The sequence below is a fragment of the Ranitomeya imitator genome, chromosome 6 (genome assembly GCF_032444005.1).
Source record: "Ranitomeya imitator isolate aRanImi1 chromosome 6, aRanImi1.pri, whole genome shotgun sequence".
In the NCBI taxonomy this organism is placed as follows: domain Eukaryota; kingdom Metazoa; phylum Chordata; class Amphibia; order Anura; family Dendrobatidae; genus Ranitomeya; species Ranitomeya imitator.
Window position 1 is genome coordinate 308,594,671 of NC_091287.1, and position 213,844 is coordinate 308,808,514.

A 213,844-nucleotide genomic window follows, 5' to 3' on the forward strand; every position below is an offset into this window, starting at 1 on the left:
TCTGCCCGCTCGTCATCACCCCACCCTCGCTGTACACACTGACCACTGGACAATGGTGGAACTCCCTCCTCTGGACGTAGCTCTTCCTCGTCCATTGACTCCTCCTCATCCTCCTCACAAAGGGTCCCCTGCCGACCCCTTTGTGAGGAACCACGTGGCGCTGACTGTCCAGAACCTGATGGAAAAGGTGACTCCTCATCCTCCACCTCTTCCACATCATCCCTTATCCCTTGCAGGGTTTCTTGAAGCAAGCAGATAAGGGGGACAGTCATGCTGACTAGTGCATCATCTGCACTTGCCATCCGCGTGGAATAATCGAAAGGACGCAAAACCTGGCAGACGTCCTTCATAGTGGCCCACTCAGTGGTTGTGAAGTCTGAGCGGCGCTGACTGCGACTTTTTTGCGCCTGATGCAGCTGGTACTCCATTACTGCTTGCTGCTGCTCACACAACCGCTCCAACATATGTAACGTGGAATTCCACCTGGTAGGTAGGTCACATATGATGCGATGTTCAGGAAGGCAAAACCGACGCTGCAGAGCAGCAATGCGGGATCTTGCCAAACTGGAACGCCGCAAGTGAGCACACTCTAGGCGGACCTTGTGCAGAAGTGCATCAAGATCCGGATAGTCCCTCAGAAAACTCTGCACAACCAAATTGAGCACATGTGCCAGACATGGGATGTGAGTGAGGTTGCCAAGGCCTAAAGCTGCCACCAGATTTCGGCCATTGTCACACACTACCATGCCTGGCTGGAGATTCGCTGGCACAAACCACACATCGCTCTCCTGCTTTAGGGCATTCCAGAGCTCCTGCGCTGTGTGGCTTCGATTCCCCAAAGAAACTAATTTCAAGATGGCCTGCTGACGTTTGGCCACGGCTGTGCTCATGTCAGTCGTAACAGGTAAACGTTCACGGGTCCATGTGGAGGTGGACTGTGACGGATCCTGCAGCGATGAATCTGAGGAACTGTTGTAAGAGGAGGAGTCAATGCGTACAGACTGGATTCCTGCAATCCTTGGAGTGGGCAGGACACGTCCTGCGCCACTCACACGGTCTGTACCCGGCTCAACAACATTAACCCAATGGGCAGTGACGGAAAGGTATCGCCCCTGTCCATGTTGACTGGTCCACGCATCGGTGGTGAGGTGGACCTTGCTACTGACGGCATTCAGTAGCGCGTGTTTTATTTGTCCCTCCACATGCTAGTGCAGGGCAGGGACAGCTTGCCTGCTGAAGTAAAAGCGGCTGGGCACCTTGTACTGTGGGACTGCCAATGCCATCAAGTCACGGAAGCTGTCAGTCTCCACCAGCCTGAATGAGTGATAGATGTTTGGCAATGCCTGCATTCAGAGCCTGTGCTCGGGGGTGGTTTGCCGAGAATGCCCGCCTTTTCTCCCATGCCTGTACTACCGATGGCTGTAGACTAGGCTGGGAGTGTGAGGATGACTGGGAACGTGGTGCTGTGGGTGGAATTACACTAGGTCTCTGGACAACAGTGCCAGAGGTTCTTCCATGGCGATCCAAGGAGGAAGCCGAACCAGCTTTGCGTGAGCTGGAGGAAGAAGCAACACGAGCTGAAGAGGTGGTAGCTGCCGCTGTTGGTTGGCCTAGGTCTTCAGTGTGTTTTTGTAACTCCACCGCGTGCCTGGTCCGCACATGTTTCCACATATTTGTGGTATTGAGGTTGCTGACACTTTTACCTCTTTTGACTTTCTGATGACACAGCTTGCATTTGACAAAACAAATGTCATCTGCAACTGTGTCAAAAAAGGACCAGGCACTGCAAGTCTTGGGAGCGCCCTTTTTGGCTTTTGAAAGAGACAGGCTCCTAACTGGTGCCAAAGTGGAGGCTACAGGCTCCGCAGTCTTCCCCCTCCCTCTCCCTCTTTGGCCCGTTAGGGGAATCTCTTCCTCTGAGCTACTCCCACCACCTTCCTGTTCCTCACGCCACGATGGGTCAAGGACCTCATCATCTCCACTACCCTCTGCCACCTACTGCTCCTCCTGGGTAGTCTCGGCAGCACAGTACGCACCAGAAAGCGGCACCTGAGTTTCATCATCAGATGCGTACTGCGCTGTGGTCACCGCAGGCACTGACCCACCCGCCTCTTCAGAGTCAGAGAGACAAAGCTGTTGGGCATCACTGCACACTGCCTCTTCTTCCATTTCTCCAATACTGCTTGGCTGGCCCCCTGTTTCCAAGCCAAGAGATTCAGAGAACAGAAGTAGAGACGGCTCCTGTCCTGGGCTCTCTGACTGCCTGGCCAATTTGGCAGGTGGTGAAGAGACAGATGGCTGCTCTCCAGTGGTCTGTGCCTGAGAGGATGTGGCACTAATTGAAGTCGATGTGTTATCTGCCATCCATCCGACAACGGCTTCAATTTGATCTTAACGCAGCAGCGGTGCACGGCGCTCTCCAACAAAGCTGCGCATGAAGGACTGTTCCCTGCTGAAACTGGGTGATGATGAGTCACCGGTGCCCGCAGCAGGCACAGAATCACCACGTCCTCTCCCAGCTCCTCTCCCTGCTCCACGCCCACGCCCACGACCCTTACTCCCTGCCCTCTTCATCTTGGTTGACAGATAAAGATAAGCAGAAAAGTACTAAGGCCTTAGTGTGCTTATTCCTGAAATGCTCCTCCTAACAGGTGTAAGAAACACTAATGTTGTAAAGTGTGGACTAGACTTTATTATTGATAAAATGTGGCCTACACAAGTGTTAAGTGGTGTTTGGTGAACTTTACTTTTTTTTTTTTGTGCAGATCGGGCTACAGAGCGAGTTTAACTCACACGGAGACCGTGCAGACAGCCGTAAACGGCGCTGCAAGACCCAAAAACCCTCCTCTAGGTTATCCTATCTAGTGTTTTTCCACTATTTTGCTGGAGACGGGTGGAAAGACACTAATAGGAAATTGTTTACAAAATTTTCAACAGGCTGCACTAGTTGAAAAAAAAAGGACAAATTATTTAACGGTATGAGGCAGTGACAAACCCTGAGCTGAATACAACGGGCTGTGGCTGCACACAGACTACAGGGCGAGCTGCGTTCACACGGAGACCGTGCAGACAGCCGTAAACGGCGCTGCAAGGCCCAAAAACCCTCCTCTAGGTTATCCTATCTAGTGTTTTTCCACTATTTAGCTGGAGACGGGTGGAAAGACACTAATAGGAATTTTTTAAATAATTTTTAAACAGGCTGCACTAGTTGAAAAAAAGGACAAGTTATTTAACGGTATGAGGCAGTGACAAACCCTGAGCTGAATACAACGGGCTGTGGCTGCACACAGACTACAGGGCGAGCTGCGCTCACACGGAGACCGTGCAGACAGCCGTAAACGGCGCTGCAAGGCCCAAAAACCCTCCTCTAGGTTATCCTATCTAGTGTTTTTCCACTATTTAGCTGGAGACGGGTGGAAAGACACTAATAGGAATTTTTTAAATAATTTTTAAACAGGCTGCACTAGTTGAAAAAAAGGACAAGTTATTTAACGGTATGAGACAGTGACAAACCCTGAGCTGAATACAACGGGCTGTGGCTGCACACAGACTACAGGGCGAGCTGCGCTCACACGGAGACCGTGCAGACAGCCGTAAACGGCGCTGCAAGGCCCAAAAACCCTCCTCTAGGTTATCCTATCTAGTGTTTTTCCACTATTTAGCTGGAGACGGGTGGAAAGACACTAATAGGAATTTTTTAAATAATTTTTAAACAGGCTGCACTAGTTGAAAAAAAGGACAAGTTATTTAACGGTATGAGGCAGTGACAAACCCTGAGCTGAATACAACGGGCTGTGGCTGCACACAGACTACAGGGCGAGCTGCGCTCACACGGAGACCGTGCAGACAGCCGTAAACGGCGCTGCAAGGCCCAAAAAACCCCCTCTAGGTTATCCTATCTAGTGTTTTTCCACTATTTAGCTGGAGACGGGTGGAAAGACACTAATAGGAATTTTTTAAATAATTTTTAAACAGGCTGCACTAGTTGAAAAAAAGGACAAGTTATTTAACGGTATGAGGCAGTAACAAACCCTGAGCTGAATACAACGGGCTGTGGCTGCACACAGACTACAGGGCGAGCTGCGCTCACACGGAGACCGTGCAGACAGCCGTAAACGGCGCTGCAAGGCCCAAAAACCCTCCTCTAGGTTATCCTATCTAGTGTTTTTCCACTATTTTGCTGGAGACGGGTGGAAAGACACTAATAGGAATTTTTTTTAAAAATGTTCAACAGGCTGCACTATGAGCAAAAAAGGACAATGGATAGAACTGTGTGAGGCAGTGTGAACCCCCCCTGAGCTGAATACAACCTGGTATATGGCTGCACACAGACTACAGAGTGAGCTGCACACACACACACACACAGAGACCTTGCAGAACGCTGTTAAAACAGCGCTGCAAGGCAAGAGCAAGGTGAACTGAACAGTGAACACAGCGTTTGTTAAATTAGCCTTGGAAAAGCAAAATAAAGCAAGTAGCTATCTCAACTGGCCCTCAGTTAGAACACAGCGTCCTGTCCCTAACTGAAATCACAGCAGAGTGAGCGCAAAATGGCGGCAGCGTTTTTTATAGTGCAGAGTGACATCATTTCAGCAGCCAATCACAGCCTTGCCAGTACTTACATGCCCACCATGCTAAACAGGATGTGCCCACACTTCCAATCATTCCTCATTGGCTGCTGCATTCAGTTTGAATTCTGGGAACTTCCGATTCCGGTATCCGATACGCGGGAAGTATCGGAATTCGGTATCGGAATTCTGATACCGCAAGTATCTGCCGATACCCGATACTTGCGGTATCGGAATGCTCAACACTAGTCCTTACCTTTCCTAGGCTATATCATCTCCGCCCAGGGATTGGCTATGTATCCTGCCAAACTACAGGCTGTGATGGACTGGCAGGAACCCCATTCTCTTAAAGCGGTGCAGCGCTTTATGGGGTTCATTAATTATTATCGCCAGTTCATTCCGCACTTCTCAACTTTGGTAGCTCCCTTGGTTGCCCTCACCAAGAAGGGGGAAATCTCAAATTGTGGTCTGAGGAGGTCTCCAAGGCCTTTAACTCCATAAAGTCACACTTCGCTAGCGCTCCCATCCTAGATCGCCCCGATGTAGATAAGGCATTTATCATGGAGGTGGATGCCTCATCTGTTGGTGCTGGAGCAGTCGTCTTCCAAAAGGATGCTCAAGGTCGGAAGCATTTTTGCTTCTTCTTTTCTAAGACCTTCTCATCAGCAGAGAGGAATTATTCCATCGGGGACAGGGAGTTGCTAGCCATGAAGTTGGCTTTCTCAGAGTGGAGACATCTCTTGGAGGGAGTTCGTTTTCCCTTCCAAGTCTTTACAGATCATAAAAATTTGGTGTACCTGCAGACAGCCCAGCGGTTAAATTCTCGCCAGGCCAGATGGTCCTTATTCTTCTCCCGGTTTCATTTCACCCTCCATTTTCTTTCTGAGGAGAAGAACATTCGGGCTGACGCTCTCTCTCGCTCCGTTGTGTCATCTGTGGAGGAGGAAGAGGAGCCTCAGCTTATTGTCCCCACCGAGAGTTTGATAACTTTGGCCCAGTTTCGCTAGAGTCTGTGCCTCTGGGCAAGACTTTTGTACCATCCAGTTTGCAACCGGAGGTTCTCTCTTGGGCACACTCGTCCAGGGTGGGTGGACATTTTGGTTCCAAAAGGACATCTGAGTTACTGGCGAGGACATACTGGTGGCCGCATATGGCTCGTGATGTCGCAGAATATGTTCGGACGTGTGTCTCTTGCGCCAAGAACAAGTCCCCTCGGCAATGGCCAGCTGGTTTGCTTTACCCTCTGCCGGGGCGGACAGGCCCTGGGAGATGGTCGGGATGGACTTTGTAGTGGGCTTACCCAAGTCTCGTAACTGCACCATTATCTGGGTGATCACCGACCATTTTTCCAAAATGGTGCACTTGGTGCTTCTTCCACGGCTACCTTCTGCACGAGCTCTGGCTGTGTTGTTCATCAAACATATCTTTCGCCTACACGGTATGCCAGACAAAATTGTTAGTGACCGGGGTCCCCAATTTGCGTCTCGATTCTGGAGAGAGCTTTGTCGTCTACTCAGTATTGAGTTGAATCTCTCTTCGGCATATCATCCCGAGACGAATGGGTTGGTAGAGAGGGCCTACCAGACCTTGGTCACATATTTACGACATTTTCTTTCTGCCAGGCAGGATGACTGGGCATCCTTGCTACCATGGGCAGAGTTTGCGCTTAACAACGCCATAGCCGACTCCACCGGTCAGACTCCATTCCTCCTAAATTACGGCCAGCATCTGCGTGTCCCTGTGCCCATGCCTGTGTCTTCCGCCGACTCCAGGGTGGCAGACTGGGCTGTGGAGGCACGGGACATTTGGGACCGCACTCAGGATGCCATTCGGGCCTCCAAGGAGAGAATGAGGTCCTCCGCCGATGCTCATCGGCGCCCCGCTCCGACCTTTGCTCCTGGCGACTTAGTGTGGATCTCCGCCTTTAACATCTGGCTGCGTGTTGAGTCCACTAAGTTTGCACCTCGCTACTTGGGTCCCTTCAAGGTCCTCGAACAGGTTAACCCTGTAGTCTACCGTCTGGCCCTTCCTCCACGCTTGGGTATCACCGACACCTTTCATGTGTCCCTCTTGAAACCCGTATACATGTCCCGGTTTTCCGACTCATCTGCCGGGACATTGGGTTCGTCTACGGACAATTACGAGGTGAACGCTATTTTGGGGTGCAAGGTGGTACGTGGCAAAAAATTCTATTTGGTGGATTGGAAGGGTTATGGCCCAGAAGACAGGTCCTGGGAGCCTGCTGAACACATTCGAGCTCCACAGCTCATTGCTGCCTTCGAGCATAGCAAGGTCCAAGGAGGGGGGGGGGGGCAGTCCCTGGGACGGGGTGGTAATGTTAGGTGTCGAGTTCCCGCCTCTGCACAGGGGGAATCTCGAACCATCTCTGCTGCGGTCTCCCATTCTTCTCCCTCCGCAGTGGAGTCTGCTCAGCAGAGACGTTGGTCCCAGCGTCTTGCTCAGTCTCACTCTGTGCATAGGGTTACTGCTGCTTTTCCTGCTTCTGCCATTGAAGCCAGTGCTGGGCAGCGGCGAGCAGACGCTTTTGGGACTAAGTCCTGCTTTTTCCCTTCTAAGCATGCCCAGGGTGAGATCTCCCATTGGAGATCGAGGGTCACATGCTCAGATGCTGCAGCGGTTCCCATTGGTCCTCCAGGAAGGTCCTGAAGGTGCTAAACTTCTGTGGCAGCTTCCCATTGGTACTTTATTGGAAGGTCCTATACATGCTGCAGCTATATAAGCTTTGCATGACCGCACGGCCATGCGCTAGTGTATAATTGTAATCGTGTGTGTGTTGATGAGTGCAAGTCGTTCCTTAAAAACCCATCCCTTGTGTATGACTGTTCGCGTAAGGTGTATGGCTGCAATCTAGCGCCCAGCTGAACTCACAGCGTTTACACACAAAACAGCGCCTGCTGCTGTGACTGCCAGTATGGTGCCACGCGCCATTAGAGCGCTTCTTTAACCCAAGTCAGGGTGGTTAGTGGCGTCCGCCAGTACGGCACAGTTCGCACTCTCGTGTTATTTAATTATTAGTTTTGTTACGTGCGGTACTGTGGCCCTGTGACGCAACAGGGTTCGCTTCCTTCACACAGGGTGAAGTTAACCTGTGTGTGTATTCACTTTGTGCTGCCATATAGTCCGTCATTACTTGGCAGCAGGTTCCATCTCTGCACGGTGGACCCCAGGCTGCGAATGCACCTTATTCTATCTTATTATTTGGTGCGTTCCGCTAGCCCTAACACTGGTGTGTGCTGTGTGTGCAATGCGTTTCACACACTTGTGGGTTTAGAGTCCTCCTCAGGTTGTGACATATCAGCTTCCTTCAGCATCACACAATGACTTTCAGAGTCCAAGTTCATTTTTAACCCCTTAGTGACAGAGCCAATTTGGTACTTAATGACCAGGCCAATTTTTGCAATTCTGACCACTGTCACTTTATGAGGTTATAACTCTGGAACGCTTCAACGGATCCCGCTGATTCTGAGATTGTTTTTTCGTGACATATTGTACTTCATGTTAGTGGTAACATTTCTTCGATATTACTTGCGATTATTTATGAAAAAAACGGAAATATGGCCAAAAATTTTTAAATTTTGCAATTTTCAAACTTTGTATTTTTATGCCCTTAAATCAGAGAGATATGTCACGAAAAATAGTTAATAAATAACATTTCCCACATGTCTACTTTACATCAGCACAATTTTGGAAACAAAATTTTTTTTTGTTAGGGAGTTATAAGGGTTAAAAGTTGACCAGCAATTTCTCATTTTTACAACACCATTTTTTTTTAGGGACCACATCACATTTGAAGTCATTTTGAGGGGTCTATATGATAGAAAATAATGAAGTGTGACACCATTCTAAAAACTACACCCCTCAAGGTTCTCAAAACCACATTCAAGAAGTTTATTAACCCTTTACGTGCTTCACAGGAACTGAAACAATGTGGAAGGAAAAAATGAACATTTAACTTTTTTTTGCAAACATCTTAATTCAGAACCATTTTTTTTATTTTCACAAGTGTAAAAACAGAAATGTAACCATAAATTTTATTAAGCAATTTCTCCTGAATACGTCGATACCCCATATGTGAGGGTAAACCACTGTTTGGGTGCACCGCAGAGCTTGGAAGTGAAGGAGCGCCGTTTTACTTTTTCAATGTAGAATTGGCTGGAATTAAGATTGGACGCCATGTCGCGTTTGGAGAGCCTCTGATGTGCCTAAACAGTGGAAACCCCCCACAAGTGACCCCATTTTGGAAACTAGACCCCTTAAGGAACATATCTAGATGTGTGGTGAGCACTTTGAACCCCCATGTGCTTCACAGAAGTTTATAATGTAGAGCCGTGAAAAAAAAAAACGCATTTTTTCTACAAAAATGATCTTTTTGCCCACAAATTTTTATTTTCACAAGGTTAACAAGAGAAATTAGACCACAAAAGTTGTTGTGCAATTTCTCCTGAGTACGCTGCTACCCAATATGTGGGGGTAAACCACTGTTAGGGCGCACCGCAGAGCTTGGAAGAGAAGGAGTGCCGTTTTACTTTTTCAATGTAGAATTGGCTGGAATTGAGATTGGACGCCATGTCGCGTTTGGAGAGCCCCTGATGTGCCTAAACAGTAGAAATCCCCCACAAGTGACCCCATTTTGGAAACTAGACCCCCCATGGAACTTATCTAGATGTGTGGTGAGAACCTTGAATGCCCAAGTGCTTCACAGAAGTTTATAATGCAGAGTCGTGAAAATAAAAAATATTTTTTTTTTCCACAAAAAAGATATTTTAGCCCCCAAGTTTTTATTTTCACAAGGGTAACAAGAGAAATTGGACCCCAAAAGTTGTTGTCCAATTTGTCCTGAGTATGCTGGTACCCCATATGTGGGGGTAAACCACTGTTTGGGCGCACGGCAGAGCTCAGAAGGAAGGAGCGCCGTTTTGGAATGCAGACTTTGATAGAATGGTCTGCGGGTATTATGTTGCGTTTGCAGAGCCCCTGATGTACCTAACCAGTAGAAACCCTCCACAAGTGACCCCATTTTGGAAACTAGAGCCCCCAAGGAACTTATCTAGATGTGTGGTGAGAACTTTGAATGCCCAAGTGCTTCACAGAAGTTTAGAATGCAGAGTCGTGAAAATAAAAAATATTTTTTTTTCCACAAAAAAGATATTGTAGCCCCCAAGTTTTTATTTTCACAAGGGTAACAGGAGAAATTGGACTGCAATAGTTGTTGTCCAATTTATCCCGAGTACGATGATGCGCCATATGTGGGGGTAAACCACTGTTTGGGCGCACGGCAGAGCTCGGAAGGGAAGGAGCGCCATTTTGGAATGCAGACTTAGATAGAATGGTCTGTGGGCGTTATGTTGCGTTTGCAGAGCCCCTGATGTACCTAAACAGTAGTAACCCCCCACAAGTGACCCCGTTTTGGAAACTAGACCCCCCAAGGAACTTATATAGATGTGTGGTGAGAACTTTGAATGCCCAAGTGCTTCACAGAAGTTTATAATGCAGAGTCATAAAAAATATATATATACATATTTTTCCACAAAAAAGATTTTGTAGCCCCCAAGTTTTTATTTTCACAAGGGTAACAAGAGAAATTGGACCCCAGAAGTTGTTGTCCAATTTATCCCGAGTACGCTGATGCCCCATATGTGGGGGTAACCCACTGTTTGGGCACACGGCAGAGCTCAGAAGGGAGGAGCACCATTTGACTTTTTGAGCGCAAAATTGGCTGTCCTGTTTGGAGACCCCCTGATGTACCTAAACAGTGTTAACCCCCCAATTCTAGCTCCAACCCTAACCTCAACACACCCCTAACCCTAATCCCAACCTGATCCATAATCCTAATCACTAACCCTAACCATAATCACAACCCTTACCCCAAAACAACCCTAATGTCAACCCTAACCATAACTCTAATCAAAACCCTAAATCCAACACACCCCTAATCCTAATCTCAACCCTAATGCCAACCCTAACCCTAATACCAACCCTAATCCAAACCCTAACCCTAATCCCAACTCTAACCCTAACTTTAGCCCCAACCCTAACCCTAGCCCTAAGGCTACTTTCACACTTGCGTCGTTTGGCATTCCGTCGCAATCCGTCGTTTTGGACAAGAAACGGATCCTGCAAATGTGCCCTCAGGATGCGTTTTTTGCCCATAGACTTGTATTGCCGACGGATCGTGACGGATGGCCACACGTCGCGTCTGTCGTGCACTGGATCAGTTGTGTTTTGGCGGACCGTCGGCACAAAAAAACGTTCAATGAAACGTTTTTTTGTACGTCGCATCTGCCATTTCTGACCGCGCATGCGTGGCCGTAACTCCGCCCCCTCCTCCCCAGGACATAGCTGCTGCCCACGTTGTGCACAATTTACCCCTAACCCTACCCCTAACCCTACCCCTAACCCTACCCCTACCCCTACCGCTACCCCTAGCCCTAACCCTTCCCCTAACCCTACCCCTAACCCTAGCCCTAACCCTACCCCTAACCCTAACCCTACCCCTAACCCTACCCCTAACCCTAACCCTACTTTTAGCCCCAACTGCTGTTCTCCTGCCGGCCGGCAGATGGAGACAGATGGCGGGCGCACTGCGCATGCGCCCGCCATTTTCTTCTGCCGGCGGCCAGGAGGAGCAGCAAGAGGATCCAGGGACACAGGTGAGTATTGTAGGGTCCCCGAATCCCCCTATTTCTCTGTCCTCTGATGTGCGATCACATCAGAGGACAGAGAATTACACTTTACTTTTTTTTTTTTTTGCGATCGCCGGTAAACAGTTAATTACCGGCGATCGCAAAACAGGGGTCGGTAAAACCGACCCCGATCATGCTCTTTGGGGTCTCGGCTACCCCCGGCAGCCGAGACCCCAAAGATTCTCGCGGGGCCGGCCGGCGGGCGCACTGCGCATGCGCCCACCATTTTGAAGATGGCGGCGCCCACCGGGAGACACGAGGAGCACCGGGGGAGCTAGGTAAGTATTGAGGGGCCACCTGGGACCCCTTTTCTCTGTCCTCCGATGTGCGATCACATCGGAGGACAGAGAAATTAAAAAGAGATCGCGGTTTTTTTTTTCTTGCGATCGCCGGTAAACGGTTAATTACCGGCGATCGCAAATGCGGGGTGGGTTAAAAAAAACCCGAATCATGTTCTCTGGGGTCTCGGCTACCCTCGGCAGCCGAGACCACAGAGAAAATCCGACTCTGGGGGGCGCTATTCACTTTTTTCACAGCGCCGTTAATTAACGGCGCTGTGGTTTAAGTACCCTTAGCGGCCGCCGTTAAAAGGCGTATCGGCGGTCGCTAAGGGGTTAACATAACTTTACTTAGCTCGTATAGTTTCGTCACAGACACCGCACAGCAATCTTCACAAGTTACGGACATTGCTTGCCCTGAACTGTCCCTGGTTCTTCTTGCCAACACTTGTTTCCGTACCTTTTCCTCTTGTAGCGCAGCTCCCCGAGTGGCCATGCTAGCTTCTTCCTGATGCTCCCTGTCCAATTTCCCCATCATGGGTGAAACTGAACGATGCCACTGCCGATCCTTTTCAGACCATACAGTAGAGACCAAAAGTTTGGACACACCTTCTAATTTAAAGATTTTTCTGTATTTTCATGACTATGAAAATTGTACATTCACACTGAAGGCATCAAAACTATGAATTAACACATGTGGAATTATTTACTTAACAAAAAAGTGTGAAACAACTGAAATTATGTGTTATATTCTAGGTTCTTCAAAGTAGCCACCTTTTGCTTTGATGACTGCTTTGCACACTCTTGGCATTCTCTTGATGAGCTTCAAGAGGTAGTTACCGGGAATGGTTTTCACTTTACAGTTGTGCCCTGTCAGGGTTAATAAGTCGGATTTCTTGCCTTATAAATGGTGATGGGACCATCAGTTGTGTTGTGCAGAAGTCTGGTGGATACACTGCTGAACAGGGGGAATCTCGATCCGTCTCCGCTGCGGTCTCCCATTCTTCTCCAGCCGCAGTGGAGTCTGCTCAGCAGGGACGTCGATCCCAGCGTCTCGCTCAGTCTGACTCTGTGCGAAGAGTTACTGCTGCTTTTCCTGCTTCTGCCATTGAAGCCAGTGCTGGGCAGCGGCGAGTGGACGTTTCTGGATCTAAGTCCTGCTTTTCTCTGTCTGAGCATGCCCAGGGCAGGATCTCCCGTTGGAGATCGAGGGTCACATGCTCAGGTACTGCAGCACATCCCATTGGTCCTTTTGGCAGGTCCTGAAAGGGCAAAACTTCTGTAGCTGTTTCCTGTGCTGCAGCTATATAGGCTGCGCATGACCGCACGGCCATGCGCTAGTATTGTCTTGTAAATATGTGTGTGTGTTGTGAGTGAAAGTCGCTCTTTAAATAACCCTCCCTATTGAATGATTGTTCGCGGAAGGTGTATGTTTGCTATCTAGCGCCCGACTTATCCAACAGCACGTAACACACATTACAGCTACCAATTGCTGTGTCCGCCTGTACGGCGCCGTGCGCTTGCTCTGCGCTTTCCTGACCCAAGCCTGGGTGGTTAGTGGCGTCCGCCAGTGCGGCACCGCACGCACTCTTGTGCCTTTATATTATTATTTAGTTTCCTTACAAACCCAGTTGCGGTGTTGTGCCAGCAAGTGTCTAATCGGACTTCAATCCTAGTTGGGGTTGAGTTCGCTGACTTCTTGCTCGCGCTCTATGTGCGGTACAGCGGTCCTGTGATGCAACAGGATCGCTTCCTTCACGCAGGGTGAAGTTAACTCGTGCGTGTATACTTATAGTACCATCATATAGCCCGTCTTACTAGCAGCAGGGTTTTTACCTGCACGGTGGACCTCGGACTGCGAACGCACCTAGTTCCATTTCATCTTGTACTTGGTGCGTTCCGCCAGTCCTTAACACGAGTGGCCATAATTACTTTAAGAAATAAAGGTCAGTCAGTCGGAAAATTGGGAAAACTTTGAAAGTGTCCCCAAGTGCAGTGGCAAAAACCATCAAGCTCTACAAAGAAACTGGCTCACATGAGTACCGCCCCAGGAAAGGAAGACCAAGTGTCACCTCTGCTTCTGAGGATAAGTTTATCCGAGTCACCAGCCTCAGAAATTGCAGGTTAACAGCAGCTCAGATTAGAGACCAGGTCAATGCCACACAGAGTTCTAGCAGCAGACACATCTCTACAACAACTGTTAAGAGGAGACTTTGTGCAGCAGGCCTTCATGGTAAAATAGCTGCTAGGAAACCACTGCTAAGGACAGGCAACAAGCAAAAGAAACTTGATTGGGCTAAAGAACACAAGGAATGGACATTAGACCAGTGGAAATCTGTGCTTTGGTCTGATGTGTCCAAATTTGAGATCTTTGGTTCCAACCACGTCTTTGTGCGATGCAGAAAAGGTGAACGGATGGACTCTCTATGCCTGGTTCCCACCGTGAAGCATGGAGGAGGAGGTGTGATGGTGTGGGGGTGCTTTGCTGGTGACACTGTTGGGGATTTATTCAAAATTGAAGGCATACTGAACCAGCATGGTTAGCACAGCATCTTACAGCGGCATGCTATTCCATCCAGTTTGTGTTTAGTTGGACCATCATTTATTTTTCAACAGGCCAATGACCCCAAACACACCTCCAGGCTGTCTAAGGGCTATTTGACCAAGAAGGAGAGTGATAGGGTGCTACGCCAGATGACCTGGCCTCCACAGTCACCAGACCTGAACCCAATCGAGATGGTTTGGGGTGAGCTGGACCACAGAGTGAAGGCAAAAGGGCCAACAAGTACTAAGCATCTCTGGGAACTCCTTCAAAATTGTTGGACGACCATTTCCTGTTACTACCTTTTGACGCTCATCAAGAGAATGCCAAGAGTGTGGAAAGCAGTCATCAAAGCAAAAGGTGGCTACTTTGAAGAACCTAGAATATAAGACACTAGATTGTGGCCCGATTCTAACGCATCGGGTATTCTAGAATATGCATGTCCCTGTAGTATATGGACAATGATGATTCCAGAATTCGCGGCAGACTGTGCCCGTCGCTGATTGGTCGAGGCAACCTTTATGACATCATTGTCGCCATGGCAACCATTATGACATCTATGTCGATACTGTGCCCGTCGCTGAATCAGAAACGTGGGATTTCTACGTCCTTTATGACATCATCGTCGCAGTGCCCGTCGCTGATTGGTTGAGGCCGCCAATCAGATGCGGGATGTCTACGTCCTTTATGACATCATCGTCGCTGTGCCCGTCGCTGATTGGTCGAGGCCTGGCGGCCTCGACCAATCAGAGACGCGGGATTTCCAGGACAGACAGACAGACAGACGGAAAAACCCTTAGACAATTATATATATAGATAATTTCAGTTGTTTCACACTTTTTTGTTAAGTATATAATTCCACATGTGTTAATTCATAGTTTTGATGCCTTCAGTGTGAATGTACAATTTTCATAGTCATGAAATTACCTATTGACTTAACTATTACTTATCCTAACTAAATCTTATCTCTTATTCTACAGTGCCCCCCACTGTTCTACATCCTAAATGACCCCTTCTTAAAAACTAAGCCATCATTATATCTTCCTATCACTATCCCTAACACATAAAGAAAAACATAGCTTATGCAGTACATGAACTTAAGCACAGTTTGACACGTTAATGCACTATAAAACAGTACCACATGACTAATGACATTAAAGGTAAAACATACCTGCTTTATTGAGAAAGTATGAAAAGGCATGCAGGGCATAAGCTAGCCCCCAATACACCCCTTACATTAACATCTTCAATAGTCAGAACCTCCCACTCCCGTCTCCAAGACTTCTCGCGTACTGCACCAATTTTTGGAACGCACTACCCCGGACAATTCGACTAATCCCCAACACCCGCAGTTTTAAGCGTGCCCTAAAAATGCATTTCTTCAGTCTGGCCTATCACCTCAAAACGTTTATTTAACTATCCCTGTGTTGCCCATTCAAAATTTTCACCATAACCAGGTTCCACGTATCATGTTCTCACATGCTTTATGCATTTAATAGCCCTCTGTGTCTGTACTTTTATATATTTTGGCTGATAACCGGTTCATGCTGCATTACATGAATACCCGATTTATTATATTACTAGCTGAAGAGCCCGGCGTTGCCTGGGCATAGTAAATATCTGTGGTTAGTTATAGCACCTCACTTCTCTTATTTTCCCATCACACCTCTCATTTTCCCAATCACATCTTTCATTTTCCCCCTCACACCTCTCATTTTCTCCCTCACTCCTCTCATTCCCCCTAACACTTGTCATTTCAACCTCACATCTGTCATTTTCTGATCACTCCATTATTTTTCCTCACTCCTCTCATTTTGCACTCACACCTTTTCATTTTCACCTCACACCTCTCATTTTCACCTTATCACCTCAGTATATACATGTTTGTCATCTCCCTTATATATAGTATACATCTGTATGTCATCTCCTGTATATAGTATATACCTGTATGTCATCTCCCCTGTATATATTATATACCTGCTGTGTGTCATCTCCCCTATATATAGTATATACCTGAATGTCATCTCCTTCTATATATAGTATATACCTGTATGTCATCTCCTCCTGTATATAGTATATACCTGTGTGTCATCTCCCCTGTATATAGTATATATCTGTGTGTCATCTCCTCCTGTATATAGTATATACCTGCATGTCATCTTCTATATATAGCATATACCTGTATGTCATCTCCTCCTGTATATAGTATATACCTGTAGGTCATCTCCTCCTGTATATAGTATATACCTGTAGGTCATCTCCTCCTGTATATAGTATATACCTGTGTGTCATCTCCTCCTGTATATAGTATATACCTGTATGTCATCTCCTCCTGTATATATATGTACCTGTATGTCATCTCCTCCTCTATATAGTATATACCTGTGTGTCATCTCTCCTGTATATAGTATATATCTGTGTGTCATCTCCCCTGTATATAGTATATACCTGTGTGTCATCTCCTCCTGTATTAGACCTCGTTCACACGTTATTTGCTCAGTATTTTTACCTCAGTATTTGTAAGCTAAATTGGCAGCCTGATAAATCCCCAGCCAACAGGAAGCCCTCCCCCTTGCAGTATATATTAGCTCACACATACACATAATAGACAGGTCATGTGACTGACAGCTGCCGTATTTCCTATATGGTACATTTGTTGTAGTTTGTCTGCTTATTAATCAGATTTTTATTTTTGAAGGATAAGACCAGACTTGTGTGTGTTTTAGGGCGAGTTTCGTTTGTCAAGTTGTGTGTGTTGAGTTGCGTGTGGCGACATGCATGTAGCGACTTTTGTGAGATGAGTTTTGTGTGGCAACATGCGTGTAGCAACTTTTTGTGTGTCGAGTTGCATGTGACAGGTTAGTGTAGCAACTTGTGTGCAGCAAGTTTTGCGCATGGCGAGTTTTGCGCGTGGTGAGTTTTGTGTGGTGCCTTATGAGTATGTGCAAGTTTTGTGTGAGGCAAATTTTGCATGTGTTGCAACTTTTGTGCATGTGGCAATTTTTCCGCGTGTGCAAGTTTTGCGTGTGGCGAGTTTTCCATGAGGTGATTTTTGCACTTGTGGCGAGTTTTGCAAGAGCCTAGTTTTTGCATGTGGCGAGTTCTGCGCGTGGCGAGTTTTGAGCGGCGACTTTTGTGTTTCGACTTTTATGTGGCGAGGTTGGAGAATGTGTGGTGAAATGTGTGCTGAGGGTGATATGTGTTCAAGCACGTGGTAGTGTGTGGCGCATTTTGTGTGTGTGTTCATATCCCCGTGTGTGGTGAGTATCCCATGTCGGGGCCCCACCTTAGCAACTGTACGGTATATACTCTTTGGCGCCATCGCTCTCATTCTTTAAGTCCCCCTTATTCACATCTGGCAGCTGTCAATTTGCCTCCAACACTTTTCCTTTCATTTTTCCCCATTATGTAGATAGGGGCAAAATTGTTTGGTGAATTGGAAAGCACGGGGTTAAAATTTCACCTCACAACATAGCCTATGACGCTCTCAGGGTCCAGACGTGTGACTGTGCAAAATTTTGTGGCTGTAGCTTCGACGCCTCCAACACTTTTCCTTTCACTTTTTTCCCCATTATGTAGATAGGGGCAAAATTGTTTGGTGAATTGGAACGCGCGGGGTTAAAATTTCGCCTCACAACATAGCCTATAACGCTCTCGGGGTCCAGACATGTGACTGTGCAAAATTTTGTGGCTGTAGCTCCGACGCCTCCAACACTTTTCCTTTCACTTTTTTCCCCATTATGTAGATAGGGGCAAAATTGTTTGGTGAATTGGAACGCGCGGGGTTAAAATTTCACCTCACAACATAGCCTATGACGCTCTCGGGGTCCAGACGTGTGACTGTGCAAAATTTTGTGGCTGTAGCTGCGACGGTGCAGATGCCAATCCCGGACATACATACACACACACATACACACATTCAGCTTTATACAGTATATTAGATGACTGGTCAGAACATTGAAAGCAATTGTTACCAAACACCTTTCGTGTCTCCACTATTTCCTCATATATTGTAAGACTGCAAGCAGGGACCTTATTCCTCTTGGTATTTGTGGATTTATGTGATTATTGTTATACTTTAATGTCTTTTATTGTCTATACAAGTCCCCTCTAAAATGTAAAGTGCAGTGGAATATGTAGGTAATATAGAAATAAAATTTTTACTATTATTATATCTCCATTTTATCTGCCAAACCACGCCCCCAGGGTGGGATATGTGGGCAGTCAGTCCCAACCATCTCTTTTGACTGCTTGTAAAACCCGACCCTGAAACGCCCTATTAAGGCTATTAGCACTATACGTGAAAAAAGAAAAGGAGACCATGAGGATAACAGCTCACAGACCCAAGCAATATGCCCCAAATAGCCCCCTATATACAGTATGAGCCCCAGATAGACCCATATATATGCAGTATGACCCCACACACAGTATGAGCCCCGGTTAGCCCCGTATATATATGAACCCACACACAGCCCCCTACATACAGTATGAGCCCCACATAGCTCCCTATATACAGTATAAGCCCCATATAGCCTCCTGTATACAGTTTGAGCCTGTACATAGTTCCTATATACAGTGTGAGCCCCCATATAGCCTCCTACAGTTGTGTGAAAAAGTGTTTGCCCCCTTCCTGATTTCCTATTCTTTAACATGTTTGAGATGCAAATTTCCCAGCTTTATAAAAACCCGGCCTCCTCTAACCTTGTGCAAAAAAATAGCAGCCATAGGTTCTTCTACGCAGCTGCCTAGCACTGTTAAAATGAAAATGGTGGAGGCCCACAAAGCAGAAGGCTATAAGAATATAGCAAAGTTTTTTCAAGTGACTCTTTCCTCAGTTCGAAATGTAACTAAGAAAAAGAAGTTAATAGGAACAGTGGAGGTCAACATAAGGTCTGGTAGACCAAACAAAATTTCAGTGAGAGCTGGTCATAGGATTTTTAGAGAGGCAAATCAGAACCCCTGCTGGATAAAAGACCTTCAGAAAGATTTAGCAGATTCTGAAGTTGTGGTACATTGTTCTACTGTTCAGAGACACCTGTACAAATACAGCCTTCATGGAAAAGTCTTCAAGAAAACCTCTCCTGCATCCACACCATAAAATTCAGAGTCAGAAATAAGCAAAAGAATATCTAAAAAAAAGTCTGATGCATTTTGGAAACAAGTTCTGTTGACCGATGAGGTTAACATAGAACTCTTTGGCCACAATGATCAAAGGTATGTGTGGAGAAAAGAGGTCTCAGAATTTCAGGAAAAGAACATCTCGCCAACCATTAAGCATGGGGGTGGATCAATTATGCTTTGGAGTTGTGTTGCAGCTAATGTCACGGGGAACATTTCACAGGTAGCGTGAAGAATGAATATAATGAAATTTCAACAAGTTCTTGATGCAAACATAACACCATCTGTAAAAAAGATTAAGTTGAAAAGATAATGGCTTCTACAAATGGGTAATGATCCTAAACACTTGTCAAAATCCACAATAGACTACCTCAAAAGGCGCATAATGAAGGTTTTACAATGGCCATCACAGTCCCCTAATCTGAACATCATTGAAAATCTGTGGCTAGACCTTAAAATAGCATGAAAGATGACCCAGGAATCTCACAGAACTGGAAGAATTTTCCAAGGAAGAATGGATGGAAATTCCTTAAACATGAATTGAAAGACTCTTGTCTGGCTACAAAAAGCATTTACAAGCTGTGATATTTTCAAAAGGGGGTACCACGTACTAACCATTTAGAGTGCCCAAACTTTTGCATCAGCTCATTTTCCTTTTTATAATTTTTAAAATATAAAAGATGAAAGTATTTTTTCTGTCTAAAGTACAAAGAAAATGTGTCATCTTTAACTTTAGGCCTTTTAGAGATCATCTCATCTTCAACAGCTTAGCTGTTCACAAGAACAGTAATTTTGACAAGGGGTACCCAAACTTTTAGATGTCACTGTAGAACTGTGTATAGAGCAGTGAATGTATATCGGGTAAAGCTGTGTATGCATACGATGTAGTTTAGAACTGTGTACATATAGTATAAAATGTAGAGTTGTGTATATGGTGTAGACTTGTACATATAGTAGATCATGTAAAGTTGTGTGTATATGGAATAAAGTGTAGGGCCGTGTGTGTATGGTTATATAGTGTGGCGTTGTGTATGAGAAAAGTTGATGTGTGCCAGACGTGTCAGTCCGCCTTGTGATTTTTCGTGGGATGTTTTATTTATATGGAATAAAAAAGCTTTTATAGTTTGTTAAATGTAGAATTTGCATTTTTGATTAAAGATATCAGTTTTTGTGGCTTAACAGTGAAGCACCCGATTCTATGAGGCTGGTGGACTATATATGCATGTTCTGCCCATCTTAATGTGCAGAGAGTTAATTATCATGTTATTCAAGTTGTGGCCACTGGAGGTCATCAGTTGCCTACTTTTCATGTTGTTTACCAACCTTTCCCTCCTAAGAGCAATGTCTTATGGGTTAGTTCCGCCCACATTCTTCTTGTGAAGACAAGCTTCAGTAGCCATTTTTCCTCAGATCTGCAGAGAGGCACACGTGCTCTTGTCTCGCTTACTTTCTTACCCCTGTCCTAACGGATCTCGGTACATTTATAAAGGTTTAATGCATCTTATGTTTGTGTTAGTATTTAAGCCTTATGCAGCTCCTATAGTCAGATATAGTTAGGCAGATGTGCTTTGCAGCTTGCAGTTAGGTTCAGGTGTACTCTGCATGTAGATAGATGCATTCTTGTATAGAATAGGGCAGTGCTGTTAGAATTACTGTGTAATGCACTCTGTATAATTCTTGCTGTAATGTCCCAGTTATTTATGTGATTGCACCCTGTATGTGCATATACTGAAATGCTGTTATTCTTTACAGTTTTTCACCAGTCATCCACTATGATCAGTCATCCACTATGATCAGTCATCCACTATGATCAGTCATCCACTATGATTATTCACTGAATATCCACTTTGTACATCAACATCATTCACTATTCGATCATCTACTATGAATACTGTCCACCATTGTTGTTCAACGTTATAGTTTTGGTTGTCATCACCCTAATAAATAAGACTTAAGCATCAACACAGTCTGTTTACTGGGATGTGGATGAAGGTTTAGCCGTATGTTGGAATCCACACAGCATCCTACGTGGAGGAAGACAGAACAGTGAAAAACGAGACCGCCAGTCGCAAGCGGTGATTGTAAAGTAAGAACAGATTAGCTGCCTTCAGCGAAACTGATAGCCGGTCGCAGGCTGTAGTTGTTCAGACTGTACGGAACCGCTAACACCTACACTGCTCCGCACTCGGGTATCAAAGCAGCCGCCATACAGCCGCAGGAATATACTGCAGCCCGCCAAGAGGAGCTACATCATTCCCGCCACGCAGAAGCTCACCGCACCTAGACTCAGTTTCCCGCCAAAACACTCAGCAGTACGCAGCTAAGCGCACAATGTCTCGAAACAGCACATCCTCACTCAAGACGAGGTCACGAGCAAGCTCTAACAGGTCATCATTAGCAGAGCTGGCTGCTGTCGCTCGTGCTGAAGCTGAAGCAGCCAAAGCGAGGTCCTCCTTTGCCGAGAAAGAAATGCATCTAAAGCTGAGACAAGCAGAGCATGAAGCAGAAAATGCACATTTGCAGGCTGAAACCGCACGTTTGCGGGCAGAGCAAGAAGCAGAAGGTGCGCGCCTGCAAGTGTCTCTAGAAAGACTTATGGTAGACAAAGAGGCAGCAGCTGCAATAGCTAAGGCAGAGTACTTGGAAGCCATGAAGGATCCTGATTATGAGGGACGCAGCAACGTTCTTGGAACAGATCTAGAGCAGCAAGATCCAGCTCAGCGCGTCGCAGAGTACGTTCATCGACACTCCAGCATGGACAACACCCTCGACAGACTACAACGATCAGCCTACGCCGATTATCATCGATCTAACCCCGAACTTCGCTACTACAAACAAGAAGACGTCCAACACAGAGGAGTCGGCCACAGCTATCGTTCCACTGAGAAGAAGGTACAGCTCCCACCTCACCTTAAAGAGACATCTTCTTCACCAGAAAGGTACTATGCAGACTGTCCGAAGCCAAGAGCGTCTCACAGGTATGGTGATGCACCACACACTAGACATGGCTATAACATACCGGCTCGTACCAACACTGATCAAGCCACCATAGACTTGGCAAAGTTCTTTGCCCGCCGAGAACTGGTAACAAAAGGACTTGTAAAGTTCACTGACAAAGCCGAAAACTACAGGTCATGGCGAGCTTCGTTCCAGAACGCCATTCAGGGACTGGACCTTTCTAGTAGTGAGGAGTTAGATCTCCTGGTAAAGTGGCTTGGAACTGAATCGGTCGAGCATGCTAAAAGACTAAGAGACATTAACATAGAATACCCACACATAGGTTTACGTAAAGTGTGGGAAAGACTTGACGAATGCTATGGGTCCGTAGAAGTAATAGAGAATGCTTTATTCAAAAGAATTGATGATTTCCCTAAGATAGGGCCCAAGGGTTATCAAAGACTTAGAGAATTGAGTGATTTATTGATAGAGTTACAGGTCGCCCAGAAGGAAGGTCACTTGGCTGGATTGGCATTCTTAGACACTGCTAGGGGTGTCAATCCAATAGTACAAAAACTTCCTTACAATCTTCAAGAAAGGTGGATTATACATGGTTCACGGTATAAACAAATTCATAACGTACCATTCCCTCCTTTTACTGTATTTGTTGAGTTTGTCACCCAGCAAGCCAAGATCAGAAATGACCCTAGTTTTGATTTCACTCTGTCATGTTCCACTACCCCTGGTGTCAAACCCAGTAAGACACCCGTGGCAGTCCATAAAACTGATATTGATTCCACAGGTCCTCCACACAAGACAACTAAGCCCCCTACGGAAGAGAGCAAACCTCAGGATGTCAGTAAGCAGTGTCCTCTACACAGGAAACCACATCCTCTACTAAAGTGCAGAGCCTTCAGGGAGAAGACTTTAGAGGATCGCAAAGGTTTCCTCAAGGAAAACAACATCTGCTTCAAATGCTGTGCTACGACCTCTCACTTCGCCAGGAACTGTGGAGCTAGCGTGAAATGCGCAGAATGCAGCAGCACGGATCAGAATACAGCCTTGCATCCTGGACCACCTCCAGGAGTGTTGTCACAAGCAGAGGAGCACGATGAGAAACAGAAGAACACCGACGAAGACACCCCTGCGGTCACCTCTCAATGTACGGAGATCTGTAAGGGACTCAAGGGAGGAAGATCCTGCTCAAAAATCTGCCTTGTCCGAGTCTATCCAACAGGCCACAGAGACAAAGCGCTCAAGATATATGCAATCCTAGATGACCAAAGTAATAGGTCTTTAGCCAGGTCCATCTTCTTTGACAACTTCAGCATTGTAGGCCCCGGTTCTCCCTACTCCCTTAGGACATGTTCAGGTACCGTCGAGACGGCGGGGAGGAAAGCAACCGGATACAAAGTGGAGTCCATGGATGGCCAGACCTGTCTGTCACTACCGACCATCCTGGAGTGCAACCAGATTCCTGACAACAGGTCTGAGATACCTTCACCAGAGGTGGCAACGTATCACCCCCACCTGAAGCGTATAGCCCACCTGATACCTAAGTTGGAACCAGAAGCGCCAATAGCTTTACTTCTGGGAAGAGATATACTACGAGTCCACAAGACTAGAGAATATATCAACGGCTCACTGAATGCTCCATACGCGCAGAGGCAAGACCTTGGATGGGTCATTGTAGGAGATGTCTGTCTAGGAGGAGCACACAAGCCGGTCTCAGTCAACAGTATGCTTACCAGCACACTAGAAAATGGACGTCCATCTCTCTTCCAGCCGTGTCACAATAGTCTGCTGGTAAAGGAACTACCGAGCAGCACTCCCCTACCTTGCCCTTTCTCAGTTCCTATCAACGAAGACCACGCCTGTGAAGGTGAACAAGACCACATAGGATGTACAGTCTTCCACAGGACGAAGGAAGACAACAAGGTAGCGATGTCTATAGAAGACAAGATATTCCTGGACATCATGGACGAACAAATAGTCAAGGATACGGCGAATAGTTGGGTCGCACCTCTATCATTTCGACCTCAGAGGAGACGCCTACCCAACAACAAGGAATTGGTCTACAGCAGATTCATCTCCCTAAGACACAAGCTTCAGAAGTCACCTGAGACGAAGGAACATTTCTTTACCTTCATGGGAAAGATATTCCAGAACAACCACGCAGAGATTGCACCTGCACTTCGACACGGAGAGGAGTGTTGGTACCTGCCCATCTTCGGAGTGTACCATCCTAAGAAGCCAGGTCAAATTAGAGTGGTATTCGACTCAAGTGCCAAATGCGAAGACGTGTCATTGAATGATGTCTTACTGTCGGGCCCAGACCTCAACAACAGACTTCTGGAAGTATTACTCTGTTTCCGTAGAGATTCAGTGGCATTTATGGCCGACATACAACAGATGTTCCACTGTTTTCTCGTCAAAGAGGAACACAGAAACTACCTGAGGTTCTTCTGGTACCGTGACAACGACCCGGACGAAGACATCGCAGAGTACCGGATGCGGTTACACATCTTTGGGAACAGTCCTTCCCCAGCGGTCGCAATCTACGGCCTCCGACATTCTGCCAAAAAGGGTGAAGAGTATGGCTCGGACGTCAGGTCCTTTGTGGAAAAGGATTTTTACGTGGATGACTGTTTGAAGTCCACACCGACAAGTGAGGCCGCAATCAGTCTACTAAAGAGGACTCGTGACATGCTCGCTCAGTCTAACCTAAGGTTACACAAGATTTCTTCCAACAGCCGAGAGTTGATGGAAGCCTTTCCCTCTGAAGACTATTCCAGCGATCTAAAGGATTCAGACCTCAGCATCGACCCCCTTCCTATGCAGCGGAGCCTTGGATGGCTGTGGGACCTGAAGACAGATACCTTCACCTTTCAGATCAGCAAGGATGAGAAACCCTTCACGCGCAGAGGAGTTCTTTCCTTCGTGAATAGTTTATACGACCCCTTGGGGTTCGTAGCTCCAGTAACCATCCAAGGAAAGCTGATGCTCAGGGACTTCACCCAAGACACTACTGATTGGGATGATCCACTTCCAGCGGGAAAGGCTGACCTGTGGGCAGAGTGGAGGAAGTCTCTTGAAGCCCTGACCAACCTTCGTGTGAAACGACCGTATGCTCCTGTGCCATCCACAGAGGTCAAAACGCAAACACTTTGTATTTTCTGTGATGCATCAGTCAAAGCGATTGCAGCAGTAGCGTACCTCAAATCCACAGACGTAAGCGGACAATGCCATATCGGGTTCGTTATGAGCCGGACGAAATTGGCGCCACTTCGTGAACACACGATACCCAGACTGGAACTCTGTGCTGCTGTCCTCGCAGTTGAGTTGGCCGAGCTGGTCTCGGATGCGATGGGCCTGAAGATCGGGGATGCAGAGTTCTACACCGATAGCAAGGTGGTACTGGGGTACATCTGTAACGAGACACGACGCTTCTACGTCTACGTCAGCAACCGGGTACTTCGGGTAAGAAGATCCACCGACCCTAATCAGTGGCACTACGTACCTACTCATCACAATCCTGCGGACCACGCGACTAGATCCATTGCACCCAGTCATCTGAAGGACACTTCATGGTTCACAGGTCCTACCTCTTTGTACCGTTCGATGTCCCACATCAGCAGGCCTGAAACTTTCGAACTAGTGGGTCCAGACACAGACGAAGAGATCCGACCTCAAGTGTCTGCTCTACATACAGAGATTTCAAGCTGCCACCTCGAATCTCACCGGTTCAGCAGGTTCTCCACATGGAAGTCACTTGTTCGAGCTATAGCTTGTCTATTTCTTGTAACCCAGTCCTACAAGACAGCACTTTCTAGTGATTCTGGAGATCCATCCATCCTTACCCCTGCAATGTTACTCACACAGAAAACCTCTGTCCCGAAAGCTCCACTCGGAGAATTCAATGACAAAGACCTCTACAGACAATGGAGGCAAGTACAAAGCGTGTCCAACGTCTTCTGGAATAGATGGAGGAAACAGTATCTCTCCACTCTGCAAAGCAGGACAAAGTGGCAGAAAGTCCGCTCAAACATTCAATCTGGCGATGTTGTACTCGTCAAAGACAGTCAGTCACATCGGAACGAGTGGCCACTCGGCCTAGTCATTAAGACCCTTCCCAGTAAAGATGGGAAAGTGCGGAAAGTAGAGGTCAGAGTGTGCAAGCTTGGAGAAAACAAACTGTTCCTCAGGCCCGTTACTAAGCTTGTATTATTATTTTCCCCAAAAGAACCTAATTGTGGCATCTGTTGATGCCAAGCGGGGAGTGTTCTGCCCATCTTAATGTGCAGAGAGTTAATTATCATGTTATTCAAGTTGTGGCCACTGGAGGTCATCAGTTGCCTACTTTTCATGTTGTTTACCAACCTTTCCCTCCTAAGAGCAATGTCTTATGGGTTAGTTCCGCCCACATTCTTCTTGTGAAGACAAGCTTCAGTAGCCATTTTTCCTCAGATCTGCAGAGAGGCACACGTGCTCCTGTCTCGCTTACTTTCTTACCCCTGTCCTAACGGATCTCGGTACGTTTATAAAGGTTTAATGCATCTTATGTTTGTGTTAGTATTTAAGCCTTATGCAGCTCCTATAGTCAGATATAGTTAGGCAGATGTGCTTTGCAGCTTGCAGTTAGGTTCAGGTGTACTCTGCATGTAGATAGATGCATTCTTGTATAGAATAGGGCAGTGCTGTTAGAATTACTGTGTAATGCACTCTGTATAATTCTTGCTGTAATGTCCCAGTTATTTATGTGATTGCACCCTGTATGTGCATATACTGAAATGCTGTTATTCTTTACAGTTTTTCACCAGTCATCCACTATGATCAGTCATCCACTATGATCAGTCATCCACTATGATCAGTCATCCACTATGATTATTCACTGAACATCCACTTTGTACATCAACATCATTCACTATTCGATCATCTACTATGAATACTGTCCACCATTGTTGTTCAACGTTATAGTTTTGGTTGTCATCACCCTAATAAATAAGACTTAAGCATCAACACAGTCTGTTTACTGGGATGTGGATGAAGGTTTAGCCGTATGTTGGAATCCACACAGCATCCTACGTGGAGGAAGACAGAACAATGCACATCTACCTCTTCCAACTCTTCCATGAACTCGCATCATCAGATCGGCCCAGCTTGTATCTGTTGTCTGCAGGGAAGGAGGATTTTCCAAAAACAAAAGGGTCAAACAGTCCAATCCGTATGAACATCTGCTATGGGGCAAGAGTCTTAGGCACCTTATACACATAGAGTGCTTTGCTCGGCAACTAGAAATGGTGTATTCCCATCTTTTGTATGGAACACAGCCCCGGGCACTACAGCAAAAGTGTCCTAAAGTCTATAATGTGTTGATGAAAGAATAATTCCATACATACAGAGTCTGATGGAGCACCCTATATAGGCCTGTATGAAAATGTACAATACTGGCCTAATGCACTTTTATGGCTGCCCTGTGCCCTCCTGTCAAGTGAATGTCACAAAGCTTCTAAAACAAATATGGTACAAACTGTACATGAATTCTGGCACATTTAGCACAATGAATCCTTCCCAGTCATTTCTTATATGTATATAATCATGATTTCTACTGGCATTTTATCTGTTTTTTATTTGTAAAACCAGTTTCTTGAAATCATATGCGAAACATTAAACAGCGTACATCCCCTTACTCTGTGTTTTTTTTAAAGCAATAACGCTTGTTGGAAGTTTTATGGGAACTTTAACATTCTCTTTTTAGAGTATTTTCACTCTGATGGCATTTTAGGCTTTGTCTCTCTTTAGCAATAGTTTATTTTTTTTCATTTTTTTTGGTGGTGTTTTTTTTGCTTCATAATGTACAATAACAAATTATATTGTGGTACCGTGTCAGACAGAAAAATTGATGTGAATATGTTTATGCCCAATGATGACAAAAGTATTTTCGGAGCGATACCTTTATTGGCTAACCAGAAAATAATATATGATTGCTAGCTTTCAGAGCAAAGTGGCTCCTTCTTCAGGCAAGATTACAAATAAATTAATAAGAAAAACGCACAACATTTAAGAGATACTACCGTAGGACATGTGTTTTGTTCATGAGGTGGCTTTTCTTTAGGAGGCATCACCTCTCCCACCTAAAGAACAAATGGCTGCCTTCAGCCTGGCTTTTAAGAACTTGTTTAACTGTAAATAAATTATTGTATGTCGGATACTTAGAAGTAAGACTTGGTTGTTTGTTGTCAATGTTTGCACATCTGCACTGGATAGTGGTCCGAAACATGCAGCAAACACAAGTGGGTAAACCACAACTGCACATTTCAAGGAATTCAAACAGAATAATTTAGGTAAGTAAACTTAGTAAGAGTAAGTGATACATTGGGTGTGAATTCCCATGGCTGGGCAGTTTACCTATATTGGAGGAAGTCTACAATGTAAATCTATCTGCCCACATTATGATTGAGTATGTACACGTCATTCAATAGGAAGAGGGGAAAAAGCCACTACTGAACATAGATGGGTACAGAAAAGACAGGCTAACGGAGCGCCAAGCTGGCAGTCAAGGTGGGTGTTGATTGAGAGAGGTCCGATGCAGCTCCTGCCAGGTGCCCCAGGAGAGGAATAGACTGATGCGCCGGATCCGTTTTTCTGCTGGATCCGGTTTTGGTTTTTTAACCTGGGGATGAGAGAGACAGAGACCAGAAAGGAAAATGTGCATGATTTGAATGGAAAATGCTTGAAAACCAGATCCGGAAGCCGGATTCTTCATTTCACATGTCCGTTTCATACGTTTTTGTCCGGCTCCGTCACTGCGCGTTTTTTTCGCTGGACAAAAAAAAACATTACTCTGGACGTTTTCTCCATCCGCCAGAAACGACTATTTGGACGGATCCGTAAAAAAAACGGATGAAACGTGCGGCCACAACTCTATGAGAAAAAACGGATCCGGCATAAAAAAAAACCGGATCCCTTTTTTTCAAAACTTGCCGGATTGTGCCTGAAACAAAAAAACAGATGTGTGAAAGTAGCCTAACGGCACACGTCTCTATAATAACACTACTGGAGAAAAACAGACTTACAGTATGTAATGCCATATTGCCCAATTATGATAATCAGTGCCTTTTTTTTCTCTAAACACTTGGGCGTTCAGAGAAAAACTGCAGAATTGTATCTCCATTAACATCTGCATGTGACTATGGTCCGTTACAGTATATGAAAATATCGCATGATCAAAACTGTGTATCTAGATGTTACCAGAAAGTACAAGATTACAGATAAGCTGATCTACATTTGAACGCTATACATTTCACCCAACAAATGTGAGATTTGCCCGCACATAGGGTGATCAGCATTATGTTTACACTGTTCGCAAAAAACAGGATAATCATGCACTGTAAATGCACCCGAAGAAAAGATCAATCCATATAATCAATTTAATAGCTTATAACTATTTACCTGGTCCTTCCTTCCATTATATGACGGCCATTCATTTTATACTAATGCGGTCACTGCAGTGAAAATGTATAAATGGTAGCTGCTATATACTGCATATAAAAAGGAGCCATTAAAGTGGTAAAAATGAGTATTTCTGATGAAAGTAAATATTATTAAAGGGATAATGAATGAGTAATAAAAGAGATTTACTGAATTAAATATCACCATTGTATTCACCCTCAAGACATCAGAGAAAGGTGAAAAAGACACATACAGAAACTTACAGAGCCAGTTCTCATAGCAATGGTATCACATTCAGTGAAATGTAAATGCAGGTGATTATGTCACACTGTGAAAGTTTCTCAGCTAAATACTTTTCGATTTATCACAGGGAGTGCCAGCAACAGTCACTGGGAGAAACCCCTGGGGGTAAGACAGACTTATGGCGCTCAGGTGACTTTCAAGAAGCCAGAAAGTACAGATCATGAATGATCACACACACACACACTAGTCATGTTAGACACAGGAAGCAGTCAGTTCATTGCCTAACACATGCTCATATTTAACTGTTTAGCAAATAGAATTACCATAAAGAGCAAAGTAAAAAAATACTAGAATTTACTATTTAATAGGTTAAACATAGTAAACTCTGTCTAGCTTCTCCAGAATTTCTACTAATTCAGCAAAAAAAAGGAGCATCCCTTTAATTTCCATTGACGTTAAAGGGAATTATGGACCTCAAGTAATGTCAGTCTGTGGAGTTGTACACTATGTCTGATACCCAAAAGGACATTTGGAAGAAGTATTAAAAAGGCAGCATCCCTGAGTGAAAAAACAATTCTGAAAACACCGACAGATTTTACATCATCATCTGTGGGCAATGAAAATATCTATAAGGTTCGGCTCACAAACATACATTGTTTCAGTTGCAATCCTCAAAAGCAAGGATCCTGTGGTGTGACTCATTTTTGTGCATGTCTGAAAAAGACAAATATTAGATATAAATCTATATATATTATTGTCTAAGGGGTACTTCCGTCTGTCTCGGAAATCCCGCGTCGCTGATTGGTCTCACCAGATGCCTATCCTGGCTGTCGCGACCAATCAGCGACGGGCACAGTCAGGCCAAGAATTAGTCCCTCCCTACTTCAGTCCAGTCAGTGCCCAGCACCCACTCCATACTCTCCTGCCATCAGTGCCCGCTCCATACTCCCGTCCAGTCACCGCTCACACAGGGTTAATGCCAGCGCTAACGGACCGCGTTATGCCGCGGGTAACGTACTCCTTTAACGCTGCTATTAACCCTGAGTGACCAACTTTTTACTATTGATGCTGCATCAATAGTAAAAAGATCTAATGTTAAAAATAATAAAAAAACAGCGAGACCGCTAAGTCATCTAGGTAATTTCGCAATGCATCCTGGGAATGGAAGATGGCGGCAGCCGCGCGTGCATCGGCACAGCTTCGCTGGATCCCGGCGGGTGAGTATATAACTATTTTTTATTTTAAATAGTTTTTTTTAACAGGGATATGGTGCCCACACTGCTGTATACTAAGTGGGCTGTTATATACTGCGTGGCTGCTATATACTATGTGGCCAGTGTTACATACTATGTGGGCTGTGTTATATACTATGTGGGCTGTGCTATATATTACGTGGCCAGTGTTATATACTACGTGGCCAGTGTTAGGTACTATGTGGGCTGTGTGTTATATATTGCGTGGGCTATGTTATATACTGCGTGTCCTGTATTAACGCATCGGGTATTCTACAATATGTATGTATATAGCAGCCACATGTTATATAGCACAGGCCACGTAGTATTTGTCTGCTATATACTACATGGCTCCTATATGCTACGTGGCCTGTGCTATATACTATGTAGCTGCTATATACATACATACATATTCTAGAATACCTGATGTGTTAGAATCGGGCCACCATCTAGTTTTTTATAAAAAATGTTTTATTAGAAGTATAATATATATGCTGCAGCAGCAATCCTACTCACTTGGGAGTGATCTATCACAGGAACCATTTGTATTTAAAGTCTGGTTTTATTTATTGACAGTCTCCTTGAGAAAGCAAAAAACTGTGAAACGTGTGTTGAGGTGGTTGGGGTAACGTTTATGGTTTACTGACTTCACCATGTGTAAGCAATATACTGCATTTGTTTCTATATGGACTGACCAACTTTATTGACAGATATTTATACTTTACATGACGCTTTGAATGTGATCAGTATCTTATGGCTTAACATTGCACAATAATGTCTACTGTTACTTGTGGTCCGACTTTGTGGACATCTCCTTTTCTACACTTGAACTATTTTCCTTTTTCTTTAATCCCCTAGCATGCATGATATGATTATGATATGATCCATGTTTTTAACATAAATTTTTGTGCAATAAAATTGTATTTATTTGTATTTCTCCATGAGTGGTTTTTCTGGACACTTTGTATGCTCATGTAGGTTGTATAATATATATGTTTTAGCAATGCTACTCACTTGGGAGCAATCTTAGATATCACAGGAACTATTTCTATTTAAAGTCCTGATTTATTCCACTCTTCATAAACCACATTCTAGGAAAACTTAACTACAGCCCATGTCCAGAACAAAGTGAAACATAAAGTAACAAGTCCAAACAATAGTGCTGGTTAGCCTGCCCGACTTAGAGCTCAGCTTCCTAGTCCTTTACCAAAGGCACTCAATCCAGGAGATCTGCACACCTCCATACACTCAGCATGTGTGAGACAAACAGGTCTTCTTTTACCAAGTAACCCACACCAAGGAGTGGAGATATGTTGATCAGCCGTCTCTCCGAACTCTTCAGCTGCTCGCACTCAACCCGTCATGAACGAATAACCTCTTTCAGTACTATATGCACTAAATCATTACTTCAGGTTTATCTCCCATCCACTGTGTCTAACAGCCACCTAAGTCTAAGTTCACATTTGCGTTGTGCGCCGCAGCGTCGTCGCCGCAACGCACAACGCAAACAAAAACGCAGCAAAACGCATGCACATGCGGCCCCATGCGGCGCCAATGTTAAAGATAGGGCCGCACGACGCATGCGTTTTTTAAAAGGTCGGCGCCGCACAAAAAATCCAACATGTTGCGTTTGCCGCGCCCAGACAGGTGCGCCCTAACGCCGCATGCGGCGTAAAACGCAACACAACGCATGCACATGCGGCCCCATGCGGCGCCAATGTTAAAGATAGGGCCGCACGACGCATGCGTTTTGTTGCGGCGGCGACGCTGCGGCGCAAACCGCAAATGTGAACGTACCCTAACAGTGTATATTTTGTTATACTAAAACATTAAACACAAGATGCAAAAAGATACAAATCAGCGACAGCCATATGAGACTTTATATCCAACATTGTTCTATTGTAACTTTTCTGGTCTTCTTGTCTATTGTAATGCACGAGCAGGAATACACTTATGTGAATTATCTCCTTGGTTTCCACTCTGGAATATCTTCCTGTTGTTTCCACTAAACTTTTGACATGCCGCATATTCATGGGTTTGCCAAACAAGTGCAGGTGCATCATTGCTAACAGATACATAGTACCGATTAGTGAATAACAACTTGTGGAAAATGGTGATTAACCAGTTTGATTATGGTAGATGGAATATGTTCTAGTGCATTCTTCTTGTCATATACGGTAAGTGATACTTATAACCACACACATCAACGTTCGTCAGCTCAGGGAGCAGCTGATCTGATCTGGGCCGTGACCTGATCTATGATATTCATGATTCTGTTAAGACGTATCTATACCCTTTTTTCAATCAAGTACATTTTTATTGATTTTTAAGTATTTACAGAAAGAAAAACAAAAGGAGATTATAAAACAAGAACAATCCCACCCTTCCTAACTCCTATACATCCTACTTTAGAAGTTATATACTCAATGTAGTAGTAGCTACAGGTGCATCTCACAAAATTAGAATATTATCAAAAAGTTAATTAATTTCAGTTCTTAAATACAAAAAGTGAAACTCATATTATATACAGTCATTACATACAGAGTGGTCTATTTCTAGTGTTTATTTCTGTTAATGTTGATGATTATGGCTTACAGCCAATGAAAACCCAAAAGTCATTATCTCAGTAAATTAGAATACGTTATAACACCAGCTTGAAAAAATTATTTTAAAAACAGAAATCTTCGCCTACTGAAATGTATGTTCAATAAATGCACTCAATACTTGGTCGGGGCTCCTTTGGCATTAATTGCTGCATCAATGCGGCGTGGCATGGAGGCAATCAGCGTGCGGCACTGCTGAGGTGTTTTGGAAGCCCAGGTTGCTTTGATTGCAGGCTTAAGCTTGTCTGCATTGTTGGGTCTGGTGTCTCAGCTTCCTCTTGAGAATACCTCACAGATTCTCTATGGGGTTAAGGTCAGGCGAGTTAACTAATTAAGCAGTGATACTGTTGTTTTAGACCAGGTATTGGTAGTTTTGTCAGTGTGGACAGATGCCAAGTTCTGCTGGAGAATGAAATTTCCATCTCCAATAAGCTTGTCGGCAGAAGGAAGAATGAAGTGCTCTAAAATTTCCTGGTAGATGGCTGTGCTGACTTTGGTCTTGATAAAACACAGTAGACTTTCACCAGCAGATGACATGGCTCCCCAAACCATCACTGACTATGGATACTTCACAATAGACCTTGGAAATCAAGGTCCAAGACTCAGAAGGAAGATTTGAGAGACAGACAATCCAAGCTGCTTGAGGTCTAGTGAGAAGTTTCCACAATCAGTGATGGTTTGGGGAACCATGTCATCTGCCAATACCTGGTTTAAAAACAACAGTATCACTGTGCTTGATTGCCAGCAAACTGGCCTGGCCTTCTATGGGGTATTGCCAAGAGGAAGATGAGATACACCAGACCCAACAACACAGACGAGCTGAAGGCTGGTATCAAAGCAACCTGGGCTTCCATAACATCTCAGCACTGCCAGAGGCTGATTCCCTCCATGCCACACCGCATTGATGCAGTAATTGTTGCCAATGGAGCCCCGACCAAGTATTTACTTAATATACATTTCAGTAGGCCAACATTTCAGACTTTAAAATAGCTTTTTCAAGCTGGGGTTATGAAGTATTCTAATTTACTGAGATGACGTTTGAGTTTTCATTGGCTGTAAGCCATAATCATCAACATTAACAGAAATAAACAGTTGAAATACATCACTCTGTTTGTAATGACTCTATATAGTAGTTTCACTTTTTGTATTTAAGAACTGAAATAAATTAACTTTTTGATGATATTCTAATTTTGTGAGATGCATGTGTATATGTCATGTATGTGTATGTATGTATGCCATGTATGTGCATATGTCACACCATGCAAACAGCAGACAATGAAACAGCTCTGACAATAACAAGACCCACAAAGTTAAAGTATTGTCCTCTAGTAATGTTATGACACATCACAAAGGTATTCCATAACCTTAGAATAGGTGGTGATCATGAGAATGGACAAGAGATAAATAAATCAAGGGCTATCATAGTTCTCTGCATAGTGTCACTTTACAGGGAACATTTGCAAAGCAGCCATACTTAAAGGAATGGTCTCATCTACTACAGTTGTGGCATGTGCAGTGAGTGTACAGTATAGTAGATGTGGATCCAACCAATGGAACCTGCATGTGACTGGAGAATGACACTCTGATGCCTGCTTCTATCAGTGGAGAGGTGGTAGGAATTCCTTTTAATTGAATAAATGTAAGTCCTATGTGTTGGACTCACATCTACTATACATTAATAGCATATCCTGAAGATTTTCCATAAATGTACAAGATGGGAATACTCCTTTAACCATTGTCATACTGAAAATTGTGTATGCATCCTGGCAGACTTGATCATGACTAGTGCTGAGCGATACCTTCCGATATCGGAAAGTATCGGTATCGGATTGGATCGGCCGATATTCAAAAAATATCAGATATCACCGATACCGATACCCAATCCCAATACAAGTCAATGGGACCAAAATATCGGAATTAAAATAAACCCTTTCTTTCCTTGAAGGTTCATTCTACATGAAGGAAAACAACTAAGAATAATGCAGGATGTATTTGGGGAGGTGGCGGAGACATTAAAGGCATAGAGGTTTAGCCCAATCAAATAGAATAGCATGATTTTTTTTTTTTAAAGACGTTCGGAGTGACAAAGATATTGACTATGTAAATTTTTTTTTTATTTTGTCAGATATTGATGTTTCACTATTCCATGCCCTTCCCCTTCTTTTTTTTAAACTTTTCCCACACTTTCATCTTCATCATCAGCATCTTTGACATCAACTTCTTCTTCACCTTATTCATTTTCTTCTTCATCTTCTACCTATTTTTTTTTTTATTACATTCTTCATATTCATTTTATTCAACTATTATTATTCTTCCTATTCTACTTCTTCATCATATTCTCATTTGTGACAGGCATTCCCGTAGTTGTTATCTATAAAAGTTTGAAGATTACACCTTCCGTTCTGCCTGTCACAAAAGTTACATTTGTCCGCGTTCAGTTTGGCCTGCAGCATCAGGCTTTATCCAGGGGCACCACGAGGAGGAACGGACTCACCCCCATACACTGCTTAGTCTTCTTCTGCATATAATTTAGATAATATCTTTTGCTCTGATATTAAGTGTTATGCTTAATGTTCTTCTCCTCTTTGTTCTGCAGCCTCTTGTTCTTCTGCTTCTCGGTCTTCCATGTCGTCGTCTCCAGGGTCATCGTCGCCAGGGTCGTCGTCTCCGCCGCCATCGTCGTCTCTGCCGTCGTCGTCATCGGGGTGGTCTTCAGGGTCGTCATCTCCAGGGTCGTCGTCATCTCAGTGGTTGTCGTCTCTGGTGTCGTCGTCATCTTAGGGGTGGTCTTCCGGGTCGTCGTCTTTAGGGTCTTCAACTTGGAAATGTAGCAGAAGGTACAAGAAGGCTGAGAAAATGCCGAGAACCAGCTGATGGAACTGGAACTCGGATGGCTACCCGAAGGTTCAAGAGCCAATGGAACTACCGAGGACCAGCTGACGTTACTGGAACCCGGTTACTAAGCAGGAGGTACCCGTGCTAAAAAGCACTACCAAGGACCGCCTGACGTTGGCGGAACTCGGATACCCAGAAGGAGGCACCTAAGCCAAAGGCTCTGCCCGGAACCAGCTGACGTTACTGGAACCAGGATGGGGAGCAGAAGGTACAAGAGCAAAAGACACTGCCGAGAACCAGCAGACGGTACTGGAACCCGGATGGGTAGCCGAAGGTCCAAGAGCCAATGGAACTACCGAGGACCAGCTGACGTTACTGGAACCCGGTTACTAAGCAGGAGGTACCCGTGCTAAAAAGCACTACCAAGGACCGCCTGACGTTGGTGGAACTCGGATACCCAGAAGGAGGCACCTAAGCTAAAGGCTCTGCCCAGAACCAGCTGACGGTACTGGAACCAGGATGGCGAGCAGAAGGTACAAGAGCAAAAGACACTGCCGAGAACCAGCTGACGGTGCTGGAACCAGGATGTGGACCAGAAGGTCCACAGGAGAGGAGAGAACAGCTAGGCCACGAGGCAGCCGCAGTTACCGAACACCAACAGTCCTACAGGGGGAGCTTGGCCTACTGGCACTACAGAACCAGCCTTGATTGCCAATTCCCACAGCCCACATAGGAAGCTGCTAAACTGGAGGCACCATGGAGTTGGCTAACCCGACCGCAACACAACGGGGCAACGCATAGGCGTCTCAGTGAGTTTGACAGTACCCGGAACCAGCTGACGGTGCTGGAACCAGGCTGGGCACGAGGGAGTACCCGTGACAAAAACACTGCCGAGAACCAGCTGACGGTGCTGGAACACGGATGCGTTGCCCAAGTGTTACTAAGCTGTAATAATAATAATAATAATAATCTTTATTTTTATATAGCGCTAACATATTCCGCAGCGCTTTACAGTTTTGCACACATTATCATTACTGTCCCCAATGGGGCTCACAATCTAGATTCCCTATCAGTATGTCTTTGGAATGTGGGAGGAAACCGGAGTACCCGGAGGAAACCCACGCAAACACGGAGAGAACATACAAACTCTTTGCAGATGTTGTCCTGGGTGGGATTCGAACCCAGGACCCCAGCGCTGCAAGGCTGCAGTGCTATCCACTGAGCCACCGTGCTGCCCTTAGCTGTAGGTACCTGTTGTGAATTCTGTGGCAGAGCTCCCTCCTGTGGTCACAAGTGGTACTTCGGCTGATTCTCTCTGTGAGCTTCTGTTGGTGGAGGGAAGTGGTACTGCGGCTTCTGAGTTTCCTCCCTCAGGTGATCTGGTGAGGTCGTTAGGTGCTTCTCTACTTAACTCCACCTAATGCTTTGATCCTGGCTTCCTGTCAATGTTCCAGTGTTGGACTTGCTTTTCCCTGGATCATTCCTGTGGCCTGCTGCTCTGCATAGCTAAGTTCTTCTTTGCTATTTGTTTGCTATTTTTTCTGTCCAGCTTGTCTATTTTGTTGCTGGAAGCTCTGGGAAGCAAAGGGTGTACCTCCGTGCCGTTAGTTCGGTACGGAGGGTCTTTTTGCCCCCTTTGCGTGGTTTTCTTTAGGGTTTGTGTAGACCGCAAAGTTACCTTTTCTATCCTCGATCTGTTAAGAAAGTCGAGCCTCACTTTGCTGAATCTATTTCATCTCTACGTTTGTCTTTTCATCTTAACTCACAGTCATTATATGTGGGGGGCTGCCTTTTCCTTTGGGGTATTTCTCTGAGGCAAGGTAGGCTTATTTTCTATCTTCAGGCTAGTTAGTTTCTCAGGCTGTGCCGAGTTGCATAGGCAGAGTTAGGCGCAATCCACGGCTGCCTCTAGTGTTGTTTGGAGAGGATTAGGGATTGCGGTCTGCAGAGTTCCCACGTCTCAGAGCTCGTTCTATGATTTTGGGTTATTGTCAGATCACTGTATGTGCTCTGACCGCTATGTCCATTGTAGTACTGAATTGCCTTTCATAACAGTACAGGAAGCCAAAAGAACTAATGATTCTCAATAGAGGGAAAAAAGAAGTTCTGAGACCATTTTTTTTTCTTTGCACTGTGTTTTGCCTTTTTTTTCCCCTAGACATTTGGGTGGTTCAGTACACAGGTGTAGCGATGGACATTAGAAGTCTGACTTCATTTGTGGATCAGCTCTCGGCAAGAGTACAAAAGATTCAAGACACTATTGATCAGAAAGCTATGTTGGAACCAAGAATTCCTATTCCTGATTTGTTTTTTGGAGATAGAACTAAGTTTCTGAGTTTCAAAAATAATTGTAAATTATTTCTGGCCTTGAAACCTCGCTCCTCTGGTGATCCAGTTCAACAGGTTTTGATTGTTATTTCTTTTTTGCGCGGCGACCCTCAGGACTGGGCATTTTCTCTTGCGCCGGGAGATCCTGCATTGAGTAATATTGATGCGTTTTTCCAGGCGCTCGGATTGCTGTACGATGAGCCTAATTCTGTGGATCAGGCAGAGAAAAATTTGCTGGCTCTTTGTCAGGGTCAGGATGAGATAGAGGTATATTGTCAGAAATTTAGAAAGTGGTCCGTGCTCACTCAATGGAATGAATCTGCGCTGGCAGCTATGTTCAGAAAGGGTCTCTCTGAAGCCCTTAAGGATGTCATGGTGGGATTTCCTATGCCTGCTGGTTTGAATGAGTCTATGTCTTTGGCCATTCAGATCGGTCGACGCTTGCGTGAGCGTAAATCTGTGCACCATTTGGCGGTATTACCTGAGCTTAAACCTGAGCCTATGCAGTGCGATAGGACTTTGACCAGAGTTAAACGGCAAGAACACAGACGTCTGAATGGGCTGTGTTTCTACTGTGGTGATTCCACTCATGCTATCTCTGATTGTCCTAAGCGCACTAAGCGGTTCGCTAGGTCTGCCACCATTGGTACAGTACAGTCAAAATTTCTTCTGTCCGTTACCTTGATCTGCTCTTTGTCATCGTATTCTGTCATGGCATTTGTGGATTCAGGCGCTGCCCTGAATTTGATGGACTTGGAGTATGCTAAGCGTTGTGGGTTTCTCTTAGAGCCCTTGCAGTGTCCTATTCCATTGAGAGGAATTGATGCCACGCCTTTGGCCAAGAATAAGCCTCAATACTGGACCCAGCTGACCATGTGCATGGCTCCTGCACATCACGAGGTTATTCGCTTTCTGGTGTTGCATAATCTGCATGATTTGGTCGTGTTGGGGTTGCCATGGCTACAAGCCCATAATCCAGTATTAGATTGGAAATCCATGTCGGTGTCCAGCTGGGGTTGTCAGGGGGTACATGGTGATGTTCCATTTCTGTCAATTTCGTCATCCACCCCTTCTGAGGTTCCAGAATTCTTGTCTGATTACCGGGATGTATTTGATGAGCCCAAGTCCGATGCCCTACCTCCGCATAGGGATTGTGATTGTGCTATCAATTTGATTCCTGGTAGTAAATTCCCAAAAGGTCGACTGTTTAATTTATCCGTGCCTGAGCACGCCGCTATGTGCAGTTATGTGAAGGAATCACTGGAAAAGGGGCATATTCGCCCGTCATCGTCACCATTAGGAGCAGGGTTCTTTTTTGTAGCCAAGAAGGATGGTTCGCTGAGACCTTGTATAGATTACCGCCTTCTAAATAAGATCACGGTTAAATTTCAGTACCCCTTGCCATTGTTATCTGATTTGTTTGCTCGGATTAAGGGGGCTAGTTGGTTCACGATGATAGATCTTCGTGGTGCGTATAATCTGGTGCGAATCAGGCGAGGAGATGAATGGAAAACTGCATTTAATACGCCCGAGGGTCATTTTGAGTATCTTGTGATGCCATTCGGACTTGCCAATGCTCCATCAGTGTTTCAGTCCTTTATGCATGACATCTTCCGAGAGTACCTGGATAAATTCCTGATTGTGTACTTGGATGACATTTTGATCTTCTCGGATGATTGTGAGTCTCATGTGAAGCAGGTCAGAACGGTTTTTCAGGTCCTGCGTGCTAATTCTTTGTTTGTGAAGGGATCAAAGTGTCTCTTTGGTGTGCAGAAGGTTTCATTTTTGGGGTTCATCTTTTCCCCTTCTACTATCGAGATGGATCCTGTTAAGGTCCAAGCCATCCATGATTGGACTCAGCCGACATCTCTGAAAAGTCTGCAAAAGTTCCTGGGCTTTGCTAATTTTTATCGTCGCTTCATCTGCAATTTTTCTAGTATTGCCAAACCATTGACCGATTTGACCAAGAAGGGTGCTGATTTGGTCAATTGGTCTTCTGATGCTGTGGAAGCTTTTCAAGACTTGAAGCGTCGTTTTTCTTCTGCCCCTGTGTTGTGTCAACCAGATGTTTCTCTTCCGTTCCAGGTCGAGGTTGATGCTTCTGAGATTGGAGCAGGGGCTCTTTTGTCGCAGAGAGGTTCTGATTGCTCAGTGATGAAACCATGCGCTTTTTTTTCCAGGAAGTTTTCGCCTGCTGAGCGAAATTATGATGTGGGCAACCGAGAGTTGCTGGCCATGAAGCGGGCATTCGAGGAGTGGTGTCATTGGCTTGAAGGAGCTAAGCATCGCGTGGTGGTATTGACTGATCATAAGAACTTGACTTATCTTGAGTCTGCTAAGCGGTTGAATCCTAGACAGGCTCGTTGGTCGCTGTTTTTTGCCCGTTTTGACTTTGTGATTTCGTACCTTCCGGGCTCTAAAAATGTGAAGGCGGATGCTCTGTCTAGGAGTTTTGTGCCCGACTCTCCGGGTTTGTCTGAGCCGGCGGGTATCCTCAAGGAAGGAGTAATTGTGTCTGCCATCTCCCCTGATTTGCGGCGGGTGCTGCAAAAATTTCAGGCTAATAAACCTGATCGTTGCCCAGCGGAGAGACTGTTTGTCCCTGATAGGTGGACGAATAAAGTTATCTCTGAGGTTCATTGTTCGGTGTTGGCTGGTCATCCTGGAATCTTTGGTACCAGAGAGTTGGTGGCTAGATCCTTTTGGTGGCCGTCTCTGTCGCGGGATGTGCGTGTTTTTGTGCAGTCCTGTGGGATTTGTGCTCGGGCTAAGCCCTGCTGTTCTCGTGCCAGTGGGTTGCTTTTGCCCTTGCCGGTCCCGAAGAGGCCTTGGACACATATCTCTATGGATTTTATTTCTGATCTTCCCGTTTCTCAAAAGATGTCAGTCATTTGGGTGGTCTGTGATCGCTTTTCTAAGATGGTCCATCTGGTACCCTTGTCTAAATTGCCTTCCTCCTCTGATTTGGTGCCATTGTTCTTCCAGCATGTGGTTCGTTTACATGGCATTCCAGACAATATCGTTTCTGACAGAGGTTCCCAGTTTGTTTCAAGGTTTTGGCGAGCCTTTTGTGGTAGGATGGGCATTGACTTGTCTTTTTCCTCGGCTTTCCATCCTCAGACTAATGGCCAGACCGAACGAACCAATCAGACCTTGGAAACATCTGAGATGCTTTGTTTCTGCCGATCAGGATGACTGGGTGTCCTTTTTGCCTTTGGCTGAGTTCGCCCTTAATAATCGGGCCAGCTCGGCTACCTTGGTTTCGCCATTTTTCTGCAATTCTGGGTTCCATCCTCGTTTCTCTTCAGGACAGGTTGAGTCTTCGGACTGTCCTGGTGTGGATACTGTGGTGGACAGGTTGCAGCAGATTTGGACTCATGTAGTGGACAATTTGACCTTGTCCCAGGAGAATGCTCAACGTTTCGCTAATCGCAGACGCCGTGTGGGTCCCCGACTTCGTGTTGGGGATCTGGTTTGGTTATCTTCTCGTCATATTCCTATGAAGGTTTCCTCTCCTAAGTTTAAACCTCGTTTCATTGGTCTGTATAGGATTTCTGAGATTCTTAATCTTGTGTCTTTTCGTCTGACCCTTCCAGATTCTTTTTCCATACATAACGTATTCCATAGGTCATTGATGCGGAGATACGTGGCACCTATGGTTCCATCTGTTGATCCTCCTGCCCCGGTTTTGGTGGAGGGGGAATTGGAGTATATTGTGGAGAAGATTTTGGATTCTCGTGTTTCTAGACGGAAACTCCAGTATCTGGTTAAATGGAAGGGTTATGCTCAGGAAGATAATTCCTGGGTTTTTGCCTCTGATGTCCATGCTCCCGATCTTGTTCGTGCCTTTCATGTGGCTCATCCTGGTCGGCCTGGGGGCTCTGGTGAGGGTTCGGTGACCCCTCCTCAAGGGGGGGGGTACTGTTGTGAATTCTGTCGCAGAGCTCCCTCCTGTGGTCACAAGTGGTACTTCGGCTGATTCTCTCTGTGAGCTTCTGTTGGTGGAGGGAAGTGGTACTGCGGCTTCTGAGTTTCCTCCCTCAGGTGATCTGGTGAGGTCGTTAGGTGCTTCTCTACTTAATTCCACCTAATGCTTTGATCCTGGCTTCCTGTCAATGTTCCAGTGTTGGACTTGCTTTTCCCTGGATCATTCCTGTGGCCTGCTGCTCTGCATAGCTAAGTTCTTCTTTGCTATTTGTTTGCTATTTTTTCTGTCCAGCTTGTCTATTTTGTTGCTGGAAGCTCTGGGACGCAAAGGGTGTACCTCCGTGCCGTTAGTTCGGTACAGAGGGTCTTTTTGCCCCCTTTGCATGGTTTTCTTTAGGGTTTTGTGTAGACCGCAAAGTTACCTTTTCTATCCTCGATCTGTTAAGAAAGTCGGGCCTCACTTTGCTGAATCTATTTCATCTCTACGTTTGTCTTTTCATCTTAACTCACAGTCATTATATGTGGGGGGCTGCCTTTTCCTTTGGGGTATTTCTCTGAGGCAAGGTAGGCTTATTTTCTATCTTCAGGCTAGTTAGTTTCTCAGGCTGTGCCGAGTTGCATAGGCAGAGTTAGGCGCAATCCACGGCTGCCTCTAGTGTTGTTTGGAGAGGATTAGGGATTGCGGTCTGCAGAGTTCCCACGTCTCAGAGCTCGTTCTATGATTTGGGGTTATTGTCAGATCGCTGTATGTGCTCTGACCGCTATGTCCATTGTAGTACTGAATTGCCTTTCATAACAGGTACCCGCGCTTAAAAGCAATACCAAGGACCGCCTGGCGTTGGCGGAACTCGGATACCCAGAAGGAGGCACCTAAGCCAAAGGCTCTGCCCGGAACCAGCTGACGGTGCTGGAACCAGGATGTGGACCAGAAGGTCCACAGGAGAGGAGAGAACAGCTAGGCCGCGAGGCAGCCGCAGTTACTGAACACCAACAGTCCTACAGGGGGAGCTTGGCCTACTGGCACTACAGAACCAGCCTTGATTGCCAATTCCCGCAGCCCACATAGGAAGCTCCTAAACTGGAGGCACCATGGAGTTGGCTAACCCGACCGCAACACGACGGGGCAACGCATAAGCGTCTCAGTGACCTTGACACTACCCGGAACCAGCTGACGGTGCTGGAACCAGGCTGGGCATGAGGGAGTACCCGTGACAAAGACACTGCCGAGAACCAGCTGACGGTACTGGAACCCGGATGCGTTGCCCAAGTGTGCAAGAGCCAATGGCACCGAGGACCAGCTGACGGTGCTGGAACCCGGTTACTAAGCTGTAGGTACCCGCGCTTAAAAGCACTACCAAGGACCGCCTGGCGTTGGCGGAACTCGGATACCCAGAAGGAGGCACCTAAGCCAAAGGCTCTGCCCGGAACCAGCTGACGGTGCTGGAACCAGGATGTGGACCAGAAGGTCCACAGGAGAGGAGAGAACAGCTAGGCCGCGAGGCTGCTGCAGTTACCGAACACCAACAGTCCTACAGGGGAAGCTTGGCCTACTGGCACTACAGAACCAGCCTTGATTGCCAATTCCCGCAGCCCACATAGGAAGCTCCTAAACTGGAGGCACCATGGAGTTGGCTAACCCGACCTCAACACGACGGGGCAACATATAGGCGTGTAAGTGACCTTGACACTACCCAGAACCAGCTGACGGTGCTGGATCCAGGCTGGGCAGGAGGGAGTACCCGTGACAAAGACACTGCCGAGAACCAGCTGACGGTGCTGGAACCCGGATGCGTTGCCTATTCAAGATTGTCTTCCTAGAGCCCCAACAACGGTGTTGGAGCAAAGGGTAAGCAGGGGGAGCAGAGTGTAGGCCGAAGCCTGCACTGCAGGCAGCTTTGTGTCTGCGTTTCGTTTGCAGGACACGTTGCCGGCTACACAGCGCAGGAACAGCTGGCGTTGATGAACCCCACTGACACATTGGCTGGTGTTTTTCTCTGTGCAGCTAGCACTTCCGGGCAAAAACTGGCGGTGTTAGAGCCCAGGGTCTGCAGGAGGAGCAGAGTGTAGGCCGAAGCCTAATTGAACCAATTTCAAAGGTAACCTTTAACCCACCCTCAGGTGTTACAATTTAGAAGAGCCACACCTTGTGCAGCAGTAATGCTCCACAAGTAAAAGGTTGCTCTTTAAATTTTGCTCATTGCACACGCTGAATGAAACACGTACACAATTTTGCCCATTATACAGTAAGACTGTATTGGAGGCGTGACTTGTCTTTTTAAGGAGACGCAGCACAGGTGTCCAAAAATAACGCCTTGGTGCTGGGCGCAGCCTCCTGAGCGGTGTTATTTGCTGTACAGGAGTCTGCGCTCTTGTTAGCCCTTGCCTGGCTGCTGGCGACACTCACTGGCACACACATACGGGTAAGACTAACGGTGCATATTCCATAAATACTAGCATTTAACCCTATATGTGATAGGCAGCATGTGGACACTTGTAACCGGAATGAGTAAAGGTTATTATATACTCTGACACCATGCATGATAGGCAGCACTTTATTGTTATATGCTAGAGTACTTGTTCACTGTTTACTTCTGGATATCCGTTTGGTATACCCCGTGTTACTACAGTAGCTGTGTCATCTGTATATGCACCATTTTCTGGACCTTGTATTGTTAGTCTGTGTTATTATATTTGTTTAATAAAATTTCTATACTTTTTTATATTTGTGTATGGGACTTGTTACTCCCCGTTCTTTGTAGGATTAGCTCTTGTTAGCCCTTGCCCATGCCCTGTTAGCGCTGCCTGTCTTATGACCTCATTTCATGTTGGCCGGTGCGGTTATCGATGGCCAGGAATCCCAGACCCGCAGTGTCTTTTCATAAAGTCACACTGCAGGGCTGGGATTCATGGCCTTGCGCAGTAAATATGTTTGCCGCTCACTCATGTCCTTACACCTGCTTCAGACTGGGCGGCCTCAGCTGATCCCTTATCGCATGCCGCGGCCATGAGGCCGCACAGTCTGAAGAAGGCGGAAGGAGGGGAGTGAAGACAGGCGAAGATATGCACTGCTCGTGCCCATCAATCACACCCTCGCAGTCAAAATAAGTAAGACAACGAGGGGCGTTGTGTCGGGCAAGGCGGACGCACAGGCACAAGCAGCCAACCAACGATGTCAGAAGACGGCCAGCGTTACCAATGGGGGTGCTGCGTGTCATTAAAAAGGAAAGTCACACCTCAGGGACAATGTAATGGTCTCTAATGAGACACATTTTGCACGTGTTGAGTTCCACGTGGGCAAGGAGAAAAAGTCAGCCACCTTGTACAAATGCAGCATTACTGCTGTACAAGGTGGCTGTTATACATAGAAACACCTTGGGGGGGGCAGGGTCCATTTAATTTCAGTTCAGGTGCCTGCGTGGCGTTTGCAGGACACGTTGCCGGCTACACAGCAGGGGAACAGCTGGCGGTGCTGAACCCCACTGACACATTGGCTGGTGTTTTTCTCTGTGCAGCTAGCACGTCCGGGCAAAAACTGGCGGTGTTAGAGCCCAGGGTCAGCAGGAGGAGGAGAGGAGCAGAGTGTAGGCCAAAGCCTGCACTGGTGGCAGCTTTTGTTCTGTTGTGCCAGCGTGGCTTGTGCTGGACACGATGCCGGCTACACAGCAGGGGAACAGCTGGCGGTGCTGAACCCCACTAACACATTGGCTGGTGTTTTTCTCTGTGCAACTAGCACGTCCGGGCAAAAACTGGCGGTGTTAGAGCCAAGGGTCAGCAGGAGGAGGAGAGGAGCAGAGTGTAGGCCGAAGCCTAATTGAACCAATTTCAAAGGTAACCTTTAACCCACCCTCAGGTGTTACAATGTAGAAGAGCCACACCTTGTGCAGCAGTAATGCTCCACAAGTGAAAGGTTGCTCTTTAAATTTTGCTCATTGCACACGCAGAATGAAAGACGTACACAATTTTGCCCATTGTACAGTAAAACTGTATTGGAGGCGTGACTTGTGTTTTTAAGGAGACGCAGCACAGGTGCCCAAAAATAAAGCCTTGGTGCTGGGCGCAGCCTCCTGAGCGTTGTTATTTGCTGTACAGGCGTCTGCGCTCTTGTTATCCCTTGGCCATGCGCTGTGAGCGCTGCCTGTCTTCTCACCTCATTTCATGTTGGCCGGTGCGGTTATCGATGGCCAGGAATCCCAGACCCGCAGTGTCTTTTCATAAAGTCACACTGCAGGGCTGGGATTCATGGCCTTGCGCAGTAAATATGTTTGCCGCTCACTCATGTCCTTACACCTGCTTCAGACTGGGCGGCCTCAGCTGATCCCTTATCGCATGCCGCGGCCATGAGACCGCACAGTCTGAAGAAGGCGGAAGGAGGGGAGTGAAGACAGGCGAAGATATGCCCTGCTCGTGCCCATCAATCACACCCTCGCAGTCAAAATAAGTCAGACAACGAGGGGCATTGTGTCGGGCAAGGCGGACGCACAGGCACAAGCAGCCAACCAACGATGTCAGAAGACGGGCAGCACTACCAAGGGGGGTGCTGCGTGTCATTAAAAAGGAAAGTCACACCTCAGGGACAATGTAATGGTCTGTAATGAGACACATTTTGTAAGTGTTAAATTCCACGTGGGCAAGGAGAAAAAGTCAGCCACCTTGTACAAATGCAGCCACCGGGGGGGGGGGGGGGGGCAGGTTCCCTTTAATTTCAGTTCAGGTGCCTGCATGGCGTTTGCAGGACACGTTGCCGGCTACACAGCAGGGGAACAGCTGGCGGTGCTGAACCCCACTGACACATTGTCTGGTGTTTTTCTCTGTGCAGCTAGCAAGTCCGGGCAAAAACTGGCGGTGTTAGAGCCCAGGGTCAGCAGGAGGAGGAGAGGAGCATAGTGTAGGCCGAAGCCTGCACTGGTGACAGCTTTTGTTCTGTTGTGCCAGCGTGGCTTGTGCTGGACACGTTGCCGACTACACAGCAGGGGAACAGCTGGCGTTGTGGAACCCCACTGACACATCAGCGAGTGTTTTTTCTGTGTAGTCAACACTTCCAGGTGACAACTGACAGTGTTGAAACCCAGGGAATCAAAGAGGAGCAGAGTGTAGGCCGAAGCCTGCACTGGTGGCAGCTTTTGGTCTGTTGTGCCAGCGTGGCTTGTGCTGGACACGTTGCCAGCTACACAGCAGGGGAACAGCTGGCGGTGCTGAACCCCACTGACGCATCAGCGAGTGTTTTTTCTGTGTAGACAACACTTCTAGGTGACAACTGACAGTGTTGAAACCCAGGGAATCAAAGAGGAGCAGAGTGTAGGCCGAAGCCTGCACTGGTGGCAGCTTTTGGTCTGTTGTGCCAGTGTGGCTTGTGCTGGACACGTTGCCGGCTACACAGCAGGGGAACAGCTGGCGTTGCTGAACCCCACTGACACAATGGCGGGTGTTTTTCTCTGTGCAGCCAGCACTTCCGGGCCCCAACTGGCGTAGTTAGAGCCCAGGGTCTGCAGGAGGAGCAGAGTGTAGGCCTAAGCCTAGTAGAACCAATTTCAAAGGTAACCTTTAACCCCCCCCTCAGGTGTTGCAAAGTACAAGAGCCACACCTTGTGCAGCATTAATGGTGCACAAGTCAGAGGTTGCTCTATGAATTTTTCTACTTGCACACGCTGAATGAAACACGTACACAATTTTGCCGATTACACAGTCAAACTGTATTGGAGGCGTGACTGACTTGCCTTTTTAAAGAGACGCAGCACAGGTGTCCAAAATAACGCCTTGGTGCTGGGCGCAGCTTCCTGAGCGTTATTTGCTGTACAGGAGTCTGCGCTCTTGTTATCCCTTGGCCATGCGCTGTGAGCGCTGCCTGTCTTCTCACCTCATTTCATGTCGGCCAGTGCGGTTAGCGATGGCCAGGAATCCCAGACCCGCAGTGTCTTTTTATAAAGTCACACTGCAGAGCTGGGATTCATGGCCTTGCGCAGTAAATATGTTCGCCGCTCACTCATGTCCTTACACCTGCTTCAGACTGGGCGGCCTCAGCTGATCCCTTATCGCATGCCGCGGCCATGAGGCCGCACAGTCTGAAGAAGGAGATGAGTGAAGACAGGCGAACATATGCACTGCACATGCCCATCAATCACACCCTCGCAGTCAAAATAGATCAGACAATGAGGGGCGTTGTGTCGGGCAGGGCGGACGCACAGGCACAGCCAGCCAACCAATGATGTCAGAAGACGGGCAGCGCTACCAAGGGGGGTGCTGCGTGTCATTAAAAAGGAAAGTCACACCTCAGGGACAATGTAATGGTCTGTAATGAGACACATTTTGTAAGTGTTAAATTCCACGTGGGCAAGGAGAAAAAGTCAGCCACCTTGTACAAATGCAGCATTACTGCTGTACAAGGTGGCTGTTATACATAGAAACACCTTGGGGGGGGGGGGGGAAGGGGCAGCTGGCGTTGCTGAACCCCACTGACACATTGGCGGGTGTTTTTCTCTGTGCAGCTAGCACTTCCAGGCAACAACTGGCGGTGTTAGAGCCCAGGGTCAGCAGGAGGAGGAGAGGAGCAGAGTGTAGGCCGAAGCCTGCACTGGTGGCAGCTTTAGGTCTGTTGTGTCTGCGTGGCGTTTGCAGGACACGTTGCCGGCTACACAGCAGGGGAACAGCTGGTGTTGCGGAACCCCACTGACACATCAGCGAGTGTTTTTTCTGTGTAGACAACACTTCCAGGTGACAACTGACAGTGTTGAAACCCAGGGAATCAAAGAGGAGCAAAGTGTAGGCCGAAGCCTGCACTGGAGGCAGGAAAATGTCTGTTATTGTGCCAGCGTGGCTTGTGCTGGACACGTTGCCGGCTACACAGCAGAGGAACAGCTGGCGTTGCTGAACCCCACTGACACATTGGCGGGTGTTTTTCTCTGTGCAGCTAGCACTTCCGGGCAACTGGCGGTGTTAGAGCCCAGAGTCTGCAGTAGGAGCAGAGTGTAAGCCGAAGCCTGCAGTGGAGCAAGTTGAAAGGGAACCTTTAACCCCCCCCAGGCATTTGTTGCTGAAAGAGCCATCTTGTACAGCAGTAATACTGCACATGGAAAATGGTGGCTCTTAAAATTATGCTCCTTGCAAACACTGAAGTACAAACTCATATAATGTGTCCCCCCACACCGTTAAACCGTCCCGGAGGTGGGACTTTCCTTTGTAATGTGACACAGCACAGCCGTAATTCCAACCCCCTTGGTGCCGTGCGCCACCTCCTCAACGTTGTTTGATTCTGTCACGGAGCCCGCGCTGTAATGTTATCCCTTGGCCATGCACAGTTAGCGGTGCCCGTCTTCTGACATCATTTAGGTGTCAGGCTGGCAGTGCCTGTGCGTCCAAGCTGCCCGAGATCCAACCTCGCAGTGTCATCTAATGTAATCCCACTGCGGGCCTGGGATCCATGGGCATGCGCAGTGCATATCATCGCCTCTCACTCCCCTCCTTCCTGCTTCTTCAGACTGTGCGGCGTCACGGCCGTGGCATGCTATTAGGGATCAGCTGTCGCCGCCTAGTCTGAAGAAGCGTGAAGAAGGGGAGTGAGAGGCTAGTATATGCACTGCGCATGGCCATGGATACCAGGCCCACTGTGGGATCACATTAGACGACACTGCGAGGTGGGATTTCGGGCAGCGTGGACGCACAGGCGCAGCCAGGACGACAACAAATGATGTCAGAGGACGGGCAGCGCAAAGTGTGCATGGCCAAGGGATAACATAACAGCGCAGAGTCCGTGACAGAATCAAGCAATGCTAAGGAGGCAGCGCACGGAGCCAAGGGGGTAGGAATGACGGCTGTGCTGCGTCACATTACAAAGGAAAGTCCCACCTCCGGGACGGTTTGACGGTGTGAAGGGACACATTACATGAGTGCGTAGTTCAGTGTTTCCAAGGAGCATAATTTAAAGAGCGACCTTTTCCTTGTGCAGTATTAGTGCTGCACAAGGTGGCTCTTTCAGTAACAAACGCCTAGGGGGGGGGGGAGGACAGGTCCCCATACATTTTAGTTGTGCCAGCGTTGCGGTCGCATGACACGTTGCCGGATACACAGCTGGGGATCAGCTGACGTTACTGAACCCCAATAACAGAGGAGCGACTGTTGACTGTGCAGACAGCACTTCCAGGCACCAACTGGCGGTGTTAGAGCCCAGGGACAGCAGGAGGAGCAGATTGGAGGTATTGCCGCACACACAGCTGGGGATCAGCTGACGTTACTGAACCCCAATAACAGAGGAGCGACTGTTGACTGTGCAGACAGCACTTCCAGGCACCAACTGGCGGTGTTAGAGCCCAGGGACAGCAGGAGGAGCAGATTGGAGGTATTGCCGCACACACAGCTGGGGATCAGCTGACGTTACTGAACTCCAATAACAGAGGACCGACTGTTGACTGTGCAGACAGCACTTCCAGGCACCAACTGGCGGTGTTAGAGCCCAGGGACAGCACGAGTAGCAGAGGAACAGAGTGTAGGCCGAAGCCTGATTGGAGCAAGTTGAAAGGGAACCTTTAACCCCCCCCAAGACGTTTGTAGCTGAAAGAGCCATCTTGTGCAGCACTAAGGATGCAAAAGGAAAATGTTGCTCTTTTAATTATGCTCCTTGCAAACACTGAAGTAAACACTAAAAATGTGTCCCCTTATACCGTAAAACTGTCCGGGAGGTGCGAATTTCCTTCGTAATGGGACGCAACACAGCTGTCATTCCTATCCCCTTGGTGCCGTGCGCTGCCTCCTCAGCGTTGTTTTAAGCTGTCACGGACCCTGCGCTGTTCTGTTATCCCTTGGCCATGCCCAATTTGCGCTGCCTGTCTTCTGACATAATTTGGTGTCAGGCTGTCAGTGCCTGTGCGTCCACGCTGCCCCAGATCCCACCTCGCAGTGTCGTCTAATGTAATCCCACTGCGGGTCTTGGATCCATGGGCATGCACAGTGCACATCCTCGACTCTCACTCCCCTCCTTCCCTCTTCTTCAGACTGTGCGGCGTCACGGCCGTGGCATGCTATTAGGGATCAGCTGACGGCGCACAGTCTGAAGAAGGTGGAGGGAGATGAGCGAGAGCCCGAGGGGAAGATATGCACTGCGCATGCCCATGGATCCCATGCTCGCAGTGTGATTCAATCAGAAGACATTGCGAGGCGGGATCTCGGGCAGCGCAGCCGCACAGGCGCAGCCAGCCTGACACCAAATTATGTCAGAAGACAGGCAGCGCAAATTGGGCATGGCCAAGGGATAACAGAACAGCACAGGGTCCGTGACAGCTTAAAACAATGCTGAGGAGGCAGCGCACGGCACCAAGGGGGTAGGAATGACGGCTGTGCTGCGTCACATTACTACGGAAAGTCCCAGCTCCGGGACGGTATAACGGTATCAGTGAACACATTTTATAAGTGTTAAGTTCTGCGTGTGCAAGGAGCTAAACTAAAAGAGCTACCTTTTCCTTGTGCAGCATTACTGCTGCACAAGGTGGCTCTTTCAGTAACAACCACCGGGGGGGCGGACAGGTTCCCTTACATTTAGGTTGTTGTGCCAGCGTGGCGGTCGCAGGACACATTGCCGGCTACACAGCTGGGGATCAGCTGACGTTACTGAAACCCAATAACACTGGGTCGTATGTTTTGACTGTGCAGCCTGCACTTCTGAGCCGCAACTGGCGGTGTTGGAGTCCAGGAATAGCACTCCAGGTGGTAGAAAGATGAACACATCAGGAGACCTGGATGACACCCAATTACTTAATCAGGCAGAGGAGTGGCAAATTCCTGCGAGATCCAGGCCTGGTTCATTTTCAGAAAAGTAAGCCAGTCAACGTTATCGGAGGATAGTCGCATGCGACGGTCTGTTAGTACACCACCTGCGGCACTAAAGACACGTTCCAATAAGACACTAGCCGCAGGGCAAGCCAGCACCTCCAATGCATACTGGCTTAGCTCTGGCCATGTATCCAGCTTAGAGACCCAAAACTTGAAAGGGGAAGAGCCGTCTGGGAGTACAGTAAGAGGGCAAGACATGTAGTCTGTCACCATCTGATGGAACCGTTGCCTCCTGCTGACTGGAGCCGCCGGTGATGGTGTAGACATTTGGTGCGGGCACACAAAAGTTTGCCACAGTTGTGCCATACTGGTCTTGCCTTGGGAAGAGGCACTGCTTCTGCTCCCTCTTTGTGCAGAGCCTCCTCCACTGCCTCGACGCACTGAGCTGCTTTGTAAAGCACTAGCAGCACTCCTCTCAGTTGGACTGGAGAAGATGATGGAATTCACCAGTGTGTCGTGGTACTCCCGCATTTTACGCTCCCGGGTCAACGCTGGGATGAGGTTTTGACGTTGTCCCGGTAGCGAGGATCGAGGAGGGTGAACACCCAATAATCAGGCATGTTGAGAATGTGGTCGATGCGGCGGTCGTTTCTCAGGCACTGCAGCATGAAATCAACCATGTGCTGCAGACTGCCAACTGCCCCAGAAACGCTGTCCCCTGCTTGAGACATGATCTCTGCCCGCTCGTCATCACCACACCCTCGCTGTACACACTGACCACTGGACAATTGTGTAACTCCCTCCTCTGGACGGAGCTCTTCCTCCTCCATTGACTCCTCCTCATCCTCCTCACAAAGTGGCCCCTGCGTACCCCTTTGTGAGGAACCATGTGGCGCTGACTCTCCAGAAGCTGATGGAAAATGTGACTCCTCATCCTCCACCTCTTCCACAACATCATCCCTTAACGCTTGCAAAGTTTGTTGAAGCAGGCAGATAAGGGGGACAGTCATGCTGACTAGTGCATCATCTGCACTTGCCTTCTGCGTGGAATAATCAAAAGGACGCAAAACCTGGCAGACGTCCTTCATAGTGGCCCACTCAGTGGTTGTGAAGTCTGATCGGCGCTGACTGCGACTTTTTTGCGCCTGATGCAGCTGGTACTCCATTACTGCTTGCTGCTGCTCACACAACCGCTCCAACATATGTAACGTGGAATTCCACCTGGTAGGTAGGTCACATATGATGCGGTGTTCCGGAAGGCGGAATCGGCGCTGCAGAGCAGCAATGCGGGATCTTGCCAAGCTGGAACGCCGCAAGTGAGCACACTCTAGGCGGACCTTGTGCAGCAGTGCATCAAGATCCGGATAGTCCCTCAGAAAACTCTGCACAACCAAATTGAGCACATGTGCCAGACATGGGATGTGAGTGAGGTTGCCAATGGCCAAAGCTGCCACCAGATTTCGGCCATTGTCACACACTACCATGCCTGGCTGGAGATTCGCTGGCACAAACCACACATCGCTCTCCTGCTTGATGGCATTCCAGAGCTCCTGCGCTGTGTGGCTTCGATTCCCCAAAGAAACTAGTTTCAAGACGGCCTGTTGACGTTTGGCTACGGCTGTGCTCATGTCGGTCGTAACAGGTAAACGTTCACGGGTCCATGTGGAGGTGGACTGTGACGGCTCCTGCAGCGATGATTCTGAGGAACTTGTGTATGAGGAGTCAATGCGTACAGACTGGATTCCTGCAATTCTTGGAGTGGGCAGGACACGTCCTGCGCCACTCGCACGATCTGTACCTGGCTCAACAACATTAACCCAATGGGCAGTGAGGGAAATGTATCGCCCCTGTCCATGTTGACTGGTCCACGCATCAGTGGTGAGGTGGACCTTGCTACTGACGGCGTTCAGTAGCGCGTGTTTTATGTGTCCCTCCACATGCTTGTGCAGGGCAGGGACAGCTTGCCTGCTGATGTAAAAGCGGCTGGGCACCTTGTACTGTGGGACTGCCAATGCCATCAAGTCACGGAAGCTGTCAGTCTCCACCAGCCTGAATGAGAGCATTTCCAGTGACAGATGTTTGGCAATGCCTGCATTCAGAGCTTGTGCTCGGGGGTGGTTGGCCGAGAATGCCCGCCTTTTCTCCCATGCCTGTACTACCGATGGCTGTAGAGTAGACTGGGAGTGTGAGGATGACTGGGAATGTGGTGCTGTGGGTGGAATTACACTAGGTCTCTGGACAACAGTGCCAGAGGTTCTTCCATGGCAATCCTGGGAGGAAGCCGAACCAGCTGTGCGTGAGCTGGAGGAAGAGGCAACACGAGCTGAAGAGGTGGTAGCTGCCGCTGTTGGTTGGCCTAGGTCTTCAGTGTGTTTTTGTAACTTCACCGCGTGCCTGGTCCGCACATGTTTCCACATATTTGTGGTATTGAGGTTTCTGACACTTTTACCTCTTTTGACTTTCTGATGACACAGCTTGCATTTGACAAAACAAATGTCATCTGCAACTGTGTCAAAAAAGGACCAGGCACTGCAAGTCTTGGGAGCGCCCTTTTTGGCTTTTGAAAGAGACAGGCTCCTAACGGGTGCCAAAGTGGAGGCTACAGGCTCCGCAGTCTTCCCCCTCCCTCTTTGACCCGTTAGGGGAATCTCTTCCTCAGAGCGGCTCCCACCACCTTCCTGTTCCTCACGCCACGATGGGTCAAGGACCTCATCATCTCCACTACCCTCTGCCACCAACTGCTCCTCCTGGGTAGTGTCGGCAGCACAGTATGCACCAGAAAGCGGCACCTGAGTTTCATCATCAGATGCGTACTGCGCTGTGGTCACCGCAGGCACTGGCCCACCCGCCTCTTCAGAGTCAGAGAGACAAAGCTGTTGGGCATCACTGCACACTGCCTCTTTTTCCATTTCTCCAATGCTGCTTGGCTGGCCCCGTTTCCAAGCCAAGAGATTCAGAGAACAGAAGTAGAGACGGCTCCTGTCCTGGGCTCTCTGACTGCCTGGCCAATTTAGCAGGTGGTGAAGAGACAGATGGCTGCTCTCCAGTGGTCTGTGCCTGAGAGGATGTGGCACTAATTGAAGTCGATGCCAATGCGTTAGCTGCCATCCATCCGACAACGGCTTCAATTTGATCTTCACGCAGCAGCGGTGCACGGCGCTCTCCGACAAAGCTGCGCATGAATGACTGTTCCCTGCTGAAACTGAGTGATGATGAGTCACCGGTGCCCGCAGCAGGCACAGAATCACCACGTCCTCTCCCTGCTCCGCGCCCACGTGCCTTACTCCCTGCCCTCTTCATCTTGGTTGACAGATAAAGATAAGCAGAAAAGTACTAAGGCCTTAGTGTGCTTATTCCAGAAATGCTCCTAACAGGTGTAAGAAACACTAATGTTGTAAAGTGTGGACTAGACTTTATTATTGATAAAATGTGGCCTACACAAGTGTTAAGTGGTGTTTGGTGAACTTTACTTTTTTTTTTTCTGCAGATCGGGCTACAGAGCGACTTTAACTCACACGGGGACCGTGCAGACAGCCGTAAACGGCGCTGCAAGGCCCCAAAACCCTCCTCTAGGTTATCCTATGTAGTGTTTTTCCACAATTTAGCTGGAGACGGGTGGAAAGACACTAATAGGAAATTTTAGAAAAAATTTGCAGCAGGCTGCACTATTTGCAAAAAAGGAAAAGTTATTTAACGGTATGAGGCAGTGACGCACCCTGAGCTGAATACAACCGGCTGTGGCTGCACACAGACTACAGGGCGAGCTGCGTTCACACGGAGACCGTGCAGACAGCCGTAAACGGCGCCGCAAGGCCCAAAAACCCTCCTCTAGGTTATCCTATGTAGTGTTTTTCCACAATTTAGCTGGAGACGGGTGGAAAGACACTAATAGGAAATTTTAGAAAAAAAATTGCAGCAGGCTGCACTATTTGAAAAAAAGGAAAAGTTCTTTAACGGTATGAGGCAGTGACGCACCGAGCTGAATACAACCGGCTGTGGCTGCACACAGACTACAGGGCGAGCTGCGCTCACACGGAGACCGTGCAGACAGCCGTAAACGGCGCTGCAAGGCCCAAAAACCCTCCTATAGGTTATCCTATGTAGTGTTTTTCCACAATTTAGCTAGAGACGGGTGGAAAGACACTAATAGGAAATTTTAGAAAAAATGTGCAGCAGGCTGCACTATGAGCAAAAAAGGACAATGGATAGCACAGTATGAGGCAGTGTGAACCCCCCCTGAGCTGAATACAACCGGGTATATGGCTGCACACAGACTACAGAGTGAGCTGCACACACACACTGAGAGAGACCTTGCAGAACGCTGTTAAAACAGCGCTGCAAGGCAAGAGCAAGGTGAACACACAGCGTTTGCTAAATTAGCCTGGGAAAAGCGCAATGAAGCAATTCGCTATCTCAACTGGCCCTCAGTTAGAACACAGCGTCCTGTCCCTAACTGAAATCACAGCAGAGTGAGCGCAAAATGGCGGCAGCGTTTTTTATAGTGCAGAGTGACATCATTTCAGCAGCCAATCACAGCCTTGCCAGTAGTTACATGCCCACCATGCTAAACAGGATGTGCCCACACTTCCATTCATTCCTCATTGGCTGCTGCGTGCAGTTTGAATTCTGGGAACTTCCGATTCCGGTATCCGATACGCAGGAAATATCGGAATTCGGTATCGGAATTCGGATACCGCAAATATCGGCCGATACCCGATACTTGCAATATTGGAATGCTCAACACTACTCATGACTGATCTGTGACACATTAAAGTTGTCCAAACCCACTGATTTTGGTGGCACCATCATCTATCAGCGGAGAAGGTTCTGGTATTTGAACATAAAGCCACAAATCCTTTTTTCTCCCTGGAGGAGTCTGGAATGAGCTTACTCTCCTCTTCCCATAAAAAAATGTGCATGCCTAGGTTCATGTGTATGTTAAGGTAAGAAAAAAGTGGTCAGACGACGGAGCTTTCAGCCAAACAGCTACAATATCCAATGTGCATGGCCACCATTGGTGATATCTCATCACTTGCTATAGTAGGAAGGCCCCTAAAATAAATGAGATTTACAAACCTCATAGAAGCCAGCGTAGTCCAATATAATGGACACCTACATGAGATAAAAGCGTAACACATCGATAACGTAAAAGCATTCTCTATCAGATCATGCAGAAGCATATTATTGTTTTAGAGAGCAAATGGTCCTATCAGAGGGCATGACCTGGAAATGAGCCCCTCCAATTCTGAGTTACCAACAGCTCCTGTTATAGTTTCTGTTTTCCCCCCAGACACCAAGTTCAGCATTCTATGTATGAACAAGGGCAATCGGGTAGGGCAATTATATACATGTAGGCCCAACACAGATAGGATGGCACAGTAAGGTCCATGGTGGACTAGTATGTGAACACATGAGTATGGCTTTTGCCTTGTAACGGAAACATGTTAGGAGACTTCATGGAGGACAATGGTGGTCCCTCAGTTAAAGGGCCACTGTCACCCCCCTCCAGCCGTTATAAACTAAAAGAGCCACCTTGTGCAGCAGTAATGCTGCATTCTAACAAGGTGGCTCCTTTAGTTTTTCGTTCATGTATTCCGAAAATAAAGCGTTTTGAAAGTTATCCAAAATACCTATCTTTGTCCATGGAGGCGGGTCCTCACTCCCCAGCTTGAACCGGTACTCTGCCGTCACTGTCATCTTCAGGGGCTTTTGTCGCAGCCCCCTCCGCGCTGTTTTCGCTTCAAAACCGTGTGAGGCCACCCTGCCTATGAATCCCTGCCCCGCACTGTGCATAATGCATAACACAGGGCAGGGCAGGGATTCCCAAGGTGGGTGGCCGCAATGCCCGCACAGGCGCAGTCTGAAAGCCTGGCTGGGACGTCAGACGGCCAGAGCTTACTGCGCCTGCACAACACAGTAGTAGACAGCGCAGGCACCAGTTTTGAAACGAAAACAGCGCGGAGGGGGCGGCGCCGAAAGCCCCTGAAGATGAGAGTGACGGCAGAGTACCGGTTCAAGCTGGGGAGTGAGGACCCGCATCCAAGGACAAAGATAGGTATTTTGGAAAAACTTTCAAAACACTTTATTTTCGGAATACATGAACCAAAAACTAAAGGAGCCACCTTGTTAGAATGCAGCATTACTGCTGCACAAGGTGGCTCTTTTAGTTTATAACGGCTGGAGGGGGTGACAGTGGCCCTTTAAGATTCCAAAGTCATTACAAGAGAGTCCACAACACTCAACTAAAGGCCCCTTCACATTAAGCGACGCTGCAGCGCTACCGACAACGATCCGGATCGCTGCAGCATCGCTGTTTGGTCGCTGGAGAGCTGTCACACAGACAGCTCTCCAGCGACCAACGATCCCGAAGTCCCTGGGTAACCAGGGTAAACATCGGGTTACTAAGCGCAGGGCCGCGCTAAGTAACCCGATGTTTACCCTGGTTACCAGCGTAAAAGTAAAAAAAAACAAACAGTACATACTTACCTACCGCTGTCTGTCCCCGGCGCTCTGCTTCTCTGCACTCCTCCTGTACTGGCTGTGAGCACAGTGGCCGGAAAGCAGAGCGGTGACGTCACCGCTCTGCTTTCCGGCTGACAGACGCTCACAGCCAGTACAGGAGGAGTGCAGAGAAGCAGAGCGCCGGGGACAGACAGCGGTAGGTAAGTATGTAGTGTTTTTTTTTTTTTACTTTTACGCTGGTAACCAGGGTAAACATCGGGTTACTAAGTGCGGCCCTGCGCTTAGTTACCCGATGTTTACCCTGGTTACCAGTGAAGACATCGCTGGATCGGTGTCACACACGCCGATCCAGCGATGTCCACGGGAGATCCAGCGACGAAATAAAGTTCTGGACTTTGTTCAGCGACCAACGATCTCCCAGCAGGGGCCTGATCGTTGGTCGCTGTCACACATAACGATTTCCTTAACGATATCGTTGCTACGTCACAAAAAGCAACGATATCATTAACGATATCGTTATGTGTGAAGGTACCTTTAAACTGTCCACAGAAGCCAGAGAAATGTGAGCTAAAAGCAGAAGGGGCACAGTGTGCAAATGAGCACCACTATTCTAGGAATTGGGTGGGGGAAGGGTCCCAGCTGTGACATCTTTTGGGTCTGAGTAACATGTCAGGACATGTTTTGTGGTGTTTTTTTCCTGCATTTGATTCCAGTCTCAATGTGTTTTTTCTTATACTGTGTAGGTAACACAAGGAAAAGAAAACACTTTGCCTTAAGCCACATTTACACATCCATGGGTCTCAGTCGGAGTAGACCACAATGCAGAGACTGGAGGACCTGAACTGGACATCCTCACATATGCCTATGAGGCTGATGAGTTTGGATTGGGATAGCCATGGCCGGTCTGTGCTGTTCACCACGAATTCAGACTAACACACGGATGTGAATGTGGTAGTAGGCCCCTGTACATGGTCATATTGCGCTTCCTTTTAGTACATAACTGTAATAGGCCTGTTATTAACCCCTTCCAGTAGGAGCCAATTTTTGTCTTTGTGCTTTCATTTTTCCCCTCTTCTTCTAAGGCTGCCATCACACTAGCAGTATTTGGTCAGTATTTTACCTCAGTATTTGTAAGCCAAAACCAGGAGTGGAACAAATAGAGGAAAAGTATAATAGAAATATATGCACCACTTCTGTATTTATCACCCACTCCTGGTTTTGGCTTACAAATACTGATGTAAAATACTGACCAAATACTGCTAGTGTGACGGCAGCCTCAGAGTCATAAATGTAGTCATTTGTCTCCTAACATAGACGTATTGTTTTTTTTGTGGGACAAGTTGTAGCTTAGAATGACACCATTCATTTCAAGTCGGAGGAAATGGTGAAAAAAAACGTAATTCTGCTATTGTCTCTATAGCGTTCATTTTAGAGTAAAAATTACCTGACCCCATAATTCTTCAGGCAAGTATAATTACGGTGATACCAAACTTTTATAAATGTTTTTTATTGTAGAATGAATGGCTTACAAAATTCTGAAGTTTGAAAACAAAAAATTGATTTGTCGCTATTTTCTGAGACCCCCAACTTTTTAGTATTTTCCCTTCAATGAACCTGTGTGTGGACTTTTTTTTGTATGTGCCGAGCAGTCGTTTGGTTGATAGTACCATTTGGGCACAGATGGGATATTTATGTGTTTTGTATTGCATTTTTTAGAGGCGGTGCGGCGACCAAAAAATGGCAATTCTGCTTTTTTTATTTGCTTTTTTCCTTTCTTTGCGTTTACCTTTTGAATAAAATAATTTTAGATTTGGACATATCAAACGTACATAGGCACAACAATATCACATAAGCTTTTATTTTTTTGTAGGTCATTGATTGGCTGCAAAGGCAATGTGTCAAGAATGCCAGAAGAGAAGGTGAAGACAACAGCTGGGGACCTGGCCACCAGGTTGGAGGAGCAGTGAAGGATTGGCAAATCAGTTGGTGCTGTTAAGAATCTTGATAGCACACTTGGGCCATATCTAATGTAAAAGAGGTGCAAAACCCCTTTAAACCCTCTACCGATTCACTACACCCCTCCATGTATAAATAAAAGTTTATTACAACTGCATCTAGCCAAATTAGTTCTCATGCTTCGCACTGACGAGGGCCAACAGCCCGAAACCCCGTGTCTGCAAATTGAGATACTGATTTGGCTTTTATCCCAAGTCATATTAAAAGACTCGTTAAAGGGTTGATTGTGACTTGTATGATCGCTACTTCCAATAGATGGCGCTATAGAGGTCAAGTCCTCGCTTTCTCTGAAGAGGCAATTTGCATACATATAAACAGTCATTTGAATGGAAATTCTCTTTACAGCAAATTTAAAGGCTTTCCTTCTCCTGTAACCACTAACTCCCTCAAACAAAGCCGATTTATAATGATCACAATGTTGGTTTCACCATGGCGTAATCCAGGCCTCTGGTGCCTGCTGTTCACACGGTGCGCTGGGTTGTTCACACGGTGCGCTGGGTTCTCCATCTTCACTGACGTCTTGTGCATTAGGCATTTTAATGAACCTGCAATACAAAAGTGCTGGACACATCCACATATGTAGGGTCAGCATTCTGTAATCTCACGATGCCACGAGGGAATGTGGTTTACTGATGCCGATAGATCTTGTGAACAAGTCTGCACAAAAAACCACAAACACATGTCCGACCTTAAAAACCCTAGTGAACTTTGTGAAAGTAAAAATTCATGACTGCGGTAGTTTCACTTCATTTCACATCATGACACAGATTTTAATTGTAATAAATTTGCTTCTGTCAAAACTATGTTATAGCAAAAATAACAGAAATATTGTAATTATCTAAATTAAGACGATACATGCAAATATTAAAACATAATAGATTTTATTAAATATAATTTTAAAATGTAATAAAATACCAAATTAAGCTACCAGAGCCACACAAAAAAGAACACATTGACGAGAAAACCTATGGACAATACCAAAAAATTATATTACAGGTATGATTTGAAAAATATTATTGCCAAAAAACATGAAACACGTGCGCACCTATATATAAATAATTAACCTGACATGACAAATCTATGAAGAGCAAATGATCATAAAGTATTGGTATTTTATTACATAATTTTAAAATTATATTTAATAAAATCTATTATGTTTTAATATTTGCATGTACCGTCTTTCCTACACTTGATTGAAGTGGTAGTGTGTATTCAGCGTTGTTTTGACGTTTTTTGCGAAAAATTTTTTTCAAGACTGTGTTCAATAATTATTTAAATAAGCAGAATATAAAACCGAAAACGGAAACGTATGTTACAAACTCAGGAGACCACTCGCCGTTGGGGACACCAGGACGTGGCGGCTATGGTGCCCATTATTCGGGGACCCCCTCCCCTCAAATACTCACCTCTCATCGCAGCTCCAGCATCCTCTGAATCTGTGACATCTCATTGTAGAGGGAGCAATGACGTCTCTACAGCACGTCCTGAGCACTGCAGAGTCAGAAGATACTGAGGAGACCGGACCTGTGGGGAACTGGAGAAGTATTTGATTTCTTTTTATGTATGCAACATTATATGGGGGCCATTATACTGTATGGAGCAATACATGGGGCCATTATACTGTATGGAGCAATATATGGGGCCATTATACTGTATGCAGCATTATATGGGGGCCGTTATATACTGTATGCAGTATATGGGGGCCGTTATATACTGTAAGGAGCATTATATGGGGGCCATTATACTGTATGGAGCATTATATGGGGGCCATTATACTGTATGGAGCAATATATGGGGGCCATTATACTGTATGGAGTAATATATGGGGGCCATTATACTGAATGGAGCATAATATGGGACCAATATATTGTATAGAGTTTATATATGGGTTCATTATACTGTATGGAGCATTATATTGGGGCCATTATACTGTATGGAGCATTATATGGGGGCCATTATACTGTATGGAGCAATATATGGGGCCATTATACTGTATGCAGCATTATATGGGGGCCATTATATACTGTATGCAGCATATGGGGGCCGTTATATACGGTAAGGAGCATTATATGGGGGCCATTATACTGTATGGAGCATTATATGGGGGCCGTTATATACTGTATGGAGCATTATATGGGGGCCGTTATATACTGTATGGAGCATTATATGGGGGCCGTTATATACTGTATGACTGTATGCAGCATTATATGTGGGCCATTATATACTGTATGCAGCATTATATGGGGGCCATTATATACTGTATGGAGCATTATATGTGGGCCATTATATACTGTATGGATCATTATTTGGGGGCCATTATACTGTATGCAGCATTATATGGGGGCTGTTATATACTGTATGCAGCATTATATGGGGGCCATTATATACTGTATGGAGCATTATATGGGGGCCATTATACTGTATGGAGCAATATATGGGGCACTATATACTGTATGCAGCATTATATGGGGGCCATTATATACTGTATGGAGCATTATATGGGGGCCATTATATACTGTATGGAGCATTATATGGGGGCCATTATATACTGTATGGAGCAATATATGGGGCCTTATATACTGTATGCAGCATTATATGGGGGCCATTATATACTGTATGGAGCATTATATGGTGGCCATTATACTGTATGGCGCAATATATGGGGCCTTATATACTGTATGCAGCATTATATGGGGGCCATGATATACTGTATGGAGCATTATATGGGGGCCGTTATATACTGTATGGAGCATTATATGGGGGCCGTTATATACTGTATGACTGTATGCAGCATTATATGTGGGCCATTATATACTGTATGCAGCATTATATGGGGGCCATTATATACTGTATGGAGCATTATATGTGGGCCATTATATACTGTATGGATCATTATATGGGGGCCATTATACTGTATGCAGCATTATATGGGGGCTGTTATATACTGTATGCAGCATTATATGGGGGCCATTATATACTGTATGGAGCATTATATGGGGGCCATTATACTGTATGGAGCAATATATGGGGCACTATATACTGTATGCAGCATTATATGGGGGCCATTATATACTGTATGGAGCATTATATGGGGGCCATTATATACTGTATGGAGTATTATATGGGGGCCATTATATACTGTATGGAGCAATATATGGGGCCTTATATACTGTATGCAGCATTATATGGGGGCCATTATATACTGTATGGAGCATTATATGGTGGCCATTATACTGTATGGCGCAATATATGGGGCCTTATATACTGTATGCAGCATTATATGGGGGCCATTATATACTGTATGGAGCATTATATGGGGGCCATTATACTGTATGGAGCAATATATGGGGCACTATATACTGTATGCAGCATTATATGGGGGCCATTATATACTGTATGGAGCATTATATGGGGGCCATTATATACTGTATGGAGCATTATATGGGGGCCATTATATACTGTATGGAGCAATATATGGGGCCTTATATACTGTATGCAGCATTATATGGGGGCCATTATATACTGTATGGAGCATTATATGGGGGCCGTTATATACTGTATGGAGCATTATATGTGGGCCATTATATACTGTATGCAGCATTATATGGGGGCCATTATATACTGTATGGAGCATTATATGTGGGCCATTATATACTGTATGGATCATTATATGGGGGCCATTATACTGTATGCAGCATTATATGGGGGCTGTTATATACTGTATGCAGCATTATATGGGGGCCATTATATACTGTATGGAGCATTATATGGGGGCCATTATACTGTATGGAGCAATATATGGGGCACTATATACTGTATGCAGCATTATATGGGGGCCATTATATACTGTATGGAGCATTATATGGGGGCCATTATATACTGTATGGAGTATTATATGGGGGCCATTATATACTGTATGGAGCAATATATGGGGCCTTATATACTGTATGCAGCATTATATGGGGGCCATTATATACTGTGTGGAGCATTATATGGTGGCCATTATACTGTATGGCGCAATATATGGGGCCTTATATACTGTATGCAGCATTATATGGGGGCCATGATATACTGTATGGAGCATTATATGGGGGCCATGATATACTGTATGGAGCATTATATGGGGGCCATTATATACTGTATGGAGCATTATATGGGGGCCATTATATACTGTATGGAGCATTATATGGGGGCCATTATATACTGTATGGAGCATTATATGGGGGCCATTATATACTGTATGGAGCATTATATGGGGGCCATTATATACTGTATGGAGCATTATATGGGGGCCATTATATACTGTATGGAGCAATATATGGGGCCTTATATACTGTATGCAGCATTATATGGGGGCCATGATATACTGTATGGAGCATTATATGGGGGCCATGATATACTGTATGGAGCATTATATGGGGGCCATGATATACTGTATGGAGCATTATATGGGGGCCATTATATACTGTATGCAACATTATATGGGGGCCATTAATACTGTATGCAACATTATATGGGGGCCATTATATACTGTATGCAGAATTATATGGGGGCCATTATACTGTATAGAGTTTATATGTGGGTTCATTATACTGTATGGCGCAATATACAGGGCCTATAGTAGTGCAAGGAGGACTATACTGTCCAGTACATTGTACTATTGATATAAGTACTATATGGCACTATTTCTGGTTACTAGACAGCACTATAGATATAAGTACTATATGGCAGTATTAGTCCGGTCACTAGATAACACTATAGACGTATGTACTGTACGGAACTATTAGCCTGGGCACTACATTAACATAGCACTATAGATTTAGGTAATGTATGATAGGCTGTTAGATAAAGGTCCTGTATGGTGCTTAGTCTGGGCACTAAATAGCACTGTAGCTATAGGGAGAGTGTTCACACCTAGGAAGGGGGCTGCGGGTTCTCCCGCGGGTTTTCCCGCAGCGGATTTGATAAATCTGCAGGGCAAACCCGCTGCGGTTATCCCTGCAGATTTATCGCGGTTTGTGTTGCGGGTTCCACTGCGGGATTTACTCCTACTATTGATGCCGCATATGCAGCATCAATAGTAATGATAAAAATAATGATATACTCACCCTCTGACGTCCCGATCTCCTTGGCGCTGCAGGCGGCGGTCCGGTTCCAAAGATGCTGTGCGAGAAGGACCTTCGTGACATCACGGTCATGTGACTGCGACGTCACCGCAGGTCCTGGTCGCATAGCAAACCTGAGACCGGACGGCCGCGTGCAGCGCTGAGGAGATCGGGACGTCAGAGGGTGAGTATATCATGATTTTTTATTTTAATTCTTTTTTTTTTTACACAAATATGGTTCCCGGGGCCTGGAGGAGAGTCTCCTCTCCTCCACCCCGGGTACCACCCGCACATTATCCGCTTACTTCCCGCATGGTGGGCACAGCCCCATGCGGGAAGTAAGCGGATCAATGCATTTCTATGGGTGCAGAATCGCTGCGATTCTGCACAAAGAAGTAGGTAAAGAAGCTGCGGAGACACCATCACGTGTTTCTCGACGCAAGCAGTGAATAGCCAGGCCTTTCCCCGGGAAGGAAGAACCACGGGAAGGGCAGCATCCTATGAAGGAAAGCCACCTATGCCAAGCATGGTATCCATCCACAGACAGCTGTTTCGGGGTGTTTGCCCCTCATCAGTGTGGAGTAGGAATCTGGCTATTAGGAGCAGTGCCTAGTAAAAAGGCTATAAAGGCACAGATGATTGGCCTCGGGGAGACCAAAACATCCAACACTGCGGAGACACCATCACGTGTTTCTCAACGCAGTGATTCCAGAACACTGCCCCCATCCCTTATGGGAAATATGCAGATGCATGTAAAGAAGCTGCGGAGACACCATCACGTGTTTCTCGACGCAAGCAGTGAATAGCCAGGCCTTTCCCCGGGAAGGAAGAACCACGGGAAGGGCAGCATCCTATGAAGGAAAGCCACCTATGCCAAGCATGGTATCCATCCACAGACATCTTCCTTCCCGGGGAAAGGCTGGCTATTCACTGCTTGCGTCGAGAAACACGTGATGGTGTCTCCGCAGCTTCTTTACCTGCATCTGCATATTTCCCATAAGGGATGGGGCAGTGTTCTGGAATCACTGTGTTGAGAAACACGTGATGGTGTTTCCGCGGTGTTGGATGTTTTGGTCTCCCCGAGGCCAATCATCTGTGCCTTTTCTGCACAAAGAAGTGACATGCAGTTCCCACGCGGTTTTTCCCACAGCATGTGCACAGCGGTTTGCGGTTTCCATAGGGTTTACATGTTACTGTAAATGCAATGGAAACTGCAGCGGCAAAATCACTGCGGTTCCGCAGTAAAAACCGCAAAGTGTGAACATGGCCTAAGTCTGGCACTACATGTATATAGGTACTGTACTGCACTGTTAGTTTGGGCACATGACACCTATATGGCTGTGACACGGGCACTCTAGTCTGAGCCCCATGTGCCACCATTACTATGGGCACTGTTCTGTCACTAAGGACTCCAATGTCTACAATACGTGGGCGCCTGTATATCCCGGGTATTGTCCCCGCCGCACAAAGTGTCCAGTCGGCTCCCCGTACAGACCCCCTGTGCCGACCAGCCGGCTCCCTATGCAGACCCCGTACAGACCCCCTGTGCCGACCAGCCGGCTCCCTATGCAGACCCCCTGTCCTGACCAGCCGCCTCCCTATGCAGACCCCGTCCCTCAGTCCCTGTGCAGTCCAGCCGGCTCCCCGTACAGCCCCCTGTGCCGACCAGCCAGATTCCTATGCAGACCCCGTCCCCCTGTGCCGACCAGCTGGCTCCCTATGCAGACCCCGTCCCTCAGTACCTGTGCCAACCAGCCGACTCCCTATGCAGACCCCGTCCCTCAGTGCCTGTGCCAACCAGCCGACTCCCTATGCAGACCCCGTCCCTCATTCCCTGTGCCAACCAGCCGGCTCCCCGTACAGACCCCCTGTGCCAACCAGCCGGCTCCCTATGCAGACCCCGTCCCTCAGTCCCTATGCAGACCCCCTGTCCCGACCAGCCGGCTCCCTATGCAGACCCCGTCCCGACCAGCCGGCTCCCTATGCAGACCCCGTCCCTCAGTCCCTGTGCCGACTAGCCGGCTCCCGTCCCTCCTGTGCCGCCGCCGCTACCTGGCGCTCCCGGGGGAGGGCTCGCCGGAGCCAGCGCTGCAGGTTGGCTTTTGTGGATACTTCCGGGGGGCGGTAATTAGGAAGGAGAGGGAAGAGCTGTCATGTATGCGGAGGCTCAGCAGCAGCGCTGACTGGACCGGTGGGATGATACACGTTGTCTCCCGGGAGGACGGCTCCATTGTGTTACCTTCGGGCTCCCGGCCGCGTCTGTCCTCCACTGCCCTCAGTCACAGCCGCTGAGGACGACGCCACATTTTCTGCGCATCACGTGTGTCCAGGCGGCTGTTCCCGGATCCTTGGTGTGAGGACAGTGGCGGCTCCGCGCAGCGCCCGGGTCTGGTAGCAGCGTCCGGCACTCGGGCTGCCAGGAGGCGGTGAGTTCCTATCCCAGCACCAGCGGGCATCCCCACCTGGCAGCGCTGGGCTATGTGCTGACTGAGCGCAGGGTGATGGTCGCATGCGGCCACTGACCGGGAAGGAGGCGGCATCATGGCCACAGACCGAGACCCTGAATCCGGCTGGATGAGGGAGCCGGAGGCCGAGGAGAATGGCTCGGTGCTGCCGGCCTCCTGCACGGCTGTGCCCCGGTCCGAAGAGCTCCCCGAAGCCCCCGCATCCCCGGCCCAGCAGGGCTCCCGGTGCAGCCAGCTGCTGCTGGACTATGATGGCACCGTGCTGCCCTTCCTGGGCGGGCTGGGCTCCTTCCAGCGGCGGCTGGTGCTGCTCACCTGGATCCCCGCGCTGTTCCTCGCCTTCAGCCAGTTCTCGGACTTCTTCATGCTGGACCAACCTGACCGATGGTGCAAGACGAACGTCAGCAGCCGGACCGGGAGCCCCCCGCACAATGACAGCTCGCCGGCCCCCGAGGTGATGCTCCTGCTGCCGCCGCCACAGCTGCCCACCACCCCGTCACCTGGCGTCCTGTCCCCCCATAACGATTCATGCCTGTGCCACGAGTGGTCCTACCAGATCCACGCCGGACTCGTGCAGAACGTGGTCAGCAAGGTAAGAAGGCGCAGCTGTCTGAGCGATGCGACATGTGTCTGAGCGATGCGACGTGTGTGCGATGTGTCTGAGCGATGCGACATGTGTGCGATGTGTCTGAGCGATGCGACGTGTGTGCGATGTGTCTGAGCGATGCGACGTGTGTGCGATGTGTCTGAGCGATGCGACATGTGTGCCGTGTGTCTGAGCGATGCGACATGTGTCTGAGCGATGCGACGTGTGTGCGATGTGTCTGAGCGATGCGACATGTGTGCGATGTGTCTGAGCGATGCGACGTGTGTGCGATGTGTCTGAGCGATGCGACATGTGTGCGATGTGTCTGAGCGATGCGACATGTGTGCGATGTGTCTGAGCGATGCGACATGTGTGCCGTGTGTCTGAGCGATGCGACATGTGTCTGAGCGATGCGACGTGTGTGCGATGTGTCTGAGCGATGCGACATGTGTCTGAGCGATGCGACGTGTGTGCGATGTGTCTGAGCGATGCGACATGTGTGCGATGTGTCTGAGCGATGCGACATGTGTCTGAGCGATGCGACGTGTGTGCCGTGTGTCTGAGCGATGCGACATGTGTGCGATGTGTCTGAGCGATGCGACATGTGTCTGAGCGATGCGACGTGTGTGCCGTGTGTCTGAGCGATGCGACGTGTGTGCGATGTGTCTGAGCGATGCGACATGTGTGCCGTGTGTCTGAGCGATGCGACATGTGTCTGAGCGATGCGACGTGTGTGCGATGTGTCTGAGCGATGCGACGTGTGCCGTGTGTCTGAGCGATGCGACATGTGTCTGAGCGATGCGACGTGTGTGCGATGTGTCTGAGCGATGCGACATGTGTGCCGTGTGTCTGAGCGATGCGACGTGTGTGCGATGTGTCTGAGCGATGCGACATGTGTGCCGTGTGTCTGAGCGATGCGACATGTGTGCCGTGTGTCTGAGCGATGCGACGTGTGTGCGATTGGTCTGAGCGATGCGACGTGTGTGCGATTGGTCTGAGCGATTTGACGTGTGTGCCGTGTGTCTGAGCGATGCGACGTGTGCCGTGTGTCTGAGCGATGCGACGTGTGTGCGATTGGTCTGAGCGATGCGACGTGTGTGCGATTGGTCTGAGCGATGCGACATGTGTGCCGTGTGTCTGAGCGATGCGACGTGTGTGCCGTGTGTCTGAGCGATGCGACGTGTGTGCCGTGTGTCTGAGCGATGCGACGTGTGTGCGATTGGTCTGAGCGATGCGACATGTGTCTGAGCGATGCGACATGTGTCTGAGCGATGCGACATGTGTCTGAGCGATGCGACATGTGTCTGAGCGATGCGACATGTGTCTGAGCGATGCGACATGTGTCTGAGCGATGCGACATGTGTCTGAGCGATGCGACATGTGTCTGAGCGATGCGACATGTGTCTGAGCGATGCGACATGTGTCTGAGCGATGCGACATGTGTCTGAGCGATGCGACATGTGTCTGAGCGATGCGACGTGTGTGCCATGTGTCTGAGCGATGCGACGTGTGTGCCGTGTGTCTGAGCGATGCGACGTGTGTGCCGTGTGTCTGAGCGATGCGACGTGTGTGCCGTGTGTCTGAGCGATGCGACGTGTGTGCCGTGTGTCTGAGCGATGCGACGTGTGTGCGATTGGTCTGAGCGATGCGACGTGTGTGCCGTGTGTCTGAGCGATGCGACGTGTGTGCCGTGTGTCTGAGCGATGCGACGTGTGTGCCGTGTGTCTGAGCGATGCGACGTGTGTCTGAGCGATGCGACGTGTGTGCGATTGGTCTGAGCGATGCGACATGTGTCTGAGCGATGCGACATGTGTCTGAGCGATGCGACATGTGTCTGAGCGATGCAACATGTGTCTGAGCGATGCGACCTGTGTGCGATTGGTCTGAGCGATGCGACATGTGTCTGAGCGATGCGACGTGTGTGCCGTGTGTCTGAGCGATGCGACATGTGTGCGATTGGTCTGAGCGATGCGACATGTGTCTGAGCGATGCGACATGTGTGCGATTGGTCTGAGCGATGCGACATGTGTCTGAGCGATGCGACATGTGTGCGATTGGTCTGAGCGATGCGACATGTGTCTGAGCGATGCGACATGTGTCTGAGCGATGCGACATGTGTCTGAGCGATGCGACATGTGTCTGAGCGATGCGACATGTGTCTGAGCGATGCGACATGTGTCTGAGCGATGCGACATGTGTCTGAGCGATGCGACGTGTGTGCCGTGTGTCTGAGCGATGCGACATGTGTGCGATTGGTCTGAGCGATGCGACATGTGTCTGAGCGATGCGACGTGTGTGCCGTGTGTCTGAGCGATGCGACATGTGTGCGATTGGTCTGAGCGATGCGACGTGTGTCTGAGCGATGCGACATGTGTGCGATTGGTCTGAGCGATGCGACGTGTCTGAGCGATGCGACGTGTGTGCCGTGTGTCTGAGCGATGCAACATGTGTGCGATTGGTCTGAGCGATGCGACATGTGTGCCGTGTGTCTGAGCGATGCGACATGTGTGCCGTGTGTCTGAGCGATGCGACGTGTGTGCCGTGTGTCTGAGCGATGCGACGTGTGTGCCGTGTGTCTGAGCGATGCGACGTGTGTGCCGTGTGTCTGAGCGATGCGACGTGTGTGCCGTGTGTCTGAGCGATGCGACGTGTGTGCCGTGTGTCTGAGCGATGCGACGTGTGTGCGATTGGTCTGAGCGATGCGACATGTGTCTGAGCGATGCGACATGTGTGCGATTGGTCTGAGCGATGCAACATGTGTCTGAGCGATGCGACGTGTGTGCCGTGTGTCTGAGCGATGCGACATGTGTGCGATTGGTCTGAGCGATGCGACATGTGTCTGAGCGATGCGACATGTGTCTGAGCGATGCGACCTGTGTGCTGTGTGTCTGAGCGATGCGACATGTGTGCCGTGTGTCTGAGCGATGCGACGTGTGTGCGATGTGTCTGAGCGATGCGACATGTGTGCCGTGTGTCTGAGCGATGCGACATGTGTGCCGTGTGTCTGAGCGATGCGACGTGTGTACCGTGTGTCTGAGCGATGCGACGTGTGTGCGATTGGTCTGAGCGATGCGACATGTGTGCCGTGTGTCTGAGCGATGCGACATGTGTGCCGTGTGTCTGAGCGATGCGACGTGTGTGCCGTGTGTCTGAGCGATGCGACGTGTGTGCCGTGTGTCTGAGCGATGCGACATGTGTGCCGTGTGTCTGAGCGATGCGACGTGTGTGCCGTGTGTCTGAGCGATGCGACGTGTGTGCCGTGTGTCTGAGCGATGCGACGTGTGTGCGATTGGTCTGAGCGATGCGACATGTGTCTGAGCGATGCGACATGTGTCTGAGCGATGCGACATGTGTCTGAGCGATGCGACATGTGTCTGAGCGATGCGACATGTGTCTGAGCGATGCGACATGTGTCTGAGCGATGCGACGTGTGTGCCGTGTGTATGAGCGATGCGACGTGTGTGCCGTGTGTCTGAGCGATGCGACGTGTGTGCCGTGTGTCTGAGCGATGCGACGTGTGTGCCGTGTGTCTGAGCGATGCGACGTGTGTGCCGTGTGTCTGAGCGATGCGACGTGTGTGCCGTGTGTCTGAGCGATGCGACGTGTGTGCCGTGTGTCTGAGCGATGCGACGTGTGTGCCGTGTGTCTGAGCGATGCGACGTGTGTGCCGTGTGTCTGAGCGATGCGACGTGTGTGCCGTGTGTCTGAGCGATGCGACGTGTGTGCCGTGTGTCTGAGCGATGCGACGTGTGTGCCGTGTGTCTGAGCGATGCGACGTGTGTGCCGTGTGTCTGAGCGATGCGACGTGTGTGCCGTGTGTCTGAGCGATGCGACGTGTGTGCCGTGTGTCTGAGCGATGCGACGTGTGTGCCGTGTGTCTGAGCGATGCGACGTGTGTGCGATTGGTCTGAGCGATGCGACGTGTGTGCGATTGGTCTGAGCGATGCGACGTGTGTGCGATTGGTCTGAGCGATGCGACATGTGTCTGAGCGATGCGACATGTGTCTGAGCGATGCGACATGTGTCTGAGCGATGCGACATGTGTCTGAGCGATGCGACCTGTGTGCGATTGGTCTGAGCGATGCGACATGTGTCTGAGCGATGCGACATGTGTCTGAGCGATGCGACATGTGTCTGAGCGATGCGACATGTGTCTGAGCGATGCGACATGTGTCTGAGCGATGCGACATGTGTCTGAGCGATGCGACCTGTGTGCGATTGGTCTGAGCGATGCGACATGTGTCTGAGCGATGCGACATGTGTCTGAGCGATGCGACATGTGTCTGAGCGATGCGACCTGTGTGCGATTGGTCTGAGCGATGCGACATGTGTCTGAGCGATGCGACGTGTGTGCCGTGTGTCTGAGCGATGCGACATGTGTGCGATTGGTCTGAGCGATGCGACATGTGTCTGAGCGATGCGACATGTGTGCGATTGGTCTGAGCGATGCGACATGTGTCTGAGCGATGCGACATGTGTCTGAGCGATGCGACATGTGTCTGAGCGATGCGACATGTGTCTGAGCGATGCGACATGTGTCTGAGCGATGCGACGTGTGTGCGATTGGTCTGAGCGATGCGACATGTGTCTGAGCGATGCGACGTGTGTGCCGTGTGTCTGAGCGATGCGACATTTGTGCGATTGGTCTGAGCGATGCGACATGTGTCTGAACGATGCGACATGTGTGCGATTGGTCTGAGCGATGCGACATGTGTCTGAGCGATGCGACATGTGTGCGATTGGTCTGAGCGATGCGACATGTGTCTGAGCGATGCGACCTGTGTGCGATTGGTCTGAGCGATGCGACATGTGTCTGAGCGATGCGACGTGTGTGCCGTGTGTCTGAGCGATGCGACATGTGTGCGATTGGTCTGAGCGATGCGACGTGTGTCTGAGCGATGCGACATGTGTGCGATTGGTCTGAGCGATGCGACATGTGTCTGAGCGATGCGACGTGTGTGCCGTGTGTCTGAGCGATGCGACATGTGTGCGATTGGTCTGAGCGATGCGACATGTGTGCGATTGGTCTGAGCGATGCGACTTGTGTCTGAGCGATGCGACATGTGTGCGATTGGTCTGAGCGATGCAACATGTGTCTGAGCGATGCGACGTGTGTGCCGTGTGTCTGAGCGATGCGACATGTGTGCGACATGTGTCTGAGCGATGCGACATGTGTCTGAGCGATGCGACATGTGTCTGAGCGATGCGACCTGTGTGCTGTGTGTCTGAGCGATGCGACATGTGTCTGAGCGATGCGACGTGTGTGTGCGGTGTGTCTGAGCGATGCGACGTGTGTGTGCGGTGTGTCTGAGCGATGCGACGTGTGTGTGCGGTGTGTCTGAGCCATGCGACGTGTGTGTGCGGTGTGTCTGAGCCATGCGACAGCCTTCCTGCTGGTGTATACGGGCGTTATATCCGAGCTGCATCCAGTGTATCCGATTATGTGCACCTTGTGTATCGGCTGCCGCCATATGTCCGGCACTCACTACATGGCTGTGGGTTACCTGTGGGGCGAGATCTCCTGGGAGACACCAGATTACCAACTCATAGGGAGATCTCCTGGCACACACCAGATTACCAGCTCATAGGGAGATCTCCTGGGAGACACCTGATAAGCAGCTCATGGGGAGATCTCCTGGCACACACCAGATTACCAACTCATAGGGAGATCTCCTGGCACACACCAGATTACCAGCTCATAGGGAGATCTCCTGGGAGACACCTGATAAGCAGCTCATGGGGAGATCTGGCACACACCTGATTACCAGCTCATGGGGAGATCTCCTGGCACACACCAGATTACCAGCTCATAGGGAGATCTCCTGGGAGAAATCTGATAACCAGCTCATGGGGAGATCTCCTGGCACACACCAGATTACCAGCTCAGGGGGAGATCTCCTGGCACACTCCAGGGTCACCAGCTCATGGGGAGATCTCCTGGCACACTCCAGGGTCACCAGCTCATGGGGAGATCTCCTGGCACACACCAGATTACCAGCTCACGGGGAGATCTCCTGGCACTCTGGGGTCACCAGCTCATGGGGAGATCTCCTGGCAAACTGCTGCTTGTAGAGAAATCTCCTGGTACATGCCAGGTCACTTCAACCCCCTGTCAGATCTCCTGACATAGTTTCCCCTACGTAGTGTACTACATAGAAACCTAGGGACTTTCTGACTCTGCAGTTTGATAGTGTATGTAGAAATTGTCCGTCCTCTTTCCCAAATTCCTGAGTGCCCGTGCTGCCCATCCAGTTAGTGGATTCAGAGGATTGGCGTGCGCTCGGTCTGATATCGAGGTGCAGTTGCTGTAATGGGGTATATGACCCCAAATCTGAGGCAACAGTAATTCACTGCACACTCTTATTTCATTGATGCAAAAAAATAGCTCTTGATTTGAGTGACAAAGTTTCGACCCCACCAGGGTCTTTTTCGCCAAGTCATGTTAGGTGGACAGCCACACAGGAGCCCCGAGAACCAGCAACATAGCACCGCACAGGCTGGGCGCAATATTCCTCCACTAAGAAACTTTCTCCTGCCTTCAACCACCTGAAGCAACTTAGCGAGAAAGACCCTGGTGGGGTCGAGATGTCTAAACTTTGTCGCTCAAACTCCGCTAAAATGTTGTCATCTCTATGATGGTCCATCACAGCTGAGCTGGTAGGTGCATTTTTGGCATGGGGTCAGTTCTGTAGGGTGGCTGGTATGCTATACCTGTCAGCACAATTATTCTGATGTGCATATTGATTTGGCAGTCGCTCGCCCTGTGGGGATAATACCTCTTGGTGTAAATGAGCCCTATTATATGAGCCCGAAATGTTCTGTATCGTTAGCATAAGTCATTTCTATGGATGTATCTGACCTGTTACTATACAGACAGCATATAATATTCACACATGCAAGCTATGGATCTATTCATACAGTTTTCATTTCTTTTGATTTTTAACCCTGAATCCAAGAAGTATCGTTTCTCCTTGCGGAGAGTGACATAAGCATGTCGAGGTGAGGAGACTTAAATCCACAATGCTCCTCTGGGAAATATGCAAATTGTCTCTTCAGAGAGGAAGAGAACTAGAACTCTAGTGCCACCTATTGGAAGTAGCAATCCTAACAGTCAATGTCGACCCTTTAATGAGCCTTGTCACATGACTTAGGATAATAGCCAAACCAGAATCTCAATTCGCAGACACTGTGTTTTGGGGTACTGCCCCTCGTCAGTGCAAAGCGGAGATCTGGTTTGGCTGATTGAGAGGCGTCTGACCGGAATCCAAGAAGTATTGTTTCTTCTTGCGGAGAGTGACCTGATAAGCATGTCGAGGTGAGGAGACTTAAAGCCGCAATGCTCCTCTGAGATTCTGGTTTGGCTATTATCCTAAGTCATGTCATTTCCCAGCCACGTAGTATACTGCCCAGCCACGTAGTATACTGCCCAGCCACGTAGTATACTGCCCAGCCACGTAGTATACTGCCCAGCCACGTAGTATATTGGCCAGTGACCTAAAATAACATATACTCACCTTAGTCCTGGCTCCTGTGTATGGTGAACGTGGCAGCTTCCGGTCCCAGGGTTGGTATGACTATGAGCGCAGGACCTGTGATGATGTCGCGGTCACATGACCGTGACGTCATGGCAGGTCCTTCTCGCGCAGGACCTGTGATGACGTCACATGACTGTGGCGTCATGGCAGGTCCTTCTCCCATAGCATCCTTAGCACCGGAACCTGCCTCCCATAGGGGTGGAGCCGCATATTCATTACTGTAATAAACGGCACCACGTGACCGCTCATACAGGAAGAGCTGCGACGCTGAGAGGATGCAAGCGCCGAGGGAGCTGGGTAAGTATTTTAATGCCAGCGGGCGGGCGCACAGGGTGTGGGAGGGGGCAGATTACCAGCAACTTTATTTTAAAAACAAAAATAAAAGATTATTCATTTCTTCTTTCCAGCGAACGCTGCTGGAGAGAAGAAATGAATGGGGCTTCAGCACCAGATGCAGGGGACAGCGCTTAACTGTAGCGCTGTCTCCTGCACGGTGCGTGTGGTACCCAGTCAGCACACGGATGCCGCACGTGTGCCACACTGCTGTGCCACGTGAGCACACGGACATGGATAATTCCGGTACCGATTTTTCCGGTACCGGAATTATCTGGATGTGTGAGACTGGCCTTAGACAGAAGCCGTCTTCAATTAGCGGTTCACTTTCTATGTGTAGTAAAATTGGGGACTAGTTACCAAGATTACATGTGTACTTCAATACCTCCAGTTCTACTAAAGCATAGGAAAAGCTACTACATCCTGTTCCTATATACAAAGTTGAGTTATTTTTCTAATTTAACAGTATAGTTCCTGTACAAATTTCATACTTTCACATATCAAAACTGTTTCCACATTATAGTGATGACAGATTTCCAAGTAGAAGTTCATATGTCTTGGTATGCATGTGGGAATTAAAGGGTTATCTCTGTATCATTACGTGATGGCATATCACCATCTGTGGGGGGTCTTATCTATAGGATCGTGACTAGTGATGAGAACGTGTTATCGGAGTACCTCAGGCGAGCTCGGATAGTATGTTTAAGTCCCTGCCGTTGCATGATTTGTGGTTGTTAGTCAGCCTCATCATGAGAGAATTAGCTGTTTGTTAGGTAATGCCCTCTAACAGCCGCGAAACATGCGCTCACGGGAACTCGAACATATTATTTGATCACGCCTAAGATACTTGGATAAGACCCGAGCTTGGTCGGATAACACGTTATCTCAGCACGTTCGCTCATCACTAATCATGACTCATCCTGTGAAATAAGGGGCTGCATTGTTTGGGGACCCAAAGTTCACACTCGCTGACCTACTCTAAAGGCCCCTTCACATTAAGCGACGCTGCAGCGATACCGACAACGATCCGGATCGCTGCAGCGTCGCTGTTTGGTCGCTGGAGAGCTGTCACAAAGACCGCTCTCCAGCGACCAACGATGCCGGTAACCAGGGTAAACATCGGGTTACTAAGCGCAGGGCCGCGCTTAGTAACCCGATGTTTACCCTGGTTACCATCCTAAAAGTAAAAAAAACAAACAGTACATACTTACCTAACGCTGTCTGTCCTCCGGCGCTGTGCTCTACACTCCTCCTGTACTGTCTGTGTGAGCACAGCGGCCGGAAAGCAGAGCGGTGACGTCACCGCTCTGCTTTCCGGCTGACCGACGCTCACAGCCAGTACAGGAGGAGTGCAGAGCACAGCGCTGGAGGACAGACAGCGTTAGGTAAGTATGTACTGTTTGTTTTTTTTACTTTTAGGATGGTAACCAGGGTAAACATCGGGTTACTAAGCGCGGCCCTGCGCTTAGTTACACGATGTTTACCCTGGTTACCAGTGAAGACATCGCTGGATCGGTGTCACACACGCCGATCCAGCGATGTCCACGGGAGATCCAGCGACGAAATAAAGTTCTGGACTTTCTTCAGCGACCAACGATCTCCCAGCAGGGGCCTGATCGTTGGTCGCTGTCACACATAACGATTTTATTAACGATATCGTTGCTACGTCACAAAAAGCAACGATATCGTTAACAATATCGTTATGTGTGAAGGTACCTTAAGGCCGGCGTCACACTAGCGAGTGTGGAGGTACCGTCACACTAAGCGACGCTGCAGCGATACCGACAACGATCCGGATCGCTGCAGCGTCGCTATTTGGTCGCTGGAGAGCTGTCACACAGACCGCTCTCCAGCGACCAACGATCCCGAGGTCCCCGGTAACCAGGGTAAACATCGGGTTACTAAGCGCAGGGCCGCGCTTAGTAACCCGATGTTTACCCTGGTTACCATCCTAAAAAGTAAAAAAACAAACGCTACATACTTACCTACCGCTGTCTGTCCTCGGCGCTCTGCTTCTCTGGTTTGGCTGTGAGCACAGCGGCCGGAAGACATCGCTGAATCGGTGTCACACACGCCGATTCAGCGATGTCTACGGGGAGTCCAGCGACCAAATAAAGTTCTGGACTTTCTTCCCCGACCAGCGACAGCACAGCAGGGGCCTGATCGCTGCTGCCTGTCACACTGGACGATATCGCTAGCGAGGACGCTGCAACGTCACGGATCGCTAGCGATATCGTCTAGTGTGACGGTACCTTTACGGACGAATGAGCGCATAAAATACGTCCGTAAAACACGCATTAAGGCACCGTCACACTAGACGATATCGCTAGCGATCCGTGACGTTGCAGCGTCCTGGCTAGCGATATCATCCAGTGTGACAGGCAGCAGCGATCAGGCCCCTGCTGTGCTGTCGCTGGTCGGGGAAGAAAGTCCAGAACTTTATTTGGTCGCTGGACTCCCCGCAGACATCGCTGAATCGGCGTGTGTGACACCGATTCAGCGATGTCTTCACTGGTAACCAGGGTAAACATCGGGTAACTAAGCGCAGGGCCGCGCTTAGTAACCCGATGTTTACCCTGGTTACCATCCTAAAAGTAAAAAAAACAAACACTACATACTTACCTACAGCCGTCTGTCCTCCAGCGCTGTGCTCTGCACTCCTCCTGTACTGGCTGTGAGCGTCGGTCAGCCGGAAAGCAGAGCGGTGACGTCACCGCTCTGCTTTCCGGCCGCTGTGCTCACAGCCAGTACAGGAGGAGTGCAGAGCACAGCGCTGGAGGACAGACGGCTGTAGGGAAGTATGTACTGTTTGTTTTTTTTACTTTTAGGATGGTAACCAGGGTAAACATCGGGTTACTAAGCGCGGCCCTGCGCTTAGTTACCCGATGTTTACCCTGGTTACCGGCATCGTTGGTCGCTGGAGAGCGGTCTGTGTGACAGCTCTCCAGCTACCAAACAGCGACGCTGCAGCGATCCGGATCGTTGTCGGTATCGCTGCAGCGTCGCTAAGTGTGACGGTACCTTTACACACGGCCCAATTATTCTCTATGCCCCTGCTCCTATCTGCCGTATTTTACTGATCCGTATTATACGGCTTTCTACGGCCGTAGAAAATCGCAGCATGCTGCGTTTGTCACCGTATTGCGCAAAAAAATCGCCAATGAAAGTCTATGGAAGCCAGAAAAATACGGATTACACACGTACCAGCAGTGTGACTTGCGAGAAATACGCAGCGGTGTTAGAGAGAAAAGCCGGTAATTCAGTGCGGTGTACAGTAAAATCACACTGACAGCTTACAATAGAATAGGTAGAATAAATGTGTACACATAGAATAGGTACGGTATATATATATATATATCAGTGAGACACATATATGTACATACTAGATTGTGGCCCGATTCTAACGCATCGGGTATTCTAGAATATGCATGTCTCCGTAGTATATCGACAATGATGATTCCAGAATTCGCGGCAGACTGTGCCCGTCGCTGATTGGTCGAGGCAACCTTTATGACATCATCGTCGCCATGGCAACCATTATGACATCTACGTCGATACTGTGCCCGTCGCTGAATCAGAGACGCGGGATGTCTACGTCCTTTATGACATCATCGTCGCTGTGCCCGTTGCTGATTGGTCGAGGCCGCCAGGCCTATCAGAGAGGCGGGATTTCCAGGACAGACAGACAGACAGACGGAAAAACCCTTAGACAATTATATATATATATAGATATTAATATTTCATACAGCGCTAGATAGCTTTAAAGCTGGTAATTCAATTGCCGGCTTTTGCTATCTTCTTCCTAAACCCGACATGATATGAGACATGGTTTACATACAGTAAACCATCTCATATCCCCTTTTTTTTTTTGCATATTCCACACTACTAATGTTAGTAGTGTGTATGTGCAAAATTTGGCCGTTCTAGCTATTAAATTAAAGGGTGAAATGGCGGAAAAAATTGGCGTGGGCTCCCGCGCAATTTTCTCCGCCAGAGTAGTAAAGCCAGTGACTGAGGGCAGATATTAATAGCCTGGGGAGGGTCCACGGTTATTGGCCCCCCTGGCTAAAAACATCTGCCCCCAGCCACCCCAGAAAAGGCACATCTGGAAGATGTGCCTATTCTGGCACTTGGCCACTCTCTTCCCATTCCCGTGTAGTGGTGGGATAAGGGGTAATGAAGGGTTAATGCCACCTTGCTATTGTAAGGTGACATTAAGCCAGATTAATAATGGAGAGACGTCAATTATGACACCTATCCATTATTAATCCAATAGTAGTAAAGGGTTAAAAAAACACAAACACATTATTAAAAAGTATTTTAATGAAATAAACACAAAGGTTGTTGTAATATTTTATTGTACTCTCAATCCACCTGAAGACCCTCGCTCTGTAACCAAGAAAAAATAATAAACCAACAAGATACATACCTTCCGAAGATCTGTAACGTCCCACGATGTAAATCCATCTGAAGGGGTAAAAATATTTTACAGCCAGGAACTCTGCTAATGCAGCGGTGCTCGTGGCTGCAAAACCCCGGGGAATGAAGGTAAAGTAGGTCAATGACCTATATTTACCTTTATTCGCGGTGAGGCGCCCTCTGCTGGTTGTTCCTCAAGCGTGGGAACTTTCCTAGAAAGCTCCCAGGCTCGAGTTCATATGAGGACAACCAGCAGAGGGCGCCTCACTGCGAATGAAGGTAAATATAGGTCATTGTCTTACGCCGAGTGTGACGCCGGCCTAAGGCCATCAGTTAGTGATGGCAATAACTCTTCAAAATAACCTTTCCCTCGATTCATGAATTGGAAATGGCCTGCACGATTGCAAAAAGTATAGTCTGAAAATAGCGAGAGACCTGACTAGTTTGAGAAAGCACCGCAACGCTTAAGAGAAAACATTGTTTGCAAAGCTGGAGTGGTGTGAGGAGAGACCTGTCAACCAACTAGAGTGGGGCGGGAAGAAGGGCTCTAGTTGATAGGTCTCTGCTCGCGCCACTCCAGCTTTTCAAGCAATGTTTAATTTCTCTGAAGCGCTGCGGCGTTTCAGAGTAAGGCCGGGGTCACACTTGCAAGTGCAATGCGAGAAACTCTCATCAATACCCAGCACTACCGCCGACACTCAGGACCGGAGTGCGCGGCTGCATGTATTTCTATGCAGCTGAACTCTTCGGTCCTGAGTGCCGGGTATTGAGACGAGTTTCTCGCATTGCACTCGCAAGTGTGACTCTGGCCTAACACTTACCGTACTTACCTGCAATTGCTCTGATCAATATTGTCCGTTGTTTGTATAGCATGAATCAAGAGACTGGTTCCCTTTAATTTGTAGTCTTCTAAGTATAGGTGAATTTTTGAGGATCTCACTCCTTTTCCAAAATCCACTGAGCTGCAGTCACTGATCTTAAATAACGGTGTCCTAATGGAGCAGTCAGAGAGCAGCCAAGGCGCTGACTCGGAGTAAAGTGCAGGTAACCATTAGGGGCTTACAATTAAGCCGACATCTTGTCATCACTTTCTGATATCCTCTATAAGAATTTTTGGATCGGTGGCTCCTAGGTTCAGCACTTCTATGATGCATTTCACTTTCAGCTACAAAGGTTTAGAATTTATATCTACGATGCCATTAGCTTTATAAGCCCTACGTCGTCTCTTCTGAATAATAAGGCCCCTTTCACTCCTCATGTTTGACGCTGATTACTGAGTGGATCCCATGCCGAAGTCCAACAATGGCCTGCATCCTGCATCCCGTGCGTGTGAAAGGGTTTCCGCAGCCCCCAATTAAGTGCAGAGGATAGTTCTGCCCTGTTTTTTTGGCGCTGCCAATAACTGTCCATGGATTACCGTAGCTCTATTGAATGGCGATGAGACTAATCCTTGTGAGGATCTTCCGCTTATTCGCACCAAATTCACAGCTTAGGTTACTGCCACCTGATTATTTTAATTTACACCCTTTTTTTTCCTTCTGTGTGGTGTTTTTTGTTTAATTTTCATCGCCGTGGACGAGGTTTGAGGTTTCCAGATTTTTTTTTTTTTGGTATCTATTGCAACTTTTTAGCCACAATTTTTTTTTTTTCTGCGCAAATGTCCTCCAGCTCCTCATCCTCCTGAATGAATACGGTATATGGATGTCAGAAATATTTGCTCAAATTTTGCAGTATTTTAGCTGACTATGCAAATCGTTGCTCTGAAAAACTGGCAATAAAGGTTAAATAGAATTTCTTATTTTTGCGCAGAATTCTTGAACCATATGTGCCATTCTGAAGTATTTATGCAAGGAAATGTGAATGAATGTCCAAGATGAAGTGAAGTGAAAAATCCACAAATGATGAGTCCAGGCCCTTAGATTTTAAAGCTGATGTGTGAATATAACCTAAAGGTTAACATGTACCCTCACCCCCATTCATGGACGTAAAATTAAAATTTTGCTATTGGCGAGTATTAAGAACAAGGAACATGCGGTCACATGGTGGCAGCTACAGTATCACTATCAGGCCTGATCTTCTAAGGGTCTCATCCATCCATGTTTGTCACGGATATCCATACCTATGATAGTCTATGGGGTAACTTACATGTTCTATATTTATTTTTTTTCCCTTGTACCGAGTGGTCAGCATGGAGACTTGTCCGATATTAATCAGAGTATTGGATCAAACTCACCAGTTTATGAATCCATGGAAAGAATCGGACAGCCATTTGTGTACAGTCAGTTTATCACAGACAGTTGATATGAAAAACTTGGGGAACCTCCATTAGTTTTTTGTTGTTTTTTTTTTTGTTTTGTTATTCGAGAAAAACTTAGGCTACGTTCACACTAGCGTTGTGCGCCGCTGCGTCGGCGACGCACCGAAAAACGCGTGCAAACGCACGCAAAAACGCTGCGTTTTTCGACGCGTGCGTCGTTTTTTGACGAAAATCGGACGCAAGAAAAATGCAACTTGTTGCGTTTTCTTGGTCCGACGCTAGCGTCAAAAAAGACGCACGTGTCGGAAAACGCAACAAGCAAAAACGCATGCGTCCCCCATGTTAAACATAGGGGCGCATGACGCGTGCGTCGCCGCTGCGTCGCCCGACGCTAGCGCGATGCACACTAGCCGAACGCTAGTGTGAACGTAGCCTAATGAAACTGATATTGACCAAACCCTTATGATTTTCAGACCAACTTATTAAAAAAAAAATCTCTGCTGTCTGACTGAGCACTAATGGTCAGAATGTCCTATAAAAAAACAAAAAAAAAACTGTATAAAATCATCATGAAGCATATATGGCATTAAACCCCAAATCTCTGCAGTACTCATAGCCTGCATAATAATAATAAAGCCTTGCCTATGTTTGTTCAACTCTTTTATTAGTAAGCGGAAGACTGAAGAATAAGCTGAATTTGCACATGACTGTATTGTCAGTCCCATGCTATAGGGTAGTGCATGTGCCCAATTTCTTTTTTTTTTTTTTTTTTTATTCCTCGAACAGAGCATGTCCGAAAAAATTGCAGTCGATTTTCTTCAGATCACACTTGGCCATGCAAGTCAAGGAGTCGGATGACAACAACTAAGTGCAGTTTGATTTCCACCGACTAACAGAATGGCAAAGATTCTAAGCGGCGTTCAAATTTGTGATAAGTTTTTTTTTTCTGTTCCAAAATGAGAACAAGTACAATAAATGGATTTCAAAGGCCATGGCGCATGATGGACCTCACTGACTTATTTTGGGATCCACCGTGGTGCCCATCTTCAAAGAGGCTTCCTATGAGAATCTCCACTGCAGATATTGTGTGGTCATCTTGCCAGCACGAAGCCCTTCTCTTCCTTGGCCTTTTCCCCTTTGATGAGATGTGGTCCTCTTGCCAGCACCAAGCCCTTCTCTTCCTTGGCCTTTTCCCCTTTGGTGAGATGTGGTCCTCTTGCCAGCACCAAGCCCTTCTCTTCTTTGGCCTTTTCCCCTTTGATGAGATGTGGTCCTCTTGCCAGCACCAAGCCCTTCTCTTCCTTGGCCTTTTTCCCTTTGATGAGATGTGGTCCTCTTGCCAGCACCAAGCCCTTCTCTTCCTTGGCCTTTTCCCCTTTGGTGAGATGTGGTCCTCTTGCCAGCACCAAGCCCTTCTCTTCTTTGGCCTTTTCCCCTTTGATGAGATGTGGTCCTCTTGCCAGCACCAAGCCCTTCTCTTCCTTGGCCTTTTTCCCTTTGATGAGATGTGGTCCTCTTGCCAGCACCAAGCCCTTCTCTTCCTTGGCCTTTTCCCCTTTGATGAGATGTGGTCCTCTTGCCAGCACCAAGCCCTTCTCTTCCTTGGCCTTTTCCCCTTTGATGAGATGCACTGGCCTCTTCTTCCTCTTGCAGAACGCTTACTCGGGAGCTTTCTCTATGTAACAGAATATTTCCCGTCGCTCTCTGGGAAGAGAGGAGGACATGTTTGGCAGCGGCTGGAGCCTCTGACTACAGTTGGCATAGCTAATGAACAGATTTGTGTGGAAGCCTCCTATATGGAAATTTGCTCATTTGCTGCAATTGACTTGTAGCTTTGGTCCTCTCGGGAGAAGAAAGCTTTTGATTCTAAGCCGAGTAGGAAGCAAAATTTAAAATTTACTTTGTTTCAAGTGTAACAAAATTGCACAACTTCTGCCTTTAAGTAAAAAAGTAAAATGATGCCGTCCTTCCCCCATCAGTTACATATGTTAGTGCACTGTCAGCAGCTAGACTACACATGGTCCGTGCGGTGTGTCTAGGAGCTGTGTTGTGCTGTGTTCCCTGCAGTGCTTGCCATATTCATTATAACGAGCGGTAGCAGTAAGGCTATGTTCACACCCAGCATTTCTTCCTGCAGAAAATAAGCTGTGTTTTCCATTATCAGCAAAAGCTATGAGATTTCAGAAATCCCAAGTACTGTAGTTTTTTTTTTTTTTTTTCTTGACTAAATTTCTGCATTTTTGAAATCTGAATCGTCCATTTTTTTCAGTGGTGTGTTTTTTGTTGTTGTTTTTTTTGCAGTGATCATTTAAAAATCTGCACCCTTCAAAATTGTTTTCGCATAGTTTTTTAACCCTTAGGTGCTTTTCAGGAATTAATGCTAAGTGACATGACAGGAATGAAAAAGTTTCCCACCTGAATTTTGATAACTTCTGAACAGGCCGCTATAGCCATCAGACTCTAAGGCTGTTATTTGGCCATGAACTGCTATGGCAAACATCAGCACCACAGGATCAAGGTCTCGGGGTGCCAATGGGAATAAAAAGGGAGCCCACTCTGTCAACCAAACACTATTGACAGCAGCATTTAAGAGGTTAAACAACCATAGTCATTGCCAACACTGATCATGGCTGATGCAGCAAGTTGTCAAGATTATGGGATTACATTCTTCAATTTGTTTGCCAGATTGGATCTCTAAAGGTACCTTCACACTGAACGATATCGCTAGTGATCTGTGACGTTGCAGCGTCCTGGCTAGCGATATCGTTGAGTTTGACAGGCAGCAGCGATCTGGATCCTGCTGTGACATCGTTGGTCGGAGCAGAAAGTCCAGAACTTTTTCGTCGCTGGATCTCCCGCAGACATCGCTGAATCGGCGTGTGACGCCAATTCAGCGATGTCTTCACTGGTAACCAGGGTAAATATCGGGTTACTAAGCGCAGGGCCACGCTTAGTAACCCGATGTTTACCCTGGTTACCAGCGTAAACGTAAAAAAAAAACCCCAAACACTACATACTTACATTCCGGTGTCTGTCCCTCGGCGCTGTAGTTCTCTGCACTGACTGAGCTCCGGCCAGTAAGCAGAGCACAGCGGTGACGTCATCGCTGTGCTTTCCGGCTGGCGCTCACAGTCAGCGCAGACAAGAATTGAAGGTGTCTGCCAGCGCAACCAATCAAATAAGAGCTTTTATTTTTAATAAAGAATCCAGAAAATAAAAGCAGTGATCATATTGGTTGAAAGGGGCAACATCTTCAGCTCATGACTGCAATGGGGTTCATCTAAAGGTACCGTCACATTTAGCGACGCTGCAGCGATCTAGACAATGATCCCGATCGCTGCAGTGTCGCTGTGTGGTCGCTGGAGAGCTGTCACACAGAGAGCTCTCCAGCGACCAACTATGCAAAGTCCCCTGGTAACCAGGGTAAACATTGGGTTACTAAGCGCAGGGCCGCAGGGATGTTTACCCTGGTTACCAGCGTAAACGTAAAAAAAAAAAAAAAAAAACACTACATACTTACATTCCGGTGTCTGTCCCCCGGCGCTCTGCTTCCTGCACTGGCTTTGATGTTTGGGGCCATTCACTGTATTTTTGCTACAATTATTGGGATGGTGAGTGATCTGCATATTTATGACCTGTCCTGACCGTGCATTGTCCTGATGCGTCATCTGGTCGTTTAGATATTTCCGCTTACTTCTTGGTTTATTAACCCTAAGGTCTTTGACATCACACACCTACAATAAGAACTACCACACGCCTAGAGAAAAGAGAAAATCTGAGACCTTTTGGCTGTTTCAGAAGAATGTAAATCATCATGTCACTTTTCATATGTGGAAAGCTTGGAATTTAATCTCATTCCCCCCCCCCCCCCCCGCTCCTTTATTTCATAACCCTAATGCCAAAGGACTATTGTCTGCCTGTCACTTGCTGTGCCTTCCCATTAGTTTTCCCCAAACAACCTATTTTGTTCTCTCCGGGCTATTCAATGTGCTGTGAAGCCTCTTCGTTGAAAGCATTTTCCCTAGATCTGTTTCAATTCAGAAATGTCTTCACCTGGGACGGTCTCCTGCTTTCCACACTATATGCATCAGCATGGCGGGAATGCTGTGGGTTCGCAGGCAGAAAAGTGCTATGTATCACAGTAGTCTGAAAGTCGTTGGCACTGAATTCCGCAGCGGTAATTAACCTACCATGCGGATTTTAGTTACATAGTATGCCAATTTATGCTGCGGGTTTGGGCCTTTACGATGCATAGGATAAAACCTGTGACTAATCCATGTCACGGTTTTGGACTTTGATGCAGCCAAACATGCATTTTCATATGGAAACATCCACAGTAGAAGATTTGTAGTCTTTTGTCACAGTAAAAGAAAAAGGCAATAATAATGCACCACATTCAAGACAGGTTTCCTTAAAGGGAACCTGTCACCCCCAAAATCGAGGGTGAGCTAAGCCCACCGGCATCAGGGGCTTATCTACAGCATTCTGTAATGCTGTAGATAAGCACCCGATGTATCCTAAAAGATGAGAAAAAGATGTTAGATTATACTCACGCGGGCGGTCCGATCTGGTGGGCGTCGCGATCTGGTCCGGGGCCTCCCATCTTCATAGGATGACGTCCTCTTCTTGTCTTCACGCTGCGGCTCCGGCACAGGCGTACTTTGTCTGCCATGTTGAGGGCAGAGCAAAGTACTGCAGTGCGCAGGCGCCGAGCCTCTCTGACCTTTCCCGATGCCTGCGCACTGCAGTACTTTGCTCTGCCCTCAACAGGGCAGACAAAGTACGCCTGTGCCAGAGCCGCAGCGTGAAGACCAGAAGAGGACGTCAACGTAAGAAGATGGGAGGCATCGGACCGTGACATCCATCGGACCGAACCGGGACTGGGACCGCCCCTGGGTGAGTATAATCTAACTTCTTGTTCTTATCTTTTAGGATACATTGGGGGCTTATCTACAGCATTCCACAAAGCCCCTGATGCCCGGTGGGCTTAGCTCACCCTCGATTTTGGGGGTGACAGGTTCCCTTTAAAGATAGAGAAGCCTATTCACTACTGACCTAAGTATGGTGCATTTCAAAAATTACAGCCTTGCTAAATTCTAACAAGCATTTATAGAGCCTGTATGACATAAATGACTTTCGAGGCCGAGTTCTGTACCACCGGTGAACCCTCGCCTTGTGCAACTTTTATATCTCCATTTGTAGAGAATGGACTAGGGTATGTATGACTGGTGAGCATTGCTTTTCATGTGTCAAATAAAAAAAATAAATAAAAAAAATGGGTAGTATTTTGGTTTCATAGAAATAAATTCATTAAAAAAAAAATTATCTGTGCAGTGATGGTCTTCTTTCAAATCTGTTGGTGTCGAGTCATGTCTCGGGCGCTAAATTAATGTAAAATGGAGCACAAATTCAGGAGTTCTTGTTTCACTACTTAGGGGAATTCTGATATTATTATAGCTGTGTAACATACTATATGGCCATGAGAAAAACTAAGTGCACCCTCTTTCAATGACATGGTTTTACATATCAGGACACGACCCCAAATATTTTCCTTAGAAGGTCTTAAAAGTATGTAAATACAGCCTCAAATAAACAACACATAACAAATTACACCATACAATTTTATAAAGAAATCTACATAAAAAAACAGAAAGTATGTGAGAAATTAACTACACCCTTGCTGGTTTCATAGAAATTTAGAGGGCAAGTAGCAGCCAGGTGCTGCTCTTCAGATGCCCTTTAATTATTTGTTCATCCACAGTGGTGACCATCTCAATAAAAGCAGAAGTTTGGGCAGGTTGCTGGTCTGGAGCATTCAGGCTCATTTTAAGTGGAAAACATTCGAAACTGTTGACAATCCTCCTAGGAGTTGTCGTCTATGCTAGAAAATTCACCCCAAGAACAGATCGTGCAATCCTCAGAGAAATTCCAATACATTCAGTCCTTCTCACCCGCCAATGGGAATGGGCTTTTTTTGTCCTTGCTCATTCTCGGGGCATTGAGGCCTGGGAGTTTGAGGGTTCTGTGCAGGATCTTAGTTATTACCAGCATTGCGCTTTTCTGGAGAGAGTTATATACATGTAGAAATTTATTCTGCCATATTCATAATGTGATGTTTCAACCTAATGGAGGTGTAGCTTGATAAATACCATGGTTAGGTCGAAATGTTGTATATGGAAAATGACATGTCTTCAATTTGTACACTCACCTTGGACTTGTGAAGCCTACTATCCAATAGCTGAATATTCTGTATAGTGTTTTTATTTTTTAATAAATGTAGTGCTGCTTTTTATTGGCTTCACCAAGGGAACATTGTCTAGTGGGTAATAATATAGGTGTAGTAATATAGTAGGTACCCGTGGCCTTGATTTTCTTTGTGGGGTAATAATATTGAGCAGCCTAAAGACATTCCCCCAGAGAAATTTGTGACCATCGGTCCCCTTCGTAAAAACCATAAAAATGATCACTAAATGAAATTGCCAATATCTCCAGAACAGTTTGGGTTTATTTTGATTTTAAATTCATCAATCGGAGTAAAATAAAAAACTGGCAACTGTTAACCTGGTGATGGGCGCACAAACCTCAATGAAGGGGTTGTTCGGTCAAAATCCATAAGTCTGCAGTCACTCTGTGTGACTGTAGACATGTGAATCCCTTTTGCAAACGCACTATGCTCTGCGAGGATTCGCCGATTTCTGAGCCGGGATCGGAGGGTATGTATGTGTTATACATACAGGTCCTTCTCAAAAAATTAGCATATAGTGTTAAATTTCATTATTTACCATAATGTAATGATTACAATTAAACTTTCATATATTATAGATTCATTATCCGCCAACTGAAATTTGTCAGGTCTTTTATTGTTTTAATACTGATGATTTTGGCATACAACTCCTGATAACCCAAAAAACCTGTCTCAATAAATTAGCATATCAAGAAAAGGTTCTCTAAACGACCTATTACCCTAATCTTCTGAATCAACTAATTAACTCTAAACACATGCAAAAGATACCTGAGGCTTTTATAAACTCCCTGCCTGGTTCATTACTCAAAACCCCCATCATGGGTAAGACTAGCGACCTGACAGATGTCAAGAAGGCCATCATTGACACCCTCAAGCAAGAGGGTAAGACCCAGAAAGAAATTTCTCAACAAATAGGCTGTTCCCAGAGTGCTGTATCAAGGCACCTCAATGGTAAGTCTGTTGGAAGGAAACAATGTGGCAGAAAACGCTGTACAACGAGAAGAGGAGACCGGACCCTGAGGAAGATTGTGGAGAAGGACCGATTCCAGACCTTGGGGTACCTGAGGAAGCAGTGGTCTGAGTCTGGTGTGGAAACATCCAGAGCCACCGTGCACAGGCGTGTGCAGGAAATGGGCTACAGGTGCCGCATTCCCCAGGTAAAGCCACTTTTGAACCATAAACAGCGGCAGAGGCGCCTGACCTGGGCTACAGAGAAGCAGCACTGGACTGTTGCTAAGTGGTCCCAAGTACTTTTTTCTGATGAAAGCAAATTTTGCATGTCATTCGGAAATCAAGGTGCCAGAGTCTGGAGGAAGACTGGGGAGAAGGAAATGCCAAAATGCCTGAAGTCCAGTGTCAAGTACCCACAGTCAGTGATGGTGTGGGGTGCCATGTCAGCTGCTGGTGTTGGTCCACTGTGTTTCATCAAGGGCAGGGTCAATGCAGCTAGCTATCAGGAGATTTTGGAGCACTTCATGCTTCCATCGGCTGAAATGCTTTATGGAGATGAAGATTTCATTTTTCAGCACGACCTGGCACCTGCTCACAGTGCCAAAACCACTGGTAAATGGTTTACTGACCATGGTATTACTGTGCTCAATTGGCCTGCCAACTCTCCTGACCTGAACCCCATAGAGAATCTGTGGGATATTGTGAAGAGAAAGTTGAGAGACGCAAGACCCAACACTCTGGATGAGCTTAAGGCCGCTATTGAAGCATCCTGGGCCTCCATAACATCTCAGCAGTGTCACAGGCTGATTGCCTCCATGCCACGCCGCATTGAAGCAGTCATTTCGGCCAAAGGATTCCCGACCAAGTATTGAGTGCATAACTGAACATTATTATTTGATGGTTTTTTTGTTTGTTATTAAAAAACACTTTTATTTGATTGGATGGGTGAAATATGCTAATTTATTGAGACAGGTTTTTTGGGTTATCAGGAGTTGTATGCCAAAATCATCAGTATTAAAACAATAAAAGACCTGACAAATTTCAGTTGGTGGATAATGAATCTATAATATATGAAAGTTTAATTGTAATCATTACATTATGGTAAATAATGAAATTTAACACTATATGCTAATTTTTTGAGAAGGACCTGTATACCCTGACAAAACCTGTCCAGTTGGTGTGGTCTCGCTCCATACATTTGTATGGAGCGAGGTCGTGGCTTTTAGACAGCCACACCCACTGGACAGCTGCCTCGCTCAGGACAAGTGTATAAAGTAAGGCTGCGGCCACTGTCCGGGAGCGTGTACATTGTATACATACCCTCCGGGGCCAGCTCATAAATCGGCGACTCCACAGCGTACAGTGTGTGCACTGGGAGAATTCTTAAGTTTACAGTCACTTCATGTTATTGCTACTAAGAGTGGCTTTACAAGCTTTTGAATCACGGGGTGTACTTAATTTTTTGTTCCCTGCTTCTGCAGTTTGACCTAGTTTTTGTTAACAAATTACAGTGTCACTGTGTATATTTATGTGTTGTTAATATGTGGTTGTTTATCTAATTTTAGGACCTTCTATAAGGACCAGTCATGTTAATGTCCGGATACGTAAAGCTGTAGAATTCATGGAGGGTGTACTTATTCTCATGACTGTACATTCAGTTCGTATCTTCATATGTTACGAGACGTGAAGTTTCCAATTTTGTACATCTAGTGTAGTCTGAGTAAAGTTGCGCTAAACTATAAAGGTACCGTCACACATAGCGACGCTGCAGCGATACCGACAACGATCCGGATCGCTGCAGCGTCACTGTTTGGTCGCTGGAGAGCTGTCACACAGACAGCTCTCCAGCGACCAACGATCCCGAGGTCCCCGGTAACCAGGGTAAACATCGGGTAACTAAGCGCAGGGCCGCGCTTAGTAACCCGATGTTTACCCTGGTTACCATCCTAAAAAGTTAAAAAACAAACGCTACATACTTACCTTCCGCTGTCTGTCCTCGGCGCTCTGCTTCTCTGGTCTGGCTGTGAGCGCCGGGCAGCCAGAAAGCAGAGCGGTGACGTCACCGCTCTGCTTTCCGGCTGACCGACGCTCACAGCCAGAGCAGGAGGAGTGCAGAGCACAGCGCTGGAGGACAGAGAGCGGTAGGTAAGTATGTAGTGTTTGTTTTTTCACTTTTAGGATGGTAACCAGGGTAAACATCGGGTTACTAAGCGCGGCCCTGCGCTTAGTTACCCGATGTTTACCCTGGTTACCAGCAAAGACATCGCTGAATCGGTGTCACACACGCCGATTCAGCGATGTCTACGGGGAGTCCAGCGACGAAATAAAGTTCTGGACTTTCTTCCCCGACCAGCGATCTCCCAGCAGGGGCCTGATCGCTGCTGCCTGTCACACTGGACGATATCGCTAGCGAGGACGCTGCAACGTCACGGATCGCTAGCGATATCGTCTAGTGTGACAGTACCTTTACTTGCAGGTCTTATCTTTCACACTTGATGCCCCAGAGAAACCCTGTGTGTTGTGTAATATTCTTATCTAGCATCAAAGAATTGTGCTTTGTGCATTTCTGTTTCTAGTTGATGATAATCTAAGCGTCTGGAATGCTTTTACATGAGAAAGTTAGTCAGCCCAAAACTATTGTTTCTTTATACATTACTCAAGTCAGGATGCAGGTGCATATACATGGCAGAAGTGTGCATAAAGTCTGTACGCCCTCTACAGCGGCCTGCACTCCATCTGTTACTGTGCTTGTAGGGCTAGCAGTTCTACGTACAGTGGGGCTAATAAGTATTTGATACACTGCCGATTTTACTAGTTTTCCCACCTGCAAGGAATGGAGAGGTTTGAATGTGTATGCGTGCATCTACCCCTGCAGATCACTAATGGACACTGACATGCGTCGCGTCTTTCAAGACTGCAGCAAATCAATTTCTCTTGCTGAGAATCTAGTGTCCGCAACAGAAATGTAATTACTATTATTTATTATCAATAGAATGTATTGGATCTGGTAAATCCGTATGGTTCGGTGAAAACCGTATTCACCTGCGTTCAAGAGAAGGCAGCGCGTTAAACGCAGCGAACACATGTTGCGTCCAAAGCGCTGCTACTTCTGGATTGTGGGCACATATCCTCATAGGCTACGTTCACACTAGCGTTTGGCTAGTGTGCATCGCGCTTGCGTCGGGCGACGCAGCGGCGACGCACGCGTCATGCGCCTCTATGTTTAACATGGGGGACGCATGCGTTTTTGCTTGTTGCGTTTTCTGACACGTGCGTCTTTTTTGACGCTAGCGTCGGACCAAGAAAACGCAACAAGTTGCATTTTTCTTGCGTCCGATTTTTGTCAAAAAATGACGCACACGTCGAAAAACGCAGCGTTTTTGCGTGCGTTTGCACGCGTTTTTCGGTGCGTTGTGCGTCGCGTCGCCGATGCAGCGGCGCACAACGCTAGTGTGAACGTAGCCATAGTCATGTGTGCATTGCATGCATTTTTTTAGTTATTGCAATGCTGTAGGGGAAAATCCGTACATAAGGCAGTGGGTTTTTTTTTTGACAGTGAAAATGTGCAGTGTCAAAGGCTGATAGTGGGCACTAAACAAGAGTCTAGATTTGGGGCAGGGAGCTACTTTCTTCATATGTGCCACATCTCTCGTCTCCCAATGCAGATCATAGAAAATGTGAGGACCATTGGAGATTACGGTAGATCCCGACAGATGTGCCGTTAGGTCAATGCCACCCACCCTCGGCACAAGCTGTGAAATAGGTCTGGTTGTATATTACAAAGCTTTACACCATCAGCTAGCATTTGTGTATCTTTTATTTTTTCAGTGTGCAACAATAATTTGAAGTTATTTTTTGTATTTTTTTCCATTTTAGTGGTGGGTAGTGCGTAGGTTGCCTTATTTTTACTGCTTCCTTGTTGCTTACCATATGCACAGTAGGTACAGATGTGCTCTTGTGTATCCTGCTCTTTGCCCTCCATCACAGCTGTTGTGTAGGTATAGTCCATGCCTTTTGTTAATTGTTAACCTGGTGCCTAGTCATGTCCCGGACACTTGACAGGGCCTGTAAAATGCTGGCGATTGCAAGTGACATTATCTGATTATGACCTAGATTAGGACCTATGTGATGTTGATTGCTTTGCTGTGTCAGATATTCTAGTATGCTAATAACGTTTTACCTTCATATGTATAATTGTCCTTTTGTAAGAGGTGCATGTGCAAAAAAGTAATTTCCCCTAGTATATAGTAGATATTAATCCAAATAATTCTAATTTGTTTTGGATATTTAACTTTTCCCATAAGAAGTTTAATGTCTATTTGGAAACACTTACTGGAAAAACTTAGTATTTAATTGCCAACATACTTAAAATCATGAAGAAACTCCCTTGGAGAATTGCTTTCAGACCTCGTCCCTTCAGAACCCATGCCCTGGATCTCTCCATACCAATGCACTTTCATTGTTTCGTGTGATTAGTTGTCCTGCCCCTTGTACTCATAGCAACTCCTGCTGTTTACCGTCCCCGCCTAGCTGCAGACAGGTGAGCGGAGCCTTCTCAATTTTCCTTTTTGAACAAGGCGTCAAGGGGTTCATGTTTCAGTAGAACATACCTTCCTCTTTGGATGAGACACTTGTCTGGATTGTTTTCTTCATTGAAGTGAAATGTTTATAGTGTGGAGATCCTAAATGGTGGCTGTCTTTTTAACAAATGTTGCATAAATGAATAGTAGTATCAACGACCTCCAGCTCAATCTCGAGCCTTGGCGACTTGATGGAAGATCAATTTTCAAGTCATTTTAGGTCCACCAGGGTCTTCGAAGCCATTATCTTGATTGTATTAAGCCATCAGATTGCTGGTCTACGTACTTTGCCTTGTTGATTCTGTTCTTCCAACCAAGATTTCTTTCTTCGTAGGATGTATCCAAAGTAGGCTAATCGTAGCTTGGTGATCCTTGCTTCGAGTGACATGGTCTGGCTTGATTTGTTCCAAAATTGTTCTTCTTGTCATCCATGGTATTGATGGCATCCTTCACCAGCACCACATTTCAAAGGTGTTGATTCTTCTTCTGTCTTGTTTCTAAATAAATAGTAAAAGCAAATATAACAAACTTTGTAATAATTGTATCTTATCAGAGAAATGTACTTCTTTCTCCACTGATGAGCCACTTTTTCTACTATGACCTGAACTCCTCATCCACTCAGAACTCCACCCTCTTCCACAGCGAAAATCTGTCTTGGTCAAAACTATTCGGCCGTGTAGTTTTCAGAAGCCTCGGTGCTTTTTAAACTCTGAGGTGGTGGTGTGAAGAGCACTCTGCACAGTGAGAGACAGGATCTGCTTGTGCCTATCATATTTCTTTCACTGTAGTGCTGCATTCACAGTCGCACTGCTCAGTGATGCTGTATAAGGTCTTCCATGTTGCCCATGCTCCAGAGCCACTGAGCTCAGGGATCGTCTGCAGCAGTGTTGACATGACTTCAGATAAGACACCCAAGGCACAGCGCTGGAGGACAGGAAGTTGAGCTAAGGCAGGTTTTGTTTTTTATACATTGAATTGGGTGCTTTCACGTGCACTATTTTGCAATTTTTTAAGTCCTACTAGGAGTATAGTCAAAAAGAAGTAAAATTGTATATTTCACTACCATTTAAAATCCAGTCCTGATAATGGCTTGAGGAATGGTTGCGTGTAAGGTATCACTTAAAGCGAACCTCACAGCCAATACATGCTGCTCGTGTATTTGGCACCGGCGGTATAATCTCAGCCAGGTATGTTTGACTCTGGGACGTTTCACAGAGAAACATTACCTAAAGGCCACCAGGGACTGAGCAGTGAGATTAGTCAGACTGGAGGGTACCCGTCTGGTTCTCCCTGCCCAATATCCTGGGGTGACAGGTCTCTAGCTACGTGGGCATATACGGAGAGACCTGTCTCTCTAGGGCAGCGGGCATGGGAAGCCGCTGGGGATGCACCTGTCCAACTAAACTCCAGCATGGCGCAGTCCTCGGCAGCTTTTAAAGCGTGTGTCTCTCTGAAACCCCGCAGCGTTCCGGAGTCCAACATACCTGGATGTGATCATACAGCCGGTGCCTGATTCCCGCTGCTCGTTGTTCGGACAGCATGTTTAAGCTGTCAGGTTCACTCTTGTGCCAAGTATGGAAGTCATGTTTCTAACGGCTGTGCATCCAACCGTGGGACCCTCACCCATGCTAAGATTGGAGCTCTGATGTGTTTTTATAGATGAACTCAGAGGAGCTCGGTACAGCGCACACAGTTATCCCCTATTCAATAGATGGAGGATAACGTCTATACTTGATACTAGCCATCTGACAGATTCGCTTTTAAAGAACAGACCTGTGTGACCGATACAAAGCCTTCTCCTCCTATATTTGGGTGGGAAAGATCAGGAACTTTAGCTGTAGACATAGGGGCCAGCTAGTGTATGTGGCAGATAACATTACACTTTGGGCTAACTGGATTATAGACATACCAAAGAGTGATCCAATTTATTTTCATTGCATCAACATGCTGGCTTGTGTTGGGGTCACTTGGGCAATGATGGTGGTGTAAATTCCTAATATTGTCCCTGTGTTGATTACGGGCACTAATGTGAACTAGTATACCAGATCTGTGCACGTAAGTCAAGTCTAATGTGGCATAACTTTCTTCTATTGTGTGTTGGCTTCCTGTGGGATCAGATTTGCTTTTCCAAACCATCAGGGTTACATGATGAAATCAGTAGAGAAGCAAGAACAACAGGCCAATTAATATGTTCACATATGGCAGAGAACCAAATGGGACAGCACAAATGACTGGCGGCAGGAGAAGCTGACACTGTAGCACGTTTTGGGAATACAATCCCTAGACAAGCTTACAATTCCAGCCCGGCTTGCTTCCATTATTATTTTTTATAAAGCTCTTTTCAGTTGTCTCCATTTGTAAGATTTTAAGAATGGATCAACCTAAGGCAGAGGTTTAACAAGACTCACACTTATATAAAAGGCATTCTCTCATATTTGGCCTGCTCGAATACTATGTTCGAGTCCCCGCGCCGGCAGCTGTTCAACAGCCGCAACACATGCAGGGATTGACTGTTGGACATCCGCGAGATGTGGGGGTGGGGACTCGATCGTAGCCTCACCTCCATAGATAGGCACTGGATGGAGTTAGTCGCTATGGAAGTCGGTGGCCAAGCGTGATGATGGTGCGTTTAGAAGTATGACTGCTGAATGTAAACTACGGCAAACAAATAAAACCTACTAAACACTATGCCATGGCCATTACTAACCACCTGGATATAATATAGGACTTTTATGGCCAAGAAACAAGTGCAGCATTTCAAATAAAATGCTGGGTTAAGACACTGCTGTACCTAAAATAGCCAAGCTCATGCAAGGGCTTCAATTAAAGAGTTTTCGTGAAGGTCGCGTTCATTAACTGTGATTCATCAACTCTGCTTTGTTCACTCACGGCTTGGCTACGTGGTTATTTGGGAGGAAAACCACAGAACTGCTTTCATGAGGTCTGTGGGTCTATGTATTCATATTGGGTTGACTGTTTCTCATACACTAAAAATAAATGGAACCACATCAGTGGTTTGAGCTTAGTAAATTGCGGTTTCCTCACACATTTTAGCGGTAGTACCCTACTTCTTGCAATCTTTCACATTACTCAGTTTGCTGATCTTGAAGGGGTTGCCCACCACTTAATGAGGACCTGTCACCAGCCCATAAGAGGCGTTTTTTGCTATTATTTTATTCCCGCTATCTCCTGGGTATTAAGGTCCTTTATAGCTCTGTTTTTTTTTTATAGAGCCACCATGCTGTTTTTGAGGTGGACCTCACAGGGATAATCAGGGATTATCTGGAGGCATGTCTTTAGGCTCCCCTGCATTATTATTCTGTGATCTCTGCTCCCCTGTAAGGGTACGTTCCCACGATCAGCGTCAAACCCGCAGCAGCCAGATGTTACAGCGCCGTGGATGGGCTTTCTAGAAATCCCATGTCCACTATGCAACTATGTTAACCTGCGGCAGAAACTGACATGTGGTGCGTCTTTCAGAACCGCAACATGTCCATTTCTCTTTCCACCACAGAAATGACATTAATAAAATGTATTGAATGTGGTAAATCCGCACTGTTCAGTGATCACATGTGGATTCACCTGCGGTCAATAGAAGTCAGCGTTTTTGACGCAGTGAACATACCCTGCGTTTGAAGCGCTGCTCGTTCCAGATCGTGGGAACGTACCCTAATAAGTAGGACCCAGCTATACCCATTTTACTGTCTGGAGAAGTCTAGACACAATTGGTTTTCTTGAAATGTTGTTTTTTTTTTGCTTGTCCAAAAGCCATATTTTCAACATGGAAATAATGTTCAGAGACTAAACTATGCACGAAAACTTAGTCAATGGGGTGTAGTAAAATGGCAGCGGGTGCTCTGAACTGATGAGTAAAACTTTTAAAGATTTGGCTCTAATAGACGGCAATTGGTTCCTTGAAGGGCTGGAGAGCGGTACAGTAATGTGTCTGCAGGCGACAGTGAAGCATGGTGGAGGTTAAATGCAAGTTTGGGGCTGCATTTCAGCAAGTACCAGTTGGCAGTTTTGTCCGGATTAATGGTGTCCTCCCTGCTCAGAAATTCAAGCAGATACTTATGCATCATGCAATACCATCAGTGAGGCATCTGCTCGGCTCCAAATTGATTCTACAGTAGTACGGCTGCCCCATATATAGACCCAATGCTATTAAAACCGATCTTCACCCTAAAGAAGAACAAAGCATTCTGCAGTCCACAAAAAGATCTTTCTGCAGAAGCCTCAGTAGTAATATGACAACAAAGTTGAGAAGACTTACCTACCAGGAGAGCCTTTTTCAGCTGCCAGAGGGGGAAGGAGATTGCTTCTGCCCTCCAGCAGCACATATCAGCAGTCTTGAAGGGAATCTGTTAGGTTTTTGCTTTTTAATCTGAGAGCACCATAATGTATAGACATGGACCCTGATTTTAGAGACATGTCATTTAGTGGACTGCTTGTTGTAGTTTCAATAAAATCGCTATTTTTGAGAGATTATCACTGAAGGACTAGTTGTCTCGTGCCATGTAGTCGTCCTGCACTGTGTAACGTCGCCCCCACCACTGATGAACAGCTCTCTATGTACAGTAGATGGATAGCTGCCAATCAGTGGTGTGGGTGGGGTTATACAGAGCTCAACATTAGAGAACTGCCAGATCTGCAGCAGAGAAAACCGCACCAAGCAGCTCAGTGAGTGACACATCGCTGGAATCTGGGTTTTTGCTGAATTTTGCTAATTCTGAAAGGGCTGTTTCCACCCAAGCCATCAAGCCCTTGTAGGAAGTTGTTACATCCGATGAGCTGTAGGTGACTTTCATGTGTCCTCTCCATAAAGGAACACCCAGTGCATGCTTCATCTACATGTCGTGCCAGTGTATCTTGCCAGTGAGGTCTACAACCCAGTGATTTCGTTTTTTTGATTCCTATAAACGCTGAGTCAGACCCTCCATATGCCGAGTGTACGAAAATGACCGTCTGACTCTTACCGGTATTTCTTGTTTATTCTGTCCTGTATCAACTGGCAGTAAGAACTCTATGAAACGAGCATTAGATCTTAGTCATCATAAGAACTGAAAACCCCTTTTGATATAGCGCATTTACCTACGACCTCTACATACACTTGTTCTGCTCCCTCTATTGTTGCCTTCCAGATATTTGGAGACTTATTGGTTACGTTCAGCAGCCGTTGCCCAGGCATTCACAGCTATGGTTGGTAACAGTTACTCTGTAAAATTGGTGGGTAGGCTAGCCAACCATTTACAAGAAGCCGAAATGTTCAATATGCTGCCAAATGTATAATTTTCTCTCACCTAGCTAAATCAGTGCTCATACTTTGCACTGACGAGGGGCAATGCATAAATCTGCGTCCTTTTGATAGTTTGCACTGTGTGTTTACTATGTTCACTTTCATGAAATCATAAGCCAAGAATTGATTTTTATGACTAACATTGTAGATATCCTAGCGAATGTGTGCAGGTTACTCCTAAAACCTGCAGCAGAATATATGTTGGGTGTCCGACTCCTGAGGAATATCCTCCGAGGCTGTGGTGTCAGTGGAATATCCCCAGCAGCCCTTTGTGTGCGTCTTGGTCTCTCTTCAGTGTTTCTCACACATAGCCTTGGGAGAAATTAATATGCATGTCATGCTATATGACGTTAGAGGATCTGTCCTTGAGCATACACGCTGTATGTCGGGGCGTTCTTTTTGTTAATCCTTCTTGGCTAACAAGCCTAGGAACAGAGCGCTTCCATGATCACGTCGCGCTTAACTCTTCAGGTGTAGACACCAGTCTACGTGGCGGAAAATGTTCTATTCAGGGAAATTCTTCTTCAAATAACCAATAAAGTGCATGGGATGCAAATGGTTCTGTGTAATGATAATCGTGGAAGATTTGGCTTGCTGTCAGGGTTTCTATTTCCCATTTCTGACTTTTTCGTCTCCTATAGAAATGATCTGTTAATAGGTTGTGAAGTGGTTACGCCGTGAAAAGTGCAGCTTTCATAAAGACTCAACCCGTTCATAGAAGGATTTTATGTTGAGCAAGTGTTCAGCCGGGCATTTAATGAGAAGCAGAGCTCACCACTGTGAGAACAAGAATGTTCCTGTAATTATGGAGCAGCTCGCTGGGACTGGGCGAAAATGACAGTCTACATGGCTTATCATGGTGTAAGGTATGGGTTCCTGCTGAAAAAATGTGACAGACATTTTACATAATGGGATTTAGTCCCCACCATGGTCTATCCCCAAACGCTATAAGCCTCCAGGCATGGGGTTAATCTGATGGTTAAGTGGGTTGTCCATTATTCGTCAACCCCTTCTCAATCCCTGTTTCCCCCCAGTAAAAGTAACACCTATACTCTGCTCCGGTGCGGGCGCCGTTCCAGCGATGTTAGCATTGGCCCTCCCGGGGATCACATGACCTGTATGGAGATCACATGACGCTGCCCCTGCAGCCAATCAACGCTGGCTTAAAAGTCCTCTCCTTTCGGCAAATCAGACATTCAGGGAAAGTCAGAGCTGATGCTCCTCACTCCCTCTAGACCAGGGTTACACGAATACACAGAGGGCCAAAATTAAAGGCCTGGACAAATCGCGGGCCAACCTTGATATTAAAAAAACAAAAATGTCTACAATTGAGGATGTTTTTCCTAATCATCAGATATAACAATGAACTTCTTCATTTGGAAAGAAATTTAAAGGGGTTGTCTCATGAACAAAGTACATTTTAATTAATAGATCATAGAATAAAATACTGGAATAACATGTCATGTAATAGCAGTAAAAAGCAAATGGCCCAATAGATTAATTTAAATATCACAATCTAGACTCCCTATCAGTATGTCTTTGGAATGTGAGAGGAAACCGGAGAACCTGAGGAAACCCACGCAAACACAAGGAGAACATACAAACTCCTTGCAGATGTTGTCCTTGGTGGATTTGAACCCAGGACCCCAGTGCTCCAAAGCAACAGTGCTAACCACTGAGCCACCGTGCTGACCTGTCCTCACAAAATGCTCCATACAGTATAATAGGCTCTGCATTGCCTTTTATACAGTATAATGCCCCCACATATTGGCCCCAAATAGTCTTTCATACAGTATAATTGTACCACATAGTGCTCCATACAGTATAGTGGCCTCACATAAAGGAAAAAAAAAAAATTCTGCTCTCCTCGTTCGCTCATTTGCTCTGGTCTCGGCAGCGAGCACTCTGAAGCTCTGCACAGTGGATGTGTTGTAATGACGTCATCCCACCCACTGCGCTTAGACGTCAGACGCAGAGAGATAATGATGGCGGAGGTATTGTTAGCTGATGTTTCCTCCTCCATCATTGCTTTCAACTGCATCGGTATGCAGGATGCCAAAACAGTTGAAAGTACGATGCCGGGCAGGGAGGCGGTCAGTGCCTGCGCAGTGGGCCAAAAATATTCACCGAACGGCCAGGTTTGGCCCACGGGCCAAAGTTTGACAAATGTGCTCTAGATGTCAACTAATTCCAGGAGAGGAGACTGAGGCCAGCATAGCCTCAGCGATTGCGTGACACAACAATGTCAAGCGAGCCCAGGCAAAGCCAGTTCCAACATCACTGGAATGGTGCAGGCACCAAAGGTGAGTATAAGTTTAAGGGCGTAGTCAGACTGCTGTATTACTTTCGATAGCATAGTATTGCATCGCATCACAAACCTCTCCTGACCTGAGCATGAAAGCTGCATAGAAATACATACTGTCATGCTCAGGTCAGGAGAGTGGATGGCGAGTCCGAGTATTGCGATGCGATCCTCACGCGAGTCATACTGTGCCCTTAATATTTTATTAGGGTGAAACCTAGAGATTGAGGAGTTGTTCAAGTAGTGGACAACCTCTTTAATAGGGTTACAGAATTCTGTCTGGCCGCTTTACTGAAGTCCAGCTACCAGGAGGAATATAACTTACCGTATATACTCGAGTATAAGCTGAGATTTTCAGCCCACATTTTTGGGCTGAAAGTCCCCTCTCGGCTTATACTCGAGTCATGATTGGCGGTGGGGTCGGCGGTTGAGGGGGAGAGAGGACTGTCATATACTCACCTAGTCCCGGCGCTCCTGTCGCTGTCCCTGCCTGTCCCATGGTCTCTGGGTGCCGCAGCTCTTCCTCTGTTCAGCGGTCACGTGGGACCGCTCATTAAAGTAATGAATATGGACTCCACTCCCATAGGGGTGGAGCCGCATATTCATTCCTGTAATGAGCAGTCCAACGTGACCGCTTACTACAGGAAGAAGCTGCGGGTGCCGGACACCATCTGTCCGGGAGAAGCTGCCAGGGACCACGCCGGAGCAGGTGAGTATTTCATATTCACTTGTCCACGTTCCACCCGCCGGGCGCCGCTCCGTCTTCCCGTCCTCTTGCTGTGACTGTTCAGGTCAGAGGGCGCGATGACGTATTAGTGTGCGCACCACCCTCTGCCTGAACAGTCAGTGCGGTTAGATGGGACACTGAGGAGCAGCGGGCAGCAAGCAAGGAGAGGTGAGTATGTCTTTTTTTTAATTTTTTTAATTGCAGCAGCAGCATTACATGTGGCACCGCTATATATGGAGCATCTTATGGGGCAATAATGAAATGTATGGAGCATTCTATATGGCACAGCTTTATATGGAGCATCTATGGGGCAATAATGAAATGTATGGAGCAGTCTATATGGCACAGCTTTATATGGAGCATCTATGGGGCAATAATGAAATGTATAGAGCATTCTATATGGCACAGCTTTATATGAAGCATGTATGGGGCAATAATGAATTGTATGGAGCATCTATGGGGCAATAATGAAATGTATGGAGCATTCTATATGGCACATTTTTATATGGAGCATCATATGGGGCCATAATGAACTTTAATGCAGCATTACATGGGGCATATTTTTCTATGGAGCATCTTATGGGCACATCATCAACTTTATGGAGCATTACATGGGCCCATCATCAACTTTATGGAGCATTACATGGGCCCATCATCAACTTTATGGAGCATTATATGGGCCCATCATCAACTGTATGGAGTATTATATGGGCCCACCATCAACTGTATGGAGCATTATATGGGCCCATCATCAACTTTATGGAGCATTATATTTTTGAAATTTACCAGTAGCTGCTACATTTCCCACCCTAGGCTTATACTCGAGTCATTAAGTTTTTCCAGTTTTTTGTGTCAAAATTAGGGGGTCGGCTTATACACAAGTATATACGGTAACTTCTTCCGGATGCTGCCAGCTTTCAGTCATAGAGGTGTGCGGTGGCTGTGAGTACGCCCTGGCACTTGGATTGACAACTTGCTCTGTAGTGCGTGTGTGCAGAGCAAGCTGTTAGTGCTGGGGAGTGCTTCCAACCACCGCTCAGGTTGTGAGCTGTGACTATAGCCGCTCTGAACACACCGCTAAAGCTAATGACTACTCAGTGCCATAAAGTTACATTTATACCGGTAGCCGTGCTCTTAGTAAGGTAGCCGGGCAGCACTGTAAGGCTATGTGCACACGTTCAGGATTTCTTGCAGAAAATTCCTGAGAAAAAACGGACATTTTCTGCAAGAAATTCACAAGAAAACCGCATGCGTTTTTGCCACGTTTTTTTCTGGACACTTCCCAATGCATTTTGTAGTGGGAAATCCGCAAAAAAAACGCAAAATTAATGAACATGCTGCGGTTTTTACCACAATGCGTTTTTTTCGCGGAAAAAAACGCATCATGTGCACAAAACATGCGGAATTCATTCTAAATGATGGGATTCTAATTGTATGCGTTTTTTGCGGTTTTATAGCGTTTTTATCGGGGAAAAACCGCAAAAAAACCGCAACGTGTGCACACAGCCTAATGCTATTAACCGGCAGGTTAATAACATTTGGGTACATGACCAGTTCCCTTTTTACAGAGGTTTTGTCCTTTTGTTTTTGCAAATACTTGTATTCCCCATAAATGAAAACAATCGTGGCCAATCTTGTCTACTGTATGCCATCCCTGTTATTGCCCTTGGAAATGTGTGAATGAGTTGCCAGCTGGGCATTGTCAGTAGGATGTGACAGTCTGACACTGTCAGGAATGTTCCATGTTAGACACTTGGACAATATGACGATTGCAGCAAAACGTTGCTTGTTGTTCACCTTTACACATGTGGCTACAAAACAAAAGCAAACAAACAAGCACGAGGATTGATTCAGCAGCTCCATGGGGATGCAAAGATTTTTGCAAGCATGTCATATTGTTATATTAAATTTGCATTACTGCTGTATTTACTATAGGTTAGGTTTTGGTAGGTTTGAGGTGTTTAATGCACATTTTGATCAGTCTGTGTGAGCCCACTTCCCGGACGAGATCCTAGCGTTCAGGTGTACAGGAGACCGTATACCTGTACAATAGAAGACGTGGCTCTCGTGTGAGGCTAGGAAATAAGCTCAAGATAGGTAGGAACCAGCCGTGTACTCACCTACATTATTCCCAGACTCGCTGCCCACTTGTAATGTTTTGACGCCTGCTCAGGTACTGTATTTGTTGATTTTTTTTTTTTTAATGGTAAGAAAACCTTTCTCGTTGATCCACGAGGTTTTGAACTTCCACAAAAGTGGTGACCAAATGATTGCATAGATGTAAAAAAGCAAGCGCAGATGATACTCTCCCTCCCTGGGTCCAGCGCTACCCATCCACAGATGGTTCAATCTCTGCGCTTTGGTTGCAACTTTCATATCCGGTCTACAACACACATTGTTGCATGTTCTCTTGCATGGTAGCACAGCTCCTACAACATAAGAAGCCCTTTTGGCTTCGGTGTAACCAGTACTTATTGTTCTTGATAAATATTGATCATGCAATGAGTAGTTGATTGCCCAGAGCACACTATATATATATATATACACACACACACACACACACACACACACACACACACACACACACACACACACACACACACATATATATATACATATATATATATATATATATATATATATATATATACATACATACACATACACATATATATATATATACATACATATATACATACACATATATATGTATGTATGTGTATATATATATATAATTATTATTATTATTATTATTATTATTATTATTATTTTTTTATTTTATTTTTTTTTATTTTTTTTTTACTTGTACAAATCCTCAATTAATGGCTTAAAAGCTAAAAACAATCTGAAGAGTTGAAGAATCATAAACCATGTTGAGGAGCTGCAGTGAGTGGAATAAACAAGCAGCAATATTGAACCACAAAGCTCCCCGCGGTGAAATGGATTGCTGCATATTAAACTTTATGTCCATGGTGGGTAACACAAAATTCTAGTTTTGGTGATTATGATATGGTGTGTATTTATTGATGGTAAAATAGTAGTTAATAATAATGGGGAATGACATCTTAACTCTTTTGGAGGAGATTGTAATTATCCTACAGATAGGTTGGACATTAAGAATTTAATATCTTAGAAATTTCCTCCCTATTCTGGTATCTGGCTCATTCTGTTGGCGTTATGGAGTTTTAATGTAGATAAGATATTCAAAACCTCTATACAATTGATACGATTTAGTTTGGTAATCTCTTTCTGAATGATGGAATAATATTAATCACTTTGGTTCTGTAATATACATTGTGATGGCTTGGATTGGAGATTAACTTTATCCACTTTTGCCCATCTGCACACTTAAGCTGTGTGCACATGTTGCAGATTTTTCACGTTTTTTCGCTATAAAAACGGGAAAAAAAAGCATGCATTATGCATCCCATCATTTAGAATGTATTCTGCAATTTTTGTGCACATGATGCGTTTTTTCATCGCGGTAAAAAATGCAGCATGTTCATTAATTTTGCGGATTTCCCACTATATTATTGCATTGGGAACCTCCGGAAAAATCCGCAAAAAAAAAACGCACCAAAAACGCATGCGGGTTTCTTGCAGAAAATGTCCGGTTTGGCACAGGAAATTTCTGCAAGAAATCCTGAACGTGTGCACATAGCCTTAGGGTTCAATTCCACTAAGTGAATATGACATGGAAAATCTGGGCAGAAAATGTACCTGCACGCCACTGTATGAGATTTTAAGGAATCTTGAGCACAAACAAATCATCAGGGGGCAGTGATGGGGAGTGTGAATGACAGCAATGCCGTCCCCTGATGACAGTTCATTTCAGGGTAGTGATAGAAGCTCTGGGGTGACACTGCTATCACTCACACTGCTTCTATCACCGCGCCCTCATGATGATTCATTCCAGGCAAAAAGGTGGCAGAAAAAAAATACTATGGTAGCTGTGAGTGAAGGTGCAGGCATCAAGGGCAGAACCTGTAGTCTCTTCTCCATTTTGGAGTTAAGTAAAAAAAATATATAGTTTTAATTGTTTTTGTCTTATGCGTGTCTAATTAGATTTTTATTAGTAGTGTTTGTGATCCTTTTAGTTAATCCCAGGAGCTGTTTTATTGGAAATATTACTTGATTTGAGGGAGCTAAATATATGCATTACTTGTGTTTTGTTTTAGTTTAGTTTTTCTTTCAATTTTATTTTATGTGTCAAATCAACTTTGCATTTGTGACATTACCCTGTTTATCTTTTCTATCCGCTGCTTTACTTGCACACATGTAGAATGCCACAAGGGGATTGTCTGTGGGAAGACAATAATTGCTTTAGCAGACTTACTTTATAGAGCAGGGGAGTACACTGCCTTATTCTGGGTGCATGGTATTGTTACTATTCACTGCCAAATATGATCCTAAAATGTCACGCAAGCTGCGGAAATACATGAGGAAAACGTCCCTGCGTTGTTTACATCTGCACTCAATATACCCAGACTTTGTAATGCTCTTGGGATCAGTATGGAAAGAAAAGGAAAAGTGCTTCTGCTCTATCTATAACTCGCATAGATATTGACCTCTTTGTATTGCAAAGACTTAGTTATGCAGATGTATTCCTAAAAGGAGCCTGTCACCTAATTTGGTACCCCTAAACTTATCAAAACCAAAGAAATGATTTGCTAAAGTTCTGCTCCAGTTATGCTACACAATGTTTCCTGTGATATTGCGGTCTGTGCTGGTTTCCAGTCAAGCAGGGAGATGCCGAATCCCCAAACTGTCGTGCTTCAGAGGCAGTAATCACGTCCATCATTGGCCGTTTCTGACATCACACGGTTTTCCATGCTAATCTTGTGCAGGTGCCATGGCTGCAGGCTCCCACGGCATGCACAGTGCCGCTGGGTGGGAAGACGTCAATCACCTCTGCCTGCAGAGCCTTGCATAGGTGTGCATGGCAGCTATGAAGCTGGGACTGTACGCACCACTTCACAGAACATGCTCTAGGAGTCGGCATGTATCGTGGAGTGTGATGTCAGGCACTGACTATTGCGGGATCCAGCATCACCTACTTGACTCGGAAGCAGATAATTGGCATAGGCGGCACAAACAGATTAAAAATGTTTTGTAGCATACATGCAGGACCATATTAGTTGGTCATTAGTGTGTAGGTCATATGATTTAAATCGGTGTTTCTGAACTCCATCCCTAAAGGCTCCCCAATGGGGCCCCTATCCGTTGGGGGGCCGTGAGGACTGGAGAAGCACTTCTTTAAATGACTTATACCGAGCTAGGAATGTTTTAGGCCGAATGAGGTTACAGGTTTCCTTTCAATACAGTAGAATCTACACTCAACCAGTAATGTATTGAAAAATAGTCTTCTAAGAGGTTGGTCTTCTCAAATAAGGTGGCCAGTATACATTAGTCTAAGTTCACATTTGCGTTGTGCGCCGCAGCGTTGTCGCCGCAACGCACAACGCAAACAAAAACGCAGCAAAACGCATGCACATGCGGCCCCATGCGGCGCCAATGTTAAAGATAGGGCCGCACGACGCATGCGTTTTTTAAAAGGTCGGCGCCGCACAAAAAATCCAACATGTTGCGTTTGCCGCGCCCAGACAGGTGCGCCCTAACGCCGCATGCGGCGTAAAACGCAACACAACGCATGCACATGCGGCCCCATGCGGCGCCAATGTTAAAGATAGGGCCGCACGACGCATGCGATTTGTTGCGGCGGCGACGCTGCGGCGCAAACCGCAAATGTGAACGTACCCTTATATATGTTCGAACTGTAAATCTGGTATGGCTTATCAAAGTGTACATATGACTGGTGCACATCAGTCTACTGCAAAAAAAAAAGAAAAGAAAATGGAATAGTGTAATGTCCTATGTTGTTCCAATTGTGGAGTCCAATAAACCTATTTGTTAAACATATGAGGTTGAAATCTAAGTGACTGACACTGTATGGCATCAGACATGTGTTCTGCAGATCTGTAGTGAACTAGTCATGACTTTTACCTTTAAAGAAGTAATCCTCCCATCAAAACTTTTATTCTCTTAATATATTGCAAGCGACATTATATAGCACTGTGCACTTACAATTGCTTATTTTGCCTTTCTACCCAGTTACTTTTCCATTAGGTCAGTGACCTCATGTGATTAAAAACAGACTAGCTGAATCCTTCAAAGCTCTATGTAGAACCAGAAGGGCTGTGAGTCATGAGTCACTGCAAACATCCCTAGCAGGGCGAGGGCCGCAGCAGCTTGGACAGGAGTTGAAGATTGGGCTGATTTTTGCAGGAACAAGATACTTCCTGTTTGTACAATAAAGAAAAGAGGACAATTAGCTGGGTAGAAGGGCAAAATGAGCAATTGCTGGAACAGTAAGACACTGCGTTTTATTGCCCAACACAAATATGCAGCTTAAAAAAAAAAAATCAAAGATTATTCTTGGGAACTTAGCCTAGCTGTGACATATGTCACCCACAGGTTATGACATCATTTCCTTGTATATACGAGCATAATGTGCCATCAGACGGATACCATTGTAGCAAAACCAAACACATAGGCCAGAACGCCTGTGGGTATAAGTTTAAAATATAGGTAGAGGTGAACAATCACCTTGTGGCCACGAGCTGACAAACAACCTAGAATGTAAGTAATCAGTAGTGATATTTGTAAAACAAAAACCATAGGGTACTTAGTTCACACTTGTTGGATCAAATAAACGTAAAAGCCATCCAATGACTTCGGATAAAAGCCTTGCGTACCAGTGCGTTTTTTACCCCGCAGTCGTCCGCATGCGGACGATTGCACAATATTTGACGCCTCAAACTGTAACATGTTGCGTTCGCCGGACACCGCGAAACGACTCATGCGAACGCATGCAAAAACATGTCCCTGCTTACACAATGTTAGTTATGTACGCATGTCGCATGTGGATCTATGCGGATCATACGCTGCGCACAAACTCTGTGAACCCGGCCTTAAACACACCTTAAGACACCTGCCTGTGGAAAGCTGTACAGACAGGATGCACAACCCAAAGGAAAGTGGTCCCTCCCTCAATTGTACCAAGTACAACAAACCAAGGCAAAACCAAAGGCATGAGCCAAGCACACTTGTTAGTATGAGTGCAAAGTGCACCTTGACACCGTGGCCATTAACGGACATAGCCTAGAATAAAACCACTATTGTAGTCTATGGGTGACCTCCATCACAACCACGGTTTAACATATCCATCATGAGGTTTTACTATCATGTACTTTTAGAAAGACTCAAAAGAAAAATGCTGTGAATAGGGCTAAAACTAAAAACAGGCAATGATACACTGTGATGAATTGTTATGTTGTACTTCAAATCCCACCAAGTACAACATCTGCAAGGAGTTTGTATGTTCTCCCCGTGTTTGTGTGGATTCCTCCGGGTTCTCTGCTTTCCTCCCACACTCCAAAGACCTAGTGACAGGGAATTTAGGTTGTGAGCCCCAATGGTGAGGTCTGTAAAAAGTGGTGGAATTATTGACGCTATATAAACCAGCAAAATAAAAGAAATATACGGTATATATATAGCTTTATGCCATAAAAGTCTGAAGTGGAAGACTAGTCTAGTTCACGGTCATCCCGGCACATGCTAATTTATGGTGATGACTCTAATTGGTATTGGGGGCATTTATGTAAGAATTGGGTTGCCCTGGATTTACTGAGACTTTAACTTGTGTTAAATACTTAACAGCTGGATAACAAAATGACTTGTAATGTAATAATACCTGGCATGGGATATTGAGTGTTCAAGACAAATCCTCTCGGAGGCATCTCCTTGCACTATATCTTTCTAACCACAAAGTGGCAAAGCCGGAGTAGTTTTCTCATTCAATATCAGTTGGGTATCATTTTATTGTAACTGATCTAAAGATTGATATACTGTTATATCATCTTATCGCTTACCAGGTAATGGCTGCCAGTCCTGAATGTTGCAGCTGCTTACAATTTCTGATTAATCTTCTGAAAACAAAGGTTCATTTCTGTAATCTCATGCTGTATTGTATAATACTATAATTGGACTTTTCAGTACTGGACAGAGAAACTTTTTAAAGAGCATTTTTTTGTTTTCTAATTCATAAATTGTGACCACCCTTAATTGAACCTCTCAGCAGCCATCTACTCCTCTGCCTTCAGAAATATTAATAATTTAGTTTCATTCTTCTTATATTGTCCTTGGTTTATCTGTGTGAGGTTTGGGAAGCAGAAATGTCAGCTCAACTGATTTGATTTGTGTAATAAAAACAGAGGAAAAATACATAGAACGGTAAAAAAAATTTTTTACTGCATCTTATGTAATAAGCTGAAGTTTTTAATGCTTCAAGCACAAGTCATACTGTCCTCCAATAATGCTAATGCTGTTGGTCAAGCACACTCGGAGGCACCTAAAGACTGTTTAATAAAACATATAATAGCTATAAAATGCTAAAGATCACACTGATACAAGCTACATTTGCACCTAATCACCTTGTCCAATAAAACCTCTCCCACACACTGAATGGAAACCTAGAACATGACACACAACGTATATAATATAAACAATTCAAATTTTATTAATACATTTCACAAATGATCACATTAAAAAATGGGGTAAAGGAAAAAAACAAAAAACAACCCAACGAAAAATACAGTCAAAGACATAAAATTGACTAAAAATGCACAGGAGGTGGGTCAAAATATGAAAGTGTGAACATTCACAATGTGGTAAGGTCCAACAACAGGTAGGTAACAATGAGTAAAAAAAAAAAAGTATATGTAAGACTTAGCAAGACCTGTGATGGTACAGTCCAATGACACTCAAAAGTGAGTGAGCCATCCTAGATAATTACAATATCATAATCACAAGATTACTTTTTTACTGAATTTTACTTACCTGTTGTTGGACCTTAACATATTGTGAATGTTCACTTTCAAATTTTGACCCACATCCTGTGCATTTTTATTCAGTTTTAGGTATTTGTCTATTTTTTGTTGGGTTTTCCTTTACCTCATTTTTTAGTGTGATCATTTGTGAAATAATTTAATAATAAAATTTGAATTGTTTATATTTTATACGTTGTGTGTCATGTTATAGGTTTTCATTCTATTGAGGTTACACAATGAACTTAATATTGGCTGTTTTGTGTCTGTATTGATCTATCATACACTGTCAAGAAGCGTATAGGTGAGCAGAGTGAGGGACCTGCAGGCCTGAGAAGAAGCAGTGTGCTGCTGGAAAATTACAGTTTTAGCAGATAAGAGTAATACCACCCATTAAGCACTGAAAGTGGATGGGCAGAAAATGAAAAAATATACAATGGTACAAAAAAGAATGTATAGTAGGTTTATGCTGTATCTTAAGTCATTCACATACTGTGATTTCTAAAAAAAAAAAGAAAACAAACAAACAAAAAATTCAATTGTGTAAATGATCTTATACATTTTTGAATAGAGACATACAAAAATCATTCTAACAAGCAGTTTATATATTTTTATCATCACAAAAAATAGGTTTGCTTTATGACCTTCCAAAATTCCGTACAGACACATTGAGTCATGAGTGCTAATACAATTGAAGAGTATAACATGATCCACACTCCTTTTAAAGTGCTGATGCTAGTTGATAACTACATCAATGCTATTGAGGTTTTAGTAGTGGAACTATTCAGCGCAAGTGGCAGAAAAAATTGGATAGGACTCATCTAGTCATGTCCAGAAATGTATTTACTTACAGATATAGGCTAAATCTGCAGGTAAATGCCATTACAATAATGCTCGACTGACTTACTGGAAGTGCAGCTACAGGGAGAAAATGCACTCCTATCCTCCCTGTAGCCTCTCACCTTCAGTCATAGAGGCTGTGCATGGAGCAGTTGCAGTCAATAGTGATGAGCGAATATACTCGTTACTCGAGATTTCCCGAGCACGCTCGGGTGACCTCCGAGTATTTTTTTAATGCTCGGAGATTGTTTTTCTTGCCCCAGCTGAATGATTTACATTTGTTAGCCAGCATAAGTACCTGTGGGTATTCCCTACCAACCAGGCAACCCCCACATGTACTTATGCTGGCTGACATATGTAAATCATTCAGCTGCGGCAAGGAAAACTAAATCTCTGAGCACTTTAAAATACTCAGAGGACACACGAGCATGCTCAAGAAATCTCGAGTAACGAGTATATTCGCTCATCACTAGCCGTCACCCTTTCGCTATACTGTGAGCAGCAGCTCGTCACTTTGATCGCTCAATCTGCATGGTATGGGTGCAGAGCAGGCTGTTAAAATGCCAGGGAGTGATTACAGCTTCCTCATTGTATGGTGACAGTATCCAACCCATGCTCACCCCTATGATTGAAATAGAGCAGCTACAGGGAGGATATAAGTTTATTCTCTTCCTGTAGCCGGTCTTCCAGGAAGGCAGCCCGGCATTATTGTAATGCTATTTACCTGCAGATGGCCCTATATCTGCAATTAAGTAGTAGTATTTCTGGACATAGCACCATTTATTGTTTAAAGTGAGTCTGTCAGCAGTATTGTGCACAGTAACCTACAGTCAGTGTCATGTCGGCGCCGTTATACTGGTTAAAATGTTACCTTGGTTGGTTACATCAATCTTGTGGTTGTTGGTTAATCTGCATCTGTAGTTTTCAGTTAATGAGATTCTCGTGCCCCGGGGCGGCCTGTGGGGGTGGGGAGTTCCTCTTGTGGTGCTCTGCTTGCAAATTCATTTCTATGTCTTATGATAGGTCACTGATCCCTCAGTGACCTGCCCCCTATTTTATATGCTGCATATCATATTGTTTGGGGAAAAAAAGTCATCAAAATGGTGGTGGCGGTGCCAGCTCTGTAGCATAATGCAATGAATAATATGCATTTATGATATTTAGTCATATGGTATTATGGGGAGAAAAAACTAACATTCATCAAAATGGCATCTGCGCAGTAGTATCTATTGTGTTCCGATAGATGCTACTGCACAAGCGCCGCTGCAGGCACCATTTTGCTGGAGAAAAAAATTTAATGGCGGTGGTGCCTGCGCTGACAGATGCTACTGTGCAGATGCCGCCGCCAGCTCCATTTTGATTGAGCCAATTTTTTTTTTTTTACTATCAAAGTTGCACTGCTGCTATTTTGATGAATGTTAATTTTTTTTATTTCCCCACACAATATGATATTCAGTATGTAAAATAGGGGGCAGGTCACTGAGGGATCAGAGACCTGTCAGAAGCCATCAGTATGAAAACCTAATCAGAGCACCACATGAAACCCCAACCCCCCCACCCCCCACAGGCCACCCAGGAGCACGAGCATATCATTAACTCAAAACTGAAAATAACGATTACACAACAACCACAAGACTGATTTAATCAACCAAGGTATCATTTTATCAGTATAATGGCGCAAACCTGACACTGTCTGTAGGTTACTGTGCACAATCCTGCTGACGGGTTACTTTTAACCTCTTTCTGACCTCGGACAGGATAGTACGTCCGGGGTCAGATCCCCCTCTTGATGCAGGGCTCCGGCGGTGAGCCTGCATCAAAGCCGGGACATGTCAGCTGTTTTGAACAGCTGACATGTGCCCGCAATAGCGGCGGGTGAAATTGCAATTCACCCGCCGCTATTAACTAGTTAAATGCCGCTGTCGAACGCTGACAACGGCATTTAACCAGCGCTTCTGACCATCCGGCCGCAAATGAGCGCATCGCTGACCCCCGTCACATGATCAGGGGTCAGCGATGCGTCAGGATATTAACCATAGAGGTCCTTGAGACCTCTATGGTTACTGATCCCGGCATGCTGTGAGTGCCACCCTGTGGTCGGCGCTCATCGCACACCTGCAATTCAGCTACATAGCAGCGATCTGATGATCGCTGCTATGTAGCAGAGGCAATTGAGTTGTGCCAGCTTCTAGCCTCCCATGTAGACTATTGAAGCATGGCAAAAGTAAAAAAAAAAAAAAAAAAGTTTAAAAAAGTAAAAAAATATAAAAGTTTAAATCATCCCCATCTAAAATAAATCAATTAAAAAATCAAACCTACACATATTTGGCATCTCCACGTTCAGAATCGCCTGATCTATCAATAGCCTAACGAGAAAAAAATTTGAAACGCCAGAGTTACGTTTTTTTGGTCGCCGCGACATTGCATTAAAATGTAATAACGGGCGATCAAAAGAACGTATCTGCACCAAAATGGTATCAATAAAAATGCCAGTTCGGCACGTGAAAAATAAGCCCTCAACCGACCCCAGATCATGAAAAATGGAGACGCTACGGGTATCGGAAAATGGCGCAATTTTTTATTTATTTATTTATTTTGTTTTAGCAAAGTTTGGAATTTTTTTTCACCACTTAGATAAAAGAGAACCTAGGCATGTTTGGTGTCTATGAACTCGTAGTGACCTGGAGAATCATAGTGGCTGGTCAGTTTTAGCATTTAGTGAAGCTAGCAAAAAAGCCAATCAAAAAACAAGTGTGGGATTGCACTTTTTTTGCAATTTCACCGTACTTGGCATTTTTTCCCCGTTTTCTAGTACACAACATGCTAAAACCAATCATGTCGTTCAAAAGTACAACTTGTTTAGCAAAAAATAAGCCCTCACATGGCCATATTGACGGAAAAATAAAAAAGTTATGGCTCTGGGAATGAGGTGAGCGAAAAACGAACACGGAAAAACGGAAAATCCCAAGGTCATGAAAGGGTTAAAGAGAACCTGCCTTGTCTGAGCAGCCTTCTTTTTATGCAAGTCTAGGGGTACGGTTTTACATTGTGTATTCTTCTCTTGTGAGCATCTTTTGGCCTGGATATAGCAGGCAGTGATTGCCTTTTAGCGGCACCTGTACACTTCCCATTAGAACGTCCGTTCACGGCCCCCTCGGTCTGTCAGGAAAAGACTGAGTGCTATCTTCTATTCACTTCCTAAGCTTGATTTGGAACAATGCAGTAAAAATCCATTTTAAATGCATGTCCAAATTGTTTATATGCTGAAAGGGCCAATGTGCACGATAACCGCTAAGTGTCATTCTGCTGAACAGGTGAAAATGCAGCTTTCCATTTACTGTGTGTTAGGCCATGTGCACACGTTCAGTATTTTTCGCTATAAAAACGTGAAAAAAACGCTTACATATGCCTCCTATTATTTACAGTGTATTCCGCATTTCTAGTGCAAATGTTGCATTTTTTTCCACGAAAAAATCGCATTGAGGAAAAAAAAGCAACATGTTCATTAAATTTGCGGAATTGCGGTGACTCCGCACACCTAGGAATGCATTGATCCGCTTACTTTCCACATGGGGCTGTGCACACCATGCGGGAAGTAAACAGATTATGTGCGGTTGGTACCCAGGGTGGAGGAGAGGAGACTGTCCTCCACGGACTGGGCACCATATAATTGGTAAAAAAAAAAAAGAATTAAAATAAAAAATAGTCATATACTCACCCTCTGGCCCCGGAGTCCTCCCGCCTCTCATCGGTGCACGCTGCCGCTTCCGTTCCTATAAATGCTCTGTGTGAAGGACCTGCGATGACGTCGCCGTCTTGTGATTGGTCACGTGAGGGTGTCCTTTTGTCTTCACTAGGGATGTGTTGTGCTCCCCACCCCTCCTTTTTTTTTTCTTTTTTTTTATCCAGTAGATTTTAAAAAAAACAAAAAAAAAAAAACCGTAAAGGCTATATGACAGTGGCAACCAGTTGCTGCATACATCTGATGTTTTTTCTGGATATTCGCTTGCTGGGAACCTGGAACCCATACTGCATGACCTAGTGAGAGGAGGCTTATTTGGAATTTTCGTATACTGCCTGTTCAGTTCCTTTTACTATTGGCGATGATGGATAGGTTCATGTTATCAGCCCTTTTTTTTTTTTTTTTCTCCTTCTACAATATTAATAATCATCCTAATGCATAGATTTTCCTTTTGGTTCCATTTGCGCCATCATGGATTTAGTATACCATCAGGTATTAATTGGCTCTTACAGAGTGGCTGTAAAGCATTAGGGAGCTGTGACTCAGAATGGCCGAGGCCGTCAGCAGCACAATGGACCTGCCTGGGCTGCATTGTACTTATTGTACTTAGTTCATTCCCAGATTCCAGCATACTCAGCCTGCTCTTTAATTATGGGAGGGTTTCTAGCTTTTATGGTCTCTTAATATCCCTTCTGGACGCCACCCACAGTACGGCATGAAACACTTTCCTAATCAATCTGCACTCACACTCCATCTGTATTGTATTTTATCCTTTGCACAGTATGTGGGACATATGAACCAGACTTAAATCCTGAACAACAAACTGTGTTCCCTCTTCTTAGTTATAAGACGTGTAGGACGCCGTGTGCCGTAACACCATGACTGCACCCTGCCCCGCTCACCATGCTGCTTCTGCTTTTGTCTTGCAGTGGGATCTGGTTTGTGACTCGTCCTGGAAAGTTCATATAGCCAAGTTCTCTTTGGTTGTGGGATTGATTTTTGGATATTTGATTACAGGATGTATTGCTGACTGGTAAGAGTTAACTTTATGAAAGATCTAATATTGTTTAAATTTTTCTTTTTAGAGATTTATGTAAAAGTGTTTTGCTCTTTATGAACAATTTAATTTTGCACGCATTGTTGCCACTCCACCCTTGTCTTACCTTAAAGGTAAACACTACCTACTTACACTACATACCTACCGCTGTCTGTCCCCGGCGCTCTGCTTTCCTGCACTGACTGTGAGCACAGCGGCCGGAAAGCAGAGCGGTGACGTCACCGCTCTGCTTTCCGGCTGCCCGGCGCTCACAGCCAGAGCAGAGAAGCAGAGCGCCGGGGACAGACAGCGGTAGGTAAGTATGTAGTGTTTGTTTTTTTAACTTTTACGATGGTAACCAGGGTAAACATCGGGTTACTAAGCGCTGCCCTGCGCTTAGTAACCCGATGTTTACCTTGGTTACCAGCGAAGACATCGCTGAATCGGCGTCACACACGCCGATTCAGCGATGTCAACGGGAGTCCAGGGACCAAATAAAGTTCTGGCCTTCTAGCCCCGACCAGCGACATCACAGCAGGATCCTGATCGCTGCTGCGTGTCACACTGAACGATATCGCTAGCCAGGACGCTGCAACGTCACGGATCGCTAGCGATATCGTTTAGTGTGAAGGTACCTTTACAGTCCAACATTATCTGCAATAATTGGCCTCAAGATACAGACTCAAAGCCTGGAGCTGTACTTAAAGGGAATCTGTCAGCAGGTTTTGCTACCACATCTTAGAGCAGCAAAATGTAGGCAAATAGAAGATTAATCCAACCATGGGTCACTTAGATTACTGGGTGCAGCCGTTCTCGCAGAGATTTTTTACGGTGCCTTGCGAAAGTGTTTGGCTCCCTGGAAATTTTCTACCTTTTCCCACATATCATGCTTCAAACCTAAAGATACCAAATGTAAATTTTTGGTGAAGAATCTACAACAAGTGGAACACAATAGTGAAGTTGAACGAAAGTTATTGGTTGTTTTAAATTTTTGTTGAAATTCAAAAACTGAAAAGTGGGGCGTGCAATATTATTCGGCCCCTTTACTTTCAGTGCAGCAAACTCACTCCAGAAGTTCATTGTGGATCTCTGAATGATCCAATGTTGTCCTAAATGCCTACTGATGATATATATAATCCACCTGTGTGTAATCAAGACTCTGTATAAATGCACCTGCTCTGTGATAGTCTCAGGGTTCTGTTCAAGCACAGCGAGCATCATGAAGACCAAGGAACACAACAGGCAGGTCCGTGATACTGTTGTGGAGAAGTTTAAAGCTGGATTTGGAAACAATGATTTCCAAAACTTTAAACATCCCAAGGAGCACTGTGTTTAAGCGATGATATTGAAATGGAAGGAGTATCATACCACTGCAAATCTACCAAGACCCGGCCATCCCTAGAAACTTTCATCTCAAACAAGGAAAAGTCTGATCAGAGATGCAGCAAAGAGGCCCATGATCACTCTGGATGAACTGCAGAGATCTACAGCTAAGGTGGGACAGTCTGTCCATAGGACAACAATCAGTCGTACACTGCACAAATTTGGCCTTTATGGAAGAGTGGCAAGAAGAAAGCCATTTCTCAAAGATATCCATAGAAAGTGTTGTTTAAAGTTTGCAACAAGCCACCTGGGAGACACACCAAACATGTGGAAGAAGGTGCTCTGGTCAAACGAAACCAAGATCGAACTTTTTGGCAACAATGCCAAACGATATGTTTGGCGTAAAGGCAACACAGCTCATCACCCTGAAAACACCATCCCCACTGTCAAACATGGTGGTGGTTGCATCATGGTTTGGGCCTGCTTTTCTTCAGCAGGGACAGAGAAGATGGTTAAAATTGATGGGAAGGTGGATGGAGCCAAATACAGGACCTTTCTTTAAGAAAACCTGTTGGAGTCTGCAAAAGACCTGAGACTGGGACGGAGATTTGTCTTCCAACAAGACAATGATCCCAAACATAAAGCAAAATCTACAATGGAATGGTTCACAAATAAACATATCCAGGTGTTAGAATGGCCAAGTCAAAGTCCAGACCTCAATCCAATCGAGAATCCGTGGAAAGAGCTGAAAACTGCTGTTCACAAACGATCTCCATCAAACCTCACTAAGCTCGAGCTGTTTGCCAAGGAAGAATGGGCAAAAATTTCAGTCTCTCGATGTACAAAACTGATAGAGACATATCTCAAGCTACTTGCAGCTGTAATCGCAGCAAAAGGTGGCGCAACAAAGTATAATAATAGAATAATATTGCACGCCCCACTTTTCAGTTTTTGAATCTTCACAAAAATTTTAAAATAACCAATAAATTTCGTTCAACTTCCCTATTGTGTTCCACTTGTTGTTGATTCTTCACCAAAAATTTACATTTGGTATCTTTATGTTTGAAGCATGATATGTGGGAAACAGTTGAAAAGTTCCAGGGGGGCCAAATACTTTCACAAGGCAGTGTAGATTTAACAATGAAGCAGAGCTGAGAAAGCTAACCCAGCCCCACTTCACAGCTTTCCTGCCCCACATCACAGCTTCCCTGCCCCACATTATAGCTTCTCTGCCCTACCTCTCAGCAGTCCCAGCCCACATCAGGCTCTCCTTGTACAAAGTCCATAGACGGTGAACATCATGTCACAGGAGAGGGCTGGACCAAGGCTTACAGACCAGCTGGGCACAGCAATGATAAGTTACTGGTGCTAAAACAATCTGTGTAGGAAAACAAAACCAAGCTTAATAAGAGAGGCATCACTGACATCTGTGTTTTAACCCCTACCCTATACTGTCTTCAGATTACATGGCAAAAACCTGCTGACAGGTTAAGAAATTCCTTTAACTAAACTTTTATTAAAATGAAAAATTGCATTTGACTGGCTCCTAAAAACCTCTTTTTCCTGCAGTGATATCAGAATGTACTCATTTGGATGTTGGCAGTGGAAGGGTCAGCACTTCTGTCTTCCTCCGAGTGCTGATGAGAAGTACATTTCTTTACGTTGCATAATTTTTTACGTAAAGCGCAGCGTCTTGCAATTCCAGCAAAGCGGATGGGATTTACAGAAATCTCAGGCCCGCTGTGCTTTTCTACGCAGCATACACTGACCTGCGGTGCGTGTTTCCAATCCAATACCTGTCTATTTGTCTTGTGAGGACGCTTTCAGTGCACATTTTTGTCATAGACTTGCACTATGTGCAGAAAATCTGCAGGATAAAAACGCATGTAAGCCACATATGACTGTAGCAATAGAGATTTGCTAATGCCAAATACCAGGAAGGTTATAAAATAAAGTGGCTTTATTTAAAACGAGATAAAAGGGTATGCGCTCAAGTGCAATGAAAAAAAAAAAACTAACACATGAAACCTAATTTATCTAATGGTGCCGATGCAGCAAATCTGCAATATCAAAAATGCGCCAAATACTCATTGTGGGAACGCAGCCTAGGGAGAAGGCCCAGGTACGAACTCTTTCGCTGCCATTATCTGTACTCCAAATGAGGACATTCTGATATTAATGCAGCTAATGATAGGCAAACAGACTGGAAAAAACAGTTTAGGAGCCACTTTCATGCAATTGTTTTACAAGAATGAAGACCAATCCCCTAATAAAGGGATATTATTGGCAAAATAAAATAAAGCAATGGTTTTCGATCATGCAAAGTGGGTGACTGCTAATCTGTGAAGTCTTCTGTGTTAAATGCATTGAAAATGTACTCAATATATCCCGCTAGTGACTGCGGTCAAGACTGCTCTCTGTACCTTCTAAAATAATCCCCTTTCCTTTTTCAGTGAGCCAGGATTGATCCATATTGCTTTTCGTTACCCAGAACTTCAAGGTCCACTTACTACACCGAAGTTTAAGACTGTACACCTAAGTCCACTCACTATACCCATCACTTTAAAGGGAACCTGTCACGTCCCCTGTGCCCCCAGAAACACTGACAGTTGTGTCCCTGCCTAACAGTCCCTTTATTCTATTAAGACACGCAAACTGATCTCTAGAAAAAGTAAATACAAAAGATCTATTTGTCATATGGAAATCAGGGCTTTTACTAGTCAGTGGTGCGTTGGTGTCCCTAGACTAATTGACTCTAAGCATGTCATCACGCCCCTGTGGGCATGATAACCTAACTTACAAGCGCCGGTGACATTGCAAGCGCTATACTTGCCTCGCACATGCTCCCGGCTTCTTCCCCTCTCATAATTGATCCTCTGAAGTCGTGTGTACAGGTGCTTCTCACTAAATTAGAATATCCTCAATACATTTTTCAGTTCTTCAATACAAAACATGCAGCTCATATATTATATAGTCATTACAAATAGAGTGATCTATTTCAAGTGTTTATTTCTGTTAATGTTGATGATTATGGCTTACAGTCAATGAAAACCCAAGTCATTATCTCACTAAATTAGAATACTTTATAACACCAGCTTGAAAAATTATTTTTAAAATCCAAAATGTTAGCCTACTGAAATGTATGTTCAGTAAATGCACTCAATACTTGGTCAGGGCTCCTTTTGCATCAATGCGGTGTGGTATGGTGGCGATCAGCCTGTAGCACTGCTGATATGTTATGGAAACCCAGGTTGCTTTGATAGCAGACTTCAGCTCGTCTGCATTGTTGGGTCTGGTGTCTCTCATCTTACTCTTGATAATACCCCATAGATTCTCTATGGGGTTAAGGTCAGGCGAGTTTGCTGGCCAATCAAGCACAGTGATACTGTTGTTTTTAAACCAGGTATTGATTAGTGATGAGCGAATATACTCGAAACTCGAGATTTCTCGAGCATGCTCGGAGGTCCTCCAAGTATTTTTTAGTACTCGGAGATTGTTTTTCTTGCCCCAGCTGAATGATTTACATTTGTTAGCCAGCATAAGTACCTGTGGGTATTCCCTACCAACCAGGCAACCCCCACATGTACTTATGCTGGCTAACAGAGGTAAATCATTCAGCTGCGGCAAGAAAAACTAAATCTCCGAGTACTAAAAAATACTCGGAGGACCCCCGAGGATGCTCTAGAAATCTCGAGTAACGAGTATATTCGCTCATCACTAGTATTGATACTTTTGGCAGTGTGGACAGGTGCCAAGTCCTGCAGGAGAATTAAATTTCCATCTCCAAAAAGCTTGTCGGCAGAGGGAAGCATGAAGTGCTCGAAAATTTCCTGATAGATGGCTGTTCTGACTTTGGTCTTGATTAAACACAGTGGACCTACACCAGCAGATGACATGGCTCCCCAAACCATCACTGATTGTGGAAACTTCACACTACACCTCAAGCAGCTTGGATTTTGGCCTCTCCAGACTTTGGGACCTTGATTTCCAAATGAAGTGCAAAATCTACTTTCATCTGAAAACACCTTGGCCCACTGAGCAACAGTCCAGTTCTTTTTCTCCTTGGCCCTGGTAAGACGCTTCTGGCGGTGTCTATTGGTCATGAGTGGATTGACACAAGGAGTGCGACACTTGTAGCCCATGTCCTGGATACGTCTGCGTGTGGTGGCTCATGAAGCAATGACTCTAGCAGCAGTCCACTTCTTGAGAATCTCCCCCAATTTTTTGAATGGTCTTTTCTTAACAATCCTTTCAAGGCTGCGGTTATCCCGGTTACTTGTGTGCCTTTTTCTACCACACTTTTTCCTTCCACTCAACTTTCCATTAATGTGCTTGGCTACAGCACTCTGTGAGCAGCCATCTTCTTTAGCAATGACCTTTTGTGTCTTGCGCTCCTTGTGGACTGTGTCAATCACTACCTTCTGGACATCTGTCAAGTCAGCAGTCTTCCCCATGATTGTGGAGCTTACTGAAACACACAAAGGGACCTTTTTAAATGCTTAGGAAGCCTTTGTAGGTGTTTTCTGTTAATTATTCTAGTTTACTGAGATAATGACTTTTGGGTTTTCATTGGCTGTAAGCCATAATCATCAACATTAACAGAAATAAACACTTGAAATAGATAACTCTGTTTGTATTGACTCTATATAATATGAGTTTCACTTTTTATATTAGGGAGATGAAATAAACTTTTTGATGATATTCTAGTGAGAAGCAGTGGTATGTGTCCTGGCTTCAGATCATGCGCAGTGCGCCTCTTTGAAGTCTCTGCACTGACCTGCCTAGTGGGTTGACTAGTCTGGGGACACCAACGCAATTCGACTAGTCAAAGGCCTCATTTATATATATAAACAAACTTTAGAAATGTTTTTTCTAAAGATCTGTTTCTTATTATTTATTTATATAGAACCATTGATTCCATGGTGTTGTACATGAGAAGGGGTTACACACAAATTACAGATATCACTTACTGTAAGTAAACTAACAATTACAGACTGATACAGAGGGGCGAGAACCCTGCCCTTGCGGGCTTACATTCTACAGGATGGTGGGGAAGGAGACAATAGGTTGAGGGTTGCAGGAGGTCCGGTGTTGGTGAGGCGGTAGCTTTGGTAGTGGTGAGCAGGCAGCGGGGTCAGTGCAGGCTGTAGGCTTTCCTGAAGAGGTGGGTTTTCAGGTTCCGTCTGAAAGATCCGAATGTTGTTGATAGTCGGACATGTTGGGGGAGAGAATTCCAGAGGATGGGGGATATTCGGGAGAAGTCTTGGAGGCGGTTGGGTGAGGAGCGAATAAGTGTGGAGGATAGAAGGAGGTCTTGGGAGGACCGGAGATTACATGAGGGAAGAGATTGGGAGATTTATTCAGAGATATATGGAGGAGACAGGTTATGGATGGCTTTGTAGGTTAGTATTAGTAATTTGAACTGGATACGTTGAGGGAATGGGAACCAGTGAAGAGATTTGCAGAGGGGGAAGCTGAGGAGTAGCGAGGAGAGAGGTGAATTAGTCGGGCAGCAGAGTTTAAGGATGGACTGGAGAGGTGCAAGGGTGTTAGCAGAGAGGCCGCAAAAAAGGATGTTGCAGTAGTCAAGGCGGGAGATGATGAGGGCATGCACAAGCATTTTAGTAGATTGACAGTTGAGGAAAGGACGGATTCTGGAGATATTTTTGAGCTGGAGGCGACAGGAGGTGGAAAGAGCTTGGATGTGCGGTTTGAAGGACAGGGCAGAGTCAAGGGTTACTCCGAGGCAGCGGACTTCCGGTAGGGGGGAAAGCGTGATGTAGTTAATTGTGATGGATAGGTCATGTAAGGAAGATCTATGAGATGGAGGAGAGATGATGAGTTCAGATTTGTCCACATTGAGTTTGAGGAAGCGAGAGGAGTTGGAGGGAGGATATGGCTGATAGACACTTCGGGATTCTGGACAGCAGAGATGTAACGTCTGGGCTAGAAAAGTAGATCTGAGTGTCATCAGCATAAAGGTGGTACTTGAATCCATGGGACTTTGAGTTGTCCCAGGCCAAGTGTATTGAGAAGAGTAGGGGTCCTAGAACAGAGTCTTGGGGGACTCCAACAGAGAGGGTGGGATGAGGAGGTAGTGTGGGAGTGGGATACGCTGAATGTGCGGTTGGAAAGGTATGAGGAGATCCAGGGTAGGGCGAGGTCTTTGATGCCAAAGGAGGAGAGGATCTGTAGTAGGAGGCAGTGGTCAACTGTGTCGAAAGCAGAGGACAGGTCTAGAAGGAGTAGTACAGAGTATTGTCTGTTAGCTTTGGCTGTAAGTAGATCGTTAGTAATTTTGGTCAGGGCTGTTTATGTATGTAATGTAACACAGGGACTGTTAGGCAGGGAATTTATATATGTAGACACAACTGCCTGTGGTTCAGGGAGCATGGGGGACCTGACCGGTTGCCTTTAATATTTGGAATGTAATGAATAGTGATGAACGAATATACTCGTTACTCGAGATTTCTCGAGCACGCTCGGGGGTCCTCCGAGTATTTTTTTAGTACTCGGAGATTTAGTTTTTCTTACCGCAGCTGAATGATTTACATCTGTTAGCCAGCATAAGTACATGTGGGGGTTGCCTGTTTGGTAGGGAATCCCCACATGTACTTATGCTGGCTAACAGATGTAAATCATTCAGCTAAAAAAATACTCGGAGGACCCCCGAGCATGCTTCAGAAATCTCGAGTAATGATGTATATTCGCTCATCACTAGTAATGATCCATAAAACAAGAGAAATTGAGGATTACTATTATGAGCAGCATATCTGATTATACATGGTCACCATGACACTTATCCTGTGGTTGAGGCAATTACATAAATGTACACTGTGACCTTGGTTGTAGACCAAATGTATAAATCAGATGACTTATTGAATGACTTCAGCGCTTGGCTTTCTTTAATAATAATAATAATAATAATAATAATAATAATAATAATAATAATAATATTATTTAGCGCCAACATATTCCGCAGCACTTTACATTATAGAGGGGACTTGTACAGACAATAGACATTAAGCATAACAATAATCACATAAATCCACAGATACCAAGAGGAATGAGGGCCCTGCTCGCAAGCTTACAATCTATAAGGAAATATGAAGACACGCACAAGGTGAAATTGCGTGCCAGTGTATGGCCCATTTATCTCTAATAAATTGGGGCACTCCATTAGATCTGCCATCAGCCAGTATCTGGAGAAGTACAAATACAAAGTGATATGGAGGGTCTGGGAACAGATGACTTGAAGGACCAGATTTTGAGGAAAATATAGGAAGGGGGAAGATGGAACACTTATACGTGTTGTGAGGTGATAGGTCAGTCTAAAGAGATTTGTTTTTAGGGCATGGTGAAAACTCTGGATACTGGAATTTATCTGAGAAAAGGGTCACTGGTGCAGGTTGTAGGGTGAGAAGGTGCAAGGAGCCTGGTATCTCATTAAAAAACTGTTTCAAAAGGTAGAATTTGAACAGGATGACGTGGGAGGGAAGGGGCTCCATGCTATTAGAGAATGAGGTGGTGGTGGGGAATTTACTGCTTTATATGGTTACTTTTTTTTCTACACAATCGGTGGTCAGATCATCAGCCCTGAGGAGGTTGGAGTTGGGACCTGTACTTCAGGACTGAGGAGCAAGGGAAAAGTGTCAGTCATTTTGGCTTGTCAGATAGTAAGGAGACGAGGGTGGTAAAATGGGGCAATAGGCTTGTTTGTCAAGGTGAAGGGCAGAGATCTGTTTTGAGCATAAAGTTCTAGTGGATAGTCTGATTTTTCTCCAGACGTTCAGCACACCTAGAGCACCCCTGTAGTAATCGAAGGCCACTTTAATTGTATTTACTGTCCAAATGCTGGACAGCATTGTCCCAATTTCCGCTGTGGTCCAGATTGTTGTGTTGCTGCTACACAGGAGGCTTTCACATTGCTCAGTGCTTCAGTGTGACAAATTTTAGTAATGGTTGCATAAATTAGCATTATTTGGGAACTGTGGAACAGGTCATCACTGGGTCATATCCCTGTTCCTTTGACCTTGAAGATGTTCTTGGTAATCCTAGCATCGCCTTGCTGCCCGGAGATGATGGGAAGCAGGACTGCAGTTGTTCCGCAGTACGCATGTTCAGTATTCTAACGGTTACTAGGCAACCAGAAAATGACTCGACCTAGGAAAAACACCGGATTTAACAAGAACATAAGATAGCATTTAAGTTAAAGATGCAAATAAACACATTCTTCAACAGAACACTTAAAGGAATAGTCACGTTTAATAACACATAAGAAATGTCACCGGACAACATGATTGTAGGCTTTTTTTTTACCAAGAAGCCCATAATTTTATTTAAAATTATAATGTCAAGCATTGTAATTGTGTAGGAGCCCAACATAAGATAATGAAAGAGGTGAAGACTTGTGTTCGGTGTCATCGCTGTATATTCTTGGAAACGATGACTCCTATGACTTTTCGAAGAACCGGACTAAACATTTTGTTAACTTGGGATCGGCTGCCGTCATCGGTTCACATCTTTCCTATATGTTATACCTGTTTCTTTAGGAAATCTTTGATAGTTACACGACTAACCATAGTCAGGCAGCAGAGTGTTGTGGTCCATTTCTGTCTAATTGAGGCCATACATGATACCTTCTGAGTGTCGTACGGCCATTACAATGGTGAGCGTGCCGGAGCATCTCACTGCACCAGGTGGTCCGGGGCACTTATATTATGTAACATTAGAGACATTACATTGTGACAAGGACAGACCCCATTCAAGGCTTACCTTGTGGGTGAAAAAGGATCCAACATATGGTTCATTGTGGAGATATTCGTGCCTCCGACAACTTTACAAACAAAAGACAAAGCTTGCAGGAAGCGGCCTCCGAATCATTTTGGCTCTGCTCTTTGTTTGGCTAGTAGATATAAAAGTATCTTTGTAATATACATTTTCCATTGTGCATCATTTTTCAGCTCTTTGAATACGGGCCAGCATGGTAAACAACGAATGGTTTCATAGCTGTTGGCATGGGCATGTCCACTGATCAGTAGCCATCTCTAATGTTGTTCATTTGTATTTATTTTCCATCGCTGTATACGGTACAAGCAGGCTTACCGTGCCTTGAAAAAGTATTCATGCGCTGGGAACTTTTCCACGTTACATCCACAAACTTAAATGGATTTTATGTGAGATATCAGCACAAAGTAGCAAGTATTTGGGAAGTGTAAAAGAAATGATGCATATTTTTTTAAAAATCATTTTAAAAGTGTAAATCTTGAAATTGTGACTCGCATATCTTTTCAGCCCGCTAGATAAAATCCGGAAACTAATTGCCTCCACAAGTCACATAATTAGTAACTTGAGTCCACCCGTGTGTCATTTTTTCCCTCAGTATACCTGCAGCTGTTCTGTGAAGTTCTCAAGCCAACCTCTGAGACCATTAGGGATCAAATGGCATCATGAAACGTACCAGACAGGTCAGGAGTAAAGTTGTGTAAATAAATAAAGCAAGGTTGGATTATAAAAAAAAATAATATATATATATATATATATATATATATATATATATATATATATATATATATATAATATAGTCCAAGCTCTGAACATCTCACATAGCACTGTTCAATCCACCATCCAAAAATGGAAGGAATATGGCACAACTGCAAGCCTAGCATAACATGGCCGTCCACCAAAACTGACATCCAAAAGCAAGCAGAGCACTAATTAGGGGCCCATGGTCACTCTGGAGGAGCTCTGAAGATCCACGGCTCAGGTCGGAGAATCTTTTCACAGGACAGCTATTAGTCTTATACTCCACAAATCTGCCCTTTATGGAAGAATGTCAAGAAGAGTTGATCTGGTTCGATGAGACCAATACAAGAATTGGAAAAATAGAGCAGCACATTCAGCATGGAAAGAATCTGGGTGCAAAAGAGCTTCCACAGGCCTATACCAAACCTTGCATGTAGTAGTCCAAAAAAGGAAGCAGCGCACACTGTCTGTGAATAAGGAGCTACGGTATTTTATTTAGCCCATGATGGCAACGTTTCGGTTCAGCGTAGCGAACCTTTTTCAAGCAGTGAACAAAGTGCACAGGATTCAATATTCAAGCATGTGCATAATTGGAAAGATTTAACAACATTAGTGAAAAAGGAGTACATTGCCCTTCAATATGTGAAATACAAAAAGTGCAGAGCATTGTACAGGTCAGCATAAATCACATAAAGTGCATTGCAAATGTGCAAACATACAGAGGCATATACAGTGCGTATCAAAGCACTAATTGACAATGAAAGCACAGATGTGTGACATTATAATGAATCCACCCCATAGCATGTGATGAGTCAAGCACATAGTGGCGTCCTATAGTGCTAAGTGTGTATGTCAGGGAAAGCAATTCAAGTATGATATTGAGAGCGCTTACTAGCACGTGTGCAGTAGGAATTAAGCAAGTTCCAATGCCATATTAGTTAAAGGCAAACAAAGATAAAGGAAATGCGCATGTCCGCATAATATTTGTTTGCGCACGCCTACTGACTATTGTAAAAAGTAGCACTGAATAAATCACAAAAATTTAAAAAAATGTGCTATTGTAAGAGACAACATAACTGGAGATACGGGATAAATAATGTCCACAATGTGTTATACACTTTCGTTGTCCCACTTCGTCAATGGGAACAATGGTAGAGGATTCCCCATTGTAATGGATGAGATAAAGGCTACAGGTATATCCCAAAAGGGCAAGAACGCCCCCCATCAGCTGGGGTTGGTAATTTGCCACATGAGAATAGGGGAGACACAGAGCCCCGCTAGAGACCCGTATCCCGACCCCAAATTTCTATTGGGTACAATGCTCCCTAACGCCATCTAGTGCCTCAGAGCCATATATAGGGGACAACCTCATTTTAAATTGATATACCGTAGATATTTCTCCAGAACAAACTGTGCCAAAAAATGAAATATTTAAAGAGAACAATAATCTTGCGTTTTCTTTTGCTGATGGGGCAAGCCATGGGTCTTGATTAAATGATGTGCAAAAAAGAAAGAAAAAAACATTTAAATAAATAACGTTTAAAACCTATCGCGAGATGTCTTGTGAGGGAGGGAGAGTGACAAAAAATCCGGCACATATCCTCAAAGGACTACCTGGATTTCAAAGTCCACATTTAATCCAGGTGGTTGCAGCGTATTTAATATCCAAAATATTTCCCTTGTTTTCAATATTTTAATACGGTCACCTCCTCTTCTGAGGGTGGGGAAGAGGGGGGAGAATATGATCAATAATTCAAAATTTTAAGTCCCTTTCCGTATGGCCCTTCTCGATTAAAATGTTTTGGGACAGGCAAATCAAGTTTATTTTTCCTTATCGTATATCTATGATGATTCACCCGTGTTTTGAAGTCCCAAGAGGTTTCCCCCACATACCATAGCGTCGCCATCATGGGCTAAATAAAATAGCTCTTTATTCAGACAGTGGTGTGCTGCTTCCTTTTTTGGACTATTAGATGAGACCAAAGTAGAAATTTTTGGGCTAAATGCAAAACTATGTGGGACGAAAGCTAACTTTGCACATCACGCTGTAAAAACCATCCCCGCCATCAAACATGATGGTCACAGTACTATGCTGTGTGGATGCCTTTCTTCCACAGGGACAGGAAAACTGGTCACAGTTGATGGGAACATAGATGGATCTAAATACTAAGCAATCTTGGAGGAAAACATGTTAGAGGCTGCAAAAGATTTGCGTTTGGGGCGTAGGTTCACCTTCCGGCAGGACAACAACCCTAAACATACTACTAGAGCTACAATGGAATTCTTTAGATCAAAGCATATGTTTGAATGGCCCAGTCACAGTCCAGATCTAAATCCCATTGAGAATCCCTGGCAAGACTAGAAAATAGCTGTCAGACTCCTCCATCTAATCTTACCAGCCTCTAGATGTGCAAAGCTGGTAGAGACATACCCCAAAAGACTTGCTGCAGTAATTGCGGTGAAAAGCGGTCCTTTACCCTTCACAAATACTTGCTACTGTGTGTTGGCATCATATAAAATCGCAATAACAAAACATTTACGGTGAGTTTGTGTGTGATAAAAATGTGGAAAAGTTCATGCAGTAAGAATTCTTTTTCAAGGCACTATATATAACTTGTATATCAGCATACATGAGAGCAATATATACAAGAGAAAGTATTATCTTTAATGTAAAATACATTTTTCAAACACCAGAACCTTGAAAGCTGTAAAATTTTAAAATCAGAGATCACATTTACATCGATTCTGTAATGTCCAGAAAGACCTTAGGAAAGATATACCGTATATCTTTGTACCGTGTTAGCCAGTAGATAGAATATTTGGAATTGAGAGTCCTCAGTAGTTGATACCTTTTTAATGGCGAACTGAAAATATGGTAGCAAATTGCAAGCTTTCGAGACCACTCAGGTCTCTTCATCAGGCAAAGACTAATACTACATCTGAAGAATCACATATTTGTACACCACACAGCACAGAACGGTCATTATGGGAGAGTGATAAACAGTTGTGTCCGTAAATATTGGAAGTTTGTAGATTAGGAATGAATGTTTTATTGTCCACTGATTGGGGTCTGGTTCTGTGTTATGATGCCCCATAAGGTCTGAAGTGCAAATTCCTTAATTGATGTAAAAAGACATAAATCCATGCGACACATTCATTCCTGCACTAAGTGTGTCAAAGGTTGTCATAAATTTATACTCCCAGATTCTCCTGTCTCTCTGAGATTTGAAGTTGACTTTCAATACAAGTAATCTCATGTCCATGGTGCTATGATCAGGCATACAAAAATGTTTGGCCACAGGTAGATCCATTCTTTTTCCTCTTATTGTGTGGCAGCGAGAATTTATCCTTGTCCTTAGTTTTTGCCCCGTCTCCCCAACTTATAGACCCCCAGCTGGACATTTGGTACATATAATTAAGTACACCACATTAGAAGTGACACAGCTGAAAGTACCTGGGATCTTATAGTCCTGATGTGAATTGGGGATCTTTATCTTGTCCTTGGTCATTATAAATGGACAGGTTTTACTTTATTTTTTTTTTTATGGTTTCAAGGAAAGGTACCTGCAGCTGTTGGAGAGGACAGGGAGCGAAAGACCATGACGTTTGTGTAATGATGACTACCAGATTGACTTTTTCTATTAAAAAATTATCTCAATTGAAAAAGTACATATAGCGAATTCACTTATGTTATCTAATCTGGTAATTGCAGAAATAAAATCTAGAAATGATACACTAGAATGCTGTATTACCGCTTACCTACAAGGTTGACATCTGTGTCACACAACAATTGGATAGGAAGCTTCATGTGGCTCCCTAGCAATTTTCTGCTGGCACCAAGGATGTCGCGTTTCTGGACCACGGCATTTGGGTCTGGTATTAGGGCTAGGGTAATAGCTGTGTGATTATGTATTGATAATGTGACGGTACACCATCTCGGGAAAGTACATGAAAGTGGCTCCCGACCCGAGAGGATGACTACTTCTGCTCTAGACTATGAAGTCGTGCCTTGTTCTCATAGTCCCAACACCCCCCCCCCCCCCCTTCCCGTTCTGGTTCTTGTTGACTGCATTAATCCTGATCCTACAGGGACACCAAAAGTGTATTGTATCAGTGCAGATGAGGAGGCCAGTCTGATGACTACATCCTACACCTGCAGATATAGAAGATGGAGTCTGAAAGCAGCTTTTTACTTCACTGATTTTTCTGTAATTTATCTATGAACCACCAGAACACAATTATAAATATCTGTAGTCTGCAGCTGTATCTGAATGGAGTAACATTGTCACCAGGAATAGGTTTAAATAGGAATAGAGGAAAAGCAGATAAACAGATGTAGCTATTTTGTTACAATACCTTTCATATGCTAAAGCTGATCTTTGGTTTATGTAGGTGTAAGTGCGCCGTTTTGGAACATGTGCACGTTTATTACAATTTATTTTTCTCTCTTTATTTTTTAGGATCGGCCGACGTCTTGTGCTGCTGTTTTCTGTAATCTTTAATCTGATTTTTGGACTTTCTGTGGCACTTTCAGTTAATGTCACAATGTTCAGCACTCTCAGGTTTTTTGAAGGATTCTGTCTTGCCGGGATATTCCTTTGTCTATATGCACTAAGTGAGTATATTCCTCTATGTCATGTACAGATGTGTGCAAATTCTTAGTACCCTTCTGTTAAAGTAAAGAAGAAAAAACCCTAATGGTCACTAAAATAACTTGAAACTGTCAAAAGGAATTTTTCAATTTAAATTTACTGAATATCATCGAGTGAAATCAGAAATTGATTTTGAATTGCACTATAACAAAAAAGTAAAAAAACAAAAAACAAAAGAAAAAGAAAACCTCATGGAAATGGCCTGGACAAAAGTGATGGCGCCCCTATAAAAGTCTGAAAATATTTTGAACATGGACAAAAGAAAGCTAATGAGAGCATTGTCTCAGGAAATTAAAGGGAACCTGTCAGCCCCAAAATCGATGGTGAGGTATGCTCACCGTCATCAGGGGCTTATCCACAGCATTTTATAATGCTGTAGTTAAGCCCCCGATGTAACCTGAAAGAGGAGAAAAAGAGGTTGGATTATACTCACCCAGGGGTGGTCCCGCTGCGGTCCGGTCAAATGGGTGTCTCAGGTCCGCTCTGGCGCCTCCTATCTTCATTCCATGACATCTTCTTCTGGTCTTCACGCTGCGGCTCCGGCGCAGGCATACTTTGTCTGCCCTGTTGAGGGCAGAGCAAAGTACTGCAGTGCGCAGGCGCCGGGCCTCTCTGACCTTTCTGGCACCTGCGCACTGCAGTACTTTGCTCTGCTCTCAACAGGCCAGAGCCGCGGCGTGAAGACCAGAAGAGGACGTCATGGAATGAAGATGGGAGGCGCTGTACCGGACCTGAGACACCATCAGAGCAGGACCGACCCTGGGTGAGTATAATCTAACCTCTTTTTCTCATCTTTCAGGTAACATCGGCGGCTTATCTACAGCATTACAGAATGCTGTAGATAAGCCCCTGATGACGGTGAGCTTACCTCACCATTTGATTTTGGGGGTGACAGGTTCCCTTTAAAAAGGAAGTAATAGACAAAGAAACATGTTGGATAAAGGCTATAAAAGCTTGGTGTTCTGTCCCTAAAGTTATACATAATCGTTGAGAAGTGTAAGGTCCATCGGACTGCAGCCAGCCTTCCCTTGAGTGGCCGGAAGAGGAAAATTGATGACAAATTGAAGAGATGAATAATAATAACCAAAGGGGCTAAACCAACGTATAAATAGATTAGAGGTGAACTCCAAGGTCAAGGTACATCAGTGTCAGATTGTATCATGCGCCTAAGAAGGAAACAGCTGTTGAAAGCAATTCATAAAAAAGTTAGACTGGAATTTGCTAAAATGCATATTGACAAGCCACAAAACTTCTAGGAGAATGTTAATTGGATAGATGAGACAAAACTGGAGTTTTTTGATAAATAGCATCAGCATTATGTTCACAGACCCAGAAAAGAAGCATACAAAGAAAAGAACTATTGCACCTACTGTGAACTATGGAGGAAGCCCAGTTATGTTTTGGGGCTGCTTTGCTGTATCTGGCACAGGGTGTCTTGAATCTGTCCAGGGTACAATGAAAACTCAAGACTATCAAGTCATTCTGTAAAATGTGCTGCCCAGAGTTAGAAAGTTTTGTCTGAGTTGCAAATCGTGGGTCTTCCAACAGGATTATGCCCCAACGCACACAGAATGACTAAGGGCAAAGCATTGGACTATTTTGGTGAGCGGTGATCTAAATCCTATTGAACATCCGTGGAAGGAGCTGAAACATGAAGTCTTGAGAAGGCACCTTTACACCTGAGACAGCAGGAGCCATTTGCTGATGAGGAGTGGGCCAAAATACTGGCGGGCAGGTGCAGAAGTCTCTCTGAGAGTTACAGAAATCGTTTATGTGCAGTGATTGTTTCAAAAGATTGTGCAACAAAATATTAAGTTAAGAATACCATCATTTTTGGACAGGCCATTTTTATTTTAATTTTTTGAGCCACAATTCAATAGATCTGTCTGATCTTCATTAGTTGATATTCTTTAAATTGAAAATGACTTGTCAGCTTCAAGTTGTTTCAGTGATCATTGTGGGTTCTTCTTAGTTTAACAGACGGGTGCCAGGATTTTTGTCTACATCTGTATTTATTTGCAGTTTTTCTATATCCAAGTATAGCAATTCTTATCCGTGACAGATCCCTAATTCTCCACACATTCCTGCGTGTATATTCTCCCAAATCATATCTTTACACCACGGATGAGTATAATCTCTGCTTGTGTTTCCAGTATGATTATCATTATTATGTAGAGGATGAATTTAGCCTTATGAGATTGTGTATTTCTCTCCGGGTAATATCTGAAATCTTTTATGCCAGTTTAATAACGTTTTAAATTACATACATCTACTTCAGTGGCCTGGAGACCTTTTATGGAAGCGTTTGTGGTTTTCTTGCAATTATTGTAGTCGGTTTCTAACTGCTCCTTGTGTAGTTGTAATAGAAAATGAAATGTAAATGGCTCGCAGCTCGTGGTGGAGCGTTTGTCATGGCCAATTAGTTCAAAAATTGCTGGTATCTGCTATGAGTTGTCCATTTGGGAATGCCGTATGAATTATGGCAGCGGGGGGATGTGAGCGTGTGGAGGTAGGGCGTCACGTAGGCCTATGTGGTCTGTGTGAGGGAGGCTACAAGATGTATAAATACTGGGGAACGAGAAGCAAGATAGAGAGTGATTCCCATCATTCACGCCCGCAAGGGTAGCCATATTTTAATTTACATTATTTCACATTTTGGGTACATGTAAACTACCAGGAGGCTCAAAAACTATTAGAACTTTTTTCTGTTGTCCTACTTTTAGCATGTAGTATAGTGAAGACAATGTTGATTGTGTCTCCTATGTTAGTTTTTTTTTTTTTTTTTTAGGAATAATGGCTTTAATATTTATGTATCTTTTTTTTCTTAAAATCTAGAGATAAACTGCAGAATTTTACTAAAAAAAAAAAATCCTTTTGGAATTTCTAATTTTAATTTGGGAGACGTTGCATGTGTAGAAGAAATCATGCCTGGGAAATCCACATACTTCCTGAAAAGTTTAGTAAGCCAACAACTGTTGGTCGAATGACGGCCCAACATCTTACCAAATGGACTCCTACCAAGAACGAGGGTCTTGAGGTCCCTCCTCTGTATGAATGGAGAGATGGTGCCCATGCCTGACCACCGCTCTCTTCACACAGAGGGCTTGATGGCCGCTAGTGAACTATATCACCCGACCCAGAAATAGCTGATCAATGTATTTAGTGGGAAAACACTCTTAAGCCTATATGTACCTATATAATCTGTACCACGGCTCTTAAATCGAGGAATCGCCAAGGCTTCACTATTTGAGAACTATTAATAGTATATATGAATAAATCAAACATTTCCTTAGGCTTTAAATACTTTCTAACCTACTTGTTGTTCTCTCTGAAGGTTTGCATAAAGTAGTATTTTTGACCTGCCGTTTGTGCTGATTTCCATAGCTTCATTTTTGTTGTCTGCCTAATTGGGGGGAAAAAATAAATCAACTGGCAAAGTTCACGTGTCCCAGGTAGGCTGCTGCGGAAATGACACGTGTGTTTGCACATAGAGCGTTGGCATTACTATTAGCAAACATTCATAAGCTAAACAAGCAGAGCTGCAGTATCCCAGAGTACAGTCGTGTACTCGAGCGCTGCCAATGCCACGGCTTCATCAGCTGCTTTCTTACTGTTTTTCACATAATGGCTCAGGATCTCGAGCTTGATGGTAAAAAAAAGCGTGATAAAATGGTTAACAAGGAAAATATGACCTGAATCATTGGACCTCATATATGGAAAAATTATACATGTGCAGCAACATTATTAATAGTACACTAAACACTTTTAGCTGCTAACCCCTTCCCAACCTGGCCAATTTCCAATCTCTTCACTTTCTTTCTTTCCTCTAACCTTTTTTATGTTTCTGTCCACATAGACTTTATTTTTGGTTGTCCTGAAGGAGTCGGAGTGACTTTGCATACGTTAACAATAAACCAACATTCCATATTCCATCATGGCTCGTCATATTTCTCCAGCAGCGCAGGATACGTCCGTCGCCTGTGGCAAATTAAAAAAAAAAAAAAAACAGCAATTCTGACACTTTTTTTTTTCACCAAAAAAAAAAAAAAAAAAGGTTCAGCTTATATTATGTGGTAAAACTGACTTGCCAATACAATGCCCCTCATGAGTACCATTGCGGCGATGCTAAATTTGTCCATATTTATTTTTATTATTTTAGTGGTGAAAAAATGTGATGGCTTATTTCTGCACCTCGCAATTGTGTGACGGGAGCACCGATGGGTGAATGCTGTCCTATGAGTGTAGAAACACGTGCAGAGGCGTAGCTAGAGCTTTTGCCGCCCGGGGCTGTTCCCGAGTTTGGCGCCCCCCCCCCCGCTCAATACACACAAAGGTTACCAAAAATGGTTTTCCTGTTTTGTAGAACTTAAACTGGGCCTAATGGTGTCACCCCCACATGCCAAACCTGTGACTTAATACCACCACACCGTGACCAGACCACATAGTGACCGAATAATACTACATACAAGGGACAAATACCACAACACCATTTCCAGACCACATATTACCACCACATAGTGACTGAATACTACAATACTGATCAGTAATAAAAAAAAAAAAACACAATACTATCACCATAAGTGCCAGTATTCACAGGAGATCTGTACTTAGTATGCAGTGTCTGTGTAGAGGTAATACAGAGATCACTGGTGACATTATACACAGGACCTCTATATAGTATACAGTGTATAGTGTCAGTGTATAGGTAACACTGACTCACCAGTGACGTCTCTAGGTGAAGTCCTTCATCTTTCATCCAGCACAGACAGCCATCATTCCTTCCAGCCAGGACTCGTTTCTGCAGGAAATAACACAGTTATCTCGAGCTCCGCTTGCAGAACACATTACTTAATTTTTCACAACTTCTACATTACACCACATGAAGACAAAAAGGCGATATAGTGTCACTCTGCACAATAACAGTACCGCCCCCCCATTTAAAACAGTATACTCAAAAAATAAAATAAATACATCACTGCAGTAATAATATCCCTTAATTAGCCCCTATGGTAACACTATTCCCCACCTTGGCCCCGTTTATCTCATTCCTGGCTCCAGCCATATGTTCTCGTATCCTGCCCTCATGACTATCCATTCTACACCATATGATCTCCCCATCCTGCCCCATATGATCTCCCCATCCTGCCCCACCAGCCTCCATCGTATCCGTCCTGCCCCATGATCCAATCCTGCCCCATGTCTCCAATCATGCCCCAAGTCCTGCCCCCAGTGTGTCCAGCAATCTGCCCCAGTGTGTCCAGCATATTACCCCCATGTTGTCCAGCAATCTGCCCCAGTGTGTCCAGCATATTACCCCCATTGTGTCCAGCATATTACCCCCAGTGTGTCCAGCATATTACCCCCAGTGTGTCCAGCAATCTGCCCCAGTGTGTCCAGCAATCTGCCCCATGGTCTCCTGTATTGCCCCAGTGTGTCCAGCATTCTGCCCCATGGTCTCCAGTATTGCCCCAGTGTGTCCAGCATTCTGCCCCATGGTCTTCAGTATTGCCCCAGTGTGTCCAGCAATCTGCCCCATGGTCTCCAGTATTGCCCCGGTGTGTCCAGCATTCTGCCCCATGGTCTCCAGTATTGCCCCAGTGTGTCCAGCAATCTGCCCCATGGTCTCCAGTATTGCCCCAGTGTGTCCAGCATTCTGCCCCATGGTCTCCAGTATTGCCCCAGTGTGTCCAGCAATCTGCCCAATGGTCTCCAGCATTGCCCCCAGAGTCAGACATAAAGAAAAAAAAAAAAAGTAAAATCCTCACCTCTCCCGTTCCTAGCGCAGGTCCGGTGCAGTCAGCGTCTCTCCGGCTCTGCGACGCTCAGGACAGAGAGGCAGAGCGGCGCGCACAGTAGTGACGTCATCGCGCCCTCTGCTCTGAGACGTCGCAGAGTCAGAGGACGCTGTAGCTGCCGGCGCCGCAGGAACCAGGAGAGGTGAGTATAGGGCGGGGGCCCAGGGGCGGGGGGAGCCTGGTCGTGGCGGCGGACGGCGCCGCCCGAAGATTTAAAGGGTCGTCTTTTTTTTTTTTTTTTTTCCTTTCTCCTGCAGCGCCGGCCGCCCCCCGCATTGTGCCGCCCGGGGCGGACCGCCCCCCCCCCGTACCCCCCTTCCTACGCCACTGAACACGTGCCCCCATATTGGAGAGCTGTTACTGTCGCTGTTAGGTTGACAGCGGCATTTAACAAGTTAATAGTCAGGGCAGAGCTTCAGTCCACCCTTAGATGCTAGAGGCAGGTCTTGACTGTAACACACAGCCATTGCCCGGCACCAGGTATGGAGCAAGCTAACACCATGAACCAGCTCCTTACACCTGCCTTTGACCTTTCACCAAATGTTTCATGTTGAAGTGGACACTGGATTTTTTTGGCTGCAGAACAGAATAAAACATTTTTTCCTTTTTTCTTTTGCCCCTCCATAGCAGAGATATGTTAACTCATTAAAGGGAACCTGTCACCTGGTTTGGCTGATATAAGATACAGCCATTACCTTTCAGGGCTTATATACAGCATTCTATAACCTTACCCCTTAGACCCCAGTCCAGAGCCTCTCACCTAGCCAAATCAGTTCTCATGCTTAGCACTGACGAGGGCCAACAGCCCGAAACACCGTGTCTGCGAATTGAGATACTGATTTGGCTCTTATCCTAAGCCATATTGCACGACTCGTTAAAGGGTTGATTGTGACTTGTATGATCGCTACTTCCAATAGATGGCGCTATAGAGGTCAAGTCCTCTATTTCTGAAGAGGCAATTTCCATACCCCCACCATAACTTCAATTTCTCAGTATGCGTGTTGTAATGATACAGATCTAATCTCCTGGTCTAACCTCCTGCATGATTAGAAAATGCTGAATGAATAGAGCACAGATGGCAGGCACATCTAGGTTTAGCCGCATCATAATACAAACCTTTCTATAGTCTCTCCTCCTCTCAGCAGTGTTGGGTCTGCTTTATTGCTCTTCCCCCACACTGTGTGTCCATAGGTGAGGCAGTAATCACACTTATGTCTGTTGTGTTTAGAAGATGCTTTGAAAGTTTTCCTATCGCCACGACAGCACCCCTACGAGAGAGGGGATCCGCCCACCTTCCGGACAGGAACCTACAGGATTTAAAGGGGCGGTCCCCCTCATCATTCGAGTTTGGGTTCCTGTCCGGACGGCGGGAGCCTGCAGAGGCCTCCATGCCTCTGCGCGGTATCTTCTAAGAACGGCAGAATCAGGGGCTCGGAAGCAGCGTCGGGGGTGTCCTGCGTGCAGACCCCCCCTCGTCTGGCCATGAGGTGCGCGTCCCAGGAGGCGGGCAGTGCCGTCCTGGTCCGCGGTTGAGCGCGGTGTGCAGCGTCCACGCCGACGCTGGTGAACCCGGAAGTAGTTGGTACACTTCCGGGGTAAGCCGGGGGAGGAGCGCTGCAGCGCTGTAAAAGAGCGGCGCCTATGGAATGATGCGTGCAACCATGTCCTCAGTAGGGGACGCCGAGCACCCTCATGGAGAGGGAACGGAGCAGCGCAGTAAGAGCGGTAGTGGCCGCTCAAGGAGAAGCAGCAGCAGCGTGGTACGGGGGCAGCAGCGTGTGAGCGCCCCAGCGTCACATTTGGATCCTACTCCTCCAGAACCGGTATTCACAGAATCAGCCTTATGGTGAGTGTTAAACCAGACACCTGGTGCTAATATGGTCTGTTATTTGTGCTTTGTTTTAGGGGAAAAAAAACGCTAAATCTAAACACAAGCAATGTGCTCTATGCATGACTCCAATGCCTGACAGTTATACCAAAAGGCTGTGTCAGGCTTGCATCTCTCAGACCTTAGAAGAGGAAGCTCCCCTTCGGTCATCAGACCTTAGAGTGGTCATCAGGGAGGAAATTAGCTATTCCCTTAAGGTACCTTCACATTAAGCGACGCTGCAGCGATACCGACAACGATCCGGATCGCTGCAGCGTCGCTGGAGAGCTGTCACACAGACCGCTCTCCAGCGACCAACGATGTCGGTAACCAGGGTAAACATCGGGTAACTAAGCGCAGGGCCGCGCTTAGTAACCCGATGTTTACCCTGGTTACCATCCTAAAAGTAAAAAAAAACAAACAGTACATACTTACCTACAGCCGTCTGTCCTCCAGCGCTGTGATGTCACCGCTCTGCTTTCCGGCTGACCGACGCTCACAGCCAGTACAGGAGGAGAGCAGAGCACAGCGCTGGAGGACAGACAGCGGTAGGTAAGTATGTAGTGTTTGTTTTTTTTTTTACTTTTAGGATGGTAACCAGGGTAAACATCGGGTTACTAAGCGCGGCCCTGTGCTTAGTTACCCGATGTTTACCCTGGTTACCAGTGAAGACATCGCTGGATCGGTGTCACACACGCCGATCCAGCGATGTCAGCAGGAGTCCAGCGACGAAATAAAGTTCTGGACTTTATTCAGCGACCAACGATCTCCCAGCAGGGGCCTGATCGTTGGTCGCTGTCACACATAACGATTTCATTAACGATATCGTTGCTACGTCACAAAAAGCAACGATATCGTTAACAATATCGTTATGTGTGAAGGTACCTTTAGAGGCAGCCGCCAGGAAAGGTCGGGCAGGGACATATCGCCAGGATCTAGTCTGTCCCTGCAAGAAGGGGAATGTTCCCGCTCTTCATCTCCATCCTCCTCAGATGAAGAGGGAAGGCCTTGTTTCTCGGTGGATAACATGGACATGTTAGTTAAAGGAGTCCGAGCTACCATGGGTGTTGCAGAGAGCAAGGAACCAAGGTCCGCACAGGACATAATGTTTGCGGGCTTGTGCCAGAGGAGTCGTAAGGCATTCCCGGTTGTGGATACGGTTAAGACTCTTATAAAGAGAGAATGGGTTAAACAGGATAAAGGTTTCCTCCCGTCATCAGCCAAAAGAAGGTATCCCTTTGAAGACAATGATCTGGCAGAGTGGATGAAAGTCCCTAAAGTGGATGCAGCGGTGGCTTCTACGTCTAAAGCCGGTACTTTGCCGCTGGAGGACGTGGGCCTTCTGAAAGATCCGTCAGATAGGAAGGCGGACATGTTTTTGAGAAAAGTATGGGAATCAACTGCAGGGGCGTTCAAACATGCTATCTCTAGCACGTGTACGGCTAGATCCGTCATGGTGTGGATATCCCAGCTGGAGGAACAGCTGAAGTCCAAGGTGCCCAGACACAAGATGCTGAACTCCCTTTCGCAAATACGTGAAGGGGTGGCGTATTTAGCGGATGCATCAGTGGATTCTTTAAAATTGGCGACAAGATCAGCAGGTCTCTCAAACGCTGCTCGCCGAGCCCTATGGCTTAAGACCTGGAAAGGGGATGCCCAGGCAAAAGCTAAACTGTGTACAATACCGTGTAGGGGTGAGTACCTGTTTGGCCCGGTATTGGATGATATCCTAGCTAAGGCTGAGGATAGGAAGAAAGGTTTTCCTAAAGCTTTCAATCCTACCTTTAGGAATACCTTCAGGAGACGCTTCCAATACAGAAGACCTTACCACAACCGAGACTGGGAACCATCAGACCCGAAAAAGAAAGGTTCGGACTTTAATGCTTCATCATCTTCCTCAAGAAGAAGAAGGAATTATCGTTAATAAAGATCTTCCAGTAGGGGGCAGGTTAAAATACTTCTATGCTCAGTGGGCCAAAATAACTTCGAGCAATTGGGTTCTGGGTATAATTAATTCAGGGTTAAAATTAAAGTTCCGGGAAAGACCTTCTGAATTTTATATCTTAACTGCCCCTGATTCCTTAGACCAACAAAAGGCCCTTGAAAAAGAGGTCCAAATGTTAAGACGGAAGAAAGTCATAGTGGAGGTTCCAAAACATCAGCAGGGGGAAGGGTTCTATTCCCCTTTATTTTTAATCTCCAAGCCAGATGGATCCTTTCGAACCATCGTAAACTTACGGAGGTTGAACAAACATCTAGAGTATCATGCCTTTAAGATGGAATCTATTAAAACGGCGACTAAACTTCTTTTTCCCAGATGTTATGACAGTCCTGGATTTAAAAAATGCGTATTACCATCTGCCCATTCACCAGGATCATCAACAATTCCTCAGAATGGCGGTGCGCTTAAACGACCAGGTCAGACACTTTCAGTTTGCTGCAATGCCCTTTGGTCTATCTATGGCACCGAGGGTGTTTACTAAAGTCATGGCAGAAGTAATGGCCTATGTCAGAGAGCAGGATACGTTAATTATACCCTACTTGGATGACTTCCTGGTAGTGGGGAATTCCTTTTGCCAGTGTAATACTCGCCTAAATCATGTAATATCTTCCTTACAGGACTTGGGTTGGATAGTCAATATGGAGAAGTCAAGACTCGAACCATCAACAACTCAGACTTTCCTAGGTATTCTGCTAGATTCGGAAGAGCAACAATGTTTCCTTCCGGAAGAGAAAAAGCAGAGGATTGTGCACAAAGTCAGTACGGTAACAAGGAAGCCAGATCTGACTTTAAGAGACGCTATGTCCCTTCTGGGATCCCTAACGTCTTGCATACCAGCCGTCCAGTGGGCTCAATTCCACACTCGAGTGTTGCAGGCCCAAGTCTTGGATACAGAGAGGAGTCTTCAAGGGCAATTAGGCGGAAGACTCCACCGCCACTCTACACAGTCTGAGATGGTGGTTAAACAGAAGACATTTAGGGAAAGGAGTACGCTGGAGTGTAGTACCAGACAACACGGTCACAACCGATGCCAGTCCAATAGGTTGGGGAGCTCATATAGGAGATGTTTGGACTCAAGGGCAATGGTCTCTCTTAGAGGCTCAAGAGTTCTCAAATTGGAAAGAGCTCACGGCAGTAAAGAAGGCCTTACTCAGGTTGCTTCCATCTCTGCAGGATTCACATGTAAGAGTCCAGACAGACAACACAACAGTAGTGGCGTATCTCAACCATCAAGGGGGTACAAGGTCAAGATCCCTAATGAACACCGCCACAGACATACTCAAAGTAGCCGAAGTCCACTTTCACTCTCTATCAGCTGTTCACATTCGGGGAGAGCTCAACACAGAGGCAGATTACCTCAGCCGTCATTCTCTACGTCAGGGAGAATGGGTTCTAAATCGACGGGTGTTCAGACAGATAGTAGACCTGTGGGGATTGCCCGTTATCGATCTATTTGCAACGAGAGAGAACAGGCAGACCAGGAAGTTCGCTTCTCTTCGGGTGGCGGACAAGCCCTGTATAATAGACTCCCTTCAAATACACTGGGATTTCCCTCTGGCTTATGCGTTTCCCCCAATGTGTCTGATCCCTATAGTATTCAGGAAGATCAGGGAAGAGAGGGCGAGAGTGATCCTGATTGCCCCCTTTTGGCCCAGGAGGGCATGGTTCTCGTTACTCAGGGCAATGTCTGTGTCCGACCCCTGGGTACTGCCGACCAGCCCGGAGCTTCTTTCTCAGGGTCCACTCAGTTACCCCAATGTGGAATCCCTGCATCTGACGGCGTGGAATTTGAGAGGGAGTTATTGAGGAGAAGAGGGTTTTCAGAGGCTCTCATATCTACCCTTTTAAATAGCCGGAAAGAAGTTACCACTAAAATCTATGCTAAAACTTGGAAAAAGTTCCTTGCCTTCTACCAAAATCCCTTTTCTGGCAAGGTCCCAATTCCGGCTATTCTGGAGTTTTTACAGAAAGGCCGAGAATTGGGCTTGGCGGTAAATACCCTTAGAGTCCAAGTATCAGCTTTGGGAGCGTTATATAACAGCGATGTGGCGGGAAATAGATGGGTTTCCCGATTTATCAGGGCCACTGAACGTAGTAACCCAGTGTATATTCCTAGATTACCACCATGGGATTTAAATTTGGTTTTAGACGCCTTAACAGAACCCCTCTTTGAGCCATTAGATTCTGTCTCCATAAAAAATTTAACCTTAAAAACAGCCTTCCTAGTAGTAGCTCTGACCTCTGCTAGGAGAGTGAGTGACTTACAAGCTTTGTCGATAGATCCTCCTTATTTAATGGTCTTTCAGGACAGGGTAGTGTTAAAACCTGATCCAGCATACCTACCAAAAGTAGCTTCCAAATTTCATAGAAGTCAGGAAATAATTTTACCATCTTTCTGTGACAATCCGAATTCAGCTGACGAGCAGAAATATCACATGTTAGATGTCAGGAGAACTCTATTAGAGTACCTACACAAAACAGAACCATGGAGGCAGAGTAGGGCTCTGTTTGTTTCCTTTCAGAACCCAAGGAAAGGGGCGAGTGTAACAAAAGCGTCTATCGCCAGATGGATAAGAGATGCCATATATCTTGTGTGACGCTGTAAGAATCTGGCTGCACTCGGATGTCACCCGAGTGCAGTCCGATTAGAGCATGTATATTCAAACGGAGAGTGGACCCACTGGACCGTGATGACGAACCCCTCTCGGACGAGCTGACCAGGTGGACCGCCCCCTATACAGGGAGAGTTAGGGGCAGGCCCGTGAGGGACTATCGCCACGGAAGCTGGAGGGTCGACTGAGAACAGATGGGAACACAGCAGGCACAAAGGGAAAGAGGGAACAGAAAGGAAATACTGAGACAAGGGAGAAGATGGGAACGCTACTGAGGCACGGAGACTGGCAGGACAATATGGAGAGACCGAGGCTGACGGGAGCAAGGAAAAGATATAGGAGCCGGGCAGGTACTGCAGAGGAAAAGGAACTGAAGGAACAAGACAGGAACACAGGAAACAGGCAGGCACTGCAGAGGGCGGAGGAGACCCAAAGTCAGAGAGCTAGGAACGCTCAGAGACCACAGGTGGCCAGAAGCACTTGTAAACACAAATGAACATCAGGCACAGAGAAGCAGCAGGAAGCAGTTTACATAGCAGCATGGGAGCTACTTCCGGGTTACAGTCCTCCAGGATGACAGAGAGGACAGGAAAGAGCGCCAACAGAGGAATCAGATGTGCGCACGCGCAGAGCTGAATGCGGCGCGCGCGCGCACCCGGCGAGCTGCAGTGGGAAGAGCCGGCGGCAGCAACGGCATGACATCTTGCTTATACTGCTAAAGGTCAGACACCACCAGATGGCATCAGGGCCCACTCCACTCGAGCCATGGCCTCATCCTGGGCGGAAAGAGCGGACGTCTCCATAGACGTAATATGTAAGGCGGCAACGTGGTCATCTCCTTCCACCTTTTATAGACATTATCGCCTTGATTTATCTTCAGAGGCCAATTTAGTTCTTGGCCGTACAGTACTTAGTGCTGTAGTCCCTCCCAGGTGATTGATCTTTGAAAATCTCTCGTAGGGGTGCTGTCGTGGCGATGGGAAAACCGGTTTTTACGTACCGGTAATAGGATTTTACGGAGCCACGACAGCACCCGCACATTCCCCCCCGTAGTTATTCACTGGTTTCTGCACCCTTTGGGGAAAGTGTGCTTGTTAAAAAATCACTCTTTAGAAGGTGATGGTATTTAGTAATGTTTAAGTATATATGTTATGTACTAACTCAATGGCGGTGTCCCTTATACTCTGAAACACAAACTGGAGTGATGAGGGGGACCGCCCCTTTAAATCCTGTAGGTTCCTGTCCGGAAGGTGGGCGGATCCCCTCTCTCGTAGGGGTGCTGTCGTGGCTCCGTAAAATCCTATTACCGGTACGTAAAAACCGGTTTTAATTACATGTTTTCGAACTGGGTCTGAAAATCCTCATTAATTTCTGGCCGGAATTTTTTTTTTTTTAACCTATTGATAGGAATATTGTAAACTACAACTGAATTGTTCCATACAATAAGTCATCTTATATTTTGTATATTTGAAAGCTGTATATGTTGTGTATGTACAGTAAAATGGCCATATAATGCTTCCTTGCACTAACATTTCCATCGGTTCTCATAGTTTATGAACTTTTCAGATTAGAACGTTCCTTTATTCTTTCATGGAGGAATTTTGTCACACTCTGGTAATTTAAGGGGTAACGTTTCTCCTTGTGGAGAGTGACATATTGGCTCCGGCATGTCAGAGTGAGGAGACTTATACTCCATGAATAATCCTCTGGGAAATTACATATGCAAATTGCCTCTTCAGCGAGGAAAAGGACTAGAACCCTAGCACCACCTATTGGAAGTAGCAATCCTGAAAGTCAATATCGACTCTCTAACAAGCCTTGCCATATGACTTGGGATAAAAGCCTCTCTGGTAATGTGACATGTAAATCTAGAATAGCGAATGAAGGCATCCTAAGTAAGTAAGATCCTCTGTTGTGCTGAAGGAATAATTGAGATATGTCGTTATATAGAGAAAGAAACGGTTATCCTGGAATATCCATGCTACACAACAGGAATAGTGAAGAAACTAGTGACCCGCATCTAAAAGAAGTTTCTGTTCTATTTAGGACCAATAATTTCTCATCTAAAATCCATTTTATCTGGATGAAATATACTTGTGTATGAATTTGCACTCTGCTTTTTGCTTTTGCTAAGGCTTTGTTGTGACTACTGAAGTATATTTCTGTATATGACGGAAGTGTCAGAATGACGTTGTTTTTATGACGTATGATGGGAATGTTCTATCTGATTCACATGAAAAACTCCTAACTACAAAACCTGCACAAAGCTCCGTAGAAGCCTATTCCTACATCTAAAGCCTACTTACAAACTCCGATTGAAAAGTTGCAAGGAAATTTTCTTTTTCTCCATTGTTGGGGACATATGGTCTTCAAAGAAGTTGTCCAACTAAATAAAATGATTTAGATGCGTTTATCATGTACTTGGATAAAAATAATGAACAAAGGTGTACCATTCTCCAAATATGAATGTTGGTCCCGGGAGCTCCTCTTCGGACTGGTGTGCACAGGAACTGGAACGGTTGGGGCTTGGACCACTGTAATATCTATGGATCGGGACACTTTTGTTAATACACGTATATTATCACATTGCATGTATTAAAGGAGATTTTGATGATTGTTTCGTTATATAGGATTGGGGAGGTTAAAAATACCAAAATGAACTATACTGTGGTGTCTTTAGCCGCAGTGGTGACATCAAGACTACAGTGCATGTAACTGCTTGAGCAAGTCTTTAGATTTGGCAGTCACACTGATGTAGACTTCAAGAGACCCCTAAGCCCAGTGATTGGCTGCAGTGGTTACCTTTACAGTCACTGCTGCAGCCTGTCAACAGAGATCTAGGAAGCACCAGAATGGTATTATTGAATCAGCAATGAGTGAGCTGAGCAAATGTTATTTATTTCCCCAAACATATATAATACAGAATCAATGAAGAGAAAAAAGTGTTGCTGCACAGCCTGAATGTAACGTACTGGTAAGAACACAGTCACTTGTGGGTGTAGGGCTTCAGTAACTGGAGGTGCTCGCATACAAAAAAACAAACAATCCAGTATAAATATGAAAACTGGGTCACTTCCCAGTTTGCTGGACCTGTAGAAGCGCTGGTAGAGCGCGAAACAGCTGTTGTCTTCCCCTGCTCACTTCCACTATGTCTGCACTCCCCGAGCCGTGAACACGTCATGATGGATTTTTTACCTTCAATAAAGGTTTGATCTACGCAATCTGGTGAGTGCTGCCGCAGTTCTTCTTTTTTCATATTTATATATAATACAGAAGTTGAATAATCTAAAACCTTTTAATATTTTGAACACTTCCAAACATGGTTGAGGTTTTTTTAAGTGGACTTTAACAGGACTTAAGATGAGTAAAAGAATAGTAAAATAATCTACTGTTACTTTTTCTGCTCTGATTTTGCACTTTTGAAGGCTTTGTCCACATCACATTTGATCCTTCTATAGTAGTAAGTCAGGAACCGTTCCTGATATATTCTCACAGTTGAAGACTCCTATGTATGAGGCTGTCTAGGTATACAATGGCTTATGTCGATCATACCAGAGTCTTATGCATGATGTTAGTTGCCTTTTTATTTTCGATGCTGTACAAAAGATTTTTATTTTTTGCAGTGAATGGAAGCCAATGGATTCTTTTGACAGATAAGATTTATCCTCCGGTCTTTATTTTTAAGTCCCAGTTACCAGTGTAGTGTTGCAGAAGTTTTGATTTCGACACGCTCGCATTCGTGTGAGTCTCAGGACTTGTGCAGTGACGGCAGTCATACATTGAAATAGGCTTTTGGGTTACTTATTAAGCCAGTTTCTTGTAGTTTTAATCTAATTGCTTGTCCGGTACATGTTTTCTGTAGTAATTAATAGGCAATTATACAACCCGGCTTCAGAGTCCTCTGAGTGTAACCTCTTGCCTCGTAGAGACAAAACACTGATCGCTTTATGTCTCGCAGCTTTTAACCGCTCCGAATGCTTTCTGTTGGTTTTGGTTTTTTTTTCTTTTTGCACTTTCTCGGTTGACAGGGTATCGGCATTATTTTTTTATTTTGTAGACCATATATTGGGACCCAAACTGAAAATTGCGCTATACACACTAGTGGTGGTTCAATTTAATATCGCATGTATGAGCCGATGCCTCACTTTCCATGTGCTCCAAAGATCATCTGAGCTCATGAGTCCATTAGTTTGATCAATTAGTCGGGGTCTCGGTACATGAAAATGTGGCTATAACATCGAAACATAACGTCATATCATAGCATTTCTAAAACTTTACCTTTTATCATTCTAGAAGATCAAAGAAGTGAAACTCCGATTGCAGCAAAATATATAGAAAGAATTGAGCTGAGCATTACAATTCACAATGCCCTGGTCCGGCACCCTCTCCAGAATGCCACGGAGGACTGGACGCCGGACCACGGAGGACTGGACGCCGGACCACGGAGGACTGGACGCCGGACCACGGAGGACTGGACGCCGGACCACGGAGGACTGGACGCCGGACCACGGAGGACTGGACGCCGGACCACGGAGGACTGGACGCCGGACCACGACCTTGTGAATTGAAATGCTTATCTCTATTAAAGAACACTATCAGCACTAGAATTTAGTCCTTTTTAGATGATCAAGGGTTGACACTTACTTTAAGTGTTTGTCCATGACTGAGCATGTCCTACACCTGACACTCGCTGACTGATCCGCTGGTATTAAGGCTTATGGTCTCTAGAAATACATAGTCCGTGAAGCTAGCACAGAAAAGCTTTAAGTGTGCAATGGTTGTTCTTAGTTACTGCAGTTCAGCTGCCATTCACTTCATTAGGACCCATCCTGAATTATCTGAGATTGGCCACTAGAGTATACTGAGCTGTGGTGCTCTGCCTCCATAGATTCGGTATACTTGATAAAGACCATTTGTGGTCAAAACATTGTATCATGGCGGAATAAAGGCTTTTTCCTTTATCACCTGGACTGGATGTTGTGTCTTTCTATTGTTTGTATCACTTGATGTCCGATTTGGTCATTGGACTTGGAACGTGCATTCTGGGACTGACGTGCTGTCAGCTGATTTCTCTTTGCTTGGTGTTTCCAACGACTGTCTGACTGGTGGAGGTGCTGGGTGTCAGACTACCACCAACTTCATATTGGTGGCCTATTCTAAGGTTAGGGTATCAATATCAGATTCCTGGACAACCTGTTTAAAGAGGCTATCCACTATTTTTTGATTGATTGACCTATAGTTAGGATAGGTCATCAGTGTCTGTTTTCCTGGGGTCCGACACCCCAGCCGATCAGCTGCTATCAGTGGCTATTCGCTTGGAGAGCTGGCTGTCTTCTCATAGTCGGAGATTATTGGTACTACACATCTGCCTAGTATTCAAATCAATAGGAGGCGGATGTGTAGTACCCTGCTGTGGCCACTACCAGAAGACGGAGCAGCTCTGCTAGTGAGCCCTTCCAGCTGGCGGCCGCCGCTGCCAACAGATAACAGCTGATCTGCGGGGGAGCTGGGTGTCTGACTCCGGACGATCCGACATTGGTGACCTATTCTAAGGATAGGTCCTCAATCAAAAAGTAGTGGACAACAGGATAACTTCCAGCATATGAAATATACATTCCTTATAACGCGATTACTGTTCTTTGCTACATTACTCATTGATCAATTAAGTTTTTGTTATTGCTTGAAATAGTGCATGTTTTACTTTTGTGACTTTTGGATAATGGTGACACTATAAAGAATTATTTGTGGCAGAGGAGTCACTTTTCTGTTTATTGCTTGTTTTTCGTTTTTTTCGTTTTTTTGATGTTGGCTATTTGGGAGTCTGGCCTGCACATGTGAGGTTAATCTGGAGACTGAAGATGAACTCTTTGAGAACTCGTCTTTACTTATTTTTGACTTATGAGAGAAAAATTTGAAAGCAAACCAAACCATTCAGGCTTGGCGTGTGTTACACTGATTTCTCTGGATCGTGAAAGGAGACACTTCCTTTCAGAGGCAAATGCAGTGTGGCTCCAGGTTATAGTAAGAGCAGCTTCGCAGAGCTTGTGCTTCTGTTTACTAATGTCTTTATCATGCCTCGAATCCTTTAAAGGAAATCTATCCTCAGGTTTCTTTCTGTGTAATCTGCACAGCATGATGTAGGGGCTGAGAACCTGATTCCAGTGATGTCATTTGCTGTCAATTTGATACAATCGGTGTTTGCTCTTCTACAGAATTAGCAGTGCTCAGACTGCTGAGCCCTCTACAAGCCCACCACTGATTGGCAGCTTTCTGTGTACACTGTAGCGACAGAAAGCTCCTAATCAGTGCTGGGGCAGGATTACACAGAGCAGTTGACTAGAAGGCACGAGACCCCTAGTCCTGTAGTCATAATCTCCTGCTGCTGATCAAACTGATTTTATTGAAACCTCCACCGTGCCTAGTAAGTAACACATCAGTGGAATCAGGCTCTCAGCCTATTGGTGTGTGCAAGCTGCCAATAATCTGATGAATGAACAAAACACTCATTCATGGGGTGAAGTCTTTTGCACGGTGCAAAAAGATAATCATGCTTGGCGGTGCAGCGGCCTGTGTAAACAGGACAACAATGGCGGCCTATGAGCAATCTATTACAGACTGTATAGTGTGCACCATTTGGCACGGTCTGCCTGTGTGACCGGGCTATTATACGACTGGCGTTTACCGGGCAGCGTTTAGTGCCACTGGTCAGTCTGTGTTATTAAATCTTACATTTTTTCCGGATTCACAGTTGTCTCTTGAAGACACAACCTGTTTACATTGAAGCCGTTGTTGGGATCAGCTCTAAGGTACGCGCTCACCATCAAAAATCACGTGATCAAATATAAACAGCTCCTCCTTTGGTGAATTTTTGGAGCAGTTTGAAGCATTCTAGAAGTTATAAGACAGTACCTAGTATGGAGCATATCCCATCCAGAGACAAACTGCAGTGTGAACGTGCCCTTACAGGGAGGCCACGAGTCAACCTCCATCCCGGCTTCTGCGCCAGCGGGAGACATAGCGCTCTGTTCTGGCGCATAGTCCCCCTTTTTAAATGGCGTCTTGTTAGTTTCTAAACTAGTGAGATTGATTGTGGCGAGATGGATCAGTAAAGGAACCTTTTCCATTTATTCACCTCTTGCAATCGCAGCACAATTTTAAGATACATATAGAGCGGCGTCTAACTGAGATTTCTTATTAGGTTATGCTGGAAGGAATGGCTCTTAATGCTGCCATGAAATAGCCTTTAGATGGCAATTTCCCTGCATGCTGCTATCTTAATGGAGAGAACTGAGAAGGCAGGCTTGTTTATAGAGGTGCTTGGCTTTAACCCTGCAGACAACTGTAATTCCAACGCAAAAAAATGATCTACCAAAAGAAATTGGATTTTTTTAAGGAATGTGTTAGGTGTGGAGAACATTGTGCTAACTGTGATGCTGGATGGTTTGTTGTGCGTTTCCTATGTAATGTTATACCGTAATTAGAATTTTGGGTAATTTTCCTGGAAGTAATGAAGGATTTAATTTATAGGTACCGTATTTATTCTCTTTAAGATACTAATCTTTTCTTCTAACGCTGCATTGTCCCATTCCTCCATCATTAATACAAGAAATGTATAGATAGATTGACAACGTGGTGGTCCTGCACAATCTCGCCGATCCCAGCCAATTCTGCTGTTGTCAGTGTGTAGACTCGCCCTTTTGACCAAGAATTGCACTCTTTTTTTTTTTTTTATTAAAAAGCATTCAGGAGGAACGTCACAATCTAGTATACAGTGGCTCCAGAATTGTTCCTCCACACGCGCGAGAGATTAATTTAAAGGGAACCTGTCACCATTAAAATGCAGCCCAATGTGTCGGCACTATGTTATAGAGCAGGGGACGGAATATATTTATGTATACTGTAATTCTGCTAGAAACAATTCAGGAGAACATTATTATTCATTTAATCCTCTGCTCTTTCTGGGGTTTTCGGTCCAGTGGGCGGTTCCTATCAGTGATTGACAGCTATGTCTGTATGCACACTTATACAAAGAAAGCTGTCAATCACTGATAGGACCGCCCCTTCACTACCGGTCCATTTTCAATTTTTTCGTTTTCTTTTTTTCCTCCTGTCCTTCCCAAAGCCATAACATTTTTATATTTCTGTCAATATGGCCGTGTGAGGGCTTGTTTTTTGCCAGACGAGTTGTACTTTTGAATTACACCATTGATTTTACCATGTAGCGCATTGGAAAATGAGGAAAATAATTCCAAGTGCAGTGAAATTGCACAGAAATCCAAAGGAGATCTTTGTTGCCTTCTCCTTTCCCATTTCCTTAGAGCTTGTTCACATGATGCTGTTTTTTCCTATGTTTTTTCTGAAATCTCATGCACATGTTGCTTATTTTTCTTGAAGAATTGGACCTTCAAAGGGTGTTTCTTTTTTTTTTAAATCTGCGGCATGTCAATTCTTTAAGTATTGTTTATCTATTCAAAAGAAAGGGAAAAAAACGCACGTAAACGTGTTCATTGTACTCAGCATTTTTACTGCCAATACTCTGGTTTTTGCAGCACAAAATTCTGCTGCAAATGCTAAGCATGTGCACATACCCTTAGGGCTCATGCAGGTGAACTTCTAAATTGGACTGGTGATACCTGATTTTTGATTGGATAGCACACGGACAGCACTGACCCATGATTTTCAGTAGGGCTGTTCAGATGAGCCAAAAAAAATTTTCTGTCCATAGGGGAAAAAAAACATCACAGCGTGCACTACTTCTGAGTCTTGGATAATAATAATAATCTTTATTTATATAGCGCCAACATATTCTGCAGTGCTTTACAGTTTAACAGCTTCAAACACAACAGTCATAAATTAACAATGTTAACAATAAAATAATTAAAGCAACACAAGACGACCCTGCTCGTGAGAGCTTACAATCTACAAAATGGATGAGACTCTCCCATTCAGGTCTATGGGTGCATAAAAAAAACCCGGATCCCACATAGTGCATCTGAGTGTCATCCAATTGTTACGGATTTATTTCTACTTTTATAAAGCTAGGAAACTGTATTTGGTCATGTATGTTTTGTAACTTGGTTGCATGAAAATGTTTCCCACACGCATGTTACATGGATGAAAAAAAAAGATGGACGCATGGATGCTCACACCACTGATTGGCCTCTTTCTGCCTATGCACAGTGTACACAGACAGCTGCCAATCAGTGGCGGCGGCTGGTTTATACTGAGCTTATTAATATGGAGCACTACATAGCAGCAGGTTTACTGATAAGGTCACTGTTTTATCAGCAGGAGATTATCAAAACTACAGCAAGCAGCCCAGTGAGTGACACATTGCTGGAATCTGGGTCTCTAGCTCATAAATTAGGTGTCAAAAACCTGATGGCAGATTCCATTAATTAGCACAGCGCAAAATCTACATGAGATACATGATGACTTGCTCTGGATTTGGCTTTCACCCAACTCAGTAAATGTGAAGTCCGGACAATCCGCAACATGAATTGACAGGCTATGGAACAACAATGTTTACTGCAGGTAAATGTCAGCGCGGACTCCAGGGTCAAACCGAACTCTAGTGTGAACCTGGAACAACCCTGGTCCCTTTATGTTGCACATTTTCCATTTTCACCACCATTATATTGTCACTATAGTTCTGATAATACTGGGCGGCTCCCGAGAACATCAGGCTTTCCATACTTGGGATTTGCAGACGCCAGGACTGCATTGGATGTCAGTGTATATACTGTATGTTCATATATCCCGACGTCTCTAGAAAACAGGGCCGGCCGTACACAACAGCCAGACCGGTTGCTAGATTCCCACTCGCTCAGGGACACAAGTCTGTTGTGTTGCAATATCCCGATGGACGGTGTATAACATAAGCAGTCACAGATGTTCTCCTAGACACCAAGATGAGGCATTTCCTCCAGGAGTAACATACCTCGGACTGCCGCCAAGTGCTGAAATGCCCAGGACAGGAGCCAGAGTTCTCGGGGACACGGAGCCGATATCGGTATTACCCAGTGGGCTCTTGTTAGGAGGTCACCATCATCAGACTTGTGCCCATAGAGGTTTGGGTTCACAGCTTTCCTGCTAGGACTCCAGATACAGTTGTACCTTTTTCCTAAATGATATAGCGACACTGAACATCATGACAAAAATACTCTGAATTTTTTTTTCCTCCATTCTATAAAGTATGCGGGAGTTTTGTTCTCTATTAACCTTTTGATATTTTAAGATTTAGTACCTGACATGCCTGTGCCACTTTCTGATTATTAGCAACTAGTCTGGTGCTTTCCAATTGGACCCACTCAGACATAGCTTGCTCAGTGACCTTCACAGTTGGTGGATGAACACTCTTCTCGCTCAAGGGTATGTTATTCTCTTTGTGATGTATATCCCCTGCTCCGCTTAATCAGATCATGGTGTCATGGTTAACAGGAGCTGTAATCACTTCTAGCTTTGCTGATACATTCTAGCCTTTCACAGACCTTTCAAGAAGCACCTCAAAAGTAAAAAATTGACGGATTCCTGATACGATATACTTAGTTGCAACCTACACAAATAATATGATCGTAAGCCTATTGGTAATGTGTATTAATAGAGGGTGAAATTTACGGTATTTTAAAATGAATGTACACGAAAGGTTCAGAGACCTAAATAGCAAGAACGTAAGTAGAAGTCCATCGTTCCTGCACAACATTTTTGTAGATTTAGTAAAGTGCAAAATCTTGTTTTAGAGATTAAAGTATTTAAGAAATAATTGGAAACATTATGGTATGAGGATTGGCAGGAGGGCGGTCTTTGCCTCGCCTGGGCAGGAGGTCGGTCTTTGCCTCGCCTGGGCAGGAGGTCGGTCTTTGCCTCGCCTGGGCAGGAGGTCGGTCTTTGCCTCGCCTGGGCAGGAGGTCGGTCTTTGCCTCGCCTGGGCAGGAGGTCGGTCTTTGCCTCGCCTGGGCAGGAGGTCGGTCTTTGCCTCGCCTGGGCAGGAGGTCGGTCTTTGCCTCGCCTGGGCAGGAGGTCGGTCTTTGCCTCGCCTGGGCAGGAGGTCGGTCTTTGCCTCGCCTGGGCAGGAGGTCGGTCTTTGCCTCGCCTGGGCAGGAGGTCGGTCTTTGCCTCGCCTGGGCAGGAGGGCGGTCTTTGCCTCGCCTGGGCAGGAGGGCGGTCTTTGCCTCGCCTGGGCAGGAGGGCGGTCTTTGTCTCGCTTGGGCAGGAGGGCGGTCTTTGCCTCGCTTGGGCAGGAGGGCAGTCTTTGCCTCGCCTGGGCAGGAGGGCGGTCTTTGCCTCGCCTGGGCAGGAGGGTGGTCTTGCCAAAGTTGACATCAGCCCCAATACGATTACCCCACTTGCTGCCGCACCAGTGGGAAGAAGGGAGGGTAAGTTCCAGAATTGGCACATCTAATGGATTCACCATTTCTAGGGTGGCTTAGGGCTGATCTTTTTAGTCTGGAAGGGGACCAATATCCATGGCCCCTTTCTAGGCTATTAATATCCTCTGCTGGTTTTTACGAAGGGGGGAGGGCACGTCATTTTTTGCAGGGGTCATCCCTTGTTAAAGGGAACCTGTCACCCCGAAAATCGCGGGTGAGGTAAGCCCACCGGCATCAGGGGCTTATCTACAGCATTCTGTAATGCTGTAGATAAGCCCCCGATGTTACCTGAAAAAGGAGAAAAAGACGTTATACTCACCCACGGGCGGTCCCGCTGCTGGTCCGGTCAGATGGGCGTCTCTCGTCCGCTGCGGCGCCTCCCATCTTCTTTCCATGACGTCCTCTTCTGATCTTCAGCCACGGCTCCGGCGCAGGCGTACTTTGCTCTGCCCTCTTGAGGGCAGAGGATAGTACTGCAGTGCGCAGGCGCCGGAAACTTCAGAGGCCCGGCGCCTGCGCACTGCAGTACTATCCTCTGCCCTCAACAGGGCAGAGCAAAGTACGCCTGCGCCGGAGCCGTGGCTGAAGATCAGAAGAGGACGTCTTGTAATGAAGATGGGAGGCGCCGGAGCGGACCGGAGACGCCCATCCGACCTGACCAGCAGCGGGACCGCCCCTGGGTGAGTATAATATAACGTCTTTTTCTCCTTTTTCAGGTAACATCGGGGGCTTATCTACAGCATTACAGAATGCTGCAGATAAGCCCCTGATGCCGGTGGGATTACCTCACCCGCGATTTTCGGGGTGACAGGTTCCCTTTAATAACTAGTAAAGGCGAAGTAGCCAGCTGTGAGCTTGGGAAGCTGCACATTTATTTCCCCCTTCCCAGACTATAAACATCAGCCCCCAGCTGTCCACGTTCCCTAAGCTGGTTACGAAAAATATGGTGGACCCCTCACCATTTCTTCTTTTTATTCTATCTATTTATCTATTCTATTCTGTTCAGGCTGTAAATTTACTGTACTCTGCTGATGAAATGTTGGGTTTCCTATGAGATGGGTGCTTAAAAATAGTATGGCACACGCATGGTCCGTGTTCTGTGCAATTTTTGTTTTCTTGCACCTATTGACTTGTATTGCAGAGTTTCGTCCGATATATGCGAAATTATAAAAAAAAAAAAGTAGCAGATGAACACAGAATCATTGACTAACACTAGTCCGAGTGCAATCCTATTTATTTTTTTTCATTAGATTGCACTCGTCCTTTTCAAACGCAGATGAGTGTGAGCCCGGGAACATTCTGGCATCACGACATTTTAAGCTGTAATGGTCATTCGCACTGTTCATGTTCATGCCTTTTGGCACTTGGGTGAAGATGGCTGACGGAGTCCACAACAAAGATTTGTTCTGTTGATTGTCAAAGTCAGTCGTGAGTCCACTTTTATTCTGGTCAGTGTATTATTGTTAGCATACACGGAATATGCACTTGGTGTTAGTTTGTTGCAAGTTATAGCAATAGTTAAGTGATTACAGCTCACAGTTCTGCTTAGCTGCTACTGTATGTCTCGTAGAATTGTTCCAGGGGGACGTAGTTGATTTAAATAGGGCTAAATAATTAATTGCTCAGTGTTTAAGGCTATTAGAATGGAGCATGCAAATACAGTGAGACTCACTCAAAAATGAACACCGCACTAGAAAGAACGTCGGCCTCTTGGAAAGAATGAAAGTTCACAACACCAATTATGTCATCATTGGAAATGGCTCTATGTGGGGTGCGAGAGCGAGCCAAGCATTCCTCTGGGTGATGGGGATTAGTCACTATGGAACACCACCATTTATAATGCTGGAAGCTCTATAACTGCAGCCCTTCTCTTTTATCTCTATGTTTAGGTTTTTATGGCCTGCATTTCAGTATACTTTACTTTTTGGGAGAGACTGTTAGAAAAAAGTAAATACAGGGTAGTTGTTTTTATGTTGATGATGTAGAGTAATGCATCTAGGCTGCCATATAGCAGGATGTACATGAAATAGAGATGTACTAGGGATTAAATACCAAGAAAACGTGTGTATTCTGGTGACAAGTAAGCTGAGCAGTACTCCATGCCAGGCGGCAGCTGCTAAAGCGCACTAGGTATGGGGGTGCATAAAAAGAGTGAAAAAAGTGACCCCAATGGAATATTACCCCCTCTATTAATCACTTGTAAGGCCAGATCTCCAATACTTCTCCACATTCAAAAAAGGATGTTAGAAAGATTAGTCTGCTCAAAGGCGGGCACGTGGATCAGTAATTGGGATGGAAGATCCTTCTAGTAATGAGAGAGTAGAAAAGTTCAGCTTGTTTAGCTTAAAAAAAAAAAAAAAAAGTGTTGGGTCACGGTGCGATCTCATATATGTGGATATATGTATTGAGCACACATGCAGAGGACTGGCACATAACTTGGTCTTTTTTTTAAGTCTTTTGGGAGGAATAAGAGTCATTCATTATATTTTGAGGAAAGGTGATTAAGGCATCTAAATAGATAAGGATTAGTGATACATGAACGTGCTAGGTATAATCAGAGAATGCTCGAGTGCTAAGGCCGGTTTCACACGTCAGTGGCTCCGGTACGTGAGGTGACAGTTTCCTCACGTACCGGAGACACTGACTCACGTAGACACATTAAAATCAATGTGTCTCTGCACATGTCAGCGTGTATTCACGGACCGTGTGTCCGTTTGGAAATCACGGAGACATGTCAGTGTTCGTGGGAGCGCACGTATTACACAGACCCATTAAAGTCAATAGGTCCGTGTAAAACACGTACCGCACACGGATGTTGTCCGTGTGCCGTGCAGGAGACAGCGCTACTGTAAGCGCTGTCCCCCCCGCGTGTGATGCTGAAGCCTCATTCATTTCTTCTCTCCAGCAGCGTTCGCTGGAAAGAAGGAATGAATAATCTTTTTTTGAATTTTTTTTTTTTTTTTTAAATAAAGTTGCCGGTAATCTGCCCCCTCCCACCCCCTGTGCGCCCACCCGCTGGCATTAAAATACTTACCCGGCTCCCTCGGCGCTTGCATCCTCTCAGCGTTGCTGCTTGTCCTGTATGAGCGGTCACGTGGTGCCGCACATTACAGTGATGAATATGCGGCTCCACCTCCCATAGGGGTGGAGCCGCGTATTCATTACTGTAGTAAGCAGCACCACGTGACCGCTCATACAGGAGAAGCTTCGGCGAGGATGTAAGCGCCGAGGGAGCCGGGTAAGTATTTTAATGCCAGCAGGCGGGCACACAGGGGGCTGGAGGGGGCAGATTACCGGCAACTTTATTTTAAAAACAAAAATAAATAAATTAAAAAAATTATTCATTCCTTCTCTCCAGCGAACGCTGCTGGAGAGAAGAAATGAATGGCGGCTTCAGCACTAGATGCAGGGGACAGCGCTTAACTGTAGCACTGTCTCCTGCACGGTGCGTGTGGTACCCAGTCGGCACACGGATGCCGCACGTGTGCCACACTGATGTGCCACGTAAGCACACGGACAATTCCGGTACCGATTTTTCCGGTACCGGAATTATCTGGACGTGTGAGACTGGCCTTAGGCCAGTCTCACACGTCCAGATAATTCCGTTACTGGAAAAATCGGTACCGGAATTATCTGTGGCCGTGTGCTCATGTTGAACATCAGTGTGGCACACGTGCGGCAGCCGTGTGCCGACTGAGGACCACACGGACCATGCAGGAGACAGTGCTAGAGTTAAGCGCTGTCCCCTGCATCTAGTGCTGAAGCCGCCATTCATTTCTTCTCTCCAGCATCGTTCGCTGGAGAGAAGATATGAAAAATCTTTTTTTTTCTTTGTGTTTAAAAAGAAAAAATCCCTGTCCCCAACCCCCTCCCACCCCTTGTGCGCCCCCGCTGTTAATAAAATACTTACCGCCTCCCTCGCTGCTTCCTCTGTTTCCTCTCGCCGCAGCTTCTCCTGTATGAGCGGTCACGTAGTGCCATCCATTACAGTGATGAATATGCGGCTCCACCTCCCATAGGGGTGGAGTCGCATTTTCATCACTGTAATGGCGGCACCACGTGACCGCTCATACAGGAGAAGCTGCGGCGAGGACAGGGAGCCGCGAGGGAGCCGGGTAAGTACTTTATTAACAGGGGGGGGTGCGGGGGTGGTGGTGTCTGGTGTGCTTGAAAACTGTGTTCTAGTGTTGCTGCTGTCAAATAGCTGCGGGGGCTCGACCATATTGTTCCATCACATTGAAAATACTCTACTAGCACCCAAGTGTGCTCAGATTACACCTTATCCCAGAACATTCACTTGTCACTAATAAGGATTCCTTACAGTTAGAGCAGTCAGACTGTAGAACGCCCTACAGAATGGTAGTAACGGCTGACATTTATATATGTCGTGGAGTGAGTAACAGTGTGGAGCGGGCTCAGGGCGGTTGCCGCCTGTGTTTTCATAGCAGGATAGTTAGCATCTGGCTCTAACAACATCAGAAATCACTCACTGCAGCATTTAAGTGCTGCGAACCTGCCCTGGCATAGGGTTACCATGATTTTGTGTTCTAACCATGAAGAACACTGATAGAACACAAACGTGGAAGACCTGCATGTGAATGGGGCCTGAGAAGATGGACTGGATATGTCGCAAGGTGCCGACAACGATCTTACTAAAGAGGCATTATATCTGCTCCTCTGTATTTATGGGCGGTATGGTGACAATCCTTGACAATCAGTGGATGTCATCAGTCAGGAACATCGCCAGCAATGCTGAAATATTATATATTCTATTCTTGTCACTGTAGTTGTGAGTTTGCGCTGTGGGCAATGCAATGAAAAATCTACAGCATGAAAGACTATTGCTACTGTCCGAATAGTTGCCCATACTGCACAGTTCTCCCTTTCCTCGGAGTAGCTCACCCCCTATCTGGCTTAGTTTCTTTTTAATATTTCTCACTTGAAGGGTTGGTCAGGCAGGTGAATGTCGCAGTGCCGGGTCGTTGTGATGGACTTTCGGGTCTCACTGTTGTGGCACGGTGTTGGATCACACAGACATTGCGGTTCTGTTCAGTATGTCACAGCTGCTGTCGGATTGAATTGCACATAATTGTGTGACTCAGTGCGTTCTTAAGGAACATAACATTATAACAGAAGTCCTCTAGACATACCGAAATGCCCGGTGAAGAGTCAGTAGTGAAGCTGAAGTAAGTGGCCTGCATAACAGGATTGTATGGAGTTCTGCAGTAAATCACACTCTGTCCTCATGTCTGAATCATATTTGCTCTACGATCCAGGGAAGGAGCCTAAGACATATTGTAAAGTAGAGGATATTATCTGTCACTTCAGCTTTATAACAACCTCTATGTTGGCACTTGATGTCTCGCCTTCTGTTTCCTGGGATTTTTTTCTTGTACTTTACATTGGTGTTTACGTTGCTCCCATTATATTGGTTGTTAAGCACTTTGGAGTGATTAAATACACTTCTCTCCAATGGCATTGTAATACACTTGTCTTCATTGGTAACATTCCTTCCAGCTCTGGCATTATCTTCATATTACCATTGTGCCTGCTGCACTCCTGGAGAAACTGACTGAAGACACAGTGTGACTCCTCAATTAATGCTAATTACTTTTCAGATGGGCTTTTTAGCTCGGTTCACCTGTGGATATTTTACTACTTTTATGTGTTGCTAGACTGATCTTATTGTATAAATGCAAAGAAGACTTAAGCCCATTTTTCCTATAAAATAGGTAGCCTTGCACAGACAAGCAGGTGTGGATTTTTAGGTTTTCACTTTTTTTTTTTTTTTTTCCATTTCCTTCTTTCCTTTTCCCTTTCATTTTCTTTCTCCCCCTTTCCTATTCCTCCTTTTACCTTTCCTTTTCCCTTTCCTTTTCCTTTTTTCCCCCTTTCCTTTTCCTGATTTACCTTTTGTGATACAGCGGTAGCACACTTATGCAGTGATGAGGCAGTGGCCCAACACAGTTCAAAGGAAAACGTCTCTTTAATGTTCAAGTCATATAAACACAGCACACGATATCCTCCGGATCGCAGCCGGGAAACATATCCTTTGGATTACAGTCACTAAACATGACAGTCCTCTTCTGACCAGGTGCCGTTAGCGACTGCACTGCTGTGTTAATGTGCTTCTCACAGCTTTACACAATACACGATATCCTTCATTTTACAATCACTAAACATGCCAGTCCTCCTCTTGACACTAGTTGCCGTGGGCGACTGCACCACCGTGTCAATGTTCTACTCACAGCATTACACAGTACACGATATCCTCCGGATCGCAGCTGGGCACCATGTCCTCCAGTTTACTAAACACACCAGTCCTCCTCCGGGCACAGGGCAGTCTACCTCAGGTTTGCCGCCGGGCACAAGACAGTCCATCGCTCAGACTGTTACTGTGGGCGACTGTACCGCTGTATATGCTATGGGTGCCAGGCTATTCAGCTTTCTTTGCTGTTTGGCTCTGCTGGCCTGTGTTTCCTCACAGGTGGAGCAATGCAGAGCCTCCTGCTCTGTACTCTTCCAAACACCAGACTGACACCTAACACACCCAAACCCTATACTGCAGGTTTTTTAACTAGCAACCTGTGGCCTTCAGCCACATGGAAAACCTGGGCCAGGAATGAAACGGACTGCACCACTAACATCCTGCAGTCTGTTTCAAAACACAAAAGCCCAGAGCAGGTTTTCCCTAAATCTGTCTTGGACAACCAGCATGTCCAAGACCTATACTCACTTTAGTCTGAATTGCAACCACAGCTATGCCTGTGACTGCAATGCCCTCTCGTGGCCTCAATACGCCTCTGTTCGCTTCTTGGGGGGGAACATACAGTGACCCTCACATGTAACACCAGTCACTGCCTCACACTTTCCTTTATCTTCTTTCCCTTTCCTTTTCATTCTTTCCCTTTATTTCCCCCTCTTTCCCTTTCCTTTTCGTCTTTTTGCCTTTTCCGTCTTTTTGCCTTTTCCGTCTTTTTGCCTTTTCCGTCTTTTTGCCTTTTCCGTCTTTTTGCCTTTTCCGTCTTTTTGCCTTTTCCGTCTTTTTGCCTTTTCCGTCTTTTTGCCTTTTCCGTCTTTTTGCCTTTTCCTTCTTTCTCTTCAATTAATATGCTAAAGATATCCAGAGCAGATATATCATTGGTGCATTTGTAAAGGGCCCAAGAGGTAGTAGGGCCCATTTCTAACTCCAACTCGCCAGCAGCTCCTGTCATAGACAGAACTATTGCACTGCAAAGGACCCATATACTGTTCTTGCAGAGGGGCCCTCTTCTGTCTGTCTGACACTGAAACATATATCTACAAATGTTGCTCACGTGTGGTTTATTCTAATTGTGTACAAATTATTGAATACATATCGCATTAGCATGTTCATTTGTAATTATGCAGAAAGAAAGCAATAAAGTGATGTCTTATCTCAAACATAGAGCAATAAATTGCCCGGTTATGAGTGACGGCTTTTATCAGAAAAGCTTTTAGATTCCAGTGCTTTTGTTGTTTGTCCCACATAGCTGTCATCTTTATCTGCGCTTGTGAGGGCATTGTAGCCGCCAAAGTAATTTCTCTATCCCATCACCTTTGCTGTCTGTAGCAGACAGACGGCAGAAGACAATGATAGAAACTTGACCACCAGTTTTGCGCCATATTCTGGTGATGTGATTGAGTGTCCAGTTCCCATAAGTCTCATCCTATGCGTAATCAGTAACTCCTGATGTATCTGTAATGTAAGTCTATCAGAAAGCACATTATATGTAGTGTAACTTTGGCTATATTTCCACCAATAATTGCATACATACATCATTACAGGTGCCGTTCTCCCTACGATGGGAACATGTTATTTTGCTATATGCTAAATACACATTTGCTGGTGGTCCAGTTCTTAGGTTATTAGGGGCCTCCCGATGAAGAGTACAGCAGATGCACAATACCGCCCAGTTGTGTATGTGATACTGCAGGTACCATAGATGTGTGTATTCAGCTATATACACCTCCCAATGTGGAAGGGAATGGAGCCTGAACAGCCCTTTAAGCAATGTGCCAGAAGCTTTGCCATGCATTTGATAAGCAGAACTAAAAGTCAGTGTGAACAGGCCCTAAGAGATGTTTGGGCTTCATTCACATGACCTTATTACAGCTCCATCTCAACCACAAATATAATAATGCTGTCATGGAGGCCGCCACTGTAACGCCATATATTTAAAGATGTACAGAGGACCCTTATAAAAAAAAGTAGTCTTTATCTGATTCAATACTAAAATTCTAGAGGGACCTGGACGCCTTTCTTGGAAAATATAATATTTCCAGTTATAGGGCACTAGATTCTGTGATGGGAATTGGTCTTATTGTTGTCTGTGAAGTCGGGAGGGAATTTTCCCCTAATATGGAGCAGTTGGCGTCTGTCTCATGGGCTTTTTGCCTCTGCTTTGATTAGCGCTGACAGCTGCTACTGTGCAGGCGCGGGCGGCGCCATCTTGGTGGAGGACATTATTTTTCTTCTCCAGCAAGATGGCACCGCTGGCAACTGCGCAACAGCAGCTATCGGATCTCTATATAAACCGCTAGCTGCTGCTGCGCTGGCGCCATTTTCTAAAAGATTTTTATATATATACTAGATGGTAGCCCGATTCTAAAGAATCGGGAGTCTAGAATCCATATATACTTTATTTATTCAAATGTAAGAATAATACAATTAATAAATAATAGTAAGAAAGAACAAAAAATGGCTGCACTCACCAGCTCTTGACAATTCTTGTTATTTAAGGTACAGTTACACAGGATCCATGAACATGCTTATGAGGGGAGGGATGAAAGACATCAGACTTAGCACGCTGTTTGCGCTTACATGCGGCATCGGCGGCTTTTCGCTCTGCATCATTACCATACTTTATATCAGACCTGATCTTACGTGCGCCATCATAAGCTTTGGACTCTGTGTCATTAGTATACTTAACAGTGTCCATGCGCTTGCATCTATCCTCTGTACTCTTGTTAGCACGCTGTTTGCGCTTACGTGCGGCATCGGCGTCTTTTTGCTCTGCATTATTAGTATACTTTCTATCAGACCTAATCTTACGTGCGCCATCAGCAGCTTTGGGCTCTGTGTCATTAGTATCCTTACTATTAGAGTTCATGTTGGCTAAGCTAAACAGCTTTAAGTGTGGTGGTGGCAAACAACAGGTTAATAAGAGGCAGTGTCAGGTAGTAGGAAAATAGCCAGTTAATAATAGGCAATAGTTCTTTGCAGGAATGCAGATATTAATAAATAGGCAGTTTATATTGCAGAGAAATTGCTGGGCAATAATGGACAATGTCCTTATGTGGCAAATAATAGAGCAATATACCCAATGTGGCAAAGAAGAGGTTAATAAACGGCAGTCTCTCAGTATAACAGTCAGTGAATAATAGGCAGTATATGGAGAAAACACCAAACAAAAGTTCAAAATTGGTGTGAAAATGTCACTGAACCACTTCACAACTAAATATATATAGTTTTGGTAAATGGTCTTATCATTTTTTTGACGAAATTCGGCAGGAGCTTGAAGAGCAACGTCACTGGGCCCGCCTCCACGCAGTAGAAACTTGCTGTGAGGTAAAAATTCAAAAATCACACCAAAATGGCGGGCGGAGTGTGTCACAGTACAGCACGTTTCTGATTGGTTGCCGCCTGCTGCGAGCGACCAATCAGACACTGGACACTGTTGACGTCACTTATCTCCGGACATTAGCTCCGGACATTAGCTCCGGACAGGAAGTTGGCACAAATTGCAGGAAGTAGTATTCTAGGCAATTATATATTAGATATATATATATATATATATATGTATATATATATGTATATGTATATGTATATGTATATGTATATGTATATGTATATATATATATATATATATATATATATATATATATATATATATATATATATATATATAATCTATATATATATATTTCCTCGCTCAAGTAAATCTGCAAAAGGGATTAAGTGCACAGTAACCATGCAATTATGCTGCAGCACAGGTGCCACGGCCAACACCTGCCTACAGAAGAGTTTTTTTTTCTTTTTTTATTCCGTACTAGATGGCAGCCCGATTCTAAAGAATCGGGAGTCTAGAATCCATATATACTTTATTTATTCAAATGTAAGAATAATACAATTAATAAATAATAGTAAGAAAGAACAAAAATAATAGGCAGTATATGGAAAAAACACCAAACAAAAGTTCAAAATTGGTGTGAAAATGTCACTGAACCACTTCACAACTAAATATATATAGTTTTGGTAAATGGTCTTATCATTTTTTTGACGAAATTCGGCAGGAGCTTGAAGAGCAACGTCACTGGGCCCGCCTCCACGCAGTAGAAACTTGCTGTGAGGTAAAAATTCAAAAATCACACCAAAATGGCGGGCGGAGTGTGTCACAGTACAGCACGTTTCTGATTGGTTGCCGCCTGCTGCGAGCGACCAATCAGACACTGGACACTGTTGACGTCACTTATCTCCGGACATTAGCTCCGGACATTAGCTCCGGACAGGAAGTTGGCACAAATTGCAGGAAGTAGTATTCTAGGCAATTATATATTAGATATATATATATATATATATATATATATATATATATATATATATGTATATGTATATGTATATGTATATGTATATGTATATGTATATGTATATGTATATATATATATATATATATATATATATATATATATATATATATATAATCTATATATATATATATTTCCTCGCTCAAGTAAATCTGCAAAAGGGATTAAGTGCACAGTAACCATGCAATTATGCTGCAGCACAGGTGCCACGGCCAACACCTGCCTACAGAAGAGTTTTTTTTTCTTTTTTTATTCCGTACTAGATGGCAGCCCGATTCTAAAGAATCGGGAGTCTAGAATCCATATATACTTTATTTATTCAAATGTAAGAATAATACAATTAATAAATAATAGTAAGAAAGAACAAAAATAATAGGCAGTATATGGAAAAAACACCAAACAAAAGTTCAAAATTGGTGTGAAAATGTCACTGAACCACTTCACAACTAAATATATATAGTTTTGGTAAATGGTATTATCATTTTTTTGACGAAATTCGGCAGGAGCTTGAAGAGCAACGTCACTGGGCCCGCCTCCACGCAGTAGAAACTTGCTGTGAGGTAAAAATTCAAAAATCACACCAAAATGGCGGGCGGAGTGTGTCACAGTACGGCACGTTTCTGATTGGTCGCTCGCAGCAGGCGGCAACCAATCAGACACTGGACACTGTTGACGTCACTTATCTCCGGACATTAGCTCCGGACATTATCTCTGCACATTAGCTCCGGACATTAGCTCCGGACATTAGCTCCGGACAAAGCCACGGAAGTTGGCACAAATTGCAGGAAGTAGTATTCTAGGCTATTATATATTAGATATACAGGTATTCATTATGTAAACTAGGGGGCAGTCAGTGAGGGATCAGTGACCTGTCAGCAGTCTGCATTATGAATATACAATCAGAGCACCACATACCCCAGCCCCACCTTAGAGCACTACAATCTCATTCACACAAAACTGAAAGTAAAGATTAAGAAACCACCACAAGACGGATTTCATCACCCAAGGTATCATTGCAATCAGTATAACAGCGCCGACCTGACACTGTATGTAAGTTACTATGCACAATCCTGCTTACAGGTTACCTTTAAGTACTGTATATCTTTATAGTTTCACAGTTTAAGATTGAGTTTCACTGAAATCTTTTTTTTGACCCAATTGTATTTCTATCCATTCTGACACCACAGTGACAAGGCTACTTAAATAGGCTCCAAAAAAACCCGTTGTTTGGAACCTATCTTGAAGGATTTATAGTCTGTGCGGCTTTCAGTCCTTTTTAAACGGAACCTGTCACCACATTTGGCTGATATGAGATGTGAACATCACCTTTCAGGGCTTATATACAGTATTCTCTAATGCTGTATATCTGCCCCTGACCTGGAAGAGAAGAAAAATAACTTTTATTATACTCACCTGCAGGGCGGTCCGGTCCGATGGGTGACGCTGGTCTTGGTCCGGCGCCTCCCATCTTCTTATGATCGCCGCCCTCCTGCTTGCTTCTTGTGGATGATGCGACCCTGCATCATCCACCCAGGCTCCCCGTAATTGCGCTCCTGCACCGGCGTACTTCTCCCTGTTGAGGGCAGAGCAAAATCCTGCAGGTACCGGGGCTCTTTGACCTTTTCTGGCACCTGTGCACTGCAGTATTTTGCTCTGCCCTCAACAGGGAGAAGTACGCTGGTGCAGGAGCACGATGCCGGGGAGCCTGGGTGGATGTTGCAGCAATGCGTCATCCACACGAACCAAGGAGGAGGGCAGCGTCGCAAGAAGATGGGAGGCGCCGGACCAAGACCAGCGACACCCCTCGGACCGGACCGCCCTGCAGGTGAGTATAATAAAACATATTTTTCAGTTCTTACAGGTCGGGTTGGGGGCTGATATTCAGCATTATACAATGCTGTATATCAGTCCTGAAAGGTGATGGTCGTAACTTATGTCGGTCAAAACTTTGTGTTCCCTTTAACTGTATTAGATTTCCACTGATACTTTTTTTTGCTGTACCATTTACAGATCTCAGTGAGGTCTATTAAAGGAAAGCTTTATCGCACAATTAGTAAAATGTCTGTGATGCATGACAAGACCTTTTAATGAATTGTCTGCTGTGGATAGTCCTTTTTATTAGGCAACATAAAGTTCCCAATCAATGAGATCTCCTTGGTAGTCACTCTGGCTAGTAGTTGTCTGGTCCGGATAGTTGAGGTCAGAGCTCCATTTATGTGATAAAGGCTTTGACCTCCTGTTGCTCCTATGGTATAGGTAGCGGTAGGATTTGTAGATCCCCTCCCTGTAAGAAGAGAGGTAATGGAAGAATTCTGTCCTCCCTAAACAAGCCCTGACACACACTCTTGAACTCTCGGCTCGGTATCTTGCTGCACTGGCTCGGTGGCATATTTTAAGCACTTTGATACGTTTCAGCCACTATTTTTGGCTTTTTGTCTGAGTCAGTTGTATTGAAGGCTGGAATGGGAAAGCACAGCATAGCCAACCCAAACACACAGCAATTATACGGATGCGTTGTTTTGATGTTGATTGCCACAGCAATAATTTTCTATCATTTGCAATTAAGCAACTGTGTAGGAATGGCTGGATTAATGAAAAAAACTATGATCGACTGCAAAAATATGTGAAGCGTTTCATATCTTTTACTGATCAATGAGTCTAGATTTAGAAATTTCAAGAGATTTGCATTGATCAATAAAAAAACACATGTGATTTACATTCACCTCTTGTCAAGAATAATATTCGTTTTTAAATTATTTACATATTTTTTACTTCTCTGATAATCTATAATATGTCTACTTAGTTGTGCTCAAAAGTTTACACACCCCAGCAGAATTTTTGCTTTCTTGGCCTTTTTTGATGTTATTGCCCCATGGTATTAAGAAATGGGGAATGTGAACTTTTGATCAGGGTCCTTTGGATGTTTTGGGTTGTCATTATGATTTAAAAAGAGAAAACACAGTAGTTTGACAATAAATGTCTTCACCCAACCACTAACCAGGAGTGGAGAAAAAATTTTGGTGTTATCATTCATAGTCTCTGAAAAACGGCCAAGAAAGCAAATATTCTGCCGGGGTATGTAATCTTTTGAGTACAACTGTATGTGGACAGTGAGTTAAAAAAGATTGTCTAAATCTGCACAGTGCAAACTAGTAGCAAAAGTGGATGTGATACCGCGTGTGCCAATAATCCGCCAGGCGATGAGAGAACAATAAGCTATATTCACACTTAGCGGTTTTTACCGCGGAACCGCCGCGATTTTGATGCTGCGGGTCCGCAGCAGTTTCCATAGCGTTTACAGTAACATGTAAACCCTATGGAAACCGCAAACCGCTGTGCACATGCTGCGGGAAAAACCGCGCGGGAACGCAGCGGTTTACAACCCGCAGCATGTCACTTCTTTGTGCAGAATCGCTGCGATTCTGCACCCATAGGAATACATTGAACCGCTTACTTCCCGCATGGGGCTGTGCCCACGTTGCGGGAAGTAAGCGGATAATGTGCGGGTGGTACCCGGGGTGGAGGAGAGGAGACTCTCCTCCAGGCCCTGGGAACCATATTTGGGGTTAAAAAATAAAAAATCTGGTTATACTCACCCTCTGATGTCCGGAGCTCCTGGGCGCTGCAGTCGGCCGTCCGGTCAGAGTTGCTGTGCGACCAGGACCTGCGGTGACGTCGCGGTCACATGACCGTGACGTCACGAAGGGTCCTTCTCCCACAGCATCTTAGGAACCGGACCGCCGGGTGCAGCGCCCAGGAGATCCGGACATCAGAGGGTGAGTATAACCAATTTTTATTATTTTTAACATTACTATTGATGCTGCATATTGCTGCATATGCAGCATCAATAGTATAGGCGGAAACCCGCAGCGGAAAACGCGGAACAAACCGCGATAAATCTGCAGGGAGAACCGCAGTTGTTTTGCCCTGCAGATTTATCAAATCCGCTGCGGGAGAACCCGCAGGGACCCGACGCAAGGTGTGAACATAGCCTAAAATGTGGTTTTTATTTGTTGGTTTTGTTTCGAAGCATACAAAGCTTCATCGGGACAAATCACAAAAATGAATTTCCCCACTAAAGCCACTTCTGCAGTTATTGAGTGTATGGATAAATGATCTAGCAGGCGCCAACCACCAAACACCGGTATATTGTATCTTCTGTAGTACACAGGATACGTATAGTCTAATACATCATTCAGTGCCCAAAAGAGAGTAGGGGAAGAGGACGGAGAAGGAAGGATGCACCATTGTTCCTACATCCTCAGAGGCTTAGTCCTGTGTAATGAATGGCTCTCTTATACCAATCTATAGAAGCTGTAGAAATCTGCATCAGTCGGGAAGGGGAGATTTCCTGGCTTGCAGGATGAGGCAGTGGCATGTCGCAGATCTGTGACTTAATTTGTACCATGTTTCAGGAAGTCTCCTCTACAGTTCAAAGGTATTAATTACGAGTGTCCCATCACAAACGTCAGATGGAAAGCCTCCGAGCAGATTCCAATGAGCTGCAGCCTATTCTGGGAATGTAATATTCCCCTCACAAGCTGATAACATGCTATGTTAAGTTTGATTTGTATAAGGAGGTCTATGAAATTAAGGATTTACTAAGACAGCCTAGAGCAGTTTATTTTTAGGTACGAGTAAATTATGGAAATAACCTATGGAAGCCAAATAAGTGTGAATGTGTTGCACAATAGAACAATAGTTCTATGGGCAACATAATTAAAACAAAACATGCGTTAATTTATATGGAGACCTTAATGGGTATTGATGGTGAGAGTGGTTGTCTAAAAAAAAAAAAAATCTAAATTTCACCCATGGCTTAGTAAAAAAGTTCAAAAAATATCTAAATAACCAAGTAAGTTGTACTTGTCTACCGGCACTTATTGGTATCAAGTCGACACTTTACCGACGTGGTTAGGTGTCTTCAGCAGTGCATCCTCCGTGACATCAGTAATAAGAGGCTGCCGCGATCAGGTGTCTTCACCAATGATCCATGGGTCCCAGCAGTCCTGCCGCCACTTTGAACTATTGTGCAAATCATAAGGAAGGTTGTTGGAAGCCGGCCATCGTTGAGGCTCAGGGGGGTGTAGGAGCAGGGAATTCTGTTATGAACAAACGTAGTAATCCAGAGTCCAAAAATATTGACTCCAGCAACTTAAAATGCGAAAACTTTATTGAAACATAATAAAAGTGGGTTCCATATTCTAGGTCTAGGATAAAAATGGGAATGCGTTTCGAATGCACTCCGGTGTTCTTTGTCTGAGCATTAAAAAAAAAAAAGACTCAGAGTACATTTGAAACACATTGCCATTATTATCTTATAATATGGATCCCAATGTTATCATTTTTCAATAAAGAGTCATATTTTAAGGTGCTAGTCTATTGTTTTGCACTTTGAACTGTGACAACATCCTGCTGTTGTATAGAGACCATAGCGAAGCCTGCGCTGAGACCCAGTAAGTACCAGTATAGGAGTACTGCTTTAATTTAGCCTGTACAACCCATTGTCATGGCATTGTGTGAAGCTCTAGAGAAGATGGTGGTCCTTATTGACAACTGCACACGTCGGTCAGATCCATCTCATGACTGACACCAAAACACAGGGCAAGTTCCAAATGACTTTGGCGGGTTCGGCTGGGATGTCCTTTCTTTTACCAAAATACAGCTATTTTTGTTCTGTAAAAAAGAATGAATCTGTGATGGATTCCGGAATCTTTAGCCTTTAGTCCCAGTGAAGTTGCGTAGGTTGTGCCAAGACTACATAGTAATCCAACAGACTGCAAGCTGATAGCTGCTTAGAAATCGACCAGAAGAGGGGAACACACCGCCCCGTCCTTGGGCACAGTGCTTGACACCGGTGTCATTGAATTGAAATGTTTCAGATGTATTGTTACGGGTTGATGAAAGGCCACAGCTGGACGGGCTGCTTGCTGGGTGTTAATAGTGTTCCTGATCCTGGCACTGAGGAGTATGAATGGGGCATTGAGGTCGACCATCTTTTCCCATGCTCACAGACTGGGGTGCAGACCTTTGTCACCTTAACTTCATTTTCTTTTTCTTTTTAATAGTTTATTGAATCAAATTCAAACTCTGTATTTTTTTAATGCCATGAGATTCTGCATGGTAGCAAGTGCTCATCTTTGACTCATGAATGACGAGTTCCTGCGGCGGCTGTCAATCACTGGCTCCAAGGTTGTTTCTTCTTCATCAGAGGCCATGGCTGGGAATTAGTTACACGCATTCATTGTCTGCTTGGGATTCAGTTGCTGATTGTTTTGTGAGTTTCTGTCCAGAGAAACGGAGAAAGCTGCCAGAGGAAACTAAGCGGAGCTCAGGGCAGCTGCATAAAAGCATGTCTTGCCTTTTTTTTTTTTCAATACAAGTGTTAAAAAAAAAAAAAAAAAAGCTATAAAATAAAATTCTTTCTGTATACATTTTTTGACAGGTTCAAACATATCCAAGATCTGCATTACTTTGCACTCCAGCAGCCAGATACGTCTGTTCTTTATATTTGGAATAAAAGAAAAACAAGTTTTGGGTGCACCCAGATTAAAGGGATTTTTTGGATGTCAATATTGACAGGCCATCAATATTAGTGGTTGGAGGGTCAGTCTCCTGGCATCTACACCCATCAGCTGGCTCAGTGAGCGCAGCCCATCCGATGACTGGTTGAGCACAGTGACATTTTGTTGTTTGCCAGGCACAGATCTGTACTTTTTTTTTTTTTAGCTGCTGTGCTTGGTATATAAGTTTCATTCATTTGAAAGAGACTGAGCTGAAGAGAACTGCAGTACCAGCCATGGCCACTACAAGACAAACGGCGCTGTGTGTGATAAGCGGGAAAAAATGTTTACTTGCACAGTGTCGCTACCCCTTTAACAAACTGATGGGGTGATGTATGTTAGATCTGCCACCCCAAGCTAACATATATAGACAGTCTTAAAGGGAAACTGTCACTAGGTTTTCTCAATATAAAAGGCAGGGCAAAGTACTGTAATGCGCATGCGTCGACTTTACTTCCGTGTCATAAGCGCTCTCCGTCCTCTCCTCGCGCATTACAGTGATTTGCTCTAACCTGGGCAGGGTAGATCACAATACGTCAGCGCACGAGCCCGATTGGGGGCACTGTGTGGAGGATGTAGGACGCGTCATCCTCGTGAAGCGAGCAGGACGCCACCAATTGCAGCAAGAAAGGAGGCGCCAAAGCAAAACCAGCAATGCCCATCAATCCCGGCCGCACCGTACGAGGGATAATTAAAGGTCTTTTTTTGCACTGTGCAGACTGGATTTGGGACTTCCATGTAGCTTACTAGAATACAGTAAAAGAGGCCTTAAAGGTGGTGGACATACTTTTATGTTGGGAAAACCTGGTGCCAGGTTCCCTTTAGGACAGACCATTGATGGTAAAGTCTTGGAAAATTCGTCCAAGACGTCTAAAAGAATTTTCTGTTCAGCCTCCATGTGTAGTACAGTTTTCTATTTCGTCATTTATATAGAAAAATGAAGAGAAATGTTTCTGTTAACATCTCCATCAGCTGGCATCAGTTAGATTCTGTCCCACCATAAGGCTATGTTCACGCATTGCGGTTTTTTTAATGCAAATTAATAGCTGTTTTTTACATTACCAGCAAACGCTATGAGATTTCCGAAATCTGATGCACATATATTGTTTTGTTTCTAGACTGAGTTGAAAAACTGCTGTTTTTAAAAACTGCAGGGTGTCACTACTTTCAGCGTTTCTGCAGCGTTTTTTCAGCCATAGGAAGCAATGAGCAACCACACAAACGCAGGTTTCAGGTTTTGCTGAATTTTTCGTGCAGAAAATTCGGGAACAACGGGCGCTAAACTGTATCATCAAGAAAAACGCAGCAAAACCTGCTTTTTTTTAAAGCCGCTTCTTTACTGCTAAGAGAGCTGGTTTTGCCAGCAGAAAAAAAAAATGCAGCAAAAACGCAACATGTGAACACAGCTTAACCCCTTCCCGACCTGTGACACAGCGTATGCGTCATGAAAGTCGGTGCCAATCCGACCTGTGACGCATATGCTGTGTCACAGGATGATCGCGTCCCTGCAGATCGGGTGAAAGGGTTAACTCCCATTTCACCCGATCTGCAGGGACAGGGGGAGTGGTAGTTTAGCCCGGGGGGGGGGTGGCTTCACCCCCCCGTGGCTACGATCGCTCTGATTGGCAGTTTCACTTTCAACAGCCAATCAGAGCGATTTGTAATATTTCACCTAAAAAACTGGTGAAATATTACAATCCAGCCATGGCCGATGCTGCAATATCATCGGCCATGGCTGGAAACACTAATGTGCCCCCACCCCACCCCACCGATCACCCCCCCAGCCCCCCGATCTGTGGTCCGCTCCCCTCCGTCCTGTGCTCCGCTCCCCCGTCCTCCTGTCCGCTCCCCCCATGCTCCAATCACACCCCTCGTGCTCCAATCAACCCCCCCCCCGCACTCCGATCACCCCCCCGCACAGCGATCCCCCCCATGCTCCGATCCACCCCCCTGCACAGCGATCCCCCACCCCGTGCTCCAATCCCTCACCCCGTGTTCCGATCCACCCCCCCCCGTGCTCCAATCCACCCCCCCGTGTTCCGATCCACCCCCCGTGCTCCGACGCCCCCCCGTGCCCTGATCTCCCCCCTTATACTTACCGATCCTGCCAGGGTCCGTCCGTCTTCTTTCCTGGGCGCCGCCATCTTCCAAAATGGCGGGCGCATGTGCAGTGCGCCCGCCGAATCTGCTGGCCGGCAGATTCGTTCCAAAGTGAGTTTTGATCACTGAGATAGGTTATATCTCAGTGATCAAAATAAAAAAATAGTAAATGACCCCCCCCCTTGTCACCCCCATAGGTAGGGACAATAAAAAAAAATAAAGAATTTTTTTTTTTTGTTCCACTAATGTTGGGGTAAGAACTAGGGTTAGGGTTAGGAATGTGCACAGTTGTAAAACCGCTGCGGAATCCGCAGAAAGAAGTGACATGCTGCGGAATGTAAACCGCTGCGTTTCCGTGCAGTTTTTCTGCAGCATGTGTACAGCGATTTTTGTTTCCCATAGGTTTACGTTGAACTGTAAACTCATGGGAAACTGCTGCGGATCCGCAGCGTTTTCCGCAGCGTGTGCACATACCTTTAGAATTAGGCTATGTGCACATGGTGCGGATTTGGCTGCGGATCCGCAGCAGTGTTCCATCAGGTTTACAGTACCATGTAAACATATGGAAAACCAAATCCGCTGTGCCCATGGTGCGGAAAATACCACGCGGAAACGCTGTGTTGTATTTTCCGCAGCATGTCAATTCTTTGTGCGGATTCCGCAGCGTTTTACACCTGTTCCTCAATAGGAATCCGCAGGTGAAATCCGCACAAAAAACACTGGCAATCCGCGGTAAATCCGCAGGTAAAACGCAGTGCCTTTTACCCGCGGATTTTTCAAAAATGGTGCTGAAAAATCTCATACGAATCCGCAACGTTGGCACATAGCCTTAGGGTTAGGGTTGGAATTAGGGTTGTGGTTAGGGGTGTGTTGGGGTTAGGGTTGTGGTTAGGGGTGTGTTAGGGTTGTGATTAGGGTTATGGCTACAGTTGGGATTAGGGTTAGGGGTGTGTTGGGGTTAGTGTTGGAGGTAGAATTGAGGGGTTTCCACTGTTTAGGCACATCAGGGGGTCTCCAAACGCAACATGGCGCCACCATTGATTCCAGCCAATCTTTTATTCAAAAGGTCAAATGGTGCTCCCTCACTTCCGAGCCCCGACGTGCGCCCAAACAGTGGTTTACCCCCACATATGGGGTACCAGCATACTCAGGACAAACTGCGCAACAATTATTGGGGTCCAATTTCTCCTGTTACCCTTGAGAAAATAAAAAATTGCTTGCTAAAACATCATTTTTGAGGAAAGAAAAATTATTTTTTATTTTCACGGCTCTGCGTTGTAAACGTCTGTGAAGCACTTGGGGGTTCAAAGTTCTCACCACATATCTAGATAAGTTCCTTTGGGGGTCTAGTTTCCAAAATGGGGTCACTTGTGGGGGGTTTCTACTGTTTAGGCACACCAGGGGCTCTGCAAACGCAACGTAACGCCCGCAGACCATTCCATCAAAGTCTGCATTTCAAAAGTCACTACTTCCCTTCTGAGCCCCGACGTGTGCCCAAACAGTGGTTTACCCCCACACATGGGGTATCAGCGTACTCAGGAGAAACTGGACAACAACTTTTGTTGTCCAATTTCTCCTGTAACCCTTGGGAAAATAAAAAATTCTGGGCTAAAAAAATTTTTGAGGAAAGAAAACGTATTTATTATTTTCACGGCTCTGCGTTATAAACTACTGTGAAGCACTTGGGGGTTCAAAGTGCTCACCTCACATCTAGATAAGTTCCTTGGAGGGTCTAGTTTCCAAAATGGGGTCACTTGTGGGGGGTTTCTACTGTTTAGCCACATCAGGGGCTCTGCAAACGCAACGTGACGCCCGCAGAGCATTCCATCAAAGTCTGCATTTCAAAAGTCACTACTTCACTTCCGAGCCCCAGCATGTGCCTAAACAGTGGTTTACCCCCACATATGGGGTATCAGCGTACTCAGGAGAAACTGGACAACAACTTTTGGGGTCAAATTTCTCCTGTTACCCTTGGGAAAATAAAAAATTGCGGGCTAAAAAATCATTTTTGAGAAAAGAATTTTTTTTTTTTTATTTTCATGGCTCTGCGTTATAAACTTCTGTGAAGCACCTGGGGGTTCAAAATGCTCACCACACATCTAGATTAGTTCCTTTGGGGGTCTAGTTTCCAAAATGGGGTCATTTGTGGGGGATCTCCAATGTTTAGGCACACAAGGGCTCTCCAAACGCGACATGGTGTCCGCTAATGATTGGAGCTAATTTTCCATTTAAAAAGCCAAATGGCGTGCCTTCCCTTCTGAGCCCTGCCGTGCGCCCAAACAGTGGTTTACCCCCACATATGGGGTATCTGCGTACTCAGGACAAACTGGACAACAACATTTGTGGTCCAATTTCTCCTATTACCATTGGCAAAATAGGAAATTCCAGGCTAAAAAATCATTTTTGAGAAAAGAAAAATTATTTTTGATTTTCATGGCTCTGCATTATAAACTTCTGTGAAGCACCTGGGGGTTTAAAGGGCTCACTAGGCATCTAGATAAGTTCCTTGGGGGGTCCAGTTTCAAAAATGGGGTCACTTGTGGGGGAGCTCCAATGTTTAGGCACACAGGGTCTCTCCAAACGCGACATGGTGTCCGCTAACGATGGAGATAATTTTTCATTCAAAAAGTCAAATGGCGCTCCTTCCCTCCCGAGCCTTACCATGTGCCCAAACAGTGGTTTACCCCCACATGTGAGGTATCGGTGTACTCGGGAGAAATTGCCCAACAAATTTTAGGATCCATTTTATCCTGTTGTCCATGTGAAAATGAAAAAATTGAGGCTAAAAGAATTTTTTTGTGAAAAAAAAGTACTTTTTCATTTTTACGGATCAATTTGTGAAGCACCTGGGGGTTTAAATGGCTCACTAGGCATCTAGATAAGTTCCTTGGGGGGTCCAGTTTCCAAAATGGGGTCACTTGTGGGGGAGCTCCAATTTTTAGGCACACAGGGTCTCTCCAAACGTGACATGGTGTCCGCTAAAGAGTGCAGCCAATTTTTCATTCAAAAAGTCAAATGGCGCTCCTTCCCTTCCAAGCCCTGCCGTGCGCCCAAACAGTGGTTTACCCCCACATATGAGGTATCAGCGTACTCAGGACAAATTTGACAACAACTTTCGTTGTTCAGTTTCTCCTTTTACCATTGGGAAAATAAAGAAATTGTTGCTGAAAAATCATTTTTGTGACTAAAAAGTTAAATGTTCATTTTTTCCTTCCATGTTGCTTCTGCTGCTGTGAAGCACCTGAAGGGTTAATAAACTTCTGGGATGTGGTTTTGTGCACCTTGAGGGGTGCAGTTTTTAGAATGGTATCACTTTTGGGTATTTTCAGCCATATAGACCCCTCAAACTGACTTCAAATGTGAGGTGGTCCCTAAAAAAAAATGGTTTTGTAAATTTCGTTGTAAAAATGAGAAATCGCTGGTCAAATTTTAACCCTTATAACTTCCTAGCAAAAAAAAATTTTGTTTCCAAAATTGTGCTGATGTAAAGTAGACTTGTGGGAAATGTTATTTATTAACTATTTTGTGTCCCATAACTCTCTGGTTTAACAGAATAAAAATTCAAAATGTGAAAATTGCAAAATTTTCAAAATTTTCGCCAAATTTCCGTTTTTATCACAAATAAACACAGAATTTATTGACCTAAATTTACCACTAACACGAAGCCCAATATGTCACGAAAAAATAATCTCAGAACCGCTAGGATCCATTGAAGCATTCCTGAGTTATTACCTCATAAAGGGACACTGGTCAGAATTGCAAAAAACGGCAAGGTCTTTAAGGTCAAAATAGGCTGGGTCATGAAGGGGTTAATGGTCCAACCTGCCATACTATGCTATACTGTAGATAGGTTCTGCTAAAATTTCAGAAATCTAGACCTTTACAAGAGGATAAGGGTATTTTCCACAAGAGAAAGATGTAAATAATCACTTATGCAAGGATTTCATCTTGAAGTAACTTTTATTTTCATTATAAATTGCTAATTATTCCTTAAGTTAACAGATTCCATGCTGTTAATTACGAGGAGCAATAACGATGTCTAAGCTTGTCAGCGGAGTTGTTTTCAAAGTAGAGTAGTTGTCTGCATGTTATATGAAGGCAAAGGCTGAATGAGTGATAGAACAAGATCTAGTCTATGACATGGTATCGATATATCAGCGTGTGTTTTTTAGTATAAGGTGTTTGTGTCTCATATCCCAATTTGTGCCCATTATGACTTTTTCACCAGTTTTCCCCTCTGCAGGCTCTATCTACAATTTACATTTTTTATGACTTGGTGGGTTGAGACCAGCTGTTATGACGTCTCCCATGCACAAAAACAGAGGGCTTCTGACGTCTTTCTCTGTTTTGCACTTATTCAGAAGTCACATAAGCAGCATGGAGATTGATTATACAACAGTGCTGAGCTGTGTAGCTGTGAATCCAGCTCGGAAAGATGCTTAATTCCTCATTAACTGCAGTACAATTTGCCTGTTTCTGCCTCTTCATATCTGCTCACTCTTTCCTCATTACTCTTTGCCATAAAAGAGCTGTAACTTGGCACCTCACTTTTCTGATTGGATGGTAAGACTAGGAGGAAGGGAAGAGGCGGTGCAGTGATAAAAATATGTTACAAAGTTTTTTGTATTTACCTATATCATTGATTTATGTAGTTTGTTGAAATGACCAGGACTATTTAAAGAGGACCCGCCACTTTCTCAAATTGAGTTAAATACCTTGTAAAAATCCATAAACTTCCCTCGAGTCTGCCGCTTTTTTCTGTTTTGTGCTGCATCACTCCATTACAGAGATTTTCACATTAGATGTTTTTGGAGACCAGTATGTGAAATTTCTTCTTGCAGTCAAACTGAGCGTTTTTTCAGTCTTTTCTGGTAGGATGTGCTTGTACTCCTTCCTCTGAAATACTGCCAGTCACAACCCAGCAGCATCCGAGACTGCTAGTTCGGCTGCCGACTTATGATTGGCAGTGTCTTTCACCACATTTCCCCAGAGAAGACTTTTACTGCCAAGTTGAACGACAAATGGAGATCTCACCTATTGTGCTTCAAAAGCAACAAATCTTTGCAATGGAACAGCACAAAAATGGAGAAAAGCGTGAGTATCACTGGAGCATAGGGATTTTTACAAGGTATTTAACTATTTTATTGTTTTTTTCTTTGTTGGATCAAGCGACAGATCCTCTTTTTAATGTTTTGTTTTTGTTTAGTTTTTGGTTACTATGGGCAACAAAACAGTTTTTATTTTTAGACCGTTTTAATTAATGTGCCGATTGTCTGAACAACCACTTTAATTGCATAATGGTCTTTAGAAGCTTATTGGAATAGTACAAAAAAGATATAAGAAAGTATTTCTAATAAGAAATAGCCTTTGCTGCCTTTTAAACTGGGTCTCATTACCGTATATTCTACTGTAGTTGAGTTTTGTGACTTTCCTAAGTTATATATGAAATGTTGTTAGTGCATTTTTCTGTTCCTTTTCTACAGATTTTAAGGCAGAAAAAGTCAGCTGTTTTTTTGGGGAATATATTTAGGAAGTGTTGTGGTGGTTTTTTTTTGTTTGTTTTTTTTTTTTACTTTTTTTTTTTCTTTTTTCTGCGAAATCCTGTTTTTTATCCGGTTTACACGAACATTTTCCTTAGTTCTGTTTCTTATTTTTTAAAACCCATCCAGAAGAAAAGAGAGACTTAAAGGGACACTGTCACCTGAATTTGGAGGGAACAATCTTCAGCCATGGAGGCGGGGTTTTTGGGTGTTTGATTCACCCTTTCCTTACCCGCTGGCTGCATGCTGGCTGCAATATTGGATTGAAGTTCATTCTCTGTCCTCCATAGTACACGCCTGCGCAAGGCAGGATTACCTTGTGCAGGCATGTACTACGGAGGACAGAGAATGAACTTCAATCCAATATTGCAGCCAGCGGGTAAGGAAAGGGTGAATCAAACACCCGAAAACCCCGCCTCCATGGCTGAAGATTGTTCCCTCCAAATTCAGGTGACAGTGTCCCTTTAAAGGGAATCTGTCAGCAGGTTTTGCTACTTCATCTGAAAGCAGCACGATATAGAGAAAGGGACCCTGATTCTAAGGATGTGTCACTTGGGTTACTGGGTACAGCCGTTCTGACACAATCAGAGCTATTCTATTTAGCAATGCAGCTCACCCTCACCTCAGCTCTCTAAGTACATTGTCTATTGACAGTGAGCTGCTTATCACAGAAGGGGTGGAGTCTGACCTGGAGGCAAGTTCTCCTGTAGGCCGGACAATGATAAACACAAGGTGATAAAACCTTCAGTGTCAGTAAACAATACAGCTGACACATTGTTGAATTTTGTGTTGTAGCCCCTATCTCGTGCTGTCCTCTGATAACAGCAAAATCCAGCTGACAGATCCGTAAAATATGCATGTAACTGAGCAGGCATGGTTAGATCTGTTATCTCAATTTCTGTTCCTGTAGGAACCCTGTTCCTTCCATAGGGTTGCTGTTAATGTTGCTGTCATCCTGTAGTCATTGCTTGAGAAAGCCTACATGGTGGGATTAGAGTCTCACAAGTCCCTGCTCCCTACTTACCGTACCTACCCCAAGTATTCTGCATTGTAGAAGTGGTTTGTGTAATAGTTTTTTTTGTTTTCTGTGTTCAATTCTACATCCATAAATCCATACAGATGCTGATTTAGTAAATGTTCCAGAATCTCAGATAGGTAATATGATGAATAAGAAATAAGTTCCCAAATGTTGGTGTCTGTAAACCTGATTAGCCTGCGGAAAGTGACAGTGTATGAGACGGCCTGTGGATCTGAGCCCACCGACTCGCTCTAATGACTTTACAATGCGGGATCTGTATTTATCTTGGGAATGGAGCAGGTGCCTGGTGCAGACACGAGCAGGGAAGAAGCTTTTCTTGGTACAAGATGATAGAACACAGCAAGACTTGTTCAACAGGACATTCTCCATTTCCTCAGATGAACCTTCAAATTGTCTTGGAAATGCTTAACACATTTCTAATGAGCTGATATAAAGCCGGGCTGTGCCAACTGCGCTGACACGGTCGGCATCCACACATTTCTTCTATGAACTGCATTTTCTATCGCTTTTTATCACATATATGATAATTAAATATAGGCATGACTAACCTTGCTGTCGCTCCATTGCGATTGTGTGATGTTAAAATGACACCAATGATTTCGCTGTTAAAAGTTGTATTTTTTTTCTAGTTCGTTTTTATTTATTTTGTTCCTTTTTTTTACATTTGATTTCACAATTCTCTTGCAAGTATCTTTAGCCTCAATTTTCTAATTTACCATAAACTAATGAATGTCCTTTGTCCTCCCTGATCCTTTCAACAGGCAATATGTTGACACTAATTGACACTTAATCACACAATTAATTCAATCTTCATTTACTTAGCACATTCGCAAAATCCATACTGGTGCTTCACTCCGCCAAAGGACTTTTTTTTTTTTTTTTTCAGTACATGCTAGTGGGGGAAGAGCAAAAAAGTCAAATCATATATACATACTGTATAATGATACACATTTGCCAGTATAATGCTCACAGTACCAGGTCAGTGAGCTATTCGCAAGTGAAATCCTCATTTTGCTTACTATTCATATGCCTCATATTTGTCTAATGGACGAAGCCCGCTACATTTTTATCTATATCTGATCTTGTCCAGTCATTACTTTTAGTCAAGTCTTCAGCCGATAATTTGGTTTAAGGGGAATCTGTCACCAGTTTTATGCTGCCTTACAAGTCAATACAGTAAAGGACACGGTAATGTCTGTATCGTGAGCATGAGTCAGAATAATTGATGGCCCGGGGACACTATTATTGTTCAATACAGTGAAGGATTTGTGTAGGACTGATTTTCCAGAAAGCAAATTTACTGATCATGAAGTCTAATATCAGCCATACCCATTAAATGGCTGTTGGCTGGTCGTTTAGCCAGAAGCCATTGCGTCCCGCTGACTCATACTCAGGAGCGCTCGCTCAGCCGAACACTCCCGCGTTCTCTATAAGAGTGCCTTCGCCAGGCAGTCTCCAGGAGACCATATGACTTGTAGTTCGAAATCAGTCATGCCAGCTCGATATTTTCCATGACAATATATTGTCTAGGACTCCCATACTCCTTATTTAATCAATATCAGCAGGTTTGGCCGACATTAGTATGTGTATGGGGGTTGGCTTAAGACTGTAAAATATCAGTGCTTAGGTAAAGAATATTCTAGAAATCAGTTGAATTTCCCACTGACGTCCAGCGGAATAATTGTTGATGAGGCCAATGATTAACTACCTACATAACAGAATTAAAATCTCAAGTAATTTTTTTAAATTATTTTATAACATTACCCATCTTCAGGCCAATGTTATATTTGACGGAAAAGCCCTTTAAATCCAATTTCACACTTCTTTAATGGTAAAATAAAGAAGTGGGCCCAGTGGGATAGTTTGTTGGGGTTACAGTGGGTAACATACCCTAGGATTAACCCCTTAGTGACGGAGCCAAATTTTTAAAATCTGACCAGTGTCACTTTATGTGGTAATAACTCTGCAACGCTTCAACAAATCCCAATGATTTTGATTGTTTTTTCATGACACATTATACTTTGTGATAATGGTAAATTTAGGTCAATATGTTTTGTGTTTATTTATAAAAAAAATATCCAAAATTTTAGAAAAATGTTAAAAAATTGCAATTTTTGAAATTTGAATGTTTATCCCTTTAATCCAGATAGTCATACCACAGCAAACCATTAATAAATAACATTTCCCTCATGTCGGCTTTACATCAGCACCATTTGTGAAATGTTATTTTATTTTGTTAGCATTTTAGGAGGTTTAAAAATGTAGCAGCAATTTTTCATTTTTTCAAGGAAATTTACTAAATTTATTTTTTTAGGGACTTATCCATGTTTGAAGTGACTTTAGGGGTCTCATATATTGGGAAACCCCCAAACGTGATACCATTTTAAAAACAGCACCCCCTGACATATTGAAAACTGCAGTGAGGTAGTTTATTAACCCTTCAGATGCTTTACAGTAATTAATGCAAAGTGTTATGACAGAAATGAAAATGTGTATTTTTACCACCTAAATGTCGCTAACTTCTGAACAGATTGCTATAGCTGTCAGACTCTAAGGCCGCTATTTGGTCATGAATTGCCATGGCAAACATCAGGACCACACAATCATGATCTGAGGGCACCAATTGGGACAAAGAAGAAGCCCCCACACTCTGTTAACCATATATAATGATGTAGTCACTATTGACAGCAGCATCTAAGGGGTTAAACAGATTTGAACGGTGCAAACACGGATCGTAGCTGATATAGCAAGTTGTCAGCTATAGTGTACAGCCGACAGCTGCTGGATTGTCACCTGTATGGAGATTCTATTCTCTTATATCTGAGGTCAGTTAAAAGACGTATTGGCTGTCATTAAGGGGTTAAAAAGGCTCATCTTATAGTATTGTGCAATCATATCCTAGTGTTGTGCCTATCAGGTAGAATCGGTGCAGCCTGATGCCCCAGTCTTGATCCAACAAGTTGTTGGGAAAGTGGAGATTTTAGGGTGTAAATAATCAAGGGTAGCAGATTAAGGAGTACAATTGGATAAACAAGTAGCTTTCATTTACTGACTTAGATACAGCATAATTCAAAGCTGTTTTACTTAAGTACAGAGAAACCTTTATCTGTACTAGAGAACGTTCCTCCATAGCTTCTGGCATTTTCACAACTGTTTAGGGCAATTCTGTAAAAATTGGTGGAGCTGGGGAAGAGCAGGGCGGTGCCCATTTCTAAATTTCATGGAAAGTGGCCGCATTTCTGGCGAGGCGCTTCATATCACTGATACGATGTGCCAAATTCATTAAGAGCGTGCACCTCTTAATGAATTTGGTGCGTCTTATTCCTTCACGCCTGTCGTTAAGACTGTCAAATGAAACGCCAGTGTTAATCGGGGCCATAACTTTGGATTATTTGCATTTTTAAAATGCACATCAACTTAGATTCGTCTAACAACTAATAGGTTTCACACTTTCTAGATTCATGGTCCAAGTATGGACCGTGATGTCCAGATCGGCTGTGGGTCTCCTGCCCCGAACTCAACCATCTCATATATATCACTGAAGCTGTTGAGTTCCGGTATGGAGACCATAGCCAGTCCAGCCATTGAATTCTATGCTCAGACCTTGAATGTCAAGCGCGTGAAACAAGCCTAAAGCTTTACTGCCTATTTTTGGGGAAGCTTGTGAACCTTCCCAAGCATGGTGGCTATATTGTACCCATTTATGGGGAAATGCTTTCCTAGAACATGCACACAGCTCCCAACTTCTATGTGGGCTGTAAAATAGCACATGCGTTTACTTAGTGTTTCCCTTCTTCTTGCAGTGAATGTGTTCAGAGAACAACCTTCTTGGATTCCGTTTTGCTGTTGCTGACATAATGGCCACACTGCCATACAAAAGTGATGTAGCCATTTTTAATTCAGAGTTGCATTGTCAACTTAAAGAAGCACTCCTCCCATCAAAAATGTTCTCCCCTTAATATACTGTAGTGCAGTGATCACCTTATATAGCACTGTGTGCTTACAATTGCTCATTTTGCCTTGCTACCCAGATAATTCTTATTTTTTCCATAAGGTCTATATCACATGATTAAAAACTGACTAGCTGAATCCTTCTAAGCTCTATGTAGAAACAGGAGGTCAATTTTGTCTGCACATGTCATGAATCACTGCAAAAGTCTATGATGAGGGTAGGAGCGGAGCAGCTAGGTCAAAAGTAGAAGAGAGGAATGATTTCTGCTGGGACAAGAGACTTCCTGTTACTACATAGAGCAGAGAAAAGAAGAATTATCTGGGTAGAAAGGCAAAATGAGCAATTGCAAGTACATAGTGCTATATAATATGATGACTGCAATATATCAGTAGGATGAAAACTTTCATGGGAATAGTGCTTCTTTAAAGATTTATGACTGGTGAATGATTTTTCCCTCTTAGAATGAGTCGGTGATGTGCTATCTAGCATTGGAGTAATAAGACAGAAATGAACTTATGCTGCTTCCTTTTATCTAAACGTGAATCAATTTTAATGTGAAAGATTGGAATGTTCTGATCGGAGTCTTTAGTTGCTTCGCTCCACGTTCCTATAAGGATTACGAGATTGCATGTCATTCTTTATGTTCCATTTTCTCAATAGTGACATTTATGTAGGAACTACGGTAATATAAATTATCTTAATGCAGAGGATAAGTCAGAAGGATTCCTGGGGGATGCTCTCTAGTACAAATCTCCTGTACATCATCACAGGTGATCGACAGTACATAGAAAGGATTGGACCATGTCTACTTTGGGCACAAAATAATCCCAGATCAGGTTACAACAACCAGAATCTGAACTATTGCCTACCCTGGGTAGTTCTCGTCCATTTTCAATCCTGTAGGGAAAAGACATTTTCAATGGGGATCCTAATATCTCGTCAGAATCTATTGGAATTGTTTCATCTCACAATTCGAGGTAAAATTGTATTAAGTGTCTTCCTAATTAGCAAGCATCTGATTTTCGTTAAGCGTTCATTAGTGCTACCCACTGTATGTTTACACTGCAACACAATTTTGGAGGATGTTGATGAGATTTTCCAAAAGCTTTTGAGTGGAGTGCAACTTGGGTGTTCAGGCATGGCAGTAATATCCAATTTACGGGAAATTACGCTCTAGTAGTATGTGTTGGGGAATACTGTGTCAGAAGCTATGACTACATATCGGGTATGTTTCATATTGTATAGATCGTCTCTTGTAAATGAAGCATGTTGTCCGCACAGAGTCCAGAATTCTGTCATCTGAAATGGAATCAATAGAAGATGCGTAATGAATTGACAATCGATCTTTTGGGGTTGTTTTTCTCAACCTGGTTTCATTTAATGATGCCTGGAATTTATTTAAAAAAAAAAGTACAGCAATGAAACCTGAAGGTGTGTTGCCGTTGGGGAACATTATGGCTCTTTGATCTTCAGTAGACATTTGTGGCAACTAGGTATATATTGCAATTTGGTGGTAAGTCAGTTACCTCTATGAATTTCCCTTCCTTAATAGGATCCTTGTGAGTGACCTTTTATGGAGGCCTGATTTCTAGGTAACTGAAAGAAACTTAGGCTAACGCTGAACTAAGGCTATATTCACACTTAGCGGTTTTTACCGCGGAACCGCCGCGATTTTGATGCTGCGGGTCCGCAGCAGTTTCCATAGCGTTTACAGTAACATGTAAACCCTATGGAAACCGCAAACCGCTGTGCACATGCTGCGGGAAAAACCGCACGGGAACGCAGCGGTTTACAACCCGCAGCATGTCACTTCTTTGTGCAGAATCGCTGCGATTCTGCACCCATAGGAATACATTGAACCGCTTACTTCCCGCATGGGGCTGTGCCCACGTTGCGGGAAGTAAGCGGATAATGTGCGGGTGGTACCCGGGGTGGAGGAGAGGAGACTCTCCTCCAGGCCCTGTGAACCATATTTGGGGTTAAAAAATAAAAAATCTGGTTATACTCATCCTCTGATGTCCGGAGCTCCTGGGCGCTGCACGCGGCCGTCCGGTCAGAGTTGCTGTGCGACCAGGACCTGCGGTGACGTCGCGGTCACATGACCGTGACGTAACGAAGGGTCCTTCTCCCACAGCATCTTTGGAACCGGACCGCCGGGTGCAGCGCCCAGGAGATCCGGACATCAGAGGGTGAGTATAACCAATTTTTATTATTTTTAACATTACTATTGATGCTGCATATGCAGCATCAATAGTATAGGCGGAAACCCGCAGCGGAAAACGCGGAACAAACCGCGATAAATCTGCAGGGAGAACCGCAGTTGTTTTGCCCTGCAGATTTATCAAATCCGCTGCGGGAGAACCCGCAGGGACCCGACGCAAGGTGTGAACATAGCCTTAGTGTTACCGGAGCTAAGCTAAACCTCCGACTCCTCAATTTCCCTGACTTCCGACTGCCCAGCATTGCCCCATTACTGAGCATGTGCATAAAGAGCAGCACAGGTAACTCTACTTTTGACAGCATTGCAGAAATAGGGCATCGTCATAAGGTAGATGCCCATCTATCATATATTTATGGCACACCCTGTAGAAGATGGGAAAAACCCTTGAATTGGTTATACTACATTACTATTGTCAATTAGTTTCTAATTGCATTAAAATAACTTTTTAATGCAATTAAAACCAGATTAAGATAACTTTTTATGTCCTCGGGCAGCTCTTGTAATACAAGGCTTGTTCTGTTGGAGACAATAATGGATGGAGAAAAAAGTGACTATTACCCATATTTTCCAGGAATACTAATCATATTAATGCTGATCATACTTGTATACACAAATGGTAAGTCTCTGTAAAGAAAATTCTGATAGACCCGTTTTCTATTTCAGGGATAGAACTTTGCCCTCCGGGACACAGGTTCATGATTACAATGGTGGCCAGTTTCATTGGAATGGCAGGACAATTTCTTCTGCCAGGGTTGGCAGCTCTCTGTAGAGACTGGCAGATCCTCCAGGCTGTCATAATCTGCCCTTTTATTCTGATGCTATCCTACTGGTAGTAAGTATATACATCCTTTATATGAGTTGGGCATGGGAGATACACAAACTTTAAGACTGCATACACATCGCTGCTTTTCTTTCCTTTTTTTTTTCTTTCCTTATTTTTTTCTTTCATTTTTTTCCTTTTTTTTTCTTTCCTTTTTTTTTTCTTTTTACAATTTACAATAAAAAAATGAGAAGGGATTAAAAATAAGAACTTTCTAAGTATCGGGTTATTCCCTATAACACTACACTGTATGCGTCCCTTTATACCATGGCTTATTTCGCCCACAAGTGCTAAATATCCCAAAGCAACTCCATGTTCAAAGTTACAATCAAAGTGAGCCTGGTGTAACTTTTTGTAGCACTGGTCAGCTTTGTTTTCTGTATATGTATATAGAAACTTATAAAATGTGCCGTCTATGGTTGTCATTTGCCTACAGCATCTTTCCCGAATCTTTGAGGTGGTTAATGGCCACAATGCAGTTTGATGCTTCCAAGAAGCAAATTCTTCAGACTATTCACAAGAACAGAGTGAACACAGAAAGCGACAACAAAGGAGTAATGCAAGGTAAGAATTGTGCACCTCAAATGTTACGCTGCCTGCCACCGATATATTTTTTTTCTTTAAATAAGTTTCGATTATTGCTTATCAGGCCGTTTTATTTTATTGTAAGTCACCCTCTGATGGCGGACACCTTGACCATCCCTTCGAAAGGGGTGACAGCTCCTTCTGTCATTACCATAACATGGTCACACAAAACCCATTCATACCAATAATAAAAAGACAATTCAAATTGTTGGAATAAATGGCCGTGAAGCTTATTTTTGGTTACACTAAGACTCAATAATATAATAAATCAATAAATTACTTGGATAAAATTGTCAAAACACCAATAAACCAACCCACCCATAGAATGGGCAATTTTCCGACAAATAAACCATCACGACAGTAGGAATAATAAATAAAGGGAGAGTGGGATCTTCTTTTCTTCATATATCCGGCGGAATGGGTAAAGAACCACCAAGTAGGGCTTTTTAAAAAGACCGCCAAAGTAATCAACCAATAGCAAACCATTAAAAAGGCGCCAATATAGCCAGTCAGAACCGGTTTGAACTGCTCCTGAGGTAATCAGAGCTGACTCACTGACCTTTGTTTGACCTTTTATAAACAAAAACAGCTGAAGTAAAAACCCATAGAATAACATGGAGGCTATTCAGGGTTTATGTAGCCATGAGACCCCCACCTTATTTTCTAGCGTATTTGGGTGGGTGGGCTAGCATTCTCCAAGCAGTTGTACCTCATGTTCTCCCAAAGAGGCAAAGAACAAGAACACAGTGCTTCTAGCATGGGCAGATGATAGTGGAACGATCCGCCATGAGGATTTCCAGAACAGAGCCAGGTCTTGGATATTCGGAAGGATATATGAATGTTAGATTAATTTGTGTCTACTTTACAGAATTGGAAAGGGAGCTCGCAAGAAGACCGAAGAAAGTTTGTATTGTGAAAGTCGTGGGAACCAGGAACCTGTGGAAGAATATACTCGTCCTTTGTGTTAATTCGTAAGTCGACCTATAATGTGTAGCGTTATCACGATGCCCCAATGTTTGTGAATGCTGCATCCTCATATGTTGTGTGCTCTGTGGCGGATACACCAAAGAACCGAAGAGCTGTACAATCTATGATAAAGAGTAGAGATGAGTGAATATTTCAATATTCGGATTACGATTGCCGTATTTTCAATAATCACCTACTGTCGCCGAATACCATTGGAGTCAATGGGAATACAGATGAGCGAATATGTTCAGAAACGATCGTCAAACATAAATTCCCCACCGATAAGGTACAAATATGGCAAATTCGGAATCTGCAATCGTTTTCCTAACAAATTCTCTCATAATTACTAATGAGTGCAGGAGGGGATCCTGTAAAATTCTATTGAAATAAAGATAATGTGGCCAATCCCTATAAATGACCGCTGGAGATACATCCAGAAGATGCAATTTTATGACCCTGCTAGACAGAACTTTGCCAGTGAGGTTCCGCACAGTTACCAGCCAATTGGTCCGCCTCATCCGCAGACATGTTCAGCAGGAGAACTGTAAGCATCCATGAAGTGGTTGTACAGTGCAGAAAAATGATTTTTCAGACTCACTGGATCACAGTTCCTGTTTTTGCACTTGCACAGAAGAAGCTGAATAGTCAGGCACAAAACATTTGAACAAAGTTATTGCCACATCTCGTACCATTCCTTTTATTTGAGACCTCAGTGTAAGAGCAAGAAATAAGGCATCACTAGTAAAATTAACGCACACAGTGTGTCTGACCTGGTGTACCTTCCAGATTCCCTACTACACCATGATCACACAAGTAAGAGTTCAATCAGCATCTTCAAAAGTGGTTTCCTAGAGTCCCAACATGTATACAGTGGGGAAAATAAGTATTTGATACACTGCTGATTTTGCAAGTTTTACCCACCTACAAAACATAGAGAGGTCTGTAATTTTTACAGGTCTTGCTTGGAGCCCGAGAAAGCAGAAGACTGACAGTCATCTTGTGTTTCTTCCGTTTTCTAATAATTCTAATAAACAGTTGTTGCTTTCTCTCCAAGCTGCTTGCCTATTCTCCTGTAGCCCATCACAGCCTTGTGCAGGTTTACAATTTTGTCCCTGGTTTCCTTAGCTCTTTGGTCTTGGCCATGGTGCAGAGGTTGGAGTGTGAGGGTGAGTGGACTGGTGTCTTTTATACAGGTAACGAGTTCAGACAGGTGCAATAAATACAGGTAATGAGTGCAGAGTAGGAGGGCTTCTTAAAGAAAAAGTAACAGGTCTGTGACAGCCAGAATTTTCCCCACTGTATGTAGAACTCTGGTACCTGCTAGCCCTACAAGCATGGTAACAAACAGATGGAGCGCAGGCCGCGGTAGATGGTGTAATAATCCCAATAACAGCGTTTTTTTAACTACATGTAGCATCTAAACTCGGCTACATCTTCTAATGTATCTTGCAGTCTAAGGAATACAGAACATCCTTTTGGGTACAAATATTGTTTAACATACTATTATTTTAGCAGTATTTTTTTCTTACTTTTTTGTACTGCATATCACAAGTAATCCTCACTTTGTCATTTGGTGTAACATATAAAATAACATTGTGTTATATTGCATTTCATACTTTTTATACTGTGTATTGACCAATCAAAAGTACATCCAAACTTTTCTATGGAAAGTCTGTCAAGTACTGTATGTAATTACAAATGGGAAAAAAACTCTAAATGGGTTGTCTCCAATTTTCAGTTGATTATCTAGCAAAGGCCATCAATGTAAAATCATTGGGACTCCCACCTAGTTATACTCATGTAGATATTTGTCTTGGTTTAAAATGAATCTGTCAGCAGGTTTTTGCTACCTCATCTGAGAGCAGTGTAATGTAGGAAAAAAGACCCTTAATCCAACGATGTATCACTTAGATTACTGAGTGCAGCAGTTGTGACACAGAGCTCTGTATGTACATATATAGTCTATTGACAGTGAGCTGCTTATCGAGGCAGAGTCAGACCAGGAGGCAAGCGAATAGCTAGTCACAGCAATGATAATGTCCTTGTGATTAAAACCTTCACTGTAAGTAAACCGCACACAGCTTGATAAGTGACCAATCGCTGAATTCTGTGTTTTAAACCACCATCTCTTGGTATCCTCAGATGACATAGCAAAAACCTGCTGACAGAGTCCCTTTTAAAGATTGGGAAACTCTAGTATTCTGCATATCCACAGGTAAGTAGCACAGAAATAAAACCTTGCACTCTTCTGAGCCAAGTAGGCCTCCCTCACCAGCTCTGACTTCTTTTAGAAGAAAGGTGCTGTGGAGCGCATGGAGTAATCGTAGCTGGCCAGTTAGGTCTTCTTTGAGGGCCTTTTATTATTCTTGTCACTGGTGTAACACATAAAAGGAGAATGGTTATAATATGATGGTCTATAATATCTTGGTAATGTGTTGACTTTTCTGAGATGCCGACGTGATTTTTTTTTTTTATTGTGTCCTTGTGTAATCATTTCCAGCTTGACCGGATATGGGATACACCACTGTTTTGCTAAAAGTCTGATGGACCCTGAAGTCAATATGAACATCATGCACAACTTCTATGCCAACTACTTTGCCATGGCAGGAATTACATTAGCATCGTGTCTGGCAATGTGTCCTGTTGTCGGATTTTTGGGACGGAGGGGAGGGTTGCTCCTGTTCATGATACTAACCGCTTTGGCATCACTTCTTCAGCTTGGTCTTCTGAATTGTAAGTAGTTATTTATGTGACCGTATCATCTGCTTTATTAGTGTACTAGACGTGACTGACTTTGGCTCTCTCATAGAGAACACAGGAGCACTCTCCAAGAGAGCACTCATTGTATGGGATAGATGGTCAACATCACTACTGGCCAAACCATAATTCGGCCAACAGCCATCTAATGTGAATAGCAGAACTTAAGTCTTATTCCACCGGTGGCATTGAAAGATACATATAGCATGATAGGTGTCCTTATATGCCAAATTTAAAGAATTTGCATTGGACCTAGCAGCGAATAGTAGCATTTTTGTCTATGATAAAAAAAATCATTGTACATCTGTGCATTTGCACACTACACCAAAGAAACCATAAAGGGTTTTCTCACGAACAAACCACACTTTTAATAAATAAATCTTGGAATAATAAGTTCCACAATAGGATGTGTTTAAAAAAAAAAAAAGTTCCTGTTCTGAGATGATATAAATGTTTTGCTGCTATGTACTGACTTATTTGCCATTTCTGACCATGCAGCAACATGGTCGCTACATAGCACATCTCCTGGCCAGGGAAGGAAGCCTAAGTGAATTTATTGACCACATAGCATAGGCTCGCAGCTGCTTCATTCTGTGAGCCCCTGCTGTGTTGTCAGTATATTCGTTTATGCACTACTAATCCTAATGAGTTATTCCTATAATCAACATTTATAACATCTCCACACTTGCTCAGGAGTTTACATAAAGCCTATAGAAATTAACAAACAAAGCCATTCACGTACATAGTCACCTCTTTATTTGTGACTCTGATACATCAGCTCGTGTGCCAGGAGCGGTTCGCCCCATTTCTAGAAATGTCTGATTGAAGCAACACCTCAACATAGTCTAGATTTACCATTAATGTGTAGTATTCATTGCTTCTTAGCCATAAATTGGGAGTATTCAAGGATTTTTATGCCTCATTCACACATCGGCTGTTTTTTGTTTCTTTAGATTTTAAGAAAATGTTAATTAATATTAATCTTGATCAGTATTTATCAGATTTTCATCCGCTTTTTTATGGTCCATTTTTACTATTATTTTAACGTTGCCTCTGCAGCATGAGTATAGCGCTGGAACTTTGAAAATACCTGGATCCAGCCATTAAATTTTAACCAACAAAAAGTTGCTCAAACATGTTACTGCTTTTGGAGTTTTTACATCGGTCCCTGCTCGGACAGATTTTTGAAAAGTGGGCACAACTGTGAGCCATGGTCAAATGCACGCCACAGATTTATAATAATTTACACAACGAATTACGAAGCATTGTATGCAAGCCCTCGGCTGACGTCCATTTCTGCATTATGTGCACCTTACTCCATCGCTCCTAAGACTGGCGTATAGAACATTGGTCTTAATGAATCTGCGCCTTGGAGTTTATTCGGAGACTGTAGGTTTGTTGCAGAAATGTCCACGACTGTATAATCTATTTCACGTGTATGTATCTGATCTGCAGCATCGGCTTGGATTCCCGTGAACCCCGTTTAGATAAATTGGACAGACCGTACAGATTAGCGAGCTTGTACATAGATATGTTGGGGTCCAACACATTGATATTTCTGTGTTTACCCTGAAACAAATTAACTTTCTGTGTTGTATTGTGCAATGTACCTAGGGAAATGAGATCACGTTCATTTTCTTCTCTATTTCCTTTTCCCTCCTCTGCCGTTTGGGAATAGTGATTGGAAAATACGCGCAGCGTCCTGACATGGGTAAGATCTCATTCACTAGTCTTTATTTTGTAGTATATAATGTTGAAGACACATTGGACAGATTTGTACTAGTTGTCTTTAAATTGCCTTGAATATGTTAATTATGATGTTGTGCTTGATATGTTTTAAGGTATGAGTGAAACGGTGAAGAATAAATTCTCAGTCATCTTCTCCATTATCGGGATGTTCTCCTCTCATGCAGTTGGCAGTTTAAGTGTGTTTTTCTGCGCTGAAATCACCCCCACCGTGATCAGGTACATACTTTACTTCTACCTACATTGCGATCGTGTCACTGCTGCTTCTGTTAGTCTTCACTCATCTCTGGGCATCCGGTTACTGAATTCTCCCATCTTTCTCTGATGCCAGACTCACTCTTAGGGCTTGTTTCCACTTGCGAGATATACGTCCGCGTCTCGCATGTGGAAACGAAGCTCTGGCGCCGGCACTGTGGAGCGGAGCGTGCGGCCGCATAGCAACACATGCAGCCGCACGCTCCGCTCCGGAGTGCCGGCACCAGAGCTTCGTTTCCACATGCGAGACACGGACGTGTTCCTCGCAAGTGAAAACAAGCCCTAACTATAATTATGCGTTACTTATATAGCGCTGTCATATTCTGCAGTGCCTTACATAGAGTAGCATGTAAACGTTTGGGCACCCCTGGTCAAAATTCCCTAGGAATTTTTCAAAATCTTTTCAGGGTAAAAAAAAGCTTAAAAAAACCCTCCTGGTATGAACAGTAAAGTGTATTTGCCATAGAAATGAATTATAATAGGTTTTTTTAAGCGAGATTTTGAACAGTTTCCTCTCCAACACGCCTTAAAAAAAACAAACTCAGTGTGAACACACCCCAATGTCTATATTGGATTTTTTTCATAACTTGACAGCATGGACTGATGTTTGCTTCAGTTTTTGGGGATGAAGTGCTTAGGAGGGTATGTTTTCATGGGGGAATGTTGTTTCTGTTTTTATGCAACGGCCAGACATGAGCCATTTTTTTTTTCAAGCATACGTTGGAAATACTGCAATGTGTTTTCCATTAAAATCAATGATTGGCTTATGCAGGATATTTGAAGTAGGTTTTAATGTGAATTTTGGTGCAGAATCCCCTCCAGAATCCACAACAATAACCTCCCTAAGTTTATATGCTCATGTTGTCTTTTTCAGGCGGATTTTGCTGAGAAGCGCCCCATAAAGTGAACAGCATGCACAGCAATGTTAAAGCAACATTGCTGTGCACATGTTCTGGAAACCCTGAAGTGGTAAAACCTGTGACATGCTCATGCGACATGCTCTGAAACTGCCGATCCTCCATACGTACCACTCTATGGTGAAAGAGATGATGGTGAAGCTGCCAGCGTTTTCCTGAAGCAGCCGCACCGCGTCTAAGTCACACTGTGTGCACATACCCCAAGAGTATGTGCACACAGCGTACATGTTGAGTTTTAGTCTCTTCAGTAAACCACTTGTGGCATTTTTCTGGAAGCGTTGTCTTTGGCGTCTGTTTGGGCACTTTTTCACCAGCTTTTTTTTTTTTTTTTCCAACTGTATACATAAAGTAGTTCAGCAACTTCCAAATGGAAGACCCCTAAAGAATGGACTAGTCGCTTCTTTTATATACTTGATGGCTTTCAAAGCCTGAAGTGGGTAAAATAAGCTGAAAAGATTTAACATAAGCATTTGATATGGCAGTGCATATGTTAATTCTTTCTAGCATTTTTTTAGCGCTTCTTCAGGGGATTTACGGTGGAAACCACCTGGAAAGAACGCCATGTGAATTTACCCTTAAGCATTCTGAGGCCAATTGTGTAGGTTTTTTTTTCTGACCCAAAATTCTTCAAGAATTGACATATGGCTCTTTTTTCCATGCTTAAAAAATCTGAGGGGAAATAACAGCTCCATGTGCAATAAGGCTGGTTTTCCATTAAGTGTATTTGACGCTTTTCTTGATGAGGGTTTTTGATCCGAATCCACACTGTGTGAACATATGCTTACATTATGGTAAAGCTTATAGAAAGCCATCTCTACTACGGCATTGTCTGTCTGCTCTCACCCGAGTTCATTGACCTGACTTTACTCTTGAGATTGAACTGCTGCGCACATTCACAGCTGCTGTCAGTAATGCTATCTGTCTTTCTGCAGTCATCGTGGGAGAACATGGATAAGTAGGGTTAATATAATCCACATTGCAAAACTGTGTGAAAGGTTGTGCTCTAATGTGCACCCTAGTACGGGTTTATTAGAAAGGAAGCCACCGACACCCGCGTGTAGGGCTGATCACTGCTTACTTCGCTATTCTACTTCCACTAAATTGACCAGATCATCTTGAACTGAGCTACAGAGACAGATCTGTATTACTGAGCATAGGAGATGACTGAATGCGGAGAATGCAACCTACAGATTCACTGCAGAACAAGGGAAATCATTGAAGCAAGCCTTGTTTACTAGGCTTCTGATTACTGCTTTTCCCGTTAGCACTGATTTGCTGTAGGTGTTCATGGAAAACAAGGCAAGGGAAGCCGTTGTCGCCCGGGAAGCTGTAGGACATGCTACCAAGAACTTGGTTTCCTGCACATAGTAGATCCCATTGGTCACAGCCAATTATTTGAGTCGCCTAGCTGTAGTCTATCCATTGGAGATCTACAGAGCACAGGGGGCATGGAGAGTGAGGTTGTACACGCAATGGGCTACCGGTAATACAAATAGGCTCTTCAGAGAAGGAGAGGAACTCTAGTGCCACATACTTGGATCCTAAAAGCTCATATCGACCCCTTTTAAAGGATGTTGCAACAGGACTTAGGATAATCAGCAGACACATGTTTTAGGGTGTTTGCTCTTCATCAGCGCAAAATAGGAAAACTGGTTTGGCTGGGTGAGCGGCCTCTAACAGGGGAGTTAGTGGTTAGATTTTAGGGAAGATCACAAACTATTTTAAAAGAAAAAAAAAATAGATCTAAAAATTTCCAGTATATATTGTTTCCTGCGTTCTCATAACAAAAATCAATGGTTTCTTCAATTGTTGAATAATATTCTATACCGAGAGTTGTCCTTTTAAACATATCCATAAGAGTTGTAGTTGGTGGGCCTGTGGTCTGCATTACTACATTACAGGACTGCCATCGTGTGCTTGATTTGGCCTTTGCTCCGCTAGTTTCGATGGTGCCAAATCTTGCATGGATTTCCTCTGGTCACTGAGTTTAAGAATATCCTGACACGTTATCGGCTGCCCATTAGAGATGGAGCTTTGTCTACAATGTTATAACGTATGGCACTTGATTGGCGAGCCAGTCGGAAAACACAATGGCCGTCATTTATCAGTATTGAATTTTAATAGTTTTATTTACTTTTATTTTTTCTCATATTAAGATATTTTGTATGGGGAAATTGTATTTGTTTTTACTTTTTAACGTTTTCTCCTCTGGTAATTTCTCATTTAAAGGGTGACCAGGGCTGCCATATTGTTGGCCAGTCTTTAGGATAGGTTCTCGTTATCAGATCATTGGGGATCTGACACTGAAGAATAATGGGTAGCACTGTTGTTGTGCCGCGCTGGGGTCCTGTTTGAAGTTTGTATGTTTTTATGGTTTGTGTGGGTTTCCTACCATACTCTAAAAACATGCTGATTGGTTGTTTCCCGCCAAAAGAGAATGTCCCCTTTTTAGTCCTCACCTTCCTCGGGTCCAGCACGGAGTGTCCACCGCTGCTCCCAGTGTCTGGCATGGGCTCTTGTGCCAACAGCATGGCAGCCAATCGGTGCGCTCAGCAGCTTTGGGTGGGGGAGTGATCTGTTGTGGGTTTTTTTCTCATGAAATGGGACAATACCTTTACATTGAACTCATTGTGCTGAATGTAATTTGATTGATGGCTCATTGTCAGTCATTTTAGAACTCTCCTTAAGTGGCGCAATGCCTATGCTGGGACGTGATCAGATGGCACCTTACTCTGCTATCCGGAAAAGCCATTTTATTTCCTCATACACATACATAAAGCCCATTTATCTGAGCGCTATGTGCAACTCGACAAACCAGAAAATGCTGTGTACCCAGGATGTGGGTGCATCTGTAGCTGGCGGGCCGGATGACATTGTCACGTCCACCGGGTGCAGGGCCCAAGTGGATAAATGTATTCTCTGTGGGGCTCTTCTTGGCACAGCATTAATGGGAATTACGCTCTAATAGAAGCCTTGTACCAATAAGTGAATGAACCCGTGGATTTCCCACTATTGAAGCTTTCCTCGCCCTTGGCTGTTGGCCATTATAACCCAGCGCTCTCGGACTCTTTTTGAACCGATGTAATAACTGGAATAGCATTGCTGTGAGGTTAATGATAAATTTCCCATATTCTGCCCATTGTTGCATCACTTTACCATCCTGTCTGGTTCTGATAACTCCCTGAATGATTCCTCTTGTCTGGTAAATATTCCCACCGAGGGGGCATCTTAGTCCCTGACGTTAATTAGCTGCAGCACTTAAGAATAAGGAAATCTTGTTTTTCCTTTACTACTCCCTCTTTTTATAGAAATAATGTAGAAACCTATTATAGAAATAAATTACAGCATACCCATCCTTTCATACAAAACCTGTAGAAAAGCATGATCTTCCTGCCCTTTTGTACCACTATTTGAAACTGCTTCAGCTGTTCATACTAGTCTAATCTATGTCCAGTAACTGTTCCATTTCCCATGCACTGTGGCTTACCGTTCACTTGAGTGAGAGACTCCTTTTTATTGGCCTTCTGCCAGCACTATAGGCGCTGGACTTTCATTTCCCTCACGTCTTAACATGCATTTCTTTAAGCAGTTACATAGAAGAGAGTAATGAAGTGGCTGGTACTATAGAGTCATTTATAAGATCTAGTTGTGTGGTTGTTGGTTATTCTTATTACTTGGATGTGATGCATTTTTTCCACTGCACTTTACAAAAGTTATTTAAAAAACGCATTGCTTTTTCTACAGTATTCAAAATTGTTATAAAACCACATCACAGTTCACTGGAATATTTTTTTTTTACATGATAAACTGCACTTTTATCACCATGTTGAATATCATGGCAAAAAACATGTATTTTGCAGTGCCTTTTGAAAAAATGCAATGTGTAACTGTAGTCTAAGCTTCTTTAGTGGGCACTTTATACTGTCAACACACCGTTTTTCCTTCACCAAGGACCCCACTACAGGTTTATCAAACAAGGGCAGTATTAGGCTATGTGCCCACGTTGCGTTTAAGCGTTTTTGCTGCAATTTTTCCGCGATGGAAACGCTTAAAAAAAAAAAAGCTTAGAAACAGCATCCCATTAATTTCTAATGCATTCCGCAATTGATGTGCCCATAGTGCGTTTTTCCCGTGGCGGAAACGCATCGCGGAAAAAAACGCAGCTTGTTCATTATTTTTGCGGAATCGCAGCAATTCCACACCCATTGACATGCATTAGAAATTCGCATGGAAAACGCTGTAAAAACGCGTCTAAATTTGCATGCGTTTTTCCTGCAAGGGTATGCAGACTTGAAGCAGAAAATTCTGCTTCTATTCTGCAACGTGGGCACATAGCTTTAAGCTCGCTTCTCACCAGTACAAGGGCTGGACCCGCTAGAGTCATTTCAACTGGTGCTTAAGAACCCAGTAAGACTTTCTCAGTCATTGCCTGCCCTCTAGTGGCCACAAGGAAACAAAAACAACTCAACAAATCAACTCATTTCTGACCTAACCCTGTATTTGTACGATTATTTCTGCTTCAGGTGCTAAGCCATGCTCATCCATAATATGTGACGGCATTCACTGATACTAATTCAGATGTTTAAAGTTGTCTTTTATTGTAGTTGTACCCAGACTTTGAGACGAAGCTGGCTTGGCTGGTTCTTGCAGCTTCTTCTAGTGATAACACACTAGCAGACCCATTGCAGAATGGCTAAAACCAGAGCCTGACACACTCCACTGACTTATAATGAGATCCATTGGGTTTTTGTGAAATTTTCTAGGAGTCTATGACGATAGACGCACATCCTACAATGCACACTGGTTAGAACATATATTCACACATAATAATTATTGACAACATGGCAAAGTAAAACGACCTATAATTTGTTTTACCGTATGTTTCGTTGTTCCCATATGGATTATTATACATTGGTAGCTAATTATATTTTGTTTTGTTTTTTTAGGGGTGGAGGTCTGGGTTTGGTCTTGGCTAGTGCCGGTTTTGGGATGCTAACTGCCCCCATCATGGAGCTTCACAATCAGAAGGGGTACTTCCTCCACCATGTCATCTTTGCCTGCTGTACTTTGATTTGCATAATTTGCATTCTTCTACTGCCTGAAAGTAAGAACCAAAGCCTCCCGGAAAACATCCCTCACGGAGAGCATTATACCCGCCAGCCTCTCCTACCTCACAAGAAAGGAGAGCAACCACTCTTGTTAACAAACTCTGAACTCAAGGATTACTCTGGCCTTCATGATTCAGTAGCCATGGGGGATGGTGTATCGGAAAACACCACGGTCAATGGTATCAAATCAACATAGCCGGATAACTGTCACGAAGAAACATCTCATGTATTTATTTTTTCCCCTTTGCACAGGTCGTGCAGACCAACCTTGGGATTTTCTGGTATTGGGGCATCCTCCCACACAGCTGCTAAGTCTGCTTAGACCCCTTCAACCATATGGGAAAACATCAAAAGGAAATTCAGCCTCTAACACTCTAGGATATCAAGAAATGATTGGTCTTGAGCAGTGATTTGATCCTAAAATTGGTGTAATCTGACATCTGATACTTCATTTCCAGTTGGTCATTCGTAGGAAGACCTACATTCACAGACAAAAGTGAAATGAATGACTGATTACTATTTATTTGACATTGTAATTCTCAATTTCTATTCCATATCCTTGCTTTACATTTACAGCTGCCCAAGTAACAAAACTTTGGTTCCTGGGTGAGAAACTGAGATGGTGCGAAGGAGGAACCAGGCAACGCAACAGTAGTGGGAGGCTTCTGCTTATCAGTAGGACACTTCTCCACACATGCCTAAGTGAACATGAAAGGGATGACTGAGCTAATGGACTCCGCGTTCTAATACGTTTCTATTTTTTTTTTTTTTTTGCTAGAATACTTGAGCAATACAGAAAAGTTGGGAAATTGAGAAATACCACTACCTTGAAAGACTGGTTAGCTGCCATTCATTATAATTTGCAGCTACTACTGAGCGTACCTTATGGTTACCCCTCAGGTTTTACGTCTTGCATTGAAGACATTTGGGAAAAGGCTTTTAAAGATGTGAAGTCAAATATGTGCCAAATTCTGCCGAATACTCTTCCCTCCTGTATGAACAGAACCATGGCTACTAAGGGCAGAGTTATTTCCCCATCGAAAGAGTTAATGCCTTTGTGATGTATAGCAATTTTGATGACAGGTCAGACCGCGTGTGCTGGTCAGTAGGAGATTGCTAATTCCTCGCAATACCATTGTAGAAAACATTAGACCTTACACTAGAAGCAAGTAACACCTTACATTGGTTCAGAGCAAGAAACCCTAATTTACGATGGTTGGTTAGGGTCTATATCTGGGATAAATGGCCCCTGATTCTTTTCTGATCTGTTGCTTTTAATCAATGGCCAACTTGAGAAGTCTCCTTGACTAGTAAGACTTTCTAAAACCAATCAGAAAGGAATTTTTTTATATAGGATGGGTGTGAATGTGTGGAAATCATGACGACTCTATGGCTGGGCAGATACAGGACAATACACAGGCAGGGTATAGCTAACCTCTAGCTCGGTGCAGGTCTTCTATACACAGGTCAAGATCTAATCGGCCCCCATTCCATCCTGTAAGTTCTAGTAATGGGTGATCCAGGCCTGGAAATGTTAGCTCTTCGAACACTTTGCTTAAGGATTGGCCTTCACAAGGGTCTCTCGTTACAGGACCTGCCGACAAAGGTGTATTCATTGTAACTGTTACATTAGTGCTTTCTAGTTGAATACTGTTAATCATAATGTGAACTATGCTGTAGCTGTTGGGGTTTTTTAGATGCATCATAAGGAAGAAAGAAAACAAAAAATAATGATGGCCGATCTAGTTTTGTGATCTTGAGGGAGGGAAGATGGGGTTTGTACAGATGCAAAATCAATGTTAGTATTTTAATAAATGTTGCTAAATGTTGTGGAGCCAAAATCACGGGTCACCAAATTGGAAGAAGTGCCATTAAACGAACCGTGAGTGTTGATCACTTTACTGTCGGGATGACTTAGAGCGCACTGCATCCCCTCTAAAACAGACAGGGATATGATGCACCTTAAAATAAAAAAATAAATAAATAATAAAACAAAAAAAAGTAATGTGTTCTGAAGTGTAACGTGAGTGTTTTGGAGGAAATTTAGCCTATTTTATTCCTGGTGTCTAACACCGATCCTTCACATTTCTGTTCCTTTATAAAAGTAATAACTTTTAGTGTCTTCTTTGTACAGTATCTTGAAGCAATCATCCATGAATTGGTGACATTACTGTAGACTTGTCAAACCACTACTGCGAATCCTGGTGTCATCACCATTATTTTAGGAGTGAAAGCAATAGGTTTTACAGGTCACTCATACCAAGCAAAGGTTTTATTTGTCTTTTTATCACTAATGTTACAACTGGCCATTAATACTAATAATGATGAGGTGATCCAAGAGAAAATGGGTAGAATTGACAGATCCTATTAGAACGAAGCTATGGCTGACTGATTAATAATGTTTGAAATTAGGCAAACTGCTTTTGATGGATCATGCGTTCCCGATGACCTATAAAATAGAGATTAGCCGTAAAACTATTTTGGGTAAAGTTACATGAAATTTGTTTCTACACCATCAGCATTTCTCCTGCCACAGGCATTTGTGAAACTTGTCCTTTTTTATGTTTTCTGTACAAGACAAGGACTATGATGTTTTTGGTCTTGGATTACTTTTAATACATACATGTTTTAGTACATACCTGTTCCGTTTCATCTTCAGGAGTAGTTTGGTGGTACACATCCATAGCACAAGCTTTCAAAATTGAGTACTGAAACATGTCTTAAAAACTAAATGTGTGCATGTCACCTGGTTGTATCTGCGCAAAAACTATTTGTACTGTATGTGTACAGAAATAAAAACCTAAAAACAATTCCGCTGCTTGTTTCTGAATTATGGATGGTGCTGAATTCTAACTGTATGCATAAAGTGTGTATTCTCATATTGATTGACTGCTACCTCTTAGGCTATGTGCGCAAATCAACCTCAAAGAGTCAGAGCTCTTCAAAAACAATTTCCACTCGAAAAATTTATTAAAATAACTGTTCATATTCCCTTAATGGACTTTGCAATGAAACAAAAATACTGTTCATAAAGACACACAAGGAGAGACCTAGCTAAGCGGGCAGAGAGCATCTGGTGAGGACCTCTTTTGGACTAGTTATCGTACCACCTTCTTCTGAACATGCACAGTTATCTTTTTATTGAGCTTGTAAGCACTGATCTGGAGCTCAATGTTATCTTCTAATTCCAACCAGCTTTCAGGGCAGTGCTTACAAGCTGAAGAGCAGCGGTGATCAGATTCCTAGGCAACAAAATTGTTACTTATTAAAATTTGCAGCCATTCTTGAGATAAGGCTATGTTCACACATTGCGTTTTTTAATGCAGATTTTCAGCTGCCTTTCACAATACTAGCAAAAGCTGAGATTTCAGAAATCTCATACACACATTTAATTGGAAAACTGCTGCGTTTTTGCAAACTGCACCATGTACATAAACTCCACTTCTGCACCACGTCCTCACCAATAACACATTAACAAAAGCTGATGGCTGTGTATCTGATATAGCGTTCCATGGGTAGTGTTATGTCTAAAAGATTTAAGCCACCACCACTACAAGGTAGACTCTCTTGGCAGAGCCTTGCTCTAACCTATTAAACATTTCTTAAACTATCCAATACTATCTTTAGGTATATTTTTCATTAAGGGAATGTCTCACATACATTGTTTTTTAAAATGACCAATAATACCCCACATACAAGGGACAAATACTGTCATACCATGGCCGGATCACATATTACTACCACATAGTTGCTGAATACTACAATACTGATCATTAAACAATACTAATTACTTGTCTTTCGCTGGCGGGACTTGTCAGGGAGTCACAAAAACACTGAACTTTAGGGAGGCAAAGTTTGACCAGCTTTAGAGATGCCCTTAATCTGGTTGACTGGAACAATGTCCTCAGAAATAAGAATACAGTTAATAAATGGGAAATGTTTAAGAACATCCTGAATAGGCACTGCAAGCAGTTTATACCTTGTGGGAATAAAAGGACAAGAAATAGGAAAAACCCAATGTGGCTAAAAAACAAGTAAGAGGGGCAATTAACAGTAAAAAGAAAACCTTTAAACTACTAAAGCAGGATGGCACCGTTAAAGCTCTAGAAAAAAAAAAACTATAGGGAGAAAAATACTTTATCTAATCCCAAACTGTTCTTCAACTATATCAATAGTATTATTATTATCTATATAGCACCATTAATTCCATGGTGCTGTACGTGAGAGGGGTTACGTACAGAGTTATAGATATCGTTTACAGTAAACAAATTTACAATGACAGACTGGTACAGAGGGGAGAGGACCCTGTCCTTGCGGACTTCTACGGGATAATGGGGAAGAGACAGAAGGTCTAGGGTGCGGCAGCTCAGGTGGTGGTGCTGCGGCAGAATGGTTATTGCAGGCTGTAAGCTTTCCTGAAGAGATGGGTTTTCAGGTTCCATCTGAAAGATCCGAGGGTGGTTGATAATCGGACGTGTTGAGGCGTGGAATTCGAGGATGGGGGATATTCGGGAGAAATCTTGGAGACGGTTGTGTGAGGAACAAATAAATAAGTGTGGAGGAGAGTAGGAGGTCTTGGGAGGATCAAAGATTACGCGAGGGAAGATTTTGGGAGATTAGTTCAGAGATATAGGGAGGGGACAGGTTGTGGACAGTGTTAGTGGTTTGAACTGGATTTGTTGGGGAACTAGGAGCCAGTAAGGGATTTGCAGAGGGGAGGAGAGAGGTGGATTAGCCGGGCAGCAGAGTTGAGGACAGACTTGAGTGGTGCAAGAGTTAGCGGGGAGGCCACAGAGGAGGGTGTTGCAGTAATTGAGGCGGGAGATGATGAGGGCATGCACAAGAGTTGTAGTAGATTGTGGGCTGAGGAAGCGATGGATTCCGGCAATATTTTTGAGTTGGAGGTGGCAAGAGTTTGGACATGCGGTTTAAAGGACAGGGCAGAGTTGAGTTACCCCGAGGCAGCAGATTTCAGGTGCGGGAGAGAGCATGATGCCGTTTACCATAATAGATCAGGTAGGGGGAGATACACGAGATGGGGGGAAAGATCAGTTTTGTCTACACTGAGTTTTAGGAAGCGAGAAGTGAAGGAGGATATGGCTGATAGACACTCTGGGATTCTGGACAGCAGAGAGGTGACATCTGGGCCAGAGAGGTAGATCTGAGTGTTGTCCGCATACAGGTGGTACTGGAATCCATGGGACTTTGAGTTGTCCTTGGCCAAGGGTATAGATGGAAAAAAGTAGGGGCCCTAGGACAGAGCCTTGAGGGACTCCAACAAAGAGAGGGCGGGATTATGAGGTAGTGTGGGACAGGGAAACGTTAAATGTGTGGTCGGAAAGGTATGAGGCAATCCAGGACAGGCAAGGTCTTTGATGCCAAGGGAAGAAAGAATCCGTAGCAGTAGGCCGTGATCGACTGTGTTGAATGCAGAGGACAGGTCGAGAAGGAGGAGGTTGGAGAACAGTCTGCTAGTTTTGGCTGTAAGTCATTAGTAATTTTGGTCAGTGCAGTTTCAGTGGAGTGGTGGGGGCGGAAGTCAGGTTGGAGGTTGTCAAGGAGTTAGATGAGAGGTGGAAGGAAGGTTGAGCATGGACATGCTGCTCAAGGAGTTTTGAAGCAAACAGGAGCAGTGATATGGGGCGATAGCTGGGCATAGCAGTTGAGTCAAGGTTAGTTTTTTTTGAGGATGGGTGTGATGGTGGCATGTTTGAAGGCAGAGGGGAAGGTACCAGAAGATAGCGATAGGTTGAAGAGATGGGTTAGGGCTGGAATGAGCATGTTAGTGAGGTTGGGGAGCAGGTAGGAAGGGATGGGGTCAAGGTGGTGAAGTGTGATTTGGAAAGGAGGTGAGTAAGCTCTCCTTCAGTGATGTTGGAGAGGGAGGTTATTAGGGAGTGGCAGAGGTCTGGTATATGGAGTGGTTGGGGTGGTGGAACAGTAAAGGTTTGCCTTGTTTGGTCGATCTTGTTTTTAACGTAGGTGGCAAAGTCCTCAGAAGAGATGAGGGGAGTTGGTGGCAGTGGTGGGCGGAGGAGTTAAATGTGCTGAATAGTTGTTTTGGGTTGTAGGATAATGAAGATGCAAAGTTTGTGAAATAGGTCTGTTTAGCAGAGGTGGGGGCTAATTTGAAGGCAACTGTAGCTTGTTTGAAAGCAGTGAAGTAGTCGGGCAGGTGTGTTTTCTTCCAACGCCACTCCACGACCCTGGATGCTTGTCTAAGTTTTTGGTGAGATTGTTATGCCAGGTTTGCCTATTGATTTGTCGCACTTTGCCATGCATGAGAGGGGCAACTGAGTCTATGGCTGATGTGAGTGTGGAGTTCTAGAAAGTGGTGGCGCTATCCATGTCATGGAGTGAAGATATGGAGGACAGGGGTAGAAGAGTCTGTGAATGTCTAGGTGTGCGAGGTTTCTGCGAGGATGTGGTAGTGGCTGGACACGGAGAGCGGGTGAGGAGAACAAGGATGAGGTGAGTAGATGGTGGTCAGATAGGGGGAAGGGAGAGGTTGTGAGATTAGATAATGAACAGAGGCGGGTGAAGATGAGGTCTAGTGTACAGTATGTCCGTCCGTCTGTGTGGGTGGCTGTGGAGGACCACTGAGTAAGTCCAAAGGATGAAGTAAGGGCCAGGAGCTTGGAGGCTGCTGGTTGGCTGGTGTCAGTAGGGATATTAAAGTCACCCATTGATTGTGAGGATGTCAGCAGAGAGAAAGGGAAGAAGCCAGGTGGAGAATTGGTCAATGAAGGCAGTGGCTGAGCCTGGTGCTCGGTATATGACAGCCATTTGGAGATTAGATACGGACAGAGTGAACCTCGCAAGAAGGGAGGATAAGGGAGGGTGGGGGTTGGATAGGGTTGAAGGAGCAGTTTTTAGAAAGAAGGAAACCCAGTCCTCCGCCATGTCTGTTGCCAGAGCGAGGAGTGTGGGTAACGTGGAGGCCACCGTAACTCAGTGCAGCAGGGGAGGCTGTGTCGGGGCATCAGCCAGGTCTCAGCGAGGGTCAGGATGGAAAGGTTGCGGGAAGTAAAGAGATCGTGGATCACATGGAGCTTGTTGCATTCCAAAGTGCCCCAGAGAAAGGAAGCAGGGGGGTGGGGGTCAGTGGCACAGATTGAGGGATTTTTTGTGTGAGGATAGGGGTGAGGATTAGTGGGATGTATGAGGCATGCAGGGGATCATGTCGCCAGCAGTGAGAATAAGCAGAGAAGGCTGTTGTGAATTCTGTTGTCGGGCTCCCTCCTGTCGTCATGAATGGTACTTCGGCTGGTTCTGTCCATGGACTTCCTCTGGTGGGTGTTTCTGAGTTTCCTTCCTCAGGTGACGAGGTTAATTCGTTAGCTGGCTGCTCTATTTAACTCCACTTAGATCTTTGCTCCATGCCACCTGTCAATGTTCCAGTATTGGTCTAGTTCACTCCTGGATCGTTCTTGTGACCTGTCTTCCCAGCAGAAGCTAAGTTCCAGCTTGTATTTCTTTGGTTTGCTATTTTTCTGTCCAGCTCGCTATTTTTATTGTTGTCTTGCTTGCTGGAAGCTCTGGGACGCAGAGGGAGCGCCTCCGCACCGTGAGTCGGTGCGGAGGGTCTTTTTGCGCCCTCTGCGTGGTCTTTTTGTAGGTTTTTGTGCTGACCGCAAAGTAACCTTTCCTATCCTCGGTCTGTTCAGTAAGTCGGGCCTCACTTTGCTAAATCTATTTCATCTCTGTGTTTGTATTTTCATCTTTACTCACAGTCATTCTATGTGGGGGGCTGCCTTTTCCTTTGGGGAATTTCTCTAAGGCAAGGTAGGCTTTATTTTTCTATCTTCAGGGCTAGCTAGTTCCTTAGGCTGTGCCGAGTTGCATAGGGAGCGTTAGGCGCAATCCACGGCTATTTCTAGTGTGTTTGATAGGATTAGGGATTGCGGTCAGCAGAGTTCCCACGTCCCAGAGCTCGTCCTTTATTATCAGAAACTATCAGGTCATTCCGTGTGCTCTTAACCACCAGGTCCATTATTGTCCTGACCACCAGGTCATAACAGAAGGCAAAGCAGGTGGGTGAAGGAGAGTGATCGGCTTATGTTATATTTTGGTAAGAGAGGTCTGAGGTTAAAGAGCAGGTCTGGAGATGAAGTGAGGTGGGGGGGTAAAAAAGAGGGGGAGATAGCCATGTGGTTCAAGGGTACAGGGGTTTGGGGTTAGGGAAGGAGAGTGAGGATTAATGGAGCAAAAACGGTGGGGGCAAGTGTGAGCATGGTTAAAGAGCAGGGGAAGAAAAGAAAGGCAAGTAAAATTAGAAGACAGTGATTAGTCTTACCATCTGGACTATTTCTGGTATATTTATGATGCATTTCTGATGCTACACTTAAGATATCACACTTCAAATGATGTTGCATCTGACCAGCTACATTCAACTTATACCATTCAAGTGTCCATGAAATGAAGCTAGGTGAGAGGTGGAGGAGGAATGGGCTGGAGGACAGTTCACAGCAGGGAACAATTAACAGATTGCAGTTAAAAGAACATTTGACTACCATCAAAGCTGAAGAAAGATAAAATAAGATGGAAGGATAGTGCTAGGTGTGAGGGGCATGGATATATCAATATGTATTCAGTAAATTTGAAGCAAGATACATGGAATTAAACTCCGGGAAAGAGCAGCGGAAAGTGAAAGTGAGATAGTTCAGATATATTAATAAAGGAGATGGGGAAACTACATTCCCAGGAGAGATTAGCAAAATTAGGATTATTTAGTCTAGAAAAAAGATGACTGAGAGGTGATCTAAAAACCATGTATAAGTATATAAGGGGACAATACATATATCTCTGAGGATCTGTTTATACCAAGGAAGGTGACGGTCACAAGGGGGCATTCTCTGCGTCTGGAGGAGAGAGGGTTTTTCCACCAACACAGAAGAGGATTCTTTACTGTTAGGGCAGTGAGAATCTGGAATTCCTTGCCTGAGGAGGTGATGATGGCAAACTCAGTCGAAGTCTTCCTGGAGCGTAACAATATTGTATCTTACAGTTATTAGGTTCTTTAAAAGGACATAGATCTGGGGATTTTTTCTGACGGAATATAGGCTGAACTGGGTGGACAAATGTCTTTTTTCGGCCTTACTAACTTTACCATATGTGCCATTCTACACAGGATCTCTGTCTATAGTATCAGTGTACAGGTAATACAGTGACTCACCCGTGATATACACAGGCGCTCTGTATATATTGTCAATGTACATGTAATATAGTAATCAGTGACATACATAGGAGCTCTGTATATAGTGTTAGTGTACAGGTAAAACAATAGTCACCAGTGATATTATACACGAGCTCTGTATATAGTATCCGTGTACAGGTTATAGTGACATTATACACAGAAGCTCTGTATACAGGACAAAGTCCTTAATCTTCACTCTGCACAGACGACCATCACTTCTTCCAGCCAGGACTCGTCACTGCAGAAAATAGCAGTTATGTAGAGCACCGCTTCCAGAGCACATTCCCCAATTTTTGCTTAACTTCTACACAATGGAAGAAAAATACAATGCAACAAATTGGCACCCTGCACAGTAACAGGATCCCCCACTGAAACCAGTATCCTCAAAAATTAAATACAGCACCTACAGTAATGTTCCACATACTGGCCCCTTTCTGTAAGGTCCAGGCTGATGGACAGATCTGGTCACAATCCTTTACTAGCAGACATTTTTGAAACAGGACAGCTGTGCCAGGCTGCATTAATGAGCAAGGGTGCTTGCAAAAGAGAAACCCTAATACATGTCACTAATATATCCCCAACAAGTTTGTTGAAGCAACGACAACCCCGTTAAATGTGTGTATATCTGCAGTGACTTGTGGAACTCACTCCCCCTTGGCTTTTTACATAATTTGTTATTCTACAACCTGTGCTTAAGTATTTTCATAATCCAATGTGTGTGTGATGCATCAGCACTAAATAGTCTACATTGGAGAAGTAAGAAAAATACAGGCATGAATTAAACTTATGGGATTAAATAACTAAAAATTGGCATGTGCATATGTATTCACCCCTTTTGTGATGAAGTCCCTAAAAGTTTTTCGTCCAAGCAATTACCTTGATAAGTCCTTGGTAAGTTAGTGAGAGTTAGTTCAACTGTGTGCAATCTAAGTGTCACATGGTCTCAGTATATACACACCTTTTCTGGAAGGCTACTGAGGCTGCAACACCATTAACCCCTTTCTGACGTCGAACGGGATAGTACGTATGCCATCAGAAGCCCCACTTTTAGATGGGCTCCAGCGGTGAGCCCCACCTCAAAGCCACAACATGTCAGCTGTTTTCAACAGCTGACATGTACCCGCAATAGGCGGAATTGTGATCTGCCCATGCCTATTAACTAGTAAAATGCTGCTGTCAGAGTTTAACGCGCGCTTCTGGCCATGGGGCCGGAAATACGTACACCACTGACCCCCGTCACGCGATCGGGGTTCAGCGGTGCACCGGCATGACAACCAGAGGTTTCCTTGAGACCTCTATGGTTGTTCATGCCAGATTGTGGTGAGCGCCACCCTGTGGTCAGCGCTCATAGAAATGCAGTAATTCTGCTACATAGGGGTGATTTGAGCATTGCCTCTATGTACCAGAGCCGATCAGGCTATGCCAGCTTCTAGCCTCCCATGAAGGTTGTTGAAGCATGGCAAAAGAAAAAAAAAATATATATATATAAGTTTAAATCACCACCCTTTCGCCTCATTCAAATTAACAATTAAAAAAAAATTAAACCTACACATATTTGATATCGCCGCGTTCAGAATCGCCCGATCAATAAAAAAAAAGTTTTAACCTGATCGCTAAACGGCGTAGCGAGAAAAAAAATCAAAACGCCAGAATTACGTTTTTTTTGGTCGCCGCAACATTGCACTAAAATGCAATAGCGGGCGATAAAAAGAACGTATCTGCACAAAAATGGTATTAAAAACGTCAGCTCGGCGTGCAAAAAATAAGCTGTCACCCAACCACAGATCACGAAAACTGGAAACGCTATGGGCATCGGAAAATGGCACAATTTTTTTTTAGCAAACTTTGGAATAAAAGATAAAAAAGAATACATGCAGCCGCACACTCAGGCCCCATGTGCCGGCGGCAGTGCCGGGTATTGAGACTCGTGCGAGTTTCTCGCAAGTATGACCCCGGCCTTACAACAGAACTCCATCCACGCAGTGTCCCTCAGAAAGTGCCTGATCTTAGTACGTACCTGTCAGT

General features: G+C 44.8%; 1 protein-coding gene and 1 long non-coding RNA gene across 3 annotated transcripts; one reads left to right on the forward strand and one right to left on the reverse strand.

Moving 5' to 3' along the window:
- Positions 1-60,827: 60,827 nt before the first annotated feature.
- LOC138642521 (uncharacterized) lies at positions 60,828-68,256 on the reverse strand. 2 transcript variants are annotated; one of them, XR_011314053.1, is made up of 3 exons: positions 68,159-68,256; positions 62,408-62,535; positions 60,828-61,658 (listed from the first exon to the last, which is right to left on the reverse strand). It is a non-coding gene; the product is annotated as an uncharacterized lncRNA (long non-coding RNA). The 2 variants fall into 2 exon arrangements; XR_011314052.1 differs by lacking the exon at positions 68,159-68,256 and having other exon boundaries at positions 62,408-64,003.
- On the forward strand, positions 67,950-205,433 carry SLC22A23 (solute carrier family 22 member 23). The gene is made up of 10 exons (XM_069730725.1): positions 67,950-69,163; positions 118,198-118,301; positions 133,613-133,767; positions 190,133-190,301; positions 190,726-190,853; positions 191,743-191,845; positions 194,341-194,573; positions 196,276-196,308; positions 196,439-196,562; positions 202,462-205,433. The coding sequence occupies exons 1-10, from the start codon at positions 68,648-68,650 to the stop codon at positions 202,817-202,819; spliced, it is 1,923 nt and encodes a 640-aa protein (XP_069586826.1). The 5' UTR covers positions 67,950-68,647; the 3' UTR covers positions 202,820-205,433.
- The last annotated feature ends 8,411 nt before the right edge of the window (positions 205,434-213,844 follow it).

What these genes read in the sequence shown, in the direction of transcription:
- SLC22A23 (XM_069730725.1), top strand. Translation starts at nt 68,648, where the DNA reads ATGGCCACAGACCGAGACCCTGAATCCGGCTGGATGAGGGAGCCGGAG. An exon ending in CCTTTGTCTATATGCACTAA is followed by an intron (nt 133,768 to 190,132) that starts GTGAGTATATTC and finishes TTTCTATTTCAG; the next exon opens with GGATAGAACTTTGCCCTCCG. An exon ending in CTCGTCCTTTGTGTTAATTC is followed by an intron (nt 191,846 to 194,340) that starts GTAAGTCGACCT and finishes AATCATTTCCAG; the next exon opens with CTTGACCGGATATGGGATAC.